The sequence below is a fragment of the Hoplias malabaricus genome, chromosome Y, assembly GCF_029633855.1.
Source record: "Hoplias malabaricus isolate fHopMal1 chromosome Y, fHopMal1.hap1, whole genome shotgun sequence".
NCBI classification, from domain to species: Eukaryota; Metazoa; Chordata; class Actinopteri; order Characiformes; family Erythrinidae; genus Hoplias; species Hoplias malabaricus.
This window is the reverse complement of record NC_089820.1, coordinates 14025834-14314191: the sequence shown is the minus strand read 5'-3', so window position 1 is coordinate 14314191 and position 288358 is coordinate 14025834. Positions and strand designations below refer to the sequence as shown.

Sequence of the window (288358 nt, the reverse complement as noted above, 5' to 3'; positions counted from 1 at the left end):
GGAAACAGGGAGAACACACCAACTCCTCACAGACACCCGGAGCGGGAATCGAACCCACAACCTCCAGGCCCCTGGAGCTGTGTGACTGCGACACTACCTGCTGCACCACATGTTTAGTTAGCATAATGAATTATAATGAACCCAAATAAAACTGCATTGCCACAAGGAAAGATGTTAAACCAATACATTAACACACAGAATATCACTACTGCAATAACGTTGTTATATTTTTTATTTAGCACAATCTCTTACTGCTCAGATAATAGCTTCTTAAATCTCATTTCCTCTGGCGCCTAAAACTGTTGTACAGTACGATGCAACTCAGCCTTTAGACAGAATAATCTGTCTTTACTTTACCATAAGTGAGCAAAAAAAGCTGCTAAATAACGGCTAAAGCTAGCAGACGCTAACACTGGCCCTCGTTCATTAGTAACCCTCAAAAACCTGATTAACACGTTCGTCAACACAACCTATTAAAACCTAACATAGCAACGCTTCAAGAAAATGCAAAATATGTTTTACTTACTAGTCCAACAAGAAAGACTCTGTCTTGTATCCTAATTGGTTCCGTTTTGAACCGAAACGGGGCACTTTTATTCCGTAGTTCTGAGGTGAAACTGTAGAGACAAAAGTTCCACAGCTCTTCCTGAAGGGAAGGGCAGATTCTCCAGGGCTCCAAAAACAGACAACTCATTCTGATTGGTCGTCACGTTTCCCAGCCAATGGGCAGCCGGAATTCGCTATCTATTATGTATTGCTGTAGCCAATGGAGTCACAGTCCCTCCTACAGGAGGTTGTATTGTGGTGGCTTCGAGAGCAACAGGTTAATGCTGGGACGCTGGGAATTTACTGTTCTGCTTTCAGATAGAATTAATGCTACTGTGTCATGGAGAAACTACATTTCACTCTCCCTCAATCTGGGATGACAATAAAACTGACTGAATTTTAGTATCAAAATTATTGTTTATACATAATTACATTTAATCTAAGATTAACAATAACATTAACAAGCTATTCTTAGACTGTATGACAAATCAGAGTCCTAAATAAGCAGTATATTAAACATAGGACATGACAGTAATACACAGCTAATGTGTCTTAAATTCATTTCAACATGACATTTTACTAGATATAAAATATATAAATTATGGTAATGATATGAGGATGAGAATATCTTTGTCAGGAATCACAGAGGGCGGACTGACAGAGGCGGACACACTTGCTAAAACACAGTATTTATTGAAACAGGTGACAAAACAGAGATAGACTTGAACAATAAGACAGAATACCTCAACAAAAGGAGACCTAGACAGAGACTTGAACAGAGAGATTGTACGGGAAGAGTTAAACAAGGACCTGGAGAAGGAGAGCAAAACATAGAACGGAACAGATACAAAGAGAGCTAGACTGAGAACTGAACAAATACAAAGAGAGCTAGACTGAGAACTGAACAGATACAAAGAGAGCTAGACTGAGAACTGAACAGATACAAAGAGAGCTAGACTGAATAAATATACAAACAAAATTGAGACAAGGGAAGCGATAGAAACAAGGCAAGGGAACGAGCGACAGACAAGATAGACAGACTGGAGAGTACGAACAAAGGTGGAAATGCGGAGACAAACAGACTGGATAACAACATGACTAAGGAAAACAAACAGAGGAAACTACATGACCTAGGAGTTGAAACGAAATGACAACATGAAACAACGGAGACAGACAGACCGGACTTAGCGACATCACAGAGTGACAAAGGAAGCAAAACAATACAACTAGACTTTGGAAAAAAAAATAACAAGACTGGGAATTGGAACGAATGACCGACAAGAGGAAGTGAGACAAGGGGACTTCAATACATAACACAGACAAGAGACACCTGAAACAGATAACGAGGAGGACGGACAAGGAGGCGGAACAAAGGCAGGACATAGGCGGAGACATGGACAATAACAAACAGAGCCATGTGCTGAGAGAGCACATGGCAGGGAAAACAGACAAGACAAGGGCGTGACAGTCTTTTAGACTGATAAGATGCTTTAAGTCCAGATATTATTGTAACTAATGAAAATTTTTAAAACAGTACAGCAATTATACAGTAATAAAATATTAGCAAATTACATGGGTCCCACATTTGTGCTCACCCAGTTTTGCCCAGGACCACCCAAAGTTTAATTTCTTCCTATGCCACCAATAAACACTTTGTGCTTATATATTTAAATTAGTAAAGAACTTTAAGACTGAGTGAAGCTCGAGGTTCTTCACACTCACACGTCTTAAACAAATTTGGTTCTCTATGGAACTAAACATGGTTCTTCTATGGCATCGAAACCTTTTGGAGCTCCTTTATTTTTAAGAGTGTTATTGGGTTTTATGAGACAGCATTAGATTGCATTATGTGCTTACAGTGTTTTTAAACATTATCATTTATCAAAACAAAATACCATGCCAGGGCAGCATGGTGGCGCAGCAGGAAGTGTCGCAGTCACACAGCTCCAGGAACCTGAAGGTTGTGGGCTTGAGTCCTGCTCCTGGTGACTGTCTCCCTGTGTCCGCATGGGTTTCCTTCGGGTGCTCTGGTTTCCTCCAACAGTCCAAAAACACACGTTGGTAGGTGGATTGGCGACTCAAAAATGTCCGTAAGTGTGTGAGTGAATGTGTGTGTGTGTTGCTCTGTGATGGACTGCCGCCCCCTCCAGGGTGTATTCCCGTCTTGCGCCCAGTGATTCCAGGTAGGCTCTGGACGCACCACAACCCTGAACTGGTTAAGCGGTTATAGATAATGAATGAATATGTCTATACACAGTTAAGAAGCAGCTGATATACACAAGACTTTAAGGTGGCTCCTATAACCCAAAGATCTTCTGTGAAATTAAAGTAAGAGGAGCAGTTGGTGAAGTGTGGTGTCTGTCCTTCAGTGACTACATCAGCCTTAACTCAGTAACTGCGTTCCATGACAAATATCCGCCACCCCCCACCCCCAGACACTCAGGATCAGCAGTGCAGGCACAGCAGGACCTTAAAAACCAACCTCAGTGTTATTTAATACAAATACCACTTACATAACCGCCCACCTAGCCTCTGTACAATAACAACACTCTCAGGTCCATTTAGCCTAACTCATGTCCATTAATGCCCCCCTGTGGGTTTTAACATGATTAGAATTTTTTGGTTTTGAAAAAAATACACGCACACGCATATTTACTTGCTTCCCAGACACAAGCAAGTAGATGTTTTGATTATTTTAAGATTCATATATGACAAAGCAAAATATCCAGTTTAACTTCCTAGGGTGCCACAGCCACTCCAAAGCAGAGTCATTACTGTGCTCTGATTAACTAAATGAAGAGAGCAATTAGTGAAGCTGAAGCAGGAGTAGGTCTGTCTGCAGAACACTCTTTCTCTCTGATTACATTAGGATTACAGCAATCATATTATGGAATTCAGTAATAAAAGTTTTTAATCCCAGCAGGTTGGCTGCTCAAACACACCTAATTACAGCTGTAGTGTCTCTGTCAGTTAGGGACAAACTCTAGTTGTAATAATAAAAAAAAAAATGAAGAGCAACTCTGAGGAACAGTTCATCCACAGTTTAGTGAAGAATTCAAGGTAACCATAAAAATAAGCATTAAATATTATAAAATTAATTAATAAATATTAAAAATACATACATTTTATACTAGTGTTCATGAACCAATTAATAAAAAGGGAATACATGTGAGAGAGTAAATAAAATTCATTTACATTTATCTATGAAGTAATTGTTCGCCAGCTAGCTACTTGTTAAAAAGGCATTTAGACAGAAGGGGAGGCAAACAAACCTGTAAATGAATAAATAGAAGGATATCTACAAGCCAAACCGACAGAGAGGCTGAGTAATGAGCAGCTAATCCACAACTAAAAGACCAGGGTAACCTCGGGGTCAGATAAACTGTTTGCTAGCTAGCTACCCATGAACCAATGGATAAATATAGACCCATACAACTACACAGTAAATACACCAGTGTTAATTTAACACTAATAGTGTTGATTTAACACTGATGAAATTACTGTGTAGTAGAATATTAGCTAGCTACAGGGGTTAGACCATGAAACTGAAACACCTGTCATTTTAGTGTGGGAGGTTTCATGGCTAAATTGGAGCAGCCGGGTGGCCAATCTTCATTAATTGCACATTGCACCAGCAAGACCATGTGCATCCAATGGTTCAAACATTGTATCCTGAAGGCGGTGCCGTGTATCAGGACGACAATACACCAATACACACAGCAAGATTGGTGAAAGATTGGTTTAATGAACATAAAAGTGAAGTTGAACATCTCCCATGGCCTGCACAGTCACCAGATCTAAATATTATTGAGCCACTTTGGGGTGTTTTGGAGGAGCGAGTCAGGAAACGTTTTCCTCCACCAGCATCACGTAGAGACCTGGCCACTATCCTGCAAGAAGAATGGCTTAAAATCCCTCTGACCACTGTGCAGGACTTGTATATGTCATTCCCAAGACTGATGCTGTATTGGCCACAAAAGGAGGCCCTACACCATACTAATAAATTATTTGTTTCAGTTTCATTGTCCAACCCCTGTTTATAGGAGGGCAAAAAAAAAAGCAAGACAGACAGACAGTTGAAGGCACTGCTGAACAGTTCATGTTCTGAATTTTCTCTCTTTTTTGTTGTTATCAGTTTCTTTCAGGCTCAGCAAAACAGATCAGTGAAAACAGTAGACAAAAGCAAGCCTAAAACATGGCCAAGCATCAACACAACAGAAACATTAACAAAACATACAGAGAGAAGACACCTCCACTGAAGTACCCTCCACTAGGCCCTGTGGACCTTACAAAAGATTAACCTCTGAAACTAGCAGTATTTAAAGGAACTGTATAGGCAAATGCATTGTGCTGTAGTGCAGGGACTGGACCATTCTGATATAATTACAAGAGGACACACACGTTGTTTAGAGTGACCAGACGTCCTCTTTTACCCAGACATGTCCTGTTTTTTAGACTTAAAAAAATGTCCAGGCGGAATTTCACAAACCTCTGGGTTTTGTTTTTCTAGAGCTTACATAGAATTTCGAGAAGCTTTCGTTCACAAACTAGTCCCGCCCTCCCCTACTCCGATTGGTTCACTTGAGTGAGAAGGGGGCGTGGTGAAGTAGCCTAAAATCTTCGGATTGCACGGTCTGACTGTAGAGCTACCGTTATTGGTCGATAACCTTCTCTGTAAACATTTAATTGGTCAGTCTGCACATCAGTAGTCCTTGTTTACGTCAGGCAAAGCTCACCCTCAGCTCGAGCAGAGCTATGCTGAAACGTAAATGTAAGTTCTCGGATGAATTAAAAAAGAAATTCCCATGTTTTGTGTAGCAAATGCAACATACAGCATACAACGGCAGAGAGGGGTGAGACACCCCCCCACCGAGACGCGTCCTCTTTTTCACCATCTCAGATCTGGTCACCCTAACATTGTTATATGTTTGTTTTCATGTATTTTGAGCCAATTACGATGTTCATTCAAGGCCTACTTTTAGCTTAACCATATTTAATTCCAAGTAATTTCTGCTCATTTCATCTGCTCAATTCTGTGTAAAAACATGCAGCATTTTCAGATTACTTTACATTTACAGATTCCTTTCTCCCAACTCACCTAATGCAAGTAATCAGTAAATGTAAAAGTCCTTTCAGACTTGCAGTGATTGGGTTAAAACAGGGACAGCACTAAAATATGCAGGGCAGGGTGTCTCCAGGACCAGGATTGTGAAACATTGCATTGTGTGAAAATGTGTAGTTCATTTGATCCCAAGAAATTGAATGTCATGAGAACTGATATTTAATCAAGCAACAAGGGGCAAAAATGCTCAGTGATGAGTAGAGTTTCCCTCATCAAACTCTACTCCTCCTACTTTGTGCCATCATGCCTGTATTATAGTCAGAAATGGTGCTGAGCTGAGGGGCACTCTCACCTGTCCCTCAGTTTTGATGGATGCCTCAGGGAAACATATCTGATCTATGCACTTCTCCACTGAGCTCTCCATCCACCTTCACACTAATCACATCAGACACCGCGATGGGGAAACCAATTACAGCTAATAAACTGACTAGAAATAGAAAATGGCTGTGAGCAGGTTTTTTTTCTCTCTCTCTCTCTCTCTCTCTCTCTCTCTCTCTCTCTCTCTCTCTCAATGCCCTGGAGCACTTGCTGTATATAGCACTATTCCTGATTTTAATCAGCCTAATTCCCAGACAATGTGTGTATTTGAGCCTTGCCCCAGGCATCAAACCACCAGCCCTCTCCTACTATTCCCATAAAACCAATAAACAGCACTGGACAATGTGTACAACCTGCTGTCTATGTGAAAGCTGAAATAGCCTCAGTAAAATATTATACCAGTTTTTATTTATATACCAGTTGGTCATAACATTAAAGCCACATCCTCATTTCTACACTTTCTCATTCATTTTATCAGCTCCACTGACCATAAGGAGCAACTACAGGGGTTGGACAATGAAACTGAAACACCTGTCATTTTAGTGTGGGAGGTGTCATGGCTAAATTGGACCAGCCCGGTGGCTAATCTTCATTAATTGCACATTGCACCAGTAAGAGCAGAGTGTGAAGGTTCAATTAGCAGAGGGTAAGAGCACAGTTTTGCTCAAAATATTGAAATGCACACAACATTATGGGTGACATACCAGAGTTCAAATGAGGAAAAATTGTTGGTGCACGTCTTGCGGGTGCATCTGTGACCAAGACAGCAAGTCTTTGTGATGTATCAAGAGCCACGGTATCCAGGGTAATGTCAGCATACCACCAAGAAGAACGAAACACATCCAACAGGATTAACTGTGGACGCAAGAGGAAGCTGTCTGAAAGTGATGTTTGGGTGCTAACACAGATTGTATACAAAACATAAAACCACGGCTGCCCAAATCACGGCAGAATTAAATGTGCACCTCAACTCTCCTGTTTCCACCAGAACTGTCCGTCGGGAGCTCCACAGGGTCGATATACATGGCCGGGCTGCTATAGCCAAACCTTTGGTCACTCATGCCAATGCCAAACGTCAGTTTCAATGGTGTAAGGAGCGCAAATCTTGGGCTGTTTTCCCCACATTCGGGAGAGTTACGGTGTGGAGAAGCCCCAAAGAAGCGTACCACCCAGACTGTTGCATGCCCAGAGTGAAGCATGGGGGTGGATCAGTGATGGATTGGGCTGCCATATCATGGCATTCCCTTGGCCCAATACTTGTGCTAGATGGGCTCGTCACTGCCAAGGACTACCGAACCATTCTGGAAGACCATGTGCATCCAATTGTTCAAACATTGTATCCTGAAGGCGGTGTATCAGGATGAAAATGCACCAATACACACAGCAAGACTGGTGAAAGATTGGTTTAATGAACATGAAAGTGAAGTTGAACATCTCCCATGGCCTGCACAGTCACCAGATCTAAATATTATTGAGCCACTTTGGGGTGTTTTGGAGGAGCGAGTCAGGAAACGTTTTCCTCCACCAGCATCACGTAGTGACCTGGCCACTATCCTGCAAGAAGAATGGCTTAAAATCCCTCTGACCACTGTGCAGGATATGTCATTCCCAAGATGAATTGACGCTGTATTGGCTGCAAAAGGAGGCCCTACACCATACTAATAAATTATTGTGGTCTACAACCAGGTGTTTCAGTTTCATTGTCCAACCCCTGTAGTTCTGCTATTATAGACTTCAATGCAAGTATTATATGAGCACTCCTGCGGTATAAATATGGTGGTGTGTTAGTGTGTGTTGTGCAGCTAAGTTTATATAATTTCATAGGTGTTAAAAAAGGGGAAATTTAAAAAAAAGTTTCTAGATGAAAGTATAAGGATTTTAGGAGAAAATGTTTAGCTAAGGCCTGTTCAGAAAGACACATGAGAGAGATTTGAAATTTCAGCCAGTGTACTCCTATAGGAAAACAATCCTGTTTTGGAAGTTTGTTTTCTGAAATCCATAAGTTGGATCACTCCAAAAAACACAAGCAACTTAATTGGCTATAGGTCCAAAGATACTGTGAAATTCTGTTTCTCTACCTTGAAAACCATAGGAGGAGTAGCAGTCCAAACACGTGAAGAGAATAATAATAAGATTTCAAACAACTGTAATTGGCTCCTTCAAGTCAACGTAATAAAGGTGGTTGCAATGTTATGGCCAATTGTCACTTCTACTAAAACAGATTAAAACTTCTTGCATATGTCTGTGGTTCTTCAGGTAGTGAACAGCATCTGTCCAAACACATGCTTTTTTAAGATATGGGAACTCATCCACTATTTCTTTTTTAACTACCAACAAATGTCAGTGGAGCTCAATAAGGATGGACTCAAGATAGAACATTTTTTAAATATGGCGCTAATTAAAATACAGATGCTGTAAAACACTACTTATAAATTTTACATGTTCTTCATTACAACACCCCTCTTCCATACACCTCCAGTGTCTCTCCACCTTGCACTGGCTCCCTTTCTTTCCTCAGTCTACCCCATTGAACAGATCATTACGCTTTGTACCTGTGTTCAGTCCAATTAACCTTCTCACCTTTCGCGGAGGCAAATACAGACAGGTTTGCCTTTCATTCCCGTTAGCTTCAAGCTTTACAGCCCTCTGAACTGAAAGCAGACCACAGGCAAGACCCCACCTGCTGTCAGAGACTTCATTTAGAAAAACAAAGCAATAAACCCCGGCTTAACCAACCTAAAGGTCACCCAGGATCACTGGGCATGAGAGGCTCTTTATAAAAAGCACAGAGAGCACCAGATAAGGCTCTTAATGAGACTAATAAAGCCTCAAATGTATTGCTAACACATAATGCACCAGGTTTAGTCACTTCATATTCTAATCTCCAGTACCAGTATCTCGACCTTGGGGTGGGAATAATTCTTACCTGCATAATTATAATCACTGGAACAATAACTATTATTATCATCATATGTATGCCTTCATTAAACATGCACCCTAATTTGAGCAATACTTAGGAACTCATCAGATCAGAAAGTTTGCTCCATTACATTCTTTACTGAATCTTAACTACTGACGTTTGTCTCTCATGGTTATGTATATATTGGACTGACTTACAAATCAAATATAAAGAATGCTGAATTTTCTAAATAAATGAGGCTTCAGAAAATCTAATGGATTTCCTAAAAAGTAAGTTATTTCATTTTCATATACCTTGCTTCTCTGGGATTAGCTATGCACAGAAGCCCATGCTTAGATATTTTTAGATGGACAGAACATTAAGATGCCATTTAACACTCAAACTTGAAATACACACACAACTATACTACAAAATAATTTTGTCTGGCATCACAAAAGAAAGAGACGTCTGTTTATGATCAGAAATCTGAGCTCATTGAGCTTTAAAAACCCCTCCAGTTAAAATCAAGTTTAACCTTGTTAACATTTCCAAGTGGGTTTTTTTTATACAAGAAGATGTATCGTAAGTGAAACAAGCAGTCACTGTCTCAAAAGGGGTAAGATCAGCCAGACTGTGTTTCTTACATCATAAACCTAATGAACCAATCCTGTCAACTTATAGAGCATGCATATTCAAAGAAGAGGTAATCAGGTTGCTTTTAAAGCCAGTCTGCTCCCAACTTCAGGGTTATTGTAAATGACCAGAATATCCAGTAGTGTGGGACTCCATAATCCAATTTTCACTTCTCCAATGCTCTCTCAGTGCAGTAGGGGCCACTCTGATTGTAATTGGAAATATAAAATATATTCAAATATGTCTCAGTATCCTGTAGCCTGGCATTGACACCAATTCTCTGCGGTGAAACATTATTGACATCACCCCTGAAGAACCATCAACCACTGAGAACCTAGCGAGGGTTATGGTTTAGCTGTCTTCTGCCATGTTTATTTACATCTGGCTTATGAGAAACTCCCACAAGATTTTGAGGACTGATGCCATCTGTCAGTTGAGGAGAATCTGAAAGTGTGTGGTGCTTTATTCAGGGAAGAGCGCGTAGTTCATGGCAGATCGTGTAGTGTAGTCTAATGAGCCTGAATTTGTAGTGAGTATACACACACACACCCTGAAGAAGTAACCTACAATTTGTGTCTGTACCACACTGGATTGGGAAGATGCACATGTTGATTATGGATGTTTGTGAAGTGTCCGGAAAATTACAGAATATTTAAAGGGATTAGCCAAAACAATATGAAACAACACTCCTGACATGTTTGATGCAAACAGCTAATGAGGACATTTTATGTGAAGAAAAGATGCGGCAGGCCCATAATCAATGTGCTCAATCCCAAGTGAAAAACATTCAGCCTGCTCTCTGTTGAAAACCTTGCAGACCTTAAAGTTAAAATAAACTTGAGAACCCCTGCTTTGAGCCCCTGAGCTTACAACAATTAAACTCAAGAGGACAGGAAAGTAAGTTTGTTTGGGAATTTTGAGGAAATGCCTTAGAGGATCCACAGAGGACAGGCCCAAAGTAGTTAGGTCTGAGACAAGAACAAGTTGGAGAAAGAAGGGATACCCAAGAGACACACCCAAAGTTTTTACCAAATTACTGGCTCAGTCTTTTTGCAGCACTCAAGAAAGAGAACTTATGACTGGGCAATGAGTGACTCCATGGAAGTGCTTAAAAAGAGCAAGGCCAGGGGGTGTGGACTCCACCTCCTTCCAGTGCCATGGTGACACTGGCCACCTTACACCTTAATTTAGTGATAAGGAAAGACAATGTAAATGTTACACAATAGATTTACGTTTGAAATATGCCACTTCAAAATGGGAGTTTATGTCTGATGTATAAACAAGGCTTTGTTCATGCTGCAAGGCAACATGGGGTTCACTATTTAGATGAACCAAGACAGAAAATATGATAACATTAAACATGTTTCCTGTTACTTGATCATCACAAGCAGAAGACTCGCTTAAAACAGATACCTGTCAGAGAGGTGAGGGGTAAGGTTTGATAAATAGGTGCGAGGTACAAATTTAATATAAACTAATAACTAAATCAGAAACAACACATAATCTGAAAATAAACATAAGAAAAAACCAATAATAAGCCAACCATAGATAGCTGTGTAAAGTCATGAACACAACATAATGCAGACAAAAATAAAGACTGAAACCAAAGTGGTGTATATACACTGGAGCACAGACAAGGAACACCTGGGAAATGACAAAGCAGGGTAAAGGCGGAGATAAGGGAGGAGACGAGCAAAAACACAACAGAGCCATGTGTTTAAGGACCACATGACAGCCAAAAAGGAATCTCAGAAAAGACACAAAATAGAGCAAGAAAACACTAATCAGGGCAAAAGCACAACACTACCCTGAGTGCCCTACAAAAAAATCAAAGTAGAGCACACAACCACTCCTTAAAAACACTTCCAGGATGGGAAATGAAATATCACTTGACATATCATTTGGTGTAAGACCAGTATCACTGGGTACAGGCCAAGCCAGTACCCTCTATCCCAATGCTCAGTGCCAGCTTTTATTGACTCAGCAGATTCATCAGATTGATTTGTATGCAGTTCTCTAACACTACACACACTCAAAAAAATATATCTGAGTCTCTGACTCAGAATGTTTTCGCTGACACAAAGCTTTTGCATGTTTACACGCAGTAATCCTGCTGTATTTGTATTAAACAACAAAACATTAAGACATTGATGAACTTCTCTGACTCATTATTTTTAATGAAGGCAGAAAACTCAGGGGGGCGCCAGCAGCTCTTGACTCTAAATGCTGCCACGCTAATTAAATGTGCAAACTCCAGGGGTATGTCAGGAGATTCACATAGGTGGCCTTTGGGGATGATGAACTTGGAGTGTCTATAAAAAATAAATAAATAATTAAAAATAGGCAGAGAGAGAGAGAGAGAGAGAGAGAGAGAGATTGTCCAAGATTAGAGTACAGAGTGCAGACTTGTCCTTTCTCTAATGACAGCCTAGTGCCATCTGTCCCAAAAGGCTTTACCACACGCTTTGTCCTTTTAATTCTGGGAAGCATAACCACAACATCTTTTCAATTATTCATGCTTTCTGTTCCTCTGTTCTTACCCCTTGACTTGCAATAAAAAGTGGTATCACTGAACCTGCCTGTGTGCTTTGCCATATTTTAATATGGATATTTTTGGTTTTAAATCCTTATTTGTGGAACTGAGCTCAATTATATTTTAAATAATCAATATATGTACACTTATGGCCACCATACAGCAACTTAAATCTATATTTAGTGAACTCAGCTACGTTAAGGTGCCCCCCATTTTGGACATGGATGTCCAACTGTAATTACTTCAGGTAATTAACATAAACAAGCAATAAATGAAATGTTGTGCGGGTGTTGTGCAGTCACAAGTGTGAGCTAGAAGGGTATAAACCTCCCCAGAGTTAGGCTATGGGGTAGTTTCAATGGCTGAATGCAGTTAAATACTCACAGCAATATCCTAACATATAGTTTAAAGGCTCACAAGGAGAATACAAACTTTTTGTCCATACACATTGGGCCATAGAGTGTATAATGCCATGCTGAGATAGAGTTAATGAAGTTTAGTTTCAATTATATTCTATTTCTATTTATATTCTTTTGCTTGTCTACTGCAGTAGGTTTAATGAATTGCAAATTAGCGGATTTACTGAAGCATACTGATTGGCTTGTGGTGCATTGCAACACAAAATGACCCCCTGTACATGCTGTGATAGTCCATGGATAGTCCAACTCCAGATAGTAAAATTCTTCCCAGGATTTAGATAATTATAGAAGCCATGCTGTTGGAATTAAATTCTGGAGAGAATTATATTTTTTTATATTTACTACACAAAAGTGCACAAAAGTGCTAGTGACAATCAGCATTATGACTGGGGTGGTCATTTGATGACCAAAAGCTACTGATTAGGTGACCCAAGCTATTTTGTCACTAATGTAGTCTTATTATATACCTCTATCTGACCGATCAGAAATCAGAAAATGATACAGCCAGGTATCAGTATGCAAGGTAGGATATATTGCAAACAGTATGTGGCCCAAACCACATCTGATTATGAGAAGTGGATACCCACTGGACCTCCCACTCCCACATTTATTATACTGAATTCTGAAAGAAGACTGTGGTAGTGAGTGTGACTGTGTGTGTGTGTGTGTGTTTGTGTGTGCTGAATAAATAGTGCTGGAAGATTATTGCAGATAAATAAGAAATGCAGAAGGCTGAAATAAAGCATGCACAGCCCCAGGTAAATGTCATTCATATTTATCAGCTCTCTTATTATCTCTGCAGCAGAGCCAGTCTCTAAGCTTTGGAAACATACAGAAATGTTATTTATAATCCTATACTGTCATTTCAGTTTACTTCCAAACCCACAGACAAGACATTATCTCAACACTAAAAAATGAGTTTAAAATAACACCTTCTGTCCTTATTTAAGTTATATCCAATATTTTTAGCATTAAATTACTCCAATTATGATGTTTGTGGTTTCATCAGCCAAAAATCATCATTCATTTCTAACCTTTTCTAGCATTTACCAATCTTCTTCATGCTTCACAATTTCAAAGGCTTATTGTCTTATTGAGACTTGATCAAATGTGTTTATGGCCTCAGTTCTGATTGGCTGCCCTCCTGTGTATCTTGTTTAAAAAGGATTCTATTCAAAACAAGTTGTTGTTGCAGATTATGTAGACTTTTAGACCTAGCATTGCCTTGTAAATAGAACACACATCTGGGAAGGAATAAAGCACATTTTACAGGATTGAGGCATTCATCACAGCATTGTATTTTCTGTATATTCCTCATGGCTGAAAGAAACAAACATCATCCTAATATCCCCAATGAAACAGAACCTATAACAGTATAACAATAATGTAGATTATGTAAATGTGATCCTCAGCGTTTACTGTCTGCTTTACCCACGCAGTCTTCTTCCGTGATTGGCCAATCTGTGTTTAAATATAAGACTTCCACATAGAAGGCAGCAGCTTTAGCCACTACTCCAAACACACACTACAAATATCGCCCGCACCCTTCTGTGCTGTTTCAAACTTCATATTCCAAAATTAGTTACAGGTGCATTGTCACACTCACGTCTCGTCAGGTCTGTTTTCTCCGCACATGGCTTTGTTTTGTTTATGTTCATGCCCCGCCTTTGTTCCGCCTCCTCGTCTCTTCCCTTGTTATCCGTTTCAGGTGTTTCTTGTTTGTTATTGTATTTAAGTCCCCTTCCCTCACTTCCTAGTGTCGTTCATTGTTACTTGTTTCGTTCGTGTTGTACCTTGTTCATAGTTCTTTGATCTTCGTAGGGTTTGTAATGTTCTTCGTTTCTCCTGCTTGTCCCTTGCTCGTTTCATGCCCCAGTCGAGTTGTGTTTGTTTCGTTTAGTTTGATTAAATAAAGTCTGTGTTCTCAGCGTTTGCGTCCGCCCTCATTCAGTCCGCACCCCTCATCCCATATCGACCCTTACATGCATTTATTTGTTGCTGTTACCACAAAATACCACATTATTACACACTTACCAGAGCTCATGAAAGAACTTCATTTATTTTGGAGTAAATTGTTTAGGTTCCATATCCAGACTGTAAACACTGGTGAAGTCAAAGTTCTATTATGAAACAGTCTTTTCAAACCTCATTAATTTTCTTTAATTTAAGAAATGATTGGAAGTTTCTGATGTTTGTGATGTATGTCTTTTTAATATATATGCACCTTTGTCTCCCATTATCGACAGTTAACAATGTGAGTCCCAGTTTTGAAACTGTAAGAACAAAGAACAGAAACAAGACATGAACAGGTTTAAAACTAGGCAAAAGTTTACTGGAAAATCAGATTTAGAAACATCTTTAATGCTCTTTGTTGTACCACTATTGGACAAGATAAAACATATATTTTGATTGTATAAGTACGGCTTTACAGCAAATTACTATTTCAGTTACAATTTCTGCAATAAATACAGAACTAATAAAGATATAGAAATCATGACTTAGCTCCTAGGTCGTTAAAGTATCAAAATGACCAGAGAAGGAATCAAAAACTGCCTAACTACTTTAGTTAGTCATTATAAGTTATTATTGTGTCAAACATATGGCAAATTTTACCTGATGAGAAAAAGCCCATACAGCTGTAATTCTCACTTCTAAGGACTCTATGTGTACGGAGACATTCTGAAAATTAGCTTCATTGCTACTGAAAATGGGCCTTAATGGCTCGTTCCACACTTCAGGCTTTGCACAGGTTAAAGATAGCTTGGAATTTCTACTAAAAGCACAGCACTACTGGAACCCTCCCCCTCTTTCCCCGTTTCTTATTGTGAGCAGACAACCAACAGCGCAATCACAACGGTGTCAATCAGTCATGATTTAATCCAATCATTGTGGCCTGGATCAATCACCAGGACGTCAAATAGGAAGAACAGAAAAGGCCTGGCTTTCTCCACCACTCTAAGAAATGCCTGATTCTGAATTCTGAAACACGTGAAGCCGTTATGAGAAATTATTTTATGTCAGTCGTTCCAGGCCACTTTCTCATGCCAGAAGCTCTCTGCTGGACTAAAGTAGCCTCGCTGTGAGATTTTTTTTTCCTTCATATTCTCGCTCCAGCTGGTATCAGATTACTTCAGCTCCATTTCAACATTAGTGTGAATTTCTTTTTCTGAGAAAATTTCTGTATTTCTGTTCCTGTCCTCATATTCCATGTCCAAAAAACCTAAGCTTTAATAATATCATAAGAATAATATATATATATATATATATATATATATATATATATATATATATATATATATATAATGCCCCACCGACTTTTCTTTCAAAGCTTCATAGGTAGAGAGGGGAAAAAGGATACTAAAATGTTGAAAAATCCAGTTCAACTTAATGAGGAATTTTACTGCATATATTTCACATGAGAGGTAAAAGTGTTCCTAGAAATAAGAAATAGGTCTGTCATTTTCAATGAGCTAATGCTAGGTAGTACCCAAATCATTGTCATTTACAACAACTGCCTTATTAGTAATAACTTGAAACATGGACCAACTTGGTTGTGTAGCATATGTAACTTGAAATTTAATATTAAAGTTAATAGTGCATTTCTCATTTTGTTAAATGGGACCTTCCAACATTACATTAAATATTTCTAACCTGAAACCATGGTTATAACTACTGCATTTGTGGGAGGAGCGTGGACAAGTCAATTATATTAAGATAAACAGATCAAGTGTCACATTAATGATGCACCAATTTGGGAACTTTGGGCCAATATTTATATACAATATTTCTCAGTATCTGTCAGATGCCAATACATGGACATTTCTATTAAGTTACAAATGTGGTGAATTGTATAAAAGGCAGATATTTTAGTACTATTTGTTTCTAGTTTAGTAGTTTAAAATATTATTCAAGATTAATCATTTGTCTGGTGCCAATCATTTCTGAATTAGTTGTCTTCTGAGATCAATGATTCCGATATCATAGAGTATCCCTACATCAGATATTGCAATAACATTCCTGAAATCTAAGCAGTGCCCTTATATCAATACTAAAAAAACTATTCACTATTCGATTATTACAGCTACCAGCTGATAACAACAAGAAGAAAAAGCGTTATGAGCCTGTGCCCAGTATTCATAAATCAGGTTTCTCTCTCACTCTATTACAAACCAGCATTAGTGATTAAGGAAACAAGACATGGCTGAAACCATGAACAGCATCATTAGGTCCTTAAATAAAGACTGTTCTGGTACCAATACAGATAATGTCACAATGTCTATTGCTACAAATGATAACCATGGAACAGAAGGTGTGTAAGAAGTACTGGAAGTTGGAGACATGAAGATTTAAAACAGACACTTTCAGGCTCAGAATCCAGTGTGACAGCTGAAGAGAAAATGTCATTCAACACAAAGTGCAAAAATAAAATGCTCTTGTTTTTTCTGAACCATTTCATGTCCTTTGGCTCAGTGACACATTTCCACAAAGCCACAGTGACAAAATGTCAAATATCAGATTCAGAGCTCAGACACAAGAGCACACATGATAAGACAAAAGAGTTGTAAATATATGTCTGAAGTTGATGATTAAACTGCAACGATGGCAAAGTTTTTCTGTTTTTTTTTTTCTACAAATCTTTAAACATGAAATCTTCACTACAATGTAAACAGTGACTAAGGTTTTGTAATGTTTAGTTAACTTTCCAAGTGAAAATAGGATACTCCACAAGGAACAACCTTAAACATAGTATTTGAAACCAACAAAACATGTGACTTGACCTGGGAAACCCACATATTTGCATATGACTATAATAATCAAACTGAGGTGAAAATTAAAAACTCATGATAAAACTGTTGAGGCCAGAGCTTGTAGTTCTTCTAGATAGTGTTATCAGAACAAGCAGAAACCCGTGTTACACCTCCTTCTAATCAATTATTATCAAATGAAATTAAATGCAATGGTTTTTAGACAGAACACTTTTTTAAACTAATGTTTTAAACAGGAAGAGAGCCAAATTAACAAAGGGAGGGCAACATCTGAGCACATCCAGATTGTTCTAATCCCTTGCTGAGCCCTTGGGTCCACAGTCTAAGCCTCCAACAGTGACCACACACTGATATGAGCTTATTAAGGTCAGCTCTGTTCTTCTGGTCATATCCTCAGCTTGCTCATAAACGGAGATAACAGAAATACAACAAGGTAGCATGGAGTAAATCAGTTTGTAAACACTAAGGAGTAATGTACAAGAACAAATGAGACAATAAAGCAGAGGACAGACCCATTAAGAATGAAATAACATGAAATACAGTAGATACACACAAGCATGTGTTTTGCTTCATATAAATAAATAAATAAAGCAAAACAGCCTCGGCACAATAAATACAGAGTTATTAATATTTCAGTTTGAGCTGAGATGGTGTGTGCGCACTCTCATAGGGAAAGCCTGTGCCAGTATGTGGTTTGTCCACATACAAACACTACCCCAACAAACAGCTGTCACATCTCAATGGCCCTGCTCGATCACCCGAGTTATCTGAACAGTTGATGCACACACACACATTTGAAAGTATATTTCTGCATTCACAGAATACTTTGAAAATCTTAATGTCAGGGAGTGTGATATGCTTGAAATACAACATCATGATTAGTAATATAGCAAAATAGTAAACTTTTTTTATCTTAAATTATTAGGCTGAATATTAAAGAAAACAAATCATATGACTTCAATCTGACAAGTCAAACTGAGTCCTATGTTCAAAGATTAGATTTGAAACCACCTACAAATGAGGCTGGAATTAGACTAGAAAGGAGTCAGAGTTCATGCAGCTGTCTGCTGTTCAGTCTGCAGATAATATTTGCAATCCATCTCTGTCTATGAAGAACAGGATTTTATTTTAATGTGTTATTAAATACGTAATGTAGACATTCTTGAGTACTATACAGTATGAGTGCATCCGTAAGCATGATGATTAATATTTTCAGAATCAAATAAACTGGATATTATGCTATGAAAAACTAGTCCTAAAATTATGTTAACTGTGTGAAAAATAAACAAGATTTGAACATCTTTAAGAGTTAATTCGTAAACTTATAGTGGAAATATACAGTGGCATCCAAAAAGCTACTTGTTAATAAAGATCTTGGATTCTATGATACATGCATTTGTTCAGTGGTCAGTAATAATGCATGATGTACTCATGCATGTGTTTGTCATGTGACGTCATGTATAGTGATAATGGTAACATACTGCCCGACGCTAACTGTACACAGAAAGAACTACCTTCTGTTTTGGTTTAAAAAAAAAAAAAAAAGATAAAATCTCTTACTTCCTAAAAGCTATCACAGTACCATTTGATAATGCTTCTGTTTATAAAGGAACTATTGCTAAGATAGTTTCACTTTTACTTTTGTTGTTAAATGTGTTAAATATGAAAAATCATCTCATCTTTTTCTCTCAACAACTTGACAGAGTTGCAACTTTATAGGAAAACAAGGATGTCATAGATCAACACATTTCTGAACTAGTAAATGATTTATATATTGTAATGATACTGTAAAGATAGATCACAGTACACTCTGAGGAAGATGTAGTGTACTCTTTAGTCCGGCTGAGTTTTATCTATCCATGAAACAGCAAATTAGGAAATTAGAAAAAAGAAATTAAGAAAAATGTATATTGATAAGTATTATCAAGAGCTAAAAGAAGATATTATGAATCTGGCTTCCTCCCCTTGGACTTTTAACACTGACAAATTCAGACTATACAAGCAATTATGTTAAGACACCTGGAGATCTACACTATAAAATTCAAATACTGTTGTAACTCTATGGAAATCTTATACACACAGAAAAACATCTCAGTTAGAAGGTTAACTTTGTCTGACCTCTTGTTCAGGTGACTCAATCTAGCCAACTCTTAGTGACTTCCTGCTGAGACTTGCTCTCTCTCACTTTCTTTCTCTCTCTCTCTCTCTCTCTCTCTCTCTCTGCAGAAGGAGGTCAGTGAAGCTTATGAAACCTGAGTTTTTCCTTCAAACAGTCAAGAAAAAAAAACACTTTACAAACAAAAAATGTGCAATATTCCGAAGTATCAAGAAGACTTCCTCTACTACAGTACTCTATATATTAATATGGGACATATTATAAACATGATATGTATTCCCTTTCCTACTTTCCCTCCTGATAAAGAACATGTAAATACCGATAATCCAAAGACAATTTGAAGGCTTATAAATAGTCCCTGTTTGTTCACTACAAACACAGCTACTCAATAGAAATGTTAGCATGTCCCTTCTGTGAATGCATCCTTATTAGTCGTAGACACATTTTCTTCCAGACCTCATGTATAAGCATTCCTTCATTCCGTCTTCTCTACTGTAGATAAATGACGCCTTGTTGACGTCTCGGCCATTGATGGTTCAAAACAGATGGGGTACACAAACAGCACCTTATGGACATGGCCGTATCTCCCATATCTTCATCTGCGTCTGAGAGTGGAGGGTTCGATCAGCCGCGTGACCTCAGCCATCTTCATCCATCCTCGATCCTTCCTCACCATCATCATCCTCCCTCTACTCTAGCTCAGAGCATTTGGGCCAGGGCTCTAGAGGGGAACGTGGCCACTGTGGGCTCTAAATGAAGCTACACACCTCTCAAGGTTGACTAAAATGGGGGACTCTGGGTCACAAAAGGTCATCGTAATCCAGCAGTTTTGAGTGCTGCCGGCTCTTCCATAGACGGAACAGACGGAAGTCAAAATACATCTCGATCATTTCCTTCCCTGCAAAAACATTAGAAGGAAAAATAGAACTGCGCTTTTCATTCTCAGAATCATTTTTGCAGTCAATAGTTTTAACATTCTTCAATAATGGGAGGAATTTTTTTTTCACCGTGAAATATTAAGACATTTTCATAATACACAATGTATTACATGGAGCTAGTGGACACCTCAAATAATAATAAAAATAATTCAGTATTTTGCTGAAACAAAGAATATTTCCAGACAATTTGCAGCAGTAACCGCTTTTACTTTTTAGAGAGGCTAACACCTAGATGTTCAAACATTGCTGTGAGGATTTGATGGCATTCTGCCACAAAAACTAACAGAGGTCCTGCCCTGATGTAGGATGATAATTCTGGATCACAAACACCATTTTAGCTCATTCCAAATGAATGCTGCTCAGTCACTCCAGAGAACACAGCTCAGATGCCTCACAGTCCGTCAAGTATCAACAGCTCAAGATTAAACTAGATTAGGAACTCTGAAATATCTAAAGCAGAAACTTTTGATGTCTAAGGACTTCCCTGTCCCAAAATTTGAAGAACACTAAACTTTCACATTCTACAGTGTCTGCAGTCTGCAAAATAATGAGCTGTGTGAAACCTTATAGATGCTAAGAAGAATAAAAAGACCTTCATTCTGAGCACTGTTCATTTCTGAGCATTGTTTAAATACAGTTCTCCATATAAAGCAGTGCTAATTAAGCTGGCTAGCAAGAGAACTGATCACACTGTGTGGGAGTCCATGGGGAACAGGGAGAGAACGTGAAAAAAGCAGAGGAAAGGAGGAGGGGGAGAAAATGAAAGAACTCTCTTGGGTCCAATAAAGAGATACAGACTGTGGGGGAGGATAATGAGACTTTAATTGAAGAGTAATTACCAACAAATCAATAGATTCAGTGGAGTAGAGAAGTGTGTGATAAGGTCAAAATTCGCGTTGTTTCTGGGTTTTGGAATGTACACACTGTCTTAAGTCTTGTTCAGCATGGGCATGTGTGTGCCACTGTGTTTCTGTCTGTCTGCCAGCGTCTGATGGATGAGCATCATTTACTGCCACTATCCACAGCTGAGGGGATACTGGAGAGCTTCTAAACAGAGATGACTGAGCACCACCACACAATTTTATGAGAGTATAATCCAACTCTAGGTGTGTGCATACTTACCTTGCGCAGACAGTTCCAGAGGACTCTTAAACTCGACAGCATATGGTCTCATCAGCCGCTTGATGTTCTGAAACAGCTGAAGGAAAAAACAAATTGACTTTGCTTTTTACTTATTCTCCAACGCAATTCCTGGCAAATCAACAGACTGTGAATAAAAAGGAACTGAAGCTTAGTGAGAATAATCAACTACAGTCAACATCTCAGTTGTAAAAAGGCAAGAGTGTTTTGTAATTCAACTTTCTGAAGGTGGAAATTCATTTATTTGAATTTTAAAAATTGATATAATAATCCATACACATATTCATCAAAATTCTCTGTGTATTTATCTACTGTAAAAATAGTTCACACTACATACAGCATTTTGAATCATTTGCCTTGAGTTGTATGTTGAGTGAAATGCAACTCGACTAAGTTGAGCGCCAAGATCCAGAATGCATTCAGATTTGTCCATAATTTACTTATAACTCAACTGTGACTTGTCCTTTAACAGATTTGCAACTCAACTGTGACTGCCCCTCGCAATTTGGCTCAGGTTTGTTTTTCACAGACTCACAATCCACATGGAACACGCCATTAAAGAATTTTTTTAAACTGACCTTGGGAAAATACATGCAAAAAATGTAAATAATTGCTCTTATTTCTGACCTTTGCACCTCTGCCTCTCAGTATTACAAACATATGCTAGTATCATTGCACTGAAAATTCCTTAGAGCTCACAGGCATGTCAAGTTCAATATGGCTTTACAGTGTGTTGAGCATTATTATATATTTGCCCATTTTTATAGTGTGGAATACAGGACAGTTCCTTTGGTTCACTCAACCTTGCACATGAAAGAGGCCATTAAGTTCATCATAGATGATATCAGCCCAGAACATGACACCACAACATCCCTGTTAATGCCAGAGTCTCCAGACACTAGAACATCCTCATTTTCTATGGTTTTTAAATGTGTATTCCACACATTTCATCAAATCACCTTCACTAGTCTGCAGAATCTCCATTACTCTTGTCATGAGCTGAGAGCTGTTTTTATGAATATATGTGCCAAAAGTAAACTAATTTATTTCGATCATTTGAATCTAAAGCAAATGCTAGCTCACATTTCCTAATGTTACAAGAATTTAGGGAAGTTTGAAACGTAGCTCATGATCCACAAGTGCAACAACTGCTCTGACTACTTTCACTATTGAGGGAGTTATTGTTCATTCTCTCAAGCAGAAACCAAGCAAAAATCTTGAAATATTCATTTGAACATTCTCCAATCTGTAATTTTCACTCAGAAAGTGAGAGCTGCTGAAGAGATCTTGCTTCTTGGAGTTGCTATTCCATGATGTCAGTTTTTCAATGCAAGTAACTGCATGTTTTAACTTTTTAAGTAGATTTTTCAGTTACTGTTTGAGAGCCATGTTCTATTTGTGCATGACATCCATAAACACAAAGGAATATGTTGAGGACTGTAAGGTTAATACGTTCTGTGCAAGAGTTTTTAGTAAACTGCATGTTTTCTGTTATCACTACTTTAACAGCAGGATTGCATTATCTTGCATATGTACTGAAACAAAATGAAGCACTAAACAACTAAAATGTCAGTGTACATGTTTTGAAAAGCTTTTTCTATGCATGCAGCAGGAAACAGTAAGTGCTAGCTTAGTGTGAGTGCCCTCTTTTCAGACTTTAAAGTTGAAATTGCACATAGCCTCTTAGGTAAGATTTTTTTTTTTTTTTGCCAAATCAAAGAATACCAAGCTTCTAGACTGAACACATCATTACTTGGTTTCACTTAAATGTACAGTGTCCCATACGTCCTACAACATGAAAGTACTTGTTTTACATATGAATAAAACAAAACATGGTTGTACTAATATAGTGGGTAACACCACTGCATTGCACATAGACAACTGGGATCTGAATCCCAGCTTAGGTAGGAAGATCATGCTGTTTATTAAAGACCTTGGGTAAGACACCTAAAGCTAATATTCTGAGCGACTGCCAAATGTTATAAATGTAAGATACAGATTGAAAAGAATGTCAACGAGATAACTGGAAATGTGAGTTTTTCTCGCTGTCCACAGAAACGAGCGTTCCTAAACTCCAAACATCTGAACTTTAGTGCCGACAGTATTCTGTGAAATCTGCAGGATCTGAGAAGGCTATGCTTGTCACTGCTGTTGCGAGCCTGAGGGAAGCGGAGGCGGAATGCATGTGTGAGTGTACACCGTGGAGCAGAGGGAGCTAAATTGGGAGGAACAACAGAGTGTTAAGCTGCTTGTTTTGACAAGGATTATAGGTGACCTTTGCCTGAAGGGGGTCTGCTATAATGTCTGTGAGCCTGCTTCATCTTCCAATTCCATTTCCCTTATTCTCAGTGATACCACACTGCCAAACTTCAAATTAGCATCATATATACATAACACATATGCTCACTTACTAAAGGAAGTGAGAGGGCATGGTATGTTTTAAAACCAAATAGGACTAGCCCTCCACAAACAGTTGAAAAGATGAATTCAGATTGTTCCCCTAGTCCTCTACATGTTTTCTATCCCAGCTGCTTAGATACATGTAAAGTAGAAATGGTTGAAATTCAAGGGCCAAATTAATTGTGTTTTGGTGAATCCAACTCATTTGCTACTACTTCAGTCTACAGCAGCTGAGCCTCACCACTTCATGTTGAAGGAGAAACTAATAATTCAACCAGTGCTGTTTCTAAACACATATCTGACAATTAGGACACAGGTAATATACAGTTAATCTTAAAACCCCAGCTGGTATCACATATAAGGCCTTAATAGAGTGAAATGTTTTATGTTTTTATGTTTGGAGAAAAAATACCCAAAATATTTATTTAATTAGAAAAATAATGCCTTTATTCCCACACATCTGATATATGGATGAACTCATCATTTCAGATGCGCAGTGGCTGTTGGGTAGATAACGTCAAATGGTTGCTCAGTGATAAAATTGGAAGCAGTGAACATTACCTAAAAGACCAACAACCTGTTGTATGTTGTTTCCAGTTAAAAGGCAAATAAAAGATCGGTATTAGTCTTCACAGCTTTTCCCAAGATAAAACTGGAAAAGGTTTTGGGAAGCCATGTGTTGGTGAACACAGCTTCCAAAAGCCCTGTGGCTTCGCTCGTCACTTCATTCGTGCAATTAATTAATTCATAATACCACAGCTGAGAGGCTGGAGATAATACAGTGGTCACAATTTATCCACATAAGAAGTCCTAAAGCCCCAGAATATGGAGTGAGAACCGCTCAAATATCATGAACATACACTGGATTCTCTCCTGGCGATCAACCGACAAAGTTTACCGTTAGCAGCTTCTGCCTCGTTTAAGAAACCTGAAAGTGAGAGCACAGTCTTAGCTCTCACAAAAAATCTGATCAATCGCCATATACAGATAAACAACTGTAGGTGTATAGTGTTTCTCTGTTACATACAGTTTCCACATTACCAGTTGATTTGCCCCACTCTTGTGTGCTTGAGGTGTCTGCTTGTCTTTTTTTTTCTGTTGTCGTCAGTGATTTCAGAAATGCTGCGTTCTGGCTCAAAGTGAAAAGCTGAACAGTTGTCCTGTTCAAAAAGGTTCACTACAACCACTTGACGTCACTACCCAGTGTGTGCCCCAATGACAAAAACAATGGCAACCTATGTGTCGTGGGACTTTACAAACACACACAAAAAAGCAACAATTTTTTGTTTTTATTTCTGTAAAATTTTGAGTAATCCCATTACATGTGTTACCAGTCGGGGTTCCTTTAAAAGCAAAAAATCAAGAATATTCTGTTTAGTTGTAATAAAAGCATAAAGTTTCATGTAAAATATGAATCTTGTTTTTGGTACATAAACAAACACAAACCTATATTATTTACATATAAACATTATTAACAGCATGTACAAGATGTGGGGTATGAGCCCTATATCTTAACAATATAAAATAAAAATCTAGAACATGGTACCATCTGAAATTGACTGTTCGTTTACAATCCTATATCTCAAACACTCCCAGCAAAACCAATGGCACTTTTATGCATTCTGATACACAACAGCACCCAGAAGTATACAAACTCTGCATTTGGACTGTCTTTGTGATCAATGTGCAGAGTAAGAGGAGCCCTCCCTTAAGAGGGATAATGTGCACTAGCTTTTGTTAAAGCCTTATTGAATTTCCAGTAAAAAAAAAAAAAGAAATACACAAGACATATGGCTACCTGCTGATAGCTTGGCACAGCTCTCCAAAAAGAGCCTGAGAATACACAGCTTTCATCTGACGCAAGCAGTGTGTCTACAGAATAAAGAAGCTGAGCTTGACCTCAAACCCTGAAGAGTTGGCCACACCTGGCAGCATATATTTTTAGAAGGATTACTACATCTTCCATTTCTCCACCTCCCTGTACTGGGCCATAGGGGCAATGCAGGTGGGAGGGAGAGGGAAGAAAAAGTGCTAAACACAGCTAAAACAAGCTCTGGTTCTGTTTCTTACCCTCTTCAAACTGCACATTCTCTCTAGATCAGTGAGCTGAGTGGAGATGAGTCAGGAGAAATGCTCAGCTGTTGTAAGTGCAGTGGTACATGGGTGTGTGAGGTAATGCAGACTGTTATGAAGTGTGTGTAGTGATGTGAGAAAAGAGCTGTTCCAAAGTGCTCCAGTCTGGCTTGAGTGAAAGACATGCTTTCGGTTCGACCGAATAGAAAAAGCCTGTATCATTGACCACTGGAAAGCTTGGTTTTAACTTTTAAGCTATTTCTGATATTTTATTGATTCTTCTGTTTGGCCACGGAGTGCTTTTATTTGACAAGTAAAGAATGTGTTTGAAATTTTTTTTTAAATCCCAAAAGTAAACACATGAATATTAATGTCACTTTCTATCAGAACTCTGATTAAACCAATGAAAAACAAGCAAAGATTAAAAAAAATCAACTTCTAACATTAATATACATACCAGGAGTTCTAGTGCAAGAGTAGAAACAAACATCACAAACTTTTTGGCTGATTCATTATAACCTAGTTCTGAGTATAATTAATTTTTTTTCTCTGAGAAGCAAATAATTAAAATGTTTATTAATGTAGCTATTATGCTGGACTTAGGAGATTTTGGATATTGTATATTTCTGAAATTCAACATGTATTTTCCAGTTCAGAGGCTAATATCAATGAATAGTTACACCAAGCCTGCGTGGCCAGAGGGAGCTGTCACTGTGCATCACTGCATGTCAGTGTGTGTTCATGTGTTACTGAATGTATGAGCAACACAGAAAGAGAGACACAGAGAGAGAGAGAGAGAGAGAGAGTGCAAAGGCATAAACAGTGTGGTGGTAAGGCTGGGAAGGTTGGGGGCGGCAAGCTGTGTGTCACTCACATGGCAACTGCTTGTCACTCTCATCTCTGGAAACACATCACCTGCTGTCTCATACACACACTCACTACGCGTTAGAAGCTTGTTGTTTGAGGTCATTTGTGGATTATTTGGTTGTATGTTAGAATAGTCTGTATATCCTGGCTTAAACTAACCTTTAATTACAAATGTTAATGAGAACTGTAATGAAACTCTGATGGTGAAATGCTGAACACACACTGCATTATGTTTGGAAGCAGACTGATAATAGATACCTTCTCTCCGTTAGCATTGCCCAGCACATAACAGCCCATTATGTGAATGAGATTGGGCTCAGGGTTCAGCAAACTCATCAGCCGGCCCAGTTTCTTCCAGAACCTACACACACACACACACACACACACTTTTAAAATTCTGAAACAACCTTAGATTGTCTTAGTTTTGTCTGTTACACTAACAGTCATGAAATCATCTCATACAGAGATAATATTCTATGTCCAACTGTACATCTGTCACACAGTGCGACTATTAGATGGATTATTATTATTTTATAATAATAAAATTTTGCTACATTTTCAAATTTTTATACTATTTATATTTTTAAAATACTACACACTCAAATATCTCTAGACATCTATTAAACTACTTCAATGTGTACCCACTGTGGACGTACACCGTGTTTATTCTCCATAGATAACATAATGCTGTGAAGGTTTATTCTCCATATAACACTAAATGGAATCCGCCCCAAGGACTGGACTACCTTGTAGAATAAATGGTATTTTTAAAACACAAAGGGTTAAAATGTATATTTTCTGGATGATCACCAAATCAAAATTATCCCCATTATGTATAATAATATATGAAAGTCACTGGTCATTATTGACCAATTAAATGGCTATAGTGGGTTGTAGACATTATGGCTACACACTATGAAGGGATCTGATTAGGCTACAATGGCTACACTTACTACATAAAACTATTCTAAATGCATAGTCTGTGAACTGTGCAGAAATTCCAAAATGCATAAAAGACTTGAAAATTCATGAATTTGTGATTTCCGCAGTAACTCACTGCATCATGTCCTCCTCTTTCTCCACTTTAGCAAATGTAGCCACTTTATTCTTCAGCAGATAGAGGTGTCCAGGTCCTCCCTAGGGGATTTAGTGGGGAATCATTTAGTTATAAAGCGCACACACACTCACACACACAAGCACAGATTAACACACTGCTCACCTGACAGAAAATAAGCATGTTCCAAATTTTGCAACCTTTTCTGTAGGCGTTTAGTTTCTTCTCAATCTCCTCTGGGTGCAGAGACAAAGATACAAATAAACGCAGAAAAAAAAAAAGAATGGCACAAAGAGGGAGAGAGAATAAGAGATGGAGTAGAGAATGAGTCAGTCGTCAAAAGGCAAATACACCTACATTAGATGAACTGTGAATAAGTGTGAGATCATATAGTAAACACACAGCATCAGTAAATGACACTCACCCAGTATATCATCAAAAGTAGCGTGCTCGTGGTCCTGCGTGCGAACACATACACACACACACAAGCACAGCAGATGAGACAAAGGCAATAACTTTGATAACTTCTCAGCACAAGTGACTACTCTAATTTCCTTTAAAAGTATTGTTAAATATAGACTTTTTTAAAATATGAGTCAAATATTCATGTACAGTCCCATGCAAAGGTCAAATATCTTCATTAATTTAATTTCAGTTACTGTATTTTTCAGCATTAGAACAAAAAAACAAACGAAATATAATATACCACAGATGTCACATGTCCGTCCTTTGCCTGTATTACACATTTAATTAATTTCCGGTCAACTGATTTAATTTGTTAACAAAATCTGCAGGGTATTTTCCACACTTCCAGAATTTGACAAGTTGGTTGTATTTTCTGCTTTTTATGATCCATATAATGAGGGGCTCATCATTGAGGGCCTTTATATGAGGGGCTTTAAAATAGTCATATGTTCTATGAAAACAAACGCATTCTTTTTTGTTATAGTTTTTTGTTGACAGCTACACACCCCATTCAAACCCATAGGGTTTTCTTTTTTTTGGATTTTACATTGGATTATTTACTGTCCCTTGAATATAAAAGCTTTAAGTGCTGTTTATAGGTAGTTTCAATTGTCTACCAGGCTTTTTTGCAGAACAATTGCAGTGAGCCCAAATGGCATTATAATCGTTTTGAAATCCAGTTTTAAAAACTTGTGCTATTTCATTTATATTTCTTTCCTGATGGAACTGATTAACTAATCTCCTTATAAAATGTCCAGAAAAATGAGTAACTACTTTACTGGCTATAAATAAATAAATTAAATCTAGCCACTGACTTTTTAACACTTTACTTTGAAGCACCATCAAATCAAAACACCAGAATAATAATATTCACCATGCTCTTGTTATGATCAAGTACAGTTACAGGAGCTTTACACGCATCATCTGCATTGCTAACTTTTCTGAAATAACAAGGCCTGCTGTCAGAGGGGCATTTGCATTACCAAGCAGCTTTCATAACATGTCAGGACAAAAGACTCTTTGATCTGCGTGAATAATAGCGGCCGGTGAAAGACTTACATAGAGAATGGGGATGATGGAGGGGTCGTTCCTGCGTATGATGTTGGGCACATACTCCGCCTTCGGAACCTTGGACGAAATCAGCTGCACACAGAACAAGAGTGAACATGACCCCAATCAATGAGCCTGTCCGTGGGCAAAGGAGCCGGGTGCAATTAAAGAGGCTTTCTGTTCAAAGGGAGAAGGTCTTTATATGTCATTTAGCCACATCTTTCCAAGCAGGGTATCTATAGCTGAATGCATAACATTCAGTGTAGGAGTAGCTTTGGCTATGCAGAAGATGTACAATTAATATGACTGGTGAAGCTGACTCCAAAAGAGCTCTCAAGTCTGTTTGTATCAGTACATAGGAAAGACAGCATCTTGAATACAATCAGTACACATTTGTATAAACTTGAATATCTCAGGTCAAATTATATATTGTGTTGATTTTCAATGAGTATGTAATAACTAGGGGCGGCACGGTGGCGCAGCAGGTAGTGTCGCAGTCACACAGCTCCAGGGGCCTGGAGGTTGTGGGTTCGATTCCCGCTCCGGGTGACTGTCTGTGAGGAGTTAGTGTGTTCACGTGGGTTTCCTCCAGGTGCTCCGGTTTCCTCCCACAGTCCAAAAACACACGTTGCAGGTGGATTGGTGACTCGAAAGTGTGTGAATGTGTGTGTGTCTGTGTTGCCCTGTGAAGGACTGGCGTCCCCTCCAGGGTGTATTCCCGCCTTGCACCCGATGATTCCAGGTAGGCTCTGGACCCCCCGCGACCCTAAATTGGATAAGCGGTTACAGATAATGGATGGATGGATATAATAACTAGTCCAATGTACTCTATTTATGCCTTCCACAGTACAGACTAGGGTTCAGTAGGGTTAAAAAAAGACATGTTATAAAAACATGCCACTTCACATAAGACTCTTAAGCCACAAAATAACGGCAATGTCAGCACTCTCTCAATGCACTCTTAGAGAAATATCAACTCCATAATCTACATTTCAGAAGGTTTCCATAAAAGAACTTGGATTTGGTGTATTCACCATAATTTTTGGAGGAATGAAGTCATCGCCTTCACAGGCTATGCGCTCCAGCTTCTTCTCTTCTTCCCAGTCCACATCATCATACTCTTCTTCATCCAGTGTCCCAGAGGATGCCTGCAGGTCTCCACCTAACAGAGTGAACGAGAGAGAAAGGAATGAGAGAGAAAGAAAGAATAAAGCAACAGAGCGAGTGAGGAACAAGACTAATTAAGAGATAGAAGCAATCGAGTTTTTTAACCCATTATTTTTATATATAAAAGACAGGATGGGAGACAAAAACAGCCAAGACAGACTAAGAGGCACATACACAGTCAAAAATGCTATGAGCTGGGTTTCCCAAAACAGCCTTAGCTCATACTTAAATGGCAGTGTGTTTATCATAATTTATACTTTCTACTTTTCTTTACATACTACTAGGATGACGTTAACACTAAGACTGTTTTGGGAAACTATGCCTTGACATTTAACAACACATTTTGTGTCATATGTGGTTAAATTCCTTAAATGTTACACAAACTGTGTCGTCCTTAAATGTGCATAAAAATGTGTACAGTTTAGAAAAGATGGTGGTATTTTATAACACTTCTGGTTTAGGAGTTTAGGCCTCAAATACCAGTGAGGACACACAAAGCCAACACTGGGTAAGACTGGATAAGAGTTCACAAAATCAACAGAAGTCTATAAAACAGTCCCACAACGCAAAACAAATGTGTGTGTAGTGCGTGTTCACGTGAGTGTACACTCACTGTCTCTGGAGTCGTAAAGTGGATCAGGTTTGATGGGGGTGGGATCACTCCAGGAGCGGCTGAAGCTCTTTGCTTTGCGATCTGCGAATGCTAATAATGGAGCGGAGGAGGAGAGCATCACAAACACTGCCCTTCAGCAGGCACACACACACACACACTCCTGCTCTCACACACATCACTCAGCTGGCTGTATCCCACTCTTGTCAGTGAGATTACTGGAGTGATGTGCCCTGATAGGCTTTTCTATCAAACTGTCAAGCTCCTCAAACAGCCGCATGGAAGTTACCTTAAAACCCTTGAAACATTCAGGCTAATGTCATGAGCAGATCATAACATATGCAGTAGGTGTCATATAAAAACCTTGTATCTTTTCTCTCTGCTTTATATATATAAGCCCTGCAGAAACTAGCAGTCTCATTAAGCCTGATGTTGTCACTCATGTTCAAAGTACCATCATCAATGCTTTCCTGTTCATACTGGTGTAAAAATAATTAGCATAGCTTAAATAATAGTACAGTGTATAAGGAATCAAAAGAGAAAAATGCTAGTAGGTACTAAGAAAAACACCAAATCTCTCTGGACTACCAAGTAAGTCCATTTGCATTTAAATTATTAGGACTTGGAACAGTTTTGTAGTTTGCTAAAACACTAGAGCTGGATATCTGGCAAAAGCCTGCTCACTGTGTCAGACTTGGGATTTAAATTCAGCACATCTATCCTTCTGAAACAGCAATATAGCGGTTGACTAACACCAGTAATATTCCTAGAGCAAGACTCCAAATGCTACAATAGTCTATAAACATCTGTATCATGATTAAAAGAATACAAGTTTGTGTAAGAAGCAGGGAGCAAACGTTAGGCTGTTATTTAATCTCACAGCTATACACTGAATCCACATTTCCTCACAGAATGATTTCCTTTTCAGCTCAGCATTCAGTGATACAAGTTTTTGTTATGACATTGTTAAGCTTGAAAATAAACTCAATCAACTCGATGATTTATTTTCAGTTACAGGTTATTCTGAGCAACTTGTAGTGAGCGTAAATACATTACAGATGGAGCTGAATACTCGAGCAATCCTTATACACATTTAAAGATAAAAGTAAGAAGCAACTCACTCTGGGCCTTCATCCTCCTGCTGCCAACCATTCTCAGATGCTTCCGGAAATTTCTATGGGTGGATGTGGGGGTGGATTTGGGAAAGGGGTGAAAGTTCAGAGAGCAAAAAAGAGAGAGAACAGCAACACAAACACACAGGGAAAAGAGAATCAGAGGAATATTTCAAAGACAACATTCCAATTCACTCTGACACAGCCAAGCTTCATCAGAGACAAGGAAGAGTGTTTGAAGTTACATCAGAGTAAAATATTTGTAACCTAAAAATATGAAGTTAATGATCTCCAAAGTGCTTTTGAAGAGATGGTAAAAACATACTTATATTTCAATGTAAGCAAAGTGTAGTGATTATATTTCAGGCATTATATCATGGTATAACGATTCATATTCATATAATTCGACACAACTTAAAAGGCAGCTGGAGTATCCTTTACAGATAGCTAGGTACGTTTGGCCCAAATGTGGCAGATCAGCGGCTCTTTTGTGGCCCACATTTGGTTTTGAATGACGTTGTTGACTCAGGAGTAGTGTTATAGAACAAATATGGGCAAGATCAACATTTGGCCCACGTGTGGCCTCACAAAACATATGCTGTAGCCCAAGTCAAGCACAGCACATGACATTCGCCCCACCTTTGGCCCACACATGTGCCAGTACTGTAACTGAGCCCCAAACTTCGCCAAAAGTTAGACAGATTGGTGCAAATATGTCTGCTAGTTTTGGTCCACTTTGAATAATTGCAAAGACTTGCCTTTGTGGTTTCAGCAATGAATGACATAATGAATGAATGGTCCATAGCTAAAAACAGTAAAAACAGGTGCTAGTTTTTTCTGCATTATTATACAATAATATAAACAAAAGTGTGTTCAACCAGTCTCTCCTTTGCAGTCCATCAGTTTCTTTGTGTTCCTCATCTACCAACTTCCAGTGCCTTTTGAGTGTTCGATTACCTGCTACTGAAGCAGATTTACTGAAACCTACCTCACACACACACACACACACACACACACAGTATCTGTGGTCATCAATCACTCCAGCACGGCTTTGATAAATGGCTCTGTCCAAACTCATTCTCTTCACTACCCATCTTTACATTATGAGGTCTATTAAACAGGCTTTCTTCCACTGCAGCTGGCTGTCCAGAGTAAAATACACACAAACACACAACACTTCACAAACAGCCTTGATCTCAATCAAAGAAAGCCAATCTGCATCCCTCTCTCATACGTGCCATCTACTACTCTCACACTCTCTCTCTCTCTCTCTCATCCTTCTTTCTGCACCCCCATCTCTCTATAGCTGCGCAGTTAGCATTGTATTGCCATGGATACAGAGCATGTCCCAGAGTGAGTACAGTATGTAGAGGAGCTGGACTGTCCTCCCTTAAACCAGCTCCAGGGTCAATAGAGCAGCACAGAACTAACATTTAGAACCAGCTGAAAACCATAACTCAACCGTAAATCAAACCAAGGGTCAGCCTCACCTTATATAGGAATATTATGAGATTACTTCTGAGATTTTCTGGCACATATTGTTACAACCTCTAATCAAAACACAAAGTCAGCCTTGAGTGAAACAATACATAAGGAATTAAAAATATTGAAAATTTATGCAAAGCACTGAATTGCGTCCTGTGTGGAGCATTTGGTGAAAAGTGATTTCATTACAAACCACTTCCATGAAGTCCTTAACGGGAATGTTATAATGTTAAGAGCTTTCCGTACATTGTGCGACTCAAGATGGAAGAATACTGCAAAAGTAAGATCATTTCTCCTGATCATGGACAGGGTTCTGATGCAGAAATGCTGTTCTCTGTGCCATTGTTAGCCATGCCTTTCTATGTCCTTTTAAAGTCAGGTTGCAAGAAAAAAAAAAGTGCAAACCTTTAACACCTTTCAAAGATTAAAAAAGGCACTCAAGAGTGGCAGGTCTTTGCACAAGTATCCATTTCTAATTAAACACTCTGACGAACTGTCAATGATCCTTACTCGTGGCTGTGAAAAAGGAGTGGGGCAGTTTAAAATAGAGAGATGACTCAGTGTCTCTGTGTGTGTATGTGTTTGTACGTCTGACATATTCATGTTTAGCCGCCTACAGTCTTGCTAACACCTGCAACACACTTATCCCACTAATGCCGAGATATTCTTGTGTGTGAGAGTGTCTCCTAGTCTGCACTGATACCTGATACCCTTAGAAAATCTGCAACCACCTAGAGTAAAAACATTAAACATATTCTCACAAGCACATACCCACATACTTTTTTTAAACTAATCAACTGATGCTCACAGTCCCTGTAATATATTCCCCTTGGTACAACAGATATGAAATATAATCAAACACTGCAGCTAAAAAAGAGCTTGGGAGCATCTGGTAGTGTTTAACATTTTTTTAAAACATCAGAACATCCTCTAGCTGTTGAGTCCCCAGCTAAAACCACTCAGGACCTTTAGCAAGTTAAACAATGCAAACTGTGAGTTAATTTAAAACTTCTAGGCTGCATACGACCAGGGGTATGACATAACATATGAACATAACATCTGGAGCTTTTCATTTAACGTGAGTGAATGAGTAAGTGCCTTACAAGCCAGTTCCATTAAGGTTCCACATCTAAAAAAAGCAAACCAGACACAATAACATTCATCCTTCATTCATTCATTCATTGTCTGTAACCGCTAATCCAGTTTGGGGTCGGGGTGGATGTAGAGCACACTTGGAATCACTAGGAGAAACACGGGAGCCCATCCTGGAGGGGGCACGAGTCAATCACAGGGCATCACATACTCACATTCATTCACACCTATGGACACTTTTGAGCAGCCAATCTACCTATAAATGTGTTTTTGGATCGTAGGAGGACACCCACAAAGACACAGGCAGAATGCACTCCTCACAGACAGTCACACAGAGCGGGGCTCAAACCCACAACCTCAGGACCATGGAGCTGTGTGACAGTGACACTACCTGTTGCGCCACTGTGCCCTGCCACAAAATAACACCTGTGGACAAATTCATACTTGAAGATCAGTGATGCTACAGCTATTTTCTGAATAATGAGGACACAGTGATGGGAAAGAATGAATAGTTACACTTTGATGTTTTTTTGTCTTTTGTTAAACATGAGTGAGTGAATGTTTGGGCATTTTTATGTGAGTAAGTTACAAGTAAATAATAGAAGGCGCTATATCACAGCACATTTGACGAATGCAGATGAACTTTAAAAATGTGATTGCTATACTATTTACTTGCCTAGTCATTGTTGTGCTGATTATAAAATTGCCATACATTTCCAAGGTATTTATTGCCATTTATTTTAAATTGTGCATTTGATAAAGCTATAATCCTTTTATTTTTTGTTTATTCCAGCTTTAATATTCTTCATGCACTTGTAGCAATGTGTTCTTATTTGTACAACATTTGTAAACAAATATGTATAAAAGTATGTTTTGATTTCATTAAATGCAAAGACAATTACAGAAAAAGCACTTTAAAGATGCATCAATATTACTGGATTGCTACATCATGTGATTATCAAAACAGAATCTGCCTCATATCATATCATCCATCTCATCTAGATATGGGAGGTGGATGGTTGCCCTCTAAAGCTGTGCAGTTACAAAAGGTAGAAATCTGACAGCCACATATGAGCTGCTGCCATGTGGAATAGTGATGTCGTCCAGTTGTGTGGTCTGTTACACTGATTGAAGGAGTCATCGTGCTGAGTCTTGATTTATCTGACTGGACTATTGATCCGCTTACATGAACCCAAACACACAGTAACACACGCAAACGCTCACAGGATCACAACAACAAACTCACACTGGCATCTGTATGTAGCTCTAGAAACTCTGGAAGAAATTCATCCAGTCTTGACACATGGTTATCACAGAATTATTTTTTTTAAAGGCAGGATGCATGGTTAGATGCTTGTTGCTGTTTTTGTTTGTTTGTTTGTTTTTTCACACCTTTGGCAATGGGACTGAATTCATTCATTCATTCATTATCTGTAACCGCTTATCCAGTTCAGGGTCGCAGTGGGTCCAGATCCTACCTGGAATCATTGGGCACAAGGTGGCAATACACCCTGGAGGGGGCGCCAGTCCTTCACAGGGCAACACACACACTCACACCTACGGACACTTTTGAGTGGCCAATCCACCTATCTACGTGTGTTTTTGGACTGTGGGAGGAAACCGGAGCACCCGGAGGAAACCCACGCGGACACGGGGAGAACACGCCAACTCCTCACAGACAGTCACCCGGAGCGGGAACCGAACCAACAACCTCCACATCCCTGGAGCTGTGTGACTGCGACACTACCTGCTGCACCACTGTGCTGCCCATGGGAATGAATTCAACCATACGTACATTTGTCCATACAGTGTATTTATTATATCTAAATATTAACTATGGTAATAAAAACTAACAGATGAAATGTTTACAATTTATAATGTGCAGCTAGCATGTGATACAAAGCTGATTTTTATAAGGTAGTTTTGACTCCATTATGATTTAATTTTTATTCTTTAGTATAATAAACACATTCATGTCCAATGATAAAATTTTGTAGGACAAAGCAAATTGCATTTCTATTATTTTGAATGTTTTTAACTTTAAAAAACATTAAAGGACTATATTTGATGCATTTGATTTGGCTTGACATATTTCTCCAGATTTGCGTTTAGAGGAATACATGGAACTAAGGGCTTGCCTAGTCTTCAGCCTGAAGTTAAACCATAACATTGTGTTTTTTCTGCTGTCGTTATGGTTTTATAGTAATACATGTCTACATCTCAAGGCAGTGAAAAAATATACAGACTGAGCATTTGTGTGTCAAGGTAATCCGTGTGCGTGTGGATAAAACAATAAAAACCTAACTGATTGTAACCCCTGCAGCAACATCTCTCTGGAATATGCCGTTTGTGGCGTGTCAGTGGAGAGCAGAGTTCTGTCTGTGTGAGTCAGGGGAGACTCATAAGGATAAGGCCTGCAATCACTCTCCTCAACCACCATTTCAAAACCAGACTGCATGAAAATGTACAAAAAAAAGCAGTCACACAAAGCACTGTAGCTTCTGTCATGGACTTTAGAGGCTGGATTCCAGTTGGGACTTAGGGCATCTGCTATATTTACATGACTCCGCCCCTTTCATATTTGGGATTCCGTTCCGTTCAACTCAAATCTTATGATCCAATCCGAACCATTATTTTTGTGATCCGTTAAAACACTACTGTTAATATTCAGTAAAGTAATAGAGGGTATGTTTATGGGATGGGGTGGCACGGTGGCGCAGCAGTTAGTGTCGCAGTCACACAGCTCCAGGGACCTGGAGGGGGTTCGATTCCCGCTCTGGGTGACTGTCTGTGAGGAGTTGGTGTGTTCTCCCTGTGTCTGCGTGGGTTTCCTCCGGGTGCTCCGGTTTCCTGCCACAGTCCAAAAACACACGTTGGTAGGTGGATTGGTGACTCAAGGGTGTCCGTAGGTGTGTGTGTGTCTGTGTTGCCCTGTGAGGGACTGGCGCCCCCTCCGGGGTGTATTCCTGCCTTGCGCCCAGTGATTCCAGGTAGGCTCTGGACCCACTGCGACCCTGAATTGGATAAGCAGTTACAGATAATGAATGAATGTTTATGGGATGTTTAGATGCATGTTCACTGTAATGCTGGAGTGTTTGAAAACTAAAATTACAGTTTTATATTTGTCTCTTTTCTTTTTTTTGGGTAAAAAATTAACAAAACCGTTCAACTCAAATCTTATGATCCGATCCGAACCATTATTTTTGTGATCCGTTAAAACACTACTGTTAATATTCAGTAAAGTAATAGAGGGTATGTGGAATGTAACTCAAACAATGAAGTAGCACCAATGATAGCACTGCACGTTAGGGATAAGAAATACACAACAGCTCATTATCTGCATAGGTCCCAAAATAATCACGCCCTCATTCCTCTCACTGACTCAATTACACTGCTCTTGTAGATTTTGGAAAAATTGCCTGGTTGAACAAATTTCATTTGTTCACACACAGAATGCAGATTGTCATACATTAGCTGAATAAGTTCTTCTGCTCCCTCCTGGCTTGTCGGAAGAAACAAAGAACCACTTTCAAATTGAAGTGGCGCTAATCAAGCCAGCTGGAGTGGTTTTATTCAGCAGCATGGAGCTTGGCTTAGGAGCCAAACGCTACAACAGAATAACACCAGGACTGAACTCCAATTGAAATAACTGCCACCAAGTTATGCTGGCAGAGGAAAGGCTCCTGTTCTATTTCTGAGGATGTAGGTTATGACAAACCGCAAGAGTCGATGTACTCAACATGTTCTTCTGAAGCGTTCCTGACTAAACTTGGCATTCCTAAGCCTGTTAGACACAGTGGGAATAGTGTGTGTGGACGGATACTAAGGGGAGCTGAAGGTGATTTAAGGACACCATTGTAAACACAGCATCATATTACCTACAGGGAAATTAAGGAGAGGAAAAAGTGGAAAAATCTAAATGAGGGCATACACGAATATTGTAAGTTTTTAGAGCTTTGTCAGTGCCAAAGAACTTCGTGATCACGGGAGTATTTTCTGTAAAAGTGAGGACATTTGATTGATCCATTTAAATGCACTTCATTGGAATTCTGTTCAAATATTTCTCCTTTTCTTCTTAAAGATGGATTGAAATCTAGAAGTAGGAAAGTTCACAAAACAATGTCTGGAAGTGGGCAGCATTAGTATTAACATGTACTAACATTAGTACGTGTGTGGTTTTGGGAAGAGGGGGTTCACAGCACGAGGACACAGCACAGCACACGCAGTGAACAGTACCTCTCCATCAGTGCGGTGGCCTCCAGCTCTCTTTTCCTCCGCTTTCTCTCAGCAATTCCACGGAAAGCCCTGCCAGGACCGGTCATACTGTTAATGCAAATGGATATGTGTGTGTGTGTGTGTGTGTGTGTGTGGGTGTGTATGGAGGGCGGTTTAAGGTTAGTCAAGGAAAAATCAAGGGACTGTGTTGTTAAATCTGTGCCTAATCAACCACAAGTCAACATTCTCTCTCTCTCGCTCTCTCTCTCTCTCTCTCTCTCTCTCTCTCTCTCTCTTACACACACACACACACAAACACATATACACAGCCAGGTCTGTAGCAGAAAAACTGAGACAAAAACACCAGCGGGGAGATTCTGTTCAAAGAGGATGAAGAGTTTCACAGTGTGCGTGTGTGTGTGTGTGTGTGTGTGTGTGTGTGTGCACGCACGTGTGTGTGTATGCGCTTAAACTGTCTATCATATCTCACACACTGAAAGATTGGCTTTGACAGGGTGACAGAAAATATAGCCATCATCATTGACAGTCAATGTCAGAACCAAATCTTTGCTCTCGACAGATAAAGATAATGACAGCCCTGTGTGGTGTGTGTATGTGTGTGTGTGAGAGAGAGAGAGAGAGAGAGAGAGAGAGAGAGAGAGAGAGAGAGCAAGAGAGTGAGAGAGAGAGAGAGAGAGAAGGGGAGAACAGAAAGCGAGCATGAGAAAATTCCAGAGCAAGTGAGTGAGAGAGAGAGAGAGAGAGAGAGAGAGAGGTAGAAAGAGAGTGGAGAAGCAGTAGAGAGAGTGCAGGAAAGTAAGGGGTATGAGGGTTAATACAGACAGACTTTAGACCAAAAGTTTCAGCCAAAACTTGTGCGTTTTAGAAAGTGACAGACTGGTGACAGGCAGAGCACAGCAAGTGCAAATATAAGTGACTGACTTTTCTGGGTTATTCACAGCAGCTTCACTTGGGTCATCTTCACACTGTATAAAAACCATATTCGTCTACTAAATATACAACCGCTTTCTAGATTTAAAATATACCCTGAATATTTGGAGCTGGCAGCACCATTAGGTCCCATGTGATGTTTTATCAAAGGTTTTTGGTGCTACAAAAGCAGTGGCTAAGACTAATAACAAATAATAACCACTGCTCCAATACAGTTCATAAACTACACACATGTGCAAACTCTATGACCAAATTGGACTACAATATTAGACAGAAACTCTGCAGACATCTGCTCAGCCAAAGGCTTCTACTCTTCTGTGAAGGTTTTCAGTACCATATTAGAACATTGTGAGCTTTACTGAATGTGAGTACATTTTCACATAAAGAAAGATATATAAATAATAATAATAATAACTAAACTGCATTCAGCCACAGTAGTGGAGCCAGTTACTGAGTAATTATTTATGGATAAACAACACTATGCCAGCTTATCTAAAAGGTACTGGAAGATGCTCCATCACTTCAGAGACCACAGTTCTAGCACCCCACAGTCCAGTGCTGGGTTTTTTAAACTGTTTTTTAATGCTAGGCATTGAGCATGGTGATTATAAGTCTGTGGACAAATGGTGAAGGGTTTTCATTTCATGTTTCTGTGGATGATATGCAACACATACATCAGCAGTGCATGTACAAACGTACACAAACATTTGCAAATACATTGTACTTGTAAATATAATACCGACCAAGACAAGGAACTCAGATTAGTATTTGCCTATGATTATGTGGATGGACGTTCTAAAACAAAACCATGCAAATGTGAGTGTGACATAAAGGTGCTCTGCGCATTATATTACTAAACATTATGATGACATGTGATGATGAGAAGGCATACTCTTCTTTATAAAATCTCCAATTTACACTGTCATTTATCAGCTGTATTCCTTCATTCCTTCAAAGTAAAGAGCAGGTATGGTGCCTAAGATAATATTCCATCATAACTTCAAACACTCTGTGGTCTTTTTGGCAGAGGGGAGGGGGAAGGTCAGCAGGTAGCAGGAAGCAGGACAGTGGCACAGAGGGACAAAGGGGTAGAACTTGCTCAAACACTCAGTCAAGGAGAAAGAGTTACTCACGATATTCTGTTCAGCCAAAGGTTCAGAAAAGAGGGATGAGGCAGAAGAGAGAAAAATAAAGAGTCAGGTACGACAGGCCATCACCATTCATCACATAAAAACAAAAAGAACAGTGGACTGCTTTAGGAGATTCTCTGATTTAAAGCCAGTCAAGTGCACAGGGTGTTAAATCCTCCCTCATTCTTCATTAAATCATAGAACATTATATAATAGCATACGTTATGTGAAAAGTGCAGTTGTGTTTTCCCTAAAGGTACATTACATTCTCTTTTCCAGAAGGAGAATTGAATATTTGTAATATTTCATTATAGAACTATGTGTATAAATATATAAAAAAAATAAAAATAAAAGTCCTGAAGGTCCTGAATAGGTACAATAATGTTCTCTAAAGGTACTGAATGTGTACCAACACAGTGAGAGCAAAAAGTACCACCACAGTAACTGTTTTTCTGAGAGTGTAATAAATGTTAAGAGTTGGATCAGGCCCAAACTCCTTCCCTCAGCCCTGGGTATATCCTCCAAAATCACGTTACCTCCCTGACTTCACCTACTCTTGAGAGCATTTTGTATTTCAATTATCTACATATTTGGGTAAAAGGAATGAATAAAAAAAACATGCCACAAGAAACAATCAAATTACTCAATAACCGTGTGTACTATTACAAAGAATATAACTATTGTGAACTCTTTTTGTGGAAAACTGTGAAGCAGATTCCCAGTGAAGAAGCAGAAGAAGCTCCATGTATGTCGGTTGAATGCAGCTTGTTTTAGGGCATTTTAGAACACAGATTTTTCATTTTGGAAATAAAGTAATACAAATATCCTCGCTCAATATTAACAAGAAAAATCTAATCTGGCATTTAATCAAAAGCTGTCTGATCAAAGGATTACAGAAACATTAAAGTGTGTTCTGACTTCTGACTGTGGAGTGTTCTGTACACAACAAACAATGGCATATTAAGTGATACAACTAAGGGCTGAAAAAGGACAGCATGAACTATGTTTTCAGCACTTCAGAAGAAAGAAGGAACAAATGTTTATGTCAGGCGGAAGGAACAGATGATAGAGAGAGACAGAGAGAGAGAGAGAGAGAGAGAAGGGGATGAGAGTGGAGTGTCAGAAGTAGAAAGGAAGACAGTGGCTTAGCAGGGGGCTCAGCTTGTGGGGTCTGTCATTAAGTCATCTAGTGGGCAGGTGATAATTAAGCAGTCAGGCATACAGAAAGCCAGAGCGGGCCAAGAATAACCCAACTATACTATAAGCCAGAGAAAGAGAAAAAAAAGTCTGTCCTCCCACAACTCTGAGAGTGACTCTGGGTTCCTGAGCCAAGCCTAGTCCTGTAGGGCTGAAGTGAGAGCTGGCAGGACAGCAGGGTTTATTTTGGTAGTGTGATGATATACTCACGCTTGCATTGTGGTGGTTGCAGTCTGGAAGCTGAACATATTCTCTTTGGGGAACCAGTTGTTGGCCTGCTCCTCTGAAATTCAAAAAAAGGACACACATAGGATCTCTCAGTGCCAAAAAACACCATTGCCCCAAAGTTGTAACACGGAAGGAAAAAAGTAAAACATCCTCAAATTTGCATTTGAAAACATTTTGAATCATTCGTGTTTGTCAATCGATTAGAAAAAAATAAGCTAGTGTAGAGTAGCTGATGTGTTCAATAATGTAGAAAGAAAAATAGATATGGGGATTACTTAGGACACAGACGCAGAGAGGGACACACTTTTGTTTAAGAAAAAAACTTTAAGCTCTAATTTCTTATTAGGTGAAATTAAGATTTTGCCAGTATTTAAAGGGGCCAATCAAAATGTGCAACTGCAAACATGCATTCACTGGTGAGATATGGTTGTTTTTGATGAAAAAGTTCTGTCAATGAGTTTGACCATGGATAGGTAAACACATGGAAAACTGCTATACAAGTAAGTCAACCACGTGCCTACTGACAAAAAATGAGAAAATGCACAAAGCCCTTGTTTGTCTTTCACCTGTGTCTCCCTCCTCTCACCTCGTTCCTCTGCACACACCCGGTCCTCACTATACATCCTCTCCAGTTTTTTGCGATGTTTGCCTCCGTCTCGGGGGGATGTCTCCAGGTCTAGTGACCGCTGACTGCGGCAGGGCGGTCGGACACAGGCTGTACAGTCTGGAGTGCAGTACTCCTCCCTGGAGCCACTCCTTCTAGAACCCCAGTCCCGGATATTGTGGGCACTGCCCGAGCTCTGCAGGGGCTGTGAGTGGGGTGGGGCCTGCCCATAATGGTTGTGGCCATGGCTATGGTTTCCACGATTATGACTTCCCCGGTGATGGCTTCCACGGGCCTGGAAGGGTATTCAGATACTGCTATTTATTGTTCAATAATAAAAATGATTTGTTTTAACATGTTGATGTTAACCTCGTGTAGAATTTAAATTGTAACATTTTAAGCTATAATTGATATAGCACAAGGGCAGCACGGTGGCGCAGCAGGTAGTGTCGCAGTCACACAGTTTGGGGGTTCAAGTCCTGCTCCGGGTGACTGTGAGGAGTTTGGTGTGTTCTCCCTGTGTCCGCGTGGGTTTCCTCCGGGTGCTCCCTGTCCTCCCACGGTCCAAAAACACATGTTGGTAGGTGGACTGGCGACTCAACAGTGTCTGTAGGTATGAGTGAATATGTGTGTGTGTGTGTGTTGCCCTGTGAAGGACTGGTGCTCCCTCCAGTGTGTATTCCTGCCTTGTGCCCAGTGATTCCGGGTAGGCTCCGGTAAACACTGAACTACATAAGGGGTTACAGATAATGAATGAATGAATGAATGATATGAATGATATTATGTGGATTTATGGTTAAGAGGTTAGTTAAGTGATAGGTCTGTGTTAAGTTGCTCTCCAGCAGTTTAAAAATTATTTTACACAAAGACCTTGGTTTTGTCTTAGTTTGCTATGTTAGAGTGAAGAGTAAATTATTGTAGTAAAAACAAATAAAATTGATTATCATTTTATCACACATACACACACACAGACTCATTAATTCATTCATTGCCTATAACCGCTTATCCAGTTCAGGGGCGTGGTGGGTCCAGAGCCTACCTGGAATCACTGGGCGCAAGGCAGGAACATGCCCTGGAGAGGGGTGCCAATCCTTCACAGGGCAACACACACACTCACACATTCACTCACACCAACAGACACTTTTGAGTCACCAATCCACCTGCCATCTCTGTTTATGGACCGTGGGTAGAAACCAGAACACCTGGAGGAAACCCACGCAGACACGGGGGGAACATACCAAACTCCTCACAGAAAGTCACCCAGAGTGGGACTTTAACACCCACCTCTAGATCCCTGGAGCTGTGTGACAGTGACACTACCTGCTGTGCCACCCACTCACACACACATATTAACATATTTTTATATGAATATTCAATGCAGCGTAATTGAAAGCTGCCACTTTAATTTCTTGAATTCACTTGCCTGTGTTGAGCCCATGGGTCTGGGCTGCTCCATGGCCCCCTTCAGGACCTCAAGTTCCAGGCTCTCCTCACTCCCCCTTGTGGCCAGCATGCCACCCTCTTTGGTGATGGTGTAGACCCGCGGTTTTACTGAACCCTCTGCACACCGAGGCTGCTGCTGCTGGGGAGGCTGGTGCTGCTGCGGCTGGTCCTCAGAGGAAAGGTTACGCTCGGTGGAGAGCCGACGCTTGGAACTACAATGTGCCGGACTAGGAAGAGTGCCCGGCTGAAGCTGCTCTTGGCTAGGCTTGGCTCCTGAAGCTGTTCTTGAGTATGGATGCAGGTGGTTATTGTTGTGTAATCGGCTGATGTCTGGAGACTCTGCGTCTTGGCCAATGAAGGTGTCAGACAGCAGGTGATCTACAGGAGAGAGAGAGAGAGAGAGAGAGAGAGAGAGAGAGAGAGAGAAAGAGAGAGAGAGAAAGAAACTGAGTAAATCATCTTCAGAGATGAGTACCATCTTGGCAACAGTTGTTCATGCTTTAAGGAGCCAATAAAGCTCTTCTCTAATGAAAGAGAAATTGAAGAAGGCATGAGACTGGATGGTAAAATGGCTTTGGTTGTGAAGGTCATTTAAATGTTTTGGAGTTACAGCTCCGATTAAAACCCAACAGGAGTATTTAATTCCTGTTAACTCCTGCTATACATAAGTGCATTCATGGATGTTCGATATTCTTGCAAAGAAGGAAATAAAAAGAAAAAACAGGAAAAATATTTGTGTTCTAACCTGATCCGTTGCGGTTCTCAGGGTGTGTGTGGGACAGGTATTCTCCAAATGCTCGAGCTGCTCTAGAGAGAGGCATACATAGATCAAACTGAGGACATGCTCAACATGACACTGTTTACATGTTTACATATATTTTATGCATTTTTCTGAAATAAACCACTTTCATGTAACAGGTCAATAGTAGCTTCCAAGCTGTTGATACTTAGTAGCTCCCAAATGACAACAGGCACTGCCCAATCTCAAATAAACCAATGTTACACTGCCCACTAAATCACTTACAGAAACCTAAATACATGAATTTTATTTTGGTTTGGTTTGTTTTTAGTCTGTTCATACTCTGAATTCTGCAAAATACATATAACTGAGAATGTTAACAAAGGTGGAAAATAACTGTGGCCTTTATATTTTAATAATATAGCAAAATTATGAGAGTTGGACAACACCTGAACCCTCAGCCCTATATATACCCTCCAAACTCACGCGATGGACAAAGGTGCTCTCACCTCCGTCCTGTCTATCCAGTCCCATTTTATCACATTTCCAACTGGAGGCTCGGCTTCATGCACATTCCTAAGCCACACTAAATTCCTGCCCAAAAGTACATTGCCTCCCAGTTTCAGCCTTCAAGGGTGTTGTTCGTACTAGCCAATATCCAGTTAATATAGAAAATATCCAGCAAAACATACAGTTTTCAGTTTACAATGACTTTGAACACCTTCACACATGTTGAATGTAGGGCTGTGCCGTATCGTGTCATGTGCAAAATTTAATGCTAAAAAATTGTGATTATCATGATTTTCTGACTTGTTTACACATCTATCTATCTTTACACTTACATTGCGCTTTTCTACATACCCAAGGACGCTTTTACAATCCACACTGCTCAGAACACTCAATCCACACACACACTGGCAAGAAGCGGCAGCCAAATGCGCACAGCGTACTCTCAACCAGGTACGACCGTCCACCTGGAGGACTGCATCGGGCACTAGGGTTTCACCCAGGACAGAGTGCCAATCCATATCTGGGCACACACATTCACTCATACAAACAGACATTCATTCACATACACACTCATTCACTCATACACCAAGATATTTTATTAGAGAGGCCAATTCACCTACCCTCCATGTTTTTGGACTGTGGGAGGAAACCGGAGACCCCGGAGGAAACCCACGCAGACACGAGGAGAACATGGAAACCCCACCCAGATGGGACTTGAACCCGAGATCCCAGCACTGAGAGGCAAACGTGCTAAGCCACTAAGCCACTAAGCCACCGTGCAGCATCATTGCAGTTACACATAATATGGCACATATTAATTACGTCATTTAGACGTAAAAATTGGCTCCCAAATAGGACTGACTTCAGTCGTGTGGAGGTGGTTTGTAAATAAAACATCAATATTATAAATATGTTTTATACAATGTCAGAATCTTAGTAAGTTACTGTTGTTTACAAAATAAGCAAATGTTTCTTGTGAATATTTGAATTTGTTAGAGTTGTATTAAAATAAAATGTAATTAAATATAATTTGAATAAGAAATATAATATTCATTTAATATAATTAACATTAATATAACATCTATTTTGATGCAGTCATATATTCTTGAAATTAATAAAATTATTTTTAGTTTTTTTCATATCGCCAAAAATATCGTTATTGCCAAAATACCCTGAAATATCATGATATTATTTTAGGGCCATATCGCCGACCCCTAGTTGAATGTAAGATCATATGTAAAGGCTTTCATGGTTGTGGTAAACTGAAAAGGAGTTACTGCGAGTAGGCTGTAGCAGCAGCCGAAGTTATAGAGAAAACGACTAAATGTTGCACTAATCTTGTCTGTGTAACAATATCATTGCAGCATTCCAAAGGCTCCAGAAAGTTTTTGTCAACATATATCACTGTAACAGAGTAAATATTATCTTACTGCCCAGCAGTAATTCTTAGGTGAAAAAAAGATGCTGGGAATGACTGCTTAAAACATATTAGATGAACTTCAGCAGAAAAATCTCTGGAAATACAATCTGGTATGATTTGGGGCTCTTTCACAGTCTGCTCATTGTGTCACACAAGAGGAATAAACATGTCCGGACTGCACTTTTGCTTTATTCATAGATTTCATTAATAAGCGATTATGCCTCAGCTCCTTCACATTTTCACAGAATTGGTGGTCTGTCATTTCACACTTACACTTCAGTGTGTAATATAACAGGCTACTTTTATTACTACTCTTCTCAAAAGCCTATTTCCACCGTGTAAATACTGCATTGTGGAATCGCAGTCATGATCTCTTTATGGTACAATTTCCTCTACTGCTCTCTAGTGCATGGCAGTCCACAAGGTCCACAGAGTGGGACAGTACTGAGCTCTCCGCAGCCAGCAGAAAACTGCCCAGCTCAGCAAAATAAGGAAAACCAATAGAAGATAATGGCATGTGTCGTGGGTTCCTGTTTAAACTGGATGACCTGTCTGCCCACACATGGCTGTACGTGACGAAGGAAAGCCCCCATAACACACAGACCCGATTCAATAACAGGTTTACCCAATGGGGCGTGAATCAATAAATTGATTCTAGAAACAAGGAGTACTGCTTTGTCCAATCAGGTCACACAAAAGCATATGGTGGCTGTTTTAGTTAATGGCTAAAATAATGAATGCAGCTAGACTTAATGGATTGCAAACAGGACGATCCAATACAGTGGAGCTACAATATTCACTGGGCTGGAAAGGAGAGGCATGTTTTAAAGGGTATGTGATGGAATATAGATTTCTATCTTTTATTTTTTTAAATAAAGCTGTACACAATATGTAGCTGATGTTATTCCATCATCGTCTGTAACTCCTTATCCAATTCATGGTTGCTGTGAGTCTGGAATCCTTCACAGGGTGACACACACTCACAAATTCATACCTATGGACACTTTATAGTAGCCAATCTACCTACCAATGCGGGTTTATTGGACTGTGGGAGGAAACCTATGCGGACATGGGGAGAACACACCGAACTCCTCACAGACAGTCACATAGAGTGGAGGAACCCACAGGTTCAGTACCCTGTACTGTGTGACAGCGACATTACCTGTTGCACAACAGTGCCGCCCAAGTGGGAATCTGAGTTACCTGAATAAGTAACAAACATAAAACCAAGACAATCATGGTATGGTTATGGTAAAACAATTACTGTTAAATTAAAGGTTTTTACATGTTTTCTATTCATCTGTGGCGTAAAAGCAATGAGTAAATCACCTAGTCACACTGAACTCTGACTGCCTTTATAAAAAAATTGAACAATGGCAATGAAAAATGTATTGTTGCTGTTTGTAGTTATAAAATCTTAACAGAAATAATGATAAATCAACCTCCAAGAATAAAAGATAAAATACAAAAAACTAAATACAAGCCCAGCATTGGATCGCATTCAGGATCATCCAGTTTTTTAAATGTACACAACTCAAGAAAAATGAATGGAGAAGTGATTTATTTTTAAGGAAACCAGGCATAAGAGAGACTGAATTTACACAAGATGTGGAGGAAGGCTCATTACAGTGTGTCCTTGCTTTTATTCCTGCCTCACATCAAACACCAAGGTGAACTGTGCAGTTCAAGCCAAAGGAGGAACTATAGTAAATATGAATTATTACTTTGCTCAGGCCCTGTGACATGATATATGACCAGCATTAGTAGTAAATCCAGAATAGAGTGTGATTGCATGTATATTGTGTGTGGATGTGATGTAGCTGAGGGGTGTAATATATATATATATACATACACCACACACACACACACACAAACACACACACACACACACACACATACACACACACACACACACACACACACACACACACACACACACACACACACACACACACATATAAACTGTTTCATGTTGTTGTAAGAATTTACATGTTGTAGAATATCAGTAGGCTCAAGACAAACAGGACCAAAAGGGAAACACACTGTTCAGACAAACATTTCTTTGGTAATAAAGTTGTAAACCTCAATACAGTTCACACAGTAGAAAACTGAATGATATTATATCATTTCACATATTTGTAGAATGTGTTTCAGCATTGAATTCTCTCCCATTGTTGCTAGCACTGAATTCTGAAAAATGACTGCAGGGCCCACCAGGATGAACTATGTCCTCACTAAAAACAATCTTTCATTTCTATTCCCTTCCAGATGCTTTTCTGTGGTTCAACCCAATGACCTCACACCAAACGCCAGAGAAATGCATAATGCATCACAGAAGCATGCGCATGCATATGTTCTCCAGATTTATCATCTGCAGCATCTCTGCAGCCTCAGAAACATCTGCACATTCCTCCAGTGCTCTCCTTCTGTTTTCTTCTGTTCAAAAGCTCGACATTTCAGTTATAATTGCTTTCATCCTGTGCTGTGGAACATGTGCAAACTGTTTCCTTCAGTTTCTCTCCCTTTCACACATAATACTAATGACAATACCTTCCCACACACACACACACACACCTCCTGGAGGCACATATTCCATATACCAAAACACATATTCATTCACACACATGCGCATGTGCAAACTCGCACACACACACACACACGGAAATTAATGCAAATTGACATTCAGAACTTCTAATCGACATAATCTTGTCTAAATTGATTATATCAACTATTTTTATTCTGTTGTGTACCCACTGTGTGTTCAAGAACTGTCTCTTTAAAACCACGCCACCGAGCTGTAGTCACGTGATACTGCCCCTATCTGCAACATGGAAGCAACTGACCAAGCGACTCTAGACGCTCGTACAAAAGAAAAACAGTGTCTATGATATGGATGTGCTGTGTTTTGACTATAATTAAGACGACAGTGCTCAAAAAGTAGCTACCAGCAACATTAGAAAAAATATCCCAGCTTTAATACTGGAGAATATTTACAGTCCAAGCCGCGTCACTGAACTATGAGGGTCTTAAATACAAAAACAAATTAATCGTTCATTTGTAATTGTGGTAAAATTATTAATCGTGATACCGATTTGTGCTCATATCGCCCAGCACTATTCTACATATTAACTACTTTCACACACATGCTAGTTTCTGTGCACTACTAGGACTTGTGGTTATACGTTAATAAAATAAAAAGATGATGAGGAATAACAGTGTAGTGCTTTTCAAGCAATTTAATTACGTAACAGAAGTCAGAAACCATCATTATTTTTCTTTCCAGATAAGATACTGATCAATTTCTCAGAGCTAGAAAAAACAAAAACATTTTTTTAGCATTTAATCTTCAACCTTCGCCATTTGTCTTCCATTCATTTTGGGAGACTTCACAAAAAGACTTTCAATTTTTCTAGGAAATCTTTGAAGATTTTAAAGAATTCAAGGAATACACATCTCTAAATGAAGTCACAGAAGGTGGCTCCATTCTGCTTTCCACAAGATGAATAATTCCAATTACATCAAACGCACCAGATTATTACCTCATACCCCACACCTCAGATACAGGGACAGGTGAGGTGCTCTAGTTTTCCTTTTCTCAGTAATGGCTTCCAGACTGTTACACATCATTTCAGATTCATAGTGCTGAGTCTTCTCACAGGAGAAGGGTGACAGAAACACCACTGGATTTGTTTTTCAGATCTGAAACCAGAGATAAGCTTGATTTTCTCCCGTCTCTCAGAGATGAAAGCTTTAAGTACTGTTTATCTGATGATAGTGGTTTCAGTGGTCTGTCAGGAGTCCCATTTTTCAATAACTTTAAATCTTTCAGCCTCGTTTTGCTTTTACAGGTTTTCCCCTTTGACTTCCTACAGCAAGTGGATTATCCTATATTTAAACTCTTGAAACCTGATTCACTTTTCAGAACAGAATATAAGCATGAACAAAATAACAGCTGCTCTATATATTATACAAATATAAGCAACACATTGTTGCCCCCGAAAATGTGTGTAAACAATCCCACAAACATTCACAAAGCTAAAACTGTCAGCGGCAATCACACACACACATAATTTTCTGGCTGTAGGCAGATTGCTCTTTGTGGATGCTTTCAATAATTAAACACTAGCCAGCACGTGCTTATAACGTGGTCTCTCTCTCTCTCTCTCTCTCTCTCTCTCTCATCCAAACAGGAATCATGTTGGAGAGGTACACTAGGAACAAATTGTGAGTAGAGAACTCTGTAAAAGATAAGACAAATTAGTAGAGTACCTGTGTGAACATGCCTTTGGCCCATAATATTTTTACCCTTTAAGGCGATTTATAAGTAAAATTATTTCTCAATGCTGTTGCTGCATTTATTTTGACAACAACCTCACTAACAATGTTTGTGTTACAAATTACAATTGGGAGCAAGAAGAAATGTCTTAGCTGCTCTTTATATTTCAAATAAACAAATCAATAAGCTATAAATTGCATTGAGAATGTGTGTAAGTTTGAATCCAACAATAAAAATAATTTTACATAGTGATATAAGATATGGTACCACACAAAGTTTAAATTCCACAAGTCAGTAATAAAGCAGTAATTCATTCATTCATTCATTCATTATCTGTAACTGCTTATCCAGTTCAGGGTCGTGGTGGGTCCAGAGCCTACCTGGAATCATTGGGCGCAAGGCAGGAACGAACCCTGGAGGGGGCGCCAGTCCTACACAGGGCAACACAGACACACACACACACATTCACTCACACCTACAGTCCCTTTTGAGTCGCCAATCCACCTACCAACGTGTGTTTTTGGACTGTGGGAGGAAACCAGAGCACCCGGAGGAAACCCACGCGGACACGGGGAGAACACACCAACTCCTCACAGACATTTAAAGATTTAAATACCAAGTATTGAGGCCCATCTGCTACTGTACACAAGAAAGCAGCATTCTAAAATTAATACCCAGCACAGGCAGACTTCAGGAGGTTCTAAAGGGTTAAATGGTATTACTACAATCAGAACATTTTTGCTGTGAAAATGTACAAAACACTTACATTCTTTCCTCTGCAGCTCTCTCACATACACACACTTTCTTCCCCACTATCTCGCTCTCCTCTCAAGCCCTTGTACTGTCTGCTCTGTTTGAGTGCTTCATCTGGGAGCACCTCGCATGTTTTCATCCATGTGACAGAGGCAGAGAAGGAAAAAGAGGCGGACAGAAGGAGGTAAAAACAGCAGGGAATGGAGGAGTGGGCTGCTGAAAGAGTGAGAAACTAGGAAGACAGCTATGCTAGACAGTTTCAGAGAACTGACATAGACAGTGAGGTAGGAGAATGAGCTGTACAAACACAAGAGGGTTTAAGGAGCATAATTCCAGCTGTACATTCAGAGTCCACTGCACACTCAGGTAAAAGAAGGGCTGGGCAATACAGAAGAATAATCTTTTCAAGGTTCCTCAAAAACACTAAAATGTACTTTGGGCTATACATTGTATTGTCATTAAGCTCGCTTCCGCTTCTAATGGCTACAAGGTGTCTCATTAAGAATAACCGTATATCTTGTATTTCTAGCCTTTGACAAAACGGAGCAAAAATGCATTGATGTTTAAAAACAATTATCAACAACCTAAACTGCTATGATTTTTTTCAAAATTTCATTGTGGGTTAGAGCCCCGCTCTGGGTGAGTGCCTTTGAGGAGTTTGGTGTGTCTGTGTGGGTTTCTTCTGGTTGCTTTGGTTTCCAACCACAGTCCAAATACAAGTGATAAGAGAAGTGTTAAATGAATTGGCTACTCAAAAGTGTCCATAGATGTGAGTAGGTGTGAGTCACCCTGTGAAGGGCTGTATCCTCTCCAGGGTGTGTTCCTGCCTTGTGATCAGTGATTCTGGGTAGGGGTGATTCCCCACTATTTGCTAGCTCTCCAATCTGTTTGCGTGCTCAAACCTGGTCTAATGTGTTTACAAAGCCCCAGTGTCAGTAAATGGGCAAAAAACAAAGTGCCTTGGTCTGGTATGCTAGGCTTTCTCTCACTCTCCTCGCAGAGAAAAGCATATAGAGTATTTGAGACAACAATTTGAGACCTCTAAATGTTGAAAACCATGAACACGAGATGAGGATAATACTCTATTCCTGCTCCATAGGTGGGGAATATTTACATTTTTTTGCTCTTTCACTTTATTTACAGTGGAAATTGATGCGACCTGAGCTACAAATGAGTTTCTGTGGTAATTCAAACAGTAAATAAATACTAGCAGATATGTTCAATTTCAGCCACTTACAAACAGTAGTTTATTTCCTCAATTATACCATTCCACCTTAAAAGCACTAAAAAGACCATTTCTCCACAGTCGAAGATGTTCCCTTTATATCCAATGAAACCGGATGAATGTTGCTCTCTAAAAACAAGTTTTATAAACATATTCTTTATTATAAAATCAAAATGTATCCCAGTGATGACAAAACAACCCCACTTTACACACCACTAGCCAAATGCATCTTGTTAGAGAGTAGAAAGGCTTTGCATGGTGACACAGGAAATTCACAAGCATGCAAGAGCCAGATATGGACACAGAAAAAAGCACATACACATAAGCACACAACCACCCACACACAAGCTTTATAACTGTACACTCTGTGCCCCTATCAGAGCAGTGTACTAACTAGTTCATTGAGTATGAGAGGAATCCTTCAGTGACTTCAGTCTTACCTCCATCTGCCACATCAGTAACATATGGTACTGATGATAGCCACAGGGTAAGTTTTTATACAACTTATTTCCAAAAACAAAAACAACAGCGTATAAGATTATTCAGATCCTTAGAATTTCAATCACTAATTTACTCAGTAATAGGTAGAGCTTTGAGCTGTTCCTGTTGTACTTCTACTCAAATGATTATTTGGGAAGGTACTTTTACCCAAGCAGTTTTTGGTGGCATTTTTTTTTGTTAAACAATAGCTTTCCCTAAGTTAGATTTAGGTCATAGTTCCTGAACCAAAGGTGAGTATAGCACCTATACTCAGGTCTGCCTGGAAAGGGAACAAAGTGGTCTTCAAGGGGGGGGGGGGTAGTGGGATATCAAGGGCACTATGTAAGAGAAATCAATGAACACATTCAGAGTATCAGAAGATAAATATTCTTAACAAAAGCCATGCAAATAGATTTACCAATTATATATTTTAATATTTCCTCATAAAGGGATGTTTAAAATGAAAAAAAAAATATTCCTGTGGGTGGGTTTCCATGCATTCTAGAGATAAAAAGGATATACAAGCACAATAGCAGTGCGAGTTAAGCTCTGTATAAAGATGAATGTGAACCTGCAGAAGCTCAGACTGTAGCCACCAGCAGCCTGCTGTCCTGCATCAAGCTAATTCATTAAAAAGCACAGTTTGTTCCTCTGAGCCCCAGCTTGGCCATACGCCGTGTCTACGTGTGACATGACCTCTTTCTCTTCTCTCCTCCTCCTCCTCCTTCTCACACACTCACACCTTCTCTCGCTCTTCTCTGCTAATCCCTCGCTCCACACATCCATAAATGAGCAGCAGGACAAGCTGAACTGTCAAACAGCACGCTGCCTCATCTGATCTCCTGGACTTCTCGTTCCTACACTCTCCCACTCCACTCTCTCTCTCTCTTCTCTCTCACACGTTCTCTCATCCTGTTTCCCTCTTATTTTCTACTCTATTTTTTCACTCTATTTCTTTCTACTCATTGGTGTCTCTCTATGTCCACTATTTTTCTTCTTGCCCTACCTTTTTTCTCTCCCTCAGATATTTTTCTTTTCATTTTCTACTTTTTCTGTTTCACTCTTGACTTTCTGTGCTTCCCTTTCCTTTGTATTTAGTTTAGTATTTCTCTTAAATGTACTGCCCTTTTTTACTACTTCTTGCTTTTTTTCTCAACACTGTAATGTTTCAAATGCCTCCTCCTTGTTTTAAAATTACCACTCACTGTCACACAGCTGTCTGGAGTTTGGTGTGTTCTCCCTGTGTCTGTGCGGGTTTCCTCTGGCTGCTCTGGTTTCCTCCCACACTCCACAAATACACGTTGGTAGGTGGATTGGCGACTCAAAAAGTGTCCATGCGTGTGTGTCGCTCTACGAAGGACTGGTTCCCCGTCCAGGAGAAAATCTGCATAAAAATCTGCATAATTCAACTGCTATGTCATAATTAAAAATGTCATGTACATGAAGTTACCAAGTCTATAGCTGAATTCACTTATCTCCAAATGTTTGAGTTTCTAGTGCCATTCAAGCACAGAACCTTGCACATCACTCTTGAAAATCTTATTTACAAAGCGATTCTTTAAACAGTCACACAAGTTGGCACATCCAGAAAAAGAGTGGTACATTTAAACAATCTCATACATAATGTGACAAAAACAATAATAATAGCACAATATTTCCAAAATAGTTGCCAAAGTTTTTTTTTTTTTTCACCCTGAGAGATGTATTAATCACCTCATTTGCCCTCATGCCACCAATAAACATTATTAATTTGTTAGTTGGTGTTATTATTCATAGCACTCTTACATAAGGCAAGAGACAGCACACCATTAGGAGGGAGTATCCAGCTTGTCACAAAGAACACATAATCCTGACCATGTGCATCACCCCGACACATACACAATGTTAATTACATGCTTAATCTGAACCACACTACCACTTCTAAACAATCACGGACAGCTTCATCCTTTCATTAGCATAATTACTGTACATTCAGCTATTTACAAAAATACCTCCACCCTTCATAGTTATCTCACCAGCTTATCAGTGTATCTTAAGACATGTCGATAATTCTCTCACTCACAGAGCAATGATTGCTTTTGATACACTTTTCATTACTCTTTTTAAGTTATATAACCTCTAAAGGCCAAAGAATATTCAAATTTCGCATGTACTTATACTGTGAATTTAAAAATATATGAAAACAAAGCATATAGGCTACAGAACAATGCTTCCAATATCTGTATGATGACAGAACACTGACACAAAAGACCTGTGTTAGGTAATAATCAATTTATCATTGTAAAAGTCCACAGTCCCGTACAATATCATTGACTAAAATATTGTCATCATTTATTGATTTATCTCTTTCAAAACATATAAAGACAATAGTAATCATATAAACAGATATAAATGAACTTATAAATGTGCTATGTTAATATGATATCTGACATTACTGTTTGGCAAAGCATAGAATAGACAACAACATGCAAAATGCCACCTGTTACAGTGGAGTTTTTGACATCCTCAGACTACAGCTTTAAGTTCCAGACAACAGATCTGGGTCTACTGAATAAACACAGTCATGTCCCAACTCTAGTAAAAATTAACATCAGATGAAAGGACCTCAGACAAAAAAAAATAGGCTAAGCCCCCAGACACATCACAGTGTCATGGACAAACTGAAAATAAAATATATTACAACTGCAAAACAGATCTATTATCAGGTTCTAATAATAATATCTTTAACTCACATAATATTATTGTTTTCTTCAGCCACTCCATTATTCATTCATTGACTATAAATCACTTATCCAGTTAAGGGTCGTGGTGGGTCCAGAGCCAGCCAATCACTGGGCGCAAGGCCCCTGGAGGGGGCGCCAGTCTTTCACAGGGCAACACACACTCACATATTCATTCACACACTGACACCTATGGACAATTTTGAGTTGTCAATCCACCTACCAATGTGTGTTATCGGACCGTGGGAGGAAACAAGAGCACCCGGAGGGAACAGACCAAACTCCTCACAGACACTCACCCAGAGTGGGACTTGAACCCACAACCTCCAGGTCCCTGGAGCTGTGAGACTGTGACACTCCCTGCTGCGCCAAATAAAAATTAAAAAGCAATGTTCTCAGTTTAAACACATAGCACTGATATTCTCCACTAGCACAGGCTAATGGAACCGAGGTTTCCAGTGTTTTCTTCAGCAACTATTTAAATACAAAATTACACGAAAGCACATATTCAACTGCAGTTTGTACAAATGGAACAAATGCTTAAAGCAAAGGATCAAGCTTTGCTGTCATATTATGTTGATATGATTCATCTACTACTAATAACAGTCTAATACCAGCTGACATTTCAACACGCAGTCTTACAGTTATTTGCATAACAATACACACTTGTCACTATCCAACATTATATAGGCCATACACGTTTTACTACCATTCTTTTTCTGGATTGTGGGAGAGCAGATTGGGATGAATAAATTACAAATGGAGCTCCAATTAATGTTTGGCTCATAGCGTAAGTAGTTTTACTATTTTCTTCTTCTTAATTTATGTCTGAAATGTACACAATATGTCCCAATATTTGTGGTGACTTTGTGTGAATTCAACTGATTTAAGTTGCACTCATTGCTGAAACAGGTGTACAACTGAGCATGCGCAGCTTGTTTAATGGCCAGAGAAAACCACTGACCAATAGTATGGATGCTCTGGAGCATGCACATCTGAGCCTAAGGTCACCATACCCAGTTCCACATGTAGGCTACAGGGGTACAAAGACCCTAGGCACTGGTCTGTTCAATAGTTAGTCTGTGCTGCGCCACCCAAAACCTGAGGGATAAGCAGAAATTTTTGATCCAAAACTAATCATCCAACATCAGTGCCTGACCTCAATAATGTTCTAATGGCTGAGTGCCATTAAATCCTCATAAAAAGTGTTCCCACATCTAGTCTAAAGCTATCCCACTTTAGCAGAATGTGTCACTTGAGCAAAAGGGGCCAATCTCCTATTTCTCACACTGTTACCTCTAACTGTAAGAAATCGAGCATCAAGTATATATACCAATTTATTATAAACATAATCAATATTCAATGCCATATCTTTTGTGGCAGTTTAGAATACATAGATATGCATTACTACTTCTCAAATTTCTCTTCAGCCTTGACAATCTATTATAAGCATTACAAGTAACTTTGAGACCTTAGAAGATATTAAAGTAGCTCTGCACACTGGCCAAATATAATTACCACCATTAGTGTGGTATAAATAATATTAAGGAGTGGAGAAAGTATGTTATTAAATGACTCTCGTGTACATCAGCCATTAATGCTTGCACTGTGATATTATTATTTTCTTGTCTTGAAATTTGGGAGTAATAATCCCTGATCAATTCTGACATTAAAGGCAACAATTGTAATCAAAAAAACTTTTTTTATATAAAACTCAGACGATGTTTCCACACCATTTGCTAGCTCTCCAGTCTGTCTGAGCACTGAAAACCAATCTAATGTGTTTAAGAAGCCACAGTGTCAGTCGGTATGCCAGGCTTTCTCTCTCTGTCTGCTGATGGCAGAAACAATAATGGGAGGATTTTAGACAGCAAATAGACCTCCAAACATTAAAAAGCATTAACCAAGAAGAGGATACTGCTCTATTCCTGCTCCATGGGTGAGGAATATTGACTTCTGAATATTGACTTGTTTTCTGCTGTTTTGGATCACTTACTGAGGCTGCACAAAGTTTCTACTAGTTCAACTTTGGCCACATACAAACAACAGTCGTTTTTTCCCTCAAACATACCATTTCACCTTGAAAGTTGAGGAGCTTCAGATTGTAACAAACCAGAGAGAACTGTGTTTCCCCACAATCGTAGATGTTCCCTTTAACAAATACACGTTTGCTGATATAACACATTATGATAAACATAACCATGAGGTTTTGTTTTTGCATTGTGTAAGATCAGGCAATCAAAAGAACAATGTATTATACCTGAAGATTTCATTTTCTCACTTCCTGGAACCCATCACAACCTCAACATCATGAATTAAAGAAAAAATAAACACCAGTTTCTTGAAAGTCAGCAATGTCGTGTCAGAATGTTACTCTATTTGAGTAAGGACCTCACATAGTGATGACCCTTTGGTATAACTTTACACTTACCACTATGTTACATCATAGAGAGAGAGAGAGAGAGAGAGAGAGAGAGAGAGAGAGAAATAGTATCCTTAGCTTGCTCTATATGTTACCTGTAAATAAAAGATGTCCAATGATGTAAGCAACCATTTCCAGCAGTTAGCACACCCTCTTATCCAGAGCGACTGACAAATAAACATAATCATCTTATTCTCCAATTCTCACCAATACAAAATATGATTAGTGTCCAAATATCACTGAACTAAGATACAAGGTTGGTGTAACTTTTATTTTCTGACCATTGAGACTACTACTAATGCAGGTTTTTACTAAACAGCACAGTGCAGTATGGGTACTAGTCTGACTAGTGTCAGCCATTGTACATGGGCTGTACACTACTTTTCACGGTGCATTGTTTGATTGTTTGAGTTTGATAGACTGAATGCCCCAACAACCACACCTCTCACTACCCACCAAGTGCAACGACACACGCACACACAAGCACAAAAACAACCAAAAAAGACAACACAACCCCTAAAAGAACCCCTAAAACCACTAACAGTGCTCCCACCATAAGTCCCAGGCCTTCCCAGTATATGGCATCTGATACAATCTATTCAAAAGATTGGTACCAAAAGGGCTGAACTCAATGGTGTTTTCCTGTCCTTGGTAACATGTCTGTCACACTCTTGTCCTGTCTCGTGTGTTCCTGTTCTGTTTTTGTTTCCTTTGTCTATCATGTACTCTGTCAGCACATGGCTCTCTGTTCGTTTTGGTCCTTGTCTCCACCCTAGCCCCACCTTAGTCCCGCCTCAGTCTCTGCCCTCTCGTTATCCTTCCCAGGTGTTCCTTGTCTGTGGTCTATGTTACTGTGTGTATATATAGTCCCTGGTTTTCAGTGCTCCCTTGTCTGCTCTTGCGTGTAGATGTGTGTTTCATTGTCTCAGTGTTTCAAGTGCATCTGCATCGGTTCACAGTTGTTTTCTGTTTTGCTTCTATCCTAGTTTGTTTCTGTTTATTTCTGTTCGGATTTAGTCTAGTTTGTTTTATCTGTTTGTTGTGTTTGCTTTTGTTTTGTATTAAATACTCCCTCGCGTTTATGTCCGCCTCATCGTACTCCCTCAGCCGTGACAACTTCTAGTTGAAGTGAACTTAAGTTCACTTTCCCAGAAAGGATAAAATAACCAAACACTATCAAGGCATTAACATCTATTACATGTAATAGATGTCAGAATTTTAAAAAACAAACAAAAAACAAAAAACTTAAACTACTTCAAACAATTTTTGGAATTACAAAATTTTACAGTGGGCCAACTGAACATAAGCTAATTAGGAAACTAATATTAGTGTTAATGTATGTGTTTTTCTTTCTATGAACAGTTTTAAGTTTATAGTGTCAAGCAAATAGAAAAATATGGCACTGAACTAAAATTATATCCATAGGTTAAGCAGATTCCTATTTGATTCATGTTTTGGATCGTGCAGTGAAATACTGCAAAACAGAACAATCAAACAAATTTTGATCTATAAGATGATCCTATTGCAGCAATTGCAGTGCTCAAATTTGTAAAAATATGCTTACTCTGGAGTGATTAGGACTGGGCATTAAGAAAAGTGAGGAAAAGAAACCTGGATCCGCTGAGAGTTCCTAGTCATTTAATGGGTTCATCCCTGAATTATTGTAGGAAGATAGAAAAAATGCTTCTGTAGACACAAAATGTATACACTTAATTCTGCTGGTAAAGCTGATGATGCTGGCTGTGACAAGAATCATCCAGGCAAATAAATGAACTGCAGAGAGAAGAAAAAGAAATGCCATGTCTGTTCAGCAGTAAAAAAAATGTTACAGATTGTAACTACTTTAATTTCAGATCAGGGAAAAATATCACATACACATCCTGTGCTTGATTGACTTCAAAAGTAATTACTCAGCAAATGGTTGAAATGCTAAAACCCTGAAAATAGAAGGTCAAAAAATAGAACCTTTTATTCAGTATTCATTGTCCAGTTGTCTAGATGTCTGAGATATGAAGTGATGTTTCAAGACAGATGGGCACCTGAACTTTACATACCCCCCATTCAGTATTTGGCTTCAGTGTCAGACAAGCTAATGTGCCTTTTACTCAGACAAAGAGACTGGAGGGAACTGGGCCCGGTTAAAAGAGAGTAAATGGTATTAGGGGGCGGATTATAGAGATAACCTGACACCCAATTCAATCATAACAGTAAGCCAAGTCTGAGCCTCCATTGTCTGTCTGAGATTAGAATTTAAAAGGTGCCTCAGTCACTCATTTACTGTAAGCTTATGTTAGCTTGTATTACATTTTAAGATGTGCATTTCAGTTAGATAATACATCCGTTCAAAAAACCATGGCAGCACTTAATGGGATTAAATGAGGAAGGGAAGCTATGGAGGAAATGGAAATGATGCCAAAATATAATGTTATTACAATAACTTCTTAGGCATCAAGTGACTTTGACTCTAATATAAAGACAAGTAACACACACTACTGAACAGGACCAAGTTAACCTCCAAGTCTATAACTGTAAGTTAAGTTGATGATGGTTTTCCAAACAGCAATGACCAAGTGCTCTCATCTAAGGTAAGGTAACGTTGATTAATTCATTCATTCATATCCGGAAACTACTTCAATGCAGTGGGTCCAAAGCCTACACAGAATTACTGGCTGTAAGCAGGAACACATCCTCAGCAGAGCATGAGTCCATCACAGGGCATCACACACTGACACAGTGACTTAAACCCTCACAAACATGGTCGCTAATGCACAGCCAATTGACCTACCAAACTGTGTTTTTTATACTGTGGGAGGAAACTAGAAGAACCCCACATACACTGAGAGAACACACCAAACTTCTCACGGACAGTGACCCAAGAATTGAACCCAAAACCCTAGATCCCTGGAGCTGAACATCAACTTCCATCATGTCACTTTGCCCATTCAAAATTTATCTGAATTCCTGTTTATTTAAAGGGAGCCTGTTTCTTTTTGCTTTAGTAGTAGCTTCTGCTTTTCTGGTTGGACAGCTCTCTATGGAGCTGGATCTTTAACCTAGAGTGGCAGGGGACAGAGAACATTGCTTTTATCATTCATGGAATATCAATAAAGAAGCAGGAGCTTACGATCCTCAGCATACATATTACAGAGCACCACACATGAAGCATACACACTAGTCATGTAGTGAAGAAGGTGCAGCAGTGTCTTTCTTTTACGTCATGAAGTTGCAGAAGTTTGGCATTAATCCAAAAAGCATATTTTCAAGCTGAATCGCCACCTGTTACCTCACATACCTCTGCAGAGGGTGGTAAAGACAACTCATCATATCACTGGGGTTGAAATTCCTTCACTGGATGAACTGTATAGCAACAAATGTCTGAGGAAATCCAAAAAATAACTCAAGAGCCCACCCACCCTAGCCACAGTATACTCTCACTGTTGATATTCAGCATCAGACAGTTCAGCAGCATACAACTACAACCAGCCCGCTTAGGGACAGTTTCTGTCCACAGGTCATCAGGCTGCTGAACTGCCAGAAGCACTGTAATACAGCCCCACACTCTGACATGCTCACGCAGATCATTTTTATTAGAATACTGCTGTGATTAAATGAATGCATTCAGTCTCAAGCTAATTCAGGTCCTAATGCTGGATTATAAATTGTGGATTACAGACACATAATAATCTCATCCCAAAGAAGCTCAATTATTTCAGGCTCAAATGAGGATCTTTATACAATTCTAGCCCACGCTTAGCATTGTGCATGGTCACTGTAGGCTCATGTGTGGCTACTCCAGACCACTCTTAATCTATTCATCAATGTTCTTTGATAAGATTTTTACAAGACCTACTTCAGCAATGAGGGCCAAACTTAAATTAACTATTGTAAACCATACAAAGCTAGATAAAGTATAACATTCACATGAATGAGTATTTTAGACACATGGATTTACTTCACTTCCTCTTATGTGATAAACCAAATCCCTGAAGATCCTGGAATCATGACAGTCATTTTTTTTTTTCAAAAAATATTTCTTTATTAGTATTTTTAGAAACATTTGCATTGCTATTTTTTTCTTTTTTTTTTTGAGAGAGAGAGAGAGCAATTGCCAGCTAAATTTGAAGGTAGGCAAATCTCATGTAATAATTTTTTCCTCCACCATTTAAAAGTACATTTTGGATAATAAATAAATATATTGGTTGCAGTCATTTTTAAATGTTGTTTTATTGTTAATTCTATAGAGAGGTATCTTTTAATTGCTCAACATACTGAAATTCATTAAACATTTGACTGACATGCTTTTATACTTAAAAAGATTCACACACTGATTTATGTTTTCCAGGTGTGTTTTTAATCCTCTGGGCCTTAAGATCACTGTTGAACCTTAGTCTGAAAGAAATGTCAGAGACACAGACAGTGATGATTTGTAGGATGAGATTACATTTTACATTTTGTATAAAGATCATTTTTAATAATATTATATTATTGTTATTAGGGTTGTCCTTGTTTTTAAATATTGTGTATTGTTTGTCTTCACTCCATTCAATAATGCTATCTGTGAGATAATCTAACACTGAGTAATTATTGATGTTTTTAAATTGTATTATTTAAGAAAACATACATCTGACTATTGCTAAAATTAGATTTTAAACATTTTAATGCATGTTATTACACTGTTTACTGCATTCAGTCAATAACTGAGATTTGTTTATGCATTTTAACATAATGCTTTCAGCCAAACTTTGCTTCAATAAAATATGACCCTTTGTTGAGTAAATCTAATCCATTTTCAGAGAATTAACTTGTAAAAGCTTCATAAATTCGAATTAGATGTTCGAAGCCAGTTTTCTATAAGATTAAGCTACATTTTTCAACGGGTCACAGATATCCAAGTACCTTAATAAGCTTTAAATTGCAGAGAACATGAGGACGTTTATAGACAGTCTCTATATAGTTTTGGAACTTGTCTCCATTAGACTCAATATAAGGCTCTGTGAAAACTGTTTACACAAATTTAATATAGCGGGTTTTCAGTGGTGTCCGTCCCCTTTACACAATGTTCAACTCTGGGGGTGTTTCTGTTCTAATAACCTCACATTCCCCTCTCACAGGGGTATTATTAGAGCAGCTTTATGAACCGTCTTTAGCACGACGCCAGTTTTCTTACCTCAGGAGTGACGTTAGTCTTTATTCTGATCCGTTAAACGAGCAAAAACACATTCTTGAGTGGACAAGAAAACACTTTTTAAAGTCACCTCAGTAAAATGTCTAAAGTATATCCTACATGGCCGGGTAAAATGCGCAGTGCGCAGAGTGTACCGCAGGAGTTTGGTAAATATGGTGCTCGATATTTAGCTTAACACTTGGACAACTGAGATGGAAAAAGGGGGAGAAATATCACCAGGGAAAACAAACTCCCCTCAGAAACGGACACTCACCTCACTTTAGCGGCGACGGAAGAAATAGCATCACTTCTCAGACTCTTTCTCTTGGTCACGGCGCTGCCCATGCTGTAGTGGACAACAGCACATTACCCCCTCTCTCCCTCCACACACTCTCTCTCTCTCTCTCTCTCTCTCTAAACACTCCTCCACCGCCACGCTCACGTCTCTAAACACTCCTTCGCTGCATTAAGAGCACGAGCCCGGGTCCCCTCCCTCTCTGTTCCTCATCTTTAATCTGTTTACTCTGTTCAAAATGTCCAGTGGATGAAATGTTCGCTTTCAGAACCAGTGCCGAAGCTGATCCAATCCGTCACACTCGAGGACCGGCGTTCTCTCTCTCTCTCTCTCTCTCTCTCTCTCTCTCTCACGCGCGAGATACGTTCGTTGCCGCCCCCTCTCTCGAGCTAGCTAGCGCACACACATTTTCTCGCTTTCTGTCTCATAATCTTTCATTCTTCTTTTCATTTTTCATTATATTAGTCGTTCCCTTTTATTGTTTCTCCATTAATTAGTTAATTAACAAGAAGACTTATGGACTTTATATAATTTTTGGTCGGTTGGTCATGGCCTTTAATTAGCTCAAATCAGACGTTTTTTGTTTGTCTGATTGATTGTTTGTTGTAAGAAAATTAGCATCCACATAATTTACACAATTTCGTTGCCTATCTGGATGTTTCCTATTTGATAGCGTTTATTCACATAAAAATCTAAGTGTACTCACAAAAACATATAACAGGTTAGCTCAAAAACCTATGAGGGGGTCTGTGATTTTAGCCAACTGTTATGGAAGTGTACTTTTGATATCAACCTGCAGCCATTATCCATAACATTCACAAGGAGGCTAGAAATATTAGAAAGACAATATTTCTAAAGTTGAAACTGATATTTTTTGGAAATCTTATGCAAATTTTCAATTTGATGCCAGCAACATATTCAGGACAGGGCAACATAAGACACGTAAAAATGTGCAATGGTTTCACTACATTCCACCACAAGAACAAGAATTGAGGTCAATTGTTGACCTAGGATGATTTTTTCTGGATCACAAACACCCCAAAGATGCTGAATGGAGCTCTGTAGAGCAGATTCACTGCTCCACTGTCCATTGCTGGGGACTTAACTGATTTTGAGATAAAATATGATCTCTCATCCACTATTACTAACTGCTTTTAAGCTCTACACTGCCTTCCACCCTGCAGGTAGACTCAGCATCATTGTAATACCAGTAATTACCTGATACCAAACTTATTATGCAAAGAACAAAGTTCAGTTCTAAACACGCAAGTATCCAGGTCTGGCTGTGTGGGTGTTGATGTTGATTTGGCCATTGGCAGCAAAGCTGGAGCTGAAAAATGGTGACAGACATGAAAAGATATGTTTCTATATTAAAGTATGGTGATACTATATTTTCACATAGATTTTTATTTTACAATACCCACATGAGGAAAGAAGTCATGAACATGCTCATACTGCTATCCTCAAAAGTGCCTGGTACAATAGCAACAATAACCTATACAATTTGATTGATTTTTTCACATAAAATATTTCTTTTTAATGTATTTATTTTGTTTACTTTTTATGTATTTAACTTTAAATATCAATTATTCTGGAATGCTTTACATAATTAGCTATGCTCTGACATGGGGTGGGTTATTCAAGCTTGACATCGTAACAATATTGTACCCATTTTTGTGCCATATATAGAGCCTGTTTCTAAAAGTGCTGTATAGAACGATCTATAGCACATTCTCCATCAATCTAAAGAACTCTTTCACAATGCAAACAACCCTTTTATGAAGCAAAAGGTTCTTCAAGTGTTCATGGTTCTATATAAAACCATTTCTTTAATTAAGAACCCTTAAAGAACCATCATTTTTAGTTGTGCATGCTAAATTATAGAATGTGCACAATAGAGCATGTCACTTCCACTGTTAACATACTTAGAAGCAGGAATGCAGGTAAACAACAACATCAGGATTGATGGAAGAAAGAAAAATTAATGTTTAATTCTGCAATTTAAATGAGATGCAATGTGACCACTTTTAGAACATGTTTCCAAAAGGCTCATCAAAGGAATTTTTTGTAAAATTACATTTTGCCAACTGCCACAAGCTACAAAGCATTTATCAAACAAGCATCAACAATGCAGTAAAGGAGAGGCAGTCAAATATGAACATGTACACTATTGTTTATAGATTTTTTCTGGGTAACATAGAATGATAGGTTATGTCCAATGTTTCGAAAACTGATATAAAATGTGAATATATATTATTTCATGATAATGTTCCATAATTTTTCAGGCAACATTTCATGTGGTCCTGCCAAATAAATGAACAAAATACTTTTATTCACAGCCTGGAAATGTGGACCATAGATTTAAATTAACTGTAAGAAAATACAAGATCCTTTGAGGGTAATTCGTAATGTTAATTCACTTTTGATTTATCATTGATTTATTTATTCATTATCTGTAACCGCTTATCCAGTTCAGAGTCCAGAGCCTACCTGGAATCGCTGGGTGCAAGGCAGGAATACACCCTGGAGGGGGCACCAGCCCTTCACAGGGCAACACACACTCACACCTACAGACATTTTTGAGTTTCCAATCCAAAAAATAAACAATGTATACATGGCAAGAATGACACAGAAAGCTTTAAGATCAATGAATTCATTGAATGACTTATTGCGAAGAATCAGTTCAAATGACAGATATGTTCAGGAATAAAACAAAGCGCTCAGTATTCTGAACAACATCTTACAGAGGCATCGGTTTTCTGTACATCTGTTTCTCACATGGGCATCACAATGGCACAACAGAAAGTGTCACTGTCACATATTAACCCTTTTTCACCAAAACAACTCTGGCTCTCTAGGTGCTCTCCTGTGAACTGGCCCAAATTTCCCTCAGGTTAAATGGAAACCAAGGATACTTTGTTTATTCTTTGATGAACCTGTGTAAAAAGTTAAGCCACTGTTAAGAATAATTCTCTGTTTACTTTCAAATGTGAGAGCCCAGGCCTGAGGTGTGAGGAACAGAAAAGATGGCTTTTACTCACATTTTTTTTCCTCGCGTTTTATTCCTCAATAAGATTTCACCAAGTTTAATCAAAACCCATTTTATTCTCAGCACTCAATTTGATTTGTTTTGCCCAGTTTAACCTCATCTTTCCATCTCTCAAGAACAGGGTTCCAGGACTGTAACTGGAAACACTCAGGCAAGGAGGCAGGACAATTCTGAAGTCCTTGTGATGTACATAATTTGCTGAACAAAAATAGAATGACTCATTTTATCCTATGTCTTTAGACTTATTAAAAAACTGACATGGTTGTTTTATTTGTTGGTGGGTTGGACCCAGATACTAAAATTAGTGTTCTAAGGCACTCAAAAATGTCTCTTTTTTTCATAATATGTCCCCTTTAATGCAGTCCATACACACCTGCCATTTTGGCAACGTTTAGACAAAAATATGAAAAATTAGAATAATGAGTAATAATGATTATTACAATTTCTTTACAATTTTCAGTTAACTCACTCAGACTGTCAGACGGTCAGCTCGCTAGACTGTCCTGCAAAAGAGAGTAAATCTAAACCTTTACTACAAAAATCTTTTGGTCATATACTACACACAAACAGCCAAAAAATACAAAATTGTCTACACTGTAGTCTCCTTTGAGGGACATATTTAGACCATGCACATAAGGTCACTACTCACATCATTTTCAAAAACTATAGCACATAATGAGAAAACATACAAGTTCATAATTTTAATGTCCCTTCTGATCTATCTCATTACCTCATTAATCTTAATTGCTAAAATCACACAGAAAACAACTGTTTAAAACATTTCAAGGTCCCAGTTAGGGTCACAGGTAAAGGCAAGCCATATCTTTTCACAAACATAGCATTAACTAAACATATCAGGAAGAAACATGGTACAAATATTGAGATCAGACAGAAAAAAGTGTTCTAATGGTTCTGTCTGAAAGCAAATGTATACAAAAAAGGGTTCACACAGTTGTTGAGAAATGCCAGAGATTTGGCCATTATGGTATAAAGCTCTGCAGTTTCTTGTAGTATGTCATTGTTGAGGAAGACTGCAGTGATAAATACGATGTCGAAAGTGGGAACCAGGATGTTGAAGATGAAATTTAAAGATACAATTCTTGTCACAAGCTTTGTCATTCTGTTACTGCTAAAGAAAGGTGATTCATTAACTCCTCTGTGAAGACGATAGTAGAAATAAAACAGCAAGTTAAAAAATACCATAAATTTTGTTATTTCCAAAATCGTAGTTACTACTTTATCTGCATCATCTGTAAAATGCTGGTAACAAAATTGGAATCCATACAGCTCACATCCTACATCATATTGTACAGGAACAAATGAAGCCAACACCCCACTCAGGATCCATATTCCCCACAACAGGCCATTTTCTCCTTTTGTTCCAAGCCTAGACCATTTCTGTGGATGTAGTACCTGCATGAATCTCTGAACACTCATCAGAGTCACACACAGTGTGCTACAGGAGGTCATCCAAATTATAATATAAAAGGTGATCTTGCAAGCAGCAGAGCCGAAGGTCCATCCATGCAGAAGAGCCCAGATCCACACTGGAAGAGGAAGGAGATTCAGTAGGTCTGATATTGCCAAGCTCAGCATCATTCTAATGGTGAAGTTGTTCTCCTTCAAGCGCTGGATAAGAGTTCTCAGAACTGCTACATTACCAATGACCCCCAGCAAGAAGCACAGCACCATCACAGCACTGCTAGCTATACAAACTGGAAAGGCACTGGTGAATTGGGAACTGTTGGAGCAGTTTTGCATGGTTTTGCAGCAGAAGCAACTGATTCTGTGATGTGACTGCTGCCAGCACAGATGAAGAATGCAATGAACAATGCGTGATCACAGTGTTCATGGCAGTGTAACTAATCAGGTTTGCATATGGAAACATTTGTTTATACTTCACATGGTTCCATAACTGAATATTAACATTTTAATATCATCTAAATAGGGCGGCACGGTGCCGCAGCAGGTAGTGTCGCAGTCAAACAGCTCCAGGGATCTGGAGGTTGTGGGTTCAGGTCTCACTCCAGGTGACTGTCGGTGTGTTCTCCCCCTGTCCACATGGGTTTCCTCCCATGGTCTGAAAACACAAGTTGGTAAGTGGCTTGGCTACTCAAAAGTTTGTGAATGTGTGTGTGTTGCCCTGTGAAGGACTGGAGCAACACACACACTAGAAATGTACAGTGGTCAGATGTGTCCACATTTTTAGTATGTTTTGGTTAAAGTGGATGCTAAGTCCTCTGGCCCAAAAATAGAAGGGACCATCAGGATTATCCAAGAGATAAAATCTCTTGTGGTATAGGAATGCATTAGCGCCCACAGCATGGGTGATTTACATATGTCTTAATGTACCATTGATGTGGAGCAGTATATTAGATTTTAGTGAGACATATGCTGCCATGATAGTGAGGTTTTTTATGCAAATCCATGGTTTTATCAGTAAGAAAAAAGCCAGCCCTCATTCTGCATGTTCTACAATAACAACAGAGTCACCTGCCTACAGTCAAGATCTGTATTCTCTGGCTAATTTTGAAAAATAATCAGACAACAGTGACCACAGACTATTGAGTAGCTGATGTCTTGTATCAAGCAAGAACAGCCAAAATTCCTCTTGCCAAAACCTCATTAAAGCAAGGGTGATATATCACTGTACAATTTATATCACTCCACATTTTTTGTGTGTTTCAGGCATCAAATACAGATTTTGTTTATATGAGTTCACTGGGAGTGTTCTTCCATGGGCAGTGTGATGTTGGACGTAATGCAGTGGAGGGACAGTTATTATTACACTGTTGTGTGATCACTAGATAGATAAGAAATTGGGGTGAAAAATATCAGCACACACATTTTTATAATGTTGTTCATGTAGAACTGTTCAGAATGGGTTTATTGTTTGTGCCCTCTAAAAATTTGCTTATGCAAAGGCGTATTGGTGAATACAATTTAATACAGAGGAAGAAATTATAATGACAGTGCCATGAGAGATTGTGAATAATTAAAAAATATACATTTAAAGGATTTTATTTTTTTTTCCACAAAACAGGGCTGAAGACAAAACAATTATCATGTTCAAACAATACATACCTGCTCTTCTACTAATGTGATATATTTGTAGACCATATATGTTATCATGGTAGGGATGTTTTGTTCTAGAGGGGTGTGCAAAATGGCATACAGAGAGAAGGAATGACATGACGCGGCTTCTAAGTGTAACAACTTGGGAAGAAACTGAAGTGTGTTGTAACGGGTCCAGAATTGCAAAGCATGCAAATCTGCTCCCCAGTAGTAATACTGTATGGTAGTACCGTACCACATAATAATTTTGACTGTTGTAGTATTTACAAAGACTTTAGCTGAAAAATGTTTAAACTGTTTGTTCAGTTGGATTTACTGTCATTAAATTATTCTTTGACCTGTTTACTGCAATGTTGCATTTTCCCAAATAACAACATAGCATGTAAGCTCAAGGGTGGTCTTGTTCCATGCATGTGGCTTCTTCACTTGTCATGCCATGAACTAGTTTAGTGAGGCCAAAAAATGAAAAAGTAAAAAAGATCCATACATGTGTTCTCAACACAAAATCATTCATTCATTGTTTGTAAATGTTGACGTCTTTGCACAATTTGTTGAGGCCATTGTCTTGTTCTGATATCCATAAAATATGAACAGGTCTGAACTCAGATCACACCTCTGCTGTATTTATGACTAATGTGTCACAAAGACTACTCCCAGATCTTAAGTATTAAATTCTTCTGATAATTCACATTAAAACTTATTGTGGTTCTAAAAGCTAATAATGAGACAAGAGCTAGGAGCTCAGGATTTTCATACCACCTTAAAATCCTCTGTGAGAAAATTCATACTGAAAAGTGTTTACATATCTGTTCAGAAATGTCAGTGATCTGATTTTAAAGGGAATGTTTAAAATTGTGGGCAATCACACTTCTCTCTGGTTGTTTACATTCTGAAGCTAAGCATCTATTAAGGTGGGACAGTTTGTTTGAGGGGAACAAAAGAACTGTTGTTTGTATATGGCTGAAGTTGAACTTGTCTGTAAGATTATATTCACTGTTTGAAATACCGCAGAATCTTATTTGTAACTCAAGTTGTTTAGTTTTCTAGCAGTTAGCTGTCTCCAAACTTTGGAGACATTTACACCTTAAGTGATCAGAAACAGCAAAAATAAGCAAAAATAACATCTGAATTTTTTAAAAAAAAGTGTTTTTGGATTATAATCGTGAATTAGATCTTTGTCTGAATCAGTTTTATTTACTATTTAAAGTATTTATTTACTTAATCAGTTATTTAAAATATCCTGAGAAGAATACAATGCTATTTAAGATTGATCAAGTCCATACTATTCTTTCTCAAATGGCCACCGTACTCATCATTGAATGTTTCATTTGTTTCCAACTTACTAATAGTTAACAGCTGAAATCATTCAGACAACACAATCTTTCTAAATATGTGAGGTTGGCTGAAATGTATGAATATCACTGTAAGGAGGATGATCAAATATTACTTTTGAGTAACTTGATAAGAAAACCATATTCACATTAGTATTTCATGAAAAGGTTAAACCTGACTCATACGGACTGTGGTAACAAAACACATGAAAACATTTGGCACCAAAAGCATAATTATTTCAAACAGAAGCAGTCAATAATGTGTGATAAACAGGTGGAATAACGTTGGGCGCATTATGTCGATCAAAGCAGGGTTTTTACACATTGCTCTACCTGTGTTCTAACACAGAGCTACAACGGTGCAATCCTCCGTGAGAGAACGTGTAGAGAAAAGGGTTCACACAACTGTTCAGAAGTTCCAGTGTTTCGACAATTGTGACCAAATAAGTTGTGGTTGTAGACAGACTTTGATTTTTCAGAAACTTTGCAATGATATTTAATATATCAGTAATTACAACTAAGACACCTAAAATGAAGAATAGCACACAGATTCTTGCCACCAGCTTTGTCGTCCTGCTGCTACTATTGAAGGATGTCTCGTTAACCCCTCTGTGAAGACAATAATAGAGAAAAACCAGCAAGAAGAAACAGATAAAAAAGACCAGTATTTCCACAAATGAAACAACTACTTTATCTGTATCATCTCTAAATATTTTGTAACAGTCCTGCAGTCCATATTGTTCAAATCCTACATCATACTCAAGGGGAATATATGAAGATAACACTCCACTCAAGATCCATATCCCACTCAACAAGCCATTCTCTCCTTTTGTTCCAAGTTTAGACAATTTCTGTGGATGGAGCACCTGCAGGAATCTCTGAACACTCATCAGTGTCACACACAACAAACTGCAGTAGAAACACCAATAATCCACATAGGAGATGATCTTACAAGAAGTAGAAACGAAGTTCCAACCATGAAGATTAGCCCAGATCCACATTGGAATAGGAAGGAGATTCAAAAGATCAGAGACTGCCAGACTCATCATCAGTTTTAGGGTGAAGTTGTTCTCCTTCCATTGTTGGATAAGAATCCCCAGTACTGTTAGATTGGCGGGGACTCCCAGCACAAAACACAAACCCAACACAGCACTGCCGGCTGTTTTTACTGGAAAGACTTGTGCGAACAGAGAGGTATTGGAACAATTGACCTGTTGCATGATTCAAGGTTAGAGGCTGATGTGACAGCTGGAGACACCAGTGCAAAGACCAAATTTAATATACATATCCCGTGTTCCTTTTTATTCATGCAGTCATAACTATAGTGAAATAAATGTAATTCCAAAGAATATGTTTGCATATGCAAAAATTAGGTTATAATGAACAGTTCTGGTGCAAGGCCCTGTCTAGCATTATAACCTGTTTGACAGGTTAAATAGTAATATAAAGGTTTAAACATTTATAAAAACAGCAAAAATCAGTATACCCCTTTCTCATTCATTGGTTTGTTTGGGTTTTTAAAATTTCTGAATGTCTAACATTTTGGAATGAAAAATACCTATGTGATTTTTCAGCAGGAAAATTACCCAAAACATGTCCATCATTATTCAGGTAAGGTGACATACGTGGCCATGTGATATTTTAACTTAAAATTTAAGCTAAAATTTTAATTTAAATTTTAACCTAAATTTAAACTTACGTTTTTTATAAATATTTTAAATTACAGCTTTTTTGCAATCTTTTTATATTGCATGATTCATATTCAATTGTTTTAATTTCTTGTTTTAATTGCTTTATATGTTTTATATGCTCTAATGTTCTACCATGCTGTTTCACACTGTTATATATGTTGTAATTCCTCTTTCCTAAAACGCGAGGAGTCTTTTATCTACTCCCTTACCCAAAATAAGTGAGGATTCACTGAATATTCCTACATATATAAAATTTTCTGTCTAATTCCTGTGTTTTCTAAAACACAAGGATTCATTTTAATTGTCTATTCATGTGTTTTATAAAAGACTAAGGTTAATTTATTTATCCAATGCCATAACTGTGTCAGAACCACTGTGCACCTCCATCGTTCTCTCAATTTGGGCATAATTATAAGTGACCCTGTGTAGTTGATGCTTGGCATTAGGTATAGCGATAATACACTCATGTGCAGCTGCAGGATCCTATTCTAATTGCAGTGACTTTCACTGATGACTGTATAAACAGTTTGAATAATTGGATGTATTGTCATTAAATTATCAATTGACTTGTTTACTGCAATAATGATTTTGGAAGTATGCTCTGGTTGGTCTTGTTCTCTGTGTGGTTTCTTTACTTGTTATACCATGAACTAGACTTGAGGGGCCAAAATATAAGAAAATGTTGGGCTAAATGTCTATTGGAATGCAAAGATATTAATGTGGGGATAAACAGATTATAACATTTTTAAACCAATCCAAAGCATTGTCAAACAACATACCTGTTATTGGACTGGCTTAACCTAATTTCACACAAGACATGGTAAATATAATGCACAATATGCCGTTATATTAATCAGTGTAGATTTACACATCAGCCATGCCCAAAAATACATATTGGACACATTTCTGACATAGTTTCTATGCAGAAACAGTACAGATGTCAGTAATCTTGCTGAATGTACAACTAGACCAGCGGTTCTCAAACTGTGGTATGCGTGCCACTGGTGGTACGTGAAGCAGCAAGAAGTGGTACTCCAAATTAACTCAGAAAATGTACTACATAATCACAGATTTTATTCATAACTGAAAATCTATAGTTTTCATGTGTAAATTACATAATGTTTCACAGTTTTCATAAGTATGCCCCAATAAAATGTATTTGTGTTTAATAAAGTACAATGTGCTAAACATACACCATAGTTAATTGCATCTGGAACAGGGAGGGAAGGTGAACCCCCATTTTTTTAAACATATGTGTAAAGAAAGCCTAGTTTCAGTTGCTTACTGAACATAAACAATGGCTAAAGACATCAAGACATGAGCAGTTTGGACTTTATTACAAAGAAAAGCGGAAATGAGAAAAAACAAGCTGAGACCAAGCCCGAGGAATACTCTGGAGCCCAGGATGAATAATTCCAGAGGCAAAAAAATAGAAAAACAATGCAAGAATTCTGTACACATGAAGACAAAATAGAAGAAAATGCTAAGCTGAGGGAAAGCAACATGGCTGTTTCTCACTTTATTAAAGCCTTAAAACACTGTTTAACACAGCGTCATGCCTCCTTCACCTACTGATACAACCTTCAAGAGCTACCGTGAGCACCTGCTCCAAGCTCCTTGTTTATTTCATGTATAGCCTATTAAATTTAATTAAAAAAAAGTATTAAATTGAACTTTTCTCATTTTTATTTCTTTGAAAATGCTTATTTATATTTTATATGTTCATAAATATTTATAATTTTGTATAAAACATTTAGTTTAGATCTAGTTATTCTTATTCACTCTTTAATTTTTAGAATTTTTTTGGATAATTTTGTGTTAAACATGCAAATTTCCAGTTTAAAACAAGCAGTCAACACATGCAAATATTCAAGCAAGAGTTTGCCTAATGTCCCCACAATAGAGGAAGATCAGGGATGCACATGTTTCTGTGGTAAGACTCATAGGTGGTACTTTGAGATTTGATAATGAGTGGTACTTGATCTAAAGTTTGAGAACCACTGATCTAGGCCAATAAACATGTCAACAAACAGATATATTTTAAACTGGAGCAGCATTTCAAGCTCAAACCCTGACCAACAGCCTAATGTGGTAGTAAGTCAAGTTTGAATTGTTGGATCTCTTTCAAGCTAAAGTCTGTGCTTAAATTTAGAAAACATAGATTTGTGAGCAATATACAATGAATAAGTACTTTTGTAGATGGCATTATTATGGAAAAATGAAGGGAAAACGGAAACAGACACATCGCCTGGTGTGAAATAACGAGGGTCACGGTTGTTTCGATATTTCCCACACATCAAGACACCTCTGGTCTGAAATCAGCTTTAGAGGTACAATACACCAGTCCCAGAAGATTGTTTCGGCTTTTAGAGGAGGATTTCGTTAGCAGAGGATCTTCATTCATTCATTGTCTGTAACCGCTTATCCAGTTCAGGGTCGAAACATGAACGTTCCACGTCAGACATTATCTTGCAAGCAGTAGAGCCTGAGTTCCAACCATACAGTAGAGTCCAGATCCACATTGGAAGAGGAAGGATATCCAAAAGATCTGATACTGCCTATTGTTATCGTCAGTCTAAGTGTCGAGTTGTTCTCCTTCCATTGTTGGATAAGAATCCCCAGTACTGTTAGATTGGCGGGGACTCCCAGCACAAAACACAAACCCAACACAGCACTGCCAGCTGTGTTTACTGGAAACACTTGTGAGAAAAGAGAGGTATTGGAACAATTGACCTGCTGCATGAGACAAGCTTAGAGGCTGATGTGGCAGCAATGCAAAAACCAAACTTAAAGGAAAATAAAAAAAAACAGTGTTTTTTTTTTTATTATTATTATTAATACTTATGAAAATTGCTATAGTGAAAACACTGTGATACACGAGTACATGTTTGCATATGCAAAAATAGGGCTATATTGAACAGCTGCAGTCTGCAGCCAAGTTACTTTCTAGAATTATAACCCATTTGACAGGTGATAGAATAGTTCAATCATACAGAAGCTGCAAAATCAGAATACAGTTTTTCACTCAGATTCCAATGGTTTGCTTGGGTTTTTACAAATTCTGAACATCTAACACTTGGCATGAAAAACCCATGTAGCACAAATCTGGGGAAAGAGATTATGCCAGTGTTCGCAAATGATCCTTTTCAGCATTTTTCTGCAGTAAAGTTCCCCAAAACATTTCCAAAATGATTCAGGTCAGATGACATAATCTTTTTAATTTCTTAAATTGCACTATCCAAGGTTCTACACATTTATAAAGCATCAAATGCTGTCACACAAACGATTGTTTCTACTTATTGCTGTTTTTGATAGTAGCGCTCGTTCACTTTACCGTTCACCTATGTATATAATTTCAGTGAACTTTGCACTTTATTAGTTATCTAGTTATTTGTTGTATTTTCTCTTCCATTTGGCATTCTTGGTGAGGAGCAAAAGAAAGAATTTCATTGTACACAAAACCTGTTCCTTAATGTGCAAATGACAATAAACTCTTTGAACTTTGAATGACTCATATCATTGTAAAGGTGTAGTGGAGTTAAGGTGTCCTCAGCAGAAAAAGCACACTCTGCTCTCTTGTGTTGTTCTCAAGGCCTTGTTCACACCCAAAGATAAACCTGCCCTCTGGAAACTTGGGCCCTTCTCATGTTTGTTTTACCCTGCCCCAATAAGACTGACACCACCCACAAAGCTTCTCCTAAAAAAGATGGCAGATTTCACTACCAAATATTCAGGACGACAAAACAATACACATGTTCCTCCACTGAGAAAAAAAAGAGAAAAGCCACTAAAAGTGAGACAAGTGAGGCATGTTGTATTGTCCATATATGCATATGTCTGAGACTCCATATGATTTCTGGGATAAAATAATTAAGTTAAGGGTTAATTGGTTCAATGGTGAAGAACTCACAGGAAAAACATCTTCCGCCTCTTTCTCTCTCAGTCCCAGTGCATGAGGTAATGTAATAAAGGGCCTTACCTTATTTGGGCGAAAATGAACCCTATATAACAGGGAGATGTGAGTGGAGAGAGAGAAGAAACAAGACAACAGGAATTGGCTGACACTCCATAAGACACTGTTATTTTTGTAATAAAAAATATTTACAACTTAAAACGTGTCTGTGGAGAATCTTCTTCATTTATCTTCTTCACATCTCTGCTAAGAGAGGACACAACGCAAATCAAGGTTATTGGCACAGTTTATTGACAATAGATGAGATTTTTTTTATTATTTTATTTTTTTTTTGCCTTCCCAGCCAAGGCACAACATCTGCTTTTATCCCCTCCGCTTGGAGGAGATCTCAGTTGTACTGGTGAACCATGCTCTCCAACTAAATATTCATTCATTCAGTATCTCTAACCGCTTATCCAGTTCAGGGTCGCAGTGGGTCCGGAGCCTACCCGGAATCATCGGGACACACCCTGGAGGGGGCGCCAGTCCTTCCAGAGCACCAGAGCACCCGGAGGAAACCCACGTGGACTCGGGGAGAACACACCAAACTCCTCACAGACCGTCACTTGTGACCGAACTGTGTGACTGTGGCTGCACCACTGTGACAGCCTCCAGTTAAATATGATCTTTTTAAAAATTATTATTATTATGTTCCATGACAGTTTTCTTGAGTGACTGGCATGATAATTTTAGCTGTTGCAAATATTATGACTTTGTTGTGAATGTTATGAGCTTGAAGTGAGTGAATCTGTGTGACCTCTTGAGATTTTGCTCTCAGCAATGAGATGGGAGGTGTGGTTAAGGCGAGGCTGAAGGGCGTGGCATTGTTGAATAACTGTTTATGTTAGGCTCTGAAATATTAGTGTGACCTCTGCTGGCAAAATCTCGGATAGTGCACCTTTAAACTACTAGTTACATTTCTAATATTTTGTAATTTATGGGGTCTTTTTTTACAGTCTCATTTTTCTTGCATAATTGAAATTGTTTTAATTGCCTTTTTGTGTTTTAACACAGCATTCATTGATTTTCATGTTTTAGCTGTAATTGCTAATTTGGCTTTTGTACTCTTTCTCAAAACATGCAAGGATTTCTGATACTTGTGTTTGATTTTCTGTTCCTGGTTTTTATAAAATACTAGGATTAATTTCTATATCCGATGCCTAATGGTGCAAGTATCCACTGTTTTGCCTCTCTTGTACTTTTGACTTTTCAAGCATACATAGAGGCCCCATCGGTCCTTTTTCAGAAAAAAAAGAAAAGGAATAAAAAGGTTCCTCTTGGCTGGAGATGATCGTTGCCTCTTTGCTGAAAGTGATTTGTATCGTTGTCTCTTTTTGCTGGAGGTGATCTGTATTCATAGCCTTTTTGTTAGAGGTGATCTGTATTTGTAGCCTCTTGCTGACGGCGTTCTGTATTTGTACACTTTTTGCTAGAGGTGATCTGTATCACATCCTCTTTGTTAGATGTGATCTTTCGTAGCCTCTTTGTTAAAGGTCATCTTTATCACATCCTTTTTGTTTGATGTGATCCATCTTTGCTAAAGGTGATCTGTATCACAGCCTGTTTGTTAGGCTAGAGGGGAGCTGTGCCATAACCTTTTTTGTTAGTTGTGATCTGAAGCCAGTGAAAACACAAACAACAACAACAAAAAATCTCTTTCAGTAAGAAAAGCTAGAAAGTGTACATCATAAACATACACACACAATACACATACACAAAATAAAGTTTCCACAAATTGGAAATAAAGGTAAGATATAGTAAGTAAAGGTAAGATATAGTAAGTATAGTAATAAAGGTAAGAAGGTAAAGGTAAATAACAGTAATCTGCTATAATGTAATCTGCAGTCTGCAAGCTGCTTTTATTAACTTCTTTAACCCACAACCGTGGATGGACACCCCCCCCACCCTATAAAAATGATATATTATGTCATATCATATCATGGTCTGTAACCGCTTATCCAGTTCAGGGTCGCAGTGGGTCCAGAGCCTACCCAGAGTCACTGGGCACAAGGCAGAAACACACCCTGAACTGGGTACCAGTGCTTCACAGGGCGACACACACTCACTCACACACTCACACCTGTGGACACTTTACAGAAAGTCTCCTCGAAACCCCTCCGAAGTCCTCACAGACAGTCACCCACAGTGAGACTTGAACTCAGGATCCTGGAGCTGTGTGACTGTGTGCCACCCATAATAATAATAATAATAATAATAATAATAATAATAATAATAAACTTTAAATAAATTAAAAATAACTAAATAGATAGATAGATAGATAGATAGATAGATTAATTAATGAGCAGTTTGTTACATATACCCAAGGTACATACAGATAGACCAATACTACACTATCTAAATAGCAATGTGACACACTATCCATTTCGTTATATTTAACCGCCACATTATAATTATTAAAATTAATAACACTTTAATTTACCTGATATTAACATGCTTTAAACAAAATTATACAGGAATAAGGAATAACCTAGGAATGGCCAGCCAAACCCAATAATAATTGACGCAGGTCATGGCGTGTAGCCTCATGGTTCATAATGTTTTCATTGCCAGTGCCCTTCTCAGAGCCTGTGTCTATTAATGTTTCACCTCGCCATGTGCCTTCAGCCCACTTGTTCTCCATGCTTACACCGTGACAGAATGAACCACCGTTATAATGAAGCAGCTTGGTAGCGTCAGGGCCACCAAGGATTTATGTCCCTGGTGATGGTAAAACTCATGATGGTTTGGATGGAGGAGTCCGATTCTTGATGGTAGAATCTTGATGGTATGGTGTGGTATATGGGGTACAAAGATAGTGGGGCCATTCTTCATCAATGGAAACCTCAAGGCCACTGGATACGAGAAATTGCTACATGACGATGTGTTTCCCTCTTTATGCACTGAAGCTGGCACATTCCCTGAGTTTTTTCCAGCAAGATGGTGCATCACCACATTACGGGTGTCAGGTCCGAGCATTCCTAGATGAACAGTTTCCTGGAAAGTGGATTGGTCATCGTGGGCCCCCAAGGTTTACTGATCTGACCCCCTTGGATTTTTATCTTTGGGGTCATCTGAAGGCAATTTTCTATGCTGTGAAGATACGAGATGTGCAGCACCTGAAACTGGATACTGGAAGCCTGTGCTAGCATTTCTCCTGCGATGTTGCTATCAGTGTGTGAAGAGTGGGAGAATAGGGTTGCATTGACAATCCAACACAATGGGCAGCACTTTGAACACATTTTATAAGTGGTCAGAAACTTGTAAATAATGAAAGAATAAAGTTAAAACCAAGCACACCATTGTTTTTCTTGTGAAATTCCCAATAAGTTTGATGTGTCACATGACCCTCTTCCCATTGAAAAAACAAAAGTTGGATCCAAAATGTCTGACTTCAAAATGGCCACCATGGTCACCCCCCCCCCCCCCCCCCATATACTAATGTGCCACAAACAGGACGTTAATATCACCAACCATTCCCATTTTATTAAGGTTTGCTTGTATTGTGTAAGCTTATGTTTTTGTGTTGTTTGGGGTGTTCCTAGTTTTACCCCCTGCCTCTTTGATGCCTTGTTTTGGCAAAATTTGAGGGAGGGTAACATTCAGTCAGAATAAATCCTAATTTACCTCTAAGCCTGAAAAAGCAGTAATTACTCTGATCTTGCCGTTTAAGTAGATGCAGGCACTAAATCACAGCTGCTTTGAATAGTGCAAACAATTTGACTGATTAAGCATCCGTGAGCTGTTAAGATGTACGTTTTGACTTGAATGTGAATCATCATGGTGTGGTGAATAAATTAAGTGCTAGGGTTTGCAAATGTAGTTCAAAATTTACAATTTATCATTTATGTTTTAATTGGTGAAAAATGTATGTGAAGGACAAAGTATTGGCCAGGTTATATAATGTCTTACCAAGTCACTGACTGACAGAGAATGATTGACATATATGATTGACATATTGAAATGCGCATGTGGAAACATTACCTGAGAGAAACCGTAAGTGGAATTTATAACCTGAATAAAAACTGAACTTGTTGCCTGTTTGAACAGGCCCCAGTTTTCTTCCAAATGATGGATGTAGTCACACAAACGAGGTGAATTTGAGTTTGTGTAATGTCTGATCATGCAGTAATGTTTTACTCATTCAGGTGGTGAAGTCATCCAGCACTAGTGCACAACATCTAAAAACAACAGAATATTTTTACTTTTTCATAATAAAATTGTAAATTGGCTTGATTTCACCTTATTCTGTGTAACTAGAGCAGATGTTTGCAACATCTCTTAGAGTCTGCATTTATAACACTCAGTCCTAGAGAACCACACAGGGATTAAGTTAGTCCTGGACTAGACTTAATCCCTGTAACCGTCCCTTTGTCATAGATAACACAGCACTGAATAGAGTGTATTACAACACTAAAAACTATATTTGAAGAATGAAGACATTAGTCCAAAGTTATGTCCCGTTGCCTGCAGATGGCAACTTGTGTGACTGCTCCTGTCCTCATGATTCACAGAGCCCTGCAGGAAGTTGACAAACTAATACATAATAAAACCTGTGTAGTTTTATATATATCTATTTATACACCCAGATGGTCCTTGTTTTGTGAGGGTTTAAAAGTACTGTCCTAAGTCTCAGTGTAAGGTGATCATACATGCTTTTTGATTCTTTGTGTCTCTACGGTTCTGAGTTTCTGGTTTGCCTTTTATGGTTATTGTCCTTAGCTATTTTAGTTCCCTACGAGTTCCTGTACTGTTTTTTTTAGTCGTGTCTAGTCTCAGTTTTGTATTCTTGTAACATTTCCTCTCTGTTTAGTCCGGTTTGTATTTAAGTAGTTAGTTTATGTCTTGTTTGTTGTTTAGCGCTATGTGTGTTTCCTGTAAATGTGTGTTTGCTACTTTCCTTTGTTTTGTTCGCTGTTATATTATTTGTTTAAACCAAACCTCTGCATGCTCTGTTTACTTCCGCTTTCTACTTTCCTTTGATATTCTATGGTAATAGTGAACAATAGAAATGATGTTAAAAGATTGTGTGTGTTTGGATGAAAAACTGACAGTAAAAAAAAAAAAAGTAGAAATTCAGTACATGGGAATATAGCGCCTCTCAGAATTTAATTAAAGTTTATATATAGTTAATAGTAGCAGTTTTCTTGTTGTGAACAACAGATCTGACAAAAGAAATTAAAAATTAAAATGCACAACCATTAAAAGTCTCTATGTTCATATTTCTAGAGCACAGAATGAGATTATTTCCCAAGCTTAAAGTTTAGTTGCATTTACTGTTAGCATTGTATCTGTACATCAGAAACGTCAAAGTACTGCTCCAGGACATAATGCAAATGTTTGTACACTTAGTTAGAAATACAACTCTTAAACATATGTATTTATCAACATTGAATTTCTTACATATTTGCTGCAATAACAAGTTAGTTAGCAACAGAGTGTTCATAATAATAAACTCCTTAGCATTGCCAGGGCATTGCTAGATGTCTGGTAACGTATTCCATGCAGTTGCCAGCAGATTGCTAAGCAATTTATTGGCATTTCAGTTGGTTGCAATTATATTGCTAGTTGGTTTCTATAGTCTTAGAGTTTGCTGGGTGGTAGCTAAGTAGCTGCTTTGGTATCCCCAGTGATTGCTAGGGTGTTGGTAGGTGATTGCAATGTCTGACCACCAGTTTCTGTCACAGAACCGTGATGCTGCAGCTGCCTAATGGAGAAGGTGTACAAAAACGGGTCCACACAGCTGTTCAAAAAAATGAGAGCTGTGGATATTTTGGAGGCAAAATCTGCAGCTGCGGACAGCTTGTCATTCTTGAGTAAAGCTGCACTTATAATAAAGATATTAGCAATAGTAAAGGGCACACCGAAGATGAAGTAAGTCAAAACAATTTTTGTCACCAACTTTGTCATTCTGTTGGCGCTAGAGAAAGGTGATTCATTAACACCTCGATAGAGAAAATAGTAGAAGTAAACCAGCAAGCAAAAAGAGACTGTGAATAACAGTACTTCAAAAAGTGATGTGACTACTTTCTCTGTTAGGTTCTTAAAGTTCTGGTAACAGTAATGGAATCCATACTGATCACATCCTACTTCACGCTGAACAGGAGCATAGGAAGCAAATACGCCACTCAGGATCCAAATCCCACACAAAAGGCTTGTCTTTCCATAGTCTCCAAGTTTAGACCATTTCTGAGGATGCAACACCTGAAAATATCTCTGCAAGCTCAGAAGAGTCACGCACAGAATGCTAGAGTAGAGGGACCAATATTCGATATAAGAGACGATCTTGCAAGCAGCATATCCGAAGATCCAGTCATGTAGAAGAGCCCATATCCACAGCGGCAAAAGTAAGAGATTCAGCAGATCGGATACTGCCAGACTCAGCATCAGTTTAATGGTGAAGTTGTTCTCCTTCCAGCGTCCAACAAGAAATCCCAGTACTGCTAGATTAGCAGGGACTCCCAGCACAAAGCACACCCCTAACACCGCACTGCTAGCTTCATATACTGGAAGGGCATTGTTAAGTTGCGAATTATTGGAGCAGTTATCCTGCTGCATGACAAGAAGCAGTTTAGAGTTCTGTAGCTGCAGTAAAGAGAAAAATGCAGCCCTAAAATAAATAGAGCTATGATTCCTTTCATATCAATCATGGTAACATTATAATAAGCACTAGTTTGCATATGCAAAAAGTGTATAAGAAATCTTCTCAGTCTGTTTTTAAAATGCACTAAACTGCATGCCTCCTATTCAGTTTTTATTCAAATTTCTGTTTATCTGTGTGTTGTATTTGCTTGTGGTTTGGATATGTCAGTACACCTCTTGTAGTACACCCTAGAACAGACTTCACATTCAGTGGCCATTAGAGGTAAGCTGATTATTTCCCCAGCTCCTAGTTTAATGCAACATCTTTTATCTACCCACTGTTGTCCAGAAATGCAAATACAATTTCCAGAAATGTATTTAGGGTATTAATTAAAATCTACTTCAGCTTTATTTAACTGAATTAGGAAGAAAATACTGATCATATTGATTGCCATTTATATATATAAACAAATGTGTAATTTGATGCCATGCCTGTAACACATTCAAAAAAAGTCTTTAGAACTGTGCTAAATTGAAAATAATATTCAATAGGAAACAGATCTGGACTACAGGCAGTCCAGTCAAGTACAGCTTTGCCCTACACAGACTGATATTGCTCCCTGAATCTTATCACAGTATTATGTACGACAGATGACGAAAGACCTAAATCCTTTGCAAATATGTATTGAGGAATGTTTGAAAGGTATCTGACAAATTTTGGCACAAAATAGTGAGCCATGATTTATCTTTGCTTACAAAGGCTGAGCCTTTCATTTTATGCTCCTTTAATGCCTTTTGTATTGATAGGTGCTTATAGTGGAGTATTTTAAGATGGTACTGTATATATTCTGTAAAGGTGTTTTGTCACTGTCCCAACTTTTATGTTGCGGGCATCAAATTCCAAATGTCTTTATATTTACAAAATACAATCAAGTTGATCACTGAAATCATTGGGGATATTTTTCTTATGATAGTTAAATAATGTTTCAAGAGATTTATGAAATTACAGATTCAGGTTTTTATTGCATTATACCAAAAAAGGCTTCTGCTTCTATACTGATTTTGAGCATGGAAATAATAAAATGTTAGACACTGTTTTTGTGGTCTATTGTGTTACTGTGTTGGTTTTCCTGTTTAAATATTAATAGAAAAAAAGTTATGTTATGTTTTAAACTGGCATTTCATGGTTAATTAAAATGAACCAGGACAGCCTTCTGTAAGGGACAGAAGCACCAGAAGATGATGTAAAGAAAGGTGCACAAGTGGAAATAAAAATACCATCTCGCGTACATTGCAGGGTTATAATAAGATTAGGGTATAATTCAAGGCTGCACTGACAACTGAAAGTAGTGCGTGTGCATGTGTGTGTTATTGTATAGTACACACACTTACTCTGTGCAACACTTTCCAGTGTGGTTCTAATCTCACTCAAATCTGAATTTTTCTATCTGACAGGCTTATGCTTCATAAATATTTTCTGAAAATATGGAAATGAACACTCCCAGATCACACAGAGATATAGCATACATGCCAACCAAAACTGAAAGTCTTTATTGAGGCTGCAGTCTAGCATAAAACCTAGCACAAGAGAATGTTGTTTTTACAGATACTGAGAAACAGAAAAACTATATACAACATACACAACATGGTCACACCTTTGTCAACAACTGACAAGCGGCATTTGTCAACAGGGGTGGGAAGCACTGCAAATGGATGGAGAACAAAAATGTATTTTGTTTATTTTCATTCAATTGAACAGGCAGATTCCTCTGAGTGGGCAGAGGATTCCCACCCCAGCTCACTTATAGACACACCCTTGGTTGGATACCCTCACTCAGGGAGGGTTTCCTTTTTTGGGCCATTCACCACATATTATGAATGTACAGTACCAGTCAAATGTTTGGGTGCAACATTTATGTCTTTTATGGAAGACATAAAACTATGAAGGAACACATATGGAATTATGTAGAAAAAAAAATGTTAAACCAGAATACGTTTTATATTTTAGATTCTTTAAAGTAGCCACCTTTTGCTGTGATGACAGCTTTGCGCACCCTCTGCTTTTTCTCAATCAGCTTCATGAGGTCTTCACCTGGAATGGTTTTCAGTGAACAGCTGTAGCCCCATCAAGAGTTAATTTGTAGAAGTGCTTGCCTTCTTAATGTGTTTGAGACCTTAAGTTGTGTTGGGGTGTAGATGTAGGGCTGGTACACAGTTCTCTACAGTGAATAGTCCTGTTCCACCAATGACTAATAAGATCATGTGTCCAAACATTTGACTGGTACTGTAACTTATAGTAGTCTTAGATTTGTTGCCTCCTAATAATCCTATTATGTTAATGATCTCAACAAACTCCTATTTAATTATATGTATTGATCATCTAGCTATTTAATAACTAAAGTAATAATTTTATAAAAGAATTAACAAGCTAGATATTAACTTAAATTGTTGGTCATACACAAGTCTTTCATGTCATGAACACAAATGATTAATTTCTACAAACTGGATGAGAACATAGACACTTAAGTAGTTTCATCTCTAGGTGTTCGCTGCCTTAAAGCTTGAGCAGAGAAAGCGTAAATGAAGGGGTTCATACTGCTGTTGATGAAAGTCAAGGCACCCGTAGTATTCCCTACAGCATCAGCAATCTTCAACAGATGGTCATCGTCAAGTAACAATGCAGCAATAAGCACAATGTTGTTGACATGTAATGGAATCCAAAAGAAGAAGAAAGTGAACAAAATTCTGCTCACAATTTTTGTCAGCTTGTGAGTGTTAAAGAAAGCTGACTGACTAACTCCACGGTGAAGACGGACATAGAAATAAATCAGAATGGGGAATGGCACCACAAACAATACTAAAGTCTCCACAAACAGTGTAGCTAACCTCTCCCCATTATTCCGATAGTGGGCATGGCAGTATAGGCGTCCATCCTGCTTCAGCTGTACATGGCATTGTATGGGAGCATAACAAGCTAATACTCCACTCAGAATCCATATGCCACTCACAAGACACTTCCGTCCTCTTGCTGTGAGTTTAGCCAATTTCTGAGGATGCAGTACTTGCACATAACGCTGCACACTCAGTAAAGTCACACACAGCACGCTACTGTAGATGCTCAAGTAAACCACGTAGGAGAAGAGTTTACACAATCCCAAACCAAATACCCAGTCATGAAGAAGAGCATAGATCCACATCGGCAGTGGCAGCAAGGTCATTAGATCAGATACAGCCAGGCTTAGCATCAGCCATGAAGTAAAACTTCCTCCCTTCAGCCACCTAGAAATAAACACCAATACTGCTATGTTTCCAGGGACCCCAAGTGCAAAGCATAGCCCCAGCACGCTACTGGCAGCTAAGATGTCAGGAGAGAGAGGAGTCGAGCTGTTGGAAGAGTTGCCGTGTTGCATGTTTGGAGGTTAGATGCTCTTGTGCAAGAAGTACATCTGACTGAGCAATTTAAACTGGTGAACATGACTTAAAGAGTTACTTCCCTTTTGAAAGCAATATCATGGTGCAGAGTGGTACAGAGTGGTAAAGATACATTTCCATGGGACAAAAATAGCAACACGCCTTTAATAAATAGAAGGTCAGAGTCCTTAATTGCCTTCTGATGTTCTGAATGCCATCACATTATAAGATGCTGTCAGTGATAAATTACCCCTAATAATAAAAAGTAAGAATTTAGTCAATGTCTTAAATATTAGGGATACAGACTATACAGGGAAAATTCTACACCATCAAGAATCCAAACACTTTCGATTACGGGAGCGTGATGACATAAAAACCAAGCAGAGAAGAGTACACACTCAAACATTAACAGACCCTGGAATTTAAACTTAAGCTGGTAAAAATCTGGATGGTTATTCTACGGCTTTAAAAAAACAGCAACCATGAATTTTATAAACAATATATTCACAGTCCATTTCAAATGAGATTGAGCCCAGTGATTCTTCAGCATGTATTTGTCATATGGCATCCACTTTGCATGTACAGCCTTAACTAAGATTTTGGAGATAAACAGCATTGCTGACAGTTTTTCAATGAAGCATTCCTGTTTCTACAGTTTTCTACATATTGCCTGTATTTTTTGGTGATATAATGCACTATACAGGCTGAAACACCTAAATTTTATGAATTTTAACTAAATGAAATCTTGTGCTTTGTGGGTACACATCAACCGGTTAGCAAGATAAAAACATGAAAATAACTAACTTTGTTTGAGTTATGTTTTCATACTAAAACATGCGCACATATACATTTTCTTAAAAATTCTGATTTTGAAAATAAAACAAACCCTAAAACAGGGTGGAACCTCTTAAATGATTGACCTTAATATTTACATGCTGTTAGCCATAAGTATTGTTTATATTACTGATCGTTGCTGTTCTACTTTCAGCCGCTCCTGCAAGGTGTAATGCATGGCCCCAGAGCTATGCAGTAGTGACACAATGGCCTTAGATAAGAACTAAGTCTTTTGTAGCGAATTGCTAGAAAAGAGTAGTGACTTAGCTAGATTCCAATATTTAAATACCAGCGCTAAATACCAAAGGTAAGTATCTGGGATTAATTAACAAGAAATATAAAATAATACTGTGGGCCAATCAGAAAAACCTAGGATCGTCTACGGAGCCAAGGACAACACCACGCAAGAGATGACACTGCACCACTGCTCTGAGATTTGGAGGTTAGCCTCCTTTTAATAAAAAGGTAAGTAAAATATTATAAAATAAAATACAAAAAACAGGCAGGATATTCAATATAAATAATACACCTTATATTACTGTTATTACCATATATATATATATTGGATAACTGTATCTGTATCAATATTTATATACTACTACCCGGGTAGGAAAATATGTATATCAATAAGAAAATATATATTTATATATTTATTTATACACCAATATCTATTAATATCAAAATATCTTTTTTTTTTCTGTGTGTGTATATATGAGAAATTAATGTCCGGTTGTTTCACAGGTAGCAGTTGGAACTGAGTATGCGCAAACAGGTCCAGTCTGTGGAAAGGTATGTGTTTCTCCTACCACACTGGAGAGTAGTGAAAGTTCAGCAACAATAGAAAAGAAGGGGGTTTCACAGAGCAGAGTTGTCCACAGCACTTATGGGCAGCTTCCAGGGTCGGGATCCAGGGAGGCTCGCCATCAAATGTAGAAAAGGGGGGTCCAAATTGAATCTAGCCAAAAAACCTGACCTATAATAGGTCATAATACTCCATCAACATCAAGTTTTTATATGAACACATATAAGCTTTAAACATAATAATTCACATTCAACTACACATACTCACAACATATTTACCTTCTTGACCAATTAATTGAACATATTTACAATAATTGAGATTTATGTACAGAGAAAATAAAGATAAATGCACTGCTTGGCACACAAGGGGTTAAATTCTCGCAACGCGCGCGAATTTGTGGGCTCTCAAAGGCCAGCCTGTGGTTACACAGGCTGAAATATCTCCAATAAATAATCATTCATATAAGCTATAAAGAATTTTAAATAGTTATATTGACACGTTTAAGCACAGGCATCACCATAATCCTAATGAAAATGCATGGTTAGCGTAGCATAGTCGGCTAGCGCAGTAATTACTAAATTAACTCACCGATGCAAAACTCAGTGTAACCAGCTAATAAAACTCCTCTTCGCCACGGAGGGCTTCCCAGGTCCACCAGCTCGGTGATCTAGCCCAAAGAGGGTTTACTTGCAACACTGCAGCTTTCTACCACACAAATCCAAATTCTAATCTATCCTTCTCCTTTCCTCTGCAGATGCCCTCCGCTCACGACGGCTGCTCGACCCAAAAGAAAGAACTGGGTCCAGATCAGCAGAATTACCCGCGCTTATCAACGTAGTCAATCACCTCATTGGCTGTAGTGTGTGACGTACTACTAAACAAATTAAATATTCTCAAAAATATATAAAATAATTATTTTTTAAGTGAATAAAGTTTCTGTTACTCACATATTTGTGTCTTTATTTATTTATAATATTTCAATTATTATATTATGCTTCATATTCAATTTCAGCTTCAGTCTAACTCAACTTTTGTGCCCTTTTAATAATAAAATATTCTTTTAATAAATCAAGCTTTTATAACCTGGGTTACACCCTCCCCGCTTGAACATATGCACGTCCCTGTGCATCTGTATGGCTGTACAGTAATAGGTTTGGTATGGGGATGAGGTAAGTAATCAGGTTCTGGACTATCTCTCAAAGCTTCAGTGAAAGCTGTGCTCAGGCCATGGAATAAGGACTGAACAATGGAGACCATTGGGTTTCCAAACTGAGCATAGTGCAGGCGCTCAGGTTGCTCCCTTTTACGGTTAGACCGTCTGACACAATCTGGTTCACCAGAGCCAGTGTCTTCACTCAATTTGCTCTGTTCAACTCCAGGCAGAGCATCTTGGGTTTGTCTTTCAGCTCCCACTTGGGTACTTGAATCTTTGTCTTTCTCAACCTCTGACTCAGTAAAGGATTCAGGTGACATTACAGGTATGTCAACAGACTCAATGCTTGCAGGTTTGGATGCTACTGGCAGGTGTACTGACAGGCTTTCAGCACTGATTTCTTTACTTTTTCCAATTCTAGGTGCACTGACATCCAAGTTGTCATCAGTAGTATTAGGTAAGTCATTTGCAGATACGGCTTTTTCAGGTAAGTTCCCTTCAGGTAAGTCTTTTGCAGATACGGCTTTTTCAGGCAAGTTCTCTTCAGGTAAGTCTTTTGTTTCTCTTCTCATAGGTACTTCATAGATAGTAGTGAAACTGGTGGGTCTGACTACTGGTCGCACTGTGACTCTCTGGTATGGGTGTTCATCATCAAAAGCCCAATCTTGGTATACTGATTCTTGTTCCACAGATTGTCGTGTTCTGGGCTTTCGTGAAGGTTGTGAAATAGTTGGTTCTGGAGCAGTTTCTGGCAAGAAATTACAAGGGAGTAGCAAATCTCTGTGCAAAGTTCTCAGCGGACCTTCTTTAGTCTCCGGCTCGACTGTGTAGACTGGAAAGTTTTCAGCCTGTTTAACCACTATGTGGATGTCTGGCTCCCACTTATCAGCAAGTTTGTGCTTTCCACGGAGTCTGACTGCCCTTACAAGGACTCTGTCACCAACTTCTAGTCTAGAGGCTGTGACATGCCGGTCAAATCTGGTCTTGTTAGCTTTTGCAATTTTGTCTGCCCCTTGCTTGGCTAATTTGAAGCTTTCGTCGAGATGTGACTTGAGATCTTGGACGTACTGAGAATGTGACTTATAACGCTTATCTCTCAGAGGTAAGCCGAATGCTAGGTCTACAGGTAGTTTTGGCTGTCTTCCAAACATTAATTCATATGGGCTATACCCAGTCACATCATTCTTTGTGCAGTTGTATGCATGCACCAAAGGTTTGACAAACTGCTTCCACTTTGACTTGTCTTCCTCGTTAAGAACGCCAAGGAGATTTAGCAGAGTTCGGTTAAAGCGTTCGACTGGATTCCCACGGGGGTGATATGGCGTAGTACGTGACTTGCGGATTCCCATAATCTGACATAATTCCTTAATGACATGTGATTCAAAGTCTGTACCTTGGTCACTGTGTAGACATTCAGGGATGCCATAATGAATTATGAAGTTTTCCCAGAGGCATTTTGCAACAGTTTGGGCTTTTTGGTTTGGTGTGGGAATTGCTACAGCATACTTCGTGAAATGGTCTGTAATCACGAGAATATCCTTGGTGTTGCTTCGGTCGGGTTCTATGGATAGGAAGTCCATGCATAAAAGTTCAAGTGGTCTGGTCGAAGTGATGTTCATCAGGGGTGCTGCTTTCTCTGGTAGTGTCTTCCTTCTGACGCATCTGTCACAGGTCTTGACTTTTCTTTCAACATCCTCAGACATCTTTGGCCAATAGAATCTAGACCTTACCAGGTTAAGTGTCCGCTCCATTCCCATATGACCCATGTCATCATGTAGACTTTTGAGAACAACAGCTCGTAATGACTCAGGTAAGACCATTTGGTAAGTAGGGTTCTCCCCATCCAAGCGCTGACGATATAAGATCTTGTTGTGCAATCTTAGCTTTTTCCACTGTTTCAGGAAATGGTTGATTTGTGGCAGCTCTTCTCTGACCATTGGAGGAATTGTCTCTCCTGTCTCCATCTGGTGGATGACTTCCCTTAAACATGGATCAGCCTTTTGTTGTTTCTGAATCTCTTCCTCAGACATTTGTGTAATTATAGGTAGCCCACTTTGTTCTTCGTTGATGAAACAATCCGGGATAGAATCTGAAGAAACAACTAGAGAATGTATCTGTGCCACAGTGTCATTGTCGTGCTGACATTCATCCAAAGTACGTCTGACAAAATGCTTTTCACAGACAGCTTTGACAACATCTTGGCCCATATAGACATCTGAATCTTCCAGGTGAGTATTAGCAAACTGGTAGATTCGTTCTTGTTCTTTTCGGGAAACAGCGTCATTGGTCAGTTCACCATGGGGCCTTCTAGAAAGACCATCAGCATCTGCATTTTGCTTCCCAGCCCTGTACTTCAGCTTGAAGTCGAAAATTGACAGCGAGGCTAGCCACCGGTAACTTGTGGCATCCATCTTGGCAGTAGTGAGAATATATGTTAATGGGTTACTATCAGTCACAACAGTAAATGGACTCCCATACAAATAGTCACTGAATTTTTCTGTGACTGCCCACTTGAGCGCCAAAAACTCAAGCTTATGTGCAGGGTACTTAGATTCACTTCTTGACAACCCTCTACTTGCATAGGCTATAACCCTCATTTTGCCTTCTTGCTCTTGGTACAGGGCTGCCCCCACTCCAGTAGTACTGGCATCAGTATGGAGAACATATGGAAGCTGGGGGTCCGCAAACCCTAGGACAGGTGCTGAGGTGAGGTTTTCAATGATGACCTGGAATGACTGTTCGCACTCAGGAGTCCAGCGACTACCAAACGGCTGTTTCGGATCATGATACTGTTTTTGTTCTTTCTTGGGTTGGTTACTCCTCCTCAAAGGTGGGTATCCAACAGTTAGGTCTGTGAGTGGTTTGACAATCCTTGAGTAATTTTTAATGAAACGCCTGTAGTAGCCTGAAAAACCAAGAAAAGATCTCAGTTCTTTTAACCCTTTGGGTCTTGGCCATGTTTTTAGGGCTTCTACTTTGTTAGGGTCTGTCTCAACTCCATTTTGGGAAACGATGTGACCCAAGTATCGAACAGAAGTTTGAAAAAACTTACATTTAGTTGGAGAAAGCTTCAAACCATAATCTTTGAGACGATTCAAAACTTTTAGTAGCCTTGCTTCGTGCTCTTCTAAGGTCTTGGAGAAAACAATCAAGTCGTCAAGGAATACAAGGACTTCTCTCAGGTTAATGCCACTCATACATTTTTCCATCAAGCGTTGAAATGTGCTTGGCGCATTTGTGATTCCTTGTGGCATACGATTGAATTCCCAAAATCCAAGGGGACACACGAATGCAGTCTTGGGTTTATCAGTTTCTTCAACTTCAATTTGGTAGTACCCTGATTTCAAGTCTAACACAGAGAACCATTTTGATCCTGTGAGCGTGGAAAAGGTCTCCTCTAAGTTTGGAAGAGCATAAGCGTCTTTAACTGTTTGAAGGTTCAGCTTCCTGTAGTCTATGCATAAGCGCACATCTCCATTTTTCTTGCGCACAACTACTATGGGAGATGAAAAAGAAGATTCAGACTCTCTGATTATACCAGCCTGCAGCAGCTCTTGCAGATGGTTACGAACAGCTTCTAGGTCTTGCGGGTGAATAGGTCGAGCTCGATGCTTGAATGGAGTTTCATCAGAGAGTGTTATGTGATGTTTGACTCTATTGGCTCTCCCATAATCCAGGTCATTTTGTGCAAAGACTTCAGGCATGTTGTTCAACTTCTGAGTGACACGCTCTTTCCATTCAATAGAAATGGGAGAATCTTCAAAGTTAAAACTCAATCCAGGGTTGACTGGTACATACTCAGCTGAATTGGATGACTGGGGTAGTAAAGCCTGAACAGCGTTAAGTTCTGCAATGATGCATTTCTGGGGCATCACTATATCATGCCCAGACTCATTTTTTAACATCACAGGAACTTTTCGGGGTAGCTTAGCAGGGATGCTCACCAAACAGGGCTTTACCAACAGTCCCCCAGGCAAGGTGGAACAGGTGGGGTGCTCTAAAACAGCCATAATTCCTGATGTCTGTTTGTTGACTAGAATACAACCCTCCAAAACCACATTTTCTCCAGCAGGAATGACTTGCGGGTCCTTACTGTGGAGTTTGACTAACCCATGAGTGAGATGTTGTTGTTGTTTATGTCTTGCTCTGAGAATTTTTAATACAGCTTCATAACCGTACCGATGAGGATAGTGTCTTTCCAGAACCTTGTCAGTGATGGTCATATACAAAATATCTAAAGTGTTCGTACCAATGAGGACTTGGGGTTGGGTTTCAGAACTCAAGTCTGGAACAACCAAGGCTAGTGTTGGCACTTCCACCTCCACTCCGGCGAATTCTTTGGGAAAGGCGATACTCAGATCTACATATCCCAAGTAAGGTACCATCTGCCCATTAGCTCCTTCCACTTCCAACAAGTCACCAAGTGGTTCTATCTTATGCGCTGGTAAGTGTTGGTTGAAGAAGGATTGAGAGATTGTGGTCACCTGGGAACCAGTATCCAGTAGACAATTTGTCTGAGTTTCTCCAATTTTTACTCGAGCTGTGCACTTGGTTCCTATCAGTCCTTTAGGTATAATACAGGATCGTTTTGTTTGTGCACATTTTAGTGAAGCTCGTTGAGTATGTGGGATTTCAGCTTTCTTGATAGCGGGACGTGAATGAGCTTCAGTTCCTGGCTGTCCCATGACAGAAACTGGATTCAGTTTAAAGGGTTCTGTTCATCTTCCCATACTCTTTGTCTCTCTCTTAACTCTTTTCTCTTGGCAGCAACAAGAGCAGGATTCACGTCGGCCTCGCAATTAGCCACGATGTGTCCATCTTCTCCGCAACGGAAACAATACCAGGGCTTTGGCTTTTCACTGGTATGTTTCTTAGCCTGAGATTTTTTATATTTCTTCTGTGCATGGTCAGGTTTTGTAGGTCTAGGTTGTGTCAGTGGCTCTCCTGTTGAAGATTCCGACTTCACACTGGCTTTTCTTATACTTTTCTGTGTCAAAATGGAAGTTAACTGGCTCTTAATCTGAGCTAGTTCTTTTCTTAATTCGCTCATTTCACTGGAATCTGGCTCAACATGAAGTACACTACTGTTGCACATAGTGTGTAAGTGCACTGCTGCTTTTTGTCTTCCTAAGCCTAGGTGCTGTTTTCTTCTTGCAACTTTAGCTTCATACTTGTTTTCAGCTGTACGCAGTAGTAGCAGCAACTCAGCGAACGGTGGGGGGTGTTTTATCTTGTGCTCTAGCTGTAGGTCTGTTAGCAAACTATCATTCCAGCAGCCTCTGCAAAACTGCTTAAGGAGCTGCTGATTAATATCACAAGTCTTAACCCCACCTGCTCTTTCAGCTCGACTCAGTGCAGACTGAAGACGTTGCAGGTATGCTGACGGTTTTTCTCCTGCATCTTGCAGAGTGCTCATGAATTGTGCAAACAACTCTTCTCCATCATCCACAGTACCATAGGCTGAATCCAACAGCTCCAAATATATTGTAGCTGCAGCCTCTGGACTAATGTGCTTGATTATGTCAGCAGCGGGGGACAGAAGACTTTCATGTATTCTACGCGTTACTTCCCTATCAGGGACTGATGAATCATTAAGCATCAGACCAACTTGAGAACGCCAAGTGTCGTAGTCGACCTCGCTATATGGCTTGGGAACTTTTCCAGAAAAGGTTCTCAATCTCACAGTTGAACCAGCGAATGGAGACTTTTCTTCGCTTCTCACGATGTGCTCCACTATCACTTTCTGCACTTCAGGTGGATTAAATGTAGAAGAATCGAGCAATGGAACTGTTCTCTGCTTAGCAGGTGACAAGGAGTGTGCAGAATGATGGCTCCTGCTGTCATCAGAGGTAGGTTTCAGGTGAGATCCGAACACGGCTTGGGACGAAATTTCAGACTGGTTTTGCTCTGATGTTTGGTCGGGGCTTGGTGCAGGATGAGAGTCATTTTTTAGTTCGGCAACATCAGGTGTATCAATGATATCACCTATCTGATCCAGGGCTTCTCGTAGGATAGCTTCTAAATCCCTCCCACTTAGTTTAGCTACTCTCTGTAACTCACCTACATAAGTGTGAGTAATCTTACTACCCACTCCCTGAGAGTAAACATCCGCTAGTGCTCGTACACAGCACACAGTATTATCAGCGAGTGTACAACGGTAGGGTAGAAGGGGTTCTAATGTCTGCAAAGCAGAACCGGAACTGTATTCTACAATTACCTGCGAATGTAGCTCGGAACTAGCGTCGTCCACTTTTAGTGTCCTATTTATTGTACCATGTTCTTTCAGAAATGTCAACACCTCTCCACCACAGTCTGACCCAGTTAATCCATTAACTATCACAGAATTAGGGACTTTTACACTGTTATGTTCAATGAACTCCATTTTTAGCATGTGAAACACTTTTGATTAGACAGTTTGTGCAGTGTTGCTCTTGAGTATTTAACGTAACTAGGCTCCTGGCTGGCTCGCCAAGTTTTATGTAGCGAATTGCTAGAAAAGAGTAGTGACTTAGCTAGATTCCAATATTTAAATACCAGCGCTAAATACCAAAGGTAAGTATCTGGGATTAATTAACAAGAAATATAAAATAATACTGTGGGCCAATCAGAAAAACCTAGGATCGTCTACGGAGCCAAGGACAACACCACGCAAGAGATGACACTGCACCACTGCTCTGAGATTTGGAGGTTAGCCTCCTTTTAATAAAAAGGTAAGTAAAATATTATAAAATAAAATACAAAAAACAGGCAGGATATTCAATATAAATAATACACCTTATATTACTGTTATTACCATATATATATATATTGGATAACTGTATCTGTATCAATATTTATATACTACTACCCGGGTAGGAAAATATGTATATCAATAAGAAAATATATATTTATATATTTATTTATACACCAATATCTATTAATATCAAAATATCTTTTTTTTTTCTGTGTGTGTATATATGAGAAATTAATGTCCGGTTGTTTCACAGGTAGCAGTTGGAACTGAGTATGCGCAAACAGGTCCAGTCTGTGGAAAGGTATGTGTTTCTCCTACCACACTGGAGAGTAGTGAAAGTTCAGCAACAATAGAAAAGAAGGGGGTTTCACAGAGCAGAGTTGTCCACAGCACTTATGGGCAGCTTCCAGGGTCGGGATCCAGGGAGGCTCGCCATCAAATGTAGAAAAGGGGGGTCCAAATTGAATCTAGCCAAAAAACCTGACCTATAATAGGTCATAATACTCCATCAACATCAAGTTTTTATATGAACACATATAAGCTTTAAACATAATAATTCACATTCAACTACACATACTCACAACATATTTACCTTCTTGACCAATTAATTGAACATATTTACAATAATTGAGATTTATGTACAGAGAAAATAAAGATAAATGCACTGCTTGGCACACAAGGGGTTAAATTCTCGCAACGCGCGCGAATTTGTGGGCTCTCAAAGGCCAGCCTGTGGTTACACAGGCTGAAATATCTCCAATAAATAATCATTCATATAAGCTATAAAGAATTTTAAATAGTTATATTGACACGTTTAAGCACAGGCATCACCATAATCCTAATGAAAATGCATGGTTAGCGTAGCATAGTCGGCTAGCGCAGTAATTACTAAATTAACTCACCGATGCAAAACTCAGTGTAACCAGCTAATAAAACTCCTCTTCGCCACGGAGGGCTTCCCAGGTCCACCAGCTCGGTGATCTAGCCCAAAGAGGGTTTACTTGCAACACTGCAGCTTTCTACCACACAAATCCAAATTCTAATCTATCCTTCTCCTTTCCTCTGCAGATGCCCTCCGCTCACGACGGCTGCTCGACCCAAAAGAAAGAACTGGGTCCAGATCAGCAGAATTACCCGCGCTTATCAACGTAGTCAATCACCTCATTGGCTGTAGTGTGTGACGTACTACTAAACAAATTAAATATTCTCAAAAATATATAAAATAATTATTTTTTAAGTGAATAAAGTTTCTGTTACTCACATATTTGTGTCTTTATTTATTTATAATATTTCAATTATTATATTATGCTTCATATTCAATTTCAGCTTCAGTCTAACTCAACTTTTGTGCCCTTTTAATAATAAAATATTCTTTTAATAAATCAAGCTTTTATAACCTGGGTTACACCCTCCCCGCTTGAACATATGCACGTCCCTGTGCATCTGTATGGCTGTACAGTAATAGGTTTGGTATGGGGATGAGGTAAGTAATCAGGTTCTGGACTATCTCTCAAAGCTTCAGTGAAAGCTGTGCTCAGGCCATGGAATAAGGACTGAACAATGGAGACCATTGGGTTTCCAAACTGAGCATAGTGCAGGCGCTCAGGTTGCTCCCTTTTACGGTTAGACCGTCTGACACAATCTGGTTCACCAGAGCCAGTGTCTTCACTCAATTTGCTCTGTTCAACTCCAGGCAGAGCATCTTGGGTTTGTCTTTCAGCTCCCACTTGGGTACTTGAATCTTTGTCTTTCTCAACCTCTGACTCAGTAAAGGATTCAGGTGACATTACAGGTATGTCAACAGACTCAATGCTTGCAGGTTTGGATGCTACTGGCAGGTGTACTGACAGGCTTTCAGCACTGATTTCTTTACTTTTTCCAATTCTAGGTGCACTGACATCCAAGTTGTCATCAGTAGTATTAGGTAAGTCATTTGCAGATACGGCTTTTTCAGGTAAGTTCCCTTCAGGTAAGTCTTTTGCAGATACGGCTTTTTCAGGCAAGTTCTCTTCAGGTAAGTCTTTTGTTTCTCTTCTCATAGGTACTTCATAGATAGTAGTGAAACTGGTGGGTCTGACTACTGGTCGCACTGTGACTCTCTGGTATGGGTGTTCATCATCAAAAGCCCAATCTTGGTATACTGATTCTTGTTCCACAGATTGTCGTGTTCTGGGCTTTCGTGAAGGTTGTGAAATAGTTGGTTCTGGAGCAGTTTCTGGCAAGAAATTACAAGGGAGTAGCAAATCTCTGTGCAAAGTTCTCAGCGGACCTTCTTTAGTCTCCGGCTCGACTGTGTAGACTGGAAAGTTTTCAGCCTGTTTAACCACTATGTGGATGTCTGGCTCCCACTTATCAGCAAGTTTGTGCTTTCCACGGAGTCTGACTGCCCTTACAAGGACTCTGTCACCAACTTCTAGTCTAGAGGCTGTGACATGCCGGTCAAATCTGGTCTTGTTAGCTTTTGCAATTTTGTCTGCCCCTTGCTTGGCTAATTTGAAGCTTTCGTCGAGATGTGACTTGAGATCTTGGACGTACTGAGAATGTGACTTATAACGCTTATCTCTCAGAGGTAAGCCGAATGCTAGGTCTACAGGTAGTTTTGGCTGTCTTCCAAACATTAATTCATATGGGCTATACCCAGTCACATCATTCTTTGTGCAGTTGTATGCATGCACCAAAGGTTTGACAAACTGCTTCCACTTTGACTTGTCTTCCTCGTTAAGAACGCCAAGGAGATTTAGCAGAGTTCGGTTAAAGCGTTCGACTGGATTCCCACGGGGGTGATATGGCGTAGTACGTGACTTGCGGATTCCCATAATCTGACATAATTCCTTAATGACATGTGATTCAAAGTCTGTACCTTGGTCACTGTGTAGACATTCAGGGATGCCATAATGAATTATGAAGTTTTCCCAGAGGCATTTTGCAACAGTTTGGGCTTTTTGGTTTGGTGTGGGAATTGCTACAGCATACTTCGTGAAATGGTCTGTAATCACGAGAATATCCTTGGTGTTGCTTCGGTCGGGTTCTATGGATAGGAAGTCCATGCATAAAAGTTCAAGTGGTCTGGTCGAAGTGATGTTCATCAGGGGTGCTGCTTTCTCTGGTAGTGTCTTCCTTCTGACGCATCTGTCACAGGTCTTGACTTTTCTTTCAACATCCTCAGACATCTTTGGCCAATAGAATCTAGACCTTACCAGGTTAAGTGTCCGCTCCATTCCCATATGACCCATGTCATCATGTAGACTTTTGAGAACAACAGCTCGTAATGACTCAGGTAAGACCATTTGGTAAGTAGGGTTCTCCCCATCCAAGCGCTGACGATATAAGATCTTGTTGTGCAATCTTAGCTTTTTCCACTGTTTCAGGAAATGGTTGATTTGTGGCAGCTCTTCTCTGACCATTGGAGGAATTGTCTCTCCTGTCTCCATCTGGTGGATGACTTCCCTTAAACATGGATCAGCCTTTTGTTGTTTCTGAATCTCTTCCTCAGACATTTGTGTAATTATAGGTAGCCCACTTTGTTCTTCGTTGATGAAACAATCCGGGATAGAATCTGAAGAAACAACTAGAGAATGTATCTGTGCCACAGTGTCATTGTCGTGCTGACATTCATCCAAAGTACGTCTGACAAAATGCTTTTCACAGACAGCTTTGACAACATCTTGGCCCATATAGACATCTGAATCTTCCAGGTGAGTATTAGCAAACTGGTAGATTCGTTCTTGTTCTTTTCGGGAAACAGCGTCATTGGTCAGTTCACCATGGGGCCTTCTAGAAAGACCATCAGCATCTGCATTTTGCTTCCCAGCCCTGTACTTCAGCTTGAAGTCGAAAATTGACAGCGAGGCTAGCCACCGGTAACTTGTGGCATCCATCTTGGCAGTAGTGAGAATATATGTTAATGGGTTACTATCAGTCACAACAGTAAATGGACTCCCATACAAATAGTCACTGAATTTTTCTGTGACTGCCCACTTGAGCGCCAAAAACTCAAGCTTATGTGCAGGGTACTTAGATTCACTTCTTGACAACCCTCTACTTGCATAGGCTATAACCCTCATTTTGCCTTCTTGCTCTTGGTACAGGGCTGCCCCCACTCCAGTAGTACTGGCATCAGTATGGAGAACATATGGAAGCTGGGGGTCCGCAAACCCTAGGACAGGTGCTGAGGTGAGGTTTTCAATGATGACCTGGAATGACTGTTCGCACTCAGGAGTCCAGCGACTACCAAACGGCTGTTTCGGATCATGATACTGTTTTTGTTCTTTCTTGGGTTGGTTACTCCTCCTCAAAGGTGGGTATCCAACAGTTAGGTCTGTGAGTGGTTTGACAATCCTTGAGTAATTTTTAATGAAACGCCTGTAGTAGCCTGAAAAACCAAGAAAAGATCTCAGTTCTTTTAACCCTTTGGGTCTTGGCCATGTTTTTAGGGCTTCTACTTTGTTAGGGTCTGTCTCAACTCCATTTTGGGAAACGATGTGACCCAAGTATCGAACAGAAGTTTGAAAAAACTTACATTTAGTTGGAGAAAGCTTCAAACCATAATCTTTGAGACGATTCAAAACTTTTAGTAGCCTTGCTTCGTGCTCTTCTAAGGTCTTGGAGAAAACAATCAAGTCGTCAAGGAATACAAGGACTTCTCTCAGGTTAATGCCACTCATACATTTTTCCATCAAGCGTTGAAATGTGCTTGGCGCATTTGTGATTCCTTGTGGCATACGATTGAATTCCCAAAATCCAAGGGGACACACGAATGCAGTCTTGGGTTTATCAGTTTCTTCAACTTCAATTTGGTAGTACCCTGATTTCAAGTCTAACACAGAGAACCATTTTGATCCTGTGAGCGTGGAAAAGGTCTCCTCTAAGTTTGGAAGAGCATAAGCGTCTTTAACTGTTTGAAGGTTCAGCTTCCTGTAGTCTATGCATAAGCGCACATCTCCATTTTTCTTGCGCACAACTACTATGGGAGATGAAAAAGAAGATTCAGACTCTCTGATTATACCAGCCTGCAGCAGCTCTTGCAGATGGTTACGAACAGCTTCTAGGTCTTGCGGGTGAATAGGTCGAGCTCGATGCTTGAATGGAGTTTCATCAGAGAGTGTTATGTGATGTTTGACTCTATTGGCTCTCCCATAATCCAGGTCATTTTGTGCAAAGACTTCAGGCATGTTGTTCAACTTCTGAGTGACACGCTCTTTCCATTCAATAGAAATGGGAGAATCTTCAAAGTTAAAACTCAATCCAGGGTTGACTGGTACATACTCAGCTGAATTGGATGACTGGGGTAGTAAAGCCTGAACAGCGTTAAGTTCTGCAATGATGCATTTCTGGGGCATCACTATATCATGCCCAGACTCATTTTTTAACATCACAGGAACTTTTCGGGGTAGCTTAGCAGGGATGCTCACCAAACAGGGCTTTACCAACAGTCCCCCAGGCAAGGTGGAACAGGTGGGGTGCTCTAAAACAGCCATAATTCCTGATGTCTGTTTGTTGACTAGAATACAACCCTCCAAAACCACATTTTCTCCAGCAGGAATGACTTGCGGGTCCTTACTGTGGAGTTTGACTAACCCATGAGTGAGATGTTGTTGTTGTTTATGTCTTGCTCTGAGAATTTTTAATACAGCTTCATAACCGTACCGATGAGGATAGTGTCTTTCCAGAACCTTGTCAGTGATGGTCATATACAAAATATCTAAAGTGTTCGTACCAATGAGGACTTGGGGTTGGGTTTCAGAACTCAAGTCTGGAACAACCAAGGCTAGTGTTGGCACTTCCACCTCCACTCCGGCGAATTCTTTGGGAAAGGCGATACTCAGATCTACATATCCCAAGTAAGGTACCATCTGCCCATTAGCTCCTTCCACTTCCAACAAGTCACCAAGTGGTTCTATCTTATGCGCTGGTAAGTGTTGGTTGAAGAAGGATTGAGAGATTGTGGTCACCTGGGAACCAGTATCCAGTAGACAATTTGTCTGAGTTTCTCCAATTTTTACTCGAGCTGTGCACTTGGTTCCTATCAGTCCTTTAGGTATAATACAGGATCGTTTTGTTTGTGCACATTTTAGTGAAGCTCGTTGAGTATGTGGGATTTCAGCTTTCTTGATAGCGGGACGTGAATGAGCTTCAGTTCCTGGCTGTCCCATGACAGAAACTGGATTCAGTTTAAAGGGTTCTGTTCATCTTCCCATACTCTTTGTCTCTCTCTTAACTCTTTTCTCTTGGCAGCAACAAGAGCAGGATTCACGTCGGCCTCGCAATTAGCCACGATGTGTCCATCTTCTCCGCAACGGAAACAATACCAGGGCTTTGGCTTTTCACTGGTATGTTTCTTAGCCTGAGATTTTTTATATTTCTTCTGTGCATGGTCAGGTTTTGTAGGTCTAGGTTGTGTCAGTGGCTCTCCTGTTGAAGATTCCGACTTCACACTGGCTTTTCTTATACTTTTCTGTGTCAAAATGGAAGTTAACTGGCTCTTAATCTGAGCTAGTTCTTTTCTTAATTCGCTCATTTCACTGGAATCTGGCTCAACATGAAGTACACTACTGTTGCACATAGTGTGTAAGTGCACTGCTGCTTTTTGTCTTCCTAAGCCTAGGTGCTGTTTTCTTCTTGCAACTTTAGCTTCATACTTGTTTTCAGCTGTACGCAGTAGTAGCAGCAACTCAGCGAACGGTGGGGGGTGTTTTATCTTGTGCTCTAGCTGTAGGTCTGTTAGCAAACTATCATTCCAGCAGCCTCTGCAAAACTGCTTAAGGAGCTGCTGATTAATATCACAAGTCTTAACCCCACCTGCTCTTTCAGCTCGACTCAGTGCAGACTGAAGACGTTGCAGGTATGCTGACGGTTTTTCTCCTGCATCTTGCAGAGTGCTCATGAATTGTGCAAACAACTCTTCTCCATCATCCACAGTACCATAGGCTGAATCCAACAGCTCCAAATATATTGTAGCTGCAGCCTCTGGACTAATGTGCTTGATTATGTCAGCAGCGGGGGACAGAAGACTTTCATGTATTCTACGCGTTACTTCCCTATCAGGGACTGATGAATCATTAAGCATCAGACCAACTTGAGAACGCCAAGTGTCGTAGTCGACCTCGCTATATGGCTTGGGAACTTTTCCAGAAAAGGTTCTCAATCTCACAGTTGAACCAGCGAATGGAGACTTTTCTTCGCTTCTCACGATGTGCTCCACTATCACTTTCTGCACTTCAGGTGGATTAAATGTAGAAGAATCGAGCAATGGAACTGTTCTCTGCTTAGCAGGTGACAAGGAGTGTGCAGAATGATGGCTCCTGCTGTCATCAGAGGTAGGTTTCAGGTGAGATCCGAACACGGCTTGGGACGAAATTTCAGACTGGTTTTGCTCTGATGTTTGGTCGGGGCTTGGTGCAGGATGAGAGTCATTTTTTAGTTCGGCAACATCAGGTGTATCAATGATATCACCTATCTGATCCAGGGCTTCTCGTAGGATAGCTTCTAAATCCCTCCCACTTAGTTTAGCTACTCTCTGTAACTCACCTACATAAGTGTGAGTAATCTTACTACCCACTCCCTGAGAGTAAACATCCGCTAGTGCTCGTACACAGCACACAGTATTATCAGCGAGTGTACAACGGTAGGGTAGAAGGGGTTCTAATGTCTGCAAAGCAGAACCGGAACTGTATTCTACAATTACCTGCGAATGTAGCTCGGAACTAGCGTCGTCCACTTTTAGTGTCCTATTTATTGTACCATGTTCTTTCAGAAATGTCAACACCTCTCCACCACAGTCTGACCCAGTTAATCCATTAACTATCACAGAATTAGGGACTTTTACACTGTTATGTTCAATGAACTCCATTTTTAGCATGTGAAACACTTTTGATTAGACAGTTTGTGCAGTGTTGCTCTTGAGTATTTAACGTAACTAGGCTCCTGGCTGGCTCGCCAAGTTTTATGTAGCGAATTGCTAGAAAAGAGTAGTGACTTAGCTAGATTCCAATATTTAAATACCAGCGCTAAATACCAAAGGTAAGTATCTGGGATTAATTAACAAGAAATATAAAATAATACTGTGGGCCAATCAGAAAAACCTAGGATCGTCTACGGAGCCAAGGACAACACCACGCAAGAGATGACACTGCACCACTGCTCTGAGATTTGGAGGTTAGCCTCCTTTTAATAAAAAGGTAAGTAAAATATTATAAAATAAAATACAAAAAACAGGCAGGATATTCAATATAAATAATACACCTTATATTACTGTTATTACCATATATATATATATTGGATAACTGTATCTGTATCAATATTTATATACTACTACCCGGGTAGGAAAATATGTATATCAATAAGAAAATATATATTTATATATTTATTTATACACCAATATCTATTAATATCAAAATATCTTTTTTTTTTCTGTGTGTGTATATATGAGAAATTAATGTCCGGTTGTTTCACAGGTAGCAGTTGGAACTGAGTATGCGCAAACAGGTCCAGTCTGTGGAAAGGTATGTGTTTCTCCTACCACACTGGAGAGTAGTGAAAGTTCAGCAACAATAGAAAAGAAGGGGGTTTCACAGAGCAGAGTTGTCCACAGCACTTATGGGCAGCTTCCAGGGTCGGGATCCAGGGAGGCTCGCCATCAAATGTAGAAAAGGGGGGTCCAAATTGAATCTAGCCAAAAAACCTGACCTATAATAGGTCATAATACTCCATCAACATCAAGTTTTTATATGAACACATATAAGCTTTAAACATAATAATTCACATTCAACTACACATACTCACAACATATTTACCTTCTTGACCAATTAATTGAACATATTTACAATAATTGAGATTTATGTACAGAGAAAATAAAGATAAATGCACTGCTTGGCACACAAGGGGTTAAATTCTCGCAACGCGCGCGAATTTGTGGGCTCTCAAAGGCCAGCCTGTGGTTACACAGGCTGAAATATCTCCAATAAATAATCATTCATATAAGCTATAAAGAATTTTAAATAGTTATATTGACACGTTTAAGCACAGGCATCACCATAATCCTAATGAAAATGCATGGTTAGCGTAGCATAGTCGGCTAGCGCAGTAATTACTAAATTAACTCACCGATGCAAAACTCAGTGTAACCAGCTAATAAAACTCCTCTTCGCCACGGAGGGCTTCCCAGGTCCACCAGCTCGGTGATCTAGCCCAAAGAGGGTTTACTTGCAACACTGCAGCTTTCTACCACACAAATCCAAATTCTAATCTATCCTTCTCCTTTCCTCTGCAGATGCCCTCCGCTCACGACGGCTGCTCGACCCAAAAGAAAGAACTGGGTCCAGATCAGCAGAATTACCCGCGCTTATCAACGTAGTCAATCACCTCATTGGCTGTAGTGTGTGACGTACTACTAAACAAATTAAATATTCTCAAAAATATATAAAATAATTATTTTTTAAGTGAATAAAGTTTCTGTTACTCACATATTTGTGTCTTTATTTATTTATAATATTTCAATTATTATATTATGCTTCATATTCAATTTCAGCTTCAGTCTAACTCAACTTTTGTGCCCTTTTAATAATAAAATATTCTTTTAATAAATCAAGCTTTTATAACCTGGGTTACACTTTTTATTAAAATACAGTGAATCTTTATAATGGTGTTCTTTATGTAGCTGTGTTTAAGAACAGGGTGCTGAAAGGAAGTGACTGAAAATGAGAATCAAAATGTGGTTCCTGTGGTTTCATCTTCTGTGGATACTAAGGCTATTTTGACAAGCCAAGGTTAAAAATAATGAATGTGGTCACTCACAAAATGTCTGCTAATTTAAAGTTACCAGCTTTGTTTTTTCTATGAGCATAGAGGGTGAGGAAGCCTAACATGTCAGACTGAGCCCCTTTTGTTTTGTTTTTTTACTCATTTACAGACACTAGGGCTTTCAGCAGGCAAACAGACAGGAGAGCTAACAAATGGTGAAGAAACATTTCTGAATATTATTAAAGAGGGCTCAGGACTGAAAGATCATTGGTTTGATTCCCACAACTTGCAGGAAAATTGGGGGCAGTGGGAGTGAAGGAGCAGCACTGTTCTCCTTCCTAAATCCATGGCTGAGGGGCCCTTGAGCAAGGCACCGAACCCACAACTGCTCCCTGTGTGCCAGGGATGGCTACCCCCACTCTTGGTGTGTGTTCTCAGCCCCTAGTGCCGTAGTGTGTGTGTGTGTGGAAGACACATTTTGATAAATACATATTTCTTTTTTTTCTGTGAATTCTAAATCCAGGCCATGAGGGCAACCAGAAGCCATAATTTTTTTTTAATTTGCTTAGTTTTGAGGAAAATATTACATTCATGCATGGTGGGTCCATGCGGAATCATTAGACACAAGACCCTGGGGTTGTTTGGTAGCCACTGCACTTTCCTTCATAAATTTATTAATTCATTGTCTGTAACTGTTTATCCAGCTCAGGGATAGGGTTAGAGTCACTTGACACAAGGCGGGAATACACCCTGGAGGGAGCGCCAGTCCATCACAGGGCAATGCACACTCACACATTCACTCACACACTCACACCTATGGAAACACCAATGTGTGTTTTTGGACCAATGGAGGAAACAGAGTCTCCCAGAGCAGGGCTCGAACCCACAACCAGGACCCTGGATGAATTAGAGTCTCTTAGTTTGTTGAGTAAAAGTTTCAAGGTTATGTTTAACATTGAATACTAAAGCTTTAATAGAGAAAGCAGGGGAAATCACTACAGCACAGCTCTTGGCTCAAACAATATAAACCTTCATGTTTCAGCTTCAAAACATTTTTAAGAGCTCAACAGTGGTATTAAGTGTGGTAGATGAAACTTCATCCATTGCTGAAATTAGCAGACATTACGTGAGTGATCACATTCATTATTTTTAACCTTGGCTTGTCAAAATGCCCTTAGTATCCACAGAAGATGAAACCACAGGAACCACATTTTGATTCTCATTTTCAGTCACTTCCTTTCAGCACCCTGTCCTTAAACACAGCTACATAAAGAACACCATTATAAAGATTCACTGTATTTTGATCAAAAGACTTTGTTCTTATCTAAGGCCTTGAGCAAAGCACCTAACCCCAAAACTGCACTGCAGGAGCCGAGGTGGTTGGCAGCCCACTGCTCTGGTTCTGTGTATGGGTGTGGCTAAAAGAATGACTCACTAGTGTGTGTTTGTGTGTTCACTACAATAGAATTAAATGTTGAATTAAATCAATTTCCCCAAGGGGATTAATGAATGTCATTTTTTGTTCACTTTCGTCTTCAAAAATTAACATGTTAAATTCCCACATGGGTTAACTTATTTCAAAACATAAATATTGACAGCACTAACATTAAACATTATAAACAAATTATTCCCTTCACTGTATGTTTTACTGGAGATGATCTACCAGCACAAATTTCTGTTTCTGATTTCCCTGTTGGTAGAATTTCAATTTCTCCCAGATTTGGGTCAAGGTCCTTATTGCATGAGTAAATGCTGGTATAGTGTGAGTGGGGCTCAGCTGTTCTGGAAGTTCAGAGTAAACAGATTCATTATTTAATATCACTGGAGAATTTCTGATTAACTTAACTCTCATCAGCCATCTCTCTCTAATTCAACCCACATAGATTTATAACACTCTATCTGACCTCTTTTAAAAATGCCCTAAAACTTGCCCCCTTTAATAAACTCAAGAAAAAAATGAACTGAAAACCTAAACATTAACGTTTCAGGACGTATTGGGAAACCTACTTGCATTTCAGTTTAGTTCAGTATACTCAAGATTCAAGTCTCTGTTTGAGTCTGCATCCTTTAATGAATTAAAACAGGAGGCTGGATGCATGGGCAGGAAACAGTGTAATGATTTCAGAACCAAGAATAAAAAGGTAAAGACAAATGGCAGCAAACATGCTACTAAAGGTCAGGCTACACTCCAAAATAATACAAACACTGATATATACAGAATTTAAAAATAAAAACACATAATCAAACAAACCAACAAAAAAACCCACAGGAGAATCCACAGCAGAATATAGACTGAATATAGAACAAGGACCTGCCTCACAATTACATTCATCTTACACAGGATTTCAGTCTAAGAACTAAATAACTAATGTAACTACAGTTAACAGTTATTTGCCCACAATGTGAATATTATTTAAATATTAAAGGCAAACAGTTGGGTTTACAGTTGGACTGATATGAACTGGCACTCTGTCCAGGGTGTGTTCCTAACCTGCACTCATTGATTCCAGGTAGGCTGTTGACCCACCATAACCTTGACAGTAACAAAGTGGTTACAGAACATAAATTGATGAATAAATTATTAAATTGACTATTTTGATGGTTTGTGTAAATTAAAACAACTTAGTTCATATCTAAATAAGAATCGTATATATGAAATTATATATATAATTGTATAATAATCGTATATATAAAATTCCGATCTGGATTCAGGCCACATCATAGCACTGAGACAGCTCTAGTCAAGATAACAAACAATCTTCTTCTTGCCTCTGATCAAGGCCACATTTCCCTGTTGGTGCTTCTTGACCTCCGCACAGCTTTCGATATGATAGACCACAATATTCTCCTAGAAAGATTAGAAAACATGGTTGGAATCACAGGGTCAGCCCTATCCTGGTTCAAATCTTACTTAACGGAACATTATAATTCTAAAAAGTAAACAATTTATCTTCAAATTATTCTAAAGTAAGATCTGGAATTCCGTAAGGCTCTATTTTAGGGCCGTTATTATTATCATTATACATGTTACCGCTAGGCACAGTTATAAGAAACCATGACATTAACTTTCACTGTTACACAGACGACAATTGTACATTTCAGCCAAGCCCAATGACAAATAGAGGACTTTGTAAAAGACGTGAAAAGATGTTGCTTAACTTCCTCCTTCTAGACAGTAAAAAAAACAGAGGTTCTGCGTTTGGGTTCAAAGGTGGCAAGAAATAAATGATCAGATTTATTTTTAAATATTGCTGACTTTCCAGTTAAACCTGGTTTAGTCCAGTCCAGTTCTATCATCACTTCACTGGCTGCCTGTTAAATTCCATATTGATTACAAACATATAAAGCTCTACATGGGCTTACTCCTGAATACCTTCAATATACTATTTCCTATTATGAGCCTCCACAATTACTCAGAGCAGGGAGTACTGGACTTTTAATAGTTCACAGAATTCAGAAGGCCTCAGCTGGGGAAGAGCTTTTTCTTAAAAGCCCTCTAACTCTGCAATGATCTTCCAGAAAATGTTCAGGACACAGTCACAATTTTCAAATCTAGGCTAAAAACTCATTTGTGTAGTTTATCTTTTGGTAGTTAATGCTCCCTCATAGATAAAGGCGGCAGATCCAGGGGGTCACAGGGAATTGTAGTAAACTGAGACGCTGGTGCTGTCATCCCTCCACTTCACGCAAGGTTTGTGGAAGTTGGAGCGGAGGGATGCCAGTGTTTCAGGATGCTCCAGCGTCTGTGTGTCCTTCTGGTGCTCTCCTTTTAATTAAAGCTGTCCTAGTCAGATCTGCCAGAGTCATCAGCCACACTCTGGAAATGTTCAAATTTTCTGCTTTACATTCACCCAAACAGAACAAAACTAGTTTCATCTCTCTTACTTTTTCAGAGTAAACGACCGCTCACCTGTCCGGCTGAACACAGATGGATGACTGTCGTGCTCCTGCTCCACGCTCCAGCCACTACAAATTGCCTTGGAGCTGCCCACCCTACACTGAAGTTCTCACGGACTCCTAAGTATTATTACCAGTAGATTGACCAAAGGAAGATAGGTCCACCCTTGTGAACCTTGGTTCCTCCAAAGGTTTCTTCCTCAACTCTGAGGGTGATTTTCCTTGTCACTGTTGCCCTTGGCTTGCTCACCTGACAATTTTTACATATGTACAGTCTTTACATTTTTATATTTCATGTCAAAAATGTGTCTTACTGGAATTCTGTGAAGCTGCTTTGTGACATCAGTTGTAAAAAGCGCTATACAAATAAATTTCATTTGATTTGATTTAAAAGAACAATAGCTGTGTTAGACTATTCTTATCTGCAAAAGGGGGTCACTGCAAAAATTGTGGGTTCCACTGTCTTTGTTAATATAACAGAACTGGTGGTTACTATGGAGCCCTGAAGGGTGTGAGGGGAAATAGAGTTGAAAGTGTGCTCCTTAGACTAAGTTCAGCATTCTTTATTTTTGCTACCTGTATAACACACACACACACACACACACACAAACGTTGAAAAATATTGTCACTTCCAGGCTTCAAGAAAAGGAGGAGCCAATCGCTAAGTATTAAAGCTGTACCAGCTTTGACCACAGGAGAGTACAAATCCAATGCAGAAACACAAGTAAGCTGGCCATCATTCAGCCACAAATGAAAGATTACCAACTGAAAGAAATATTTGGGAAGACAAATTTTTCAAAATATTTTATTTTTAAGTACTATAAGGATGAATATATAAAAAAAAACAGTTTGTCACTCATAAGCTCCATGTGACCGGTATGTCTAACACATTAATGTGAGCATATGCATATGCAGAAGTGGCTTCGCTGAGCATCAGATGTGACTAATGTGATGAAAACGAGGCACAATCCCAGCTTCATCTGTGAATCATTTGTACTGACCTCCATGTTTTTTCACAGCCTCTAGCTCCATGTGGATCCATGAGGAGTTTAGAATTCACCTGCAGTGGCATATAATCTGTCGCTTTAATTTCAAAACCTTGTATATTCATTATCTCATTTATTTACTGTTTATACCATTAACAAAGCTGTGAATATTTCATTAAAGAAAAGATGAATAGAAATGCTCCAGAATTCAAATAAAGTCTGTTAAAGATATTTAGTTTCATATTATTATACTGTGTTTGCAGCAGATGATGTCACTGCCACACAGTCCCAGGGCCTTGGGGGTCTAGGATCAAGCCTCAGTCAGGTCAATGCCTGGGTGGAGGTCAGGTTATTCACTCTGTGTCTGCTCCTAGCCACTGGCATTGCACTTGTGAGCTACTGTTGCCAGTCCCGAGCCCAGGTAAAATGGAAATGTTACATCAGAAAGGGCATCAGGTGTCTGTGTGTGCACATCTTTGGCAAAGTTGGTAACCAACAGAGCAGCAGTCAAATGTGAATCAACAACAACAGCTATACACTTGCAAGCTGATTGCACAACATACCCGGACTGACTTCTTCTGAAAAGACCTGAAATGGATTCAGTGAAATGTTTATACTGAAAATAACAGATAAAATATATATAGTGTAAACAGCAGCTATTCATTAGCAGTTTTTTTGGGTCTTTGCCACAATCAAACTGAATCAGCGAGATTCATTAGTGGAATGAAAAATTACTTTTTTCATTTTTGTCCTTGGGCTGAGGGCTTCAGAGTGATAACAGTGGCATAATGGACCATAAAAATATATTTTCCCATCTGTGAAATGAAGGGACATACATTACATATCTGTAGTCTGAGGGAAGGTTTGCAGCCTGGAGCTTTATGATCACGCGAGCGTGACTGGGTAGCAGGATGCTGTCCAAAGGAAAAAGCAAGTAAGACAAAATGGAACGGAAAGATGTGAGCGAAATGGGGGTTGCTGTGGACATCAGCTTAATCTCACAAAGCATGTACTCCCTACGTGGGTCATAAAATATGACTAACACCGAGCCATTTGGGATTTGGTCATTTGTGCATAGACTCTTAACTAGACATAAAGTGCACTGTTTGAGTACAAAATGGCCACAGTTTTTTTGAAGACTCATGCCGTGCAATATAAAGGGAATACATGAGCTTCAGAGAGAGAGAGAAAGTGTGAGAGATTCAGAGAGAGAGAGAGAGAGAGAGAGAGAGAGAGAGAGAGAGAAAGAAGGATGGGAGAAAACTCCCTATATAATGCACTATATTATGAGTTATTAGATTCTTCACCTCAGTTGTGCTCTATATGTATGTTCAGTAAGGAATTGTTCACATGTATTGATGAATTCCTGATGGCTTTATGGGTGCTGTTTGGAAACAAAGCCAATGCCAATATTTAGACCTCTGTTGTGCACTATGCATGGTGTAAGGAGCCATTTGAGATTGAGTCAGTGGGTAAAATAATCAGGAGGCATTTGATCTAATGAGTGAAAATCATAATTGAATCTAACTTCTGTCTTTATGATTAAGAGGACAGTCAATGTGATCCATCTTTGCTCTAAATACTCAGTCTGCTCAGTAAATCCACAGTCATTCATTACCCAAAGTCACTTTCTTAACCCTTAGGAATGTGGTTTGGCTAAGAAATCAAATTTACACAATCTTCCTGTAATCTCTAATGTAGTCCGTCTGCTAAGATATGTTTGCTGTCTGACATTTATTTCTAAGCATTGACATCTGTACCTGACATTCGTGTACTCAGTCATACCCTCACAGCAATGTTCCAACATCTAATATAAAGCCTTTTCAGGACCATGGAAGCCATAACCACAGCAAAATCCCAGTAAATACCATTGATTTCACAGGAATAACAGGCAAGCAAAACTTTTTATCAGTCTTAAAACTTTAGACCATATAATATTTTCCAGACAGGATTGCCTACCATTGCAGTAATATCCTTCAAACTCAAGCAAGAGCAAATAGAACATAAAATCATAAACAGATTGTAAAATATAACTATATATTAACTATATAGTGTAAGATTATTTTTGTATTGTAAATAAACAGCTGACAGTTTTACATAGTTATTACTCATCTGGATTATGGTGTAAAATATTAAGTATTGAGATCTCATTATAACCAGGTAGATGTCCGTTTCTCTGAGAGAACAATGGTGCTTCACTGCCACACTGTCAGTGAATAAAGTGCACAGTGACACAGGTAACAAAGCCCCTCTGGAGGTGTCGGGAGAAATGTGAAGTGTGCCAGCATGTGCATCGAAACAACACCTTACAAAACAAAGCTAACTAGGCCAGTTACCTTCATCAGTGCCTTCTCCACACACCACTGTCTCCACGAGCACCTAACAAAATCAGATCAGCACCACATCCTCCCTACAAACCAGGCTGAGAAACAGGCCGTCAAATATGTCCACGTACACACAGTCAGGACAGGTGAGTCAAGCAACGTTCCTATTACCCACCGCTCTCTGTCTATAATGGCTGTCCCTAGGGAAGTTGTCCTAGACCGGCTTGACCTTAATATGAAACTGACTGGAACATGGGCTAGTGGGACTGATATCATAGACAAATTAGTTATAAATAAAAAAATAAATAAAAAAATAAAAATGTCATTGGTGCTGTCATGATTGGTCAGGGACGAGGAGGAAGATGTAAGAGCAAGTAATTTTATTTAAAACAAACAGAAGCAAACGCAAAATGAATGCAATACAGCCACGTGCTAAAGGAGTACTTCACAGACAACAAGGAAGTTCAGAAAGGATAGAACAGGAACATGAAACAGGGCAAAGCATGACAGGTGCAAAGCACTTGATAGTACACTTTATAAAGCATTTAGTTAAAAGTGAGTGAGTGAGATTTACATTTACATACAGCCAGATCCACAATTAATTCAGTCTTTGTATTTACTAGTTTAATCTCATACTGGTAAAGTGTCAATGTAACAAATATTCAAGAATTAATATGCTTTCGATCATCGTTATACGGGTGAATAAATATGGGTGACACAGAGGACAAGATTTCATAGTCCATTTCTCATCATGACGCAAATCAAAGAATATACAAAATAAATCAAATTGGGACTGAATTTTATTTAAAAATGGCTACGCACACCTCATTAAGTGTTTTGTCATCTGTCAGTAAAAAGACCACATACTCTGTAAACATTAGTAAAAATAAGTGGCCTCTGCTTGCAAAAAGGTGGGGGAAGATGTGTGGATTAACTTGGGGAACAGCTAATGCCATTTCATGCCAGGCTGGCCCATGGGCACAGGCGCACAGTGAGCTGGATACGGTACTGACCCATAAAAAGGGTGCCACATGCCCAGGCATGAGCTCGCCAAACCCATCAAAGCCTTCAGTACACATTACCGTCTTCACACACACTGAGCATAGTCAGATCAACATTGCTCATGAAAAATCACACTCACTCAAAATGAAAAGAAAAAGAAGTTTATTTTTTCGTGAATATTTTCTTCTTGTGTGCCAAGAAAGTCATGAGACATTTTCCAACTTCATGCCCTTCATCATTCCTCATCATGATATTTAAATGATTTGTGACAACACAGCCATGATAGATTCAAGAAATTTCTCTAAATCTAAATTAAACATAGGCCCAGTGAAACCAACAGAATAAAAATGTTTCTAGAACTTGCCACCGCTTGGAATTATCACACCCTTTCTTCAGGTTTCTCCAGTTTATTTTTACACAGAGGGAGAACAAACATCTTATTCTGCACATGTTTAAATTACAAACAAATTTCAAATAAAAGCAGTTATTTGTAGTCATGTCTGCTGTCCCCATTTTTTGCTGAGCTGACTAGCTGAGTGGTTCACTGACAGCTCCCTAAGCAAGTGGCTCTGTAAAAGACAGATTCAATTTACAGCATAAGTACCCCACTGCTCTTGTGCCCATCCAGTGAGCAGACAGTGTGTATCAGTTGATCCTGATCAGAATTAGCTTACAACAGCTTCTGGCACCAGAAATATCCAGTACTAGAGCAAAACACTGGTTACTGGCTTATTGTTAAGAGGCAGTTTCCTCAAACACGGAGTCTTCACAATAAAGTAGAATAGGTGTGAAGTAAGACATAAATTTAATGTTCTAGAAATGTACACCATTTTATGTTCTCCTCTATTCATACGACTCTGGAATATTAGTACTTCTTCTCCACATTTCATCCATGATTCTTAAAGGTCTAGAATATTTCACCAGTCAAACATTCCCTCTCCCTCACATTGGGTAATCTGGTTCTCAGAGGTTTTTTTTTCCAAAACCACTGCAAACTCTCAATGTAGCATTTGTAGACTAGTGACCCAGCCTTTAAAAGAAACAGAAAACCACACTTAGAAACTGGGCACAAAGAGCAGAATCAGAAAAGGCAAATTCAAGAACAACAAAAAGCACAATAATTAGGAACACGTAAAAGTCATAGTGATACACAACACATAATAAATCACAAATATCAATGATAACTTAGAGGATGAACAAAAGAGAGGTGAGGTGAGGTAAGGGCAGAGCAAGAATATCCCAAAATGCAGTGTAAAAATATATTATCCCAAAACACTTAAATGAACTGAACTGAAATATTTTACAGAAACACACTGTTTGCAGAGTATATTCAGTTCTACCCACTGCTTGTCCAATCCTGGTATTGGAATATTTTTCCAATTAACATTTGATTGGCAGCCTGAAAATTCTCAGAGAGGCTCAGTAGGCTTTACTGTTTGGAAAATAATTGTATCCATTTTCTAATGTATCTGTTTGGGCATCCAGTAAAGGCAATTAGATTAGTCTTTGAAACCTAGATTCAGTCCAAACTATTAAACGGATAGTGCAGCAGGTGCAAGCAGCAGTAGGGCATGGAGATCACAGCACATTTGTACAATTACAATTCCCTCCAAAGAGAGCCAGCACTCAGGACAGATGGGCTAATGCAAACTCAGAGAACACAAACCGCCTTAACAGTTTGCCAGAGACAACAACATCAGGGTCCCAGACAAATCAGTCAGTAAAAAGAAAGGTGTGGCTATTAACACTTGCATTTAGATGATCTTGAATGAGCACTGAAAGTGTGCAGTTATATATGAAGGAACAAGTGCTGCTCATGAATAATTATTATTTCACTGAGTGAATCATTAAAAGATTAATGCAGAGTGAGCTACAGTTTTATGACAAAGCCATAGCTCACATTAATGCTTTTGGATACTTTGTCTTTGTTTTTTCTACAAGAAAGAAACACCTGTGCCTTGTTTCTAAACCTACTGACTGCAACACAGCATGAGGATGTGGCAATAAAATTTTCATCAATGGCTTTTGGAAGAATCTGTAACCTGTTTCTGCTGCACCCTAGCGGCCTTTCTACTAGAGGAATAGAAATTGACCATGATCGTTTTAATTATTATAATCAAATCAGATATTTATCACTGTAACCCTTTTACCAGATTAACCTGGACTCTGTTGACTCTATGTGAACAGTTTTATTGAGCTGTGATTGAGCAAATAGGGGTGAAATTGATGGGTGAGATAATATCAAAATCACTCTTATCTATCCCTTCCTCATATCTATATTCCCTACAGCCAATTCCATCCCCTTTACCTCTCCATCCTGATCTCTATTCTGTCCTATGTCTTTCTGTTAATTCTCCCATAGCCCTACAACACTGCTTTTTTATCTCAATCCCAACCTAGTCATATCCCTATTCCTACACTATATTGTCATCCTATGCCATCCCTTATTACTCCTACTTTATCCTTATCAAATTCCCTATCCTATTCTATCCTAATCCCAATCCCATCTTAATACTACACCACACTCATCCCTATACCATCTTAATCAATTCTCAGCTATTTCCCTATTATATAACTTTCCCCATGTCTTCCCTCTACTATAATATATTACTTTCTCCATCCTATCCTCCTGTGTCCCAATTCCACCCATAACACGTTTTTCTCTGTACCCATCCTATCTCAATCCCTATTCCAATCCCAATCCTACCATACCATTCTGTATCTCATCTATATACCAAACTATCCTGTTCCTTTTCCTTTAACAAACTTTATCCAAATCCCATTAATAATCCCACACTTTTCCTATCTTATGTTACTGTATTTGCAAGGTAAAGTTACATGAAATCATTGTCACCTCTATTTATTCAAGCTCTTCATTTCTTCTAGTTCATCTTATTGAAAGCTAGTAATAAATCTGCTGTGGCTAGGCCTGTAGACATGTAACTCTGAAAAATTCTCAGCGTGTGAGGGTTAAGGAATGATCAGATGTTTTTTGATAACATATCGAGGCTAAACATGATAAATTGAAGCAAAATGTTCTCTATTATTTGAGCACACTGGAAGAAAATATATACACCCTGAGAAGGTAAAAGAAGCTTAGAGTAATATGCTGTGAGAAAATGCTATATGTTCAGTCACGCTTAAACCCCAGAAGCCCAGAACTGACTCAGTCTCAGAGAACAAGCTGCTGTTTTATCACTAGCTACACAAGCTGGGATCGGGCATCTCACAGCCTCCAGGAGTGTGTGTGTGTGTGTATGTGTGTGGCGTGGGTCTTCATGTGTTCTCCGAGCTGTTTTTAGAATCCTCAGTGATCATGGTGACGCACAAATTGCCTGCCCACCCCTCCAGCCCAAAACATCAGCTTCTAAAAATAGTCATCCAGCCTCCAGCTAGGTGCTGAGACTATACCTGTGATCTCTCCACTGCACTAAATACAGATCGATGGAGGAGTCTCCCTGTGGAGAAAGAGCCAGGAAAAAGTCACAAGGAGGTAAGACAGATGCTGTTAGAAACTTACGTCACAAGATACATAGCTTTAGTTGACATATCTATTTATGATGTAAAAACACTTCTTAAATCCTTACCTCTGCTAAACAGAAGACATGGAATGACATTTGACTTATTATAGAGAAGTTCCCAGATGTCACTCGTTTAAAACATTCATTTGTTTTCTGTAGAAGCTTTTCCATTATTGGTTTAAAAATTGACATTACCTGACATTCTACAACTAGAAGCTGCACTACAGCACCAGCATCTAACACAAAAATAAATGCTGCATATTCACTACATTCAGCCGTACCTCCCCTTTCATGTTTGTGCATTAAGCATGTCAGATGCATTTTAGTTGTGTTCAGTGAAGGTATAATTGGACACTTACTTGCACCTGATTGTATGTTACTGTGTGTTTGTCTGATTGTATGTTTCCGCAGGGCGGGACTAATGTGCACACATGGGCTTGCTGGGCTATGAAAACAAAGAGTGGAAAACAACATAAAGGTTTTTGACTTCAGTCTCTGTTTAGGACACATTTACTCCACTATATCTTTACATGGAAATTAGATGTTTGCTGCTATATTAATGTTTAAAATATAGCACAGTTTGTGCTAAATAAGTTTTAAACTGTAAAATTTTCATTTCTTCAGGTGACATTTCTGAGATTATTTATAATTTAATCTATTTGCACAAGAAAGGTGACAGTCAAAGGAAAAATAAGTGAAAAATCAGGAGCTGACAGTATAAAGTTATAGAAATGGGACTCCTAACAACACTGACCTAGCAGGCTACTAAACCTCTCACCAAATTTGAGAGAAAAATCAAGCCAGTTTTGCTTCAGATCTGAGAAGAGTAATCATGTTTTTGTCCAACCGTTCACACTCTTGTGAAATGAAGGTGCTACAAAAGTTTCTGTTTAGCAACGCCATAGAAAAAACAGTTTTGGTTCCAAAAAAACTGTTCAAGGAGTATGTGAGTGTGAAAAACCTTTAAAGGGTTTAAAAATCCATCCACCCATTTAAATGTATTAGTAAAATTGTTCCTTATAGAAACAAAAGTGTTTCTTCAATGGCATCGCTCAAAGAAAATTTTGTAGGCACCATTATTTTTAAGAGTGCCCAGTAAAAGGTCTGAAAGGAAGTGCTGCCATCAAGAACCTCTTAGAAATAAAAAGGAAATTCTCTTGTTAAGTGTGACGCTGGCAAAATCACTGAGTTGGCTATTCTGGGTAGCAGTTTGGACCCAGACGTGACATTTCACAAGGTCAATACGTCATGACTTAACAAGAGCATTTACTTAACAACAGTGGAATTAACACCACATCCTATTACTGATGAAATACTAATGTATACCGTTTTTACTATATCACATTAATAATCATGAAATTATTAGTATCAGCCCATAGACTAACTCTAACTATCATGGCTGAAACAAAACACCAGCGCAGGCCAAGTAGTCAAATCAGAAACCAGACTTCAACATCACAGAACATGTTTGGAAAGCAGAGAATGCAAACAATGTTTACTACTGAAAATTGGATGTAATTACACCTAAAGACTTAAAAAAGAAAGAAAGAAAGAAAATATATGAGGTGCTTTTGCTAAAATAGTTCATTACTGTAATATAAAGTCTGATATAACAGGCTCATCATTAAATTTAACTGTGTTTGAATCTGAGGACCACCCTAGATGTATCAATACATCAAACTGTATAATTAGCTGTTGAAGATTGTGTAACATGTTTTAGTTGCCATTTGATCAGACACACCTTCCATTACAAGCAGATTCTATGATCTCAGTGTTGCTGATTTGTGAGAAATTACCTCTGGTTATATATAAAATAGATTATAAGAAAGAGAGCCCAATAATTATTCCTAGCATAAAGGACATGGTGACTGCTTGCAGTTTTCTGTAGGTCACTCAATCAATACTAAAACTAATCTGAATCTGTTTGTGTGTCTCGCCCTGTCTGAGCCCATAGAAACTTTAAAAGGTCAAAACTCTAAAGCTGCTGGAGACCAATTACTGCAGAAATACTGAGGAGACGGCTAAATACATAACATTTTTATTATGTGCATTGGCCCAAAGTCTCCTATGGAGTGCAGAGCCACTTTAATAGAACTTCTTTCATGACTGAAACAAAACCTCAGCACAAGCCAGCTAGCATGTAGCATGGCACTGACTGCTAGCACTAACACAAAAGCACACTTCTGAGGGAAACAAAAGCACTGGAGTTACCCTTTGCTAGCCTTGGAAAACCAGCTGGGAAAGCACTACAATAAGTAAGTAAACAAACATGCATTTTTGTCTTTAAAAAAGCAGCTTATCAAACCAATGTATAACAACCAGCTTAAAAAATATATTCTTTCATTAGTGAAAACAGACTGGTAATAAAAACAAATTTACAACAGTGTGATTTTCCCATTAGAGTTTCAGAGTTCAAGTAAGTTCTCATAGTACAGCCCACCATACAATGTAACAGAACTGCAGGCCTTGGAGAAACAGGCTGAGCTCTAATAATGAAGTGGCAGCAGCAGGTTTGGTGTGGTCATGTGATTGGGGGAGTGTAGCAAGTGGGTAGAATTTGCAATTAGTAATATTATCTACAGCTCTTATCATCATCACAAATTTAAGGTGCCATATGTTTACACCTTCATTTTTATGATACTCAATATACTCATATTCATAATGAGAAGGCATCATGCTCTAAAAATGGGTCTGTTTGTAAAATCTATCCTGTCTCTTATAAATATATTTATTTATATATTATATTGACTTCTTACTTCTCAATTCCAGTCTGTTTTGCCAAGTCATATTTACCACCAAAATTTAAAAGCAATATTTTGTTAATTTTACATTTCATAAACTATAATTTAAATAAAGTTAAATCAAAGTGGCTATAGTCACTGAATGAACCACCTTATGTTCTACACTATGTGAATACATGTGGGAGTGTCCATATTTAAAGTAGATTTAATACAGAATCTTGGGTACATCCAGAACAATATTTGTTTTATAAGAAAATGGCTGGTTGCATATTGATATTTCCTAAAATCTTTAAAGAAGCTTGATTCCTGGAGAAGGAATCCAATTTATTCACACTGCACAAAGTAACCTTTAGTGTCCTTATGTGAATTTGTAGTGAGTGCAATGATCCTTAGCAAAGCTAAAACCTTGAAATCTCTACACACACCATCCAGATGTTCTCTTGGACAGGCCTGTGGCTCCAGTAAACTCGACTGCAAGCAATTCCAGGCATGACCAATCAGGTCAGCTCAATTTGACTTTTTGTAAGAGCTTTACTTCCTGAAGAAGAATGCGGAAGGAGAAGAGATGAAGGAGGAAGATGGAGGAAGTCACTACGACAAAAAAAACCCATTCAGTTGCTTGGACTTTGACACTGATATTTATTGTACATTTGTCCTAATCAAATGAACTATGTCTAATTATATTAAATATGTCTAATTTAAATATGTCTAATTAAAATATGTCGCTAGTAGTTAGTGGTACTTGTGGTTATGCACTACACGTGTCCATGTTTCCCATAGTAAAATAATTCAGCATGTTGAATGAGGCATTCTCAGTGCTTCCACAGTTTACATCTATGTAAAAGGAGCATCATGCTGCCTTTATTGCTGGATGCAGTGTTCACCGACCTCTGGAGATATTGTTTTTGTTGCTTAGTTTTTGATGATGCAGATCCATACAGAACGCCTGATTATTCTGGGGTATAGTGTAATGAATTAAAGGGAACAAAGACTCATAACAACTCATAACAGCATCCCATTATTAGCAGCTAAAAGAAAGGAATCGTACACCCTCCTGAAGGGCTCAATGGCAGGTTATGACACAATGCTGTTAAATAACACTGTACTGAGTGTTGGCAATAAGCTCACCCACAGTCAGACTGCTCCAGGTAGTGTCAGACGGTTTTTTTTTTTTTTTTTTGTTGCTAACTGGCAACACCTATATTGACGACAGAGGAATAACAAGACAGGATGTAAGACCAGTGAAATGAGTTATACTTTTGATAAAGAACTTTTTTTGGTATGTTATAGATCAGTAGAATGCAAAGGAACAACAGCAAGATGTTATGGTAATATGCACCATTCTTTGTATTATGGTGAATGATATTAGGATAAATCTATTCATGAGCTCATGAAATCCCAGTTTACACTCAAAAATGATAAAGGAAATAATGAGCTGGACAGAATAAATAATTTCTGTACAAGTAAAGGCGACATTTACGATTGTAATCAAAAACACTTTTTATAAAATTCAGAAGTCTATTTGCATGCTCAATATTGTCTTGGTTGTGTATGCTCGGCTTTACTTCCTCTGTCTCTGCTCATGGCACAGGTATCTGATGTTTGTTTAAACAATGGATACAACTCCAAACGTTGAAAAGCACAAACTGAGTAATGTAGTGGGGTAATATTGACTTATTTTTGCTGTTTCTTATCACTTTAGGTAGAAATGTCTACCAATTCTGGAAACGGTTAACAGCGGCATTTTGAACAGTGAATAAAAACTTAAAGCTGAAATTCAGCCACAAACAAACAGCAGTCAATATTTTTTCCCCTCAAACAGACAGTTCCACGCGGCGCTTCTGAACATAAACAAACCAGAGAGAACTGCAGTTGCCCACAATAATGAACTATCCCTTTTAAGTTTTCACCTTTGAGACAGAATAAAATTCACAGTTGTCTACTGTACGTTGAGGCTAGAAAGTGAATTAATGAAAAGCAAAATCTGATGAGTTTAACTGAACAATGTGTAGAGTGGTGATCCTGTGACAATGAAGCCTTATCTTCATGAAAATCGTTATTTCTGGTCTTTCACTCATATTTCTGCTACCGCTTTTGCATGCATACCATACAGCAGCAGCACACCAGTTAGTACTCATGAGGCCAATCAGCCATGATGCTATTGGAGCTGGAGGGGGTCCGGATTCAACTGTGCCCTGACCTACTTACCTGAGCCAACTACTGATACTGGCTCCTTACAAACCAACGACAATGCTGCAAGAGAACACAGAATTGGTGAGTGTTGTGAGCATTTAATATAGAAAAGTACATGGATTACATGAAAGAAGAGTACATGAAAGACAGCACTCCTGTTCTAAAGGGCAGAAAATGACTCATACTACATTTGCAGAGCTGAGTGATCTTAAATATGACTAATTGATAAAATTGCTTAAGGGTGTCCTGAGTGGGATTAATATCTAAGTGTTGGTTTGACCATGAAGAGATAACAATTTGATCTCCAGTGATGCCCTAACCATTGCAGGCATGGGAGTTCAAAAGAGTAAAACTAGCCTCACTCTCTCCGGGTGGATAGGAGGCCCCTTTTTCTCCAAACATATAACAAAGTGCTAGCCAATGCCAGCATCTGTCAGTTGATAAAACATGATTTTTCATATAGTGTTCTCCTATACGTTTATTAAACTGTTCAGTAGTGTTGTGTTAGCAGCAATTCTAGCCTTTATTCTCCCAGCATGATGTGATTTGGGGAAGCCTTGCTAACAAGTAAAACTGGCAATAACTAAATTGGGAACACTGAATTAATAAAGGCTTTAGATGCACTGATGACATGTGATATGAGTTAAAGGAATGGTTCCTATGCAATATATCATTTAATGAAGATTATTAGTAGATTGGCCCTCTACTGCAGTTTCTATATATCAGGAAAGACTTAACACTAGGAAAACACTGATGTAAAGATTACATTGGCCAAGAGACTGTTATTTGGAATGGAAATGATGGTTACACAGGGGCACTGTATGTAAAATAAATATTCTATACGTATCGTTGCTGTTGTTCTGCAAAACTAAATAAAATGTGGCCAGTAGCAAATATTTTCTGTTGTTCCCCAATATGTGAAACGTAGCAAATAGATAAAAATTGTCCATGGCAGTTAAAAAAAAAAAAACATACGTTTCCTGTATAAGAATCCAAACATATTTTGACTCAGAAAATCATTAGAAACGACTGGGCTTATTTCAGATCAGTAAAACTAAGCCTTGTTCTCAAGACGCTGTCCTTTTGTCAATGTGTCATGTCCCCTTTTCCCCCTAAACTCCCTGGTGCCCAGACCACGTCTTTTGTTCTTTTTCTCCACGTCTTGTATCGATCTGTGTTCATGTCCCACTCCTGCTCTGTATTGATCTCCCTCTCTACGCGCCTCGCTCGTGTCCCAGTTCCCGACTGACGCCATGCTGACCTCATTTCCTCTAAGTACGTACTTCATCAAGGGTCAAATGAGTCATGCTGAGAGGGTCAAACAACTTCAGCCCCACCAGTCACTCACTCATTCACTGGTGATGTCCTACATTTCCTGTCATATCTCCAAGGGATACTTCACCTCAGAGCACAGCCTTGCTATATGAGCTTATGGCATGCTGTACAATACTTCAGGCCAAATGCAACTGACATATATTATGGTCTTAAGTGCAGCATTAAGAAATGTTCACTGTTCTGAGTTTATACGTGTCTGTGTCTGTGCGCCAAAGAGGGAAATGTTTAGGATAAGCTGCCAGTAAGGACAGCAGACTATCAATCTTTTTCTCTCTCTCAGTCCCTTGAATGTGCAAATGTAAACCAAACTCCATATACATTACATCTGGAAGGGTAAAGAATCATATATTGGAGTGCTAGCCAAGAGCCGGGGAGAGAGAACAGCGCGCTGAATCGAACACGTCTCTCACGAGATCCTTAAGAACCCATAAGACACTGTTTCTGTAAATAAAGATGTATTTACACCTTTAAACACATCTGCAGAGATTCTTTTCCATCACCTGTCTTCACACTACTGTAAATAAACAACATAATCAAAGAGAAGTAGAATTTTTAGATCAAATATATGATTTTAAGTATTAAATAATTACATTTGTATTTTTACACTACAGTTGTTTAAGCAATGATAACTGTTTTCCTCTGAGTTTGACCATGTTTAACAGTTCTTGGAGCCCTTCTGTGTTTTCATCTTGGGCGGGTGGGCTTCAATCACCTGAATACAGCTGTGTTAGATCTGGTCACAGGAGAGAGAGCAGTCTTCTTTATGACTGTCATACTGAAACGCTTCTAAAATAGGAAACAGAGGAGAGACGGTGAAGGAGAGAGACTCTAATGAGCCAGCAGGCCAGTTACATATACTCAGGAGGCTTACATCTTAACTTCACACAAGCATGCTTTTGGCAAAATTCTCACTGGTGACAAGAGGAATGAAAGAAAGCTTCAGGACGTCATGTAGACATTACAGGCCTCAGTAACACATTCCACACTTTCAATTAGCCCTTAAGTCCATACCTCAGTTTGACCTCGTTCCTTTTCAAGATTATCCTGAGCAAATTACTGTCCCCTCATGTTACAGTGGTTTGCACTCTGTTGCTTGTTATAAAACAGCCCCTATACTGATAGAGTAGCCCGAAGACATGGTTCTAAACCTATGATGTGACCCCATTTGGGGGACCAGCTTCAAGGGGTATTAATCTAATTTTATTATTATTACTTTTTTTAATCTCGTATGAGCTGAATATGAATAAAAATGAAAAGAAAATGTTTATAATTTTAGTTTGCTGTTTCAGTGATGAGTGTGTGTTGTTGATTCTATAATGCGAAGTGAAATATTATCATTTGATCACTCAGGCAGCAAAAAACTATTTTTGTACAACTGTTGGCTTGATGTATTTATTGCAGAATGGCAGAACAGATTCTACCTATGTCCTTTTATTGACATCAAAAAGACATTTACTAATGGAAAATCCCAGGCAACTTAATGTACTGGGATTTTGATGAATTTCTACTTTGGCAAGGAGCACAGCACACTCTTTAGCAGAGGTTTTTAATGTCCTGTTCCAGACTCTGAAGCACTGCCAGAGCATTAGTCAGTGCACTCATCCATTGGTCACCACTTTCCAGCTTTGGCCCAAGCTTCACCTCCAGCACCACCCACCGGTGCTCATACCGTTAACAGCAGCTATACGTTGTTTAAAACATGTGGTGTTTTTAAAATATCAGAGTAATTTTATGGTGTACATTGCTTGGCAAACTATTAGCTGCAGTCAGAGACCACCTTTTCTTTTCTTTTACTTTTTTCAAAACACCCCTGGTCTTCAGTAAATTCAAAATTACACCTGTAGGCTATAAAACAAAACCGGAACATGATTATCTTAATGATGACAGTCCACAAGGCCTTACATGTTTGTTAAGAATCCCATTTTCTCTATATACTTGAATAATTGTTGAACTCACACATTCAAAGGTAAATATAGTTATGCAACACCAAAACAAATCTGCAGAATGGAAGTAACATTCCATAATAAAAATGTAAAAATGGCTGCTCTTTATCCAGAAGTTGTTCAGAACATTAATTGGGCATATGCTCAGAAATGATCACTATGTCTTTGAGAGATGCAATATCAACTGCCCCTGAACTGCCCCACAGATGATACAGCTTTTAATGCACCAGCTGTAAGTACTTTCCAAAACCATTTCTATCAACCCTTTAATAATGAAACAAAATTGATTTGGTTTTGTTGGTTTCCCTCTACAGTTTCACATTCTAAATACAGTCGAGGCTGAAACAGTCAACCACTGAATGTATATATGTTAATATTTGTGATATCACAAAAACATTACATTCCAAAAGCCTTGTTTTGTGCAGCGCAGTTTCCTTCTACAGTCATCTATAAATGGATGGGTGAATGGACAGTACATTCTCAAACCTAAATGAACCTCTTTTGTTTTAAAAACTCAAAGAATTTTTCCCTCCATAATATAGACCCAACCCACGGCTCTAAGACACTTTTAACTGCTCCTAGGTTAATGGCCAGTCCAGTTAAATAAGCCCTCTTAAACAGACAATAAAACATGCCCTTCAGGAGAACAAATAACGATAAGCTTAATGGCACCATTTAAAGTGTCCTATTACACTATCTAAGACTTATATGTCCTTATACCACCCTATAGAGCTGCTGAACTTGTGTTTAAGGATAAAAAAGAGCACAGCATATGTGAATGGTGCCAATGTCTAATAAGATCAAGGCATTCAAATCCTATATTGAACATGTTGCTAGTGGGTCGTTAATGCTGAAGATAGCTGGAGGTGAAAGGTGCTGAAGGATGAGGAACATTATCAATAAGAATCAGCTGAGACATCAATCAAGGGTCTCCTAGTGGTCCTGAGAAAAGTTCCATGATTCTGTGTGCGCGTTGTGCCAGACTAATAAGGCCCAGTCCAGTTACACCAGCAGCAGTCATTAATGTAGAGTGGGGTCAGCACTCAGCATCACACTGAACAGTAACTCTCTACACCTGCTGCTGGGTTTTTTATAGCAGTGTCTATTACTCACATGTATTTGTGTGGTCAGCCATTTGCAGTAGGAGAAAGCCAATGATGCATCTCAGCCAATCAAGAAAGAAGCCAGAAAGTAAATTACTACAGGAGACAAGGCTCTCTGAAATCAGAGAAGGGTAACTAATAAGAGAGAGACCAAAGCAACCAAAGCACCCCAGACAAAGGAAAACCATCAGCTGAGTGATGAGCTGAATACGTTCTTCTCAATCATCAATTCATACCCTACACAAAAATGGGGCATGTGCCAACTCTGGCGGATATAGAAGATTAGGCACCAGGCAGTTATGGTGTTTCGCTCTCCCAAATGCCCAGATTCACTTTTGGGATGATTATGCGTATAAGAAATAAGGGAAATGTAAATTAAATTAATGTAAAATTTAATTACAGACTTGCAAACTCTCTCATCAAGGATGTGTTTCAGAGGACATCACACAGTGATCAGAGTTATTAAGTACACCAACAGAGGTTTGAACTCATCATGCAGATTTACTATGAGCCTCTGTTTTGCAATTTTATTAAACAGCTCTAAAGAATTTTACATAAATCTTTACATAAATCATAAAGCTATCAGTGCTTTATTGTTGAGATTTCCAGTTTCATGGTGTTGTATTCACCTGTAAATCTAAACTGCACCCGAGGGTTTTCTCCAGAGCACTAAAGCTCACTGAATCCAAAATGACTCACAAGCTCAGTTCCTGGAACAAGGCTGAGCTGACCTTTGATGACACAGACCTTAACGAATGGTCATTGTACATACCACCAAAGAGGGCACTTGTGAAAATACTTGGAAGACACTGGGAAAAAAATTAAATGACTAAAATCTGTGCAAGACCTGGAAGGCAGATGAACAATTCTTAAAGCTTTCATCTTGGACAGACATCACAATAATCCAGTGCCACTCTCACTTTCAGAGCAGAAAAACCACTGGTGTTTCTGTTCATCCTTCCACTGCAAGAAACCACTACGGTGGGTTTAAAAGAATTCGTCCCCGTCACTTTCTTGAATAAAGATAAACTCCAGTTTGCTAACTACTAAAAGATTAATACACCGCAACCCTGAACTGGATAAGTGGTTACAGATAATGAATGAATGAATGAGTGAATGAATGAATGAATAAATAGATAAATACAAATAAAATGTTTCTAGTGAAACAAAGATGCTGTAGCTTTCAGTGCCCAGGCATCAACATAAGTGAATGTGTTTTCAATATTTATGTATGAAGAAAATGCAAACCAACTTCTAAGGCTGTAATTCTAAGTGTGTAAAAATGATCACTAAGGGCATCAGAGTCATGCAGCTGTGTAAGCGTTGGCTCAATCAGCAAGAGATTGACTGTTTGATTCCAGGTGATGCCTCAGTCATCCGAGGCTGGGAGTCAGAGCACAAATGGCCTCACTCTTTGCGCGGGTGGGTTGGACTTTCCTCCCCCATCTTTGCTCAAGGTGCTAGCAAACACAGGCATCTGTCAGCTGATGCAACAAATTTGTGTTTAAAGTGGTGTTGTGTTAGTGGTAGTTTGGAAAAGAGCAGTGCACTGGCCACACGTGTCTTGAAAGAAGCATGTTTGCCCCACTCTCCCACAGCTGGTGGCACTGAGTGTGATCTGAAGAGACTCACTGATGGGTGAAATTGGAGACTACTAATAACTGGAGAGAAAATTCAGCAAAGCAGACGTGTGTATGTGTGTGTGTTTGTCTCCCAGAAATGATGCAAGCTGTAATGAAAGCAAAAACTGGACACACTAAATACTAAACAATCTGGAATTATTTTTTTCTTAAGTTGCTGAGACTTCTGTTAATACGTGTTTTGCGCCGACACTGAATTTTGTCCAGCAGTGTAAATTATGGATTAGTCTTTACAGCACTTTAGGGAACCTGAAGCTAAGCAACATTTTGCACTGCTGATTCATGTGCTTCAGTAAAACTGTAGAATGTTGAGGGACTGTGAAGTTCTCCTCAGCAGGGCTCACCTCTCTGTTCCTGGGCTGCTGTGAAATTAACAGCTCACCATTTTAACAGCTCCATTTCTGCTCCACCCTATCCTCATACCTGAACATCTCTGAGACAGCAGATAAGTCTAGCTTCTACAACCACGTCAAGACCACACAGGCCATAACACAGATACACTACATTACAACTTTTCTGTGAGGAACAGCACAAAGAAAACATGCTATTAATGAAGGACAGATTAAAATCCAGAAATAGACCATGTCAATATTTATGATTGGACTCAGGAGACTGCCGCATGGGAAGACCCATGTGATGGTTACCTGCAGATCAGAGCAGCTCAGTCCATCAATATCTTCCAGGAGTTTGAACATGCTCTGGGGAGTGCTTGGCTGGGCAGTGGACCGCCGGGCCACTGGACAACAAAAGAAAGGTCAAGGAGGTCAAGAAAAATAACAGCTTTGCAGCGTGTCCTTATTTTTTAAGACCTTTATAAAACCAGGGTATTCATATTGACATTTACAGCTTTCAAAGGACATCTTGTCTGAGAAAACTGTATGCCGCCAAGTCCTTGACTCCAATAAATATTCATTAAGAAAAGCCTTATTTTCTAAATATCATGTTTAAAAGAGAATGTGCATTTTTAATGGACATTTCATGACTCACAGAACAACAGAAATGCTCCAAGTGTCTTCCAAGTATGTCTTTTTAATCCAAATATTTTTTATTGGTCCATTCATCATGACATTTTCAAACAATGTGAGAACAGCTGCTGTGTTCAAATGATATATTCATTCATTCATTTTCTTTAAGCACTTATCCAGTTCAGGGTTGCGGTGGGTCCCGGGCCTGGGTACAATGCAGAAATACACCCTGGATGGGACACCAGACCTTCACACTTTTAGTCACACACTCACACCTAGGGACAGTTTTGCGATGCCAATCCACCTACCAACATGTTTTTGGACTGTAGGAGGAAACTGGAGCACCCGGAGGAAACCCACACAGACACGAGGCGAAGACACCAAATTCCTAACAGTCAGTCGGAGCAGGGCTCGAACAATGTAGCAAAGTAAAAATGGACAGAAATGGAGTCCCGTTTGTCTGTGAACAGCAATCAAATATAGCTTCAAATTGGCTTGTAAACCCACTCATTCATTCATGTTTAGTCGAGTAATTATCCCTCACAAGGGGATGTCATTACTGATCAAGTAGCTTATGATGTGATAGTATTATTATTGTGTTGACCCATTTCCCCTCCATTATGGTACTAGCATATTTTGCAGCTAATGCAATTTGATGTCTTTACCACTAACAACATTTTGTGAGTTTTAAAAAGTTGCTCAATGGTATTTGTTTAACAAAACAATGGGACTTCTTCCTAAGGATAAGCTAAAAGCTTTGACATTTTGATGTGTTTCTGATGTGTTATTGTACTCAAGACAGCAGCAGCAGGTTCAGTAAGCTCAGCCAGGGCGTCCAGCACAGCTTTCCTTCTCAGTAGGGGGGCAAAAACATTCTGCTGGGTTTTACTCAGCTATTTCAGGCTCCTTTGGGATAGGAACAAATTCTTTTGATCAGACACTCAATCCACTTTTTGCCTCTCATGTATTTCTCTATGACTTTTAGCTGTTCTTGGGTTTTCTAATTCATGACACTATATCTCCCTCAGCATCATGTGCTTTTAAAGCTTGTTTTCTTCCTGTGTTTTTTCCTCTGGTTTTCAATCAACATTCTTTCCATGATTAACAGCTTTAACTGATATGGCCAAAAGGTGGGTTTACTTCAATTCAGTATGACATTAAAGGACCCACTTTTATGTCATAGACCTAAACTGAAGACCAACATTTCCTCAGTTTTTGCTAGACCACCTAGAATAGGCATATGCACTGACTGACTGACAGCTAATGTTGAAAAGCGCATGCGCGAGTAGGAACTGTTAATTCAGCCGTATTTCATAGAGAGAACTTAAGGTGGCGCTACTACACCATCTGTGTTAGTTTAGCCATATTTCACATTCCAGTCCGTGAACTAAATTTAGAACCATTCGGCGGTGACCAGAGGACCTCTTTTCCCTGGACAAGTATTCTTTTTGGGATCTAAATGCGTATTTAAATGAGCTCAATTGGGACACGGTTGCGTCGCTTCAGCGCTGTAGGTCCACCATCCACTGTGGTGCAGCTCAGTGTTTTACTGGAGCCTTCGAACAGAAATGTGTTGAACGTTGTTGAGGTAATATTTATCATAGTCTCTTCTTTATGTTTGAAGAATATTTCTGTGACCCAGCCTTTTGTTTTCTTCTATATATTTAACAAACAGAAAGTCATCTTGTCTGTCCCTTTGAATACATGGACACATCTAACGAGTAAATTACATCTGCACCGCTTTTGTTTAACTTTACACTAAAACGAACAGAATCTCTGGATTTTTTAAGCCAGAACACCAGAGCAAGGTGATACTCAAAATAAATGAGGCTGTGAATTTATTACAGCACCAATTTATCAGTCAGACCCTTATAGAAATGTAAGTCAGTAATAACTCCAGTGATGCCCTGGGAAAGCCCAAAATACATACCCTTGTCATTGGAAGGTCTGGAGAAGCTTTGGTACTTCATATCAATGCCTTTCTTTACAATCATAACAAATAATAATAACAAACTATAAAGATAGTTTATCTTGTCAGCTGCTGACAAAACTGAAGCACCGTGTTGAGATGATATTAAATTTACCAAAAAGCAACAAGATAAATGTTATAATGTTAAGTTTTTGAACATTTCTAAAACCAAGTGATGTATATTTGATAAAGGAACAGGGCATCGCTGGAACTAGATATTTATTACTAACTTGCATTTCTATAAGGGTCTGACTGATAAAACGGTGCTGTAATAAATTCACAGCCTCATTTATTTTGAATAACACCTTGCTCTGGTGTTCTGTCATTAATAATCTGGAGTTTCCGTTCGTTTTAGTGTAAAGTTAAACAAAAAAGCTGTGCAGATGTAATCAGAAAGTCAATAACTGTGTTCGTGTATTCGTGTCGTTATAGGGACAGACAAGATTACTTTTTCCTTGTTAAATATATAGTAGAAAACAAAAGGCTGGGTACAAGAAATATTCTCCAAACATAAAGAAGGGACTACGATAAATATGACCTCTATAACGTTCAACATATTTCTGCTCGAGGCTCCAGTAAAACACTGAGCTGCTCTGCAGTGAATGGTGGAGCTACAGCGCTGAAGCAGCAACACTCTGACCCACTGAACATGCATTTTTTAGGTCCCAAAAAGAATACTTGTCTGGGGAAAATAGGACCTCTGGTCAGTGCCGAACAGTTCCAAATTTCAGTCTTTCCAGTGAACCGGCGCGCATTTCTACACGTTTAAAGGGGAACCAGCAATACGTCATCAACGGGTAGGTGTTGCTGTGGCTAAATACAGCGCCAGAGCCAAAGATGATATTCTTTGTTTACCGTGGACTCAGGCCAGAGTGAGATATGATACTGTTGCCTAGTTCAGAGGCATCCTGCTGAGCTTGTGAACGGCGGAGAAATGAGCCGCGACTCTGACCAATGCGCTTAGTATCACGTCTAACAGCGCCAGAAACACAGAAAAATGGAGTGTACTCCTGTTTTATTTCACATCTATTTGTATGAAACGTTGTAAATGACCTAGCTCCATCGCGCGATAAAGCTGTATTTGAAGCTCTGAGCTCTTTCTTGAATGACTGAACCTCGACACACCCATGAACGACGTCGCGGTTCAGTTGCGAACGAACTTTTATGGTTCGCGAACCAGTTTATTATGTGGTGGAAACGCTGGATGTTTCCAAATTAAGTTCGCGAAGAGTCATTGGTGGAAAAGCGCTAGAACTGGAATGTAAAATATGGCTGAATTAACAACAGACGGTGTAGTGGCGCCACCTCAAGTTCTCTCTGTGAAATACGGAATTAACGGTTCCTACTCACGCATGCGCATTTCGACATTAGGTGTCAGTCAGCTCAAATGCCTCTTCTAGGCCGGCCCGGCAGGCGGTTCAGGATAAATAAAAATTCATATAATTTAATGTAACAAAATTATATCTTAAGCCGTCTGTAATTATTTATGTTGCTTAAGTTGGCACAATGTTTTATCTAAGACTAAGGCACAGCTGATGTTTAAAAATTATATACTTAAAGAAATTATCATCATCGCTGTCCAATTAAAAACATGCTCATTTCTCAAAATAGCAACTTTACAGGAGAGGAAAACCTCCTTAACTTTCAAGTCTATCTAAAATATTTTATTCAGAGTAATTTTGGAATTTTTGGAGCATTTTTATTGGTTCATTCATAATGACGTTCTACCAAAATGTGAAGGGCAGCTGCTGGGTTAAATAAAAATCCACAAATATGGAGATACTTTTAATTGGACAGCAATGATATACAAGATTTCAGTCTGATGTATGAATCTTAAAATTACGGTAAAAAAACCCTTAAAATTCCAAGAAAGTAAGAGACATTAATAAATGGAATTTTATGGTGGAACCTCTGCCATCTGTAGCTGAGTCAAAGAAAGCACAATTTGCTTCACATTTCTTCCCCCTCATTATTCTGCGTTATGTTAGTCAACAAGGGTTTCTGCAGTTGATAAAATGAAACTGGTAATCAGTATTCTTCTCCAAATAGGTTAAGGCTTTTGATATTATTACATTACAGTTTGATAATATTCTCTGGTGCTTCAAATGCCTTAGAAGAAGCATATACTAACCTTCACCCTCTGAGATTGGTACTAGTGTATAAACAGGAAAAAATAACTGGTAGGAATTGCCCACAAGGGAGAAAATTGGGTTTAAAAAATAATAATGATAAATAATAATAATGATTTCATGACAGTAATATGCAAAACAATCACCTTTGTTAAAAACCATAAAATATGTATGCAGTACATATTATAGGGTGCCATATAAATAATATTTAATATATTGATTATTATACAAATTAGGGATATTTGGATCCAAGCCAAGAAGCATTTCATAAATTGCTCCGTCTTTGCTCTCACCATTGTCCTTGGTGCTGATCAATAAATGCCTTAAATCCCATAAAATAACAATGTTGACGGAGCATGTTTTATCTTCTCCTCTTTCTTAGTGACTGACACATTGCTGAGTTCCAGGTCTCTCCCTCTAGTACAAAATTGACTGCTCCCTCTTTACACAAACACACATACACAGGTCCAAAAACCTTGTAATTACAGCTGACCTCAGAACTATGCTGATGGATTAAGGAAATCAGTCAATGTTTCTAAAGGTTGCAGAGAGAGGGAATCTGGTTTGGTGGGTGAATTACCACTGGTCTGTAGGGATTTAACCATATTTTTTTCTAGGCATTAGCATCTTTTGTACATTTAAAATACAAAAGGTATTTTTGGTAAGGTCATTTGGATTTGTGCATTTCATGCTGAGATAAAGCACACACATTCAAAAACATATTTACTAAATATATATATATGGATTTTTTTTGTATTATAAACATTTTCAAATACTCGAGGCGCACTTTTAATAACTAAATTAATTCAGATATCTATCTTTATCATAGCTTTGCGGATGTCTAAAAATAATGGACAGAAACTAGACATTTTATAGAGTTGTATAAGAGAAATATCTTTCCATTATGCAGGAAAATGCAGTACACCTCATTAATTATTGGAAATATGTTAACATAGCATTCATAGTAAAGTCCACATCCTTGGAATAATATATAGATTATGGAGGCACTGAAGGCTCAGAAGGTCTACTTTCCCATTTCTGTAACTGTTATATGCTTATTTGGATTTGGTTGCTCAGTGGCCAGAATATAACAAAAGAGAGGTCTACAGTTACTCTTGTCACACTTTAGTTCACTGAATATATCAGTAGATTTAAGCACTTCTAATATGTGAATTTAGCCACACACATTGCACACAAATGGCTTTTATAATCTCAGTGCTCTGGAGCAGCTGCACCTGTCAACATATCCAATGTCAATGATTGGCAAGTGAAAGACACCCCATTCTTGAGTTGTGGTGTAGCAGTACTGCATTTCTCTCAAGTAATCAAGCTCTATCCAATACCTTTGGGATGAGCTGGAGCACAGTACATCAGTATCTGTCCCCACTAATGTTTTTGTAGCTGAATGCAACCAAATCCTCACAGCAAATGTCCCAAAAGCTAGTGTTCTCAGAAGAGCAGATGCTTAACTGCAGATTAAATGCTAATTTTTGGGTCATACTAAGTAATTCTCACCCAAATGTCAAGCCTACTCAGGTAGAGAAGAGGTTAGGGAGATTAGTATTGGATGGGCTTTATTTTTAGCTTGTCATCCATTTCACAGTGAAGTCCTGATTTGTAACATGCAGCACAGCAATTTTAAACAGGTCTGTGGCAACAAAAAAAGACACAGAGTCCCTGTAAGTCAGTATCTTTATATTCCAGACAAATCTGATTGCAGTAATTCAACAAATTCATCTAACACACTATGTCCCTGTGCTGTAAGCCCTTGTGTTAAAACAGAGACTTAAATATCTCTAGACCAAATAAAGGGTTCTGAATTTGAGCCCAGTTGCTACAATGATTATGCCATTCCTGGTGAGTGTTTTAAAACTACTCTATTATTACAAACAGTAACATTTAGATCAATTTTCCTTCCAGTAACATTCAGTAACATAAACACACATAGAGCAGCTAAAAATATCATATCAAAATTGCATTGAATTTGCATTGAAATGCTAGTAGAAATGTGCGTCCAGAGTTGAGTTACATGGGCTGACATTGAACTGTCATGCAGCAGTGTTGATACACAGTTTTGTGCATATATAGCACCTTCAATATGATTCTCACAGTTAGTATTAGCGTCTAATACTGAGATGCACAGCTCCAACCTTGACAAACTAAAAATATGTTAAAGTTTTCCCAAATAGAGAAGCCCTTCATGAATGAAGTCAGTGCAACAGAACAGAGTAAACAGAAATGTATGGGATGGTGGTCAGAGTTTGTGAACAGGAAATGTATTGTTCTAAACCCCATGCTGTTCACATTCTCTTTGTGAACTATTAAAACCCTTTTCACATGATGTAAGAGTAGTTTTTCCTTCTTGTGCCTAAATTCTAAACAAAAGTACAGTCATTTGCTCATGTGGTTGGATGGTGTCGCCTTCGTCTTCTTGTCAACCTAATTTCTTCATCCTGTGCAAAATATTAATACGGAATGTTAAACATAAACAACAGTTAGAACTACACTTCTGTGCAGATGACCTTGAGTTATACCAGCCATGTTTTTGTAGTTACTTACAGTTTGAAGATTAAAGGGGGCATATTCTACCATATTCTTTGTGACATATAATCAGAACTTTTATTTCTCCATGTTCACATAATCACAGATCTGGTGCAGTGACTGGAGATGCTTAGACAGAGCCATAATATAAGGATGGTAGGAGTTCCAGGTCCCCAAATTAATGTGCACATATACTGAAAAAGTGATGTTTTCCATATGTCCCCTTTAAATTAGAATCTATTACTTAACTATTGTGCCCCACAAACATGAAAGGACATCTTACGGTATCAGCAGTATCTGCCATCCCTTCATCATCTGTGCGCTCGTCTTCCTCAGTGTGCTCATGTTCACTGCTGGGGTTGGACAGTTCAAAGTCAGACATTACTACATCCTCATCGTAGTCTGTCTGGTACTCAGACTCCTCTGTGAGAGACACAGGTCACAGAAAGAGAGCTTGATGTGTGTGGAGCAGGAAAAAACATGGCCTGTGAATGTAGGTGTGAGCTAAATCTATTTCTCACCATCCACAATGGCCTGCTTCACCGGCTCTATCCGGGACACTATCTCGGCCAGGTCTGTGAAGGAGGCATTGGGACAGGTCACCACCTGCATGGTGTCACAAACTTTTGATTAGTTCAAAAAGAAAAGCTTGTCATTGCTATAAGAAAGTAAATCTTCACAAAAACATTCAAGTGCTAGGCCAGAAAACAATGTAAAATGTAAGGATGCACAATAATTCAATATTAATATATGTTTCAAGATCAAATATTTCAATAACTATATGATATGATTTTTATACACATTTTCAATATATCAATGTATATTTACAGCATCTGTCACTGTCGGCTTTTATATTGTAATATTAATTTAGGCCACATCATCCAGTTCTACCTCAAAGTCATGACATAAGACTTTTTTACTGAATAGACAAGTTAAATATTTAATTGACTATTAAATGACTTTATAAACAAACACACACACACACACACACACACACATATATATAAATTGTATACTCTTATATAGTCTTCCTGCCTCCTAGACTGAATGATCCGTTACATCTTAAAATGTATCATGTAATGAGGTTATCCTCCACTCACATTATTGCTCTTGCTCTTATGGAACTCTTCTTGATGTCGATCTTTCAGCATCTTCTCCACTACTCCGCTTCGGCACCATACATCAAACACAGTCTTTCCATGCTGGTAACCCACATCCTGTAATAAACATGAAACATAACATCACAGAGGTTCCAAAGGTAATGCCCATCATTCTGACCTGACTGAAAAAAGTGAGGGCCACTCACAGCGATCTCATCAAACTTGCCAAAGTCCAGCGTTCCAAAGCGGTCAATGGAAGGCCGGATGTACTCGCAGTAGTCACTGTCTTTGACTGACTCCAGCTGGCGAACACAGCACACGTAGGCCAGTCTTGTCTGGATCTCTGCCATGTTCAGCACCTGTGTGGTCAGTCAGTCCCGTTACAAATTTCTCCACTTATACAGACAAATTCTGCTACCCTTCATCACCTGCTTAGAAGCCACTTCTACTGGTAGGCCATAACAACACTCATTATTACATACGTAAATGAAAAGCTTTTAACTAGCAGATGACTTAGCAACTAGCAAATAATCCAGGTGTGTCTATGTAAAGGGTTTCTTCAGGTAGGGTAGCAAACAATAGGCTAGCAAGCATAGTCCAGTCATATCATGTTTAGTACATGTATGGTCAGTCAATCAGACATCTGGTGAAATCATCTTAAATCTATTCCATTTATTTAATGTCTAAATATGAGATTACTGTCGTTATATTATGAGAATATTCACCATATTGTTTTTAAACTACTCTACATGTCTAATTTCTCTGGCAGATAATTTTACTTGTTTCAAGAATTCATATAATGTTTTTTTTAAATATACTTGAAAAAATAGCAAATAATTTTCTCTAAACATAATCACCATAACAACTGTCAAATCAGTTACAATATATTTTAATATTCCTACATCTGTCTCATAACAAGAAGAATTAGATATACTGAGTGAATGTTGTATTTTACTCATCCAGAATTATCCACCTCATTCTGTATTTTGCTTTATCATCTGCTGCCTTTGGTACCATCTCAGACTTTAACAGATGAGGCAATGAAGTGCAGCTCACTTCTAAGAGCAGGGATGCAGATCATCAGTCATCAGTGCGCTGTAGAGCTTTATCAGCCCGACTGTTTGATGTTCAGATATGAAAGAACCATGATCCTGTGTCAGATTCGCCCACTGACTGCTCTTTTTTTTTTTTACCCATCAGCACTTCTCACTGATACAAACCTTTGTTACAAACTGCATTATTAATTCCATGTGTCCTGTTCAGCTCTCTAACCTTCACTTTCTCAGCCAGAGGGTTCAGCCGTTTCCATAGCAGCCACCAGCCGGACAGAGAGTCTCCATAGTTGGTGAGGTTGGTCTCATCCAGGCTGCCCACGTCAATGGCAATCACCACTTTAGCACCCATTGAGCGAGCCACATCAGCTGGAGACATTGAGAAAAGGGCACATCAGGGGAGGTTTAATATGTAAGTAATAAGATCTCCCCCTCCAAGGCTTTTGATCTGTCACTGTAGCATATTGTGGATGGCTTCAGTAATATCACTAGCCTTATTGCTTTTATTTATTCCTGTAATTAATTAACTTGTCCAGTCCACACATATGGTGCATATTTGAATTTAGTTATATTTAAATATAACTAGTAATACAATGCATTTAATGAACAATCTTAAATCCTGTGTAGACAATATTAACATGAAACATAAACACTGCAGTATTATACTTGCACTACTTTCAGTATGAAATCTGCTTGCATAATTTTCCTTTTATTTAACCAACAAATCCATAAAAGCAATTATTTATGCTTTATAATAGGATCTATAGAACAGTGTGCAATATATTTCATAAATATACTAGACAAGTTTGAACTGCTTCAAGGACAGAAAAAATGTAACGTGGAAATGCTGGGAACAAAGATCCAACCAAAAATGTAATCACTCTGAACTATACCCAGATAGCATGCAGACGTAGGCTACTTTTAGCAAATAGATGACATTGCTAGCCCACTCTTGGCACTGGTAAATTAATGGAAGCTGGAAATGTCCCAGTTTAAATCCTGTTTATTTATCCTATGCCCTAAAGCAGATGTGGGCCACTTCTGGCAGACATAAGGCAGATTAAAAAAATGTTCATATGGTCCACGTCTCACAACAGACCTGGGCTATTTTTGGCAGAGACAGGGACGTATGGCTGAGATGCAGCCCATGATGGCTGTAAACACACTCGCTATTAGGCCCTCTCCTGTGTCATTCCATGCTGTATGTAGCCAGAATCTGGTGTGTATTTTGTTGTACAGGACCCTCATTTGGCAACTGGAAATGGACAACCCACGAGGCATCAATCCATGTAGCCAGTGAACCAAATGAAAATGAGGGATGTGGGCATGATGTAGGTCAGAGAAATCTGGGTTCCAGGATAGAAGATGTATTGGAAATCTATAAGCATTTCATTTTCATTCTGTGTAGCCCACTAGCTTATATTTAGTCCCAAATTTGTATGGATTTTAAATCACACAAATTCTGTATATTGTATGACATATATGTCCTTTTTGTTCAGAGTCAATAGATTTATAGCTTTTAAAGTTGTTTGTAGTTTTACGTATTCCCTGCTAAGAACATGCAACATTGATTTTGGGCTCATTTTTAATCATGATCACTATTTGTCATATATATTATATTATGTTCATTATGTATTTTAGGGCAAAAACTGTAAAATCTGGTGTGTGTTGAATACCCTAATAATTATACACAAAAACTTCAGATTAAAAAATTTTCCAAGCCTACAGTTTTATGACAGTATGAGATACATACATTATTCAGCACACGAGGAACACAATATGCGGTGTTTTCATTTTGTTAAGGAAAGGCAAAAAGGAAAATACTGACTATTATTTGCCACCAATTCATTATAGGAACAGACACCTGTAAACTTAAAATGGTAAAGACCTTATATGGTCTTACCTATTTATATGTACCCCTAAACCATTCATATGGGTAAAACTTTCCTCTAGGACACTGTTCATAAAGCTACATCACACCTTCACAAGTCTTTCATGAAAACCTAAATCTACATAAAAAATGAGGCTTACCAACAAGTATCAGAATAATCCTTTAAAAATGTTTATGCATGGAGGCTTGTGTCTGTTATCACGTAATACTTTTATAAATAGGTGCTGTGTAGCAAGTAGATGAGGATGAATGCACTCTTACCAGGCAGGTTATTGATGTAGCCACCATCCATGAGCAAATGTCCGTCTTTTGGGTCACAGAGGGGAGGTAAGTACCCAGATAGAGACATACTGGCTCGAACATACCTCCACAGAGAGCCTGGGTAAAGTAACGGAAACAAAAAGAACATTTAGCTTCTGTTCACAGCCCACACAGTTAAAGAAGCTAATGTATAAGTAATGGCTTACCATCAGTGTGCACTCTCATGGAGGAGGCCGTGATGTCTGTGGTGATGTTAAAGTAAGAAATCCAAAGGTCCTACAATGAAGAAAAGACACAAAAATACAGGAGACATTATTTACCACTAACAGTGGATTTTTGAAATGAACTGTGAAATGTGTGAGATTCCACAGTCTTTTGCTCAGGCAGAATGCAAGCAGGGACAAGCAGGTAGGGATGTTAACCAAAGGCAAGCCATGACTAGACCTTTATAATGTAATTAATGTTCTCATCATTATTGCAGGTACAGAGAGCTCTTTCACAGTGAACAAAACAAGAGATTAAAACACAGCCACTCTGCAGTGGAAGGGATCTGCTATGGTAATATTCACATTTGGGCTTACGTATGTGCCATCCCAAATACATAGATCAATGTTATTTTAATTTATTATTAAGATAGAGGTTATTGTTTCTAGTCCAGTGCCACATTTTTGCTGTTTATGATTCTTTTACAGAGTCTGTGTCCAGGACGACCAAAAAATAGGGCAGGTCAAAAGAGGGAACAAAAACAGGACAGGACACTATAAAAATACAAATATGTGCCAAACGCTGTGGAGAAAAACAAGCTCTTACATTCTGAGGGATTGTTGCTGAAATTATATCAATGTACAAGATCAACACACTAGCTTCATCAATGCAAATCAATTTTCCAATTTTAGGAAGAGTCCTGTTCTTTTTATGAAAGATATTCTGTGCCTATATTAATTATATTGTGGCAAATAAATAAGCCTCAATCTAAAACAAAAATGACCAGAAATGCAGCTTTCCTAAACTCCCTCAAGTGAGCAATAGGTATAAATCAATATATTATGGTAAGACACATGCACAGAACATATGCAGAACTTTATGGTCCCTGTTTCTGCTGTCACTGTCCATTTTTTTTTAGCTCCACTGACCGTACAGGAGCACATTGTAGCACTACAATTACACACTGTAATCCATCTGTTGCTGTGCATACTCTTTCTGCCTCCTCTCACCCTGTATTTCAGGACCCCCACAGAAAAGGTAATGACTTGGCACGGCAGTGACATTGATGTGGTGGTGGTGGTGGTGTGCTTATGTGTGTTGTACTAATACTAGTGGATCAGACACAGCAGTGCTTTCCGAGACTGAGAGAATGGACAGTGAGTGTTTGACCAATGTATATGGATATGGTTGAAATGTTGCAGTGGCTACTGGCATAACATTGTACATCAAAGATAAACAGATCTGGTATTAAACCTGCTTTTCCCTTTCTTAGAGCAAAGAACTAAGCTTAACCTCGATGTTGGTTATTTCAGTAAGGAAAAAAAAAAATCCCACCTCAATCTGTTTGTCCTTGAACACGCCACCAATGCTGGAGTTGAAAGAAGCTCCTGTGAACATGGAGGTGACTGGGTACGTCAGGTCCAGGATCCGCTTAAACATTGATCCAAACTCCTAGGAAACACATCAAATCAAGTTCATTTTATTGTCCAAGTAGGAGCTACAGGCACACACAAGCTTTTAGAAAATCATATTTACTAACTTCAAAATTAGTTATATCCACTGCCTGCCAGCTAAATGTTTTTTTACTTTTTACAAGGTTTGAGTACCCCATCTTTTCTTTATATGGTGTTAGAAATTCATAGTAGAGGGACCAATAAATATGCTCCAAAATTACTTCTTTTTCACACCGACTTTCTTTAAAGGTTTATAATGTTTTTTTTTTCTTATCTGGTAAATTTGTTCAGACAGCAGCTATATATACTGCCACGCCTAAAGTCATAGGTTAGCAGTATATAATTTGATTATGAAGTGGTGTTACCCCAGGGGATGGCTTGGGAATGCTTGAATAGACCAAATAAATTGCAGAGTGGCAGCTTGTGAGCGAGGCTGAACACTGGCCAGCATGCTTATGGCAAAGCAAAGTGAATTATCAGAGTTCAAATAAGGCATCATAGTAGGTACCAGATGGATGGGACATTGCATTTCCAAAATTATGTGGGCGTTTAACATATCTTCATCCACAATGTCACTTGTGTACTAGTAATATACGAAAAATATGTCATAGAAGGCAATACCACCCACAGTGACCAAAAGGAACCAGTATTGTATAACCCCCTTTAAACTGGTGAAGTTCAGCAACTTGATGTGGAAGAAATCTGGAAGGATGTTGAGACATTATTAGTGTATAGCCACCCACAGCTCCCTGGTATTTGCAGGTACAAGGTCTCGGATGTGAATGGACCTTTCCACCACATCCCATAAATGCTTGATTGGGCTCAAATGCAGGCGCACTATTCCTCAGAACTCTCCAGAATGTTTCTTGAACCAATTCTGAACAACTTGGGCCAAATGCCATGGGGTATAATTTTGCTGAAAGATCCCATCATTGCAGGGGTACATGAAGTCTATGAAGGGCTTGTCACCAAGCGGTGAAATGTAGGGGTGAATGACACGTTTAGGCAGACAATTGGACCCAACCCATACCATGAGAACACAGCCCACATCCATAAAGAACAACTGTCAGACTGCACAGTGTCTGGCTTACAACTGAGGTCCATTCTTCATGGGGTCTGTGCCACACATAAATCCTACTGTCAGCACAAAACAATTGGTACCATGAGTCATCAACTCATGCCACAGGCTGCCTATCCGTTGGGGTCCAATTAATAACCTCACAAGCTCAGGTGAGGCATTGTGTCATGTGTTGTGGTGTTAAAAGAGGCACTCTGGTTAGTCGTCTGCTCCCACATCCCATGGAAGCTAAAGAAAGCTGCACTGACCTGTGGGATATGCATGGGGGGCCTGCATTGAATGTGGATGTGACTTCTGCCAGAGCTGCTTGTCGGTTCTCATAAACAATTCTAGTTAGACGCTGCTTGTCACGATCATTAAGCACCCGTGGGCGGCCACTGTATTGTCCACTGTGTTGGCAATTCTTTCTGTGAAGTATTCCCTTTACACAAGTGAAACTGTAGATCATGGAATATTAAATGCCATTCGGAATGCACTTCAGAAATGGAACGTCCCATCGGTCTGCCACACAGTATCATCCCACATTCGAACTCTGATAATGTATGTCACCTTGCTATAAGCACGCTGCCCAGTGTTCAGCTGTATTCACAAGATAACACCTCACAAATTATAGGTGTGGCTGTTCCCAAGCGGTCCGCTGAGATAACACCACTTCACAATCAATTTACATACTGCTGTCCCATGACTTTTGACAGGTCAGTGTACTAATTCAGTATAACTGATCAACTGAACTAGGTTTGAGGCTGGTATGATGGGATCTCACCATGGCCCACTCCCGTGCCCGGACTTTCATGCGGCTGTAGCTTCTCTCCTCAGCAAACAGCGCACCCATCAGGGAGCCAATGGAAGTACCACCCACCAGATCCACGGGGATGCCTGCCTCACACAGAGCCCGAATGACGCCCACTTGAGAACAGCCCCTGTGCAGAGGAGTGCAGTGCTAAATTATTTGTTTAAAGAAACAGGGGTAAAAAGTCCAACTTGGCAATTCAACGGCATTCCTTCGAGTGATAGAACTCTCTTTTATTTGGATACATTTGGGATGATTTATAGTGTTGTTAGTAATCCAGAACTAATCACACAACATCATTACCTGACCTTACTACCGTTGTTGGTTTCATGCTTTGAAATCCCCACAGGAAATGTTCCCATGTCTTATCTAATGCCTTAGAGGAAGAATAGAGGCTGTTACATAAGCAAATGGGGACAAAGAGCCTAATAATACTTGTGCTTTTAGAAGAAATGTTGGAGAAGCAAGTATCCACATTCTTGAGTGATGGACCTCTTTTGAGGTAAAGAGTAATTTAAATTGTAAATGCACTACTTAAATATGTATTTCTATGAATATTGTTCCAGCTGTGGATGTGACTAGGATATCAAATTACTATAAACATGAAAACAGGGATCGCTCAATGTGATAATGAGGATGAGAAGTTAGCATAAACAATAAAATTTAAGTTATGCAGGGATGTTTTTTTCCACCCACCTTTCACAAGCTCCAGAGTCTGATAAGAGGCACAGACAAAGAGCAACAAACAGAAACACTATCAACAAAAGATGCATACACACCCTCACAGAAAGACAGATATGCTTAGGATGCAAAGGCCATAAGTTAAACCTACATGAAGAGATCATTTATAAAGTAACTGGGTATAGGCTATAAAATAATAATGAAATGTTACATCTACTGAAGGATAAATGCAGAGTTGAAAGAAAAAAACACACACACATGAAGGATTACACTGGTGACAAACTACCAGAAAGACAGAAAATCAATAAAATTAATCAACATGCTACTAACATGAGCATGAGCATGCATTTTTATTTATGAAACTCTAAATTCCAGAAACAAATTCTGGTGGCGTGTGTGTGCAGAATTGAGCATGAGTGAGTGGAGAAAGCAGAGGGTGCTGATTGGGGCAATGAGAAAGGACAGAGAGAAAAAGACAGAAACAAAGATTAAAAAACACTGCCAGACTGATAGATAAATGAGTGCAAGATAGAGAGAGAATGAAAAAGATGACAGAGATTGAGAGACAAAGATGAGATTGAGAGAGGACAGGGAAAAAGAAAGACAGATACATATAAGAGATAGATGCAGAAAGAAAAGAAGAAAAGAAGGTATACCTTGCACCCCCTCCTCCCAGTACAAGTGCAATGGCATTGCCGGTCAGTACTCTAGCAAGGCGAGAGAAGTCCGAGTGGCGGTCAGGAGGCTTCTCAAAAACACGTTGATACAGCTCTCTCTGAGGAGAAAGACCAAAATATTTACATGATTTCATTCACGTAATATCTATAACATGTTTCTGATTCATCTGAAGTGTCCCTGAGCAAGGCACATAATCCACAACTGCCCCCCGAGCACTGGGGATGGCTGCCCACCACTCCAGTTGTGCGTATGCTCACTGCCCCTAGTGCACTTATGCACTTATTTCATTCTAAATTGTACATAAAGGCACATTTTCAGGTTTAATCTTTGCATAACATCAAAACAACCAACAATGCCTACACAGATTGTTATAGGTGGAATATGGACTTCTTTAATTGATTCAGAACACTACATTGTAAGGTTGTGTTACTAACTTGGCCATGTGGAAGCTGTAGTTTAACCTACCAAACTCTCACGATGAGTAGATTAGGTGCTGTTTCAAAACGTTTTGCTGATAATAAAATATCTTGCATAATGCTCACTTTATCTCAGATATTCTCACTCTCTGACAAGTGTCTGAAATTTCACTGGAACTATGATGCTAACAAAAAATGTTTGTGTATGCTCACAGTTTATGATGTTTTGTAATTTATAAAAATGGACTGAAACGCCATTTAAAATGGCTTATCAACACCTCTGTGAGCCCGCTGAAAATGAATGTTTGTCTTATTGGTTACATTAGCACTGTGTGTAAACTGTGTGTCTGGACCCTGTCTCTCAGTGCTTAGTGTTCAGCATTAGTGGAGATGTTTCTGTATTATTTCAGAGTTTGGCAGGGGTACCAGTTTGGGCAAGCTCCTGCGGCTAAAGACCCTGCGAGGGCAGGAAAGATGCAGGTGTCTGGAGATCCAGCTGCGCATGTTGAGCCACTCTGCTGTCCCACTGGGCGGGGGTCCATCCTCTCGGTGCAGAAGAACCAGCTGCTTCTGCGCTCTCACTGCACTACCCTCCAGCATCCGTTCCAACTATACACACACACACACACACACACACAACATAAAAAAACTGAATATGTCAAGTACTGTATATGATTTATTCAAAGAACACAGTTCCATTGCTCCAATGGACGCTGCCCACAGGACACTGTTGGCTAGATATTTTTGGATGAAAACTGTTCTCAATCCAGCAGTGGCATTACAGTGTTTAGAAACTACTACACTACTGTCTGATCCACCCATACCAGAACAACACACGACATCACACCACCACCACGTTAGTGTCAGTGTAGTGCTGAGAATGATCCACCACCCAAATAATACCTGCTCTCGGGAGGACCATCTTGACCTTTGAAGAACACATTGAAAGGGGGTTAAAATGTATGCAGATTAATAAATCGACTACAGTCTGTAACTAACACCTCAAGGTGCTACTGTGTGGGAACTGTGGTTGATAAAAAAGACAATGAGTGTTGAAAGTTGTCGATTATATATAGAGGTTTGCCCAATGTTTGCAACGTGGATTACTGTTAAATCAACTTTTAGATGCTGTATTCCTATACTACACAGCACTAAAGTCCAACAAGCCTCACACAATGTGTTTACTGAAATCTGATCTTGATCACCTTCCTTACACAGATTACAGTAAAATCAACACCCTGATGAGAAATTACAATAATGAGAATAAGCCCTCTGGTAATCAACTCTCTGAACCCTCGAGCTGAGGTGTCTAAGAAGTTCAGTACAAGCTGTTTCTGCTTGATTTTATTTAAAGGAACACTTTGGTACTGTTTAACCTCATCTCTACTTGCTGTTTCTGAAGCAAATAGTCCATTACTAGTGATAATAATTTAGACAGATTTCTTCATATTCAAAGACCAGCAAAAGGCAGAAATAAAATACACTACACAGCCAAAGGTGTATGGGCATCTGGCCATCACACATACCCCATTCCAAAGCACAATTATATGGAACAACTTTAAACCTCTGGGGTCAAAGAAAGCGCTGGCGCATCAAATACGAACATTTGCAATGTTTCTATTAATATCTTAGCACAGAAATACAGTTCAAACACTATGAATGTGCAGAAACTGCTCTTTCGATTGCATGTTAATAAGCTTGAGACACGCCTTCCCTGCCTCTTGCCGTGTCTAACTGGTGGATTCGCTTGTTTTTAAGACTCTGGTAAAACTATTTCAGTCACGAAAACAATTCATCCACATGAGTAAAAGATGTTTTCACAAGAGATATAAAGATTTTCTAAAATCGGATTTAAGTTTTTCAGGGTTAGAGACTCTCTTCATAAAATTATCTCTTCATAAAATGCTTTAGGTGCTCTCGTCTTAACGAGAGAGCTGAGATTGTTCTGAACATTCTGATATAAAACATGTGGGCAATATATTATAATACAAGTACTTTAAAAGCGAATTTCAGAAAATTTAGAAAATGTCCTTAAACCCTAAAGGGTTAGTATCCTCCAATTATCTGGCTTCCTACAAATTTTCAGAGTGTATCTGAGGGAATCTGTGCTAATTTAGTCAAAAAGTGTATTTGATGTTGGGCAACAAGGACTACATCCTCATTAGTACAGTGTGCATTACAACATCCCAAAGCCAATACCATGGATTTGTAGATACATGGTATTGCAGTTCCTTCACACAAAACGTGTCAATCCATGTCTTTCTGGGCCTCACTTTGTGCACAGGGGCTGTAATGTTGAAACAGGAGAGGGCCTTCCACAAACTGTTGCCCTAAAGTTTGAAGCATGTGTATACAATGTCTTTTTATGCTGAGTTATTAACATAGATCTAAGAGCCCCAGCCTAAACCCTGACAAACAACACAAGGGCATTATCTTTGGTTCCCAGTCTTATTTTCCAGCAGGTTAACATTTTCCTCAAATCTGTCCAATCCAAATACATCTATCAGCCTGCCAGACAATGAAGCTTGCTGTTCCAGAGATTACTGAAGGCATGCTCTACACTACTCCACATGCTGCATGGTGTTGCACAGTGATCATAAGCTTGTATACAGATGCTTAGCCATGGAAACTAATTTAATGATTACTAATTTTAATTTTACATGACCATATATTTGATGTATGCATCCTTCAGCAATAGGTATTTTTGAGATACCTGAACCATCTGAATTAAGATAAAAAAATATTCTTGGCCATTTACTGTACACTCATATAGAAGTCAGTGGGCAAATGGTTATTATTTTGTACATGAAAACTAACTGCCTATACACTATACATGCAGCAGATTAACTTTAACATAAATAACGTGTGAGTGTGTGTACCTCTCCCACAGTGGGCTCCTGCTCCCCGAGCCCCACAATGAGGATACAGTCAGCCTGCCGGATACAGCGCTGGGTCCAAGGGGTCAACGTACTATCTGACTGATACAAGACAATACGGTGGATGTCCTCCTGCTGTCCCAGCCAACTGGACAAGCGATACTCATGGACACTGGATATGAGACATAAAATCAGAAATCAGAAAAAATGTATTGTGCAGGTACTTTATTGTTTACTAAAGATACAAAGAATGTAAGGGTACAGTTTAAAGGTTTGTATCTTTACACAACTGGTTTAAAGTCCAGCTGTGTTCCCTAAAGGTACATTACATTCTCTTGTATAAAATCAACGCATTTAAATATCTACAATTAATATAGAATGTAGAATTAGGTTCCATAACTAAAGGTACCAAATATGTATCTTTGAGGGTGCCACCAGAGTGATATAAGTGACATTACAGTTGGCATTCAGCAAAAAAGCTCATTTACATAATTAGCATAACCCAAAATGTCATTGTTATTTGGAGTCTGATGCTCTAGTTTTGCAAAAACGTGGCCAAGTTAATGTAGCACGTATGAAACATTAGACAATAAAATTAGATTCCAAAGTGGCCAAAGTCCAAATAATAAAATAAATTAATAAAAAAAAAAAAGAAAGAAAGACATTCAACAGTTTTGTGGACTACACCACATAGATATACAAAACACACAAAAGCCACTCCTAAAAAACTCATCCTAAGGATAGTGAACGGTGCTCTAACACTCTAAAGAATACAGTTGCACAGATCCACAGCCCAGGGATGTGTGCTTCTACACCTCTAGCTGATGCTTGGCACTGAGCACGGTGATCTTGGTTTCATGTTAAGCTGCTCTAGAGCATCCCATTTCAAGCTTGGGGATTATGTTAGGTGTGTGTGCATAGCTGAATGTTTCTGCTGTGGGCACAACTTAAAAGTAGCTGAATTCAATGTAAAAATGTGTCACAAAATTTCAAACTTACAGTGTAGGTATTAGTATATCATACCATCAGGCAAGTGCTAATTGTGGAATGCAGTTTTACAGATTATTTACAATACCATGTCTTGGCTGATGGACCACATGTGGATTTAGCAGAAGTCATGGAAATATAATAAACCAAACATACGATAAAACATCTCCAAAGAAATAATACAGCTCACCTGTCCAGTGCTGCAGCCCCCAGGCGCTGTTTAATGATGTCACTGGTCAGGAGTAAAGTGGGACCTAAGACAGGGAAAACATCGTGAAAGTGGGGAAGGTGAACTTGCTTAGCTCAGCACTGTCGTCATTAATCACTGGGCACAGCCATTAATCAGAGCTACAGTGTCCTTTTGTGAAAGCAGAGGAGCTACTCTCCTCACCAATGGCACTGAGAGCGTGCTGCAGCTCCAAGGTAAAGGCGGTCATGGGCACCTCATCCGACACAGGCAGGATAGACACAGTGGACAGGTTAGAGGCTGGGTTTCCTGCATCCCACTTACTGCCTGGAGTGTGCAGACCCAGTCCATGGACTACAAAAAATGGAAGCAGAGGTATTAAGAGCACTGACCACACACTCCAATCCTGGATTTAAAAGTACTAAAGCACAGACTGAATACAATTAAATGGATTAATGTTCTAAATTATCTACGTAAGTCATATACTAATTATACGACTGTTGATTTTCTAAGTTATGAATAAATACAGCATGCAACCTTACAACCAAGGTTTTATTTGTTGAAGCATTTTTGTGTACTTTCTGTGTACTTCCCACACCTGATAAAGGTCCACTAACTTGCTGCATATTTCCAAGGATCTTTTGGCCAAGCAGATGAATAAGCCTTGTCACAACCTATGAAAGAGCAAGAAGAAAAACCCTGAATATTAGAATAGATTTATTATTAAACATTTGAATACTTGGAAAAAAATGTAGAATTAGAATCAGAAGGATGACCAAAGGATAATTATATTTATAATCATTCATATATTATTCATGTCATGTAAAGTAGGCTCATAGCTCCCAACAGATAAAACAGCAGACGTGTCATATTACCTGGGGATATTTTCTTTTGATGGAGTTCAAAGCCCCCTCAGGAAGTTTGGCGAGCTCTGAGTCTCTGACGGCGTGTACTGTAGTGGCTCGGTTCATGTGGGTCAGAGCCTCCACCTGGGGGAAGATTGGCAGATACACAGTATGTTTTCAAATCAAAGATAATGACCAGCAATAAGGGCTTCGTTAAATATTTATTATTTACTTTGTCACTTAAATATAAAAAATTAAATGTAAACATTACTATGGTACCAATGAAGATTAACATGTTTAAAGCCCGTTAAACTCTATTCGGGCCAAACTTACGGTCAGTGCAAATACATATTTTCTTGCTTAATGAGGTGTCACTCACCACGCCAATGAGATCTCCTCTGCCGTACTCTCCAGCCAGCTCCTTCTTTCCATCCTCCCTCATAATAACAGAGCGCAGACGACCACTCAGCACGATGAAGGTGCTGTCTGACTTTTCACGCTGCCTGAGAAACAGAGAGAAAGTGGCAAAAAAACAAAGGGAAAGTAAAGACACAAACCAATAATATTGCTTAAACTCAGAATACACACTGATATTTTAAAAGAAGTGTGGTACATGTTTTGCTAATTGACAATAGTTTACAGCTTTACAAGAAACATGTTTACCTTACCCAACTAGAACTGGCTTGATCCAAATTATTTGTATAATACATTCAAAAACACACTGAATCCTCAATCTATTTACAGGCTTTATATAGTGCAGAATATACTAGTGTTATATGTACAGGACAAAAAGTGCAGAAAATGCTTTAGTGGCTGAAACATAATAGATATTGATTTAAAGTGTGTGTGTATGTGTGTGTGTGTGTGTGAGTGTGAGAGAGAGATTGAGAGAGAGAGAGAGAGAGAGAGAGAGAGAGAGAGAGATGTATCACCTGTAGACGGCTCTTCCTGCCTCCACTGCCATCCAGTCGAGAGCAAAGTCAATCTGTCTGACAAATGAGGAAACTCTGCGCACCACTGTGTGAGCTACGGTCAAAACCACACTCGGCTCTGCACGCATGATCCTGCATGTGAGACATTAAACGTGTGGCCTATCATTCCACCCAAAAGAAATCAATCTGATCCAGTAAACCGAAACTATTTCATGGAAATATTCCTGGAGTAAATCAGTTTAAAATGCAGTAGCACAAAATTCACACAGAGTTTCTCTTTCTGAGAATAAAGCAAATATTCCTTTATCTTAACAGCGCAGCAACAATATCCTGATCTCAGCCATCAGTCATCTGATGGAGTTTATTTTAACAGCTCAGTTGGGGTCAGAATACCCACCAGGACTACTCTGTAAATAACCACGGGTCCCAAACAATAGGGGGCCATCAGCGGGTATGGGTTTATTATAAGTTGGTCAGTCCGCTACATTTTATAGCATCTCTCTCTCCGCAGCAACATATTAACTAGGACATTCTTGTCTCTGTGTGACTCTGTGCTGAGCTGCCAGTGAGCAATGTGGGTGAAACGGGAGGAGTGATAAGCCCCTGCTATGAAAACAATTCAGATTTTTCCCACAATAATGGCCATACCAAAATAAAACTGCCAGCACTACCACAGCCATCTTACACAAAATACATTATAAAAGCTTTATAATATAAATACATTAAAGAAAATTACAGACAAAAATTTGAATATCATGTGAAAGCAGAAACACTGTATAAGACAAGTACACACAAATACAAACAGAACACAGCATGTATAAAGAGATTAAGATAAGGGTGGGTGGTTGGGTATTTGTGTCAGTACAAATCCATTTGTCAGCAGCAACCTTTGAGGACTCTTAAAAACAAAAACAAAATCAATATCTCCCACTGGTAACGGATGACATTTTTCTCATATGAATTATATGAGGCCTGTAAGACAACCGCTGAGATTCTGTTTAAGATAAACTGGCTGCAGGTACAAGAAAAGCAGGGGGTTTGGATTGAGACGGTTGCCATGGAGAAATCCTTAAATACCTTCAAGGGTATTTCACAAACACACGGAGGGAGAGTGACAGAGTGTCAAACTGAAGCCAAGTGATGAGCATAAGACACAAATGCACAGAACCTTTAAAACTTACTGCCAGCTACAGCCCTCTCCTGCCAAAAAAGGTGTTAACTTACACTCTGAAGCAATAAGTGGTATTTAGGAAAGCTGTTACATAAAAATACAGTGAACAGTTTTGTGGTTCTCTGCATTCCAGTGACCACCCTTCATTTACTTTATTTCAAGTCAAACTGGCCATCGACTACAAGTTATGAGTGGGGAAAATATCTAATGCCATTTTTTAGGTTGTCAAACCGTCGTTCAGTTGTGGTTACTCTCATGTGCACACCATGTGTTTACTGTGGTTGCCTGTAATGGGTCTAACTTTTATATAAAAGATAAATTCATGTTTTATACAATGTTCTTAATAATGTAATCTTTGTGTGACTTATAAATTGCAATTACATTATAAAAGCAATTACTCTATCTAGCCTTACCAGCTACATTTTTTCAATCCCATAGTGCTGTGTGTTTTTACACTTAAATGATGAAATATATAAATACTGTTTATCGAGTAGAGAATTTTGCTGGTCTACCAGGTTTTGCAGGGTTGCATGACCCTCAATTCAACATTTTAATAGCTCTGATAGTTAACACCTTATAAAATTCTGTCCACTTTTTTTGAAATCACCCCTTTTTAAGTGTGTCTTCTCTTAATAAACGTCCTTGTACTTACAGTCGTGTTGAAAATGTTTTGGCTCACACTGATTAAATTCCACATTATGTTAAATATATGTAAACATAAGCACATATCGTTTAAAGAGACCACAATGCTGTACGATTTACTTTTAAAACTGTATTTTTTGCCAAAACATATTTTGATAAATTTATTCAGTACGAGTATGTGTTTATCCATTTTCACTTTAGGAATCCAACAAAAGACATCATTTTTTCTTGTGCTTGTCAAACGTTTGCATTCACCTGTATTTCTGGAAAAATGTTAAAAATGTATTTATTTGCAGCTTTGCACAGTTCTGTATATTTTCATTTGTGTGTATGTGTGTGTGGTCACATACTCATAGAAGTGTGTTTTAGAGATGGAGAGGAAGCTGCAGTCACGGTGGGCTCGCACACTGAAAATGAGCGGCTCCCCTGTGAGCACAGCCAGGTGGCCCACCAACTCTCCAGGGTGAGTCACGAACAGACACATGTCTTCGTCTCTGTCGATCATCCGCTGGTACACATGCAGAGTGCCAGAGATTACAAACTGCATGCTCACGTCCTGCAGACAACACACACAGGAGAGCAGCATAACCATAACCATAACCATAACATAAATAAAGGATCTTTATTTGGAAAGAGATTTCAAAGCAGTAGGTCACAAAAAAAAGAAGAAAATAAATAAATAAATAATAATAGTTTCCCATTAGACAATACATCAAGTACCTGAAGTCTGCTTCTTTAGTTCAGTACAGTGCTTGCAAAATAGCTGAAAACTAACACTGATACAGAAATAAACCGTGGATACACTCAAACTGTAATCAACAATGTTGTTTAAATTGGCAGAGTCCTGGATTTGACTCCATGTACCATCTTCAATACTGCATGAAAACCTGTCACCTTCTGAAAAAATATGAGTAAGTGAGCTTCTTGAACAATTCATGCAGTGTGGCAGAGCACATTATTCTAATAAAAGAGGCCACTGCCATTAGGTAATACCATGAAGGAGTGTACTTGGTCTCAATACTTGTGACCCAAGGTTACCAACAGTACACTGTGCAGGACATCACACTGCCTATGCTGGCTTGCCTTCCCAAAATGCATCCCCATGTTAGTGATGCACACCCAGCAACCCATATGACATGGGGGGGTGATATAAGTTATCAGACCAGGTCAACTTTTTCCATTGTTAGAATCATAATCCCTTTATTTGCCACTGTGCTTGGTTCTCCTCATTTAACCCAATCCATGCAGTGAAATACACATTTACACACACTAGTGAACACTAGGTGGCAGGGAGTACACATGCCTGGAGCAGTGAGCAGCTGTTGGGGATTAGGTGCCTTGCTTAAAGGCACTTCAGTCAAACCCCACATCAAGAGCTGTCTCTTTACTTGCTGCCCTGTATATCTCCCATCCCTTGACATGTGCCATTGTAAGAAGAGAATCAAATGTTGCTCGTGTCACTTTTCAGAGGTTTAAATCTTGGCTGACTGGTGCAGATGTAGAACCGTTTCCCTGCAGAGTATAAATAAGCTTTCTTGTTAAATATTTTTTTAAAATCACTGATTTAAAACAGGGCGGCATGGTGGCGCAACAGGTAGTGTCGCAGTCACACAGCTCCAGGGGCCTGGAGGTTGTGGGTTCGATTCCCGCTCCGGGTGACTGTCTGTGAGGAGTTGGTGTGTTCTCCCCGTGTCCGCGTGGGTTTCCTCTGGGTGCTCCGGTTTCCTCCCAAAGTCCAAAAACACACGTTGCAGGTGGATTGGCGACTCGAAAGTGTCCGTAGGTGTGAGTGAATGTGTCTGTGTTGCCCTGTGAAGGACTGGCGTCCCCTCCAGGGTGTATTCCCGCCTTGCGCCCGATGATTCCAGGTAGGCCCTGGACCCCCCAGGACCCTAAATTGGATAAGCGGTTACAGATAATGGATGGATGGATGATTCAAAACAGTAATTAACAATGAAACTGTGTTAAAATAGGTTTTAGTTTGTGTATTATGATCCCTGGCGTGACAATAAAACCCACTTTCAGCCACTGTTTTTATTTATGTGTCATAACTGTGTGCATTTGTATAGATACACATTCAGTGTCAGAAACCACATGAAGTCTAATTAAGATCACTTAACAACTTGACAGTTTGATAATTATTTAAACAGACAGTTTGCACAACTGGTGTATCAGCTTTCATTATTTCTTAGCTGAGTCACTGCACAAGATTGGTGCCAAACGGACATGCTAATTTTAAAAATTTCTTGCCAAGAAATCACACAATTTTTACTCCACACTTTCAATAGCACACAGTGCCAAAAAATTGAATAATTCAAAGTCTATGAAATTGAGCTCATGGTGGAGGTAGAATATTTTAGCCTAGCACTATGAGAGATCAAAGTTACATCTTTAAATATCAGTTTTCAACAGTAAATTACATGTCTATTAGCTATGACTGTTGACAAAATATGAATACATTTCCCTAACTGATTTGTATGAATGAGGGCATGTTATTAAGGACGGGTCCTCCCAAAAAAGAGAAAACAAACAATGAGTGATTTAACAACACAACAATGTGTAAAAAGGTTTTGATCTTGACTTCAGTGCAAATCCATATATGTAATGTTTGAACATCAAGTATGTCTTGGACAATAAATAAAATTTGAGGCACTGTTGCATACGTTTAAGTTATCCTTTAAAATTGAATCCACATTTACATACAGGTGGCTAATCAGCAGTAATAGCACCTTGATATTGCCCAGTGTTTAGAAATGTGCAGTTAAAGTGATTAAGATCTGTTAAGCTGCTGGTTTTAGTGCTATAACCCACCTGGTCTCCTTGGTTTGCAACCACACATCCAGCTTTCACCTGCCTCAATGTAACTCTGCCTTCTAGAAGGCTGGGGTCCTGCAGAACAGCAAATCAATCAATTAATCTGTCAAACATGTGTTGCCATAAATGTCTTAGGGATTTTGCATTATTATGATTATTTCATCCACAACAAAGCCTTGCCTGCAGCGGGATGAGTTTTAGCAGGTCTTTCTTGGCAGCTTGGAAGATGGCGTTGACTTTACTGTGGTGAACGTGGCCGTAGTGCCCTCCAGTGTCTGAATAGTGGTAAACAGCAGGATTGTTCTGCATAATCATCATCTTCTTCAGAATTGACTTCAGAGTAGAATCAGAGCAAGAAAAAAAACTATAAGATATCTGAAGCATTGAATGCTTTTAAAACACCCTAAAAAACTCCTTCATGGACAAGATACTGCCTGGCCTGTATAACAGTCCCAAAAGAACATTTTATTGAGTCAGGTTTATCAATATTTTGAAATTAATGTTATTGCATACAAAAACCTCATTTAAATTCACAGATTTCCAGATGTTAATTCATAAGGAGGTAATGTGATCATTTCAAGAGGTCATTTGTAATGTGATTAATTTTATGATGTTAATTATGAAACAACAACTATTTAACACATAATGAATGTATATACTACAAACAGACTACAGAAAAGTTAGATTTAATTGTTTCATTTGAACAAATTCCACTGACTTCATGCCAAGAGTAAATTGAAAAGAATGATTCATTCATGAACAAACAATCATGCTCTATATTCTGAACACCAGCTTCAAAAGAGGCATCAGTTTTTTGTGAAGTCATTTCCAAAAATGTAATTTAATTCATTCATTCATTGTCTGTAACCGCTTATCCAGTTCAGAGGCCTCCCCACACCAGAATAATGATCAGATGCCCTCCTCATTTCAAGAATATACCCATGCCAGTAAGCTCCGAGAGTAAAGCCCATTCCAGGTTGGCTTGTTAGGCAGTCCAGCAAAAACGTTCTTTACTTTAACTGTAACTTTTTTTAGAGGACACTTGAGTTTTTCAAATAAATGTAAAAAAATAAATTAATTAATACATAAGACTGTACCTTATGAGGGTTTGAGGGAATTTCATTTTTGGGCACTCGATCAAAGGCAGAGTTGAGGTCCCCTGAACCTGCTGTTAAAACAAACAGAAACATGTTGAATATTTAAAAACAATAAATACAATGCATGCTATATGTCCTAAGGTTCATAGACATCCCTTATAATTAGTGAATTCAGTTACTTTAGTGTATAATATTAAATAATTCATTGTCTGTAAGTACAGTTCAGGGCCACAGTGGGGCTGGAGCCTACCAGAATCACTGGGAGCAAGGCAGGAACAAACCCTGTAGGAGGCGCTAGTCCTTCACTGTGCTCACACATTCACTCACTCCTACAGACACTTTTGAGTCGCCAATCATGTGTGACTAGACCGTGGGAGGAAACCAGAGCACCCGGAGGAAATCCACACAGATACGGGGAGAACACACCAAATTCCTCATAGACAGTCATCCAGAGTGGAATCCTGGAGCTGTGTGACTGCAACACTACCTGCTGTGCCAGTGTATAACATTATAGAACCTTTATAGGAAAGCAAAAAATAGGAAAATCTGGATTCAGCTGCACAAGATCCTTAGGTCACAATGCCATATATGGGCTAGAGAAGTATGAAACTCCACAGTATTGGAGTATGAAGCATTGGAACCATGTTCTTTCGAGTAGCAGAGTGCCATCAAATGCCTGTGGGATGATTTTCTAACAGCTGAATATCAACAATTCCTCAAAGAAATCCTCCAATATCAAGGCTGAAGCCTTCCCAGAAAAGTACAGATGGTTACTGCAGCAAAGGGGGACTAACTGCATATTAATACCTTTAAAAAAAAAAGAAATATTAGATAATCAGGTGTCCCCTAAGGTTTGGCCAGATGTGTTTTGAAACAGACCTGAAACAGAGCTGTCTGTTGGAGTGGACATAGAGCGGGACTTCCTGAAGGAGGCCGAGGGACTTTGTGTTGGACTGGACTTTCCACTATCTACACAAACAATCAAAATAACACCAGGCATGTAAACGTCTCATTATTACCAATAATGGTCTTCATCAGAGCTGTTGTACACTGCTCTAAAGACTGGAAACGTTCACCGTCAATCAATTTTATTGAAGGAGACACAAAATAATGTAAAGTTGATAGTTCTTCATAACTTCATTAGGTTCAAATAGTGTGAAAAATAATCAAGTCTGAAAGTCCAGTGGTGATTATAAGACTGTAATCTAACAGTCCTAGATTGTTGTAAAGTGGCGGACCTGAATCACCTTGTCTCTCCACACCACTCTGAGCAGCATGTTCCTCTGGTTGAGATGTTTTGCGGTGACCTCTGCCTGGACCAGCATCTGCAAGTACACTGGCCACCGTGTCCAGAGCAACGGCCTGACTCTCCTGAAAACCAGTACACAGATGACCTACAGTTATTAAAAGAGAATTAGCAATTTTCACCAACAGTTCCACTTAACTTTATGAGACAGCCATTACTAACACTTAGTGGTACTGATGAACCTAAGGTTAAACATGGCTATGGGGACCCACTGTATGGAGCATAGCCTGAGGTGAAATTTAATCCTTCTCTAATTTGTACTGAAATTAATCTTTTCAAATTACTTTCTTAAATATTGTTTGTTAGCTTTTGGTTTTAAAATGATTTTTGCTCATATAAAATATCAACATATTGAACATTTAAACCATTTTAGAGAGTTATTGTTACATTACATTATAATAATAATAACAGTTACATAAATTAATTACATGGTTACATTCTGCGACTTACATTCTGCAATAATATGTTGCTGTCTGTTATTTGTATAGTTAGGTTTTGTCAAACAATTAATGTAACATTAAGTATTAACATGCTTTTATTGCCAGGAATATCTCACTTGGCAATATGTCACTTCTATTATGTGTGATCTGTGGCTCTGACCGGGTTGAAGAGCTCAGTGGTGAGTCCCAGGTAGTTGTGCAGGGCAAGGAAGGTCACTCTTTGTAGTCGCACCATGATGATCTGTACATACATACACTGAATGTAAGTATCAGACAGTATGAAGTCTAGCAAATAGCACAAATACTACAAATACTATGAATAGTACAAAAATAGAGTGAAATGCAGTCTAATCAAAACCTGCTCAAATAATATGTTGTCTATTAAATTTAATAATAATAATAATAATAATAATAATATTTTGTAAACTGCACAAGGGTTTTTTTCTAGTTGGATGCACTGCATTTTGTTTAGAAGTAAGTGCATGTTCTTTACTTTTCAAAATATATACAAAGAACAACATACTAAAACAGCATTACTAATAGAAAACAGCAGATAAAGACCAGAAATTGCTATCTGGTATTGACCTGAATGTTACTAAAAATGGCCACAACACCAGGAAGATGGTACCTGAATAACGCGGACCAGAGTTTCAGGATATTTCTCAAACACAGATTGGAAGGCAGTGGCTGGTAGGCGGAGAACAGTGGTCGGAGCAGCAGCTCTGGCTGATACAGTTTTATATGGAGCTGGATATCCCTGCAGACAATAAAGGCATGAGATGTGATCTTAGGTTTGTTCTAAACACAGTAAATGAAGAAATATGATTGATTGACGATTCAGTGCCTGTGTTATCTAATCTAGGGTAAAAGGAGGAGATGTGACGGATCTTACCGTGATAACATCCAGGATACTGAGCAAACTGTGAACACTGTCCCCAGGTAATACATGCTTCACCACCAGTTCTGTGCCATCCTGAGAACAGAGGAGCAAATCAGCAATCAATAAACCACTTTCTGTTTTCACTGGTTATGTGCCATTATTAATATATATTTCTGACCCCAGAGTCAGTCTGTATTTTTTAACATGCAACTCCTGATTTTCACTGTGTTTTGATCTTTTTTTCTGTGGCCCTCTATTTGCATACATAATGGCTTCCATTATAGTACAAATGCGCACAATAACATCAGACACACAACCTCAGTATAAAGTTGGACTGTTTATCTTTAATTTGATCATCTAACCTGTTTTGTAGATTACGTTTCAGGTAAACAGAGATATCGGGAGGTGCTACAACAAACAGACTTTGAACAGAGAATAATGAGGTTCTGAAAATGAGTTAAAGACCCCTGTCATAAATGATATGTTTCTTACACCCTCATGAATGCAGAGATCCAGACGGCCACTCTGCACTACAAAGATGCTGTCATCTATATCTCCGGGACGAAAGAGACCCTCTCCCTGCTGCAGCTCCACAAACACCATGTGGCGACATAGCTCCAGAAACAGAGGCTTCTCAAAGTGACCCAACACCCTGACCACAGGAGAACACAACACACAACGTCACATTTTCAACACACTATTTACAATCACACACATTCCAATAAACCTTTCTCTATACCAATATATCTAAGCACATTGATATTGTGACCCACACATTTAAAGGGAACTGCAACTGGATTATGCTCATCACCAGTTGTAATTTTACTGAGATATTTACAAATAGGGCGGCACGGTGGCCTGGAGGTTGTGGGTTTGATTCCCGGGTGACTGTCTGTGAGGAGTTGGTGTGTTCTCCCTGTGTCCGCGTGGGTTTTCTCTGGGTGCTCCGGTTTCCTCCCACAGCTCAAAAACACATGTTGGTAGGTGGATTGGCGACTCAAAAGTGTCCGTAGGTGTGAGTGTGTGAATGAATGTGTGTGTGTGTCTGTGTTGCCCTGTGAAGGACTGGCGTCCCCTCCAGGGTGTATTCCTGCCTTGCGCCCAATGATTCCAGGTAGGCTCTGGACCCACCCCGACCCTGAACTGGATAAGTACTTACAGATAATGAATGAATGAATGAATGAATGAATAAATATGGGTGCACATGGACATTCTACTTTGCACTGGCCCCATCTGCATCTCTTTAACACTCCTGTACTGTGCTTTTATATGTGGGTGTGACCTAACAAAGCTTTATTGGTGTGTGACTGGCTGCTGGCTTCAGAGTTCGAATTACATGAGGAGAGTTTGTTTGCAGACAAAACACAGTGCCTGCTAATATACTGGGTGTAATTTAGCTTGTATTAAAGTAGGATTACTGACCCATATAATATTGTGATAATTGATTATAGATTAAATGTTCAATCTCCATCAAATTCATAGTCTGCTACTTCTTCCATCTACTTTCTAATCTATTAAAACTGTTTTGGCCCAAAAGATAGTTACAACTCCTTAAATGTTTAAACACTGATAATTCCCAAGGAAGAACTTTTGTCAGTTATTTCTTCAGTTTGGCAAAGAAATATGGAAAATATTAGCAACTTTATATATTTAAAAACATGAGTTCATGTAAACACACATGACATGCAATGTTATATTCGGCAAATGTGTGGATTGTAAAAGCCTAAAGGAACATACCTAACATTCTTCAGCATGTACAGGACTTCTGAGGGCAGGTGAGAGTTTTGCACATCAAACTCTGTCAAATCAGCCTCCAGGACAGAGGGTGGTGGCTCTTTGGGCTGCACAGTGGGCGGCTCCCTCCGAATACGCAGAATCCTGATAGGTTAAGACAAACAAAAAGTGGCATTAATAATTCTGCCAATGTGAATAATCATGGAATTGTTACAATATGAATGTATGACATACTTGCGAGCTATTGACAAGACTTTAGGTCTCTTTCTGGTGCGCTTTTGAGATACTGGACCTGAAGTGACTGGAGATGATAAAGTCTGCACCTGAATGTTTAAAGCACATAACTATGCTGTTTACATGTGACCATGGTGACAGACAACAGACCTTCACAGCTTAATATACACACACACTTGTATAAGAGTTCCCCAAGGGTTCTCAGAGGTGTCTTAATTTCATGGCCTAAATAAAGAAACTCCACTTCTGTTTCATTACTTAATTTTATTTTCAGTGCAAAGAACATTCCTTTGGTTATTAATTTAACATATCTTACACATAACACTGATATACATGGGTGTTTTTTCAGACAGGGATTTAGATTAGTCCTGGACACTATCCTCCATTTAATAGAAAAAACAAAATCACCATTAAAAATGCTGTGTTTTCCAAAACTAGGTTTAGTCCCCGTCTGGGAAACTACACACTTATGATTAACTGCTATATACCATACATAACAAATCAAATCTGAGACCACATACAACTTATCTTAGGTTAAAAACATACAGAATCAAAACTGAAGTGCTGAAATATAACTAGAAATAAAGCTAAAACTGAATTTCCAATTATAGATATATTTATGTTTCCACCCATTCCTACTCACACAAAATGTACCCACTCTTTTATATTGGCTTGTATACTACTGACAAAGTTATTATTTACAGAAAACCATACCTTTCTCATTATTTTTCTGCCATAAAACATTACTTTATCCCTCTTTCTGAAGCGATAGTGTGGAGCTCCAACCTGTTGTTCTCCTGAGAAAAGCCAAGTTAATTACACTGAATCAAATAATTAAATTGAACAAAATATTTAACGTGTTGTGTGGATTTGAAAAGTTGATATAAAAGAAGGGTCTACATACTTGCTTTGTGTCTTTTGTAGAAGAAAAATATTACAATGCTGATCAGTGAGACTGCAACTGTTACTCCAATCAGCACACCTGTCCACTGAAAGAGTAAACATTAGTCTCACTTCTGTATTTACTCTACAGGTCCTATTGGTTCTAGGTCCTTGTAATAATTAGTGACCTCAGCTACTTTACCCTGCACCTATTGCTATTATTGCTATGGCTTCTAGTGTAAACAAAAACTGTGTATAATGTCCACAAAAAAGCATTTAGAAACAAATGGAACTCTTAAGCAAGTCTGAAGATCACCTTGCTTAATGCCAAAGGACAGCTAGAGAGGTATAAAGCACCCCTGGCACTGGCTATGAACCAATAAACTGCATTCTCAGGAGTGAAAAACACCATCCAATATCTTCCAGACGTGCTGGAGAGGCTTTTATGATTTATAACTAATCATTCAAGATCAGTACCTGACCTCACTAATGCTCTTGTGGCTAAATTCTATCAAATTCTCATAGAAATGTTTCAGCATCTACAATTGTATGAATGTTTACTTGTATTCTAAGTTATTTGGTGTGTTTTTCTCTTTGGCAAAATTGACACGGGAAGTGGAAATGGAAAATGAACTTTCTTTCATTTTCAAATATAGTAAAAAAAAATAAAGAACCATCCAATCAAGAAAGATCTTCACACTCACGTCAGTGTGGCGTTTCCTGTAAATGACATCTTCTTGTAAATGACGTGAGGTGTAAGGAACTTTCTTGATTTGTTCATTTCAAAAAGAATGGTCCTCCTATAGCATACCTCCAGACTTTGAGCTTTTTACAACTTTTATTTTTTAAAAGAAATGGATATAATATACCATAGTGGTGTGCAGCTGGTCCTCCATGAAGTGCTGCACCCGTGCTCTGAGATCACCTCCATAAGGCAGCATTGTCTGCAGATCCAGACAACCACAATTGCTCAGACCCACTTAGAAAGTCAAACATTTCTTTACAGTAGTAGTGATAAGAACCAGGGGTCGTAATGTTTACAATGCCATTTTACTTATTATTTACCACCAGTGACCATTCCCTTGTCCTCTGAGATTGAATGATGATTAATCTAAAAATTCTACCTTTCCTTGGATGAGTGTTTTGCCTAAGAATGTCTTTTTCTACAATGACATTTATTTTTTTAATCAAATTTATTTTTTAAAGACAAAACCCCATTTTACACATTCACAGAACAACATCTGAGTTTATAGGCAGTGAATTTAAAACCATTTAATTTAGGCTAATAGTTTTCCTTGAAGAAAAGTGTAAGAGGGATTGACCTGTTCAGATGTCTGGTTCCTATCAAAATCACTGTAAACAACCCTGATTCTAAAAATATTTTAGAGTATTTAAAGTATAAAGTTTCTAAAATAAGTGCATTGTATTTTAAACTCAAAATGATGCTACATACATCTAAAAAACTTAAATTCTACAGCACTTTAAAGCCATTAAACACATATCTATATAAAAGTTCTTACTGGGAATATACTGCAACTATCTTCATCTTCTATTCCATCCATTGTTTTTCTAATGAAGAGAATAAGGTTAATCTCAGTGAGTACACTGGAGCACATACTTCACATTTCTGATTAATAGGCTTATCTCCCTTTTTGTGTCGTTGTGACCAGCTACATTCGGTGCAGAAAGAAAGTCCAAGAAGCTGGGAATATGGTCAGAGATTTAACACAACAATCAACTTTGCATCTCACAATGTAGATTTACAGCAGAAATTAGGACACGTGCAACCCGTTCTCATGAACTGAGAAAAGCATTCCATTCATCAACTGTAATCCAAAACACGATGTGGATAAATCACATATATTACTGATATTGTTTTAAAGTGAAAGGACATTTACACAACCTCTGCTGCTAACTAAACAAAATTAAATCTAAATGTTAAAAGTGATTAAAACATGCAAAATTTAACACTACCATGTTAGTACTTAGTAACAATTCATTCATTATCTGTAACCCTTATCCAGTTCAGGGTCGCTGTGGGTCCAGAGCCTACCTGGAATCATTGGGCGCAAGGCGGGAATACACCCTGGAGGGGGCGCCAGTCCTTCACAGGGCAACACACACACACACACACACACACACACACACACACACACAGACGGACGGACACTTTTGAGTCGCCAATCCACCTACCAACGTGTGTTTTTGGGCTGTGGGAGGAAACCAGAGCACCCGGAGGAAACCCACGCGACACAGCAACTCACCAATTCCTCACAGACAGTCACCCGAGCGGGAATCGAACCCACAACCTCCAGGTCTCTGGAGCTGTGTGACTGCGCCACCGTGCCGCCCTACTTAGTAACACTAAAGAGCCAATAGTATTTCTGTACTTGTGTTAGAATTTTTCACTCACTGCTGTTTGCACTTTTAGATCTGTGATATGTTTGGCTTTTCTTGAATCATTATCCTTAATAATCATAATAGCCAGCCTTATCTCAGCTCAGTAACATGAGTGAAATAAGCAGTCAAAACCATGACTGAATATTTTAATATTTCAAGTCAGGCAGGGTTTCTTAAGTTAAAAACAGAACTGCAGGTGTGTGTGTGTGTGGGGGGGGGGGGTGTTTTGTTTCTGCTTTAACTGATGACAGGCACATTGACATTTGATGACATTTTTTTTTGTCTTGTCTTAAGATAGCAATTCCTTACAACAACTGAACTGCTTAACCATTCCTAATGAGTCAATTAAAATCAATTAAATTCTGAGCCAATACACCTGGAATTGTACTCTGTTGTAAAATCACACATCATAAATCATTACTAAGTCACAGAATGCAGCAACATTACATATATATGAACAAAGAGTAACACACCCAAAAAATATATATAGTACTTGGCTATGGGAGCCAGACTGTTGTAAACAAATGCATCTGACAGAGCTCCACACCTGCAGTTAAAGAAGCAGAGCAGAAGTGCACTGTAACCGGACCCCCGCCCTACAGCAATCTCGCCTTCGCACTCGTTCAACTGGAGGTCAAAGGCTCCAGAAAGCACCAACAAAACTCCACAGTAAACTGCAACAGCAGAGAGGGAAAGCCCCTGTGCAATTTCATGAATGTGTATAATGTCAGGGGGAAGAGGTCTGGGTCAGAATTAAGATTTCCTCTGACTACTCTTAGTGCTGCTGTTTACACACAGACCTCGCCGCTCAGAGTAAACAGACACAGAAAACCAGACACCAACTCCAAAATAAGATTCTTTCTCCAACGAATGAACGGTAATACCAGAATAACGCGCTGGAATCACTTAAGGAAACGCATTGCTTACTTTGCTGAATTGTTCCCTCGTCCCCCTCCTCTCTCCTCTCCTTTTGTCCACAACAAACTTGACTTGTTCAATCAACACATTCGCTCATATTCCCTCTTAGAAACCCTCCGCCAGTGTTCCGTGCTCGGATTAGTCCGTGTTGCGCTGCTCGGCCAATCAGGAGCGAGCTCTTTTAAACGCCCACTGAGTGATTTTGCAAACGGACCTTTCTGGTGGTACACGCGGTTCAAGGTGAGTGTGAAATTTAATAAACGTTTACCATTTCTTATATTATCGGACTTGTTTTACTCGGAATTTTATGACCACAGATTCCACGTTTGGTTTTCGGGAGGCGAACGTAAATATATCCCGTCTTATTACCGGGGGTTTAAGTAAAATGAAGTCGGCTTGCTCCTCAGATTTCCCTTTCCACCTTAAACGGTAGTAGAGCAGGAACGTCTGAATTATTTTAAGGTGGAAAAGTAATTTCGAAAAAGAAGCTGTAGGATAAGACGCAGACTGCAGATTGGAGAGCATTTATTAGATGTTTTTCCGTTACTTGTTGTGGAATGATAGCAGTTTAGTCGAGGAAAAATGTTAGCTAATACTAATATTGTATCCTTAAAGACCACCTCCAGTGTGTAACCTCTCTAACATGGCCATTTTGATGTACTAGAAGACGGTTCGTGAGTGAAATAAGCAGTCAGGTTCATGGCGGAGCGTTTTAAGACATTCTGAAATTGGTGTGTTAAGTCTGCCAGGATTTCTTGCATCATAAACCTAAAGAACCAATCCCATCAACGTGTGAGGCAAGGTTTACTGCACAAGCTTGAGCTGGTGGTGAGAATGGGAGGGTTGTGTGAAGATGGTGTGGACCAGTTGTGTATTGAATGATTTGTAAACTGAAGTCGAAGCGTAAAGTTTATACTGTCTTCTGGCTGTATTTTTGTCATATTGTAGCTCAATAGTGTGGAGGTTACATCGCACTTTGATATAACTTCCTACATAACATTTTCCTGTGTTGATTGAGTTTAATTAGCTGTGTTTTGATGACAAATTATGCAGAGGCTGTTCTAAACATTTCTCTGATTTGAAAATAAGATACAGATTCATCCTCCAGAACCTTGACTAAGGGTACAGGTGTGCCACCATTTCAGTCAGTCATTTATAGATTGATTGATTTTCTCTAACCTCTAGTCCAGTTCAGGGTGTGTCCGTGATGTGTCCCGAGCCTATGCAGAATCACTGGGGACAAGGAAGGAATACTCCCTGGATGGGGTTAAAGTCCATCACAGGGCACCACACACTCGCATATTCACTCACACCTAGGTAGAATAACATACCAAACTCCTCACAGAGACCTGAGAAGGTGCTCAAACCCACATCCCCAGGACCCTGGAACTGTCTTAAAGCAACACTACCTGTGGTGCCCCATGCTGTTAGTCATAATAAGCCTATTTTTTGAAAAATGTATTTGTCCATACATTTTTTTAACAGTCAAGACCTTTAGTCTCATTCAGCAGCATTAAAGCAAACCTATACCCTGTATTTTTACAAGCTGAGTCACTTTATTCAGATTCTAACTAAAACTGAAGCATTTAACTACTGTTTCTGTCCAGGCTGACCTAGAGGTGATGGGGCTGTTATCAGCACTGACCCGTGGCATGGTCCGGGGGGCTGACCGCACTGCTGAGATGACAAGCAAACGTGGGCCTCGGACGTTTTACAAAAGCAGGGGGGCCATGCCAGCCGGAGTGGTGACGTCCAGCAGGAAATTCATCCGTGTGCAGGAAATGATTCCTGAGATTGTAGTGCCAAACCTTGAAGGATTTAACCTGAAACCCTATGTGTCCTACAAGGCTCCATCAGGGACGGAGCAGACCATGACGGCAGAGGAACTGTTTGCTCAGGTGGTGGCACCACAGATTGAGAGGGACATTGAAGCTGGCACATTTGACAAGGACAATCTGGAAAAATATGGATTAGAGAAAACACAGGATGGAAAGTTGTTCAAATTATATCCCAAGAATTTCATGCGTTGAATGTACATTTATTTAAACTTTTTTACTGTTGTGTGGACTGCACAAACTGCTTGAAATTCTTAAGACTTCTGCAGATGACTGTAGAGGTGTCAAGAGAACAGGTTGTTACATTCAACTCTATTCCGACTCCTATAGCATATGCTGTACCATTCGGCTTGTTAATATCTTCAGTCAGTAGTTTTCCATAAGAAATAAAACATGCATTTATAGCACACTTATTGCTATTTCTGTTTAATGTGTATGTCTAACTTATGTATATTACACTCAACTGTATAAGAAACAAATAGAAGAATTTGAGCTTTATTTAAATATTCATGTCAAACATGGGCAAATAGCCTATTTTTTTTTTTTTAACTATTTTAAAATAAGTCTGAACTTTAGTAATGAGCAGATTTATTATGCATCAGATGCTATGTGCTTTAACATAAGAGGAACATAATACAGTCTACAAAAGTTTGACAAATTTACATAACATTACACTAGCTAATGAGCAGCATAATATAGCTAATCTAAGCATGTTTGTTTTTCTAATAGAAGTATTCCATAATACAACTCAGACCAGACACTCTCAACTTGCATCTTTATACCATGCATTGTTGTGGTGATCCCTATTATTTGGCAGGGATGGGTCAAGAAGGACAGGGAACTCTGATACTGCAATAAGCTTTTCCATCATTCTCTACCAGAATGTTCATAAATTTAACACGATTCAGATTTGCACTCTGAGTGGACAGTCCAGTCTCATTTAATTTGCATCAAATTCAGCTTGACTTGACTGAATTCAATGCACCAGACAAATCTTGCACCACATGGCTGCATTTATGTTCTTCTGGTATTTGGCACAAGACTTGTGCTTATAAATGCATTCAGCGAGCTTGTAAGCATTAACAAATGTGTCATCCAAGTAAAACAAAGTATTTCTAATTATAAAATATTTACATTTCCTCCTCCTTTCGGCTGCCCCTGTAAGGGGTCCCCCCAGTGGGTCAACCGCGATCCGCACCGCAGATCTGGCACAGTTTTTACGTCGTATCCCTTCAAGCAACCTTCCCTATTTATCCATGCTTTGGGACCCTGACAGCAACACTACCTGCCATGCCACTGTGCTGCCCGAAATACTTAGATTTTCTAATAATCCGAAAATAAATGTTCTTAATTATTAAAAAAAAAAAAAAGATTAGTTTTTGGGGGCAAGCAGGCCGAGATGACTAACTGCTATTTTGTAGGACGTTTACATACAATACTTTGTCAAATGGACTTTAGCAACTAAGTATAAATATGCATTCAGCATTATTTGCCCAAACACATCCTCTGAACTTAATGGTCTGGACAGAACATCCAGAAGTAACAGACATCTCTCTTTGAAAATGAACAGGATCTGTTCAATTGCAGTGTCACACCGGACCAGAGTAAACACAGTGTAATGCTCTGAGGTTGTGTACCAGGAAGCTGAAAGGCACAATGACTATAGGAACATGAAATGCAACACTGATTTACCATAGTTTTTACTTGTATTTGGCCTAAAATATGTTTCCCCACATTTAACATTATCAACATGACATACACCTGTTGACTCATCCGTTGGTTTGAATAGGAAATATAACCATTTTATTAGATTTGTATACATTGCACATCTGGATCCTATCGCTACTCCTGATGATCTACAGTGAAACATTCCACAACAAAAACATGATTGTTTCATATCTAAATAATGCAGATATTTGGATTCCTATTTACTATGATGCATATTATTTTTAAAAAACAGACCCGTTTCCTTAAAAGGAATACAATAAGTTTTAAACCTAATCCCCATTATATTCCAAAATAAAAATACCAGTTTACACTTCAGAATACATGCCAGCAGATTTGTGTCAGTTGGCCTGTGCTATAAAGGCTGCAAAGCAACATAACATTCTCATCAATTGATAATCATCAGACAATTCTTTTGAATATTCCATCTATTTATTACACCTGTCTGTTTTATAAAACCTTAGCTGGTATCAGTATGTCAGCTGGTATCTGGTACGTCGTCCAGAGTGACTGCTTAGGATGAGGGAGCAGGCTCGGCCTCTTTTGATTCTGTCTCAGTCTCCTTTGGATTCCAGTCCCATCTCCACACATGCAGCATGTGGTCATAGAAAGAGCATGTGGCCAGCAGGTAGGACATGGAAGCTGGGTTGTCCCCCAGGCTGGGGAGAGGAGCTGCTGATGGCAGGGTGGTCTTGACTGGAGGAGGAGAATGGTCAGGGATGTATCGTCCACTGTCATCCTCGAGTGAGGTGTCAAAGCTGGCAGTTGGAGACTCATACTGAATCCGAAGGTGGCCTCCTGGCTCTAAGACCTCCACACTTGCTGGAGCTGCTTCCAGAGGGGATAAGGGTGGAGGGCTACTCAGAGGAAGCCAAGACCAATCTGCTCCATAGGCTAAGGAGTTGTGCAGGATGTAAGAAGCCAGGATGGGACAGGACCCTTCATTTCCATCTACTGAACGAAGCAAATCGAACAAAATAAATCTGCTGCTAATTTTGTTTCAGAGAATATATTGATTCCGATAACGTCATGATATTCCAGAGAATTCTGATTCAGAGTTATACAAGTTTATACAAAGCATTAAAATCATAAAAATGTTATTCTACTTTGGGAAATACATTTCAGTCTAAATAACATTGAAATAATGACACGGAACCTAATCTCGGCTATGACTAAATTAAATAAAAATGCACTGTAAATGCAAATGTGTATTTTCAATAGTAATATGAGCTGGGCATTTACATTCACATTTCAGATTACACTGCAATTTTATAAAAATTACATTTTGATATTAATTATGAGATTGAGTCTTTATAGTCTCAATATAAATCACAGCAGCTGAAAGCTCAGCCAAATTCTATGACACACTTGGGTCTCTTATGTGCTGAAAAAGCTGTCATTCTAAGATTCAGTTCATTGGTTTCTTTCAAATATGCATTGTAACCTTGTTCACACTGAAAGATTTTTTGGACCAAACATCTCATGTTGCCAGAACTTTCTATGAGAGTCCATTACTCATTGGCATTACTCAGCACTCCAGAGAAAAACTTCAAATGTAAATGTAGATTTTGGCCAAACCATTATTTAAAAGTCTTTTTAGAATAAATGGAAAAGTAGGCAGAACATACACCAGGCTGCTGCATGTTTTGGCTCACCCATAGCTCGCTGGCAGTGAAGAATATGGAAGTCGTTGTGCATACATGCTGCCAGAAGCAAGTGTTCTTGGGTGGGATGCCACTTGAGCCTCCACACTCCTCCACCCATTGCAGTCTCACTGAGGGGCTGCCGCATGTTCCTCTCGTCCCACAACAGCACGTTTTCATCATAACTGCACATATCAGTACATACAGCTTATACAATAATACAGTCGTAGACAAGGCTAATCTTCCATTACAGTGAGACCAGATTTGACTTACCTTCCAGTAGCTAAAATGTGCTCTCGGTGAGGGTTGCTGTGTATGCTGCAAACTCCCATAGAATGCCTGTTGTTAGAAAAATTACATAAATACACAAAATATAGGCAACTGCCATTCCAACATGGAATAGGGTCCTGTAATCCAACAAATAAAAATGTGAAAACTACAGTCAGTGGTCCCCTCAATTCACAAATTTATAGCTTCTTGTTAAAAGAAGAGATGATGTAACACAGTGGTAAATATTAACCCTGTCCCAAATTTAAAAAAAAAAAAGTTGCAATAAATAAATACATAAATAAAATTTTCAATATTTGAAATGTCTTTGTGCTATTTTCAAATATAGTGAAACCAGTCGATTTCTAGCTTTATGATGCAAGACGAGATCTGAGTTACGAGTGAGTGAGCTTACGCCACTCGTCAAATGTAGCCCAGCGAGCATTCAGTTCACCTGCTTGTCTTGCTGTGCAAACATCTCTGTCCTATCTCTATTTTTTGTAGCATTGTGTGCAGTGAGGAAGTTAAATGACAGAGCAAAAAAAGAGAAATTCCCCCAACCTCCTCCGCCAGTGTCTTTGTCTAATCTTCAATTTAAATACACTTAACAGAACCAGTTTAATCTTACATTCTCTCTTATTATGTATTATTATATTTTATACATTATTTGTTATTTATAAAGTACATATATAAAGAATGGATTAATAGCATTTAATTCATTTTAAGGAAAAAATTTAATTTGATAAAGGAGCAAACTGACTTACGAGCTCTGTCACAGAACAAATTAAACTCGTAAGTCAAGGTATTACTTTAAATACAAACCGGATTCCAAAAAAGTTGGGACACTAAACATATTGTGAATAAAAACTGAATGCAATGATGTGGAGATGGCAAATGTCAATAATTTATTCGTAATAGAACATAGATGACAGATCAAAAGTTTAATCTGAGTAAATGTAACATTTTAAAGGAAAAATATGTTGATTCAAAATTTCAGTGTCAACAAATCCCAAAAAGGTTGGGACAAGTAGCAATAAGTGGCTGGAAAAAGGAAATTGAGCATATAACGAACAGCTGGAAGACCAATAAACACTAATTAGGTCAATTGACAACATGATTGGGTATAAAAAAAGTGTCAGTGTCTCTCTGAAGATGGTAAGAGGATCACCAAGTCCACCATTGTTGCGCAGAAAGATAGTGCAGCAATACCAGAATGGTGTTACCCAGCGTAAAATAGCAAAGACTTTTAAGTTATCGTCATCAACCGTGCATAACATCATCAAAAGATTCAGAGAATCTGGAACAATTGCTGTGCGTAAGGGTCAAGGCCATAAAACTCTCCTGGATGCTCGTGATCTCCGGGCCCTTAAACGTCACTGCACCTCAAACAGGAATGCCACTGTCAAGGAAATAACAGAATGGGCTCAGGAATACTTCCAGAAAGCATTGTCAGTGAACACAATCCACCGTGCCATCCGCTGTTGCCAGCTGAAACTCTACAGTGCAAAGAGGAAGCCATTTCTAAGCAAGCTCCACAAGCTCAGACGTTTGCACTGGGCCAGGGGTCTTTAAAAATGTGTGGCAAAATGGAAGACTGTTCTGTGGTCAGTTGAGTCACAATTTGAAGTTCTTTATGGAACACTGGGACGCCATGTCATCCGGACCAGAGAGGACAAGGATAACCCAAGTTATCAATGCTCCATTCAGAAGCCTGCATCACTGATGGTATGGGGTTGCATGAGTGCTTGTGGCATGGGCAGCTTGCATGTCTGGAAAGGCACCATTAATGCAGAGAACTATGTTCAGGTTCTAGAACAACATATGCTCCCATCTAGACGTCATCTCTTTCAGGGAAGACCCTGCATTTTTCAACAAGATAATGCCAGACCACATTCTGCAGCAATCACTACATCATGGCTACGTAGGAGAAGGATCCGGGTACTGAAATGGCCAGCCTGCAGTCCAGATCTTTCACTTATAGAGAACATTTGGCGCATCATAAAGAGGAAGGTGCAACAAAGAAGGCCCAAGACGATTGAACACTTAGAGGCCTGTATTAGACATGAATGGGAGAGCATTCCTATTTCTAAACTTGAGAAACTGGTCTCCTCTGTTGAGTGTTGTAAGAAGAAGGGGGGATGCCACAGTGGTAAAAAAATAGCCTTGTCCCAACTTTTTTTTTATTTGTTGACGCCATGAAATTTTGAAACAACATTTTTCCCTTAAAATGATACATTCTCTCAGTTTAAACTTTTGATCTGTGATTTGTGTTCTATTCTGAATAAAATATTAGATGTTGGCACCTCCACATCATTGCATTCAGTTTTTATTCACAATTTGTTTGGTGTCCCAACTTTTTTGGAATCCGGTTTGTATATTGTTTAAATGATTTGCACATCACTGAGTTTTTATTTTTATTTTAATTTTGCCCAGTGGAAAAAGTTTTCAGCAAATGAGGTCTTTAACAGCTAAGAAATAAAAGGACAAGAAATAATGCACATACACCATGATGAAGTACTGACAAAACAGATGATGGAATGGCAATGACTCACAATCCGACTAAAGATCTGAGTCTTGTGGGTTTTTTTTTTTTTGCTTTGTTTTTAATTGGGTGTTTTATTATAGTTTGACTTGAGCCAGCTGCTCACCTTTTACTGGTGAAAGTGGGGGAGGAAGGACCCAGTCTCAGATCCCAGCCTTTAAGTTTGCCGTCATCACCACCTGACACAGCCATGAACACCAATGTCATCACAAACACAATGGTCAAATAAAGACACACTTAAGGGCAAGCATAACTGATTAAAATGATACAACTGTGTATTTCTTTCCTTTAGATCAGCGTCACTTCAACATTTTATATTCATTAGAATAAGGTGTATTAGAAATAAAAGGCACTATTGTGAACCAGTGTTTTAAACACATCGATTAACATATACACATAACTTCTGCGTTTTATATGTTATGCATTTTCAAAATATACAACATTTTAAACAGTGTTTGATTGATGGCCAAATTTCTGTTTCGTTTATCTGCCAAGACATATCCAAGTTGAACACCTCTGTAATCTGACACCTCATGCAAATTCAAAATTCAACTTTTGCCAGATAGGGTTAAATTCAGGCAAAGTTTAAACTAAGAGATGTCCTTGGGGTTTTTCCATGAAGCAGAATTTCTCTGTTTATTAGATGGTGTAAGTAGCCTGTCCAATAGAAAAAAAGCTGACAAAATAAATGATTTTTTATTACACATATATAACACTTTTCTAGACTCCCAAAAGCACCTCAACAACTACCAATCCACCTAGAGGTTGTGATGGCAGCAAATCAGAACCTCAGTACACTCACCATATAGGCTTATGTTATCTGCTGAACAGAGAAACCTTGCTTTGTGCAACACACCCTCCCCAACCCTGATAACATGGGTTTGTCTACACTGCCATGGCTATAAACATGGAATCACACACACAGTCCTGATTGGCGAGTTGCTTATTTTTTTCAAACATACAACTGATTTATATCACTTTAACGCCACATATGATGAAAGATGAGACACAAATATGAAAAATGAGGTTAAATTGCATGTTATATTTATATGATAATACACTGCAAAAAGGATGACAGGGTCCCATTTCTAAAAACTACGTCTCACCTGAAAAAACCAGCTGTGTGTCCCAGTAACTGAAAGCTGAGATCCAGGCCTCAAAATCATGAGCTTTCCACTGGGAGACGACATTCAAGCTGGAATCCCCAAGAGACAGCACACTCAACGAGCCTGTTGAGTCACTAGACACCACACGTATGTCACTGCTGGAAACAAAGAGAGAAAAGCTTATTACAGGCTCAGTAGTGTAGTGTAAAAATCTGGTGCAACAATCTAATATGCAAAACCAGTAGTGCCATAAAATATGAAATGGATGGGCATTTTCACAACAAACACACAACACATGAATTGCTGCATATCACACCTTTCAAGTATAAGACACTGTAGAAGCAGCAGTAGAACCATGCTTTACAAAGTTATCTCTACACTGAGTCAACATTTGCTTTTCTGTAATCAATGTAAATATTTCATGTGAAAAGAAGGCACAAAGACACAAAACATCAGCATCTTTGGAGGATTTCAGGTGTCAGAAATGTGGTAGGGCTTAGTTAAGTATGTTAACAGACCTCTATGAGTTTCCCAACACCTGACACCTAATATTCAATACAAATATCAGAACCATGAGGATTGTATTATGTAGCCATAATGCATATATATATTTTTATAATCTGAGTTTCTTACCTTTCACCTCTCCCTGTTGACCAGTCAAGAGACAATGCTAACCTGTCCGGGCCCAATTTTGTGCTCAGCACATGCTCCAAACTGTTACTTTGCTGCTCAGAATGTTAGGAAGACAAATAGCAGTCAATAGATGGGTGAATAACAACAAGCCCCTATACTACATTTACAAAGTATATGTCAAATACCTGTCCATCAATGAGTCTGTGTAACTGTATCTCTCCATTAGCTGTGGCCATCCCCAGGACGGGACGCTCAGACACTGGTATATGACACCTGATGGTAATTAAACAGCAAAAAAGCAACTTAAAGTATTTAAAGGAGCAATCGTCATGTTATTTTCTCATGTGATTTTTCTTCACATTATAAAACAGCAACAGCACATGATTCTTCACCTCATGCCAGTTCTGTTTTAGAAAGAAAATAATAATAATAAATAACCACTTTCTTAAAATATTTGTAAAACTGACTTATTGTACCTTTAAAGTAAATGTAAATTTAATCCCATATCAGATGTATTTACCATTTGAGATCTAGTATAGCTGGTGTATCGAATCTCTGAATTTCAGTTAGTGGTGGGGTGAAATCTCCCTGAGAAAGAAACTGGAACAGGTACAGACGGCCAGTTCGGTTTGGAGTTGTGGACTCTTCTCCTGCCTTCAGAAGACAGAGCAAACAGCTTAAGTACACAGAACAATTACACAGCATAACCCAAACACTAAAGTCATTACAACTGTGGAATTAAACTACTGAGTGAAACTGACCAGATGGAATTTATTGCAGTTTAAAAATTGAGCAAACTACACACAAAGACTTTAATTTCTTTAAGAACTAAATTTATTGGTAATAATAATATACACACACAAAAAAACAAACAAAAAAAAACAGACATTTATAAAATTTGAACATGTTCCCAAACTGGACGGCATGGTAGCACAGCGGGTAGTGTCACAGTTTCAGGGTTCTGGCACTCCGGGTTGTGGGTTCGAGCCCTGCTCCAGGTTACTGTCTGTGAGGAGTTTGGTGTGTTCTCCCTGTGTCCGCATGGGTTTGCTCCGGGTGCTCCAGATTCCTCCCACATTTGTAGGTGGATTGTCAACTCAAAAGTATCTGTGAGTGAATGTATGAGTGTGGTGCTCCCTCCAGGGCATGTAGATGAGCTATGTACCAAGCACCTCTCCCTGATGACATTAATTCATAATTTCTTGGTGCGTTGGTCTTCTTGTCACCTGCCCATTGCTTTTGCATATATTGCTCCTATAATTGTCCCCGCCCACTTCAGTGCTTTATGCAGAGTTTAAGCAGTGTAAATAACCTTTTTTTAAAATGCTCTATATAGTAGGATTCTTGTAAATGCATTGGCAATGCCTAGAAATCAAGTGTTATATATATATATATATATATTCAAGACTTTGTTATGCCTCTTCTATGCTGTTCTTCAGTAGTCAGAATCACCCCAGGACCTCCAAAGGGCAGCTATGATATTTGAGGATCATTTTCAGCACTACAGTGACGTAGTGTGTGTTGTGCTGGTACGTGTGGATCAGACACAGCAGTGCTGCTGGAGTTTTTAAACACTAGTTCACTCACTTTCCACTCACTGTAGCTATTGTATTATACAGAAATTTTGAAAAAGCCATGGGTTTTACTTTTGAACTCACGTCGTCTTTCTGTAGCTGGTAAGTTCCACAGGCCAAAATGTGACTCCACTGAGCGACAGGGCACCATTCCACACTGTCCGCACTCAGCTCCGTGTTAAACACCTGGAGGCTCCGGGTCCGAGACTCACAGCCCATCTCCACACACTCAGCATAATACACACCCTCAACACACTTCAATAACACACTCCCAGACCTCAGAAATGGAAAAAGATCACCAAACCGAACTGGGGGAGCGGATTAAAAATGTAACTATCTCGACTTCAGCTGCCCAGATAATGACATTGCATACCGCGACTTTTTACTAAATACAGAAAATAAAAACCTGTGCAATTTATAAAATATGATGTATACAGTCAACCTAGAAGTTGGCACGTCCACACTTTCTCAAAGACTTTTATTTTGTAAAATGCCGCTTCAAGCAGGAAGTGCGTGTTGCGCGTTAAGCGAAAAAGGAGTCCCTGAAATTTAGTCTGTTTATTTATTTGTGTCTCTGTGGTTTGTGTGCTGTTTTTGAAATGGACCAAACTGTCTCTCAGTCCAGAACCCTTCTCTGTACCTGGACAGACCAGAAGGACCGCTCACAATATGTCTGTTTCACGCATAAAAAGGCTGAAGGAATAGGTATTGGGTGAGTAGATGCTGCGACTCAAACAAGTGCAGACTCTGAACACACATACTTTAATATACACTGGAGAGAAATATGATATTATCATCAGTTTTGATATGTTCCTCAGGCTGAGTAATGGCGAAGAGGTTTGGAAAGCAGATCTGTCAGAGGAAAGCTTGTCTCAGTTTGTAAGTTCCCAAATGTTGATATACATGATCATTTCATTTTGCCAGTTATGTATACAAGGTCTTATTGAATGCACACATACTAAACAAACAAAACATACAGTGCTCAGGATATTCAAGGTAATTAGTTGAAAGCAGGGCAGAGTGTCATAGATGTAAAGCTTTGAACTTGCTTTGCAAATAAATAATAAATAAACTTTTAAATTAATGTTAAAAGCCAGTACTTTCACTTATAATAGTATGTAATAGTAAATAAGATCAACTAATGGTCTTGTTTGAATCAAAACCCTTTCATAATGCAGGAATTTCATTTTAATATGGTGTTCTCCAGATTCTTAATTACGTGATAGTAAAAACAAACTAAAAATGAACTTTTGTGGAGTTATATAGCATTTATTTAATCCAACAAATACTTTGAATTTCAGCTAAATATCATGATGCATATCATATATATTGAAAATATTTTGCTGTTATACACTGATCAGGCATAATATTACCACTGCTTTGTTTCTACCCTCACTGTCCACTGACTGTATATGGAACTTTGTAGTTCTTCACTCTAGCCTGTCTGTTTCTCTGTCCTATTTTTCCATGGTTGGAACAACCAAAGAGCATTGTGATTATTTTGGGTGGTGGAAATTTTTGGTAAATGCACAATTTTCAGTCCAGCAGTGACCCGGGGGGTTTAAAACTCCAGCCGCACTGGACTGTCTGATCCACTCATAGCAGCACAACACACACTAACACATGACCACCATGCTGGTGTCTCTGAAACGGTGAGAATGAGTCACCAGCCAAATAACACCTGCTCTGTGGGGTCCTGAACATTGAAGCACAAATGGGTTAAAGTATGCAGATCCACACCAGATGGGCTACAGTCAGTAACTGCATAAATAGAAAGTTCACCTGTATGTTCAGCACAGCTGAAAGAGTGGACAGTGAATAGAGAAGCAAAGCACTGGGTGTAATACTACGACTGTTCATTGAATGTCTGCTATGTTGCCCACCCTCAGTGCAGAGAATAATCCTTTATTTGTTCCTTTATAGAAGAAGAAGTTGTCATTGAAATCTACAGAGGATTATGCTCTGAAACTTAAGTAAGACTGCTTTATTTATCAAAACAAGCAGGAATGCATTAGTGTTAGTGATGTATTACTGAGCTGTTTTATGCTGATCTTGTTTTTTTTTTTTTCCTTTTTTTTTTTCTTGATGTCCTGGGACAGAGGAGCATGTAAAAGTGGCAGTGCCTACGTGTCCTTGCAGGAAGACAGTGCTGTGCTTCACCTGGGATCAGATTCAGCAGAACTGAGCCTGTCATTCTCTAAACTCACAGATCATGAGGGAAGGACAGAGCTTAAAGACTTGCTATTTAAAATGGCAGACAGCTTAACACAGCTGGAATCTGCAGGTAAACAAGCGCTTGCCATGTTTATTGTCCTTATATTATCTTCTGAAAACAAAGCTCTTACGTCTGATATTTTTGTTTCTTAATAGATTCCACACCTACATTACTCCCGGTTAAAAGTCTGCACAAAAAGAATACTGGTATGTGGTGACATCATCTGGTACTGGTTTAGACTTTTACACTTTAAGATCAGCATAAAGCAAACTGTCCTCTGTTTTAAGAGAGACAGTTTGATGTGGTATGTAGCAACGGTTAAAAGTTGGAATTGGACTATTCACACATCAGTTCATGCAGTCCACAACAGAAAACTATACTGCAAAACAACCTGTTTAAAAGCCAATATTTTCGTGATGCTTTTATATATATATGTCAACCTATTCAATGGGTGACACTGCTCCCCTCCAGATAGAAGACTGGGGTTTGAGTCCCAGCTTGGGCAACAGCACCAGGCTATGTCAATAAAATAGATTTTTCCCACATCTGATAAATATTGCCAAGTGCCCTAAGTGTAAAATCAAGTTTCTGGGTGAAAATCACTTTACGACAAAAAGGTTAATGTAAGATTTATTAGAAATTCCATGATATTGAAAAAACTAAACTATTTTACAAGCAGTTCTTTATGTGTATGTTTAAATTGTATTAACTTTTAAATATTGTGAAGTATAGCCTTTATAGTTACAAACATCCTGATTTGGTCTATGGAAATCCTATAGTAGGTTTCAGCATGGACTGCTACATCATGTCAGCCAATGAGATCAGGGGTTGTTTACAAAAATCAGCCTTAAAGATATAATTTCAAAGAAGCTATATGGATGGGCAGGAAAATGTTATAAATGTCATGTTAAAAATGAATTATAATGAATGGAGATTATTTTGGGTTCAACAATAAAATACAACACCAATTCCAATGAAGTTGGGACGTTGTGTAAAACCTAAATAAAAACAGAATACGATGATTTGCAAATTTGAAAAACCTTTTCAACCTATATTCAATTGAATACACTACAAAGACAAGATATTTTATGTTCAAACGAATAAAATTCTTTTTTTTTTTTTGCAAATATTCACTCATTTCAAATTTGAGGCCTGCAACACGTTCCCAAAAAGTTGGGACAGGGGTCTGTTTACCACTATATTACATCACCTTTCCTTTTAACAACACTTAATAAGCATTTGGGAACTGAGGACACTAATTGTTGAAGCTTTGTAGGTGGAATTCTTTCCCATTCTTGCTTGATATACACATGCTCAACAATCCAGGTTGCCGCTTACTTACAGAGATTTCTGCAGGGCTCAAATTCAAAATGAGTGCATATTTGCAATAAAGCAATAAGGTTTATCAGTTTGAACATTAAATATCTTTTCATTGTAGGGTATTCAACTGAATAGAGGTTGAAAAGAATTTGCAAATCATCATATTCTGTTTTTATTTATGTTTTACCTCTATGTCTTTGGAATTGGGGTTGTACAAAAATGATAACAGCAGCTTTCTGGTTTAGGTTTTGAACCTAGGAATCAGAACAATGGGCCAACGGTAACTGTAAGAAAACGCCTTCCAGGGGATTCACTCATCAATCCAGGAACAAGAAGGTGACTCTGACAAAAATATTCACAAAATACATTTTTCACTAATTACATTTACCTGAAATGCACAGCCACATACAGAGGCCTCTCTCACAATTAGACTAGATACATGGCCCTTTCTCATTGTCTGCTTTGTTGATTTTTGCAGGAAGAGGCCTGCTACAGGAGTGGATTTTTACGATGAAGATGAAGCATAAAGGGATAACAGCTGAATCTACTGAGATTCATATATGTACAACATGAATGTTCCAGTTTTTAACCCACCAACACTATCACTACAGTTTCTACAATCACATATTTAAACAAGCAATAACATTAATACTATGGACTGTTTTTATTAACTATATCATTTGGGATATTCTAATGAATTATGAATCAAGCATGATTTTTAAATATACAGTGAAATAATAAATATTATTATTTAAAACCTTCTCAAGCAGTATCTTTATATGATAATGGGCTAGGTCTACAGATGTAGAGTGTAACTCACTTTTACAGCACTGCCCTGAACTTAAGTTTGAGGGGGAGTAGTTTCCTGACCTCCTCCAAAAAGTACATAGAGCAGTTTCTGCAGTGCTGAGTCCAAGGTAACAAACACAAAGGCTCTGTTCTCTGTATTACAAGTCAGTGAAACATCCATGAACAGAAAGCCATTTGGTGTGGTGAACTGTAGATCTGTGTTTTCAGCTCAACCCTGTGGGATGAGTTGGAGTGGTGTTTGTTTTTTTCCAAAACTGACCAACAAAGCTCTTAAATGGCATCAAATCTCAGGGCAATGTCTCAATCTTTGTATAAAGTAGAAATGTTGGATGAGCAGATGTGTACATGTTCCAGATAATGAATCAAATAAGTTCCAAATAACTCAGACCAGCACAATTCAACAGTTTATTTTCTTTTCTTTTCCAGTTCATATTAAAAACACCTCATCACAAGAACAGAGAAACAGAATAACCAGAAACAAGCTTAGAAGTCATGTCAGTCTGTTAAGAGGGGTTCATTTGGGAATGAATTGAAATAAAATGTTCAGTGCATGAAAAAACAAAGCAATTGATTATATCCAAGTACTTACGTAAAGCTTTATCACATGTAAATAAATGAAATCGTCTCTTAACCCAACTTTCAAACCAATTCACCGCACATTCCTCTGATATGGAATCAAGCATTTAATTTGATGCTGGTGTCTTTAACCCTAATATCAACATCAGTTCATATTTTATATCCAACATACACCACTTTTAGTTTCCGTTAAATAAGAACCATTAATCAACAGATTTTAATGTTCAACTTCTATTTACAACAAAATATTCTCTGTCGTAAAGAAATGTGAAACTCATATTTAGTTTGTAAATTTAAAAATATGCTTTGTTTTGCCTTTGGTCATTTCACATGAAAAATAAAAGACAAGGTTGATCTAGGATTCCTTTCTTCCTAATATGCTCAGAAAATAGAGAACATCATGTTCAAAATCTTGCTGCCTTTTGTCTGATCACAAACCATCATTAGAATCTGAAATCAAAAGCACTTTGAGCCACACATTGAACAGAATTGAAGACTCTCAATAAGCAATAGCACAGATCAAAGAGAAATTACAGCAAACACAATCCTGGACACATCAGTACATCGATTCACATGATTTTGAGCCATTTCAGGAAAAACACATCTCTTCTTCACTTTTTAGGACAAGTTACAATAAACCGGCTAAAAATAACTACAGAGAATAATTATCAAAATCAAATCATATTCATGTCCCATTAGGGCTCGCAAAAAAGCACAAGAAAAAACCTGTACGCTCCTGATAAAGTCCTGAAATCTATGTTTTTGTTGTTGTGTTTTTTTGTTTTTTTAATAACAGTGAATCAAAAGTTCACCTTTGGCTTCACAGTGATGGCGAAACAGTTATTTGAACATTTACTGTATGTACACTGACATCTCGCATAGGAACTTGCATTTGCCCAATGCTTTAAATAAAATGTAACCTAAGAGTGAAGATAGCAGAAGTTACTGTAGTCCATGATTACAGAATCTGAATGACCCAAATCAACGTAAAATTATAGAAAGTGCTCCATTCATCAATTCAATAGGGGACAAAACCCAAGTTTCAAGAGGAGGTACCAGTCTGTGCAAACATTTTCATGCCATTTACATTCATTACAAGGTCAGTCGTTTTAAACATGGTGTCCTCAGGGCTGGTTCTGACCAATTACAACTAAAGGCCATTGTATCATGATCATCTCAAGTCTTTTTTTGTCTTTTTTTTTGTTTGTTTTTTGAGATTTCATACCTAAACCCGGCTCCTCAGAAGGTGCATTTGTACATAAGCATTCTTCAACAATTCAAACAGATCACATATATCTTTGAAAAATCTTCTCAGTAGGGAAAATAAATCATTCGTCCACCTACAGACAGAAAAATATAGGACATACCACAGGCTTGACTCTATAGCATGCTCTCAAGGCAGGTTTGACATTTTAACAAAGATTAGGTCCAACTTTACAAAAAGACATGTTGATACATCAGTGTTTCAACAGAGAAAATTAATAAAAGAAATAAATCCAGTCATAAAAATAACATATGGTACAAAGGCGGAACCCAAAAATGGTCATACCTTGTAAGGGATGATATGTTATCTCATGACATCAACAGCTGTAAAGCACTAGTTCAGAACAGCAAGAACATGTAAATAATTCCAGAATCTCTTCAGTCCTTTTTCTTCAAATGTCGAAAATCCTCAAATCTGAACGTCCATTCATTAAATACATTCTCTTTTCATCCTATCCAGCAGGCTTCAGTTTAAAATCCAAACACAACTCACCCTTTTTTTAAGCGTTCTTTATAGCAGAGGGCAGGCTGTATGCAGGGCTTTCTCTGAGTCTTATACAGTGCCCCATATCAGTTTATTTTGCTCTGATATCTTATTGTAACTCCCAGGCACTGTATATTTGAGCCTTGCACTCATCTTTGTACTGGCGGTGTTCAGCAGGGCGCAATCCTAGGTCTGCTGTAGCAGTGCATAACTAGAAAAATTGCACATCTCTTCATAAGGCCAGTTAGATGGATCTTTTCCACAGAAGGAGACACTCAGGAATGTCTCTCGCTGGTCAGGCTTAAGTCTTTTCTCAAGGCGTTTTTTTTTTGTCTTCTTTCTCTTTTCTTGTATGAATTGCTGCTTCAGCAGAGGGTATCTGTGTTAAAGGATAACTGCACCTGCACATGAAAGAAGAAAAAAGTACATTATTTATCATTCAGTTTGATAAATATGTAACAACACAATGTAACATACTGTATAGCTGCTAGCATGTTAGCTTATTGCTGTAGTGTTGGTTTGGGCTAACAGTAGCATGTAACGTGCGTTAGACTGCGATGATATATAGTTCATGCTTTGTTTACAAAATTTTACTTTTGTAATGTTGGTTGTTCTAATTATTATAAAATGCAAACATTACAATTAGACACATTTTCAGCCACTCCTTATTTGCATTGGAAACAGACCACACGGCTTGGTTGAGGCAAATTTACAAGGATAATTTACATCTCTGGTGGTGGATGATAACTTATGGTGCTCCAAAACTCTGGAAAAGCGTTCTTAAAAATATTCGGAAAGCAATCTCACTGTGTGTCTTTAAATCCAGACAAAAGACATATTAGTTTAGGTAGCATATGCTAAAAACACTGTGGTTTCATTTCTCATGTGAGTAATGGTCCAGTTAGAGTATATGATTAACTTTCCAATTTGTAATTTGTATTCCTTTGTAAGTACTTTGAGATTTTGTAACTAAAATAAAAGTGATATATATATAAATAAATATATATGAATAATGATGTGTTATTACTGTTATATAAATTTATTTTAACTCCCACATAAATGGCATTTGACTGATCCTCTTTACATTTATATCTATTACAAGTCTTAATTTAATTATGACCTACAGTACAAAACAAAACCATTAAAATGAGTAGCTCCATGTTCCCAGCATGTTCCCACCCTTTCTTCTTCAAAACTGATGAGGCCTTCGTCATCATCACTCTCCAGTTCTTCTGGCTCCTCACTGACCAAAGCACTCAGTTCTGTGTTGGCTGGCCGGGGCCGCAGGATGCTCAGCAGACGCTGCAGTGGTGACTGACCACCATTAGAGGGAGAACTCTCCTGCTGCTCCAGATTATCACTTTGCTTTTTGGCAAAGTTTACAAAAACCTGAGAAAAGAAAGAAAGGATGAAAAAGACGCTTTTGTCATGAACAATGTACAGATGCAACTACATGTAAACCTAAGCAAATCTAAAATAACTTGTTTCCATTTGGGTTCAGTCTATTTCTTCTCATCATTCATGAGATTGTGGTAGTTATGTGCTAAAAACTTTGTACCGCACTCACGTTGTCGAGAGTAGTTTGGCTGACTGAGTAATCCTCTATGCTCAGCACCTCCACCACCTGCTCCATCTTACTGAAAACCTGAGCCAGGGAAATGCGCTCTGACTTCAGCTGGTACTGGATTTTAGTGTGGTGTCTCTCCTGAGGCGGGAGGGGAAAAAAGTACACAATATTGCTACAAAAACTATAATAAGCAGCCAATAAAAAGCTAAAAATTTGCAGTATGATTTTAATACATTACAAAATAATTAAATTCATCTTAAAATCCGAGATGGCAGCATGAATTTTTAAGATAATCAGGCAAGATTCTAAATCATTAAAAAATGCAAACAGGAGTTACGTGCACAATAGCAAAATGCAGAATGTAACAATATACTAATATTTTTATTATTTTCTTTATTTAAAAATAGTCAAAGTTATATTATTTTGGCAAAATATATGTGTATATTTTACCTTTAATCACAACCAAAAAATAGTTGTAAAATAGTTAAAAAGAAATGGTGTAAAATGTTATTAGGTTAATAACTCAAACCTTCAAAATGGCCTCTGGGAAATTCCTGTTGAAAAAGCGTATCACTTCCTTCACACTAGCCGTTGTCTTAGTGCGGACTGTGATCATGTATCCATCTCCAAACCTGAGGAAATGAGATAAATGATCAGTCAGACAGAAAAGCATGAAGATCTTTGATGTGGAAACATGAGAAAACAGAAAAAAGCCCCCTCACCTGTTCTTGAGATGCTGAATGCTGCCCAGACACTTAAACCTGCCATTAACCATGATCCCCAGTCTAGTGCACAGTGCCTCACATTCCTCCATACTGAGAAAAACAAGCAGTTAAAAGGTTAAAAGAAGTAAAATTCAGACATCAATTTGTTGACTGTGTGAAGTCATTAAGTAAATTGTAACATCAGTGCTTATTTTTCACTGATATGCTTTTTTCAGCCTAGCATTATGCTTATTCTGATTTAGGGAATTCATACAGCATTACAAAATACTGAATAATCAGGACAAACTGAAATTTCTAATCACATTCATGTCAGAATAAGAATGTTATGTGACAGTTTCTCAGAAATAAAAAACAACATTCTAAATCAGGAACTACAATAGTGTGTAAAACTGTAAAACTTTAACAGAGTTACGCAGTCCATGTTCTCTCATGCATTATCTTCTTCTGACGGTTGACTGTTGGCTTGGTGCGTCAGGGCACAAAGCCTATAGCTATTCAACATTATCATACAAAAATACTTCAACATGTAACACAATCCTCTGTGCTTACTGATTTGCTTATGTATATTGTCATATAATGTCAACTAAACATACACAAACACAAATAGAAGGTGCTAGCTTATGGCTAGCATGTATGTAGCATTATTGTATTTTTACTGCCTAATTACCTTGCAATTCAAATAACACTGTGACATTTACAAGAAAGTCTTTAGACAAAATGTTAGTTTGGGTGTTGTCTGTTAATCATATATTGCAAGGAAATCATGCCGAAAGAATTTATTTAAACTCGGGGCTTATTCAAATAGTCAGTAACCTGTGAGATGTCAGCACCACTGATCGTCCCGTCTTGATGATGTCAAGAATTAAATTCCAGAGAAAGCGTCTGGCTTTGGGGTCCATGCCTGTCGTGGGCTCATCCTGCAGACGTAGCATTATTACAGTTAGAATTCGCTTAATTTATTTCATACATCTAGCCATTTAAAACACAAAAACAGATGAAGGCTAATGAGCTCTAACCAGGAATATCAGAGAAGGATATCCAATGAGAGCGATGGCTGTGGAGAGTTTGCGTTTGTTTCCTCCACTATAAGTGCCTGCAGGCTTATCAGCATATTTTGTTAACTCCAGCTTCTCCAGAGCCCACTGCACCACCTAAAAGAGGGAGAGGAGAAAGGGGGGGGGGTGAGAGGAGGACAGAGAAAGAGATAGAGAAAAAGAGCAGGAAAAAAAGCATGAAGAGGAGGGAGGAAGAGACAAAAGCAAGACAATGAGAGATAAAAGAAAACACGGAGAAAGAGACAATGAGAGATAGGGAGAGGAAAAGGGTACAGACAAATGGGATGAGAAAGTACGGGAGTGAATTGTGTAAAGAAAGGAAAAAATTAAAGAGTGATGAACAGAAGCAGAGGGAATGTAAAATGAGATGGAGTTACAGGGAGTGGGAGTAGTTGTGAAAATGGCACCATTATGCCTAAGCTTAAAGTAGCTTAAGGGCTGTTAACAGTAATAGCAAGACTGCTGAGTGCTGAAAGCACAGTGGCCTGCACTCAAAAAATGAATCAAGGGCATTACTTGACTGCTGAACCTAAGCTATGTCCACATTAAATGTGACTGATGTTGATTTGATTTTGAGATAACAAAGTTTTGAAGTGAATGGAAACGTGTAGCATAATTCAATTAGGTCCTGTTTATATTTTGTGTGCACCACTTGACCTATGTTCAAGCCTCAACCTACGGCTAGAAAAGCATTGTTGTCCTTCCTCTCTGATTTCAAAAAGGCAGAATTTGAATTAGAATGGAGTAGAAGAAAGCTGACAGCTGCAGTTACAGAGCTTCACAGTAGCGCTCCAATGGTGTTTTGGCAGATCCCTTTAACCATGACAACACAATAGATGTATCTTCATATATTTTAGTGTATAAACAAGAGATGATTTTGCATGTGTTTATGTGTGTATGTGTGTGCGTTTACCCGCTCCTGATCCTTCCAGGGTATCCCTCTGAGGCGTGTGTAAAGCTCCAGGTGCTCTCGCGCTGTCAGATCTTCAAAAAGAGCATCAAACTGAGGACAATAGCCAATACTCTGTTGCACTCGCAACAACTCCCTTAGAATACTGCAGAGAGAGAGAGAGAGAGAGAGAGAAAGAGAGAGAGTTCATATAAGGTATATATATATATATATATGATGTATTTCACTCCCATGTACACCTCAATATAAAATCAGTATTTCACACACAGACAATTAAAACTCTGATATCCGAAATGTTGAAAGGTTGTTCAGATATTTCTTACCTGTGTCCTCCGATAAAACCCTCTCCTCCTGTGGTACTTTCATCTCCAGTCAGCATTTTGAAGGTGGTAGTCTTTCCTGCCCCATTGACCCCAAGGAGCCCAAAACATTCGCCAGGACGGACACCCAGACACAAGCGGTCCACTGCTAGGATACGCCCCATCTTACGAGACTTATACACCTACAAATTTAAATAAAAAGAGACAGTATTGGATTATTTTTAATATATATATTTTTTTATTTAATAATTGATGAAAGTAATTCTGCTTAATAAATATCACAGTTAACATAGCTATAAACATCAGATGTAGGAGTTTATTATCGCACTTTAGTGAGGTTTTCAATCTTCAGCATATCATTATCAGCGTCTCCTCTCAGCACTCTTCGTCTTTCTCGTGCTACATCCACATCATCATCTTCTATTGGCTGACTGTTCACGGGCATTCTCCTACAAGGGAAATGAAAACACTCAGAGGAGCAGGACACTGATTTCATTCTGTTTATCTTCAGCCTCAAAAACATGAGTTTCACTGTTTCACAAAGTATCAAATATGAAATAATATAATCAATACCTCAGCTTGAGAAACTACAAATGTTAAATTCTATATTTTATACATACACTTACATTATGTGTATACGCACATATATAAAAGTTCCACTCCTGGCCTTTTACAACGACATGTTTAGCTAATTTTTAAATGAAAATTTCTTTTTACTTTCTAAAAAGAAAAAGCATAACGTTTATCTACAAACACAGAAGCATATCATATTTCATTGCTAATAATTTTTCAGAATTTACAAAATAATGGCAGTCGCACTTTTAAAAATAAAGGTGCTACAAGAGTACTTTGAGAAATGCCATAGAAGAACTGTGCTTGTTTAAGAGATGTGTGAGTGTGAAGGTTTAAAAGGTTTAAAAACATTAATTGATGCAAAGGTTCTTTATCCATTTAAAAGTTATCAGCAAAAATGTTTTATTATGGAACAAAATTGTTTCTTCTATGGCATTACTTAAAGATCCTTTAAGATATATCCCTATCTTATATATGTTTATCATTAGAAGTGCTCCAATGCAAGAGGGGTTTCACTTCAATAACGTAAATATTCTTCTACATGCAAACTAATTAACTATGGGTTTTAAGATGACAAATGTTTTCCTTTTTGTACAATAACACTGTGGCAAACAGTCATAGTCTTAAAATTCAAGTTTTAAGGTTAACCTCAGTGTCTCTTACGACGCATTACCATACCATACTCAAATTCTGGTATAGTGAAGTAACACACACACATTCACACACACACATACATACATACACACCCACACACTCACTGTGGTTTTCTGAGGAAGTTGTACTGGCACAGAATAGTGATGAGAAAGCCCACAAATCCCTCTATGGTCATTGCTACCAGTCCACGGGTCACAATATCCCACTCAAACGGAGACTTCACCTTATCAAACTGACCTGCGGTACAGAGAAATACAGGCATTAGAGGGCAGCAAAAATAGATAAGAACACTCCATGTCCAGGTCTTCATGAACTTACCTATCTTAGCATAGTACTCATTAATGTATTCATTGTAGGCCATCTCCATTAGTCCGTGACCCAGGTTATAATTAGGAAAGATAAGGAAACACGACTTCAGATAACTGTTCACCAGCTTCAGATCCTAAGAGAGGAATAATAGACACTCCAGTTAATAACAAATGCTTCTTTCATTCCAGCCAGATCAATTATGACAGTTATTATCTTCCTGTGTAGTACCTTGTCATGTTCAAACAGCTGCAGGAGGAAAGTAGCCACGGTGGCTGTGATTCCTATGAAGAGGTTTATGACGATGAGGAAAACATAGGCTGTACTCGGCACCTCGAACCAGAACGAAGCCGGATACATGATGGGGGTTATAGACCAGCTGGAGAAATGTTACAGTAACAAACACGCTTGTCAAGATCATATCAAAATATTTATATATTTGTCTATGGCCTGCATTGGACTGATGACTTCAGTTCAATTGGAAACAAACAGGTAAAGTCCTAGAAAACTGTATATTTGTGTTATTTGTCCAGAATATCTTGACTTGAAGACATTTAAGTGCGTCAAAATGTCCATGTAAACAGAGATTAGGCATTTTTCTTGTTTCTTTGTCATCTGGATTATGATTCATTAGTGTGTGTAATGTGTGTGTGTGTGTGTACCCATAAAGTAGGAACAGAGAGAGCACTGCCGGGAAGTTTTTGGGGGACGTGTAGGCAGGAAGGTCGAACACGAATAGAATGAGAATGCAGCATGTGGCTGGAACCAGGTAATTGAGCTAGAGAGGGAGAGGGAGAGGGAGAGAGAGTTTAGATTCAGCAGCAGTCTGCACACAGCCCTCAGGCTATTATTGTGTGAAGAGCAACACATTTCAGTCCTCCACAATGACCTCACCATGTCCCATATATAGTTGGCCAGCCAGTAGATGACGGGGTCACAGCCACTGACAAACTGCAGGTGCTTGGCCTTGGTGGACTTTTCAGCCACCAGAAAGACCACAAAGCTGGCTGGGACAAAAGACATGGCCACAATAATGAAGATAGCAATGACCACATCAGTGCCCTGGAGTCTTGAGGAGAGAGAAAGAGGACACATTAGAAGGGGGCTGAGACAGAGAAGGAGAGAAAGATAAAGAGAGAGAGAGAGAGAGAGTGTGTGCACGTATGTGCGTGTGTGTTTATGTCTGTAGTGATTTATCAATTTGTTTTTTTAATTTAATGTGTTTATTATTTTATTTCTTTATTGTTCAAGTTATTATTACTATTTTCATTTATTTATTTTAATGCATTGGTAACACTAACTTGTCAATAAAATGAGAGAGTGCATGAGAGAGAAGAAAGGGAGCGAGAGAGAAAGAGAGAGAGAAATATATGAAAATGGGAATTCTTACAGGTAGTCTAGAGAAAGGCTGGCACTTGTCCTATTCATGGGGTGATTGGTCACTGTGATACCTGAACACAAACACATAAATGCTAATGAATAAACAACATCAAACAACTTTATAATTCATCTGCTAAAAGAATAATCTATTGACTTTCATCTGTAGTCTATGACTGTTTTATTTAAATTAGAATCATGATAGAATTGAATGGGCAGATGCTTAACTCTGGGGGAAAAACAAATGCACATTAAAAACCTTATACATATTCTTTAAACAGTGAAATAAGTACATTTCTTTAGAACAATATACATTAAGCAACTGTTTAAAGAAAATGATACCATAAAGTGGACCTCAGTCCTAACCTGGGCTGACTGATGGCTCTATCTAGATCTGTGAATTATTTGTAATGCATTAATGAGAATAAATTATTATATTCATGATTTTTTTTCTTAATACAGTCACAGAGAAAGACTATGTATTTAATCTTGTACATATAGCAAAAGTCTCTATTATTTGTGATAATCAAAATGATTGTTTACCCTGGGTGGCCAATTCACTAGAGAGAGCAAGAGGGACATGAATGGTTTTCTTTATTTGCATGGATGAAGAAGTGTATGGTAATTCCTCCTACAGCCAGCTGTAAAAGCATCAACAAGAAGCGCCACTATGCGACGACACACAAGTCATGAGGTTTGGACATATGCTGAGAGAAAATTCAGCAAAGGAACCTCACTGAATTTTAATCATGTACGCCTGGTCTAATGGTCCCTGTTATATGTGCATTTAGACTCTACAAGCTACCAGCTTTGGTACAGAGAATTACTGTTAACAACAATTGATTTAATGCTTGAACATGCAGCTACGCTGTAAAATGTCCCCCTGACCATTAGGCTTGTTGTCATAGCTAACAATATCTTTAGGCATTATAAAAAATATTATATATTACACATTACTGGATTAAATTATTGGATTTTATTATTACATTTATTGCAAAATTTAAAAATGCCAGCTGAAATGTGTGGAAATATTATGATGAGCAAAACTACAGAGATTATCCTCACTTTGCTGCTAAAGAAATTACTATTGAAGGTTTTGTTCCAACAATGGCATAGCTACAAGTGTGAAAAAGAAAAGCCTATATCTGAAGTTTGTAGAAGTTGACATTTCAACATCATTTGACATTTGCTTTCATATGATAGATAAGAGGTATCAGATATGACATTAGCTGTGCAAAGCTATTGTAACAGTGTCTCTTTGGGCTTGGAATCTCACCATAAGCTGCAGGGTTGCCCTTGCTGAGGGGCAGGTTGGCTCTGAGGATGGCATTGTTGAGCACATTAAGGTAGGTTGGCATGCTGTGGTAACCTTTGTTATTGTAGAGCACCTTGAGAGAAGAAGAGAAAGCTTAAACCCTGAGGATCACAAACATGACCTTCACAGAATATCTGAGCAGAGAAAGGTGCTGTTTCTGACCTGAGCTGATCGCCGCACTGCTATTTTGCGCACCATGGGTGGTGTCTTTCTTCCAAAAGATGCTGGGACTGATTTTAGGATGTTTCCAACAGTGATGCCTCCATATCTTAATTATAAAAATATAATTAACATCTTTTGTGTAAAAATCCAGGATATGTTTGAAATTTGGTGTTTTGCACTGGGGCTACATGGTTAATGCAGCTAAAAAGCATTGGTAGCTTATATAAATCAGGACTGGGCAAATGATGTACATGTATAATTAATATGCTGCACTAAGCTGGTTTATGATATTTAGTCCTGTCCTGGCTTATACAAGGTCACCCAGCATGGTCATGCTAGTTAACTAGCATAGCAGCATATTCAGTGAATTTGGTAGCAAGTCTAGGCTTGTTTTCTAGAAGCAGTTATAAAAAATGAGCAAAAAATCAGGTTCAAGTTTAAAGATATCTGATAATGTTAATTTTTTTAAGCAATGCAACATTAATTTAGCCATTTTTAATAAATAACAGTATGTCACCCACGCCCCATCATTGAGACTTGCAGCAAACGTGTTGATTTAAGCAGTACACAACACTGACTCTTGGTGGATAAAAAAGATTCTGTCAATTTTTTTTGTGTATAGTTAAAAGTCACCTGTGCAATCTCAGGCGGTCAGAGGTGTAAAGCAGGTATTCAGACACATTGCGTCCAGTTATGTCCACTAGGATGTCCCCAGTAACCACCTTCATGAGGGGTGGTCGCCCCCCTACACCGCTGGGGCAGGAGAAGCCTGTGCCTTGCATGGAGCAAATACAGCGTACCGGCTCATGGATGGACAGAGGCAGTGGAGGTGGAGAGGTCACCATTTCTGTGCACAGTAGGAAAAATATATTATTACTTGTGGTAATAATAAACACAAATTATTTATTTACATTTATTCATTAAAATGTGATCATACAAAAACACTAGAAATATAAAATCTGTTTCAAATAAAATTACATTTACAAACCATCTGCATCTAAAAACTATCAAACCTATGAACTTTTTCACCAGATGTAATAGATCTAAGGAGATGGCACTGAGCCTCTGTTCAGCAAAGTGGTCAGGGTGAGCTAAAATGCCTCAAGAGATAAGTATAGATGTCAGCTCTATGCCATTAAGGACTTTAAATATCATAAGCCACACGTTATAGTCAATGTGGAATTTAACAGTGAGATCATCCATGCAGGGAATTTAGTTTTTTTTACAGAAATTGCCCTGCTACTTAAAACAAACATTTTCTTGTAGTTTAATGGGTCTACTGGTATCAAAACAATTATAAATTCAATATGGTTGTTTTTGCAGTGTAATGTCCATATGAAAACCTGGATTGTATGGACTGTGTATTGAACAGTGTCATGAAACTAACAAAATCTATGTAGTATTTCAGCTTTTTAATTTTCACAAAATTCTATGTTATTAAAGAATATCGTGGTCTCTTTACAGTTAGAAATAAAGTTACAAACTCCTGAAATTACAAATATGACTGTAAAGTAAAATAAGCTATAATTTCTTTTTTTCTCTTCTATTCATGTATGTGATTTCACATTTTTTGTGGACATAAAGTGTCATTTAGTTCTAAAAATAAAATGTATTATTAATAGTATTATTGCTGTGGTTAGTCCCACCATGGACAGTAGTGGGTGGGGTGACTGTGTAGTTCCAGAGGCCATCCTCAAAATGCTCAGGGTCATCAGAGGGGGCAGGGGATGGAGGAGGGGGAACAAAGTTTGACAGGGGAACGCCTTGGGTGAAGGAGTCCAGGCACATGGAGTCAAAGTAGCGTGCGGCCAGTGTTTTGGAGTTGTTGGCATAGGGGTTGAGGGTCTGGGCCAGCTGGTCCAGTGTGCTGTTAAACGGTGTTTTCAGGACGCAGGTAGCACCCACGCCTGAGGGCAGTCGCAGGGTGTTGATTATTTTCTGAGGACTGGCATCCGGTGACATCTTGCTCCTGAAGGGAAACAAGTGGCACAGATACATACAACTGTATTTTCAGTTTGTTTTGATTTTTTCTCTCCAGTCTCTACAGATTCTGCCACTCACACAATGATACCCAGCTGGAAGGGGAAAGACAAGCTTATGTTCCTTCAGGTCCATGTGAAACCAGCAAAAATACATTTTCAAACTACTAGACAGCTTCACATCACTCAGAAGTACATTTTACACAAAATCAAAAACTGATATAAAATATTGTATATCACCTGTACTGGACCCGGTCCTCATTGGCATAGGGGATGAAGTTTCCTCTGGGCTGAGTGTAGTTATGATACTGAGATGGTGACAATATTAGAGGAGGTAGGTCACCTACAAAAAAGAAAAAAACAGAGAAGTGACTGTGAGATACAGAAAACAAAAAATAAGATATGGCCCTCTGAGACTAGGCTTAATCTTTGTGTAGAATACAGAACATTAAAGCAGAGTGGCTGACCTATCTCAGGCACGGACAGAGCGACGGTCATAGCAACACAAACGAAGAAAGCAGGAAGCAAGATCTGGGAGAAAAGGCCTTTGGTGTTCCTCTTGGCACAGTGGAACCTCTTGACAATAAGGCCATGAAACTGCCGCAGTCTGAGCCACCAGCCCTCCAGCTTAAAGCTACCCTGACCCTCCAGCACAGTCGGCTCAGGAGAACATGAAGTTTCATCTGGATAAACACAAATTGGGTGAGGATGGTCAATATTTTCAGATTTGTGCTTCATAATCTTGCCTTAAATATTCTCAAGTCCCATAGACGTGTTGAACAAATTCTGGTATTTTTTCACATTCCTGTGTATTTTTCAGTACAAAATTGTCATTTTGGCCTGGCAAGTTATCATTTTAGAAAAGAGAGAGGTGTAAAGAAGAACAAAATAATATATTGTTAATATACACACCTTTGAGGCTGGCAGAATCAGGGTCTTGGGTGTTATTAAACAAAGGGCAGTATTCTCCATAAAATTCAGAGTATGGTCCCCCCTCATCACCTCGCACTGAGCCCAAAGATGAGTCAGACTGCAGCGATGTCTGACTGGGGCTCAGTCTGGAGCACATCACCAGATTACTCAACTCCACCTCCGGCCGAGTCACTGCACCCACCACAGCTACATCTGCTTGTGGACCACCCAAAGATGAAGGCTTACCCGCAGAGGAGCCTCCTGGAGAGCCCTTCATATCTGAGAGAGAGGGAGAAAGAGAGTGAGAAAGATCAGAAGCTTGAAATTAAAACCAGACAGATTACATCTGGAATAAATTGTAGTCTGAACCTAACAGAATGTCCTGTCCAAGTCTGTCCCAGTGCACACTGCCAAGTTTAGAATTCAAATCAAACTAAAACCCAATAAATCTTTCTTCCACCAAAGCCAACTTAATAGAGGTTTATTAAAGTCCATGCCACGTTTCTAAGGATGGTACCCGTTCAGATAACACAGGGTATATATCTAAGATATCATTCTTTGTTAAAGCAGAGTCCAACAAAACTTCATTTAACACAAGACTGTTTTTAGTTTCTTTATAATAAATTTTAGGCGTTGTCAAGTTTTCCAAGAGAGCATTATCTAGGCGTCCACTCTCTCACCTGCATCACTGTTCTCCACGGACAAGTCCTCCTCTGACACTTTGAGGAAAACCTCTTCCAGTGTTGTGTCCATCACCCCAAAGCTGGTGAGGGCCAGACTGTCCAGACTTTGCTCCAGAGCCTGAGAGAAGATTACGTATATATTATATAGTAGTATAACATGTATAGTAGAAAGTTACAAAAATTGAAAAAACGGTCTACTCAGGTGTCAGTTCAGTGCCATCTGAACTCTAAATCTAACAATTTACTTATGCACAGTTCAAAAGTATAAGGGAATCATCAATATAAAATTCATAAATATCTTACCTTCTTAAATACGTAAGTATTTTGCTTGGTTTACAAAATTTATTTTAACTTTAATTTTAATGTTACTGTTAGCATTAAAATGAAGAATTTGTCCTAAAACTGAACTCCTTTTAAAGCGACTTGTATGTTTTTGTTGTGTGGGTACCTGAAAGAGTCTCTCAAAGCACCCCTTCTTGACAGCCTCGGAGGGCAGGATGTACGACAGCTCTGTGTTGGAGTCAGACACCAGCAGACAAGAAGCCACATATTGTTGAATAAACTGTGTAACTCTGCTCTCTGAGCATGGAGACAGAGAGGAGGAAGGTGGGACATTCGACTGATCTGAAATGCACAATTAAAATCAAAGTGGTGAAAAAAGAAAGACAGAGTCGAATACATAGCAGAGACACAATGTTTGTGCAGATTTGATTTTTCATCTGATGTGAGTTGATAAAAAAATGAAATAAACAATAAATACAATTAATAGAAATTAAGAAATATAATAAATAATGTTCAGTGTATAACTGTCCACTGCCCAATCAGAAAATGTAATAATATAAGATTTGACTCCATATTTTAATCAGGACCAAATATTATGGGTGTCGGGGGGCATAGTACACTGAGGATCCTTTCCCCTGAAATGACTCTGCATGCATCCACAAACACTCTCTCAGTCCTCACCGGCAGCATTGGAGTCAATCTGCTTCTTGACAAGTGTGAGCTTGTAGCCATCTCCATAGGTGCTCTTGAGGAAGAGTGGAGAGCCACAGCATTTCAGCTTCCCATGAGAGATGATGGCAATGCGGTCACCCAGCAGATCAGCTTCATCCATGTGGTGAGTGGAAAGGAGGATGGTCCGACCTGCTCATGTACACAAACACACACACACACACAAGCAAAGCAACACACAAGCTCTTATTCACAATGATCTATTCAGTTACTGTGCACATTCATGTTTACCATACACAATACTGGCACTATTTGGCTGCTAGGAAGATAATCCATGCACTGCAAAGAAAACTGGACTAACAACCTTATTGAGCACAAAACTGTCAGCATCAGATCAATGCTATTTAAATCAAATGATTCTACACTGTTGTTGAGGTTTCTGTGTAATTTTCGGTTAAAATAAACCATCAATATCCAAGTACAAACATGTATCTCTAGTTTTGGGGATTTTTAATTTACTACATCATTTGAACACAGTGGCTGTCCTTCACATTGTGTAAAAATTTCATGATGAATTAACCTATAGAAATGGTCCAACATTACTTCTTGTTCTATTGAAAATTAAGACGCTATTTTCCTTGTCTTGTAAATTTACTGTTTTGTTGTTTGTTTTTTACTTTAAAAAATTAATAAACAAAAGTTTAAATTTAAGTTAACCAGAAGCTGAATAATTGAAGGAGGATCTCTGACTTTAACACAGAATGCATGTCCAAACTTTATTAGAACACGACTGTAATAGAGCAAAACCAGTATCCTTAAATATTTTGTTGCTATGAAAACCAATCAGAAGAGTTATTATTAACAAATTTTCTTAAATTAATTATTTAACAATGATGTATGTTGTCATATATATAGATATAGGGAAGAGTCTACTGCTTCATATGGTTCACTTCCCATCACATGCTTACTGCTTTAATACATTTCAAATTAACAGATTTAAAAACATTCAGTGAATTCAGGGATGAAATTATGCTCTTTTTCTGACCCTGTTTGTATTTGAGGATGAGGTCCCAGATTGCACGCCGAGCATATGGGTCCACTCCTGCAGTGGGTTCATCCAGAATGACAGCTCGAGAGCCGCCCACAAACGCAATGGCCACCGACAGCTTCCTCTTCATGCCTCCAGACAGAGTCTGCACCAAGCTGTGACGCTTATTAGATAACTCCAGATCTTCTATCATTCTAGAGTTTAATCAACAATGAAACAGACGCCATAGACACAATATAACTTAAAACTTGAGTGTTTTTTATTCTTTGAAGTGTCACACATGCAATGTAACCCAGAATATATATGTAAACACAAACATCTGCAACATATGTCCCAGACTTTATCATGCTGGCATCTCTGGGTAAAGTTCAAGTCAGCATGTGTGAACAGAACTGCTAACGTTCAGGAGTTTCTGCTGCACATGCTGTACAGGCACCGGCCCATGCCTAAAGCACGCGGCTATTTCTGTTGTACTATTAATAATCATGTCATAAACGTTCAAGGACTGTTTAATCAGTGTATGTTTTTGGTTTCATCCTAGTAAATGTCTCAGTGTTAAAGCTGTTAGAGGCGATAATGGGGCCCTGATATTAATAACCACAGGTGAGACATCACAATAGTCTCTTACATAAGATGCCTGTGTCTCATTGTGGCAGGGTAATAATACATTGTCTATACATGTGATAAAAGATCCAATATAACTCTGTCTGAACACTGATGTTATAAAGAACCAGATTCTTCATTCACAGGTCACTTATATCTTTTGTGGTTTTAGGTAAAATAATATTCATAATGTATTTTTATTGTAATAATTTTTTATCCTTTGTTTTCCTGCTGCTTTAAAACTGTCTAGAAAATGTTTGTATGTATGTGTGTATGTATGATATATGTAAATGTTTTCTGTTCTGATTGGAAGCCCTGCATTAATTAAATTAAGTTAATTAAATTAAGCCAAACTTAAATGTACAGATAACCTGTTAATTGGAGACTAATTCATCCACTCTTTTGGATATTCAGATTCTTTGAATTAGAAATGGACTTCAAGTAATCTGCTCCAAGTAATCACACTGCGGTAAGAACACTTCTTATCACTTTGGAGTGCACAGATGAGTCAAACTGCTGGTCATGGATAATCACACATAAATATGTTCATATGTTGCAATACCACTTCCAATAGTGCACTGAACAGTTATAAGTAGTAGATTTGATAATGTGAATATATGTGTTGTAATATGCACTGCTCTATCAGAAAATGTAAAGATAATTTGTATAGACCTTTTTAAAACATGCTCACATTCAAAATCTTGTCAGTGACAATGAAAATGTTATTCCAAAATGTATTTTCTTAGACTAACTTGTCCATCTCTTTGCGGATGTCGTCCTCAGCCATGCCCTTCAGTCGTGAGTAGAACCACAGGTGCTCCTCTACACTCAGCTTGTCGAAGAGCACATTGTGCTGGGGACACATGCCTAGGTTCTGCCGGATACGTTCCATCTCTGTGCGGATGTCGTGGCCATAAATGGTGGCCGAGCCAGAGGTAGGAGGGAACAATCCAGTGAGGATGGACCTGGACATCAATCATAACAGTGACATAACTCTCCATAAACAGCATGCTAAGCATCAGGTATCTCAAAATTGAAGGCATGCTGAAGGATATTAAAAGGAAGTTTGTCTAATTTGCTACAATAAACACTTCTGAATAAACATCTTCTGAAAAGTCTCCAGAACTAGGTTCTGGAATTTTTCTGGAATCTTTCATGGCATTGAGTATGACTAACTTAGACTCATCAAGCTATGAGAACATCAGTGTCCATAATTGCTGCCCCACAAACTAGCTGAATTCACTAATTAGAAGGGCTGTATATAAACTTTAGAGTATGATATATTTATTTTGCAATAAAAGACAATCTACAACAATATACTAACAATATCTAAATAAAATGTTATCACAGCATTTATACCCCGACATTGAACAATTCAATAGACGTCTGTGTAAAAATGCACCATTTTGAAAAGACACCTTCGTTCACTTATTTTCAGCCTCACTGGCCAAGAGCATAAAATGTGGGCACACAGTAACTCTCTCTCTCAAACACACACACACACACACATTCACTCTCTTACATAGTAGTGGTCTTTCCTGCCCCATTGTGCCCAAGGAAAGAGACGACCTGGTTCTCATGTAGGTTTAAACTGAGCTTGTTCAGAGCCAATTTGCTGCCTGTCTTGTAGACTTTGGTGAGCTTGTCTATACAGACCACCAGAGGCAGATGACTGGGCTCCTCTTCTATTCCACGAGTTTCTTCTAAAAAGGGCACACAAAAATGATAATCAGTTACATGGCGATTTACACAGACAGTTCTGCTTTGTTGATTTACTTACCAATCATATAGTATTATTCAGCTACTGGTCAGATGATGAGCAAACATTCGTAACATTATGATTCTGACTTGAAGTGGGCAATACTGAAAACCCACACACAGTGTCATTGAGGGAAAACACCACTCTTATATAATACCAAAAGGTACTTGGGTGTGCTTATAACAAGCCCTTGTAGAGAATCTCTAACCTAATAAAGTGAGTGCATGTGTTTCAAAAAACTGGTCCTTGGGGTGTTTGCATCATTGCAGTTTATTAAAAGTCATTTTGAGATATATACTCACCCACTTAAATTGTATGAAATTAAAAAAAAAGATATAAAGAGAAATGGCCCTTTGTTTCATATTACTCACACAGCTGCCTGCACAACAACTCGAAATAATAATAATAATAAAAAAAACATTACAATGAAAGAATTCAATACAATACAATACAATAACAATGTCCCAGCTCTACCTCAATATGTGTTGTTAGATTTGTTTTATTGTCTTCAAAATAAACATGGATGTGTCAAAACCTATGACAGAAACCAGTGTACCTGAGCGCCTGTGCTCCATGGCACATGCCTGATCCTCCTCCATCACACTGAGCCTGGCATTGCTGCCCCATGGCCATTCCCACGTCTCTATACGCCCACTCCCCAGCCAATAGGATTTCTGCAGGGGAAAATACCATGGCCGAGGCAACCCATACATCCCTGCAGAGTCAGGACATTGTTATGGAGATTCAGAACAAGAACTGCAGACTTTAAAATCTTAAAAGCTCATTACTGCAGACATAGGCCTCCTGGGAATAAAGGTAGTGACTGGCAGTTTTTACAGAAGGTTCCCTTAGATAAGAACAGATGAAGGAAAAATTACAAAAATACACAGTGTTCTATATTTAAACTTGAGTGTGGCACTTCCATAGTCCTTCTACAGCACAACCTCTAAAGTGCTAACTGGGCTAAACCAGCAGGACTTACATGTAGGGTTTAAGGGCAACTAGATGTATTAGTGTACACACTTTACATAATGTTGGCAAATAAATTCACTGAAGAACTCAATATATTTATCAAAATAACCACATTCATGTATGTACATTCTTTTTCAAATGATATTTATTTTTATAATAGTTTAAAGTTACATTGAGGTTGGAACGAAAGAAAAAATAGACTGGAATTAGCATTTTTGTTGGGTGGGTAGGCTAATACTAGCATGGCAGCAACTTGTCATTTCCAACTCACAGTCCACCAATTACACTCAAAACGTAATGTTATGTAACAACTCACATGTAGTAAAGTATTTGTGGGGGGGGGGGGGGTGGCGGTATGGAGAAATCAGTGGGACCGTGAGTGACTACTCTGGAATACAACAATTATGCCATAGCTCACCTGGATGTACAGCCTCTATGTACCAGGTCAGCACTCCGTACACAGTGGCATCAATGATCAGCATGACGATAGACAGCAGCAGGTTAAAGTCATCACCCTCTACCGGTGACTGGTTGATGGTGCGCCACTGGATGCCCACTCCAGCCACCTCATACAAGGCAAAGTACTTTGAGCCCAGGCCAAAAGCAGTGGTGGACATCAGAGACTGCAGATGAATAGGTTGTTGCATAGAGAACAGAAAGAAATATAGTAGCTTAGATACAGTTGCCAAAAGGAATATTACCTATTTTATCTCGAGGCAACCTGTATATTAAGGTAATAGCTCTATGAATTTAAAGGGTTGAAGCAAGTTTCCTACCGCAATGCATTTCTCAAAAGCAGTGATCTTGTCATGAGCCACTTCCTCTCTAATAGCCACATACATGTAGGGAACATAGCTGAGAAAATATATAATCCCACCACATGCTGAAGCCAGTTTAGCTTTGGAGTAGATCACTGACACAAGGAAACTGCAAAAAACAAAGAGATTACACTACATAAACTTCAAAGAAAATGAGCTCCAAGTTGGCTGTATGAGGTTTTTAGCCATCCAGCATACTTCTGCATGTCATACAACACCAGAAACCACATTAGAAAGATTCTTTTAACATTGCTGAACAAATCTGCATGTTTATTTCCTATTTTATACTCAATACTAATTGCTGACCATTTTCAATTAGCTATTTTTTTCCAGAAGTGGATAATGCTATCAAAGCAGATGATGAGAGCATGCACATGCTTTTTCTCAGATATGAAACCAGACACTACTTCTTTTCTAACAGCTACTTATACGGCATCATTGGACAGCTAATGACACTTCAAATAGAACACAAGCCATGATGGTTTGTTAAGTTGGCTACCAGATGCTCGATCAGGATGACAATGAAATCAGTCAGATAAAACTGAGATAAAAGATAAATATTAGGTACTGTAAATGTAGCTATAATATATTACACTACCAGAACATGATGGTGGCGATGGCATAGATTGTGAGGAAGAGCCAGATGATGAAGGGGTCGCTGTGGAGCAGAACCTTGCCATACTTCAGTATGGCTGTCAGTGCAGTCACTGATATGGAGAGCTGCACAAAGCCAGTGATGAACCAGGCCACCCAATGCACAGCGTTATTCAGTCCCATCATCTTCATCACCTACGTGAGATCATAAACATCATCACCTTTTGGGAATAAAAGTCCTTAAAAATACAAACCAGGATTTGTCGAGTTCTCTAGTGCTCTACAATTGTTGTGACACATTTTTACATAATGCATGCTGGGGATTATATGAGATGAACTAAATTTTGAAGACAAGCTTAGGCGTGCAGTACCATGCAAAAAAAGACTCCATATTAGATGGTAATTTTAGGATAAAATGCCATATTAAGCATGTGCTGATCCTTACCTCCTTGAGCCGATGTTCCTTTTCAGCCACTATGTGCTGGATCATCATGGCCACTGAGTAGACCCAGGAGATGACCATACACAGAGGCATCATATGCTCTATCACAAACAGGAAACTGCACAGACAAGCATAGCTTAATAGTGTATTACTGCAAGTGTAATTCTGCAACATGCTGACATCACACATAGTAGCATATTACTGAAAGTGTAACTGCTACAATAACTGTCAATTACCAACACTTCCAGCATCACACTTTCACAGCCTTTTGATATAACTCTCAACACAAAAAATTCCTCTGGGGTCTGTCTGACCGAGGTAAGTGAAAAAGTGTGAAAACACACAGGAAGATGAATGCAGACAGTAACAGAGAAACCTACTCATCTCTAGTATAGCACGGATATGGAAACATCTGGACGTAATTCCCAGGCTCCACGACATCATGGCCGACAAATGTGTTAATGATCGCCCTTTCCATCATATCTAAGAAAAAAATGACAGACCAAAATTGACAATTAATATTGTATTATTATCTGAATATGATGATATCAACTGAAATTTGAGATACACTATATGGGCAAATGTTTGCTGACACCATTTGTAAATAGTGATTTTAGCTACTTTAAGGAAGTAGCTAAAGATGGCCACTGATATTAAACTGTGCATACACTGCTTGTGTAAACACCATAAAAAACATGTTACAAAATGGACGCTCTGAAGAAGATGAATATGAGCCTTAATTTACTGTGCCCAATGCCAGGCTTAACACAGAGGGGTATAAACTCCACAGTATTGAGCTATGGAGGAGGGAAACTGTGTTCTCCAGAATGGTCCATTATCCAGTGATCCAAAAACTAATGATCCAACCAGGACCTGGCCTCACTATTGCTCTTGTGGCCCAATGCCAAAAGACTGTCACTGGAGTAAAGACTGGACCAAGTCTTTATCAAGACCATTCTATAGAAGATCAGCAGGTGTCCATATAGTGTATCAAAACTGACTCACGTCATGTTCAACCTAATTGAGTGAGGTGTGCTATTATAATGCTATCATACGTCGTAAAGAAAAAGTCACAGATCTTGACTTCTAACGGTTAAATCAGTCTAGCAATGCTGTAATACAGTCATTTACAGTCATCCTCATGTTGGTTGGGTGCACTGAGGTAAAGGATATGCTCTTGTTAGCTTTTAAAGCTTTTAAATAAACTATGACGCAGAGTTGAATATTGCTGAGGCAACACTTTCCATCCGCACCTTCACAGGTGTCTCGAGCCTAGCATAACCAGGTAAGCAGTTTACCAGAATACACTCCATTCTGAATAAAACATCAAATGCCTAACACTTCTCCCATGGCAATTTAGTCCTCCGTGGACATTTCTTGAGCAGATGATTTATTGCTCTACCTTCAGTTTTGCTCAGTCTGTTGGACAAACTGCAAAAGCAATGCTCAGGAGTTGAGCTTGGATGAAAATGTACAGTTCCCTGCCAATAAAACCACCAACCTCACAATATCTTCATCAACAATAGAGAACAAAGAGTGTAGGAGAAATCCAAAGAACATGTACATAAGCATCTGCTGGAAATAACCACATGGAAGACATTTAGAAAATGCACAGCTATGCATTTTTCTTTACTCAGTACAATGCGCTTTTAAAAGAGTTGCATGGTTAGTAATGTACAATCACTGTGGGTTCTGGACATTTAAGTGATGAACTGAATAGTGACAACAACAAACATACATTTATTGGAATTTCAATACAATGCAAAGGGGTACATTCCTAATGATTCGTGTATATGAAAGATGTCTGGTTACAAAAACAGATTGTGTATAGTGTACCTTGGATCCACACAAAGCCGTAGAGGAAGTAGAACTTGCCGCCCGTGTTGGGCCCTGGACGCCAGTAAGCTCGGCGGATCTCGTTGGTTTTCTCTGTAAAGCTGGAGTTTTGCCTGATCTTATACAGTACATGGGGAGGCAGGGAGCCATCTTTATTGGTCTGGAAAATCACGCCTACACGGAGAACACAAGCCAAAGAAAAAGGTCACTACTGCGGCCTATTTGCCTCATGTTTAACAAGCTCTATATACAACCCAGGGAGGGGCAAGAACACATCTCTTCATCAGCTGTTTACTAACTGCTGCTATGGGCTTTGTAGAAAGAAAGTCTTTAGGAAATGTAATAGAGCAGTCACTCACTGGCGAAAACAGAGACGTTGTCATGATAGGCCTGGTTCAGTGTGTAGTTTACTATGCTCTCCTCGTCAGGGAAGCCTTTAAAGATATCCACACTGACCTGAAGCAAGAATTAATAACTGTTTGAATAATTATGTACATACATAAATTCAAACATGAATATTCACAACAAAAGAAATACAATTAAGGGCTTCACTATAATTGAAAAAAAAAACTGTAAAACACTAGAATAGGTATTTTAATGTCAACTAGTATCATAGGTAACTTTTTTCTTATTATTCTTAATTTCTTTTAGTTTCTGAAAATGTTCGTACATCTTTGAAATCATTTTAACATGTCTGCTTAACGACATCACAACCTAAATCAGACCTTGGACATGAACTGTGTCCAGCCGCAGGCAGCATTATCTATGGTGTCAAGCTGCTCCAGCAGTGTGCTGATGTTGGGCAGAGTGAAGTTCTCTTGCAGCAGACTGTCCACCAGCTCACTGTCTGAAGAGTTTAGCAGCTCAGGGTGTCTTCGCAGGTCAGAGGTGAACTACAGACATGGACACAAAAGAAGTGACATTGGGCAAATACGGTTAATTATCCAAGACAAAACTCCAATTCAGGCTAAAAGTAATGGATGCTGCTTTCACGCCAGACAATGCAGTTACACTACTTTGCTGCTCAATGTTGAGAGATTAATATCCCTTTAGTAGATGCTTGGTTTACAGCCTATAAGCTCATCTGCAGCTGCTCTAGAGATGGCCATAATAAACTACGATGAATTCACTAGGTAACTTGGTGAGGAAAGATTACAAACATTTAGATAAGTATTGTATATAGAAAAGAGCAGCAACACTGGCATATTACTGGCCCAGATTACACAAATACCACCTCAGCTAATAGGTGTACATGCAATTATTCTAGTAAAGGTGGACTACCTGTTGCAGCCAGGCAAGGTGGTTGTGCAGTTTACCCTCCTCAAGGAAAGTCCTTAACTCTGCAGAAATATTCAGCCACACTCGGGCATAATGGGTCACATTCCCCACAAATGCAAATGTCTCGTTGGCCTGAAAAAGACAAAATCTGTGAGTAGGTGTTTAATTTCTGATACTATAGGTGTATTATTTCTTATTGTTCATTTCTTGATGCTTAAGACAGAGAGTGAAAAATTGCCATAGATGCATATACACTTCCATTGTCACTCTGTCCAATCATCAGGCTTGCAGACCAAATGAGCCTCTCCCCTCTCTCTGTATACTCGTTCATTCTCCCTCACTACTGAGCAACGCATTGACACATGTCCAATAAGCAGGTTTACACAGCACAGGGGGATCAATAGAGGCGTGACTATGGAGGCTTCACTATGGAGCTACAAGGTTTTGAGAGAAGTCCACACGTGCTGATAACAGGGGAAACTGCTTGACATATTGACTCCAAATCTTTAAACTGCATTTATGTCTTTAATTAAAGCCTGTTAGCGAACGGCGGCCAACGGTACACATTCAGCAAGCACTGCAGATAGAGGCTGTCGCAGAGCAATTCATTTGCATTTCTCTGATGAGCTTCTGAGATCGACTTGCCTTCTGAATGACCTTGTCCACCTGCGAGCCGATCGGAGAATAAAGGATCTTGGGATTTGTTGTCATGAGGTGCACGAGGAGCCCTAAATTGCGCTGCTCTTTGCTGGTGAAGCCAAGTGAGCTCATGTTGCCCTGCTTCAAAGCTTCAGGCTCAATGATCCTGTGGAGAAAGAAAAGTACAGATTTAGTAACCTTAAGAAAAGCAGTTGGAGCCAAATAAGTATTCAGCATTCCATACAGACACACTCTCGCTCACCCACTCACACACTCATATAACATTTGTTAAAGGAGTGAGTGTTATTAAAATTGTAGAAACTGCAGAAATGATGAGGGGTTACATAAAGAAACTAAAAAATGTAAAGAAATGTCATAGGGTGGAAAAATCAGTAGTTCTAAAGGAAACTACCCACTGTGTCAAGACATTTCAGATTTCCTTACAAACCAATTTAATTCAATTACTTTGTTACATTTCAGAATATTTAAATAATAAAAATGCACTGAATTCACTTCATGCTTGAAAGGCTTTTTATGCTTGAAAATAGTCTGATAACTGTAATTTGACTAAGAAAAATGCATTTACAATTCAATTTTATTATAATTCATTAGAATTTGTAAAGTTCCAAAATCAAAGCAGTTAAATCCCCACATATAAATTGATGATGTATTGTTTCACCCCAAAACACAGTTTCTCTCTTTCTCAGCTCCTATTTAAAAAACTCTAAGACAGAAGCAATTAACTATTTTTCTTTTTTTTTGTACAGATTAATAAAAAAAGGTCCTGTAAATACAGCAGTAAGAGGAACAGTGTAAATATAAAACTAATCATACCCATCCCTGCACACCTACAAACCTGTTATTCCCACATAGAATGGGCTGAAGTCCAGCCCAGAGCTGAACAAAAGCAGAGAACTGAGACTGAGGGTTTTCTGCCTCTGCCTCCTTTCCTGCAGACCCCTCTGTCCCTCCCTCCATGGGACCCTCTGTGGTGTTGGGACCCCAAGTTGTGCTGTTGGAGCTCCATGTGGCGTTGTTGGCTGTAGGTGGAGCCTGGTGGCCTGCACATGCCCCTTTAGGCAACAGCTTAGCCAGTCCTGAGAGCAGATCCACATCTCTTAGTAAACGCTCCACTTCAGCCAGGTCCTTCAGCAGAGCGCCCAGATGAGACTGAACCGGCAAAATGGAGACATTCTCCTGCTCCAAACGCAACTATACACACAAAGAGAAGGAATAAGAAAGGGAGAAATATTATAATTTAGGAGCAAAAAATGAGTGGATAGATGAATAGAATGGAAGGAATATAAGATGAGTGGATGAATAGATACATTTATTCATTCATGGTCTGTAACCGCTTATCCAATTCAGGGTCGCAGGTTACCCAGGTTGGTTCCGGAGCCTACCCAGAATTATTGGCTACAAGGCAGGAATGCACCCTGGAGGGGGCGCCAGTCCTTCACAGGGCGATAGACCTATGGACACTTTGAGTGTTTTTGGACTGTGGGAGGAAACCAGAGCACCCGGAGGAAACTCACGCAGACACAGGGAGAACACACCCAACTCCTCACAGGTCCCTGGAGCTGTGTGACTGCTTCACTACCCGCTAAACATCCAAATATGCTTACAAATCAGAACATGTGAAGGAAGCAGAAGCAGAGATGATGGAATTCGGAGAACATAAAACAGATGGATTAAATGGTAAGTTAATCAGGAATTTAAGTACAATGAACAAATGGATTGAAACACTGGATGGATGGATGGATGGATGGATGAATGGATTATACATGGATGGTGTAATTGTTAAAAGGATAAATAGAAGAGTGTACAATGTGATAAAATGACTGGATGGATTGATGGATAGATGGATGTATGGATGGATGGATGGATGGATGGAGTGAAAAAAGAATGGAAATCAAGAGTAAAATATAGATTCAAAAAGAACTAAGAGATACAATAATGGATGGATGGATGCAAAAAAAATGATAATAACAGAGGCAGCAGATGGGAAGTTGGATGCAAAATATAAGACAGAAAGTGTTGACTGATCTTGTACCTTGTCTATGATCATCTGGGTGTCAATCTGATCCCTTAGCTCCTGACTGATTTCTCCAAAACGCTCCGCCCTCTGGCCCGCCTCTCCTCCACACACAGATGCCTGGTAAGCCTGTAAGACTGACTGCTGCTTGTCAGGAACCAGTAGGATCTTACTCAGCTCACTGTCCCCACCCTCACCGCAGGTCAGCACCTCTAGCACTCCTCCGGTCAGCAGAATCCCCTAAAAACAAAAGAGGAGATAATTTCATCAATAATTCATTGTTCCACGCCATTAGAAATGAATAACATTCCACCTGGAAACAGTGTTTTTATTATTCATTTTCGTATATTTGAGAATATATTGCTTATCGGGCTTAGGCAATCAGATTTAGACCCAAATAATCTGAGCCTTAACTTGCTAACCTTTAAGCCCAGGGATTTTGACCGGACATAAATGTGGCAACATATGATTCTGCAACACTCAGGCAGAAACCTGACTGACCTCCATCTCTCGTAGACCCTGAGGGTCATATTTTTGTGAAGGCCCTCCTGACTCAACAAGGCCCAGAGCCTGAGAGAGAAGCCTGAGCAGAGCCTGGCGATCCGATGCTTTAGTGGGATCTCTCAGAGCCTTCTGCAGCAGCCCACCCTCCAGACTGCGCCAGCCACCCAAGAGCTGTTCCTGTGCGTACACACACACACACACACACACACACACACACATATTAAGGTTTGTGAGACAAATTTACTGACAACTTCCATTATCTACCAGTTACAATCTAACTACCAGAACATGTTTGACGTCCAAAGTCTGCTCTTTTAGATGCAAGATTAATAATCTCATAAAGATTTTCTTGTGAGATGTCTAATATTTTACAACAGGGTTATAGCTATTTATACTATTTTTTTATTAAGAAAACTGTCATCTTAAAACAGCCTGAATATTTTGTGCCGTGAATTAAACAAGGTATGGGAAACACATCAGAAATACATATATATAAAAGCAAAATACACATAATTCCATCTCCCCAGGGTTCAGTCTTAGGAGTTGTTTTCATTTCTTCCTTCTCACATCCCAGCTATATACATATATACCTTTCTCATCAATTTTCAAAGAGTAAAGCTTTTAAGAATTGTCAGACTTATCAGATACTGATTGGTTTATAGGAGTCCCATTTTCTCTTTATCGTTTATTTATTTATATTATGTTTATACTTTATTTAATTATATTATTTATACTATTCATACATACAATTTGGAAATTATATATATATATATATATATTACTTTGACTTTCCCTCCTCTTACGCAAGTGTTTAATCCTTAAAATATTTCATGGAAAATTAAAACACTTAAATAAATCCTGCCTTGAATATAGATGAGGCCGATAAAGAGAGTTCTCTAACTAGTTAACAGCACTGAACACACCCAAAAAATAAATAAATAAATAAATAAAACCCACACATTCATGCACACACACACACACACTCACAAAGACACACACACTTGCATCTTTGTTCTTGGTTGCGTTGTGCTTAATCCTAGTACTTGCATCTGTATTCATTAAGTTTTTTCCACATCATTTGTCCTGATGTGAGGCCGTGTGCTTGGGAATGCAGGTGTAGGACAATGTGCATGTGTTTATCTCACACTGTACCTCCAGCTGTAAAACTTTCTCTCCTGGGCTGTGATCACCATGCTGACCTTCTGCCCAACTCCCTCCTTTAGGATAGGCGCCAAAGATGAGATTATACACCTGCACCAAGTATAAACACACACAGACACACACACACACACACATCCCAAATTGTTAGTGACTCCACATTCTCAATGACTTTCAATGACATTTGAAAAGAGGAAAGAGGATTAAATTAAGAGGGGTGAGCAGTAAAAAAGTCAGATGAAAGATAAGAGCAAATATTGAAAGACATGTTGACTATCAATAATTGTGTGTGTGTGTGTGTGTGTGTGTGTGTGTGTGTGTGTGTGTGTGTGTGTGTGTGTGTGAATTTTAAATAAGGTTTTGGATTTTTTCCATCAACTTAGGTAAGTACATAGAAAGAAATTCTTATCAATACATACACTGATCAAACATACCATTATCACCACCTCCTTGTTTTGACATTCCCATTCTCTTGACAATGCCCATTCTCTCAGCTCCATTGACCCTAGAGGAGTCAAAGTTTGTTGCTCTGCAAATAAAAACTGTAGTACATCGGTTGCTCTGCATACATGGTTTGCACCCTTTTCACCCTGTTCTTCAATGGTCAGGACCCCCTCAAGGAGCAGGTGCAATTTGGGTACTGGATCATTCATAGTGCTGCCGTGACACGGATGTGGTGGTAGTATGCTAATATGCGTTGTGCTGGTACGAGTGGATCAGACACAGCAGTGCTGCTGGAGTTTTTAAACACTATGTCCACTCACTGTCCACTGTATCAGACACACCTACCTCAATGGTCCAACTTGTAGATGTAAAGTCAGGGACAGTAGCTCATCTGTTGCTGCATAGTTTTTGTTGGTCATCTTATAGTCCTCCATCAGTGGACACAGGACGCTGCCCACCATAAGCTGTTAGCTGGATATTTTTGGTTGTTGGACTATTCTTGGTCCAGCAGTAACAGAGGGGTTAAAAAAATCTGCTGTGTCTGATCCACTTGTACCAACATAAGACACATTAAAACACCACCACCACATCAATCACTGAAGTGCTGAGAATGATCCACCATGAATATCATACCTGCTCTGTGGTGGTCATCTTGTGGACTTGACCATTGAATAACGAGGCAAACAGATTATGCACAGAAACAGATGGACTACAGTTTGCAATAGTAGAACTACAAAGTCCTCCTGTGTGATCAGTGGAGCTGAGAGAATAGAGAGAGAGTGTAGAAACAAGGATGTGGTCATAATGTTCGGTGCACATATCATTACTGTCAAGGCAAAACCTTGTATCTCCAAAATGGTAACTTTAACATAACTGTAATCGTAGCTTTAATGTAAATCCATGTATGTAGATTTTCAACAGGTTAATTCTTTAAGTGTGGGTGGCCTTTTCAAATTATTCAAATTCAAATACACTGTTTTGTTCAAATAGCGAATATATGTATGCATATAAATACATTCGCAGTGACTTCACATTCTCAATGACCTTCAGTGACACTAATGCTTCAGTAAAAAGATTAAACTGAAAAAGGGTAAACAGTAAAAAAAAAAAAAAAAGTCAGATGACAGATAAGAGCAAATATGAAAGACAGAATGAGTATATACACAAGAAAAGCATAAGCCAAGAAGCAAATATCCAAGCGGCTGAACTCTCCCCAAGTTAAAATCGCCAACACTGAACCCTGACAGGAGTTAAACTTACTGCCTCTGAGTTATATTTATTCAATGTAAGTGTGGAGGAGTTACTTTAACACTGCTGATGCTAGTCAGCAGGCACTCGTGACATCCCCAGCAGGCTTTAAGCTAATAATGTGGTGCTGATACTGCCTTCTACTGTTTACTGTCCTATTTCCAAGTCATAACACTACACTCTGATTGTTGGACTCAAGTACACAGCAAAAATTTGTTTACAGATTCTAGTCCAATTTTCTAAAGAAATCAAGGATATTTATAGGTTGTTTGCTGCCCCTTGTGGTACTAGCCACCTGCATTCTTCTAAAAAGGCTTTAGATTAGATGTAGGTATATTTTTGTGAGGATGTGATGGTACTCTGCCACAAGAACACCAGTAATACAGAGATTGGATGATGTGTTCGGGATCACAAACACCACTCCACTTCATTCTATAAGGTATCAGATGGTCAATCACACTTGGAACCACAATTCCACTTTTCCCCTCTACCCCTCACCTTCTTACCTTCGTCTATTTAAACAGTACAAGCTTAGGGTGCACAATTGAGGAGGCTTTATACACAAATATTGCTGCTGAGCAAAGACGTAATTTCACCTACAGCTTGAAAGCAAACTCTCTCCTACCGTAAGTATGTTAGCAGATGAAGGCTATATTAATATGCGAGGCACTACAGCGCTAAAGTCCACGAGCATTAGCCCAGGCCATTAGCATATTCCCATTCTGCTGTCAAGCAACAAAATCCGCACCATTACCGACTGTGTTTCTTGACAGTAGAATGGGAATATGCTAATGGTCCCGGCTAACGCACAGACTTCAAAGAGCAGAGCTGGGCAGAACGGGCCTTTGAAGTGGAGTCAGGAAACGAACCTCTTTCAGGTTGACAGGGGAGGAGAGCAGCAGGCTGGCCGTGTCATTGGTCAGAGAGAGGTTTCTGATCAGAAACTGCTGAAACACAGTCTGGTTTCGTAGCACACTGCCAATGGTGAAGCCTGCAATTAAAGGAACCAGCAGATTTAGGTTTATCTGAAGACTTCTGCCAGATGTTATTACTTACAAACTGCAAATAAACTGCTAACAAAAAGGGCTCTTACTAGTATCAAATGTTTTTCTATCATGGATCATTTTGGTGCACTATAAAACTCAATAACCTCTATAAAATTCAATTCTAATAGTTTATGAAACTGTAATAATAATAACAGACAATAAAAAATAACACAACAGAGAAATCATTATCTAATATTAGATTTGGAATAATTACACTGGTATATATAATACATTAACACTGGAAGAATGAGTAAAATTCATTCAGGATCAACTACAAACACACTGCCAATATAAAGATGCCACCCCAGTATACAGAATGTAACATTGCTCAGTGTGTTTGAATGAACTGCAAGTGCTTGGAAAAACTTCTGGGATTTAAATTAATAGGTAGAAAAATACAGTTTTCTTTAAAAGCTATACCTGTGTGTGTGTGTGTGTGTGTGTTTGTGTGTACCATGGCTGGTGTTAAAATGGTTCTCTAATGGACTCTGAGCTGAACTAAGGCTCTCCAGATGCTGCTGAAGTGACTCCAGCTCCTCCCCCAAACTTGGCCTGTCCGACATAAACAAGTGATTCTGCTCCACAACCTCCCCGATCCTCTCCAACAGCTGAGTTACACTAAGCAGAGAGACAGAGATGGAGAAAGAAAGAAAGGAAAGTCAGTGTCAGAAACCACAAGTGTAAGTGGCTCATCAAATGAAAAAAACCTTTGGTAAAGGAGGGAAAACTGCGTGAGTTCGATTTTTATGAACCTGTTTAATTTAGGTAGGTAAATCAGAACTGAAAACAGTGAAACACATTAAGTCTTCTCACTGCTCATACACACAATTTAAGCTGCAAATAATGACTCCTGTAAGGAGATACAATAGAGTCTGCAGGGTCTAATGTTAGTCATTAGAGAGTGAGAGAGAGAGCGAGAGAGAGAGAGAGAATGAACATAAATTGAGAATAATAGATGTTTAAGATTAAAGAAAGTTATTAAAAAAGAAAAAGGGGGAGGAGATATATGTATGCATAGGGGAAACATGACAGATGACTAGATAAAAAGCAAAGGATAGAAACTGAGAGAGAGAGAGAGAGAGAGAGAGAGAGAGAGACTAACTGTATGAGGCTCTGACTCACGTGGAGTTTTTGTACTGTAGAAATCCAAACTCATCTCGCTGACCATCCGGACACAGTGACTGCATGACCGGAATAATACCCGCTGAGGTGAGGGGGGCTGCGCTGTAGAAGGCTAATCACACCATCCGGAGATACAGAGACAGGGGATGGAGTGATAGTGGAGGGGGAGAGTGGTGGAATGGATTGTGGAAATATTGGGTCCAGTAGAGATGGAGATTATTGGGGCAATAATTAATAAAATATGAATGCAGGAACAGTTTGAAAATTAAATATGGATTAAAAAAAACAGGGCCATGTTACAGAATTAGAAAAGCATTACAAACCCACACAAAATACCAGAGAGGTGCAGAAACAAATTGCAGGGAGTCAGAAGGGTGGAGATATGGAAAACAAGTGGAAAGGGGGGTAAAAAAAAAAACAGAGAAAAGCACAAAAAAGACAGGAAAAGGCAATAGTCATAGCTCAGAAAAATGAAAACAGTCAGCAAGTCCAAGGGATTCAGATGTCAGGTCAGATCGCTTTGGATAATCTAAATGACCTTTAAAAATACACACACACACACACACACACACACACACACATACACACACACACACACACCTACCTACCTACCTGGACTAGCCATCACTGGAATACAGATTTAGTCTCAGTATGTTGCCAAGTCATTAAACCCATGTAATATAGGTCTAGTACAGCCTCCTCAGTTCTGTCTCTCCAAAAAATTATTTAATTTATATCATTTTTGCCTGAAAAAACATCTAACAATTAAAGTCTGACATCGACACGCATCTGAAGACAATTAATTTTAGTTATAGATTATGATAATGCAAAGACTGGGGGATTGTACAGGGTCACTATTTACATGGGCCACAGCTAAAACTTGTGATAATATTAAATGTTTAATCAGAATATCAGGCAGAAAATAATGACAGATTAAGGCAGATATCCTAACCATTGTACTGTACACCAAAATATAGAGATGCCTGGAGCGAAACCAGCATCATTGACAGTTGTTAATTTGTCTGCAAACAGTAAAAGTACTAAAAAGGTTATTTGGTGTAAGGCCAGCAAACTCCCAATGTAACTGAACAGCCATAACATGTGGTGCTGAAAAACTACTCAACATTTTGTTTCTTTGTGTTTAAAATGACTTTTGATGCTAACATTGCTAACAAATACATTAAATGATTATGTATATATTTTCTTTAAATTATTCCAACCTGCTCAAATTTCATATGATCTATTAAAAATATGACTTCACTGTGTTGATGAATGCAGCATTATGCATGCACAGACACATCATACAAGTATATGTCAGGTATATACCACTGCTGATCTCTACTGATACTATTTTATATCTGTTTTTGAAGCATGTATTCCATGAAATGAATACTTATAAATAGATATAAGTGATAATTATATGGAGTCCACATGCCTGAGGGATGTGCATCAGACTCTACAGTGGGAACTTAGCACTAAAATATTTCCCCAATGTTCTGCTACAAGTTAAAATTTTGTGCTTTTTCATAGTCACTTAACATAATAAAGAGCTAAATTACATCTTTTTATAAAATTGTATACTCAATTTAACCTCAGAGGTTTTTGGGATATATTTAGTAATGATTTGCTTGGCTACTTCCACTGTTTGTTTAAAATTTGTTTGTCTTGTACCTCCAGGGCTAAAATAAAGAAGCAACATGTGGAAAATGAACATATCTTGGCTAAGAGACATCCTGACTACATAAGATATAGGTGTAAATTAGATTTTTTTAAACAATCCCTATAAAAACAGAAAGGGAGTTATGGAAATGTCAGATGAATTCTCATTCAGAATCCAAAATGGCTACCACTACAATTTTTAGTTGTGCTACTTACTTTTGTCTATTATTATAGATAACAGCATGTCATAGAGTGTTATAAACCAAAAAATCGAATTTATTTATCTATCTAAACAGTTCCGGGTGAGTTTATGATGATTTAGGCAGTTTGCACAACTAGCATTATCTTGTATTGCTTGGCAGAACATAAGCCTCGCAACAGTAATGAAAAAAAACTTTGAGCTCTAAACAACTCTTTTAAGGTCACTTCACTCTTGACTGACATTGGATTAAGTACAAACCTCTATAAAATATTTTTTGCTAAACAGCTCTTTAAAGTCCTACTTCTCCAGAATGACTACATTAATCCGTACTGTGAAACCTGATATCTACATACTGTATGTGCAGGTTCTGAGGTGGTATTAAACTCTGCTTCACAATCTGAAAGTAATTTCTTCCATCCAATAAAATGTAAGGTCTGAACAGCCCAAATGAAGGAGCACTCCAACTGAAACGCATCATATCAACGGAAAGATTTTCAAAATTCAATTAACCAAAATTGACTGGACCCCCTTAAGAGGGCATTTTACTGCTAAAGTAATCTTGTTGCCTTGGTTTGCCCTATATTGATCCTGTAATTACTAAATTGGGCCTATAATTGCTTTGATGATTTAATGATCCTTCAGTTAATGAACGTCTCTGGGAAATGCATGCGTCCATTCTGAACTCTCAGCTGCTTTACATTCAACCTAAGCCACAGCTGATTTTGGCATCTGTCTCTGAAAGTCAAACACAAAGTTGCTGGCACTGATGGAGGAATACGGAAGGTTACTTAAATATAATCTGCTGATGTTCCTCTTCTTAAAGCGATAGTTCAGCCAAAAAATAAACGTACATAGTTTTCCCTCATATCTCAATATTGTGTCCAAAGTTTGTGTCTTTGGTTTTGCACTATATTGTGAGAGGTCACTATATCGTTCACTACCAAGCCCATAATGCAACCAATCAGAACAGAGGTAATTAAAATATATAATGCTTTAAGTGCAGCTTGTAAAAATCAATTACAGCTGATTCTAGTACATAAAACCAGAGAAATGTCATTAGTGCACCTAATATTGTACAAGCAAAATGTAGAATATTGCCCCCCAAGGGTTTGAATAGTCCAACCCTGGACTCAGCTTGATCGTTTCGCTCTCCATCTCACAGTGTATACTAATAAGCCTCCAGTCATCCCGCGAGTCTGTGATTAGATGAACAGCACTGGCTGTCAACGGCTGGGCATACAGTAAAATCTCCCTAGGCCCGTGTTTACACAAGCTTGTGTCATATTTCTGCTGTTCCAGTGACGGCTCATCCAGTGAGAGATCAGTCCTAATGCGTTCCTGTCTGACATCTGCTTCCTCTCTGACCACACAGCTGAGGATTAACCCCATAAACGTTGTTCTGAGGAAAAAGCTTGATTGCTGGTTAAGTCCATTAAACCAGTAGAGCAGCGGCAGTAAGTGGAAGAGGGAATCATTTTCAATAGTAATATATTGGCTTTTTGTCAGTAGCAATGTTGGCAAATGCAGTGATAATGCTGTGAGGCACACTGTTCCATGTTAGTGCACACAGAGACATTTACAGGCCCTAAATCCTCCCTAAATTTACATTCACAGCTCCTTTCACTTCTTTACTCCTGCACATAATAAAGAAGTGTGTGATTCACTGACTACATTGATACTATCAGCTGATACTGAGAATTTATTAATACCTACGAAATACATTGATATTTTGTTTCTAAATATAATATCATAATATCTAAAGCAATAATGAAGCTATAAAATAATATATAATAAAACTATTGAAAGTAAAACTATTTTTACCATATTAAATTATATCAGCTGATAATATCTGTCATTTTTTTAGGTCCTTAAAATCTGTACAGTTAACAAAGTATTCATATTAGTCAGGCCCTAGTGAGGTCTGAGCTCTGTATCCTTTTTTTTTTTCCTCTGAGTAGGAAGCAAGATCATTTGGAAATACACACATTAAGAGACACACAGTGCAACAAAACAAACCACAACATATAATGACACAATGGAGAGTATGCGGCACAGATGGCACAAAATTCATGAATCAGCAACACTGAGTAAAAGAAAAAAACAATGTTTAGACTTACACACTGGTCCAGCATGCAGTGAACATGCACCATATCAGAGAGAGCAAGAGCGAGAGAGAGAGAGAGAGAGAGAGAGAGAGAGAGAGAGAGAGAGAGAGAGAAAGAGAGAGATACAGAAGAATAAAGAGTAGGACAGAGACAGATAGATAAGAGCAAAGAAAAAATGCAAAAAAAGACAAAAATAGATGGCATGTGATTTCCTTCAGAATTGGAAATAAATAAATGAATACAGAACATGGTGACAAAGACTAATGAGGGTGCTCCATGAAAAGAAAACACAAATAAACCAACACTCAACACTACAGTGCTGGATAAATGCCAACAATCTTTGCAATCAATGGCTGATTAGCAAAGTTGTACAATAGCACTGCGTGGTCACGTAGAAAAGAAGATAAGACCTATTATCCATCACGGGCTGAATTCGACCCATTCATCACAGCCAAAGGCAATCAGAGTTAAGCACTCTTCAGTCTCTCCAATTCACTCACAGCACAAGCACTGTTATTGACTATCACAGTGCGCCCGGGCCTTTGGGCGTTATTTGAATGTGCTGTGAATGAGAACATCTCCACTGCACCTCTGCTTGGTTTGGCTATTGGGGGTTGATTATGAGTCCAATCTTGAGGGATTCCTGTTTTTTTTTCGATACAGACCAGAGCACAGGTTTGAGGTTCCTTCCAAGTGTGGATTGCAGAATGCTTCTGTTCAAAGTTTGGGGAAATCTTCAAACATTATGAGAAATATATGACTGTTGATCACGCTCACTGCTACTTTTCAAATAGCAAAGAACCTTAAATGATTTCTCTGATATCAAAAGCAAGTATTGCGTAAATCAGTGGTTCCCTAAAGTGGGGGTGTGAGCCAGCCAATGTTTTTTTCCCCCAGCTATTTTTAACAGCACCCTGTTGCTGCCACCTAAATGTCATGTAGTTATTATTTTATTGTATAATTTAAAAACCTCAAGTGATCATTTGCACCGCACTGAAATTTAAAAGTGAACAGGTCAAAAAATGGTCCTGAGACATAACACAAGAGAGATAAACTAAATATGTTGTTGAAAAGGCATTTAAATGCATTGTATAATGGTCTAGTGTCCATAAAAATGCACTTAACTAATACATTATAAATAAAAATGGCATATACTTAACATGAGATACACATATACAAAATTTGTAATGTCATTATTTCCAAGGTAGATTTTTGTATTTAAAAAACTGTATAGAGCCACATGTCCCCAAAGTTATGACACCCTGTATATCCACTGAATAGAAGAAACACCTCTTCCCACTCTCTCTCTCTCTTCTCTCGCTTGTTAAAATATTTTTCTTTTCTGTGCCATCCTCTGTTATCCTGTGGGCCCCAGCACTGTTCAAAGTCTTACCTTCTTTCACTGGGATGGCGGGCTTCTTCTGTCTCAGACCCAGCAGGATGAAGAAGAGGACAAGTGGGATGAAAATTTCAAATGCCAGCACCCACTGTGAACACACATACAAAGAGAGTTGAAAATAGTGGGCAGAATAGAATATCTTATCATAACTGTGATAAATTACCTCATGATACAATTTCTGAATATAATCACTGGTACGTATATCATCAGCAGGTCTAGAATCCAGCACAATATAAAATATAATAAATGGGGCCTGTTAAAAACAATGCCCACCATGGGATGGGTATCATGCCTAACAGGCTGAAGGGTTTAATTCAATATCTTTGGAACGAGCTGGAGTGGTGTTTGTGATCCAAAACAGATCCAAAATTAGTACAGACAATAGACAATCTTATTTCTATTCAGGTAGGTGAATGAAACAGACCTTCTCATAATGTTTCCAACCTCAAGACTAAAGCCTTCCCAAATGTTTAAGATTGTTACTGCAGCAAAAAAGGGACATGCTCTCGCTGAATACTATTCATTTTAAAAGACATTTAGATAAGTAGGTGTCCAAACCTTTGACTACATTGACTACATACTGTACATACACATACTCTCAAGCTAGGGCTGGGCAATTAATTGAAAATTAATCGAAATCGACATTCAGAACTTCTAATCAACATAATCTTGTTTAATTTGATTATATCCATTACTTTTATTCTGTTGTGTCCCCACTGTGTGTTCATGCACTGTTCCTTTAAAACCATGCTACTAAGCTGTAATCACATGATTCTGCCACTATCTGCCACATGGAAGCAACCTAAACACCGAGGTAGACCAAGCCACTCAAGTAGCCCGGACCAAACAAAAGCACGCCGTCTGTGGTTTGGATGTGTTTTGCTTTGACTTTAATTGAGACGACACTGAACAAAAAGAAGTCAGTTTCAACGACCAAAGCACATTCACACACCAAATATAAACAATGCTCAGAAAACGAGAGGAACAAGCTCTCAGCAACATTTGAAAAAAATATATCCCATATTTATTACTGGAGCATATCTACAGTACAAGCCTCGGCACTGAACTATGAGGGTCATAAATACAAAAACAAAATAATCATTCATCATTAATCGCAATCTTGGTAAAATGTACAGTCAATCATGCTATTGATTTGTGCTCATATCGCCCAGCACCATCTCAAGCTCAGATTCTCCATCCACAGACATACACAGACCATCTGATAAAATTATACTCAAATATGGCAACAACAAAGGATTTTTCTTACACTGTGCATCTGTACTTCAACACAATATTTTTTTTTTGTAGCAGTCCAGTATAAAACCAGTTTTGACAAACTCTGAGGCTCTCAGAGCAATATATACTCAACCATCTGGTTCACAGAGTCATCTTTAAAGGTTATATATGTTTAATTCATTTTTATTCAAAATTCCCCTTGATTGAATTTCCATTCTGAGTACACCTGCCACTGTCAACAAAAAAACTTTTGATTTCTATTCCAGCCCTAGGTTTCTCTATAATGGACAGGATTTCCATCAAACCACTCTAAGTGACACCGTTTACATATTCCAGAGATTAAACAGAGTACATCATACCCTCACACACTCACTGACACATAGGAGCAATGGATGGTCAGTAGGGTGACTCCAAACCACCTTTACTCTGTCACTTTCTATTTTCCTGACCGTGGATCATCACACTGCCCGGGCTGATTTAGCCGAGTTTCACTCAAGCCAGTTAATTTAGTGTTTGACGTGAAGGTCGTCCACTTCTCCAGACGGCCAGCGTCCGGTGCCAAATATGCAATCTCTAGCAGCCTTACGGCCCAGGGCTTTCAAAAGTGGCCTGTTTTGCAAATTCATATATAGCAACAGAGGAGAAATCATAAACATTGCATTTTATCCCCACACACAGACCTGCATTTACACACCAATGCAGGTGGCTTAAAGGATGAGTCAGTGGGGTAAGATAAAGTATAAAAATATATGCTTACACTGTAACACTAAAACAACTACACCAGCACATATTTATACACTCTTTAACATCCATATGAATGTCAAACTCTAGATTTTGATACTCATTAAGCATTTCAATTATGTTATAGAGGTAGACAAATAATACTTTTTATCTTATATAGTGCTCACACATGTTGTTGTATGGAGTATTGCAGACAACAGGGATAACTGTAATTAATACAAATGACTATTGGATATAGACAGAGTACCTGTGTAGGTAGTGCGGGCTTATCACAGATTTTCTGCAAGCATAAAGAGATATGTTTTGAGATTAGGGCTGAATAAAGACAAAGAAGGATACTGCTTAATCAAAGGTGGTAGAGAGTTCCAGAAGGGAGAACTTCTAAAAAATGTTTGAACAAAACAATGGAGATTGGATGGACGGATAGTGAGCGTCCCATGTATAGAAGACTTAAGAGGATTCATTAGGAAGAAAGATCACATAAATAGGGGGAGAAAGGGCCTTGTAGGTAAGTAGAATCATTTTAAATTGCATGCGATATTATCGGAAGTTAATGAAGGTGTTGGAGAAAAGGTGCAATATGTTGGTGAGACAGCAACACTATTAATGTCAAGAGTAAAAGGAAAAGTGTGGTTAAGGGTTGATTTAGAGCAGATCAGAATGAGTTCCATTTGTTCGCTGCTTAATTTGAGAAAATTTTGCTTCATTCATTTTTCTGATTTCTGATAAGCAGGATTCTAAAATACAACAAACAAGAAGGGTCTGAGCACTGAGCCCTGTGGAATGCCTTAAGTGACAAGGAGGTGTGGATAGAGGATATAAAATTGCTTTGTATTGTTTAAGTATGATCTAAACCAGTCCAGGGCAATGACATGCTCATGCAGCCAAGACAAAAGAGTGGAATGATCCACTGATACGAAGGCTGCTCTTAGGAATCTTGCCTAAGTGTACTAAGTAGTGTACAGTCGTATTTCTGGAAAGGTTGGGGCACTTTATAAAAAGCAATAAAAAGGATAATTTGTGATTTGTTAAATCTCTTGAAGGTTTATTTAACTGATAATGTTTTCACTGACCATCTATATATTTAGAATTGTATCTGCCACTCAAATACAAAGAGGGAAATAAGGGTAGGATTCCACTAAAATCAAAAAAATGTAAAAGGCGTAAAAGTAGCATCCACCAAAGGCTCAATTTTCACAAGCAAAGAGGACTCATGGCTCAACACTTTTTACCAAACTTAATGAGAGAATCATTTAACAGTTGAAGAAAAAAATATTTTTTTAGCTTTCTCAAAGTAAGACTGCAAAAAAATTAGGTCTTTCACCATCTACCCTACATAATACTGTGAGAAATCCTCAGTCTAAATCAGGCCTGGAACCTCTTTAGAATAAATGTAATCGTCGAGGCCTCATACAACACTGCAGGAGAAATGATAAATATCGCCACATAGGCTCGGAAGTAGTTCAGAAAACTATTGTCACTCAACACACTTCATTAGGAAATGCAATGAGAAATACTATTAGCAAGAATTAAGACACACATAAATACTATGTATAGTAGAGTTCTCTGGGCCTAACATTATCTCAGGTGTTATGAAAGAGAGTAGAAACATATGCTGTGGTCAAATTAGTGACTTTCTCAACCTATTTTCATGAAGGAGACCATCCAGATTTTATCAACGATAGGTGCAAAAGCCAACACCCATCATGTTATGGAGTTATTTTTGCCTACAGACTGGGCAACTTGCATACTTTATGTGAAGGCACCATTGATATGGAAGAATATACTGGAATTTCAGAGAGACATTTGCTGCCAACAACTTGCCGTCTTTTCCTGGCATGCCCATGGTTATTTCAGCAAAACAATGCCAGGTCTCCTTCAGTTACAACAGTGTGGCTTCATAGTCACAGAATGAAGATGCTTGACTTGACAGGCTTCAGTCCAGATCTGACTGCTATGGCATATCATGAATGTACTTCACAAAATATTCTTACTTTTTGGAAATAGGTTAAAGCTTGAGGTTCCAAACTGGGAAATCAAATCCTAGTCTGTTATGAAGAGAGCAGATGTGTTACCTACTGCACTATACCAAACACAGTTCTAAGCATTATTTTTGTGCTTGTATGACAGGTAGCTAATGGTCATTTCAATGAGCTGTGTAAGAGCTTGAGTGACAGAGACAGTCAAACCCAGTTCTAACAAATACACTTGAAGCACATCATGACCTCAAACTCTAGTTCTTGAATAACTCTAAAATGTATGAGCCAGAATAGACTAACAGGCCCACAATAAAGAAGCCTGCTTTAATGAATCCTTACTTTCCCCTTCACAGCAAAGATACACACACACACACACACACAGCAGGGGGCTTCTCTAAACACCTCACTGAATCCGCTCGTCTCTTTACTCCCTTATGGAGGATGGAGGACATGATCAATGTGAGGAGGATGATGACGATGACGACTAAGGCTTAGTTAAATGAGGTTAGACCTATTAATAGTAGTGTTGTTTTTGATGCAGACTGATGTCCTTTCTAGGAAAGCAGAAATATACTCAGCTTACAGCTGCATAATGTTGCAACTGATTGACTGTTATTATTCTCTCTGTAGCACTAAAAATTTAATAGAGACTGAAAGTGATAGAGCAAAAAAAGAAAGAAAGAAAGACAGAAAGAATTAAAGAAATATGTGCTGGAGAATGCATCTGAATAAAACTTAAAGAAATAAAGGAGACTAGAGTTGCAAAATTCTGGGAATTTTTAAAGTTGGGAAATTTACCATGGAAATTAACTGGTTTTTATGGGAATTATTGGGAATATTCAAAGCTAAAGGTGGGAAACTTACATATAGTTTAAAAAAAGAATATACTGAAGCATAATCTTGGCTAAAATAATTTGATACAACAGTTGAATAGCAAATCTGCTCCTCAATCCCAGGCACATGGCACATTACACACTAAAGGGCTATTGAGACCCCTGCACTGTTCATTCCTCCATCACATGTACAGCATATGTCCAGATGATTTCTAGAATCCTGACACTCACCTACTAAAAGCACACATTTGGACCAAAGGACTAACTAAAGTCAGGAAATGTCTGATGAGGTTCATATATTTATTGTCAGTAATAGCATTGAAACATTTAAGAAACTATTAAATCAAGGTATGATCTCACAGTTGCTTGCTATCTGGTAAATCATAAAAGCTCAATGAGCAATTTAATTTAAGAGACTTGTTTACCCAGGCTAACAGGCTAGCAAGAGGTTAGCTTACCAAGGCTAGCTACTTATATTTTTGCCTCAACAGGTTTCCGTAACCAAGAATTAATACTTATTATTTAATTATTTAACATTTTGAAGACCATTAGCTTTAGTGCTTTTACACTTTGTCATTTTATTCAACAGAACAATGCCATGTCAACTATGACATCACCTTTGTCATAGTTATTACTTGTATTGTTATGCCTACATGTCTGCTGTTGAAAAAAAAAAGTTGATGATGAAAGTGTATGATATAGTTCCTTTAAATGATCCAATATTTACTATTAGTTCCCAAAATACCCATGGAAAGTTTACATTTTGGAATATGTCCTAAAAGTACCAGTAATTTACTGGAAATATATCGGCACATTTCCACCCCTTTGTAACCCTAAAGGAGACTGAGAAATATATTGGGAGAGAGAGAGAGAGAGAGAGAGAGAGAGAGAGAGGCCACAGGTCAGTATGTGGGTGCTGACCGTGACGTTATTGTTATGATCACTGACCACAATGTGGCTTTCACTGCAGTCAGGCAGTGTCCACACACACCACAAAATAATCTGACATCTGACTACACAAAGCAAGAGTCAGAGAAAAAGTGGGTTTAGCAGTTAGCATGAATGGTTGTTTAATGTCTGTCAAGTGTTTCTCAGCCTTGTTCCTGGAGTCACCCTGCCCTGCACATTTATTGATTTCACTCCTCACAACACACCAGATTCAAACAATCGGTAAATAAACAAGTGCATTTAGAGTTGCACTGTGTGTGATACAACAGGGAAACCACTAAAATGTGCAGGGCTGTGTTCCCGCAGGACCAGGTTTGACAAATACTGTTCTAGCATATGTCTTACACACTTACACACACACACACACTTAAACAATGGAACATTTTGTCATTAAATCAATCTGAATTAAACTGCATTTTAAATGAATGGGTTTATTCTTAATCAAAATAAAATATACTAAAATGACCCAAAATGGTCTACATGTGGAATCAGTACAAATGAGTGACGAAAAAGAAAGAAAGAAAGAAAGAAAGAGAGAGAGAAAGAGAGAAGGGGGGGGGGGGTGGGACAGCAATTATTCATATAATGGCACTGTTGTTAAGCTTGGCCAATATTGTTCTTTGTACATTTATGCCAAAAAAGCTAGAAGGAGGGTGGGTGAAAGAGGGTGGGGGACAAATGTGTTAAAGGAAGCAGGTGAGTGAGGTTACGAGCTTTTCTTCCACTCCTCCATCATTCCTGTCATACATGTGACACTCCATCTCTGTGTATGAAGGTCACAACAAACAAGAACCCTCCTCTGCTTCACTCACAATACACAAAGAGCCCACTCACACTTACAAAGCTTCAGTTACTACAGCCTGAGAGCAAACACACACACAAACAAACACTTGTTTTTATCTGTATGGTGTTGTACATATGTACTATGCACAATATACTTACTGTATGAACAAATCTATTGTTTTATGTTTTTAAAATTATTTTTAAAAGCCCACTGCCCTCTACATTTTGTAAAAATTAAGCAGGTTTCATGATGAATGGACCAACAAAAATGCCCTAAACTGTTAGGAACTTGTACCTGCTTCCAGCAGAAGTTAAGCGTATTTTCCTTTCCTTGTAAAATTATTGTTTTGGATATAAATGTTTATACAAATATGAATGTATACGTGGTAAACAGTGGAATAACGGCGTCAGGATCCTGGGGTTGAGGATTCAAGCCTGGTCTCAGGTCACTGTGTGTGACGTCTGTTGTGTTTTCCCGGCTCTGCTCTCCACAATCCAAAAGACATGCTGGTAGATAATGTGGTTGTCCATATATGTGAGTGTGTGAGAAAATGGGTGTTTCTGTGTGTTTCCTGTCCAGGGTGTGACCCCCACGCCTGTTGGATAAATGAATATGAGAAAAGAGTGGAGACAGGGTGGAGGTGGGAGCAAGTTTTAAGACAGCAGGCTCAGTGTGCCTGATCATGGCTGAACATGGCTCCGTATATGGGGATCAGCAGGAATGACCCAGCGCGGACGAGCGAGCTGACATCGAGTCGAGATCTGTCTCCTGAACTAAGTGAAGTGAGTTTGTCTGATGCAGAAATGACATGAATTTGCAGGGTATATTTAAGGCTGAGAGGAGTTTGGGCGTGGATATTTATGCACTGTTCTCAGCTTATCTTATGCTCTTTTCTTGGGTTTTACTACAAAGAATTATTTTTTTTTTTTGTCTAGGAAATGCAAATAAAATCAAACCAACACACACACACACACAGTCACAAACACCACACTCATTGTTGAAAAGCACTGTCCAAAAGAGAGTGCTTGTCGCTTTTTAAAATTCCTGAAGCTTATTGATTTCAAGGCCCTGGAAAGGGCAAAGAGAATGCATTTGATTAGAATATTAAACAGCACGCGCTTGTGTTAGAGCAGTGTGAAAATGCCTCTTTAGTTTTTCTGGCTCTGAATTTGCATGGTGGAGGCTGATCTTCCATTATTTATAGACGCCCCAATGCATCTGTCTGCAAGCAGTGTGCAGAGGTGCTGCCACAGACACACACACGCATGCACGCACACATAAACATAGTCAATAGTCGCATAATCAATCTCAAAGTTCAAGGCCAAAGGCAAACAATCAAATCAGCTACCAAAATCAGAAGGCAAACACAGTGGAATGAATTTACACAAAGTGAAGTTAATATGGGTACAGGCCCTGCTCTGCCTACAAATACTTACATAAAACTTTACATAAACCCAGTTTAAGCTTTTAGAACATGGATAGAGTGTATTTCGTTTTTAATTATATTTATTTTGTACCTGCTGTTTCTATGGATCTATAAATATATATATGGAAATGTATTTATAGAGAGTTACAAACTTAGTTAAAACAGTAAAAGAAATAAAATGACAATACAAATGTCATCAGATATCAGTTTGTTATATCTGCATGGTCTAAAAGTCCATGCCGAAACCCAGGATTCCTGTATCATTGTGCATCCCTAGAAATAAACATTGAAAAACATGGAATCGTAAATTACATTTGGAGTTGAGTAAGACCAATCAGAAGCAACCAAAATGACACATCTACAGCCTGAAGTTTAGGGTGTGTTTGTTCAGTTAGATGTATAGTGACCTGGTGCAGTTCATTTTAACATGGTCCCACACTGAGGAATGCTCAATAAAACCAGACCCTTCCAAAACCTACAACCTCAGATAACACAGAGTACATGGTTCAGAAAGGTCCATGGATATTAGAGCTGTTATTGTTGCCCAGTTTGCAGTTTGTAAAAACTCTCCGATCAGATTTGATGGTTGTAGCCTTTTCTTTTTCTTCTTTTGATTTGATGTTTGACGCAAACCACAAACCATGACTCAACCACTCAACTAAAATTCAGAATGGGAATCAGTCACCCATTCTGACAAAAACCGACTTGAGATAGTGTTCTTATTGTTGTAAACACCCTATAAAATTGTATAGCTTATCAACAATTACTCCCCAAACAAACCGTTTCCCCTTAAAAGATGGTTGGCTTCGGTATGTAAAAAACCAGAGAGAAGTGCAATTGCCCAGAATCATTGATGTTCCCTTTAAGTGTACACAAAGTATTTTGCAATGGCTTCAACCCGATTTAAGACGGCAGCTGTATTTTGTTGTATTTCTAAAGCAATACAACAGAAACATGGTTATCAGGAATTTCTTCAAAGAGTATCCAACCAACAAATTAACAATCAAAGCCAATCTCTAAGCAGCTCTGAAAAACAAAACATCCTTCACGAATGGCACAATCCACATTCATCTGTATTTCTGGGCTTCTGGCAACAAAAGCACAGGATATTGTGATTTGTACTGAGCAAAGATAATAGAAGACACACAAGAAAACAATCACAGTGCTGCTGCTGCTGCTGAAGACAAATGCTCCTGCTTCAGTAAATTGGAGTTGATGATGATGTGTTTTTCTGTGGTCTCCAAATCTCATATTTCTCCATGTTAACCCCCTCCATTACGAGAAAATAATTCTTTATTGACTTATTCCTGCCTATCCCTCCCAGGAAGAACCTAATGAATGGAAACATGGTAATCCAATAAAAGTCACCACAGCGGATGCAAACAGCATTTTGCATTCGTGATTATGTTCACAAATACAAAACACAAAATGCTCTCACTGCTCCAGGTTCACTGCAAGCACAGCATGAGGTCCTATTGCTGCTGCTGTGTATATGTGTGTTTTCATACATTTTCATGAAAAAAATGACTGGCATTGAAGGAAACCAAGGAACAAAATAGGGTGTAAATTTTTAAGATGCAAAAGGTCTTAAAACACAAAAAATACATTTTCCAAATTGGAGAAGAAAATCCTACTTGTTTTTTGTTACATGGTTAAAGCTTAGAAAGGTATTATAGGTCTATACTGAGATATATATATATATAACCAAATATTCTGACACTACACAAAAACAAACATTATAAATGGCATGAGCAAGTGTCTTTTCTGATGTGTGGCTCAATAGTCATGCATGTGCTGGAAATGCCAGGGCCTATGGCCAATCCTTCAGCATTGACTTCCACATCTTCCCCATTATAAATAACCAGCAGCTTCCATAAGCCAATATGAGAGAGATTTCCCCAAGGATTTCCCTCCAATCACACCATAGTAAACATCACAGTGTTTACAGTGAGCTCACACCATAGGCCTGAAACAGCACCTTTTGTATTTGATTTGAAACATTAATATGGACATAGAAGCCTAGAACAAACCAAGTAAAAAAAAAAAGAAATTAATTCTGTTGTGTATATAAACAACAGGAAAAAGAATATTTACTTTAAGTCAAAATTCTGAGAATAACACCTGCAACACAATCCAAAAAAGAAATGGTGCAATTTTATACAAGGGACATGGTGAAATGTCCCTAAGACGTCTTTAACATGTAACAGAATCTTCACTGAATATAAAAGTGGAATCCAGGAAAGGCCTAGTCCTTTGTGAACAAGGATGTGTGGCTCAACAAAAGTGTGCCAGTGAATAATCCAAGAGTTTAAGTGCAATAGTTGTCTGCATAATAGCAGAGCTGTAATATCAAAAGATTAAATGTGTTGGTAGAACTCTCTGTACAACAACATCAATGTGAAAAAAAGAAGACACCACAGGCCCAGTGAGGAGTAAGAAAAAAAGTCAGCTTTAATAACGTGATCAGCCAATGACTTTAGTCCCCACACTATTATAAAGCGATGATAAAAGGAAAACTGCTTTCCTTTTTTACAATTTTTTCCACATACTCTCCCAAAATTATTGGAAAAAGACTGACTGATATGACAGAGAAGTCATAGGGTTCAGATAAATGTGTGCAGTGTGAGATGCAGATAATACATCTCTCAATCAAAGTCTTCAGCTAATAAGCACTGGAAGTCTTGAGTTAATATTATTATAATATGGTCTATCTAGCAATATGTATTTAGCTTCTAGAATTTACAAAATTATTCTGTTCAGGGATCTAGTTGTAAAGTATCTATTCCTTTTTTACTCTCTGTACATTTATTATTTGATGTGCGTTTCACTGTTGATTTTCTGACTTGTATAATGGTGCTTTTCCATTGCATAACATCGACTTGACTTAATGAGTTTTTCCCTGCTCATTTTTCCATTAGAACAGTTCTCCCATGCAATGCAGCAGGAAACGTTGCAAAACCCTGTCTCTAACCAGAACCGTGGGTGCGTGTTGTTTTTTTGTTTTATTGGAATGAACATGGCTCCGTGCCCTAGTTCTCACAGATAAGCAGAGTTTTCCTTGTTGCACAGAGCGAGTTATTCATCGGCTAACAATCCAAGGAGCATTCTCTTCAAAACACCACAATATAACTTTTTCACGAGCTGTCACGGCGCTCTGTAAGGTTTACACGTCACGTCAGCTCAAATTGTACTAGGCATGAATAGGGAGGTTCAGATAATAATAATAATACTGAATTCAACAATGATTTTGTTTGAACTAATGACTGAATTGTTGGTAGTTCCATCTCAATTAATCAGCAAAATATTTGGGACAGCGAGAGTGAAAGAACAGCGCTGTCACCTCCCTTGAGCAAGGCAACTAACCCCCAACTACACCCTGGGTGCTGGAATGGTTGCCCACACTGGAGTGTGTGTGTGTCTATTTGTGTGTTCATGCGTTAAATGCCAAGAATGGGTTAAAAATGCAGTGGCAAAATTATATTTTACTGCTGTTTTTAATACTGCAGATTTACCATAAATGTGACGTGTAAGGGTTAATCTCTTGGCTACTGATAATTTGTAAAAGCACTCACACATTAGTGCCATCCTTAGATATGGCTCTGTAATTGTGTTTGTAATTATTTAGGAGCAGTGTCAGAGGTGCTCAAAGTACTGTTTGTGTGTGTATGAGAGAGAGAGAGAGAGAGAGAGAGAGAGAGAGAGAGAGAGAGAGAGAGAGAGAGAGAGAGAGAGAGAGAGAGAATGCATTGTCTGGCAGAAGATAAAACAGGCTCCAGAGGTGGGGTTTTCATCTGTGTTCTGAAGCCCCTCTCTGGTGCTGGGGGTCTCTGGGGTAACACTGTGCTGACTGCTGCTGATTAAAACTGATGGAGGCACAGGCAATAACATCAAAGCCTTCTCACTAACTTCTAACTTTATACAACTTTCAGCTCTCATGTAGAATTAACCCTTACAAGTGCCAGGTTAGCACTGTTGCTCTGCTATGCTATTTAACCCCTAGTTTAAGCTCTCTCTCTCTCTCCCTCTCTCTCTCTCTCGTGACCATTAACATTACACTTATTTAACATTACACTTTCTAGAGACCCAAGGACGCTATACAATCAACACTCAACATATAATCCACACAACACAATAGTGAGAAGCAGGAGCCAAATTCGTGCAGCGTACTCTCAAACAGGAACAACCGCACTAGGGTTTCATCCAGGATAGAGCGCCGATCCATATCTGAACACACACACACAAATTCATCCACACACATAAAGGCATTCATTCAAACCACCATGGTTTTTGGACTGTGGGAGGAAACCGGAGACCCCGGAAGAAACCCACACAGACAGGAGAACACGGAAACTCCACCCAGATGGGATTTGAACCCAAGATCCAAGATCAGCGCTGAGAGGCGAACGTGCTAACCACCAAGCCATCGTGCCAACAATTGCAACAGGTTCATTTTCAGACGTCATTCATCCTGCTGTATCCTTCGCACTCATTCACTACAGAAAGAGCCTCAATCGCTCTTCACAGGAAGGACAGCACTGAATTTCCCAGCACAATCAATGTTGACAAGACACACTTGTTTGGAGCTCATACATCTTAGTAAAGTACAAATCTTCCATTAATGTCAGAGAAATATTTCTCCTCAAAATGATTGACGAGATCAGAAATGAAAGAACAGACACAGGAAGGAAGGCCCACTGAAAAGAGATGAATCTGGGACAGCTGCATTTTCTATTTTGCTCTCTCTTTACACACAAAAAAATCAAGGCTACTATAGAACAATCTCGGCTCTACCACAGCTAAAAATCACATTGAGACGCTGACACTAAGCTCCATCCAGAGCCAGAGAACATCTGATTTCACACCATTTCTTCATAAAATCCTGTGACAATGTCTTCAATTATCTGTGGATTTTTACTGTCCCTACACTATTTACACTTTCACAATATCCAGTGATGATTATTCATTCATTCATATTCTGTAACCGCTTCGTCCTCTACTGCATAGCCAATCCACCTACCAGCATTTGGTGGAACTCCATGCAGACACAGGGAGAACACATGCAATTCCTCACAGTGACCCATGGTAGGGATTAAACTCACAACCCCAGGACACTGGACCTGTGTGACACAGACACTGCCTGACTTATATAATGAATTGTGTTAGTACAGACATGTTCTAATATGTGCTGTAGGAGCTGGTACCTGTGCTGGAGTGGGTGTGGTTCTTACCTTCCTCCAGAAGTAACATAGTGCAATTGTAATTTTAGTGTAAATCTGTAAATTTACAGTAAAAACAGTACCCAGTGCTCCTTTAAATCATTAATTGCTAATCAGTGTTACACAAGTTTAATTTCAGACTGCTTCCAAAAGACAAATATGTCTGCCCTGAGGTGGATCAGCAACTCAATAAGCAAGAAGTATTTTCCATAACTTCTTTAGGTTATGAAAATGGCATTATACTGACACCAACTAGCCTTGATGTTTCAGAATTCTGTATTGAAGCTATTTTATACATGGCCAACCCACTCTATAGAGCGTAAACTGATTTAGGGACTACAGTGTAGTCTGATCCTTAACCGAATATGAGTGGCAATTTACAGAAAATAATACATATAAATGCAAAAATTATATGGAAATATAAATGATAATTGTGATATAATACGACGTATTGCACCTTTAAAAGATGCTTGCAGAAGGACTGATAAAGTTGTTGCTAACACCTACAAGTCCTCCCCACGCTAGTTCCAGGTTCCCCCAAGCATCAGAGAGTGCGAGTGTGTGGCTGCTCTCTGAGGGACTTTGCAGTTGTGTTAGTGGTGTAGAGGGAGGTGTTGTTATGCTACTAATTGTGTTTTCTTTTCATCAGCCTTGAGGGTGGCTACTATAAATACAGCCACGCTCCGACGGGAGTCACTTAGCAACAGTGGCAAACAGAGCAGACTGGGATTAAGAAGTAATTAAAATGTTTATCCACAAATTTTGGGTCGAATGGTTTTGAAACTACACTGTTTTTGAAGCTCTTCCTTGACCAAGCCAATTCCACCTCAGATTCAGCAGCTCGATCTCTCCCCAGTCCAATTACGCAGATGGCAGCATGGGAAAAATGACTCCTCTAACTTAAAGGTTAATTATCCTATGTGTTCTTTCAGTGGCTAATTCATCTAGCTATAATGAGTGTAGCACATTGAATAAAGAGTCATTACTGATGAACCTATTAGCTATAAAAAAATTAAAAAAAAGATTCCCAAGTACAGCACTGGAAAAGAGCATTCACTTTAGCTCTTTTACATTTATATGTGCTCTTTGCACACAAAAACTCAGGATAATGCAGAGAATAGATTAAAGGATACAGTTGGGTGCAAAGGTTATGGCAGCCCTGGCCACATTAAAATAATTACATACCCTTTTCTAAGAACACACTACTGAAAATGTAATGAAACTTTACTGTTTGATTGCTGGATTTCTCCAAAATTAGCATACATGAATAGCTCCTCCCTCAATCCACGGCTGAGGGGATGGGTCTGGATTTGCCTTCACTGCCCCTGTGTAGACAGACTAGTGTCTTTCAATGTGTGTGTGTGTGTGTACTGCGATGGATGGGGTAAATGTGGAAGAAACATTTTGTTGTATGTTGTACAATGACAAATAATCGCACAGTTCATTCCATTTCATAACATAAATACATTGATAATTGGTCTGTGTAAAAGTTATGGGAAATGTTCTACCTCATCTTCTATACTTTCTCCCTGTACAGGATTAATTAATACATTTTTACAAGTACATTCAGCTCTATTTTTCAACTGCAGATATGTAGAAAGAGAGAGAGACAGACAGACAGACAGACAGACAGACAGACAGACAGACAGACAGACAGACAGACAGACAGACAGACAGAAAGAAAGAAAGAAAGAAAGAAAGAAAGAAAGAAAGAAAGGAAGAGAGGAAGAAAGGTAGAGGATGTAAATGCAGGTCACTTGTAATGGAGGTTATTCATGCTGACTGTCCTTGATTATGTGACTGCAGTGACATCAGCTGTCAGCCTGCTGTCTGTTACTGCACTGCACTGTCAGCCCTACAGACACAACACATACACACACACCTCTGTAAGCCCTTCAGGGACACACAAAGTGCCAGACGCTAGACTACTTGTCTCCAACAACATACATACCCCGCCCCCAAATCACATAGACACACTAGAGACTAGTATGTACTTGATTTCTCCTCCGCTCCGTTGTGTTCGATAGCGTAATAACTAACCAGAACTAATCATCCAAAATCTGTAACTGACCTCCTAAAACTCTAGCATCCAGTATCCAGTGTAAATCATAAAAGAAGGGGGGGATGAACCCTTAAGTAAAACACTGGATTTCAAATGTAATGTTGGATGAGCAGGTGTCAATAAACTTTCTGACATTTAGAGTGTGTGTGCACAGTGTGCAGAACCAGCTGAGCCAGGCACCGTTCCAGATTCTTCTCTAAACATGTCGTAATTCAGTGTGATCCAGAGAGGGACACGACTGCAGACACAAAACAAACAAAAGCGGATCAGCCAGGGGTCAGCAAAAACATTACACAAAGAGCAGGAGCCCTCATACACACACTGCAGTGAACAATCTCATATACACAACATCAGTCATCCCTATCATCCCTCTCTCTCTCTCGGACCCAGCCGATAGGGTCCTTTGAGAGGTGTCCTATGTCCACTGATGAAAGGCTACAGGATGCCCAACACAAACTGTGCAGCAATAGATGAGCTACTGTCTCTATATTTACATCTACAAGGTGGACCAACAAGGCAAGTGTGTCTAATAGAGAAGACAGTGAGTGGAAACAGTGTTTAAAAACTCCATCATCACAGCTGTGTCTGATCCATTCGTACCAGAGTTTCACTGCAGCACTGAGAATGATCCACCACAAAATACATACCCGCTCTTTGGTGGTCCTGACTATTGAAGAACAGGGTGAAATGGGGATGTATGCAGAGAAACAAGCAGACTACAGTCTGTAATTGTAGAACTGCAAAATGCTTCTGTATGGTCAGTGGAGCTGAATGGGGACTTAAAGGGGACCGCTACAATGGTGGGGAAACCCTGTTCTCTCAGGTTTGTTTATATTTAGAATCTCAGTGTCTTTTAAGGTGGAGTTGGGTAAAGAACTAAAAGGGTAAAGATACAAGGTACAAGATGCCTCTGTAACACATGGAGCCAGCCACAATTTCTTTTCCAACTGCTTCAAACAGCACTGAACACTTCTAGGAGCAGAACGCTAACTCTTTTTTTACTCAGCAGATGTTTTGTTTCTTTCTGGTTTGACAATGTGTTCTTAAAGTTACATGGTGCCTCTAAGCATGATCAAACCCATGGCGACTGGATGTTAAAGCCAGGTGTAAACTGAGTCACACCCACAGAGAGCTTGATTACCTCAGCATCAGGAGCTAGATCTCATTCTGATCTCAAACACAGTTATTTACATTTATCATTGAAATACATGCAGACAACATCCAAATTTAATGCAAAGTGCAAACAGGGTCTCTCTTGTTTTCTCTTTCTGTCCATCGTACTCTCTCAATCTCTTTGCGAACCAACAGCTCTAAAAAGTTCATTATCACATCTGAGTGAAGTACATTTTTGTATACGCCCTCATTAGCACAGAGGAGGCTTGGTATCTGCATAAAGAAATATGTTTATTAGCCAAAATTTAATAAGCTCTCTGGCAAGCTGGAGATGAGGGGACTAAGAAAAATAAAGGAGAGAGAGAGAGAGAGAGAGAGAGAGAGAGACCTGCAGGGAAGTGTGAAATGCTGTTAAATATGAGAAATACCTACTGAGCACAAAGGTAATATGTAAGAAACACACACACACAGACAGAGAGAGAGAGAGAGAGAGAGAGAGAGAGATAGAGAGAGAAAGAGAGACAGAGCACAAGGCCCATTCACGAAAGCAGGTGATATGTTCACCCAGTGAAACAGGTGTGGAGCCAGATTGTGAAGAACAGGAGAGAAAAACAGCCCCTGGTCTGGCTCTCATACAGGTGACAAGTGTTTCAGATTATTTTTTGTAATGGCTACTGAAGAACTGCAAGATGCAAGCTGAACATAAAAATTACGTGCCATCTCTAGGTTGAACACAGTCCCATTTCCAGTTAATACCAGTCACGTTGTAACATCACAGGGCTAACAGTACAGTGCATGTTCTGTGCAACAAGTCACTTTCTCTTTTCTTTCACAGGCAATAAAATCTAAATATTATATATTGCCCCTTTAATTTTCCTGTAGTGTACTGCACATTCATTGTAGAGATGGGAAATGGTTAAAAATGCTATTGTAATAAATGTTTCCATACAGATCAATCTGTATATTTACTACAATAAAAAATGTGTTTTTTATAACAAAAGTTGTGTTTTAGGTCACTGAAAACTGGCATTCAAAAATGTTGTCAGTGTTCTCATGTGGACGGGAAAAGCACATCACTTAATAAACCTTGACGTCACACAGCTTCCATTTGTCTAGCTGAAATTCAAATAGCTCCTCATTCCCTATGCAGTGAATGACATGAGTCATATAACTACAATGTATACGTGCAGATAATTCTAGACTTCAGATTCTCACATATGAATAAATACATGATGTTATATTAGAAAGATTATGCACCTTTAACATTTTATTATACAATTTCATCATTTGCTGAGTGCACTACATAGGGATTATGGAGTGATTTGGGATTAAACATCTGTTTCTCTCATGCATCCTGGTGTTTTGACATCTCAATTTTAGAGGTACTATGACCCCCTACTGGACTTTGCATGATAAGGCATCTGTTTTCGTATTAGTCAGGACAGAGATATTTCCAAAAACAGAAGAAAGAAAATCTCTGTCTGGAGCCCACCTGGACTCACTAGGCACAAGGCAGGAACATACCCCACACCCTGGACAGGGCATCAGTGCATCACAAGGCAACAGACACTCACTTATTCATACCTGGAGACCATTTGCATGGCCAGTCAACCTATGTACATGTGTTTTTTGACTGTGGGGTGAAACTGGAGGACCCAGAGGGAACCCACGTGCACAGAGGAGTGCACACCAAACTCCTCACAGATGGAGACGAGGCTTGAACCCACAACCCCTGGAGCTGTGTGAGTGGGACACTACCTGTCTCATCATTCAGTTGGAATTCAGTGTTTTGACAGGCAGCTCATGCACACACAAGAAAACAAGATATTTCAGAAGTGAAGAAAAATAACAAGAAAGAAGAAAGAATTGAATAGGAGTAAAAAAAAAAAGAAACAGATAGAAAGATGGCAGCCCGACAAACACACACACACACACCCTGCCACTCAGCCTCCCACAGCGCAATCAATTTGTTTGGTGCCTTCAAGAGGACACAAACAAAGCAGAGTTTGTCACCAGCAGCTTAATTAGAAATTGCGTTCAAACTAAACTCTGATTAACAGCTGAGACAGACAGACAGACAGAAAGAAAAATCAAATACCCTGACAGACAAAACAAACATACAGACAGACAGGCAGAACACATGTATACAAACAGACAGACAGAAGGACAAAACAAACGCTCAGACACATAAACAAACAAAATTAATACCCAGATGAACAAACAGTCAAAGCACATACACGACAAATGGTCAAATGATACAGTCAGACAGACAGAAACAACACAACAAGTACACAAGCAAATATAAAAAACAGGTGAAACAAACACAGAGAAAGAGGGAAATATACAAAGAAAAAGATAAGACACAAAGAAAGCAACAGAAAAATAGAGAGAAACAAACACAGATAGAGAGAAAGCAGAGGCAGATGCAGAGGCAGACTGTAGGTTGACAGAGAGTCAGAGTGAGACAAGAACATTTTGTTGCACAAGTGCTTTATAATCCTCCGGCTACATGAGCCACACCAGAAATCGGGCGGGAATCATCCTTTGCACCATTCCCTCTCATCTTATGATTCCTTTCTTTTTTCTGCCTCTGTTCCACTTTTTTATCTTTCAGATTTGAATTTCCGTTTTTCTAAAATAAGGCCATCAAACCTTCCTGCACAGCTAACTAACTCTCTCTCTCTCTCTCTCTCTCTCTCTCTCTCTACCCTCCCTCCTTTCCTGTCTTTCTCTTTCATCCCTCTCTCTCTCTCTCCCCCATCTCACCCCCCCCCCACACTCGCTCTGTCTCCCTCTTCTCCCTTGCCCGCACCCCTCTAATCAGCCATTCAGCTTCAGAGTGGCGGTAAGATAATCCCTCTATCAGGCAGAAGCTGAAGACCACCTAAATCCAAGGGGAATTCTCTCCGAGGTCATGTTAAACTCTTCTCTTTCTCTCTCTCTCTGTCCTCATACAGTCGTCCACAGAATGTTCCTGAAGCATCCGGCAATTCATTCATGAAAAGCAGATAGCGTGTGGGGAGCAGAACCCTTCTCCTTAGCCTTATTTTCATTTCACACCACATTTTACACCAAAAAAATAAAAAAATACAAAGAAATACCACTGTCAAAAATGCTTGAACAAATCCCACACCTTCCAAAAATCTTACTCAAGACAGTTCCTACAGACTTTACTCAAGCGTGGCATGGTGGCTTGGTGGTTAGTATGTTCGCCTCTCAGCGCTGTGATCTTGGGTCCAAGTCCAATCTGTGCGGAGTTTCCATGTTCTCCTCACGTCTGTGTGTGTTTCCTCCGTGGTCTCTGGTCTGTATGTCTGTGCCCAGATATGGATTGGCATTCTATCCTGGGTGAACCCCCGGTACCTCCAGGTTGACGGTTGTTTCTGGTTTAGAGAATGCTGTGCGCTTTTGGCTTCTCGTCTGTCTATGTGTATTGAATGCTGAATGGAATGGTGTTCCGTGCAGTGTTGATTGTTTAAAGCGTCCTTGGGTATCTAGAAAGGCACTAACGTATAACTATAAATAAATAAATAAAAAGGGACAATGAAACCCAAAATAGAATGTACAGAATTCTAAACGATCAGCCAAAAACAAGTCTGGTGTCTAAAATTTTCTTTTTAGATTTGCATTAGAGCTACAAAGATAATCTTGAAAGAGAACAAGAACAAAGAGAAACTAAGCAAGCCTAGTTTAGCCGGACCACCATTAGCTATATAGCCATTGTCACAGAGGTTTTTATGACATATCAGAAATAGGAAAGTCCAAAATACATACCATTGTCAATGGATGGTCTGGAGAAGCTTTGGTGATCTATATCAATATCTTTGCTTACTATCAAAACAAATAATAATAACAAACTATAAAGATAGTTTATCTTGTCAGTTGCTGACAGTGTGTGATTATGGAAAGCCTATTATTTTCTGTTCATACAAAGCTACAAAACTGAAGCACCGTGTTGAGATGATATTAAAGCCACTCATTTACCAGAAAGCAACAAGATAAATGTTATAATGTTTTTGAACATTTCTAAAACCAAGTGATGTATACTTGATAAAGGAACAGGGCATTGCTGAAACTAGATATTTATTACTTACTTACTGACTTACATTTTTATAAGGGTCCAGCTGATAAAACGGTGCTGTAATAAATTCACACCCTTGTTTATTTTGAGTACCAGCTCGCTCTGGTGTTCTGGCTTAAAAAATCTGGAGATTCTGTTCATTTTAGTGTATAGTTAAAGCAGTGCAGATGTAATTTACTTGTCAGAAAGTTTGTGAAATGTGTCAATGCATTCGTGTCGTTATAGGGACAGACAAGATGACTTTCTGTTTGTTAAATATATAGTAGAAAACAAAAGGCTGGGTCACAGAAACAAATATAAAGAAGAGACTATGATAAATATTACCTCAACAACATTCAACACATTTCTGTTCGAGGCTCCAGTAAAACATTGAGCTGCACCCCAGTGGATGGTGGACCTACAGCACTGAAGCGGTGCAAGTGTGTCCCAATTCGGCTCTCAACTCTCTGACCCTTTGAAAATCTCAACCCTCATGTCTTCTGCTCAGCTTTCAACAATGTCATCAAAGTGAACATTTTAATGAAGGATTTAGGGGTTATGGTAAGAAATGTGACACGGGAAAGCCGGCAGACAGCAAAATCCCAGACATTTTTGGCAATTTAGAAATCCCTTTTTTAGGTCCTAAAAAGAGTACTTTTCAGGGGAAATGATGATGTTTGGTCACCGCCGAAAGGGTTCCAAATTTATTTCACAAATTGGAATGTGAATTATGGCCAAACTAACAACAGACGGTGTAGTGGCACCACCTTTTTTTCTCTCTGAGAAATACAGCTGAATTAAAACTTCCTGCTTGCGTTTCAATATTAGATGTCAATCAGTCAGTCAGTCTGCGTAAATGCCTTTTCTAGGCAAGCCCAGTAGGCGGTCTGGCAAAAACAGCATAAACTAGATACCAACCAACATATACTTGCTTATGCTGTGTGATCACCTAAATCATTCATTCATTATCTGTAACCGCTTATACAGTTCAAGATCGCGGTGGGTCCAGAGCCTACCTGGAATCATTGGGCGCAAAGCAGGAATACACCCTGGAGGGGGCGCCAGTCCTTCACAGGGCAACACAGACACACACACACATTCACACCTACGGACAATTTTGAGTCGCCAATCCACCTACCAACGTGTTTTTGGACCGTGGGAGGAAACCGGAGCACCCGGAGAAAACCCACGCGGACAACACACCAACTCCTCACAGACAGTCACCCGGAGCGGGAATCAAACCCACAACCTCCAGGTCGTTGGAGCTGTGTGACTGCGACACTACCTGCTGCGCCACCGTGCCACCCCTCACCTAAATCATATAATAATAAACCATCAGGGAATGGAACGCTTTGATTAGCATTATGCTAACTGTAATTTCAATCAGATATGCTTAGGATGTTTCTGACACTTTGATGTATTATCCATAAAATGTGGAAAATAAATACCAAAAATACAGAATTCAATCAAGATGGCTGCTATAAGTAGCAGCTGCACTGTTACTGGTTTAACTACACCTCCCAGCAGCATCATGGTAGCATGACTAATTTCAGAATCAAGACATTTTTTTGTAGGAAAGCTTAATATATGTATTTTTTAATTCCCTCAGAAAATATTTTTAAATCAATCAACTTGTATATTCTGTGCTCTTGGTTACTGCTGCTACATCTGGTAAGATTTCAAGCATACCCTATTACACATGATTCAGTTACCGGTGGTTGTATCGGCATGCTAATGCATTTACATTTAGCTGCTGAGAAAATTCTTTCATTCATTATCTATAACCTCTTATTCGGTTCAGGGTCGCGGTGGTTCAAGAGTCTACCCGGAATTATAGGACACAAAGCAGGAACACACCCTGGAGGTGGTGCCAGTCCTTCACATGGCGTCTCACACATGAACACATTCACTCACACCAACAGACACTTGAGTAGCCAAACTACCTACTAACGTGTGTTTTTGGACCGTGGGAGGAAACCGGAGCACACGAAGAACCCACACGGAAACAGGGAGAACACACCAAACTCCTCACAGACAGTCACCTGGAGTAGGACTTAAACCCACAACCCCAGGATCCTGGAGCTGTGTGACTGCGACACTACCTGCTGTGCCACTGTGCTTCCCTTGCTGAAAAAATGTAAAAATAAAAACCTCTTCAGTGTCTTAAAATGGTAGGTGACTGATGCAGTGATGGAAACATTGCTAGGGTGATAAAATCAACTGCAAAAACAAATGATTATCATAAGTTTAGCAGCATCAATCTTTCCAAATTCCTTTTTATTGTATTACACTGAGCATAGAGTTAAACTATATACATTTGTGCTAAAAAATAAAGTTAATTCCACATTTAAAAATTATACAAAACAATGTCTAGTTTGTTGTTAATCATGTCACAGTATCAACCCAGCGTATGTGCTGGACATTTTAAAGGGGGCATATTATGAAAAAATCCCTTTTTCAGTGCAAGTGGAAAAAATGCTGGAACCCTTATCAAAAAACAAACTGTGAAAAAAAAAGTGAGATAGTCAGTTTTCTATTGGCTGCCTAGGTCAGAAAAAAACAGGACAAAACATGACATTCTGATTCAGCTCCACTTCCTCCACATGTACAGCTTCATTTGAAATACACCTGCCCCTCTCCTAAGCGGCCTACATCATAAAATGTGTCGGTTTGTTTATACGTAAATTCTACATTACATTTACATTACATTTATGCATTTGGCAGACGCTTTTATCCACAGCGAATTACAAAAGAGGATCTAACATTCAAACTACAGCACAATTTATACAAAATACCTTACATTGAGTGCAATATGCCAGGAAGTAATAAGTGCATTAAAGAAAGACTTTCAGTGCAAGAGATACTCTCGGAATAGTTGGGTTTTCAAATTCTACCCTCCATTCCTTTTCAAGAAAATGATCTGTGACCCTGTCGTACCAACAAGGCGTCTTTTCCAGGGACTTGACTAGTGTCCTCTCAATGGCCAGCAGAGCTAGGCTGCTTAAACGGCCTTGGCCCATGTGAAGTGTTTCCCCCTGTGAGTGCTTTGTGACGGTGGAAGGGCTCAGCAGCACCCGCTGGACAGAAGCTGCGTTAGAAGTCATAAAGAGTGATAGAAGTCTCCAAACACAAGCAGCTACAAAAAACCCACCAGAAATAGAAGCTCGATTTGTCGCTAGTCGTTTTTAACAAAGAAAATGCCGCTAAGAGGATTAAGAAAGTCTCCGGTTCAACTCAGAACAGAATGAAAATGTAATGCTCCCACAGATCTTTACACCAAATGATCGCTGATTCGCTCATTTCGCTGTCAATCAAAAAGGGATTCAGCCTCAGACAGATCATCCAATCATCGTGCAGAAGCTGAGCGTCAGGGCCAGCCGAGGCCAGCCCACTGCCACATAGACCCCCAGAGACGCAGAGCGTCCGATGGGCGGGACAAAGCCCAGCATTTATCCAATGGCTCGTCTCATTTCGCTGCAATTCGCTGCTTCGCTATTGAACTCTATTGAACTCTATTGAAAGCCACGTCTTTACCAGTGATAAGAAGCTGATTCTGATCAAAAGTTGAGCGCGTTGTAGTGCATATTTATTCAATGACATGTACCCACAACAGTATATATTTGATCACTTATTTTTTGACATTTTAGGGGAAGCTGAGATTCCCTTGCAGTCTTAGAGCAATTGCCTCTGCATCAGACCCACACTCATGAGTAAATGCATGGTAAAACAGTGTAAACACGCAAGACTAAAATGGAAAATCGAGCAAAAGAGAGATAACTCATTCAAAAGAGATGAGAATGACAGTGGAGTTCTGAGCTAGTTCTGCTAAAATGAGAGCAGAGTGGAAAGACAGGGCTGCTGTGTTGTTTGATCTCTGTGGTATTTTGAACAAAACTTGTCACAAATATTTTATTAAAACCCCAGAGAACAACTTGACTTGGGGAAAAGGGGTATAATATGTCACCTTTATCTCTGCACAATATCACTCTTCAGTGAAGTTCTTGGTAAAAGTTTGGTAAATTGTTGCGAACGTCAAACCAGCAGCACTTGATGACTTGAAACTATTGGTTAAAATCTACAAGCAATATAACTACCATGTCCAGGTTAAGAGACCAGTAAGTAGCAGGTTTACACATATTTACACCTGACATCTAAATATGGGCGAGTATTATTGCACTGACTTTGTTTTACTAACACATACAGGTTAAATCATTTATAAATTTTACAGCATAATTATACAATATATTTGGCTCCAAATACTGTAGTGCAAGTCAATAAAAAAATAAATTCTCTACAATAAAAAAGGAAAACTGAAGCTCCTGTGGTTAATAGCCTGTGCCATAAAGCACAGAAGCTTTTACATTCTTCAGACCTGAAGATCTCTCAGGAGTTGTCTCCATCAGAAAGTATCTGATTACAAGCAGGATGTGGAGCGAGTGGTTTCTGGATATGAATAGATAAATTATTAACTGGATCATACAGAATGTCATACAGTTAGCTTCCTTGCCTCTTCTCTCCTATTCCTTCCATTTCATCTGGCATTTTAGTTGGACAGAGTCTTATTAAACCGACATTGCGTGTCATAATGTAAGTTTTAGTATCAATAGCAGTACAATAAAGGTCTGTTCTTGTCGCTCATACTCACTTTTTTTCTTTCTTCCTCCCTCCCTCTCTTTTTCCCTCTCTCTCTAGAGTCTTAACCATAAAAAAGTGACAACACACCAAACTTAGACATCTCCACCTCTAGTTCATATTTTAAAAGAGTGAATGAGAAAAAGAGTGATCATTCATTGTCTGTAACTGCTTTTCCAGTTCAGAGTCACGGTGGGGCAAGAGTCTAGTGAGGTGAGAACACACCCTGGAGGGGGCGCCAGTCACACTCACACCTAGGGACACTTTTGAGTCGCCAATCCATCTACTAATGTGTGTTTTCCTTTGGACCGTTGGAGGAAACCGAAGCACCCAGAGGAAACCCACACGGACAACACACCAAACTCGTGACAAACAGTCACCTGGAGCAGGGCGCGAACCCACAACCCCTGGACTCTGGAGCGGTGTGAGAGCGACCCTACCTGCTGCACCACTGTGCCACCCAAAAGAGTGATGACTATATTGCAAAACTAAAACTGCAAGCGAGTTTGACAGCAAGTGTATATGTCTGACACTTGCGAGTTTGACAGCAAGAGTGTATGTCAACTGAATTTGTTTTGGTCATATATCATGTTTTGTTATTTGTACTGTTATCTATAAAAATGAACAAGAGTACAATATCTTTCACTAAAATGCCTCCTTTGATCCTTATATGATCCTTTGCATGTTAGTTCTACCACATACACAAGCCTATTTGAGAACATTTTAAATCAATCTCATTTAAGTAATTATTTTTATATAGAGAGCACAAAACAACTTAAATGAAACATATTATGAAAAATTGCTCCTTCAGTGCATGTACACATTAATTTGTGGGTCTGTTTTTTGTAATCTGACTAAGTCTAAAAAAATTAAACAAGCTATTCTGACACTGTGCTGCTTCTGATGTTGTGCAGAGACTTTAAAATGTTCCTGCCTCCTAGTCTCAGTCTGTGTAATCTCAGTGCTGGACAAGACACAATTAAACAGAGCAACACAAAGAGTAGAAATAAGTATACTGAATAAATATGACAAAAAAAAAAAAAACAGTGTTTCTGCTCCTCACTCCTGCGCGCCTCGCACGGAACTTAAATGCGGCTCATTCCCATTTAAAGGAACAGGCTCTGAAACCTGTCGTCATGAACAGGGCTGTTTAGGCAGGGGAAGAACCATGCTGTGTTGTTTAATTCTTGTGGTATTTTTAATAAAAAAGCTCACAGACGTTTCATTAAGACACCAGAACTGTGTTTACTTGTGGAGAAATGTATATATGCCTCCTTTAATGGTCCATAACCTACCACTACTTTATCTACAAGCTCACTGTAGCTCTAGTACAAAACCAAAGACACTGAACATGTCTAGGCTGACTGACCACAGCTCAGAGGAAAAGCTGTGTGAAGTATCTTTCCCGGTTACACTTCACTGTGCATCACCGTTTACAAGAGGACACCTACATAAGCCTTTAATAACAACTGACATGCACCTAAATTAATATCTACATAGACCTCAGGCATCAGCAATCTCAAAAGCTGCTTTAGTCAGTATAAGTCTGGAAAGTGTTTAGGCCACTAGGCATTTAAGCCTTATGAACGATGACCTGCAGTGAAGTGTTACTGATTGGAATTATATGATCACTTTAAAAGCACTGTATTGCATAAGGTCTGACACTTCAGCTGCTCACTGCACTGACCAGCCTGAAGCAATCATACTCTGTCCAGCAGTATGTGACACAGTGTCCAGCCTGAGTGGTCAGTCAGAGTCTGTCCACTGCTCTTTCTGCGATGCTTGTGAAAAATGACATCAGCCTGCTGAAGAATAAAGCCCCTGTCAATGTCCTATCCCCTCACCACTACCAGACACAGCAGGTCATCTGTCAGAGAGGCCTATGGGGAATAAAAGGAAGTGACTTGACATTTTAGTTCCTAGAGAAAATCCACACGGACATATACTCAGTCCAGCAGGCCTCATGGTGAGGCTTTATTTAGCTACTGTACTGTTCAAGTTTCAGAGCCCTTTTCATATTTACAGTATAATACAGTTACTTTATTCTTTAACTTTATGCTGGTTTTATTTACTACTTAATTTTCCAAAGAACAACAGAATTATGTATATCATGTAAAGATATAAAATGTTGTCTTTCCAAAATCCATTATCCCAAAATAGATAAGCAGTTTAGAGAGCAGCTTTTTTCTTGATGAATAATGATGGTATACTACTTATTCATAAAATTCCATACAGTAGTCATTTTTTACTTTGTATTTTATTATATTTTTATACCTTTATAAATGTTTTTCTATTATATTCATGTTCATTTTTAACTCATCTATGACTTTACACACATTTCTGCCCAATTCTATCAATATCCCCATGAACATTCGACAATTTCAGCCTTTTTTTTAGTTTCCTTTTTTCATTTATCAGGTTGCCTGCAAATTTCCTAATATTCCTGACAATTTTCCTAAATTATTGACACATTTGTTAAGTTCCTTGTATTCCCACAAAGTAGCATGTGACACCTTAAAACCACCACCACATTATAAACCCACAGAAACTTGACCATAACAAAACCGACAGAATGTAAGTTTGATAAAAGAAAACCATTATCAGTGAAGAAGACTGCTGCTGTTAATACTCATACCCCTCTCAGCGAGGCTTTGCCTGAATATTACTTGAACTTGCCAAATTACAAATTTTAATGCAAAAAGGAACATTTTCAGTTGGATGAATATTTCATGTTTATCAAAGCAGTAAATATTTTATGGTATGCTTTATACATGAGGACAAAATTAGCTTGAGCTGAGAAGCAATTTTGCTTTCACCCTGATTACTGCCAAGGAGGGGGAGGGGCGGCGGCAGACAGAAAGTAAAGTTGTTTGAAGATGACTGTGAGAAAGGAACAAAGACATTTCAAAGAGAGGCAGAGTCAAATGGAGAGCAGATTAGGAGTGATGTAGAGAGAGGTGTGAGAAAGAGAAACGGCAGAGAGAGGGAGAAAGGGAGGGAGAGAAAGGGCATGTGACAGCACGCTACAAACACACACACGAGAGAGAGAGAGAGAGAGAGAGAGAGAGAGAGAGAGAGAGAGAGAGAAAGAGAGACAGAGTCAGAGAATGAGAGAGAGACATGGAGTAAAAGAAGATGCCAAAATGAGCTGACAGAAGAATAGAAATGATGTGGAAATGGTGGTGAGTTGCACAGGCTGACACCAATCTGAAAAATAGACAGCAGGGCTGAAGGCACTGAAGGAACATTCAGAAAAGTTCCTCACTGCTGTTACATTTCACTTTAGAAAATTAAGCCTGTGTGTGTGTGTGTGTGTGTTTTCATCATTTTAATCAGATTTACAGTATCACAAACACAGCTCTCCTGTATCACTTCTACCCAAGTGCCTGCTTCACTGGACTACACTCAGAAATGTGGGTCATTAGTTCCATAATCAAGAATCTTGTTTGTTTGTTTTTTTTTCTTAACTCACATGTAATGTAATGCTATGTAATGTAATGTCATGCTAATGTCTAACACACTAATTTAAATATGTATTTAATTTTCTGGAAATTATTTCAATAGAAATGTGTGTTCACCATATGCCACAGGCATCACTGGACCTAACTGAACTGATTAGGCTAATGTGATCTGGTTTAACACCAGAGATCAGGACGAACTGTGGCAGATTATGCAGAATGTTTCTGCATTATGTCTTTACACTAGTCACTTTCATGTGGATGAATAAAATGAAATAAAAAAGTGCTGATTTGTGTGCTATTGTAGTGGACTTTTATTCATTCATTCATTTTCTACTGACACTTTAAAATCATATTTCAATTGAAAAGAATATTTCATTGTGTTTAACAAGTCGTGTTCATTTTTTAATGATAAAGTGACACACATAGCTCACTACATCCAACTTACTAAACCCTAATCATATAACATTTCACTTCGCCATGATACACGTTTCCAGTATTTGAGCTTAAACAAATATAAATGCTTGTTAACACAAATTAAATTTTCCCTGTTAAACTGACTAACCATTTCTTAAGCTGTGAAACCCCGTTGTTCAAAGTTGGAACATTTCCGTGAGGATTTTGATGGAGTGAGTGCATTACAGAGGTCAGGTACTGATTATGGAGGGGTTCGTACCCCTCGAGCTGACACGTAACATTGGGCATGTTAACTTAGGTTCATGTGCAGCTGCTCTATATACATCTATAGTGATTCTGTGATGAAGGCTTCTTTGGCAGTTCTATGGATGTCACACTTAGTCTAGTGCAGAGAAAGAATTCATTAATACTGGGCACCCTCTTCAGCCACGGAAATGAATCATTAAAATGAAGAGGCTGTAAAATTTTATCAGAGTAATAAGGAGCTAATTAATTTAATCAAGATTAAAATCAGCACTGTAAAAATTATTATATATTTCACCTTAAAAATAACTACCCTCCTTGTCTTAAAATTGTATAACACTGAAAAATAAATAATTATGCATAAATATTACATGCAAATTAAATCCTTATTCATACTTAACAGGTGGCTCACACAGCAGGACTGAGCGATGAGACATCTATAAGAAACACACACAACTACAAACACACTTGTTTTCATGCACTGTGGGAACATAACATAGACTTCCATTCATTTTTGGGATATTGGCCCTTACCATAACGACTACTAGCCCTGACACTTACCTTAACTTTAGACATGTTTTTTCCTTGAAGGAACACTAGGTAAGATTTGGCATTTTGTTTCTGGGCTCCCTCCGCTGTTGCAGAGAGTAGTTCACTTGCATTGTCCCGGAATCCAGGGGGAGATGAGAGGGAGGTGGTTTCCTACCATCCTCCAAGAGTTACATAGTGCAGTTTCTGCAGTGCACTGCCCAGAGTGACAACAACAGAGGTTGTATTCTTCTATCACAGGTCAGTTAAGGTTCACAATGATTTTTGTGTGTTTGGTCACAACAACATGTTGCGTACCTGTACTCTGGTGCATGCCAACATTCATTCATTCATTATCTGTAACCGCTTATCCAGTTCAGGGTCACGGTGGGTCCAGAATTACCTGGAATTATTCACTCACACACTCACACCTACGGACACTTTTGAGTCACCAATCCACCTACCAACGTGTGTTTTTGGACTGTGGGAGGAAACCAGAGCACCCGGAGGAAACCCACGCGGACACAGGGAGAACACACCAACTCCTCACAGACAGTCACCCAGAGCGGGAATCGAACCCACAACCTCCAGGCCCCTGGAGCTGTGTGACTGCGACACTACCTGCTGCGCCACCGTGCTGCCCTGCATGCCAACACCTATTCATTAATATGCTATCCCAAACATACTAAATGCTGCGTTTGGGTGTGTGATGAATTGTTTGTTTCCTAAATGTATCCAATCAAAAGCACTGATGAGGACAAGCGTAGTAGCGATGAGGTCCTTATTCCGATATAAAACGGACCTGACCAGTGTAAACACGCCCAACACAACTAGCCTTCTAATGGTTAAGTACGTTATGGGTTAAATGTGCTCAGGCTTTCTCTCTCTCTGGCCTACTTTATGGCCCTCACCGACCCATAAGCACATGGCTTTATGAGCAGAGCTTCGCTGTGATAATTATTATTTGAGAGAGAAGAATCTCATCTCCAGACACACTCTGTCATTCAATTACAGCAAACACACAGCGGGCGCCGAGGGGCCAGGTCTTAATGGATGATCCTGTGGCCAAATTAAAGCATCATTCATTGCCTATCTCTCCCTCTTTCCCTCACACTTAATGCCTCCCTCCTTCATTCACTCCCTCCTTCCCTATCTCAACATATCACCTTTCTTGTCACTTCAGATGGAGCTATTAAATACTTTTCAAAGCTGATCAGTATTATTAAGTAATAAATGAAATAAAATCACGTATTTGGTGAATGTGGACATTATTTTGGGGATCTAGAGCCCACCAAACCAAACACTGTGAAATTGAATAACCCAGATGCTTTCTGTGGTTTGACACAAAATCTTCATTTAATCAACACTTCTTTAAAATTTAAGGGCATTAATAAGCAGTAGTGTTCCAACTGAAAGACATAAATAGAGGTGTAAAATGCCCTCTAGGTACTGCACTCTGGGGTAGTGTAACTCTGGAGTGACGCATCTCTATCTATTTGCATGAGTTTGACTGGTGTTTGTAATCTAATCATCCAACATCAGGACCCCACCTCGATAATGTCATGGCTGAATGCCATCAAATACTCATAGAAATGCACCACCATGATTATTGTAAAGTCTTCCCAGAAGTTTAGACAGACACAAAAAGCACAGACTACCTACATAGACCCTCCATTATAGAAGAAATGGTCATTACGTGTATAAAAATGTTATAAACGGAAGTAATTCTTAAACTCAGAAATCATATGAAACCTAAAAATGTGTATTGTTACATTTCTGTTCCTCTCTCATTTTTTCTAGGCACTTCTTTCCCTGTGTCTGCTCTCTACCTCCACTCAAAGAAGTTGATCCTCTTTAGCAAGCTGCGGCTGTGCCGTCCCCATCCCTCAGCATTCAGCTGACTAATGCCTCCAGATGGGTCTCTACCCCAATATAACGAATCCCTTACCTACTCACATCTCTCCCCCTGCACTCCTCCTCCACATCACACTCTCTCTGTTTTTCTCTCTCTCCTTATTCCTTCTCTCCTTCTCCATCTTATGCATATTTCATTTGGCCTTCCTCTGAGGAGTTAGGAGAGTGTTCAATAATTCACTCCTGCTTGAGCCACACTGGGCTAACAGGACCTCCTCCTCCAACAAAAGCCATCACTGTACTAACTTCATATTCAGGTTTATAAAGTCACCTTTACCTACCAGCAGTAGAGCTGAAAGATTTATTGTATTTATTCTGCAGCCGCCATTTGCAAGAGTGTGTTTTTTAAAATGTAAGAGCTGCATTTTTTTTTATTATTTTCTTGAATCACCAACAATGTTGCCCCAACATAGTGGCTCCTAAACTTTTTCTGCAGTGCCCTCATTTTGTAGATGAGAATACACCCCCACCCCCCACTCACATATAAACACATTTTGTTTGATTCCAAACTCCACTGGAATTTATTTTAAATAATGCCATTCATGCAAAACTGCAACTTGTTATTGGACAGAACAAAATAACGTGACAAATCACATTATTACAAGTGATGCTTTATGTATGCTGCATCCCCACCTGCAATAGTGCCACCGCCCCCACTTTGGAAACCATAGCACTAAAAAGTTTCAAATTGGAAAAATTAACCTAAAATCACACAGCTCATGAACTGAGAGTAAATGAGTTCATGAGTCAGCGAAAAGCAACCATACACCCACATGCTGTGACATCACAACCATGTTGAATATATACATTTTTCAACTGCAATGTTACAATATTAGTCAGAACAGTTTCTCAATCATTCAGCCCAAATGTAGAGTCATTACAAGTTTTCAAAATTGTAAACTATAATCGTATTGATTTTTTTTTCCACTATTTAGCATATCGTCACTGTAAAACACGTATCTGCCGAAATAGTAACTTTAGAGAAGAAAGAGAAAACTTTCTTAACTCTCAATGGAAGTCTCCACTGTAAAAAGATTATATTTTGTAGCATTGCTATCAGTTGATTCATCATGAAATTTTCACAAAGTGTGGAGGACGGCTGCTGTGTTCAAATGATGTAGCAACCGACAAATTGACAAAAATTGAGATTTTTTTTTTAATTGGATAGAGAAAATATATTAAATCCTGCTGGAGACAGTCAAGATCTGCCAACAATAATATCAAATAAAACTCTCTGCAAGGGGCTTCCTCTAGGTTTCCTAATTAAGGACATAATAGATGTCTGGTTCTTTAAAGAACCTGTTGAAAAATGTTTCTGCACAGCACCAAAAAGGCTTCTATTTTGTTACAGTTCAAAAGGTCTCACACTATATGGTCAAAGATACTGGACAGAAAACACATATCTGCAAAATATCTGCAAATCATAACTGGTTTCTATGTTGAACAAAACTGTTGGGTTTGACTTTGTCTTCCTTGTGCTGCTCTTGGTTTAAGTTCAATGGAAATGTTAATTAAGTTCCTGAAACACAACAATCCCTTCAGTTTGCATCAGTGCACCGTATATCTCCCACACACATTCACGCTCTCCCATTACCCTCTATTTCAGAGCATAATAAACTCACACGATACTGGCCTACTGTTCCACAAATGTCACCATTTCAATGTCTGCCAGTAAAAGTCATCCCATATGACACTAAATGAACGCCCTTATACAATATATTCCAAAGTGCAATGTCTTTTGTAAATAAGTCCTACGTCATTTCCAATGATTCTTTAAAGTTCAAACCCATTTCAACTAATGTCCTTTCTGAGTAAATTAATTTTTTTTGTTCATCTGTGATTTACTTCTCTCTCTCTTCCCCCCCACGAGGCCTGTTCCTCGGGTTCAGACTGAGAGCTGGAGTAGAGCTCTGTGCATTTACAGTCTGCTGAACCAACATTTCTGAGTATTAAATATTTCTCATGAATCTGCTGCTTTAATTTTCATCATTGGAAATGAGCCTCGTCAAATCTGTCCAACTTCTATTTCGCTGACTCATCTCTCTAAAAGAGAAATATATTTTGGAAGTAAATGTGACGTGCTCCTTTAGAGAACAAGTAGATACACAATTAGGAGTGGGAATGTAGATGCCTGTAAATAGATTTGACATAAAACCTGTTGCCATGGTCTTCTCCTGGGTCCAAAGGGAGTTCACATGAACCTGTCACCTTTGTTATAGTGTATCAACTGAGCTTTCAGTCTCTACACCACTGGTATTATGTCCATCTGTGTGTGTGCACAAGAGTTTATATATATATATATAATAAATACATTTCATAATAATAAAAAATAAAAATACAGTTAAATAAAGGTAAACAATACATACAACATGTATATTGTACATAATATATCAGAGTGGACAATAATTTTAGCCCTCACGTGGGCCCAAACAATGTTGCCACATGCTACCATCAAGAAAGCACTGCTGTTTACCTCAGTTCTCAATACACTTCAGTAAAATTAACTGGACAGAACGGTACAAAGTCTTTAGCCATGGCAATATATACATGGCTACATGCTTGGGCTACAAACTGTTGCTGACTCCACCCCTTCTGTTATGAGGCATGGATCCTTTTTTCCCAGTGTCAGCATTTAAATGCTGCATTAAGACCTGAGAGGCATGAGGTAAGCCTAGCAAATCAGGGTCTAAGGCTAACAGGTAGCAGTCTTCATAACAGGCCCCATGACATTGCATTAGTCTCTTTAAAGTATGCTGGAGTATCTACCATCTCTCTGGTGAGAACACTGCAAAAAATCTCCCCCCAAAACACACACATATTCACACACACACACACCCACCCACTCTTCCATTAGAATTTACAGTTAGCATGTATAATTCAAACGACTGGCATTTCACTCTCTAGCAGTTTTCCCAGATATAAGACCACTGCTCAGCCTGTGTCTTAATCCTGCTCTCTCTCGCTCTCATCCTCTCACTCTCTCTGAATACCTGTTTTTCTCCCCTCTTTTTTCTCCAGCTCTTTCACACTGTATTCATGTTCTTAATGTATCTGTCCTCCCTCACTAATTTTCTTTGTTAATGTATAATCTCTGTTTTTCACTCTATCTCCATCTCTACTTCAGTCCCTTTCTAATTCTTTCTTTTTCTCCTTCGCAATCTCAGCCTAAGTCTCACTCACTTACTGCTCTCTTCAGCCGTATATATCTCCCTCAATTTCTCATCTCTTTCTTAATGTCTCCCCATTTTACTTACTTGTTCTTATTGTACAGTTCACTTCAAAGAAGCTTTTGTGGCACGAGTGTTTCAAACATTATTTTCTTTGTCTTTCCGTCTCTCCCTCTTTCCCAAGTCTCTAAAGTGATCACAACTTGTGTCAATTGCTCTCATACTCTCTCTCTCTGTTCCTATATCGTCATCTGTCCCTTTCTCTCCCTTGTTCACCCTCTCTAATTTGCTCTGTCTCTTTCTTTTTCTCTCTCCTTTCAATTTCTCTCACTCTCTCTAGTCTCCATAGATACTCAGTAGTCAGTTCTGTCTGGCCATGCCTCAGCCAATCAGTCAGTGAGTAGAGCTGAGAGGAAGTAGGTCAGTGTGTGTGTGTGTGTGTGTGTGTGTGTTTCGTTTTGTTGAAATAAGGTAAATGGCAAACAGTAACAACAAAGCCCTAAGTTTTCACCAAGATCCAGCCATCAGCCCACTCTCCTGAGACACAGCTCCAGTGTCCTGGAAATGGTATAACACCACCCAGAGAGAATGACTGTGTTTAAACATATACACTGTAAAAGTGTGTGTGTACCATGTGTGAATATATGCCAATATATGAACTAAAATAAACGGAATACTATACCATTAACTTGAATGAGTTTAAAACAATTTTGTTCTATCCCTTTTCCCCCCATTTCCTTTGCTTCATTGACCACCTGACATTCTTTCAGACCCATTACCTTGAGTTCTCATCTCACAGTGGAACAACCAGGCCTTGCATGTTTGTTATGGGTCATTTTTAAAAATAATAATTTAAAAAATACCTGTTGTAAAAACAGTGTCTGCGTGTGTGTGTGTGTGTGTGTGTGTCCAGAACTAAATATGTTTCCTGAGGTAGTGATAACACGATGGAGCACATCAAAATGCAGCACATAAAATGAGCTTGCGTTCACATAACTGCATGAAACAGCCCTTCACATTTATGTAATTATTTATCGAAGGTGCTGGAACACTGTTCCGGATCACTGCGGCCCATTTCACCCCCTGACAGCCCAGTGTGAGGGATTTACCCTTTGGATCTAAAACTGTGTTATTAATATGAGCATTTTTTGGAAATAAATACCAATTGTAACTCATGCAGATTATTATCAACAGAGAGAGAGAGATGAGTCAGTAAAGAGAAGTGTATGAAGAAGTCAAAAAGTGATAAATCTGTCAAGGTGGTGAAGAAATTTAAAGCTGATCAAATAAAGATCATGACACAGCAAGATTTCCAGCACTGTGAACACTTTTAATGTGAATGTAGGTCAAAGTCAGCTTTGATCATTAGACATTGTAAATTTAACAGAAACCGTATGTGTAGGATTGTTTTGATGGCACAGTTACTGTCTGATTAGCCATCAAATATAACATCTGTGTGACACTGCAGTAAAACATCAAGAACAGCAGCTCTTCAAAGCTGTCACACACTCTGCACACAAGCACACACCAAGCTCGATGTGCGAGAAAAAAAAACAGACTGATAAATCACTAACATATCAGAAAGACAGAAGGACCGAAAGACAGAAGGACCGAAAGATATGTCGGACGTTTTAAATAATGACCTTATATACAAGACTAACCTTCACAAGGCCTGTACAATGATAAAGGCATGGTCCAATTTTAAATTAACTATTTTGTTCATAGCTCACAGAGAAATTTAAAATCTAAAGTTTTATCAATGCCACATTTGTTTTCTAAGTAAGAGATATATCCACTACACTTTACACAGTTTGTATGTGATTTAACAATACAAAAAAAGTGTATGTAGTAGAAGAATATATAAGAAATGTGCATGTATAATGTGGTGTGTAGAATGTGCTAACTCAATTAAGTGATTCCAATAGAACAGCGTAATGACAATCGGGACTGTAGATTTATAATTAATAGTTTTAATTTATAGTTAATAGATTTAATTTAAATATTGTTTTTAAAATCAAAGCATTCACTAAGCCCATCTGCTATTTTCTTAGTTCATAACCATCATCATCAGAAGCAGCAGCTATTTTTTTTTTTATCTTACTAGCATTGTCCTGCATGGAGTTACAGCCACAAAAATACATTTGATATTTCAAGGAATATTTACTTACTCTGTTAGCAAAAGAGCCTACAAATTCACCATCAGTTAGCATTAGCATAGGTTTCTACTTACCTAGTCAGCCAGTGTGGCTACTTTAAACATATATTTTAATAATTACATACAATAAACAAACAATACACATTGCTAAACCACAAAAGAAAACTGATAGTCAATTACAATTTAGGGATTGCAGCAGGCCTGACCATGTCTTGACTAATCAACTTCATCTGTACAAGGGGAAAATGTTGATATTTTTAAAAAACACTGCTGCTGTCCTGTCATGCTGGCACTTCATATTTCAGACATAGTGTTAAGAAACTTAGAAAATAGCAGGACTTTATACATTCAGTGTCTGGAGCAGCATTGCTAATGCTGCTCACATTTGCTGACTTGTCAGCTACTGAAGCCAACGAGCCCAGCCATCAGCTTCCTAAATTCAACCTGCCTGATTAAAGTCGGTGACGTAGCTGAAGCTAATCTTACACAGCCAATCCTTTCCTCCAGGGATTCTGAAACACAATCAAACAGAGCGCTACCAGTGCTAAAGATAGCTCACAATACACCCATGGTATACACAGCACTGAGCTAGAGCGGAGTTGGAGAAAGTAGGCCAATCGGTGTAATTAGGTGTCTAAAGAATCAGATATTGTTTGTAGAATTTGGCAAAGTAGAAACCGAGAAATTCTGTCACTGTCACACTTGTACAAGCCTGTCACCTCAAATAACTCAATTAAAACCTTTATAAGCAGCTATTGTTTGTCTAGCTACCACTGCTGACACAATGCTCAATTCTACTGTGTTATTGCCAATATTTTGTTAACGGCAAAAGTTTACAATCATTTGTGATGAATGTAAAAAACTTTTGTGGTTTACACAGTGGTTTTACAATGAAATACATTGAAATCTTTCAGCTTCATCCTTTTACCCTGCTTTTTGGAGATTCTGTGCACATTAGGAACAAGTATCACATATTATAATATCTGGCAAATTCTTGTGAACTAGTGGCAAAGAAATGGTGGAAAATGCAGTGACAAACTGACAGATCTCTGTTTCTCTCCTCACAACAATGTCCTTTTCTCTGTTCAGACTTCAGCATGTACCGTTTCTTGATTCGTCCATCCATCCATCCATTGTCTACCGCTCATCCAGGTACAGGTCGCTGGGCCAGCAGTCCGATTAAAGAAACCCAGACATCCCCCTCTGTAGCCTGCCCTTCCAACACTTTTGGAGGGATACTGAGGTATCCCCAGGCAAGTTGAGACATATAATCTCTTCAGTGTGTTCTGTGTTTTCCCTGGGTCTTCTCCCCATTGGACATGCCCGACACATTTCACCAGGGAAGCATCCAGGAGGCATCCGGACCAGATACCCAAACCAACTCAGCTGTTTCCTCTCCAAGTCTCTCCTGGATGTCCAAACTCCTCACCCTCTCGAAGGGAGGGCCCAGACACCCTGCGGAGTCCGGATTACCACCTGTTAACCTTCCGCTCTATCTTTCCCTCATCTGTGAACAGGACACCTCTGAGCAGGAGCTCCCTTCCAAACTGGAGAGAGCACAACACCCGTTTTGGACAGAGTACCATGGTCTCAGATTTGGAGGTGCTGATTCTCATCCCCGCCACTTCACACTCAGCTGCAAACTGCAAACTCGCGGCAGATCTCATCCACCCACGGAGCCTGGAACTCTAGCCACCAGAGTTTTCTGACAACCTCGGCCACCTCAGCCTGGGTGATAGACGAGCCCTTCCCAAGCTCCGCTTCCTCTGTAGAAGGCTTGTTGGCGGGATTGAGAAGATTCTAGAAGTCTTCATACCACCGCCTAACAATGCCCCCGGTCGAGGTCAACAACTACCCACCCCCACCACATACAGTGTTTATGGAAAACTGCTTTCCCCTCCTGAGTCGCCTGACGGTTTGCAAGAATCTTGTCGCAGCAGACCGAAAGTCGTTTTCCATGTCCTCATTGAACAACTCCCAAACCCAAGTTTTTGCCCCAGTGACAGCTGAAGTTGCAATCCACATGGCCCTTCTGCACCCATCAGCTGCCTTTGGAGTCCCAAAAGTCAACCAGGCTCAATAGGACTCTCTTCACCTTGACAGCCTCCCGCATCCGGGGTGCCCACCACCAGGTCTGGAGACCGCCACTACGACAGGCACCAATAACTTTGCGACACAGCTCTGGTTTGCTGCCTCAACAATGGAGGCACAGAACAAAGCCAATTCGGACTCACCAACCTCCCCCAGGATGCCATCAAAGCTCTGTCAGATGTGGGAAATAAAGATCTTTCTGACAGGTTCCTATGCTAGACGTTCCCAGCAAACCCTCAACACATGTTTGGGCCTACCGGGTCTGTCCGGTATCCTCCCCGACCATCTGATCCAACTTACCACTGATCAGCTGACAGCTCAGCACCTCTCCTCACCCAAGTGTCCGAAACATATGGCCACAGGTCAGATGATACAACTATAAAGTCGATCATCAAAATGCCACCTTTTATTTTGGACACCCTTATGCCCAAACATGGTCTTTGTTATGAATAAACTGTGACAAGCATAGTAATCCAATAACTGAACTTCACTCAGGTTCAGATCGGGGAGATCATGCCCCTCCAGGTCTCACTTTCATTGCCCACGTGAGCGTTGAAGTCCTCCAGCAGAACAGTAGAGTCCCCAGAATGAGCACTTTCCAGCACCCCCTCTAGAATCATCAAGAAGTTTGGGTATTCCGAGCTGCTGTTAGGTACATAAGCACAAACAACAGTCAGAGCCCATTCCGTGACCTGAAAGTGCAGGTAAACTACCCTCTCATCCACTGGGGTAAACCCCAACATACAGGCGCTGAGGCCATGGGCTTTGAATAAGCTCACTCCAAACCTATGCCTCTCACCCTGGCCAACTCCAGAGTGAAAGAGCATCCAGCCCCTCTCAAGATTGGTTCCAGCGCCAATGCTGTGTGTAATATGAGCCTGACTATATTTAGCCGGTACCTCTTAATCTCACTCATCAACTCAAGCTCCTAGAGTTTTAATAACCAAGGATCAGAATGCCAGGGTCTCCACCCTTGGCTGCTACCTGATCCACATTACACTGGAACCCTATTACTAACTCTAACTCTTCCACAGGTGATGAGCCCATAGGAGAGTAGAACCATGTTATTCCTTCAGGCTGTGCCCAGCCGGGCTCCATTAGTGAAGGTCCAATCACCAGGCGCTCTCCAAGGAACCCAATAACCCTATTTCGGATGAGAGAAAATGTATCCTTGTTGTTCTTTTCTCCATGGGGGTCTCTTGGATCACTCTTTGACTGGCCCATCACCTAGGACCAATTTGCCTTGGGAGACCCTACCAGGGCCTATTACCCCAGACAACATAGCTCCTAGGCTCACTCAGGCACGCAAACCCCTCCACCACGTTACGGTGGTGATCCAAGTTTCTTGATTCATTACTCATTATTACACAGACCTGGTACTCAATAACCCATTCAATGAAAAATAAAAATATCTGCATAATTATACATTTATAGAATAGTTAGGTATGTAAACAGTCATTAATACACCAATAACTGATTATTTTGATTAATGATACATATCTAGCAATGAGGGGCGGCTCATCAGGTAGTGTCGCAGTCACACAGCTCCAGGGACCTGGAGGTTGTGGGTTCGATTCCCGCTCTGGGTGACTGTCTGTGAGGAGTTGGTGTGTTCTCCCCGTGTCCACATGGGTTTCTTCTGGGTGCTCCCACAGTCCAAAAACACACGTTGGTAGGTGGATTGGCAACTCAAGTGTCTGTAGGTGTGAGTGAATGTGTGTGTGTGTGTCTGTGTTGCCTGTGAAGGACTGGCGCCCCCTCCAGGGTGTATTCCTGCCTTGCGCCCAATGATTCCAGGTTGGCTCTGGACCCACTGCGAACCTGAACTGGATAAGCGGTTGCAGATAATGAATGAATGAATGTAGCAATGGGTTAGGCTGCAGCAGAAAAAAAATTAGAAGCTAACTTTTATTAAATGTTTATTTCAGGTACAACCTCAGTATGTTTTCCATCCCCTCTCCTCACTGTATTCCCCGTGTATGTGTGGGTTTCCTCAGGGTGCTCAGGTTTCCTTTCACAGTCCAAAAATACATGCTGGTAGGTAGATTGTTTATTCAAAAGTATCCACAGATGTAAGTGATTGGAAAAGTGTGCAATGCCCTGTGATGGACTGGTGCCCGGTCCAGGGAGTGTCCCTGACTTGTACCTGTTGATTCAGAGTAGACTCTGAACCCACTAAGATCCTGAACAATATAAAGCATTTGCACAAACTGATTGAATAAATGTAATCAAATAACTTCAACTTCCTCATCCAATGGTACTCCCCTCAGCTTTGTTTCAGAGCTCTCTGAAACCATGATATAATTTAAATAAAAAATATACTGATAGTAGTAAACAAAGTGTTGATAATCCAGAACTAAACGTCTTCTAACTTTAAAAAAACAATGCCTATGAACATGCATAGTGTTATCCAGTATAGTATTTCAGACTCTCTGAAAGTCTCTAAGGTCTGCCAGTTTAATTAAATAAATGTTCCCTCAAATAATAATTGATTATCAACTCAAAACTTAATTAATTCTCAATTATAAATAGTGGCAACCCTCAACTGGTAAAACAATTAGTAATGTGGTAAAACCACATTTGCTCCTTCTACATCATATGAAATAATTATTTTCCAGCATCAAAGTTGAATTCCATGAGTGCAAACCCAAAATCAAAACAGATGACTGAATAATGCAGAGCTTTAAAACAATGTTCAACAGTATTCAGCATGGTTTGCTTTGATATCATTTACAACACGGCTCACATCCAGTTCATGCTCAAGTTATGAACATTAATATTCAATATCAATCTGTCCTTTTCAGCAACTCTGGAGTTATAGTTCCATCCTAAACTGCTGGCAGGCTATAAGACTACTTAGAGATTAAATGCTTGGGATGAGTCAGGCCTCCAATTCAAGAGCACCTCATGAGCTAAGAGCTAAAAAGGATGGGCGAAAAACCTCCCCACTTCAAAACACTGTGGCATTAATGATGAAAGTGATGTAGCACTTGGCCAGGGCACTAATATGCTTTTACTGATATAAAATGTGGACGTTTTGAAAATGATCATTTTCTCATGACCAAGACTGTCAGTTTGCATTTAAGACATAATGGCTGCTCAGTTTACAACACATGGCTAAAAGCTTGTGTATACTTATCCATCATTTCTTCTAAAATCATGAATATTAAGTGGGAGATTGCTCTTCTTTGCAGTATTAACCACCTCTAATCCTCTGAGAAGTTATTGGTGATTTAATTAAATTCGGTCACAAGAACCTTAGAGGGGTCATTTACTGATCACAAACTTCATTCCGTCTCAGTTCTATACCAAAGTTACAAGATAAACCAGACAAGACAGAGAATGCAATGCTGGGTAAGGATGCACCAATTTTTAATTTTTTGGCCAATATGATAACCGAAAATTAGCACCTTGGAGTAGCCGATACTGATACTAAAAACCGATCATTTTATTTTTTTGTAACTAAAGCAAATGCACATTGGATTGAAACAAACCCATTCTTTTTATCATAGGTTGTCATAGGACAGGCCTTTACAGTAGAGGTAGGTGAACAGGTCCCCACTAATGTCAAGAGCTAATCTACGGCATTGTGCCAATAAGTGCAGCACAGAGTTTGTTTTGGAGGACAAGGAAGAGATCGGCATAAAGCTGCTCAAAGCTAGCGAGGGAGAGAGAGTGTTTGAGCGAGTGTTTTTAAACCTTTATCAATGTTTTAGTAATAAATTCAGACACAGAATGAGTCTAGACCTATTTTTCATGTATTTTAAATAAAAGGTTCTCCCGCACTGTGGTGGTTGAGAGTATCTTTCTGTCGTTTAATCTGCTGTGTGTGTGTGTGTGTGTGTGTGTTATTTTAAATTATATGCGCAATCACAAAAAATGCACCAAGGAATTGGTTGTAATATCGGCTAAAATTCCAATATTGTGCCGATAACAATAACTATAAAAAATACACATATTGGCAAAGAATATATTGGCCACCGACATATTGTGCAGCAGTAATGCTGGGGTTTTACCCCTCTAAATGACATTTGGCATTGAGGATGGTGACGTCATGTTTGGCCGTACAAGAGAATCTCATTCACTCTATTGGTGCCTTCCTATGGACATGCTGTGAGTGAATTGGAACATATATGAGCAACGGATGTATCTTAGCTGTATTTGTTTTATAGATAGTGTTTATTACTCTTGCTCCCGTAGAAGGTGTGAATGTATTCTGCAATATAGGTCATCTGCTGCATGCTTAAGATTGCTCAAGCTCAGAATATATTATAACTAAATAAACAGTTAGTTTCCTTTTCTGAAAATGTTGTTTCTTCAAGGTCTCTGATCTGACTAGGACTTTTCAGAATATTTAAAATATTCATGTAAGATGCTAAAAACACCCCTTAAAACTTCAGTGTACCTGTGCTTGAATAAATTACTGTCACTGCTAAGCTTCATTTATTCATTCATTTTCTACAACCGCTTTATCATGTTCAGGGTTGTGGTGGGTCTGAAGCCTGCCCAGAATCACTTAATACAAGCCAGAAACACACCCTGGGCAGGGCACCAGCCCATTACAGAGCATCACACACTCACACCTATGAATGGTTTCAGAAACTCATCCAATCATTTTCACACACACATCTATGCACAATTTTGAAAAGCCAATAACCCTACCAATTAGTTTTTGGACTATGGGAGGAAACTGGAGCACCTGGAGGAAACCCAAACAGACATAGGATATGCCAGGACCCTGGAGATGTGTGACAACAACTTCATCTGAGCAACCTGTTGTCACTTGGTTTCACTCAGCTTGGGGTTGATCACCATACTTGTAAAATGATTGATTGCCAGATTATCACAAATCATTCTGGAGCACTCCAAAATGTTCCCTAATTATGTTTCAGGACTTTTTCACATTTCACATTTATGTAGTTTATATTTTTAAATTATGAAATATGTTTCACCTACATCCCTTCAATTCATGTTAGGATAGTTTTAAATTTGGATGAGCAATTTACCTATTTAACGAGCCAAGGCTGTGTACAAAAGTGTGCAAACACTGGACCTTTGTCTTATGTGGAAACAGACCTGAAACCAAGCAAACGGTGAGGAAACATTTTCTTAAACTTACAAAAAGTGATTTGAATTAAAAATTGTGCACCTCACCTTTAGAGGCGTAGTTCACGACTGTAATCAAAAACACTTTTTATAAAATTCAGAAGATATTTCCTCATCATTTGCTAGTTCTCAAGTCTGTTTCAAGTCAGTCTAATGTGTTTACAAAGCCCCAATATCTGTAAATGAATGAAAAATCAAAGGCTTGGTCCGCTATCCAATTTTCTCACTCTCTCTCTCTCTCTCTCTCTCTCTCTCTCTCTCTCGCTGCTCGTGGCAGATGCATCTGAAGTAGTTTTAGACAATGGACAGAACTCCACACGTTGAAAAGCACAAATTTAAATGAGGATTGCTCTATTCCTGCTACATGTGTTGATAATATTGACTTATTTTTGTTGTTTAGAATCACAGGTGGAAATGTCTCCAAAACCGGAAGAAGGCTAACTGCATAATCAAAAGTGCTACAAAACTATGAGTAGAAAACAAATGAGGTTCTGTGGTAATTCAAACAGTGAAGAAAAACTTACAGACAAGTTAAAATTCAGCCATGTATAAACATCAGTTGTTATTTTCCACCAAACATACCATTCCACGTTAAAAGAATTTAGAGCTGCATTTCCCCACAGTCGTCTCCATCCCCTTTAATGCTGAATGATATACATTATACTGGTTTGGAGCAAAATGCTGCTTTCCAGACAATTTTTCTGGGAAGGCTTTACTTATTTCAAGGCCAATTCACATTCTGCATGGATTACAACAGTATGGTTCCTTAGGAAGAGTCCAGGGGCTAAATTAGACACTCCTCAGAGACAGTCACCTGTAGCGGGACTCAAAACCACAACCTGACCCTGAAGCTGTGTGACTGTAACACTACTTGCTGCCCAAATGGTAAACATTTCACTTTAAAACTATAGCATATGGTCCCTTTAGTTACCAAACATTTGCAGTGTTGGTAAAATAAGAGGTGATACAACACAGTGGAAAAAATGCCTTTGTTCCAAGATGGTTTTTGTTTTTTTTCCTCCAACTTATGTGTTGCTGGGATTAAAGTTAAAATGGTCAAAATGTAATAAATAAATGTTGCCTTTTTCAAATTTTCTTTTAAATACAGAGGGTTTTTGATTTAGACATCAGTGCATTTTGTTCTTATTTACATTTCACACATTTTCACAGTATTGTGACATTCTTTTTATCAATAACACTCAACAAAGGTTTATTCTCTCAGCATTCAGCAAATGTTTCTGTATCTAAATTTAGAAATATATCTTTCCATGCAATAATGAACTGAGCTTTAAGGAAATGGCACCATTCCGGTCAGACACTGAATGGAGAACATCTGTGCAATGTTAGCAGTAGTGTTAATGATTATCTAGACTGTAAGTAATAACATTTCACAGATACTGAGTATGACACCTATCAAATGAGACACAGATATTTTCCATGGTTTGCATTCAAAAATTTGCATGTTTTCCTCCCACACCCCTCAGCTCTGCCACAAGAGTGCTGGTTACGGACGCTCTCATCAATAATCTATGAGAGCTGTTCAGCCTCTGGGAAGTACAAATTTGGTGTTAATTAGGGCTGCGCAATGCAGACGAAATAAACTGCAATTACACTGCAAGTGAGATACTTGTATTATAACAAACTTGGTTCTCATGAAGAACAGATCAAAATAGTGGCTGAAGATTTTTCAGATCATATCTGTGTACTGAAATTATTTATTTTGTTATGTGTTTAAACATTCATCTGCCAGGAGCAAATGAAAACAAGCCATTCGATTAAAACTCCATTTACACACTCACAGAAATGCTTGACACATGATTTGTGCTGATCAGAGTACTGAGCAAATCAGTCACGTCGGTAGTTCAGTACAACATTCATTTAAGTACACATTTTTTATAGGAGATATTCCAGTGGGACATTGCAAGAGCGATGATAGAACCTAATGAGATTCCTAAAAACAATGCAAGACCTTTGCCATATGTCAAGCATGCATCTTTAAAAGACTAGGGCTTAAATCTTGCTTCGCATCTTAAAAAAAAATCCACAGGTTTTTCAGTTCCTCCTTCTACCGTGTAGAAACCAAAAGAAACCAAAAATAAGAATGTGCAAATCAAAATATGAGGCTTCTAGTGTCCTCAGGGCAATGGACTGGCCCCAGAGTCCACTTAAACTGAACATGTTTTGGATATGCAGTTGTTTTCTTTTAGGTCCTCTGAGACTCAGGGTGGTCCACAAGTTCTACACTATTGTGAATAATAATAATATATAATAACCTTTTTCCATATAGCACCATTACTGAAGGTAATGACATGATACACAACAGAGACAACAACTAAAATAGAAGAAAAACATATCCATGGAACAGCACAGTGCATAGAATAGAATAGAATTCTGGAGCTGTCACAAATGAGAATAAAGTCATTATGTCCAGTGTCAAGAGCTGGCAGGAGGAATATAAATCCCCCCAGCATTGGGCCATGGAACAGTGGAACTGTGTTCTTAGGAGTGACAGAGCTCCAATCAATTTGAACTAATCATCCAACATCAGTAAAGGAACTCATTAATGCTGCTGTCAACTTCTTCATAGTTATTATTTACACATTATTACCAGTTTACCCCAGTTGAAGGGGGAGAACTATCATTAAATATCCTTGATTTCAGGAGAAACTGCTGCTACAATTTGGACACTGCATTTTTTTTAGCAGAGCACAAAACAACTGTATTAAAAACAAACAATACTTTTTGAAACCCAGCTCTGAATGTTGTGAATTATTTATATCATTCCTACCAGACACGGCTTCCTAGTTTGGGGAAGAGTGAGGTGTGGTTAAACAGGTGGCACAGAGTGAAAGAGGTGCCTAGCTGTGGTGTAGTGGAAAAGCTAGGGCGTACATGTGGGTTGATCAATGGACGGGGTTAAACAACACCTTTGGCAAAGGTCCGAGAATGTGGAGAAGAAATGGTATAGCTAACATCACCCCCCACCCCTCTTTGTGCCAACAATCCTGCACATTCACTGAGTTAGAGCCAAGCCCAACAGGTTTCTCCATCCTAGACGCATCAGTCTAACAGAAGAACCACCACCTTCATTTTGTAGCTGGACCATCGTTAAGGCAGTCATTGTCTGTGTGCAACCTGTTAGTGGGATTCTGTTGCTTCAACTTGCTCGAAAACATCCCCAAGTGATCTTCCAGCAAAACACCAGCCTCTTCACTGGCGGTTAAACCAAGCACGAAGCCTTTACATCATCCCGCGGACGCACTGTCTTCAAAAAAACGTTAATGGAACGTTTTTCCATCGTCTTCTCGGCGTCGTGGAGCAGAGACATAAACAGCGCAGGCCTGGACCTATAAGACACAACACGCCGCCGTTGGAGCGGCTGAACGTGAGTAAATAAAGAGCGCTTACCGGTCCCCTCCTCTTTAGAGAGACGTTTTTCCACAGCAGGAGGTGGAGCTGGTGAAGGAAGCCCATGGTCGAAGCTCTGGGAGCGGATCACTTATCGGACTCGGACTCGCCTGGGTCAGCTCTTCTCCATCCATCCGTCCATCCTATTTCTCCTCGTCTCGGTTAAACTAACTCTGGCTCTGTGTGTGTGTGTGTGTGTGTATGTGTGTGAAGCCTGAGCCGGAGAACTGTGGGCGGAGACCCAGTAGACTGACAGCTATAAGCGAAGCCCGCGGACGAATCGGTTCTTTATGAATCAATAGAACCAATCCAGCAGGCCGGATAAATTAGATTAGATTTAGATTAGATTCAACTTTATTATCATTGTGCAGAGTACAGGTACAAAGCCAATGAAGTGCATCTAACCAGAGGTGCAAGATAGAGTATATTTACATATAGAGTACAGAGTATATATAGATTATATAATGTATGTATACAGAGAATGAAGGGATACTGGGATGGTATAAAAACTATTATATATATATATATATATATATATAGGCAGGTGCTTTGCTGTGCAGTTGAGGTATTCCACTTGGTTGTTATGTTGTTTCCACATAGGTTCAGTAAAGTTGTTATTTAAACATTACTCACTGAGGTGGTTATTAAAGATACATTGTGTAGAAACTGTACCTTATAATTATAACTTCAAAATCATTGTGATGCTCCACTGACCTGTAATAGGAAAACAGAATCTCTGTCATTGCTATTCTGGGCTCAGCACTGCAGAAACTGCACATTGTGTAACTTTTAGAGGAGGGTACAAAATACCTGTGGGTTCATGTGACTGTCATTGGAGGTGTTTGGCACAGTCTCTGCTGTTTGAAGGGATGTTATGAGGTTGCTATGGTATTTGAAGTTAATGTGCATATGTTTGTTGTTAGTCTTCAAAATCAGAATTGCTTTATTTTGGCTCATGTAACACACTAATAAAAGACCAGGTGTTTACACAGATATTTACACAGTCAAGAGTAAATATGACATTAAACTAACAAAAGTATAAAATAAGTATATAATAGAGTAAAGCTATGGATTCATGAAATAAATGGTTTGTGGTTATTGATTTGGCATTGGCAATGATTACCAGTGGTTTTTCTGGTTTCCCAGGTGGTTATTAGAGTGTCACTAAGTGGACGCTATGGTCTGGCTGCTCAGTTGTAATATTTCTCTAACAAATATAAACATTTATCTTTTATAATTTAATCTACAAGTTAACCTCACTAACCCACACAATAAAACTCCAAACTGTAAAAAAGAATAATCTCTTTGACTTATAATAATTATTAGGATTTCATAAACCAATTTCAAGTGCTATGGTCAAATTGTAGCCTATGTTTGTCAATTGTTTGCAAACTAGCATATTTCAGTGGAAAGTTTATTTGGAATGTTTATTGTTGAAGAAATGTGAAATATGCCATAAAGTTTTCTTTATGTGCATAAAAAACTTTTTCTAACATGTTCAGGAAAGTGGTTTTTTTTTACTGATAAAATCAACAATAACTTGAATTGAATAACTGTGTTCAAACTTTTGCAAGCTTGAATTGAGTCAGTGAATCGTTGAACAGGACACTCCTGTCGTTGGAACGGACGTTTCCTAAGAGTCGGTTCAGCACACCGAATTGAACTTGAGCGGCTGCTGTTGAAAGCAGTTTAGTGTAGTGTGAGTATCCGTGGAAGAGAGGAGAGGAGGAGAGAGCAGAGAAGAGCGCTCGCGGTGGTGTGGAGCTGCTTCAGCTGAATCAGCAGTGATGCTGAGCCTCGTCTCTGCGCCACAGTACCTATTTATACACAGCAACTCGTGCATTAGTGTGGAGGTGGTGGTGGGGGCGTCGTTTACAGCAGCCAGGGGAAGAAACTCCTGTACTCAGGGTTACAGCTCCTTAGAGTTAAGTATTCTGCCTGTGACATCTACTTGATAAACTTGTGATCCAGACCTTCCACAGTAGCCTTGGGTGTGTTGAAACCTTCCTCATTTTTTTAAATGAAAGATGTTTCACGTGCTATTTCAGGTGCTATTTCAGGTGGTTGCTAGGCAGTTGGTCTGGTGTCTCTGGTGGTCGGTAGAATGTGTAAACACCTAGGTACTGGAAACCAATGCAGACATATGGCAATGGTTTCTCTCATTTCCATAGTTCCTAAAAGTATATTAGTGAAACATATGAAGTCCATTGTGTAGTTCCTAAGGAGACTTTTGATAAAAAAAAACCCTAAACCATTTTCACTGTTTTTCTTTAATTATGTACATTGAGAGATTGCCAATTAGAACCCTGCTGATGCCTCAGTCTTATCCTGAGGAGTCCAAAGGGGAACAATTAGCCTCACTCTCTGGGGATGGGAGGATGGCCTCCCCTCTTCCCCATCACACAAGCAAAGTGCAGGCAACTATCGGCTGATGTGCAACTATTGGCTGATGTACAAGATCTGGGCAGTTGGTGTTCTCCTCTAGTGAATTGAGCTGACACACATCACTGTTTTAGTGGCAGCTGGCTTCACATTTCTCAGGGGAAACAGTTTCCATCACCCTTTCATGTTGCTGGCATGCTGTGTGTGATTGGGGGAGTACTAACAATCATGCAGATACTTGGGATAAAAAAAATTCAAATCCATATGCAGCATTTTGAAATGGAATGCTTAATATGGCAACAATGGGTTGGATTTTCTATTATGCTGTCACAAAAAGAGATTTACATACACATCTGTCTATTAAACTAAAATGAGAAGTGGTATATATATTTTATTATAAATTGCAGAGGAAAATATGTCTACAACAAAACTACAAACAGTTACTGCCCACAGGAGAATGAGAAGAGTCAAAGTACTTACAGATATATGCTAGCCATTAAAAAAATCTTTTTCTAATCTGGATTTAAAAACCTGCAATATCGTCTGGAGCAACCTTCAGAGTTTCTGAGATCTAGAAGTAGCTGTAACACGTTTCTTGTGCAATAATGGTGTCGTACATACATAGATGCATTAGTACATGGCTCTAAGCTGTGTGCACTGGGCATGTGATGTTAATTGAAAACATTAAAGTCTGTCAATGTATTGAGTGTGATTAGACTGTGTGATATTCAATAGGGCAGGTCCAGATGTTGCATGGATATTCGGGGCGATTTCTAGAGCTTTGGGCCATAAGCTGAGGGATTGCTGAGTGACATCACTATTGCGAGGACATTAGAAGCTGAGGCTTATAGGAGCTATGTGTGCATCGCATATTGTGCCCTGTTTGGACTCTTTCAGGGCAGACGTAGTTCCCTGTTCTGCAGGATATTACCTGTTTATTAGAGCTCATTCTCTCTGCCTGGGTTTCTTACACACACACACACACACACACACACACAAAATCACTAGAATGGTACTATGAGGTTCAGAGATTAATCCGAATACCAAATCTCAGATTTCGTATGCTTTTTGAAGAGAGATAGTGAACCCGCTGACCCCTGTGAGAATTGATGTTTTTGTTTGTTTTTCAGCTCCCCCTTGTGGCTAAGAACAATTTGGCACGTTCGCCCTTTAGGCCTGTGCTCCTGGCCTCCTGTGCACACTGGGTTTAAAATAGTGTCTGCCATTGGAATGATTTATGGATTAATATTTGTATTAATTGTGTTTCCACAATTCCAATTCTCCAATTACTTTTTTACATCATGAACTTGAACGAAAGTAAGCTCAACCAATCAGGGTTAAGTATATTTAAATATGATAATAAAGCTTTTATAACCAGGTCACGCATCTACACAAATATCCCAGATGTTTGATGTTCTTGCATTTATTTGTTAATTACAAAATTGTATGTATATTATTTTAGAAATATTTATGTAGGTTTCACTACCAAATAATCTGTAAAACTCCACTTTGGTTGAAATAAAGTGCTGCTAATTCAAAGCTGAGTTTGGTGTTACAGATATTCAGCCATTTATAGAAGAATGAAAGAAAACTTAAATTATGAAGTAGTTATGCACTGTTTTTGGGCCAGATTTCCATCCAATGATTAGACAGCTATAGTTCCACAATTTTAGCTATTAGTCACTGAACAACCCACACCACTGGAGGCCTGTCACATCAGCCAAAAGACACCTGTGCATCCTGGCAACATGCCTTGTGTTAAGGGGAGGACTGGAAGAGAGGGGGCCTATCCAGAAAGCAAAACAAAGTGTGCTCTCTACAGATTCCTGATCTCAGATTGCTGAGATTAAAAATGTAATATAAGTATAAAATGACAGTTGAAATTTACCTGTTTCACCTTTAAAAAGGGCAGAAAGTCTTTTCTATTATTGTGTCACAGTTCACTGTTTTTGTATCCGTTGTATTGGTATCTGAGTGTGGACCCACACCCTTGCCTCGCCACACAGTAATCATTGGTTGAATGTAGAAGGTCTTGACTGCTGCAGGCATTCAGATGAGTTTACTGAAAGGAAGTCTTATCGAATAGTCATCAGTAATGAAACTGCTGATAGCAGATTCCTTTCTGAATAAGGTTATAACACTTAGTTTCCAAAAACCAAACTTCCAGAACAGTTCACTTGCAGGAGAACACAGAATGTTCTCTATTATAAATGTAAGTTTATGCTAAGACAATTTAATTCCAAGTCATGTTGGAATATTTTCATTAATCTGTTCTTCATGACAGTTTCACACTGTGTAAAGGACAGCGACTGTGTCCAAATGCTTGTGAGTATATTAGTCACTCTACTGGTGATTAGAACAGCACATCCACACTGGAAACCCACTGGTTCCTGTCAGTTATCTGCTTGTACTTTGGGCAGGGCTCAGTTGAGTACATTTTGTCAACACACCAGCTTTCACAACAAGAAAAATGGTGCTCTAGGTTGACTCATCCTTTTCCTGTGGAAATAAGATTTAAACAAATTTTTTTTATTATTAGAGTAGCTTGAAATGGCTCCAATGGAGAAAGAAACAAGTAGCCCCTTTGCACTTTGTGGTTCAATTTTTATAAAATTAAACACTAATAAGGAATTAGTGTTAATGGCTTAATCCATATTTGGTAGATTACCTACTCGTAGGATCTGCCTATTTAATGTCATAAATTGTCTCTCTCTCATTTGCTTTCTATCCTGGACTTGTGCTTTTTTTTTGTCATACTTTACCACACCCCCATCTGTTGTTCACAGACGTCTCACCTTTCTCTTGTCATGCCCCCTCATTTGTGTCACATCACTGTCGTTCACAGGTGTCTCTCCTTTCCTTGTGTTCCTTTTCCAGCGCTCTTCTTGTGTATATAAGCCCTGATTAGTCTTATATACCTTTCTGCCTTAGTGCTGTGTTAGCTTCTAGGTTCTTCTCTGTTTAGGGTTTTCTTCTTTATTTATCTCTCTTTAGTATATTAAAATCAGAAATTTTGTGAACATGAAATCATGTGAACAGAAATCATGTTTGTGAACATGAAAGTGATTTGAACTCTAGGCATGATCTTCTCCACAGCATATCATTTGCTTACATATTTTTGACTGCACCTCTCTTTGAATCGTGCAGCCCAGAGACAAATGAAGCCTTCTCTACAAAAGTAACTGCATTAAATATTAAAACAGTGCTGCCACGTGTAAACATATACGTACAGGATTTTCTGACAGCATCTTATGTGACCATAGCTGCCAGTTTCATACACATCTCTTGGGTGTACCATCACGATTCAGAGAGAGGTGCAGTAACAGTCAAAACTGTGTAGAGTTTTAATCTGCTTTTTTACTTTTATATTCACAAATTGTAGCACATTTAAAATTCAGAGATTACAAGTATGACACACTGCAAAAAATTAAATCTAAACAACAAAGTCAGAAAGTCTTAATGTGTAATAAACATGTTTTTTTTAGTTTAAGAACTGTCTTGAGTAGGTTTTTGTGTAAAATAAATCTAGTTTTTAGAAACTTTTTCTAGAATTGTCTTATTAAGAAAAAATTGCTCATTATATGGACATCTTTAAATGATATAAAAATGTGTTTTTGAGACCAGAAGAATTAAGGAAATCTCCACTATATATTAAAAAATTAAAGACAGCTTTACTTGCAACTCCAAATCCAGTGAAGTTGGGACGTTGTGTAAAACGTAAATAAAAACTGAATATGATGACTTACAAATCATTTTCAACCTATATTCAACTGAATACACTACAAAGAAATGATATTTAATGTTCAAACTCATTCATTCATTATCTGTAACCGCTTATCCAATTCAGGGTCGCGGTGGGTCCAGAGCCTACCTGGAATCATTGGACGCAAGGCGGGAATACACCCTGGAGGGGGTGCCAGTCCTTCACAGGGCAACACAGACACCCCTACGGACACTTACTGAGTTGCCAATCCACCTAACAACATGTGTTTTTGGACTGTGGGAGGAAACCGGAGCACCCAGAGGAAACATATCAACATACCAACTCCTCACAGACAGTCACCCGGAGCGGGAATCGAACCCACAATCTCCAGGTCCCTGGAGCTGTGTGACTGTGACACTACCTGCTGTGCCACCATGCCGCTCTAGCTGAATAATGATGCATAATAATTATTAGCTTTGATATTTGCCAAAAGATTAAAACAGATTTTGCATATTAGAACTGGATTTATGTTCTATAGACATATTGGCAATAATATAAGATTAATATGGGATTATGGTTCTGTAATGAGAATGGTTATTGAAAAATCTGTAGGTGTGTCTAAGGTGTATGTAGGTGTGGTCTGTAGGTGTGTCTAACAGAGTGGACAGTGTTTGTAAACTCCAGTCTGATCCACTTGTACCAACACAACACACCACCACAATACCACTGTCACTGTAGCAAACCATACCTGCTCTGTGGTGGTCCTCTGGAGGTCCTGAGCAATGAAAAACAGGGTGTATTTGGGCAAGCAATCTGTAACTGTAGAACTAGAAAGTGCTCCTGTGTGGACAGTGGAGCTGAGAGTATAGACAGTGGGTATAGAAACAAGAAGAAGCAGACGGTTACATATTTAGATGTTGTAGTATGTACAAATAAAAAATTGAACTTTAATCTAATTTTTTGAGCAAGAATTGCAGTAGTTTTAATCAGTATTTGATTAATGCTGGGATTCTTCTAGTGGCAGAGTTGTTTTATGCAGTAAAGCCAAAAGAATTCACTATTGTAACCCCCCATATGTATACAGTATACTGCACACAAATATCTTTTTTATTATTATTATTAGAGCCAAACATGATTGTTTATTTTGGTAATATCTTAATTGGCAACACTGATATTAAAAATGGCTCATTTTAAAAAAAAGTCATTAGTCGCCAGAATTTTTTGGTCATCTTTTGACATCATAATAATGGAAACATTGGAAAACCCTAAACAACTACTGTATTAATAACAAGGTAAAAGAAGTGGCCAATATATCCTAATGTTTTTTAGAAATATTTTTATTTAATTTAGAAAAATATATTTATTTTTTGTGGATTAGAGAAAGAATCAGGATTAAAGGATATATTTTCTTAAATTAGTTTCTAACATAATGAATGTCAAATTATGTAAATATAATTAGAACTACTCAGTTGTAAAATATTATTCTTAGAATGTTTTAGACCCTCTCTAAGGGTGAAGAGGGTATTGACGGTTCCACGCTTGTGTTCAGATACGGCAGTGGTTTCCGTTTGGGGTGCCCTCAGTTATGTTTTAACGGTCACAGTACTGCACATTAATTTCACACTTGTGCCCTCCCAAATGGTACAGAGCAGTATCAGTCATTCTGTTGCATTTGTTACAAACCTATTAACCACAGACACACAAACTCACAATATACAATAAAGTGGCAATACAAATTATGCAACCTCAGAAACTGGTGTCTCGCTATGCATTACATTTGCATAACAGCAAAATGGTGCTGTAATAAGCATTAAAATGCTTGTCATGAAGGGGTTGAAAAATTCTGAGTCTGCAGCAATCATTAAAAGTGGCATTTTGTGTTGAATTTGGAAAACCACTTTGTTAGTTGTGTTGAGCAATTTAAATTGTTCTTCTTGATCCGCTTATTGCAAACATCTGACAATTTGTAAATCTTGCAGTGGGGGGATGAAAAAGTTTCATAGATATACAATGTCAATTCCAGAAATATTTGTTAAATATAATATAACCATAAATGTGTGATTTATTAATTCACTTAAAAATGTTTTACCTGTTTTTCTTTAAAATCTTCTTTAAATGAAGATTTTCTTCCTTATTTAAATCTTCTTTGAGAAACAGCAGAGCTGCAAAAGCTACTACTGCTTTACATCCTTCCACTGTGAGAATATAACTCTGTACTATGGGCCACAAAAAAGGTGTAGTTGTCTCCTAAAAATAAAAATAAACGCCAAAAAAAAGGTGATAAGAAAGGGTGAGAAATAACATAAAACCACATATAAAAAAACATGTTTGTTGAAGAGGTGTGTGTGTGAATTTAAAAATACATTCACAATTTTGCCCATTCAAGTTATTAGCAGAAATGTTTCTTTACACACAAACACACACACACACGCACATATATAATATATAAAAATAATTTCCTGTTTTATACAAACCTTTATTTAATGCCAATTTTGTTTTGATATATATATTTAGAATGATTAAAAATACTAAATGCCTCTTCATTGCTAATTGTTCCTTATTCATATGCCTTTGTTTATAGCTTGATTATGTTGTTTTTGTATAAATGAAGAGAGTGTTTTTGTGCAGGTGAAATATAAAACAGTAGAGGAATTGCAGAAAGGTGGGGCAGGACACACACGGTTATAAACTATACAAGGGGCATCTCAGTGTGCATTAACCCTTCAGCCTCAGCTCCACAGCATTGTCTTTAGGTATGTAAGTACTTAATATATTTGTAGAAACATTTGGGAGTATGCCCTAGAATTTGCAATATATAACCTCTCTGCTCTGAATATATAACCTGTTGCTCTGTTCTTCTGCATGTTGTGCAGTGTGCCTTTTGTATTTATCATATTTATTGTATTGTTTTCTGCTCTTGTGTTTGCATCTTTGCACTTTAATTAGTGTTGTGTTTTGTGTTGCTTTATTTTGCCCCATGGACAAAATGATTTTATGTCTTCCCATGATTTTTAACTCTCTGATAACTTGTGGCAGGGGTGATGGCTTTGGTGCTATATAAAGAAATTGGCATAAAATATTCTCAAATTAGTTCTGGAGAATTGTTTTAATTTGTCTTTTGAAATTATGTATGCCCACCAATGTTTTGTGTATTATTGTTTACCACCGTCAAAGGCTTATTAAAGCACATTGTTAAAGGAATTAGCTGATTTACTGTCAGATGTGGTTGTCAGGTTTTATTACTTGGTGATTTTAACCCATAAGAGCCCAGACTCATTTCACCATAAAGCCAATTTGAGAAATATAAAACAGATACTTTTGCACATTCATTGCAATATTCTGTAGGGTTATTATCATTTGTATCTATAATTATTACTATTATTTTGAATCCCAATGTAATCTAAACATCACAACAACCCATTTTTTAAATTGTATTTCAACATTTTGTTATTGAAATGGGATCAGAATGGAACACACCTTTTAAGAACTTAAATTTGCTTTTTAAAATAAGCATTTCTATTGTCTCTATGTACTCACAAGCACACCGTCATTTTGTAAATGTCACATGCAAAAAATTCAAAATTTACCATGTGACTGCACCCAACATCTTCAGTAAAGGTCACTTAGTCACCTCATAGTTTAAAGTGAAGGGGGTCTGGGCTGTCCGCTCGGTTTGTTTGACTTTGTAGTCTAGTGATGATGAGACGAAGCTTCGTGATAATGTTAAACCTTTCCAGCCAATGTGTTGCAAAATAAAAAAATTAAATAATAATAATAAAAAAAAGTTAATTTGTCAAGTCTTCAGCTGGATATTACCAGACTCATGGGGTCAAACGTATGTATAGGCCGGTGTAAACAATTACACAACACTGTTACAGTTTAGGTCAGTAAATGCTGATAATAATGATTTATATTTTATATAAGTGTCTGCATGTGTTTGATAATAAATATAATTTTATTGGACGTGTTAATATAATATGTATTAATTTTATTATTATTATTATTAATAATATCAATTGAAAGTCAGTGATGTTTAAATGGGCTATGAAGGGGAGATTTATACTATGTATGATATTGAGGCAGCACTGTGGCCTCCCACTTTCACAATCACACAATCACAGTGTCCATAAACTGTAAAAAAAATAAATAAATAAATAAATAAATAATCTGTAAAATTTACAGAAAAAAAACAGCTGTATATAGTAGTGACAAATGAGAGAACGGACACTAAGATTTAGCCATACTGCATATATATATATATATATATATATAGCCCTTTTTTGCTTAAACTGCATACTATTAGAACATTTTACTTTTTTGTCACGTCACCTGTTGTTGTTTATTAATATTAATAATACTTATTATTAGAATTATTGCTGATAATGATTAATTATTTTTTAATGAATAATTCAAATTTCCTCACAAAATGCAAAAATGACATTGGACTTTGCAGAAGTTAAATACAACTTTATTAAATTTGCATTCCTTAAAGGAACAGGAACATCTCTCACACTTCTTATTGTCTTTCATGTTTCTTTCATGGCACGGTGGCGCAGCAGGTAGTGTCGCAGTCACACAGCTCCTGGAGGTTGTGGGTTCGATTCCCGCTCCGGGTGACTGTCTGTGAGGAGTTGGTGTGTTCTCCCCGTGTCCGCGTGGGTTTCCTCCGGGTGCTCCGGTTTCCTCCTACAGTCCAAAAACACACGTTGCAGGTGGATTGGCGACTCGAAAGTGTGAGTGAATGTGTGTGTGTGTCTGTGTCTGTGAAGGATTGGCGTCCCCTCCAGGGTGTGTTCCCGCCTTGCGCCCGATGATTCCGGGTAGGCTCTGGACTCCCTGCGACCCTAAATTGGATAAGCGGTTACAGATAATGGATGGATGGATAAAAACAGAGTAACTCTGATCAACAAAATAAAATTTGAGCATTTAAATCATAATAGCCGTTGTGGAATAGGTTCAATACGTTAGTACACGGGATTCTGAGCAAGAGCTCAAGCACTCATATAAAATTAACTTACAAATAAACAGAAATAAATGCTCATTTATTCTGTTTTATCCTGAGTAAACAGATACCTAATTTTTTTTAGACGAAACTACCTCAATATCTACATTGATATCGTCAGACTTTGCAGGTATTTCAGCGTTTTAAAACAGCAAATCACAGAGAGTATTCGCGTTTATTTAAAATCCCCACTGTCTCTCCAATGCTGAGCTGCAACATGGATTACGCATGCGCAGTCCAAAATACATTGGACACTGAGTTGTCACTTAAAAATTCCTTAGCCAATGGGAAGGCACCCCTGAGAAAACCCGCCCACGCGAGAGGTTTGTGCCAAAACTGGTCGCAAAATTCAGGGATCAGGCGCACAGAACTGAGAGAGCTCGCGCATAGAACGCGTGCAGCTCGCGCACAAAACTCAGAGAACACGGGCAGAACGAAGCACTCGCGCACAAAACTGAAAGAGCACGCGCAAACGTCATGGAGCACAAACGTCAGAGCTGGTTATTTTGTTTGCAAGTTATAAGTTTTATGTTTGAGATTATTTTTGTGCGATTGGCACAAATCTGAGTCCATATGTTCTCGCCTTTGGCTCTGACTCTGGACCCACCGCGACTCTGATTGGATAAGCGGTTACAGACAGTGAATAAATGAGTTTGATATTGGAAAAGAAAGTGTGCAACACATTTAACATGAAAACACATTTGAATATGTTTATATTTAAATAATGAATTTGTATTTTTATGAAGACAGAGCTGTTTTTCAACTTTCAAATAGCTAGGGCGGTTTATTTTTAATTTACGTGTTCATGAGTTCTTAAGTCTTTTCCTGTGTGCGCTCCTGCTGTTTTTTATATAATTAGAAAAATCGCTTTAAATATTTCAAGTATTGATTGATGAGCACATTTGCCAAACGAAATCAATGTAATGGGTCTTGTTTCATTAAAAAATAAAAAACAATTCACGAGTTCATTTTATTTTTACAAGGGTGATAACTCTATTTACTTTTCCTTTATCATATTTTCATTATTAATCCATGAAGATTTATAGAGATTTGCGCAGCAAGTATGTGTGAACATTCCCTTTATTTTACCGTCATTCATAAAATCCATAACTCCGAATAAGGAGCCAATTTCAAGCTGCGAATAAGAAGCAGTGAATAAGGAACCAAAGGGGGGCCGCGAATAAGAAACTAACTTCAGCGTCGTGTGAAACGAGTTGGTAAGATGTTATGCACCACTAATTTTAAAAGAAACTGCACCAGGGTTAAACCGTTGGTAATTATAGGAAAGAAAAAGCTGAGCGAAAAGGGAACCTATATAACTGCAAGCTTATTGTTTTAATTTAAAATATATTGTATCTTATTTTTAATTCACGTTAGGAATGTGAGCGGGGCTTTTTTAATCGCATTTCAGCCTAAGCATAACCCCATTCTTATTTTTTTTAAGTTAATCATCTTATAAATGGCACTTCCTCGACATTCAGTTCCTAAGCATACTCAGCAGAGACCTGAGTTAGTCCTGTTTTACCCGCGATTTTTTCAGCCGTGCTCCCTTCCCATTGAAATACAGTTCTTTCTACACAAGTGAAACCAGTCTCACAAGATTTTGTTTCTATTTTGAAAGGCTTGCATCCTCCTCCTGCAAATTTGTTGTTATGCCCTCAATTTTTTAACAGGTTTTTGAATAACTTATTTTAAACTTAATGGAGAGGAAGACAACGGAGCAGCAGGGCTGTTTCTTAATGCCTCTTCATTTAAATTTGCAGCCTCCAGAAAGAGTTCAGGGCAGCCTTTCGACATTTTGCCCTCTTAAAACTATCATTACTAGACAGACATATGAATCAAACGTAAATGACCTATCTGTCTTCCCTTACTGCCCAATCTAGCCAATCAATCTGACTGGATTCGAGGTAGGCCCGCCCACTGACTAATGATGGATGATGTTTAAAGATTAATTTATTTCATAGTGTTAGAAATAAATATATACATTTTAAAATAATTAATTAATAATTTAAATAATAGAAGTTATAAAGTATTTAAAATGCACATTTAAATAATGATTAAATCACAAATTAATTTAAGCTTTTATTTATTAATAATTAAATGACATATTTAATTAATTCTCCTTTTAATTAATTATTTCTTTTTTCATTTAATTATAAAATATTGCCATAAAACCCCTCCATACACCGTAGCTCTTAAAGAGAGATAACAAACCAACACATAACAGAAGCAGAACAGAACAGAAACATAGATGTTTAATTCCAAATCACTCCATATGAATGTAGTGCACTATGCAAGTCATAGAATCACTGTATCTAGATATTAATAGCACATTTATATTTTATATAAGGGTGGCGCAGCAGGTTGCGTTGAAGTCACACAGCTCCAGGGACCTTGAGATTGAGGGTTCAAGTCCCGCTCCGCGTGACTGTCAGTGAGGAATTTGGTTTGTTCTCCCTGTGTCTGTGTGGGTTTTCTCTGGGTGCTGCAGGTTCCTCCCATAGTCAAAAGAAAACACACATTGGTAGGTGGATTGGTAACTCAAAAAAGTATCTGTAGGTTTGAGTGTGAGAGTCGCCTTGTTAAGGACTGGCGCCCCCTCCAGGGTGTGTTCCTGTCTTGCACCCAGTGATTCCGGGTTGGCTCCAGACCCACCATGACCCTGAACTGGAAAAGCTTTACTTTGTATTTAGGTGTAATGCATTGTAAAGCACTTTTTACTTGTTCTAAAAAGGTGCTATATAAATAATCATTTACTAATTTAGATTTACTTACTTACTCTCAACAGGAAAGAACTTACCCGCTGTGGTTAAGCTGGATGACCATTTTCTCCATGGGGTATTTACGGTGTTCAGTAGGTGCCCTTATTTTCCTCAGCTTCATCTCTCTAATGCTACATCTGCTGCTTTTCTGGCAGCTGAAACCCAACCAGGACCATGTGCGTCCCCAAAATCTGACCATCCTGCTGTGGCAATGGCCTTTTGGAGTATCCTACAGCCTAAAGGGAAATGTTTGCTGGGAAATGTTTAGCATCCCTGGTTGCTTCCTTAAAGATAATCAGTCTATGTTCTCTCATGCTGACGTGGTGGTTTTCCACCACCAGGAGCTTTCAAATGGTTGCTCAATGCTGCCGTTACATCTGCCTCGTCCACCAAGGCAAAGGTGGATTTGGTTGTCACTGGAGCCTCCACTCAACAACCACAATCTCAGTGCCTTCAATGGCTTGTTCAACTGGACCATGAGCTATCGCAGTGATGCAGACATCTTTATGCCTTATGGAAAGCTAGTCGCAAAAAAGAACACGAGCACATACTTTATCCCACAAAAACAAAATTGTCTAGTGGCCTGGGTGGTCAGTCACTACAAAGACCAACAAAAAAGGTCCAAGGTATACCAGCAACTTAGAAAACACATCCCGGCTGAGTTGATTGAAGTATATGGTCACTGGACCCAAAGACCACTGGCTGACAAAAATTTACTCTCAACTATATCTCGGTGTCTCTTTTATCTTGCCTTTGAAAACTCAGAGCACAAAGATTACATCACAGAGAAGCTGTGGCGCAACTCTCTGCAAGCAGGAAGTGTCCCAGTGGTGCTTGGACCTCCTAAATCCAACTACGAGCGTCTGTTGCCCTTAGATGCCTTCATCCATGTGGACGACTTCAGCAGTGCCAAGGAGCTTGCTGGTTTTCTACAACATTTGGCCTCTGATAGAAAAAGCTATGAGGCCTACTTCAGATGGCATGACAGTCATGAAGTGAAAACCTACACAGACTGGAGAGAAAGACTGTGCACAATCTGTTCAAATTACCACAAGCTACCTATGCACAAAGTCTACCAGGACCTGTATGGCTGGGTCAACAAGTAGAATCACACTTGATGCAAAAGATGATTTTGGTCTAAGACTTTTATTGTTTAACCATTTCATTGTTATCCATAAGTTCCCTTAATCAAACATCTGTGACATGCTTTGGTCAAAAAGCTCCTGTCCCTTTAAACGTAGTGTCAGCCATAGATGCTCCACCCATAAGGTGATGGAGAGTCTGGTGCTACATTCATGTGTAAGTCGGGTGGTAGATTCCTCAGAGGTCCAACTTGTTTCCTCAACTTGGTCGCATTCATGTGGTTTTTGTGGGAAGTTTTTTAAAAAGCATGGATGCTCTCAAGAGTTCCTGATTTTAGCCCTGTTTTTGAACATAAATATAGCAGAACAACATGAATTAAGTACAAATTGTACATTATTATTTGATATTTAATTGCTAATGGACTGTTCCGCCATGTTGGAAACAAGGCTTACATCACAACTTGGGTAGTTCGTGCTGCATTGAAAATTTTCAGAGGGTGTTCATGTGGTGTCTCCTGGTGGAAACTATTTTCCAACACCACTTGAATGCAGCATGATACTTACAGTGCACAAAGCTGGCCTCAATGTCTGGATTCTGCCATTGCCTTGCATTCTGATTGGCTCTCTGTACATCCGCATATACGCACTTCCACATGCATCAATTGTACTGGCTCTTACTGGTCCATCATGAATCCCCTCCTTCTACATGTCAAGCCAAATTAGCAGACTTGTTATTGGTCCTTTGCATGTCAGTCAAGTTCCTTTTCCTGCAGTAATAGACAGTTCTTGGCCTCTTTAAATGGTGAAAGTTACCAGATTCACCCTAGAGAATCTGGCAATGCGAGACTACTTTAAGTGAAACTGACCCACAGCACAATTCAGTGTGAGAGCCCAAAATTGAGGAGCAGAAGCTCTTGTTTTAGCCATTTTTTCTCTCTGTTTTCTTTAATATCTGTTATTGTTTTCACCATATTTCACTTTCAATAATTTATCATTTATCAATAATTTATAATGTAATGTTGTATTTACTTTGCTACACTTGACCTCGCCTTTTCTCAGTCACAAAAACATAGGTCAAGTGCTGTGATTGGAGAGGCTCAGTTAACACAAGCTGGAGAAATTTAGACGAGGAGGCAGGACAATTCTGAAACACAAAATTTACTTCTTTTTTTCCCACATTTTCCCACAGATTTATGCAGATCACAAAATTGAACTGGTCTGTTTAATTTTATTTCAGTTTGCAGTTTGGCAAGAGTGCCAGTTCCCCAAATGAATGTGCACATGTGCAATTCTCAAAATGATGTGCACATGCACTGAAACAGTAATTTATTTTCATAATGTTACTTTCAAAATGCCACAGTGCTGGACTGTCCTAGATCTACACGAGGCAGGTTAAAAACATGGTTACACCCTCTGCCCTTTTGTAAAAGGGAAATGGTAACAGTTTTGCATTTAAGATGCTAGCAGCACAGAAGATATATGAATTAATCTGATATTTGTTAAATCCATGCAGATACCAGAGCCCAGTTGGTCAAGTGATTTCAAATTGAGCGATAACATTTGCAAAAACCAAACCAAAGAATAAAAAATATCCTTTTTCATCTGTACAATTAAGTTTTTGGTGCTTTAACAATTATACACGTTTGTTATAATAATGCAAAAGCATAGTTTACATAAATATCAATGAAAGCTCCTTCAGTTTTTGTTATAATATACCTTATAACATATTATACCTATACTTAACATCTTTAACAACTTCTCAAAATCACTGTGTTGTTGGTTCTTATGAAGTGAGTGATTTGTAGCTGCAAAAGTTCCCCTTTTTCTCAGAGGAGGTGGGGAGAGTAGTCTGAGTTTGTTGGAGATGTTTGCTTGTGAAACTGAAAAGGTTGTTGACTGCATGTGAGTCAGAATAGACTCTGTCCACACCAGCCATGGGTGTGTGCACATGCAATAGTTTAAATAGAACATCTCTTTATGAGAATATGTAGTTCCCACAATGAGTGAAGGTGTCAAGAAATGACTTGAACAATTACATAACGTGTAGCAACTTTATACTGTAAAAAGGATTTTCATATTAAAACTATTCGGAAAAAAAGATTATTTCAAGAAACGAGAAGGTTCTTTAAGGCAAGGGGTGGGGGGGACTCTAGACCTGGACTGCAGGACTCCACAGATGGAAATTGTATTGGATGTTAGATCAGATGGAGAAGGAGCTGCAGGCCCTGTCCTCTAAATACTTTCACCACACCTAAAAAAATTTAAAAATTCTTTAGGGAAGCAAAAGTGGTTTCTGTATTGTGTCACATCAAATTGTGTCACACCACAGGAGAAATGCTAGCACAGTATCCGTAGTTTCAGGTGCTGCACATCTTGATGGTATGGTGTGGTATATGGGGTACAAAGATAGTGGGGCTATTCTTCATCAATGGAAACCTCAAGGCCACTGGATATATGAAATTGCTACATGATGATGTGTTTTCCTCTTTATGCACTGAAGCTGGCACGTTCACTGAGTTTTTCCAGCAAGGTGGTGCACCACCACATTATGGGCGTCAGGTCCGAGCATTCCTAGATGAACAGTTTCCTGGAAAGTGGATTGGTCGTTGTGGGCCAGTTGAATGGCCCCCAAGGTCTCCCGATCTGACCCCCTTAGACTTTTATTTTTGGGGTCATCTGAAGGCAATTGTCTGTGCTGTGAGGATACGAGATGTGCAGCACCTGAAACTGGATACTGGAAGCCTGTGCTAGCATTTTTCCTGCGGTGTTGCTATCAGTGTGTGAAGAGTGGGAGAAGAGGGTTGCATTGACAATCCAACACAATGGGCAGCACTTTGAACACATTTTATAAGTGGTCAGAAACTTGTAAATAACTCTCTTGTAAATAGAATAAAGTTACATTAAAACCAATTGTTTTCTTGTGAAATTCCCAATAATTTTGATGTGTCACATGACCCTCTTCCCATTGAAAAAACAAAAGTTGGATCCAAAATGGCCGCATTTAAAATGGCCACCATGGTCACCGCCCATCTTGAAAAGTTCCCCCCTCCCATATACTAATGTGCCACAAACAGGACGTTAATATTACCAACCATTCCCATTTTATTAAGGTGTATCCATATAAATGGCCCACCCTGTAATATAGAGACATTGCCTGTTTCTTACAGATGACTGACCTTCACTTGATATAAAGAGCCCATAGTCTCATATTTCTAGGGTGACCAGACGTCCTCTTTTACCCGGACATGTCCTCTTTTTTAGATCTCTTTTTTAAATCTTCGGATTGGACGGTCTGACTGTAGAGCTACCGTTATTGGTCAATAACCTTCTCTGTAAACATTTAATTGGTCAGTCTGCACGTCAGTAGTCGCCCACAACCCCCCCCCTCGGAGTCATGTCCTCTTTTTCACCATCTCAGGTCTGGTCACCCTACATATTTCTCCTTTTGGTTTGACTCATTTTTCATGCGTGAGTTTATGTATCTGAAAGTCATTCGTTTCATTTTGACCTCTCTCTACTACTTTGACTTAAAGTGAGAGTGAATCAATGGGGGCTAATCTACTGTAGGTGAAGATGAACTGCCATGTAGGTGGGTATATATATCTTAGCTTTTTTGACATGGGCTCTTTTTCTGCAAACAGAAACTGGGCTGGCCATCAGATCTTTCTGCTTCTCTTCCTGAAAAGAAATATTCTCAATGTGACCCACTGTTCTCACCTAGTGGTCAAAGCTAACACTACATAAGCACTTGTACTGTGCTTTTTAATTCTGATTTATATTAAAGAGAAACATCTCAGAATCATTAACACACTGGTGCAGCTGCTCTGTAACTTCACACACAGACACACCACACACACACATGTGAAAACAACATCTGTTGAATGAGTGTAATGAAATGAAAATAAAATTGGTTACTGTGAGAATTCCACTATTAATCATTTACCAGATGTAACCAGGAGTTTTGAATATAAACACAACCTAGATCTCAATGAATAAATTTTGAATATGAAAATTCCAAAGTCTTTATTCATTACATAGTGGAGAACAACAATAAAAATGATCAATGTAAATCAAAATGATCCCATGGAGGTCTGGATTTGGAATCATACAAATTACAGATTGATCCAACTTCAGTGGAAATTCCTCAAGACAAGTTAAAATGAGGCTCAGTAGTGTGTGTGGCCTCCACGTGCCTGTATGACCTCCCTACAATGCCTGGTCATGCTCCTCATGAGGCAGTGGATGTTCTCCTGAGGCATCTCCTCCCAGACCTGGATAAAAGCATCAGTCAACTCCTGGACAGTCTTTGGTACAAGGTGGGTGATGTCCCAGATGTGCTTCATTGGATTCAGG

At 38.9% G+C, this 288358-nt stretch overlaps 11 protein-coding genes across 15 annotated transcripts in view; 3 read left to right on the top strand and 8 right to left on the bottom strand.

Moving 5' to 3' along the window:
- The window catches only part of LOC136677668 (NMDA receptor synaptonuclear signaling and neuronal migration factor-like), a 135962-nt gene extending 71300 nt beyond the window's left edge, over nt 1-64662 (bottom strand). Inside the window, exons 1-16 of one of the 2 annotated variants that reach the window (XR_010796403.1) lie at nt 64557-64662; nt 45319-45380; nt 44554-44951; nt 43113-43425; nt 42509-42581; nt 32238-32290; nt 31120-31209; nt 30374-30501; nt 29349-29432; nt 28249-28282; nt 27990-28060; nt 27828-27907; nt 27029-27131; nt 21413-21488; nt 20120-20250; nt 19355-19499 (exon numbers count right to left, since the gene is read on the bottom strand). Coding sequence is in view for 1 of the 2 variants with exons in the window: in XM_066655262.1 (XP_066511359.1) it covers nt 20153-20250; nt 21413-21488; nt 27029-27131; nt 27828-27907; nt 27990-28060; nt 28249-28282; nt 29349-29432; nt 30374-30501; nt 31120-31209; nt 32238-32290; nt 42509-42581; nt 43113-43425; nt 44554-44951; nt 45319-45380; nt 64557-64627 (1734 nt within the window). In the remaining variant the exon portion in view is untranslated. Of the gene's footprint in view, nt 1-17025; nt 19500-20119; nt 20251-21412; nt 21489-27028; nt 27132-27827; nt 27908-27989; nt 28061-28248; nt 28283-29348; nt 29433-30373; nt 30502-31119; nt 31210-32237; nt 32291-42508; nt 42582-43112; nt 43426-44553; nt 44952-45318; nt 45381-64556 lie in introns of those variants that run through there. The other variant, XM_066655262.1, reaches the window with a different exon arrangement.
- A 3867-nt stretch (nt 64663-68529) lies between these two features.
- On the bottom strand, nt 68530-69387 carry LOC136677955 (leukotriene B4 receptor 1-like). Its single transcript, XM_066655671.1, has one exon. The coding sequence runs from the start codon at nt 69385-69387 to the stop codon at nt 68530-68532; it is 858 nt and encodes a 285-aa protein (XP_066511768.1).
- A 2974-nt stretch (nt 69388-72361) lies between these two features.
- On the bottom strand, nt 72362-73252 carry LOC136677952 (leukotriene B4 receptor 1-like). Its single transcript, XM_066655670.1, has one exon. The coding sequence runs from the start codon at nt 73250-73252 to the stop codon at nt 72362-72364; it is 891 nt and encodes a 296-aa protein (XP_066511767.1).
- A 9675-nt stretch (nt 73253-82927) lies between these two features.
- Nucleotides 82928-84230, bottom strand: LOC136679747 (leukotriene B4 receptor 1-like). The gene has a single exon (XM_066658416.1). It carries the CDS (start codon nt 84228-84230, stop codon nt 83277-83279), a length of 954 nt encoding a protein of 317 aa, XP_066514513.1. The 3' UTR covers nt 82928-83276.
- Nucleotides 84231-86776: 2546 nt separating this feature from the next.
- LOC136677617 (leukotriene B4 receptor 1-like) lies at nt 86777-87664 on the bottom strand. Its single transcript, XM_066655190.1, has one exon. It carries the CDS (start codon nt 87662-87664, stop codon nt 86777-86779), a length of 888 nt encoding a protein of 295 aa, XP_066511287.1.
- A 48608-nt stretch (nt 87665-136272) lies between these two features.
- LOC136679035 (patatin-like phospholipase domain-containing protein 7) lies at nt 136273-167266 on the bottom strand. The gene is made up of 36 exons (XM_066657301.1): nt 167174-167266; nt 165367-165415; nt 164716-164790; nt 163869-163953; nt 163679-163761; nt 162965-163053; nt 162734-162874; nt 161489-161648; nt 161009-161089; nt 160745-160873; nt 160277-160357; nt 159609-159741; nt 159250-159339; nt 158371-158441; nt 157454-157606; nt 157271-157348; nt 154810-155015; nt 152647-152778; nt 152094-152217; nt 151745-151858; nt 151468-151543; nt 151074-151223; nt 150873-150936; nt 149699-149867; nt 147246-147428; nt 146382-146500; nt 145018-145174; nt 143058-143174; nt 141725-141794; nt 141519-141635; nt 139587-139735; nt 138521-138673; nt 138315-138431; nt 137736-137820; nt 137498-137637; nt 136273-137126 (listed from the first exon to the last, which is right to left on the bottom strand). The coding sequence occupies exons 2-36, from the start codon at nt 165406-165408 to the stop codon at nt 137073-137075; spliced, it is 3987 nt and encodes a 1328-aa protein (XP_066513398.1). The 5' UTR covers nt 165409-165415; nt 167174-167266; the 3' UTR covers nt 136273-137072.
- Nucleotides 167267-167277: 11 nt separating this feature from the next.
- On the top strand, nt 167278-169426 carry LOC136679036 (large ribosomal subunit protein mL41-like). Of its 2 annotated transcripts, none has more exons than XM_066657303.1 (2): nt 167278-167404; nt 168772-169425. In XM_066657303.1, exon 2 carries the CDS (start codon nt 168787-168789, stop codon nt 169192-169194), a length of 408 nt encoding a protein of 135 aa, XP_066513400.1. In that variant the 5' UTR covers nt 167278-167404; nt 168772-168786; the 3' UTR covers nt 169195-169425. The 2 variants fall into 2 exon arrangements, with proteins under 2 accessions (XP_066513400.1, XP_066513399.1); XM_066657302.1 differs by lacking the exon at nt 167278-167404 and adding an exon at nt 167427-167510 and having other exon boundaries at nt 168772-169426.
- Nucleotides 169427-170733: 1307 nt separating this feature from the next.
- LOC136678323 (diphthine methyltransferase-like) lies at nt 170734-178998 on the bottom strand. 3 transcript variants are annotated; one of them, XM_066656339.1, is made up of 9 exons: nt 178562-178998; nt 177436-177569; nt 177101-177188; nt 176916-177007; nt 176283-176440; nt 175283-175355; nt 172641-172706; nt 172380-172552; nt 170734-171675 (listed from the first exon to the last, which is right to left on the bottom strand). In XM_066656339.1, exons 1-9 carry the CDS (start codon nt 178706-178708, stop codon nt 171239-171241), a joined length of 1368 nt encoding a protein of 455 aa, XP_066512436.1. In that variant the 5' UTR covers nt 178709-178998; the 3' UTR covers nt 170734-171238. The 3 variants fall into 3 exon arrangements, with proteins under 3 accessions (XP_066512436.1, XP_066512435.1, XP_066512437.1); XM_066656338.1 differs by having other exon boundaries at nt 170736-171678; nt 178562-178995; XM_066656340.1 differs by having other exon boundaries at nt 170738-171678; nt 178574-178993.
- On the top strand, nt 178985-182759 carry LOC136678324 (protein PAXX-like). Its single transcript, XM_066656341.1, has 7 exons — nt 178985-179201; nt 179308-179368; nt 180413-180462; nt 180589-180773; nt 180860-180910; nt 182270-182360; nt 182503-182759. Exons 1-7 carry the CDS (start codon nt 179089-179091, stop codon nt 182549-182551), a joined length of 600 nt encoding a protein of 199 aa, XP_066512438.1. The 5' UTR covers nt 178985-179088; the 3' UTR covers nt 182552-182759.
- A 210-nt stretch (nt 182760-182969) lies between these two features.
- LOC136679749 (ATP-binding cassette sub-family A member 2-like) lies at nt 182970-269218 on the bottom strand. The gene is made up of 49 exons (XM_066658418.1): nt 269075-269218; nt 221552-221645; nt 216193-216304; nt 215525-215688; nt 214894-215015; nt 212327-212425; nt 211172-211351; nt 210689-210910; nt 209492-209847; nt 208642-208801; nt 208000-208128; nt 207444-207611; nt 207078-207174; nt 206719-206892; nt 205263-205365; nt 204886-205000; nt 204445-204635; nt 203805-203955; nt 203447-203651; nt 202613-202771; nt 201820-202000; nt 201050-201262; nt 199692-199888; nt 198659-198838; nt 198144-198319; nt 197693-197813; nt 197013-197291; nt 196568-196783; nt 196341-196443; nt 195768-196090; nt 194755-194968; nt 194122-194227; nt 193921-194032; nt 192658-192718; nt 192162-192336; nt 191930-192045; nt 191499-191646; nt 191280-191403; nt 191066-191198; nt 190063-190183; nt 189738-189916; nt 189418-189559; nt 188466-188600; nt 188263-188366; nt 187447-187539; nt 187254-187356; nt 186725-186862; nt 186337-186546; nt 182970-185558 (listed from the first exon to the last, which is right to left on the bottom strand). The coding sequence occupies exons 1-49, from the start codon at nt 269138-269140 to the stop codon at nt 185523-185525; spliced, it is 7506 nt and encodes a 2501-aa protein (XP_066514515.1). The 5' UTR covers nt 269141-269218; the 3' UTR covers nt 182970-185522.
- A 13761-nt stretch (nt 269219-282979) lies between these two features.
- Nucleotides 282980-284029, top strand: LOC136677951 (alpha-(1,3)-fucosyltransferase 7-like). The gene has a single exon (XM_066655669.1). The coding sequence runs from the start codon at nt 282980-282982 to the stop codon at nt 284027-284029; it is 1050 nt and encodes a 349-aa protein (XP_066511766.1).
- Nucleotides 284030-288358: the final 4329 nt, after the last annotated feature.

Bases quoted from the DNA above. Each gene is read 5' to 3' on its own strand.
- LOC136679749 (XM_066658418.1), bottom strand. From the start codon at position 269,140: ATGGGCTTCCTTCACCAGCTCCACCTCCTGCTGTGGAAAAACGTCTCT. The intron at 201,263-201,819 runs GTAAGAGAGTGA...ATTGATGTCCAG, and splicing joins GCAGGAAAGACCACTACTAT to GTCCATCCTCACTGGATTGT. The intron at 192,337-192,657 runs GTAAGAATTCCC...TCTCTCCTCAAG, and splicing joins AGCCTTTCTCTAGACTACCT to ACTCCAGGGCACTGATGTGG.
- LOC136679747 (XM_066658416.1), bottom strand. From the start codon at position 84,230: ATGCAGCAGGATAACTGCTCCAATAATTCGCAACTTAACAATGCCCTT.
- LOC136678324 (XM_066656341.1), top strand. From the start codon at position 179,089: ATGGACCAAACTGTCTCTCAGTCCAGAACCCTTCTCTGTACCTGGACA. The intron at 179,369-180,412 runs GTAAGTTCCCAA...GTTCCTTTATAG, and splicing joins AGGAAAGCTTGTCTCAGTTT to AAGAAGAAGTTGTCATTGAA. The intron at 180,911-182,269 runs GTATGTGGTGAC...TTTCTGGTTTAG, and splicing joins TCTGCACAAAAAGAATACTG to GTTTTGAACCTAGGAATCAG.
- LOC136677952 (XM_066655670.1), bottom strand. From the start codon at position 73,252: ATGCAACAGGTCAATTGTTCCAATACCTCTCTGTTCGCACAAGTCTTT.
- LOC136679035 (XM_066657301.1), bottom strand. From the start codon at position 165,408: ATGGATGGAATAGAAGATGAAGATAGTTGCAGTATATTCCCA. The intron at 138,432-138,520 runs GTGAGTGGCCCT...TGTTTATTACAG, and splicing joins GCAAGTTTGATGAGATCGCT to GATGTGGGTTACCAGCATGG. The intron at 137,821-138,314 runs GTGAGTGGAGGA...GACACCATGCAG, and splicing joins ATAAGAGCAAGAGCAATAAT to GTGGTGACCTGTCCCAATGC.
- LOC136678323 (XM_066656338.1), bottom strand. From the start codon at position 178,708: ATGGGCTGTGAGTCTCGGACCCGGAGCCTCCAGGTGTTTAACACGGAG. The intron at 177,570-178,561 runs GTAAAACCCATG...TGTCTTCTGAAG, and splicing joins AAGACGACGTGAGTTCAAAA to GCAGGAGAAGAGTCCACAAC. The intron at 176,441-176,915 runs GTAAGAAACTCA...CTTTGTTTCCAG, and splicing joins TCAACAGGGAGAGGTGAAAG to CAGTGACATACGTGTGGTGT.
- LOC136677955 (XM_066655671.1), bottom strand. From the start codon at position 69,387: ATGCAAAACTGCTCCAACAGTTCCCAATTCACCAGTGCCTTTCCAGTT.
- LOC136677617 (XM_066655190.1), bottom strand. From the start codon at position 87,664: ATGCAACACGGCAACTCTTCCAACAGCTCGACTCCTCTCTCTCCTGAC.
- LOC136677951 (XM_066655669.1), top strand. From the start codon at position 282,980: ATGACCATTTTCTCCATGGGGTATTTACGGTGTTCAGTAGGTGCCCTT.
- LOC136679036 (XM_066657302.1), top strand. From the start codon at position 167,472: ATGACCACAGATTCCACGTTTGGTTTTCGGGAGGCGAAC. The intron at 167,511-168,771 runs GTAAATATATCC...GTTTCTGTCCAG, and splicing joins TTGGTTTTCGGGAGGCGAAC to GCTGACCTAGAGGTGATGGG.